This window comes from Eschrichtius robustus, chromosome 19 (genome assembly GCF_028021215.1).
Source record: "Eschrichtius robustus isolate mEscRob2 chromosome 19, mEscRob2.pri, whole genome shotgun sequence".
In the NCBI taxonomy this organism is placed as follows: Eukaryota; Metazoa; Chordata; class Mammalia; order Artiodactyla; family Eschrichtiidae; genus Eschrichtius; species Eschrichtius robustus.
In genome coordinates this window covers 7098280-7378245 of record NC_090842.1, presented here as the reverse complement: position 1 = coordinate 7378245, position 279966 = coordinate 7098280, and the positions used below count along the sequence as shown (strand labels likewise).

Sequence of the window (279966 nt, the reverse complement as noted above, 5' to 3'; positions counted from 1 at the left end):
AACAGTGCCTATTTTAGAATGAGCGGTCCTCCAGTCACTTGGACTACAGTGTGAATGGTACGCCCTGGAGTTGTATCACGTGGGAACCTGGTTGTCATTTGTGTCTGACAGACTGCTAGAAGTTTCTCTAAAGGCCAGCCGGGAAAGGGGTCAGAGAGCCTTGGATAAGGGCCTGGCCTCATTCATTCGTGCATTCAACTATTCCTTATTGAATACCTGCTTCTAGCAGGTGCTAGCACGTTCTAGAAAACATGCTAGAAGAAGCACGAGACGTGGCCCTCGCCCTCCAGGGCCCCAGTGACCTGGCACATGCTGGCAATCAGTCAGGCAGCCCTGATATTGTGTGACAGATGCTACGACAGGAAGCTATGGTGGGCGTGGAGGGTGGCAGCTAACCCAGGCTTTGGGAGTCGGGGGGGGTGGGTGGGTGGGGGGGGTGGGGCGCTTCCTGGAGGAGGTGGTATTGTTGACAGTGAAGAATGAGGACGTTTGTCACATCATCAGAGAGGAAAGGGGAGTGTGCAAAGACGTGGCGACAGACCAGAGCGGGATCTGTGTTGGGACCTGCAGATGGAAAGCATGCTGGGCATGGGGGCGGGGCGGTGGGTGTTATCGTTGGAGTTGAATTGCGTCTCTTAAAAGAGAGATGTTGAAGTCCTTAGTACCGGAGAGTGTGGCCTTATTTGGAAATAAAGTCTTTACAGAGTATTCAAGTTAAAATGAGGTCATTAGGGTGGGCCCTAATCCAGTATGGCTGGTGTCCTCGTCAAAAGGGGAAATTTGGTCACAGGAGCAGACGTGCACAGCAGGAAATTGATCTGAAGAGACAGGCACACGGGCAGAGGGCCATGTGAAGATGAGGGCAGAGACTAGAATGATGTCTCTTACACGCCAAAGATGGCCAGTAAGCCACCAGAAGCCGGGAGAGAGGCCGGGGACAGACTCTCCCTCACAGCCCTCAGAAAAAACCAGCCCTGCCAACACCTTGAATTTGGTTTCCTGGCCCCCAGAACTGTGAAAGAATACACTTCTGTTATTTTAAGCCCCCCAGGTTGTGGTGCTTTTTCACAGCAGCCCTAAAACACAGAGTGCATCCGTTTTCCAGGGCTGCCACAAAAAGTACCACAAACCCGGTGGCGGAAAACACAGAAATGTTATTCTGCTTCTGGAGACCAGCAGAAGTCCAAAATCAAGACGTCGGCAGGGGGAATTCCCTGGCGGTCCAGTGGTTAGGACTTCGCGCTTCCACTGCTCCCTCTGAAGACTGTAGAGGAGAAACCTTTCCTTCTCCCTTCCAGCTTCTCGTGGCTACCGGCGTTCCTGACTGGCAGCTGCATCACTCCCATCTCTGCCTCTGTTTCGTGTGGTTCCTCCTCTTCTCCAGCTCACATCTCCCTCTGCCTTTCTATTGTAAGGACATGTGACATTGGATTTAGGGCCCACCTGGATGATCCAGGCTGATCTCATGGCCAGATCCTTAGCATGATTACGTGATCTGCAAAGAAGACTCTTTTTCCATATAAGTTCCTGGTCACTGGTTCCAGGTGAAGGTACTTTCTGGGGCCACCACTCAGCATATCACGGGGGGAAGGTGTGAGGTGAGACCAGCCAGTGTCTCGTTAGTCATATTTATTGATCAAAGTCTGGGATTTACCCCAAGGGCTATGAATGATTGTAAGGACGTTGCAATGATCTTATCCATTTGCTGACAAAGCATGTATACAGCACCTACTACACGCCAGGCATGGTAACAGGGTTTTATAGGTCTGAACTCATTTACTCCTCCTGGCAAGTCTATGAGGCAGGTGCTAACATGATCCCTCTTGACCAATGGGGAAGTGGAGGCCAGAACAGGCTGGGTCTCTTGCTCAAGGTCACGCAGGGAGCTGGGGATCAAAGCAAGCTTATGACCCAGGCATTATGGGAAGATCTCTCCACTGCTGACTGGCGAGTGGATGGGGCTGAGGCTGTGGCTATGGACCACGTGGAGAAACAAATTCAAGAGAAGCTTAGGAGTAAAACTGTAGAACATGGTGATAGGTATGGAAGGAGGGCCAGCAAGGAGTGAAGGGTGAAGTTCGGTTTCTTGACTTATTCCCTGAGGCTCTGTGAGGCCCAGAATTGCACCTCTGCCTGGCCGCAGCCCTCGTGGCAGGGGGAGCTGGTGTGTAAATGCCCCTGCTCTCTGGCTCCTGGTGGGGGCGGAGACCTCCAAGGCTCCTTTTCCTCCCTGATTCCTGGAGTCCTTCCCTGCGATTAATCTCCAGCTGCCCCCTGGGCTGACTTGCTTGTTAGGACTTCCTGCCCTTCTCCCCTCACTTTCCCATGGTTCCCATTCGTGGTTCCTGGGACCGCTTCCCAAATAAGCTACCTTTGCTGGAATAGTTATCGCAGAGCCTGCTTCTGGGGAGACCCAAACTAAGACAGCAGTGACTGACTGCGCCAGGGGACAGAGGGGCGGGATGGAGGGCAACATCTCCACGACAGGCTGGGACATCCCTCCCAGGGATACCAGGTCACCGGGTATTCCTGTCCCGACCTTAGCAACACAGGTGCCTCCCAGCTGAGCTGGAAGAGCTCTGCGACAGGGGCCCCCAGAATCAGCTTGCACCCATTTTCAGAGGTGGGAGTGGCGGCTGACAGAAGCTCTCAGACTTTGCTGGCAGGAGTAGAAATTGGTTCTCCCGCTTTGGGAAGCATATCTACTAAAGCTAAACATCTGCTGACCCCGTGACCACGCAGCTCCGCTCCTGGGTAGACGCCTGAGAGAGCTGAGCTCACGTGTCCACCGAAGACACAAACGAGAATGTTTATAGCAGTGTTATTCGTAATAGCCCAAAGTGGAAACAGCCCAAATGTCCACTAACGGGAGAATGAATAAACTAACTGTGGAACAGACATACAGCGGACGACGCCAATGCCTCCATCAACAGGAGGAAGAGTAAATAAATACATGGTGACACGTCCATATGAGAGGCTTCTGCAGAAAAAGAGAAAAAGATCCAACGGATCCACACAATGGCGTGAACGAATTGGACAGACGTTATGTTGTGTGAAAGGAGCCAGACACAAATGAGGGTTTGCTGTATGATTCCATTTATGTAAAGTTCATGAAGAGGCACAAGTCATCTGTGGTTACAGAGGTCACAGAGGTGGTTATCTCTGCAAGGTAGGGGTTGTTATTGATGAGGAAGGTAGGAGGGAATCTTCTGGGGTGCTGAAAATGAGCTACATCTTGATACACAGATGTTTACACACTCGTGGAGCTCTACACTTAAGATTCGTGTAATTTACTGTGTTTGTTACACATCAACTTTTTTTTTTTTTTTGGCCGCACAGCATGTGGGATCTCAGTTCCCCCGAGTAGGGATCGAACCCACGCCCTCTGCATCGGGAGCGTGGAGTCTTGACCACTGGACCACCAGAGAAAGCCCCACATCAACTTTATAAAAGTGGCAGCAAGTGGAAATAATCCAAACGCCCATCCGTAGCTGAACAGATAAGTACACATGGTATATATAGACAATGGACTCTTATCCATCCATGAAAAGGAATGAAGCACTGATACACGCTCCAACATGGATGAATCTTAAGAACCTTTTGCTAAGTTAAATAAGCCAGACACAAAGGACCACATATTGTGTGATTCCATTTGCATGAAATAATAGAATAGGCAAATCTGTATAGGGAGAAAGCAGATTGGTGTTTACCAGTGGCTGGGGAGTGACTGCTTAATGGGTATGGGGTTTTATTTGGGGGTGAATGTATGGTCAGGCCACTCAAGGTGGCTGTTCTCTTGCTCTCTGTCCAACCCCTGCCCGACCAGGGCCTGCTTCCCCTGCACCCTGCTCACCCGACTGACCTTCCTATGTGTACTTGCCCCGGGGCCCCAGCTGGTGATTGTTCTTATCAAAGGCCCGGTGTCCCTCTGCTGGTTTCCCTGGTAACTAATGAGCCCACCTGAGGTCATTTCCCCTATAACTGGTAACCTCCCCCGGCCCCCAGGAGCAAAGCCCGCCGCCATGTCCTGCCCGCCAGGAGCCACAACGGTGGGGTTTTGCTCGGTGGGACATTGCTCTAGGACCTTGCTTCAGACATGTAAGCTCCCCCATCCATGAAACCTTTGACGTCTCTGTTGCCGACTCTGGGCTCTTTCCTCCACCTTAAAGCTGGGCGAGTGCAGGCCTTATAGGCCTGCGGGGTGCAGCCCGACAGTGGTGAAAATGTTTTGGAGCTAGCTAGAGGTGGTGATTGTGCAACACTGTGAATGTTCGAAATGCCACTTTAAAGTGGTTTCTCTTATTTGCATTTTGCATCCGTGTTTTTCTGAAGTGGCATCAGAACAGAATTTTTTAAATGACAAGGTGGCTGCTGCTCCTCTCTGCTGGTCTGGGCTGGGGAGCGTAAGGGGTGCCGATGCCACCATGGCATCTCCTATCAGAGCCATTCTTGTCCATCCTTGTGAAGCGTCTTGGTGAATGGTTGTGTCGCCTCCTCAAAACACTCTACTGCCACCTGCTGGAAATTTGTCATAGTAAATATTCAAGTTTATGTAACAAACCTACTTCTAAATGCGGCACCCTTGTACAGTGCCCAACCTGCACAGCTGTACATGGCAGGATAGGTGACTTGGCTTTACTTTTCAGTGTACTCTATCCAGATTTGGATGGGGCCTTGAAAACCTCAAGGCTGACTTTCCCTCCTGTTCCACGGTAATGCTGAATAAGGCAAGCCTGGGCTAGCCTCTCCCAGATTTGTCAGGGAGATGAAATCCACGTGCTCCCTGATTGCACTCATCAGGGTATTGCAACCTGCCTTTCAGAGTCACCTCTAGAAATGAAACCTTCCCAGAGCACTTGCGGTCATCAAAGAAGCAGGAGGCCGAGGACGGGCTGGAAGGTCTCCACCAAGCTCCTGGTGACAGACATCTTGGCTGTTTTTCCTCTGTTGTAAGGGTAGGGACAAGGAGCTGACACCCCTAAAACACCGGGCTGCGTCTCCTCTCTGATTTGCCAGGGAGGGGAAGGGGCTGTCAGATCCAGTGGGAAGGAGGTTCCAGTAACGGGGTTCTGGAATCATAGCAGCTTGCTGGGCACAACTTACCCCTCACAGTGTTGCCGAAAACTTGGCCTCTGTGCAACCGGTGCCGAATCGAATCTCAGAGACAGTTTTGGATGAAGTAGAAAAGAATAGCTTTATTGCTTTGCCAGGCAAAGGGGGACACAGTGAGCTCGTGCCCTGAAAAAGTGTGTGTCCCAACCCGGGAGGATTTGGTGAGGAGTTTCAGAGCGATGGTTCAAGGGCAGAGTTGCTGATAAGGATCAAGGTGCGGTGCAGGGCCTGCACTCCTTTAATCTGGTCTCAGAAAAGCTCCTGATGAGCTTTTCTGGTTCCTTTGATCTGGCCTCAGGTGGTCTCTTGATGAGCTTCTCGAGGTTATCAAACTGTGATCTTCTCTGGAATGAAGAATGCTGGCATCTTCCATTTGTTGGGGGTTTTAGTTCTGTAAGGAGCTCAAAGATGTTGTTACGTGTATCCCTTGACCTACAAACAAGAAACAGGGGACACAGAAAGGCTTCTGTGTCCAGGAGCCCCACAGGGTCCTGCTTGGTCTCAACAGCAGCTCCTGTCTGGGGCTTCCCCTACCCACCGGCTACAGGGGATTTGCTGGGGTGGGAGGTGGGGTTTTTGGTGGATGCGTCTTAAGCCCCTCACAGGCCTGGAGTTCCAGCGGTGTCCACCACGGCCACGGGGTTGGGGGCTGTGTCCCCTGGTGGGCGGCTCTTCAAGACTAGTGCTGTCCTAGAGAAACAGAACACAAGCCACACATGTAAAGTGTGCTCGTAGCCACATTTTAAAAAGTTAAAGTAAACACAGGCCACATTCATTTTAATAATATATGTCTCTTACCCTAACATGCCCAAACATTTCAACCTGCAATCAATATAAAAATTATTGAGATATTTTACATTCCTCTTTTTTTTTTTTTTTATTACAAAGTCTTTGAAACCCGGTGTGTAATTTGCCCTTCCGGGGCATCTCAGTAAGGACCAGTCATGTTCAAGTGCCCAGTAGCAGCCTTATGTGGCCAGTGGCTCTTGTGTGTACAGCATGGTTCCAGAATTTCCATAAACCAGGAGCAGGGGCAGTGGCAACTCGGTGGGAAGTGGGGAGAGCAGCAAGGGGACAGGACTGGAGCCAGCACTTACACACCCATAAATGGTTTTTACTGAGATGGTGTGAATTGAGAGGCTGTTACAGGTTCACGTGCCCGATGTACAGTGAGGGCAAACAAACGAAAACAGTGGCGTTTGGAGCAGAGAAAAGTTTAGCGCAGGGCCAAGCAAGGAGAACAGGTGGCTCATGGTCAAAACCCCTGAAATCCTGGGACTTCCTGGTGCTCCAGTGGTTAAGACACCACGCTCCCAACGCAGGGGACACGGGTTCGATCCCTGGTCGGGGAACTAGATCTCGCATGCTGCAAATAAGAGCCCGCATGCTGCAACTAAAGATCTCACGTGCCGCAACTAAGACCCGGTACAGCAAAATAAATGAGTAAATATTAAAAAAAAAAAAAAGAAAACGAAATTCCATATGGTCTGGGGGGAGAAGTTTTTTTTTTTTTTAATAAATTTATTTATTTATGGCTGTGTTGGGTCTTTGTTCCTAGGGATTCCTCTAGCTGGGGGGGAGTGGCTCCGTGGCATGTGGGATCTTCCCAGACCAGGGCTTGAACCCATGTTCCCTGCATTAGCAGGCAGATTCTTAACCACTGCACCACCAGGGAAGCCCCTGAAGGGCGGGCGGAGGAGTTTTTAATAGGCAAAATTTGGTGGGAGGGCTGCGGGGTGTGTGACTTCCGTCTGATTGGTTGGTGGTGAGGTAACAGGGCGGTGCTTTAGGAATCTTGCGCTCAGCCCGAAGTTACCATCCTCCACCTGGGTGGGGGCCTAAGTTTCTGCAGAAGAACTCAAGGACATTGTTATGTATATTCCTTGAGGAGGAACCAGGACCCTGCCGCAAGGCTGCACTATTGTTTCTTGACTGCTCCTCCCTTGTTTCTGTGTTCCTTCCCTTCCCTGCTTAGCAACTGTTTGGATCTGACCTTTGGAACTCAGAGAAGGTCAAGGAGGCTGAATAAAGCCTACTTCCTACAAACAAGAAACAGGGGACACAGATGGGGCTTGTACCTGGGGGAGCCCCACAGGGTGCTGCTCAGTTTCAAGGCCACCCCAGAGCTGAAACCGTGCATCTCAGATTGGGACTTTTTCTTTTTCTAATATTTATTTATTTATTTGTTTGCCTGCGTCGGGTCTTAGTTGTGGCATGTGGGATCTTTAATTGCAGCATGTGAACTCTTAGTTGCAGCATGTGTGATCTAGTTCCCTGACCAGGGATCGAAGCCGGGCCCCCTGCACTGGGGGTGTGGAGTCTTAGCCACTGGACCACCAGGGAAGTCCCCTCAGATTGGGACTTGAACCCACGGTCTTTTACCTGAGATCACACACCTGGTCTCAGGACTTAATGAAGCTCAGGTTCTTGATGTCTCATCGCAGAAAGAATTCAGTGAGACACAAAGTGATAGGTAAGAAGTGGATTTATTTAGAGAGACACACACTCCACAGACAGAGTGTGGGCCATCTCAGAAGGCGAGAGTGGTCCCAGGGTATGGGATTGTCAGTTTTTATAGGGGTGGGTAATTTCATAGGCTAATGGGTGGGAGGAGTAGTCCAGCTATTTCGGGGGAAAGGGTGGAGATTTCCAGGAATTGGGCTATTGCCCACTTTTGGACCTTTATGGTCAGCCTTGGAACTGTCGTGGCACCTATGGGTGTGTCATTTAGCTGATGTGTCACAATGAGGGCATAATGAGGCTCAAGGTCCACTGGAAGTGGACCGCCATCTTGGACCTAAACTGATTAGAACCAAATATGTCGTGTCTTTGGGCTATGTTATTCTTTTAAAGGTTGTGCCCTGCCCCCTTCCCTCCTGTTTAAGAGCCCCCCGTGAGGGACCCCATGCAGGAAAGGCTGGACCCCCTGTGGGGGCCTCCTGCAGAATTGATGTCCAGAGCTGCCAGGTTTGAGGGTCTGGCCTCAAGTCACCCTGGAAAGCAAGCATCTGTCTATTTTGATTTTTTTTTAAAGAAAAGTATATTCATTTACAAGAGAAAGACTTATAGATCATAACCATGCATTTCTGTGGCATAAACGAATGAACGAATGAAAAACTCCGATGTGAAGACAGGAAAGGAGCTCTGCAGATGAACCGAGGGGCAGTGGGCATCTGACCTACATCCACTGTCAGGGGTTGGGCAGCGAGACTGGAATCTTGATGTTGAGCCAAGCAAGTGTGTCTCTGGGGCAGCCAGGCCATAGTCTCGTTCAGAGTCTGTCCCTTCTTAGATGTGGATCCCATAACAGACCCAGGTCCGTCCTCCCGCTGCCCATCATCCCACCAGGAGAGCACCTTTCCTTTGCTTCCCATAGCCTTTCATTCATTGAGCAAAAATGTATACACTGAGCCTGGAAAGCACTGGTAACTGAAAGAAGCCAGGGTCCACATGCTTTACATTCAAGTTGTCTGAGCGAGTGTCCAGCGCAGGGAACTCTCTGGAGGCAGAAAGTCAGCTAATGGTTGCTTAGGGCCGAGGGGTCAGGGGACCGGGAGGTGAGAGCTGAAGGGCAGAGGTTTCTTTTTGGTGATGAACATGTTCTAAAATTGACTCTTGGTGATGTCTGCACGGCTCTGTAAATATGCTAAAAAACATGGAATTGTACACGTTACTTGGGTGGATTGTATGTGAAATATATCTCAATAAGCCTGTTTTTTTTTTGTTTTCTTTTTTAATGTATTGAGTACCTACTGTGTGCCAGGCACACTGGGGACTCAGGAGTGAATACAGTAAACCCTGTCCTCCACCACATACAGCCTGAGGGAGGAGGCAACCATTAGACTAATCCCACAGATATTTTCCATCAAGGCGGTGTATCTATGGAGCTAAAAGGAAGTACAGGCTGGAGGGAGCACCTCCCAGGGCAGCACAGAGCTGACCTGGAGAAGGAGCCGGGAAGGACCAGCCCCGAGGGGAGATGGAGGAGGGAACAGCCTTCCAGGGAGAGGGAAGAGCAAGGGTGGAGGCCCTGAGGCAGTGGCTGGCACTTGGGAGGGGCAGACTGCCAGGAGCGGGGAGGAGAAGTGTGGAGCAGGAGAGACAGGCCAGGCCCTTAGGTCTTAGTCCTCAGGCGCGGTTAGCATTTGGGGGCTGAGGCCAGCACCTCTCCTCCCACATTGTATTAAGATGTGCTTTCTCCGGGGCTTCCTGTTAATGAAACAGGAAGTAAGGTCTCTTGAGCTGGCAGCCAGCTGAGAGTGCTTTGAGGACAAAGGGGCATCGGGAAGGTGGCTAGCAGGTGAGACCTGGCTGGCCCGGTTCACAGCTGTCTGCCTCCGGTGGCCAGGACGAGACCCAGCGGAGGGCAGGGTGGCAGCTCCAATGCCCCTGAGGTCCCAGCTGCTGCAGAATGAGGCTAGGGCTGCACCAGGCCATGGTGGGGGCGGGAGGCAGCGTTCTGGGACTCCAGGTCCATGACGTCAGTGTTGCCATGGAGACCCCCCCCCCTTCCAGCAGCACGTGTTGCAGCTGCTGGAGACCCCCGGGGCAGGGAAGGCTCTGCAGGGTTGAGGGAAGCAGGAAGAACAGCCCTGAACCCTGCGGGCCTGGGGCTGTGCCCCAGAGCACGGTCCGGGAGAGGGCAGGGTACCAGTACCGGGAGGGGGGCCCTCCAGCTCTCCATCCTGTCCCCAAGCCTGTCACCCAGACACGCTCCTGTCTTGCAGTCTGGGAGATGTCTTGGTGTAAAACAGCTCAGGCTGTGGCCCTTCCCCACAGTGGTGGCCAAGGGAGGGGGGTGGGTAGGCTCCCTCTATTGACCCCTCCCACCCCCGCACTCCCAGCTCCATTGTTTTGTTTTTAATGTCCCTTCATTCAACGATTTCCTGAGACCTCCGCGTGCCAGACGCTCTGCCGAGCTGAGCTCCTGTGATCCTCAGGGCGACCCAGCAAGGGAAGCTGGCCCACTGCTCAGTGTGGAGCACACATATAGCATGGTGTGTTCTTTGTTGCCAAACCTTGTTCTCTGAAGTCCTTCTTTCCAGTTTCTTAAAGACACTTTCGGTAGCAAAATGCCCAGGCTAGTTGAGAACTTTAGCCTCCCATCCAATTTCACGTTCATTTCATGCGTCTTCCCTTTTCTGAGTCCCTGTCTCCTCCTGTGGGGGGCGAAGGTGGAGAAGGGACCACTGGTGTTGTCCTTGCCCTTGTCTGGTCATTGCTGCTTCTCTTGCTGGCCATCAGAGAAGTGGCCAGGGGTGTTGACTTAAAAAAAAAAAAAGTACAACCTAAAAGTTGAGGATTATGTTTTTTTCGAGGACATTTCTGAGGACTATAGCCCAGGAAGGCAGCCTCTCAGATGGCTCTGAGGGACTGTTCCAAAGAGGTAAGGGAGGAACCAGGATATATAGGAGTTTTTGCTGGGAAAAAAAAATTCTGTAGAAAGACTTACAAAAGATTACTGCTAAACACAAAAACCAGACATCTCAAGTTAATGATTTTAGTGTCTTTCTGTGTAGGGGACAGTGCAAGAGTCTGGGCTCATTGAAATTATTCCTTTGATAGTCATCTTAACTCTCTAGGGCCAGTATCCTGTATTTTTCCATCCTGAATTCCCTTCAGGGCGCACCTTCGGGATGCGATGGCTACAGTGGCTGATGGCTTGATGGCGGGCAACATTGCTTGTTTTCTGAAATGGCAGGCATCGTGCTTTTGTCCACAGAGGTGTTCAGAGTTAGCCCAAATGTGTGCTTTTTGGGGAACCGTCTGGGTGGGGGCAGAGGTGAGGGTCCCCACGGCGCGTTCCCCTGCAGCTCCCTCTCCTTGTGGTCCATCTCCCACCTCCCACTGCTTCCTGGGGGTGGGGGGAGAGGTCTCCTCACCCTGGGACCAGCCCTTTTGGGTGGGATGATACTGGGAAAGTGTCTCAGGCCCTGCTTCCTTCCTGGTGTCCATGTGATTCCCAGAACTCACACCTCCCTGCAGTGGTCACCTCCTGCCACCCTGGCACCTCTTGCCAGTTCTCTTCCCCCTACATCAGGCAGGTGCCACGTGAAGATCAGCAGTACCTGCCTTACCTGGGGATGGGTGCAGGACAGGGGTGAACCTGGGACCTGGGAAGGGAAGTTTCTCCTTTTCTCTCCCTCCTCATCCCACCCCCATCTTTTGTTGGTGCTGGGATGAGAAATGGGGAGAGCAGAACCTTTGCAGGCACATTTAATAAGCCTTCGGGTCTGGTCTTCTCTTTCCTGGCTTTTTCTAGAATGCGGGGAACTTACACCTAGATGCTGATTTCAGGGCTGCTGGAGAAGTCCCACTCGGTATCCTTACTTTAAACATCTGTTCATTTATCCATCCATGCATTCATCATCATCCATCCATTCAGTCATCACCCATTCATCCATCATCTTCCATCCATCCATCCATCCATCCATCCATCATTCCATCCATCCATCCATCCATCCATCCATCATCTTCCATCCATCCATCCATCCATCCATCCATCCTCCTCCATCCATCCATCCACCCATTCATCATCTTCCATCCATCCATCCATCCATCCATCATCCTCCATCCATCCATCCACCCATTCATCATCTTCCATCCATCCATCCATCCATCCATCCATTCATCCATCCATCCATCCATCATCCTCCATCCACCCATTATCCTCCAGCCATCCATTCGTTCATCCACCCATTCATCATCTTCCATCCATCCATCCATCCATCTATCCATCATCCTCCATCCAGCCATCCATCCATCTTGTAAACCTACTATGTGCTGGTCACTCTGGCAGGTGAGGGATCTAGCAGTGAATAAACAAGGCCAAACCCCCACTTGTGGAGCCAATGTTCTGAGGGAAGTCAGACAATAAGTAGAATCAGTAAGGAAAGGATGTAGTGTCTTAGAAGGATAAATGTAATGGAAAAAAATGAATCCAAAAGGGGGATGGAGAGAGTAAAGGAAGGAGGGCCAGGGAAGGCCTCGCTGAGAAGGTGACCATTTGAGCAGAGACCTGAAGGAGGGAGGGAGAAGCTGTCAGTTGGGGAAGAGCTTTCCAGGAGGAGGGAACAGCCTGTACAGAGGCCCTGAGGTGGGAGCAGCCGGGCATGGAATGTTAGAGGAACAGGAGGAGATGACACAGCAGGAGCAGAGTGAGCAAAGCAGAGAGGAGAGGGTGGTCACCTGCGGCCCTGCCCCCGCTGGGAGGACGTTGGTTTTACTGTCACTCTGCACTCCTCATCACAGCTCCCAGGGCACAATATAGTGCTTGCTGCCACTGGCCCTTTGCTGAGGCTCTTCCCAGGCACCCAGTCATCTCACCTCCAAAAATACCCTTGTTATTCCCATTTTACAGATGAGAAAACTGAGGTCCTAGCATGTAACCCTGAGGGATGAGAAGAGAGTAGGCTAGAAAAGGCATGTGTAGGGTGGGAAGGGCCCGGGCCTCCATCTTGTTCTCAGGGAAGAGAATGAGGCTGCACAGGAGGAAATCGGCCTTTCTGTGGCTGCCCCACTTGGCCTCCAGGAAAGCCCAGATCTTCTCATCACAAACCCCCCCAGGGGGCAGGCGGCTCTGCCATCCCCCTAGTCTTCCTTTTCCAGGCTAAAGCTTCTCAGCAGGAGGGAATGAGGCTGGATGGGCTCAGGTGGGGAAGTTCCTCCCCACAAGGTGGTTAACAGTCTCTGTGAGCCAGAGTATGTCCTTGGGCTGCCCAGGCTTGTCCTGCAGGACCAGGTACCAACCCAGTATGATCAGAGGGTCATGTTTCTCAGCAAGTCCCCTGGCCTGTCTCAGGCAGTAACATAGAGGAGACATTTAGAAAATGTTCGTTCATTTATTTGACAAATATTTACATGGGTCTCCTATGTGCTAGGCCCTGTGTTCTAAGATGGTGGGTGGATGGAGGGGTAGATGGATGGGTGGATGTGTGAGTGAATAAATGAATGAATAGGTAAGGAGATCAATGGATAGATGGATGGATAAATGAAAGGATAGGTGAGGTAGGTGGGTAGATAAATGGGTGGGTGTGTACAGGGATGCATGGATGGTTCAGTGACTCCTGAATGGATGTATTAATTATCTATTGCTGTGTCACAAATCACCCCAAAATTTAGTGGCTTAAAACAAACATTATCTCACCACTTCTGTGGGACAGGAATTCTGGAGTGACTTAGCTGGGTAGTTCTGACTCAGGGTCTCTCCTGTGATTGCAACCAGGGTATCAGCTGGGGCTGGAGGATCCACTTCTATGATGGCTCCCTCTCATGGCTGTTGGTGGGAGGCCTGTGTTTCTCCATCACCATCACTTCTCCCTTTTCTTTTTTCTCTGTTTGTTAGAAGCAAGTCACTAAGTCCACTGACACTCAGAGAGAGGGGAATTAGGCTCTACCTCTTGAAGGAAGGGCATCAAAGAATTTGTGGACAGGTTTTAAAACCATCACAACATATAAATGAATGGCACACCCACTATTCTTCCTGGATGTTGGAATCTTAGAATAATCTTAGAACAGGGACCCTCCATCGTAACTGCACGTTAAATTCATCTGGGACACTTAGAAAATGTCAGTGCCCAGGGCTCGACCCCCAGACCGTCTTATTTAGTTAGTCTGGTGAGACCTGTGGACATTTGTATTTTGTTTTGTGGCGTGATCTTAAACTTTAATCATGAAACCCAGCATGTATATTCCCATTACATGGTTTTTTTTTAAATTGTGGTAAAATAAATGTAACATAAAACTTACCATTTTAACCATTTTTAAGTGTACAGTTCAGTGGCATTAAGTGCATTCACATTATGGTGCAACCATCACCTCCAGAACTTTCTCATCTTCCCAGGCTGAAAGTCTGTACCCGTGAAACACTAACTCACCATCCCTCCCTCTCCCTAGTCCCCGGTAACATCTATTCTACTTTCTGTCTCTATGAATTTGACTGCTTCTAGGAACCTCATATAAGTGAACTCATACAATATTTGTCCTTTTGTGTCTGGCTAGTAATTCACTTAGCACAGTGTGTTCCAGGTTCATCCATGTAACATGTGTCAGAATTTCATTCCTCTTAAGGCGGAATAATATTCCACTGTCTGTATAATATATGCGACATTTTGTTTATCCCTTCATCCACCCATGGGCATTTGGGTTGTTTCCACATTGGTATTTTTTAAAGCTCCCAGGTGATTCTGATGGGAAATCAGGCATGAAAATTGAGCCCTTGGTTCTCAATCCTGTCTGCACATGGGAGCTGTTTAAAAAGAAAACAAAAAAAACCCAAAAAAACCCACCAATGCCTGGTGCCCATGCAGACTCGCTTAGTCAGAATCTCTGTGGGTGGGACCCGGGAGTCAGGATGAATGCCCAGTTCCTTCCAGGAGCAGAAGGCACAGGCGCAAGGAATCATTTCCAAGTCTCTGCTGCCCCCTGGTGACACAACTGACAGCATCCCTGGTAGTGACGCCTGGGAACCTCCCTCTCCAGGACTGGCTTGCCCGCCCATTGGGAGCCCAGAGCGCCAGCCCCGGGGGGTCTGGGGACCCTGCAAAGCTCTACCAGTCCCCCTTCCCGCACTGTACTTCCTGGCTGGCCTTGCATGGCTCCCTGTCTAGAAGAACACACGAGGTTATTAGAGAGGAGAGGGCACAGACAGGTGGAAGACTCCACTTTGTGTGATCTTGAACAAGCCATTTAACCTGTGCCTCGGTCTCCCTGGCTTTCACGTGAGGATAACCATTGCTCCCTCTGACAAGTCCCTGAGGTCGCAGGTGGGTGTGTGTGTCAGCCTCGGGAACGACCCAGGGCAGGTGTGTCGGCCTCGGGCACTGCTGACATTTGGGCTGCGTTGTTCTCCGTGCCGGAGCTGCCAATAGAACCCCCCAATGTGATCATCAAAAATGTCTCCAGATGTGGACAGATGTCCCCTGAGTATAAGGTTGCCAGATAAAATACAGGTTTCCCAGTTAAATTTGCATCACAGATGAGCAACTCACAACTTTTTAGTAGAATTATGTCCCAAAGGTTGCATTTTTATTCGTTAAATCCGGAAACCCTAAGGGGACAAAATCACCAGTTGAGAGCCCCTGCCCTAGTGAGTTTTTGATACCTGTTTAGGAGGCTAAGACACCAGATGGGGAAGTTGCATCGGGGTGGAGCGTGGGGGGGGGTGGCACTGCCCTGGGTGCCAGCTAGGGGTGGGCCCAGCAGCAGTCAGCCAGGGACTAGGGGCCATCGTCCGGAAGGAGGCTGGGTTCATGGTTGGGCCTTCTCAGTGATGTGCTGGGGGCCGGGCTGGGGAGGGGGCCACCTTGCTTTCCCAGCACCTAGGGCTGTTGGGGACAGAGCAGTTTATGGCTGACCACAAGTCGGAGCAGTGCACCCCCAGCTTTTCCCCGGGGGAGCCCAGGCCCTCAGTGACGGAGATTCAGGCCCAACTTACTCATTTTCAAGAGGAAGAAACAGGCCCAGAGAGGGTCAGTGACCAGCCCCAACTCACACAGCCAGCTTGTGGCAGTGCAAAGCCGGGGTCTGGGTCTTCAGGCCAGGACTTTTGCCCCTGGGGCAGAGCCTGGGAGTGTCCTCAATTTCTGGTAAGTTCTTTGGGAGCTCCCATCATTTTCCACATACAGCGAGAGGCACTCAAGACAGACTTCGTGACGAGGCTGGGCCACCTGCTGTCCTCAGCTGCTCCCCATTCTACTCCAGGGGAGCCCTGGGACTCCTTCCGGGGCTGCCCCTCTGACAACCGTCTCTTGTTTCTATCTGATGGGGAGAAGCGACATGGGAAAGTGGTGACACACTTGGACTTGGAGCCAGACTGTCTGGGGCTGGATACTGGCTCTGTCCCTCACTGACTGTGACCTGAGGCACCCACGGCCTCAGTTTCTTCATCTGTAATATGGGAGCGATGAAAATGGTACCCACTTTGTAGGGTTGTTATAAGGATTCAATGACTTAAGCATGAGTGTTTAGGACAGCGTGTGGCAGGTCGGAAGGTTTACCATTTATCTTACTTTCCTCCCTTCTTCTGGTGACAACACCCATTCTCCCTCCCTCGGGGAGCTGGATCAGTGGGGCTGTCGATCGCAGCCCCCAACCCTGCCCTCCCCTAAAGGGCATGTGAGTCAGGCAAGGCCAATCACTGTACCCTATTGCCCCGGCCAGTCACTGGGTTAGTGAGTGAGACCAACCTGATAAAGGTCTAGTTGAGTCCCTGGATCCAGCCTAACCTGAAGCCAGTTTCCTCCCTGGGATTCCCAACATGTGAGACCATAACTCTCTTATTTTGCTTCAGCGAGTTTGAATAGAGTTCTGATCCATATACCTTCTTTGCTCCATAGAGCAGGAGGGATTTCCCCAAGGCAGTCCCCTTGTCCCACGGACCAGGGCCCTCAGCCTTGGTTTTGATCCAGCCCCACCCTGGGTCACTCCCGTTGCCTCAGAGAGGCAGGTCCTCTGTGTTTGAGGTGTGATCAGGGCTCACAACAAGAGGAAACTGACTTGTATAAAGTACCTACCATGTGCCAGGTACTGTGCTGGGGCTTTAGTTGCATTTACAGCCAAGGCAACTATGGCTCCGAGAGGTAAAGTGACTTGCCCAAGGCCACACAGCCAGGAAGTAGAATCACTTCCATTTGAACCCAGGCAGTCTGGCTCCAAAACAGAGGCACTTCTCACAGCACCAAGAGGCTTATTATTGGTAGGGGCATTTTTTTCCATTAAAAAATGTTTTTTAATCATAAAAAAACATATAAAATGTGCTATCTAAGAGAGGGAATTTTCAAAGGCAGAATAGCCCTTCTCAGCCAAGAGATGACCTAGAGAATTCGCTACTCCAAGTGGGCTGTTTTCCCCTGGAAATCAGAGGCCTGGGCTCATTTGTTCACTCAGCACATCTTACGGGGCCCTACTACCTGCCCGGCGGGGTCCGAGGCAGGGCCTAGTGTTCAAGGTGAGGCCGTGAGGGGCCCCAGGTGAAGAGTTTAAGGTGGTGCTCCTTTTCAGGGTTGACCCTGCACCTGCATGGCCCCCAGAGGGGGCGCCACCCGGAGTCCTGCAACAGGAACCTAGCGTGGCCCCTCTTGGTCACTCTAGTCCCAGCCCAGGTTCAAGATCAAGGAGAGTTTAGATAACCTGGGAGAGACCCGGTCCAGCCAGGAAAGGCGCTTCCGACACACCGTCCCTGAGGAATGATTCTGTCAACAGGGTTTCTGGGGGGCACTTAGTACAACGCAGCATAATCCCTGTTCTCGGGGGTCTGGTGGGGAGAGTGAGGGCAGGCGGACACCAGCACATGTGCACACCGTTTACCACCTGTGACAGCGTTCTGAAGGGCAGGGAGGGTACCATCCTCAGGTCCCCCTTTCGAGGGAGCTGATGTTTAAATTGCAGCTCGCAAGCTGGCCAGCCCCGCCTCAGAGGCCTCGGGCCCAGCACCGCGTCCCCCTCCAGGCTTCTCCATTTGCGTCATCCCCTGCTTCCCTTGTTCCTCCAGCCCTGGAATTGTGGCCGCCCTGGGTCCCTATTAGCCCGCGATACCTAGTGTCCCCATGTTGTCTTTTGCGTTCGCAATACCTGGCCAACAGCTACATTACACTGTCTCTGTTAAAAGAACCAGGGTGCTTTCTGTTCTCGATGACACTGGAGGAACGGGCATCAGCTGGGCCAGGAGCAAAAGGCAGTGCAGTGCCCGCAGGGGCACCTGCACGGCCAAAAGCCATGAGGCTGGAGGGAGCGAGGCACATTCCAGAAGCTGGGGGAGGCGGAGGGCTGGAGGGAGGGAATGGGGTGGCGGGTAGAATAAGGTGAGGCTGGATGGCTCGGCTCTCGTGGGCCATGGAGCGGAGTCTGGATGAGATCCTGAGGGAGCTGGGATGCCATGGAATGTAAAGTGACGGAGTGATGTGATCCGATTTATCTTCCAAAGGATTGCCTTGGCTACAGTGAGCTGCACTCATGGGAGGGGGCAAGAGTGGGGGTGTGGGTTCACTCCAGGGTTCCCTGACCTCACTCTGACAGTGAGGAAGAGCCTGCTTATGGGAAACCCGGGCTTGCTTTCCTGTAGTTTCCATCTTGGGTCCCAGCTCCTAAATGCAAACATCCCTGAGGATTTGATGGCAGCTCGGATGTCCCCAGGTCTTATCTGCTTTGGGCAGAATGTTGCAAGTCCCTTCAGTGGTTCTCCCCATGAGGCATAACAAGAAAGAGAACAGTCTGCTCCCCAGGCTTCCTCTGGGCCTGCGCCTGTGCCCTTCTTCTTCAAATAATATTTTTAAGTACATAAAGTCCAAGGAGTCTTAAGGACACCAGTTATATTGAATACAGTTATCAAGATATAAAATCCAAATTTGTAGTATAATAATACCTGTGCTTGTAAGTAACATATTTAATAACCAGCTCTAGCAAGCAGTCTCATGATATTAGGATTTGCAAGGAGTGACGAGCATCAATGATATCTGAGATGTCTGCAACAACTATAATGTGATGTGAAAATATCTGTAATTTCTGAGGGTGAGGAAGTCACAGGTCCTGCTGATACTCCTGTGTTCTGTTGCCATGTTCATCATGGAAGGAATTGCTAAATTTCAGTTAAAGGTTAGTGCAAATGAAGGTGTCATTTTTTTTCCCCATCTGTATTAGCTCGGGCTGCCGTAATAAAATACCATAGACTGGGTGGCTTAAACAACAGATATTTATTTCTCACAGTGCTGGAGGCTGGAAGCCCAAGATCAAGGTGCGGGCCGATTCCGTTCCTGGTGAGAACCCACTTCCTGGCTCTCAGACAGCTGCCTTCTCACTATGTCCTCATACAGCCATCTAATCCCATGATGGGGTCCCACCCTCATGACCTCATCTAACCCTAGTCATCTCCAAAAGGCCCCACCTTCAAATACCATCATGTGGAGGGTTACGGCTCAACCATGGCTCTGGGGATGGGGGACACAAACTTTCATCAGTAATAGCATCCAAATTCATGGACCCCTTTAACCACAATCATCAGGCTAAATAAACCCCTGCTCTAGGGGAGAGGGCCATGTTTCTTTATAAGATATACTTTGATGAGCTCTTTAGGGTGGAAAGTGAACCCTTAAAGGCATGCTCAAGCAGCAAAGACCACCTACTAAACTATCTGCTGGGGTAGGGGTGGCCTGTTGACAGGAGGACCCTTTGCTTCACTGAGCACCTGAACTCACTTGGCTCTGGAGTTAGGATTGCCTGGGTTCAGATCTCACTGTCGCCACTTACTGGCCTCAGTTTACTCATCAATTCAATGGGGATGATAGTCCCTCTTGTATAGTGTTGACAGGATGATTAATGGGCTAATCTGTGTGAAGTGTAACCCAGCATGCATCCTAGTGGACATGCAGGGTCTTACCCAACATCCACCCTCCCTTCTTTGCTGACGGTCTCCCGCGTGCCTTGAGGGAACCAAGTCGCATGCACTCTGGGTCCATGATTTGATGGCTCTGACTGTCCCTGACCCCACAGCTCTAGGGGTGATTATCTGATCGCGCCTAAGCTAGTCCCTATATTCTGTCTCCATTCACACAGGGGCTCAGGAATAGGCACCTCGTCCATGTTGAGCTGATGAGAACCTGGGCTCAGGGCTTTCACTGGACTTGGTGGGTTGGGAGCTCTTCTTCCTTGTGGATAGGAAGCTGGGACAAGGGAAACTTGGAGCTGCCGAGGCTACTGTGGGAGAGAACCTGCCCGAGGTCAAGGTCCCCCTAGAAGGAAAGAGCCAGGTGAGATGGAGAGAGACTAAGAATAATGACATGGTCTGAGCTCCTGGATCCAGCTGTGACTGCAGGCCTGGGCCCTTAGTTACATGAGCTGATCGTTTCCCTTCTTGTTTACGTCAGTTTTAGTTGAATTTTCTCTCACTTGCAACCAAAAGATTCCAGTTTCACAGCAGTAGACTCCATAAGTGCAGTTGACCTTGAACAACATGGGTTTGATTTCTTTCAATCAATACCTTCTGCACAATTTGCGGTTGGTTGAATCCGTGGGTGCAGAACCTGGGATATAGCGAGGGGCTGACTGTGAAGTTATAGGCGGGTTTTTGACAGTGAGGGTGTCAGCACTCCTAACCCTCGCGTTGTCCAAGGGTCAACTGTAGTAGTGATGGTGGTGATGAGGAAGGAAGTGTGGAAAAGGAGCTGGGAAAGAACTGAATTGCTCTAAATAATAGCGGGAAAAGGAATTTGAATTTTTGAGAGAAATTTGGAGGGCTGGAAAGAGGAGCCGACGAGACTGGGCACTATGGGAAGGAAGGGGAGATTAAAAGAAATGCTGCTTTTTCTTGAACAAAAATGTCTAATCTTAACCCCAACACTGTTATGGATTTTAAAAAGAATGTTGTGCAGTGGAACTTTCCATTATTCTGTAAACATTCAGTAAAGAATACATGAACCAATAAGTGCTCGTTGTATGTAAATCAACCCCAGTGAAGACGCTGGCTTTTGCATCCAGGTCCCTGCAGGGCTGAACTAGAGAAGGTGTGTTCAGTAACACATGGTGTTATAGGTTCCCTTTCCTCCTTGCTGGCACCACATCAGGGTGCCCAGCGCAGAGATTGAATCTTGGTTGGTCTAAGCCAGTCATGACATTCCTCGTCCTCTTCCCACTGATTGGACACGTGCATGTGACCTAGTGCTGACCTATGAGAAACAGGTAGGGTTGCCAGAAGCCTTCCGTGTTGACCTGTGGCCATATACATCTTTCTTTTCTCTAAGTTCCAATATTCTCTTAGTGTTGCCACCAAATATCTTCGCCTCTGACCATTCTCTGTCTCCCAGCTTGAATTTTCCTGAATTCTAGCTACCCCCGGACACACACACACACACACACACACTGTCTCTCTCTCTCTCTCTCTCTCTCTTTCTCTCTCTCTCCCCCTCTCCCTCTCCCTCTCCCCCTCCCCATCTCCCTCTCCCTCTCCCTCTCAAAACAATGACTATAACTTAGGAACTGTATTCAAAATATTTAACAACCAGGATGGCATGGGCACTGCACATTGAATGGCCACAGGCAACTTGGCCATATGGTAAATATCAGCCGGATATCAACCCCAAGGACACTTCCTATTCTGGGCAGCACGGGCTGGGTGTTGGGGATGCAGTGATAAATTCTGTACATTCACTGATCTCAAAGCAGGCAGTCTGGTAGCTCCTGTAAGAAAACGTAGGTAAATCTAGAATACAAACATTTCGTATTTTCCCTGTAAACCTGAGGCTATGACCTTGGCTGCAGGTTAGAATCACGTGGGGAGCTTTGTCCAGATTCTGGTTCAGTGGATCTGGGTTGGCCTGGGCTTGTGGGTTTTAACAGAGAGGAGATTGAGAACTCTGCTCTCAGCTATTGCTTCAGAAGCTGACTTCAGCGTCCACACTTTATTTTTGAACTTCCTGCCTGTAATACAACTATTTGACTACCTGAAGGAGCAAGATAACTTTTATATTTTTATGCATTTATTTTTGGCTGCATTGGGTCTTCGTTGCTGCGCACGGGCTTTCTCTAGTTGCTGCGAGCGGGGGCTACTCTTCGTTGCGGTGCGCGGGCTTCTCATTGCAGTGGCTTCTCTTGTTGCAGAGCACGGGCTCTAGGCGTGCAGACTTCAGTAGTTGTGGCACGTGGCCTCAGTAGTTGTGGTGCACGGGCTTAGTTGCTCCGTGCACCAGGGCTCGAACCCGTGTCCCCTGCACTGGGTGGCAGATTCTTACCACTGTGCCACCAGGGAAGCCCCACAAGATAACTTGTAAAAGGTGCTTCCTTTTTTTTTTTTTCTTTACTGCTTAGAAGGGAGCGGGTGTCTCAAGGAGGAAGAAACAGGGTGCGCTTCTGGGGCAATATGGTGTCACAGAATAAAGGACGGAACCTCGGGGCCCTTAGAAGACTCAGCAGTAAAGTGAATGCCAAGATCCTAAAGGAACCTCTGCTAACCCTAAAGTCGGTCAGAGAGAGTCTCAACCGACAGCTTCCCACGGCGGTGTGGCCACAGACAGAGCCAGTCTGCTGGGTAAAGGGAAGCAGAACGTAATTTCAGGCCTGCCCAGTGCCTCCCGGTTTATAAATGCGGTATCTATCCCCACCAGATATCTTTGTGCTACATGGGCTCGCTGCCTGGTCAGTCCCGAGCCCCTTAGGTCCTAGCATTTCCGATCCCGGAACCCTCAGAGACCACAACTCCCAGAAAACACCTAGGCCGGAAGCGGAAGCGCGCCAAAAAGCGGGATTTGGCCGCAATGTATTCTGGGAAGTGTAGTCCACAGAGGCAGGAGGATCCCTGAGAGCGATGCGTTCTGGGGAAGAGAGTTTTCAAGCAGTCTGAGAACCCAGCAGTGGGAACCGAGATGATCTCACCCGAGCAGAAAGGCGTTAACAAGTTTTGGATTTGGAGTTATTTTGTAGGATTTATTTTTGTATCTGTCCACTCCCAACATCCGAGGAGGCTATTCCCGCTTCTGTGATGGCAAACTGGTCTGGATCGGTTATTCCTCGCTCAGACTGGACTGAACAGTCTGCTTGACCTCATCAGCCTGTTTGCTTATCTGTAAAATGGGCGTGTTAATAATGCACACTTCACAGGCATCCATCAGGCGTTGCTTAACAAATTCCTCCTTTTGAATCGTAGCAGCTTAATGAACAAATGGATGTGTATTGTAACAAATATCAAGAATTCTGCTCCAGGAGAATTCTTTGGACTTTGTCTTTGAAAGGTAGGATTTTATTCGGATTCCAGTCAAAGGTCATAGGGGAAGATGTAAGGAAATCTTGTCAGACAGTGGCTCTGCAGGGCTGCGTGGCCCTGCGAGCCAGGACTCAGGGAGATGAAAGTTTAAAAATATGACAAGCTTCTGGGGCAAGCGTCCTCACGCTAATACTCCCACTAATAATAAATACATCCTCTAGAAAGGACCATTTGGCAGTAGCTTTCAAGATTACAGATGCATCTATATACGTAGGTACAGTGATTCCTCTTCCAGGAGTTTACCCTACAGACACACTCTATACTCAGAAACTTTCAAGAGGACAGATTTAAGAATATTCATTGTAGCACTGTGTATAAAACAGATGATTGGAAATCATCTAGACATCTGTGGATAAAGGACCAGTTACACAACTTGTATACACTGGGATACTCTGTTGCCATCAAAACTAATGAGGTGTAACGTCAGCTATGTACTATTCCTGCAAAAAAAAAAAATTGTTTTACCTTCATCTGTTTTGAGGAAAGAGTCAGGGAAGTCCAAATTGAGGGATATTTTGCAGAACTGACCTGGACACTCAAAAATGTCAATGTCATGAAAGACAAGAGAGGCTGGGGACTGTTACAGATTAAAGGAGACTAAAGAGACATGACCGTTAAATGCAATGGGAAATCCTTAATTGGAACCTGAATTTTTTAAAAGGATTTTTAAATTGGATACCTGGGGAAGTTTGATTATGGGCAATACACTAGATGATTGAGTTTCCTGAATGAGATAATTGTATTGTGGTTATGTAGGAGAATGTCCTTCTTAGGAGATACTTGCTGAAGTGTTTGGGATTGAAATACTAACTCTTGGATAGTTTAGAAAGAAGAGAGAGAAAGAGATGAAACAGATATGGCATGTATTAATAATTGGTGATTAATAGTTGCTAAGTTAAAAAATATGGTTGTTTATTTTCCTATTCTTACAAATTTCTTTATAGCATTGAAATTTTCCAAAGTAAAAAGTTGGGAGGAAAAAGAATGAGGAAGCTTCATATGCATTGATAGGGGAAAAGCTTTGGGGAATGTTGGAAAATTTTTTTAAAAAGCAAGGTGCAGAGCAATAGATGTAGAATGCTGCATTTTTGTGGAGGTGCGCAAAAACTGACCCCAGAGGAAGACAGAAGAAAGAGGTGACAAAGGCTGCCTCTGGGGAGGGGAGATGGGGGGTTGGGGGCACAGGAGTGGGAAAAGGAGGCTTCTCACCCTTACTCTTTTAGACCTTTTGAACTTTGTATCGCATATAATCTGTTCAGACAAAAAAAATAACAACTTAAGAGAAGATTGTTTCTGGGAAAGCACTTGCGGTCAGAAAACCCCAAACTGGGCTCCGCTATTCCCCAGCTGTAGACCTGACAGCAAACCCAAAGCAGAAGGAACACCAGTTACTTTCACATCCTTTCCCACATCTGATCCTCATCACAATGAATGAGCCAGGCAGGTTTTATCAGGCCCATTTTACAGATTAGGAAAACTGAGGCTCGGAGAGTCTTAGCAACTAGTCCAAAGTCATCCAGTGGGATACTGTCAGAGCTGGGATTGAAACGGAGTCTTTTCTAGTGACACAGCCTGGCTCCTTCCCTCCTTCAGGGGACCTCTCCAAGCGCTGAGAGCTGGGGGTGGCAGGAGAGGGCCCAAGGTGGAGGCTGAAGTTCAGCCCAGCTGCCTTCCCGCCGCTGCTTTTACACGGGGATCTCCAGGCAGGAAACAGACATCAATGCTGGGCATCCAAAGCATGGGTTTGATTTACATGTTCATGCATTACTGGTTTGGGGGTTTATTTGGGGGACCCTGAGCTAACTCAGCCAAAGAACCTCATCCCTGAGCCCATCTGGGCTGTTTTTTACCATCTCTGTAATCTTAAATCTTAAAGCGGTCCTTTTATTAAAAAAAAAAAAAAATCAAAGTATTAGATGGATATTGTTACCAATTCAACAGTAAAGTATTTAGAGGGCCATTTGGCATTTCTGTCAAAATTAAAAAAAAATATATATATATATGTTTTGGTACGTGATCCAGCATTTACAATGGCAGATGGTTTTTTTCTGTGATTATGTTCACCCAGGTGTTCAAAGATACATGTGCAAAGATGCATTGCTTATAACAGAAAGACCCAAAACTGTAAACAGCCCATCAGTAGGCAACTGCTAAACGCAACGGGTCTCCATGTGCACAAGGGAATGCAAAGTGACATGGGTGATTAAAAACAAAAACAAAACGAAACAAAACAATATACCATGAGGTTTGCTGCATTTGCTGGCCCAGAAAGATGTCTACACTATAGTGAATTTAAAAATGATCTCATTTCAAAAAAAAAAAAAAAGCTAGCTAGAAGCATATATTCACAGAGATATATATGTTATAATAAACATAAGAAAAAACAGGTTATAAGGTTAGATATCAAATTATTTGACTAGAATGTAAAAATGACATTTCATTTTCATTTCTTTGATGATTAGTGAGGTTGACTCTTTTTTTTTTTTTTTGGCGGGGGGGTTGGCCAATTGTGTTTCCTCTTGTGTGAGTTGCTGAAATATTACTGTTCCTTGCTGTTTTGTCACATACAGATGGTGTAAAATTCTGAAACCATGTCTCATAAGCGTTTCTATTTAGATTTCCAGTGCTTCCTTCACGAGGGTATTTTGGAAAAGAGGTTTCTGAGCTTGAAGCAGAGAGCACTCTGCGTCTTAATGTAATGAGCTAACCTGTGAAATTCAGGGCTTTGAAAAATACGAAGTTTCCTGCCCAAAGCATCACTCCTGTTTCTTCCTTCTTTCAATTCTAGGGAGTTCTTGTAAAGTATATCGTTTGGTTCTTGGTGAATAGTTTGAAAGTGGAGGTGGTAGGAGTGTTTGAAAGAGGGAGGAGTGATGGGAACCAGAGACTGATGACCAAGGCCAAGACTAGGGTGAGGTGAGCAAGGGGCCTAAGGTCCACTCTGAGAGTGAACGTTTCAGGAGTTGCCAAATTTAAGGATACACAAAGTGTAAGGAGGTACTCACTCTCAGGGGCCCATCCAAGGTACTTCACTCACCTCACTCAAGCCCCAGCCCTACTGACTGCTTTTTTTTTTTTTTAAAGATTTATTTATTTATTTTATTTTATTTTTGGTTGCATTCGGTCTTAGTTGCTGCATGTGGGATCTTTCATTGTGGCATGCGGGCTTCTCTCTAGATGTGGTGTGAGGGTTTTCTCTTCTCTAGTCGTGGCGTGCTGGTTCCAGAGCGCATGAGCTCTGTAGTTTGCGGCACGCGGGCTCTAGTTGGGGCGCACGAGCTCAGTAGTTGTGGCAGGCACGCAGGCTTAGTTTCCCTGCGGCATGTGGGATCTTAATTCCCTGCCCAGGGATCGAACCCCCATCTCCTGTGTTGTAAGGCGGATTCTTTATCACTAGACCACCAGGGAAGTCCCTTGACTGCTTCTTGATGACAGAACAAAAGATCTGTAAACAGCTATTGCACTATGAGGCTAGAGTGGTGCTGATCATTTCTGCTGAACTAGGTTCAACATGGTGATGCAACAGACACAACTAATTCTGCATCCAGGTCAAAGCAGCAGAGTTTTGGCTTAGCTCCCGAGATAGGGTCCCAGACCCTTTGTGCTGTGCCATTTGGCATGTTGGTGGCACCTCCTTGTCTGGAGGTGTTGAGGATTAGACTATGCTATGCAGGGGGTTCAGAGTAGGCCTCTGGAGAGATGGGGGTCATCCATTTTTGTCCCTAAGATTTCTCTGATTCTCTCTCCACTTGTGGTAGCAGCGTGGCTAGTTTTCTCTGGACGTACCCCATGCCTAGCCTCCACCTGCTGCCAGCCCGAGGCCCAGCCTCCTAGAGGAGCGAGGCAACCTGCAGGCCTCAGAGATTCCCCTGACATAACAATAGCTAATGCTTATTAAGCTCTTACTGCATACCAGGCATGGCATTAGCACTTCATATCTAAAGCCTCACTGAATTCTCACCACAAGCTAGGGGCTCTCATTATCTCCAGGTTGCAGATGAGGAAACTGGCGCCCCAGCAAGGTGAGCAACCTGTCTCTAGCCGCAGAACTAACAAGGGCAGAGCAGGATTTGAACCCAGAGCCCCACGATGCCCCATCCTCCGTGGCTCACGGCTGTGAGCCCTGGGCTGGGGGCTCCCACTGTCCTCTGCCCCTGGACCTCAGGGCTCCCCAAGGCTGGAGGGCCGGAGGCCCGCAGAGTTCTAGAGTGTTTTCAGAACATCAGTGTGGGGTTCAAGCAGGTTCCCTCTTCGCTGGTGGGAGCTTCCAAGAAGCGCTGGGCCAGCTCGGCCCCTTTTCTTCTGAGGGGAGGGGGCAGTGTGGGTTGGGACACGTCCTCTTTTAAGGTTCTCTGTCTTCTCTCTCGCTGCTTCTGACCACTTCCTCTTTTCCTTGGGGCGGAGGCAGCTGTGACCACACTAATGGCAGCCATCCAGGCAGTGGCCTCTGAGGCTCTCCTGGAAGCGCTCACCCGCTGGGCTGCGGGCACTTCTCCACCTCCACTCCCAGGGTCCTACCCCACGCCCCAGAGAGCAGTGGGGAGGTAGGCGTGCTCCCTGAGTGCTCCCTTCGGGACCCGTAACGCTGACGCAGTGCTGCCCACCCTCCCTTCAGGCTCTGCCTGGGCAGAATCCGCTCCCAGCAACTCCCGCGGAGGATGTGGCCCAAGTCCAGGACCCCTGCCCGGACAGCCAGACCCCTCAGGATGCCCAGGGAGGTGAAGACCCCAGCCCAGCGCCAGACACCACAGTAACAAATGCCCCCGGAGGCAGAGGAGCTGCCGCCTGGGAAGAGGATGGGCGTCCAGAGATGCAGGGTCCAGGCCTTGCTCGGCCACTTGTTAGCTGGGGGCCTTGGGCAGCTTGCTTTTCTTCTTGGAGCCTCAGTTTCCTCATCTGTGCAATGGACGTAAATAATAACACCTCCAAGTGTTGTAATAGTAAGGAATAAATGAGGTGCTACGTGTATCGTGCTAAGCACAGAGCCTGGTACACAGCAGATGCTTAATAATGGTATCAGCTCTTATTAGGCAGAGCCTGCAGCTAGCCTCAGCCCCTCAGGATGCCTCCACCCCCACCAGTCACAGCTACCCGGCTCTGTTCTTGGCCTCTGCCCTGTTTCGACTCCCACCTGCCCAGCTGCCCGGCTTCCCTCCTGCAGCAGGTATGGCCCTCAAGCTCAGGTCCGCAAGGAATACCACTTTTTTTTAGCTTGTAGCCTCTCAGCCCATCTAGCCAGTTTGGTGAAACATCAGCGTCAGCCATTGTTGGGGTGCCCGGCCCAGTGTTGAGCCAAAGCCCTGGGTTTGTTTTGATTCTTGTGGTCAAATTTACATAACATAAGATCAACCATCTTAACCTTTGTTTTTTTTTTAAAAATAAATTTATTTATTTTATTTATTTATTTTTGGCTGCGTTGGTCTTTGTTGCTGCACGCGGGCTTTCTCTAGTTGGGGCGAGCGGGGGCTGCCCTTTTTTGAGGTGCACGGGCTTCTCATTGTGGTGGCTTCTCGTTGCAGAGCACGGGCTCTAGGCACGTGCACTCAGCAGTTGTGGCTTGTGGGCTCTAGAGCGCAGGCTCAGTAGTTGTGGCGCTTGGGCCTAGTTGCTCCGTGACATGTGGGATCTTCCTGGACCAGGGCTCGAACCCGTGTCCCCTGCATTGGCAGGCGGATTCTTAACCATTGTGCCACCAGGGAAGCCCTTAACCGTTTTTAAGTGTACACTTCTGTGGCATTAGATACATTCACATTGTTCTGCAATCATCACTACCATCCATCTCCAGAACTTTTTGTTTTTCCCAGTTGAAACTCTGTCCGCATTAAGCACTAACTCCCCATTTCCCCTCTCCCAGCCCCTGGCACCTACCCTTCTACTTTCTGTCTCTACGAATCTGACTACTCTACATGCCTCATATAGGTGGAATCATACAGTGTCTGTCTTTTTGTGACTGGCTTATTTCAGTTGGCGTAAGGTCCTCAAAGTTCATCTGCATTGTAGCAGGTGTCAGAATTTCTCTCCTTTTTGTGGTTGAATAAGATTTCGTTGTGTGTCTAGACCACGTTTTGCTTACCCACTCATCCATCAGTGGGCGCTTGGGTTGCTTCCGCATCTTGGCTATGGTGAATAATGCTGCTAATACACATAACGGTGCAAATATCTGTTCAACTCCCTATTGTAGTTCTTTTGGGTGTACACCTAGAAGGGGAGTTGCTGGGTCATATGGTAATTCTGTTTGATTTGTTGGTTTTTAATTTGGGCCCGAGCACTGGGGAGGCCCCTCTGGATGTACTGACGACAGAGGGTGGTGGAATCAGGAGCTCGACCTGGTGGGTTCCAACCCTGGCTCTGCCACTTCCAAGTGGTGTGACCTTGGGCAGGTCCCTTACCCTCTCTGTGCTTCAGTTTCCTCTGCTGTAACATGGGATGCACGAGCACCTGCTGCATGGGGCTGTGGTGTTAATTAGAATTTTACTTGGAATGGTGCCTGGCGCACCGGCAGTGCTAGTAACTGTTAGCTCTGGTTGCTGGTGCCTCTGTGTGCTTGCTGAGGTCCGATCCTGCGATCTTACTGCTTCTGCAGCACCCTACCAGCCTGACCCTGCCGTGGAACATCCCTTAGGGCTGGCCCTGGTCCTTCCCCAGGACTCAGATTTCTTTTTCACCTTTTCCAGGTCTCTGGGAATCTCTCTTCATCTGGGGGAAGTCCCTCTCTCCATGTCCATGGCCTCGGCCTTTGAAGACAAAAGCCAGAAAGCCATGCCTTGGACCACCTCTGGGAGAGCCTGAGCTGGACCGGAGGGGAAACTTTGGGTGCTGACCAACGCGGGCATTGGCACAGGCGAGGAGGAGCCCTTTCCTCTTTCCTTTGAGCTTGACTGTACTGTTCTCCATGGCCAGGTTCAGTCTGGGCCCTGAGTTTGGGAGGGGATGAGGCAGCTGGGAGGATGACCGAAGACAGGCCCTAGCCATGATTACAGGGGCGGGAAGAGGCGCTCTGGCTGGAGATGAGAGGAGCGCTGGTTTGGCGCTTCATCTTGCGGAGTTAGCTGGAGGGCGCGGGGTAGCGAGGGGTGGCTGTGGAGGGAGAGGAGGTGGCTGGGGCCAGGCCAGTCCCACCTCTGGTGGAGGCTAAGCTGGTGTGAGGGCACTGCCTGGTCAGCTGGCCTGGGTCCCCGTCACAGCCCTGCTGGCCTGGGGCGATTCCAGGAGGAAGGCAAGGCCAGACCTGGCAAGCTGAGGACTTCGGTCCTTGGGGACCATGCTTGGGGGTTGACCCAGGGACCCCAGGTCCTGGGAACCCACTTTTAGGTTTGCCACCTTCACCTGTGGTAGGAGGGGACAGAGAAGCCTCTGGAATGACCTCCCCATTCCCCTCCCCCCATTCCCTTCCTTCCCCATCCTTCTCCTTTCCCACTTGTCTTTTTTCTGTTCTTTGCACCTCATCCCACGTGGTAGGTGATTCGGAAATTCACAAAGCAATGCACTTCACTTCACAGTTTATCCTCCTCGAGGACCTGGTAAGGGGTCACCACCTGCTTTAGTGGATGACTTTTTGCGTGGCCCTCTGGCACAGCTCACTAATGGAGACCCCTACCCCTCCTGACACTTCTCCCTAGGTTTGTCAAATCCAGGCCTGTCTTAAATATTTGCAGAAATCCCCAACGGGGCACTAATAACCTGCTCTGGGGCATTAAATAGAATTAAATAAAATATGCCATGAAGATTAAGTAGAGTAACATGTAGGAAATGCCTGGCACGTTGTAGTTATTAAAAAATTAGTTATTATTATTTTTAAAGATAATTATTATGTAAAAAAGAAGGACATGGTTTTTAGAAATATTTATTGAGCACCTACTCTGTCCCAGGTACTGCAGCGTTTGAATTTTGCCCCAGGCGTCGAGCTGACTTTCCAAGCTGGCTCAGAAGTGGTGACCCCCGCCAAGGTCATCACCCCAGCAACAGCACAAAGTGAGGGACGTGTCTGAAGAGGAAGAGCCAGCTCTGTGTCCTTAGGCAAAGTGCCTGGCCTCTCTTGAGCCCCTGTGTCCTGATCTGTAGAGTGAGGCTGGAAAAACCCCCTTCCCCTTCTTGTGGGTTGGGGGTCAGGAGATAGAACATGTGTCAGTCTTGGCAAGCAGGAAGGTGTTGCCCCGCCGAGCAGGGAGGTGGCCGTCCAGCCCCGCCTGTGCCTTTAACTGAAGCACCTGCCCTCAGCTCCTGAAGCCGCGTCTGCAAGCTCCGAGGACACCCCTCGAGGACACTGAGACTGTGCTCTTCCCCAGAGCTCCAGGCCATCAGGAAAAGAGTGTTCCACAAAGTCCACGGAAAGACAGTCGGTCCCCTGGTGCCCCCAGGTAAGGGTGTGGCCATGCCTCCAGTCATCCCAAACCTGCCCTGACTCCAGGCCGGTCCATGTAGTCTGTTTCCATGGAGACCAGGGAAGGTGACAGCATTTCTGGGAGGAAAGATGGGCTTTTTGTTCAAGGGCACAGTGGGATTTCAGAGGTTGAGTGGGGTGGTGCTCAGCCGAGTGGTGGAGCCGCCATTGTTCCATCAGGATGAAGTGTAGGGTGGCCAAGCCCAGGACAGTCGGGGAGGCCGAGTGGACGGCAGCCTTGTTCCTGGAAGCCAACCGGATAACTTGCCAGCGCCACTCCTGCCTTTCAGACAGAGCTTGACGGGATGGTAGTGATATGCTGTATTATTATTATCTGTATTATTACTGCCAGCGTTCATGGAGTGCATATTATGTGGCCAGTCACCGACCTTAGTGATTTAGAAGATTATCTCCTTTAATGCTCACAACAAAGTTATAAGGCAGCTACTATTACTATCCCCATTTTATGGGTGAGGAAACTGAGGCACAGAGAGGTTTGGTATTGTGCCCAAGTTTACACAGCAGAGGAGTGGAGCCTGGAGTCCAGCCCAGGTCATCTGAAGCCCGAGCTGGTGCAGGTGACCGTGCCATACACCGTCGCGGGCCAGGGGAGGACATGCAGAGAGCTGGGTAGGGGGGAGAAGGAAGGTAAGTCCTAGCACCCAGGTCACACATGAACCTTTCATTCATATTGGTGTTGAAGAGTCACAGCCTTCACGAGGGGGGTGTCACTGGCTCTGTTTTGTAGATGAGGAACTGGGAGCACATGGAGGGTAAATGAGTTGCCCAAGCAAGGGAGCTATGCTTTGAACCAGATGTGTTGCTCATTCAGTGACCCCACCACCTTATCTTGCTTCCTCGGCCGTTTGTTCCAAGTCTGATCCTTCTTGGGAACTCTGGGACCTGGAACAGACACAGCAGGCCTCTACACATGTTTTCTGAGATCATGTAAAAGATCCCAGATGGTTCCACTTGCTGCTTCCTTGGGTGAGGGAGAGGAAGTACAGTAGGAAGGGTAGTGACCTCATATCTTTTGCTCATGGATGTTTGCCTGAGCCTGAACTCCACTGAAATGGAGAGTTTTGAGAATCATGTTGGAGTAGTTGCATCTCCTTTACTTTTGTGTGAGTCAAAGAAAGAAGAAAGCTCTAGGAGGGGCCCAAATTAAAAATTCTATCCACCCACCCATTCCTCCTTCCTTCCATCCAAACATCCATACATCCATACATCCATCCACCTGTCGATCCATCCACCCACCTACCCACCCACCCATCCTTCCATCTGTCCACCTGCCATCCATCATCCATCCATCCATCCATGTCTTTATAAATCTTTATTAGTAATCTGTTGCTTCTTGACCCTAAAACTTAGTGGTTTAAACAACAACAATAATTGTAATAATTGTTGCATGGTTTCTGAGGGTCAGGAATTCAGGAATGGCTGACTAGTTCATGCTGGCTGTTGGTGAGAGGTCTCAGTCCCTCTCCACCTGAGCCTCTCCAGAGGGCTGCTTGAGTGTCCTCACAGCATGGTGGCTGGCTTCCCCCTGAGAGAGTGGCCCTAGAGACCAAAGCAAAAGCCACAATGCCTTCATAACCTAGCCTGACACGTCATATACTGTCCCTTCTACAGGATTCTGTTAAGTCAGAATCATGCCTTGTTCAGTGTTGGAGGAGGCAACACAAGGACATAAATCCAGGAGACAAGGATCATTGGAGCCAAACCATCTTGGAGGCTGGCTACCACCATCCAGGCATCCATCCAGGCATCCAGGCATCCAGGCATCCGGCCAACCAGCCAGCCAGCCAGCCATCCAGCCATCCATCCATCCATCCATCCATCCATCCATCCAGGCATCCAGGCATCCATCCATCCATCCATCCATCCATCCAGCTAGCTAGCCATCCATCCATCCATCCATCCATCCAGCTAGCTAGCCATCCATCCATCCATCCAGCCATCCATCCTTCCATCCATCCATCCATCCAGCCAGCCAGCCAGCCAGCCAGCCATCCATCCATCCATCCATCCAGGCATCCAGGCATCCAGGCATCCATCCATCCATCCGTCCATCCAGACATCCAGGCATCCAGGCATCCAGCCAGCCAGCCATCCATCCATCCATCCATCCATCCATCCATCCATCCATCCAGGCATCCAGGCATCCAGGCATCCATCCAACCATCCATCCATCCAGCTAGCTAGCCATCCATCCATCCATCCATCCATCCAGCTAGCTAGCCATCCATCCATCCAGCCAGCCAGCCAGCCATCCAACCAGGCAGCCAGCCATCCAACCAGGCATCCAGCCATCCATCCAGCCATCCATCCAGCCATCCATCCAGCCATCCATCCAGCCGTCCATCCAGCCAGCCAGCCAGCCAGCCATCCAGCCAGCCATCCAGCCAGCTAGCCATCATTTTGTCATTTGTCCATCCGTTCATTCAGTAGACATTTGCTGGACTCCAATTTGTGCCAGGCCCTGGAAACAAAGCATACACACACACACACACACACACACACACACACACACAATCCCAAACCAACAGAAAAAAGCCATTGTTTGACATTTTCCTTCAGTTCTGTTTTTTTACACTTTGAACAGTTTGAGACATAATCCACATACCATACCATTCACTCATTTAAAGTGTATATTCAGTGGCTTCTAGTGTATTCACACAGTTGTGAAACCATCACCACAGTTAATTTTAGAACATTTATTATCACCCCAAACAGAAACCCCATACCCATTAAGCAGCCACTCCTCATTTCCCCTTTTCCCCAGCCACCTTCAGTCACAAATTTACCTTCTGTCTCTATAGCTTTGCTTGTTCTAGACGTTTCATGTAAATGGAATCACACTCTAGGTGGTCTTTCGTGACTGGCTTCTTTCACTTTGCCTAATGTTTTCGAGGTTCATTCATGTTGTAGTGTGTATCAGTACTTAATTTCGTTTTATTGCTGAATATATTCCATCGTATGGATATTCCACAATTTGTTTATCCATTCATTCATTGGTGGGCATCTGGATTGTTTCCACCTTTCCTCTGTTATGAGTAATGCTGATATTAACGTCATTACAAGTGTTTTTGTGAACATTTTCAGTTCTCTTGGGTATACACCTGGGCATGGAATTGCTGAGTCATATAATAACTCTGTTTAACCTTTTGAGGAACTGCCAGGTTGTTTTCCAAAACAGCTACACCATTTTACATTCCCACCAGCAGTGTATGAGACTTCTAATTTCTCCCTCATCCTTGTCAGCGCTTGTTATTTTCTTGTTCAGGTTTGCAATCCTAGTGGGTGTGAAGTGGTATCTCATGTGATTTCAATTTGCATTTCCAGATGGCTAATGAAAAGCATCTTTTCACGTGCTTGTTGGCCATTTGTATATCTTCTCTGGAAAAACGTCTATTTGGATTTTTTTTGCCCATTTTTAAATTGGGTTATTGGTCTTATTATTGAGTTGTATAGTCTAGATACAAGGTACAAATATATGATTTTCAAGTATTTTCTTCCATTTTGTGGGCTTCAGTCCTTTTTCCTGGTGCCTTTTTTTCTGATTATTAAAGTATACATTCCCATGCTAAGATATTTGAAAAATAGAGAAATGTATAAAGAGGTGGAAAAATAACCACCTGAGACCACCATGATTAGTGTTTAATAATGTTTCCTTTTCCTTTATCCTTTTTTTTTCTTTAATATTTATTTATTTATTTATTTGGGTGCGTCGGGTCTTAGTTGTGGCAGGCGGGCTTCTTGGTTGTGGCACGTGAGCTCCTTAGTGGCGACTCAAGGGCTCCTTAGTTGCAGCTCGCCAGCTCCTTAGTTGTGGCATGCGAACTGTTAGTTGCGGCATGTGTGTGGGATCTAGTTCCCAGACCATGGATCAAACCCGGGCCCCCTGCATTGGGAGTGCAGAGTCTTAACCACTGTGCCACCAGGGAAGTCCCTCTTTATCCTTCTTATCAATTCAGTTAGGCATTTATTTTTTGACAGGTAATATTTGCACAACTACAGAATTCTAAAGGTTTAAAATAAGTCTCCTGCCCTGAGCCCCAGCCACCCAAACTCCTCCTAGGGACACCCATTATTACCACTTTCTTGTGATTTTTTGGAGCTGGTTTATACATATAGACATATACATGTCAATTTCCCCTTAAACCGTAGTATGTCATTCTTTCCACTCTGCACTTGTCAACAGCTCCTTTCCAGTCTTTTAGGTGTACATAGTTTTCTTTACATAGTTAGGAGTCATCTCGACCATACAATGTATCCATTAGTTGTAGGAGGTAGAGGACAAACCCATTCTAGTGTTAGCAAAAACAAGGAATTTTTTGAAGGATATTAGGTGGCTTGCACACTCTCTGGAAGGACAGAGATCCAGGTCTGGAATCTACACGACCAGAAGCAAGGCAGAACCAGGCACAGGTCACCCCTGCCAGGGTCGGGCACAGACAGCACAGCTGGTTCCCCTGGGCTTGGAGGCTTTAGCCTCTGGTCCTGCTGCTCTTGGATGCTGGGTGTCTCTGCTACTGCCTTTGCCAGGTATGTGCCCTCTGACACCTGCTTCTCCCGTCGCCAGCTTCTGAACACAAGCCTGGTGTTCAGAAGCCCTGCCTTGCTTCCACTGCCTTGGACAATTCTGCTCTGCCCCAGACTTGCAAACCCCACTCAGCAAAGCAGACCCCTTGTACCAGTTATCTGTTGCTGCGTAACAAATTCGCCCTGGCTTGAAACCACAACGCTCACTGATGGTCTATCATGGTTTCTATGGGTCAGGAATTTGGGAGAGGCAGGGCAGTTCTGGCTGGGGGTGGGGAGTCTCTCATGCTATTGCAGGCCGGTGCTGATTTGTTTTGGGACCATCTCAAAGGCTGCTTCATGCTCATATCTGGTGCTGGGCTGGAGGGACTTGACCAGAGGAGAGCTGGAGCAGCTGGGGCTCCCTGGGCATCTCGTCATCTCTGTGCAGTCTCTCTCTTCAGACTCTCCAGCATGGTGAGTTCAGGGGAGCTGGTCTTCTTAAGTCAGCTTGGGGCTCCTAAGGTACATGTCCTGAGCCAGGCAGAAGCTTCATGCATTGTCCCTTCTGCCACCTTCTATTGAGGCAGTTATAAAAGGTTACAAAGATTGGCCAGGTTCAAGGGAAGGGGACCTGGACCCCACCTCTCAAAGGAGGAATATCAGTGTCACATTGCAGAAGAGCAGATTGTATGGACAGGTGTCTTTGGAAAATACAGTTGCCCACAGGTGGCTTTTGAGTACCTCACTCTCCTTGGAAGGCAGTTTAGCCCCATGGATTATCACCCAGGCATACCCTTGTGGGGAGGGGGGTCTCACCCTCACCCCCTGTGGTTGTCTTTTCAGCCACAAGCTGAGCTCTCTGGTAATTCCAGGTCTCTGAGAAGCTGGTGGCAAGCCCTGTTTTCTCCACCTTGCTTGTTACCTCGTGGATTAAGTCAAATAGGGTCCATCCCAAATTCATGTCCACCCGGAACCTCAGAATGTCACCATAGTTGGAAATAAGGTCTTTTATTTATTTATTTATTTTTGGCTGCGTTGGGTCTTTGTTGCTGCACGCTGGCTTTCTCTAGTTGTGTCGAGCGGGGGCTACTCTTTGCGGTGAGTGTGCTTCTCATTGCGGTGGCTTCTCTCGTTGTGGAACACAGGCTCTAGGCACGCGGGCTTCAGTAGTTGTGGCGCGTGGGCTCAGTAGTTGTGGCTTGCAGGCTCTAGAGCACAGGCTCCATAGTTGTGGCGCACGGGCTTAGTTGCTCCATGGATGTGGGATCTTCCTGGCCCAGGGCTCGAACCCGTGTCCCCTGCACTGGCAGGCGGATTCTTAACCACTGCGTCACCAGGGAAGTCCAGAAATAGGGTCTTTGCCAATGTAGTCAAGTTAAGATGAGGTCATTTGGGGTTAGGATGAGCCCTAAATCCAATGGCTGGTCTCCTTAGCAAAAGAAGAGAGGATGCAGAGAGACCCAGAGGAAAGATGGTGTGCAGACACAGACTCACAGGGAGAAGCCATGTGACAGTGGAGGCCCAGACTGCAGTGGTGCATCTGCATGCTGAGGGACACCAAGGGCTGCTGGCCCCCGCAGAGCCTCCAGGAGGAACCAACCCTGCCGACACCTTGACTTCGGACTCCTGGCTCCTGAACTATTAGAGAATGAATTTCTGTTGTTTCAAGCTCCCCAGTGGTACTTTGTTACAGCAGCCCCAGGAGACCAGTGCACTTGTCAGTGACATTTTGGTCCCTTACAAGTTGGGGGTCTGGCTGGCCGATTAGTGGCTTAATTCAGGCTTGATGCAAAGGTTCAATCTGTGCAGGAATGACCCCTGTGGACCCCATGCTGTGTGGCCGAGGGAGGTGACAGGCCAGGAGAGACTTGAGCAGGGCCTGCTCTGTTGATGGGGAGGATTCGGGAAACACATGAGTCACCAGTCACTGATGTGTGTTTGCTTGCTAGGGTCTTTTTAAAATTTTTTTAAATGTGAAAATCCAGCTTGGCCTTCCCAGGTATGTCCTGAGTCTCCCCGACTCTGGAGCTGCTGTGGTTGTGTCCACATGGGAGCTGTTTATAATGGCAACGGCTGTGACCTTTAGACCTGAGAGGAAAGCTGCCCTTATGGATTCAGGCTGTTCTCTCTGCGCTCACACTCGGGCCCTTAAACTGTTATTCACCAGAATATGAAGGGAAACATAGCTGCTCCCGGCGAAGGCCCTGTCCCTCTCCTGTGGGAACAGAGACCCCAGGGAGGCATAGCTGCCCCCCACCCCAGGGCTTTAGGGGTTCCACATCCTGCACCCGTTGTGTGACCCTCGAAAGCAATCAGGGGTGTCGCTGGGGCCTTTGCTTTTGCCTGAGAAGTTCCTTCTCCAGAGCCTCCCGGAGCCGGCCCCTCGCCCCTCCGCCTCCCGTCTGCTCCGATGGCACCTCCTCTGAGAGGCCTTTGTGCCGCCAGGTCCAAACACCTCCCTCACCTCCCCCGTAATATTCGCCTGCTCCACCCCATCTGCAATGACCTTGACACTGTGTTTCCTCGTTTATGGTCTGTCTTCCCCAGTAGAATGCAAGAGACACAGGGAGTTTGGGTCCATTCTTATATCCCCGGCTTCTGTTAACAGTGCCTGGCAAGTGGCAAGTGCTTGGTTAATGTCTGCTGAGTGACAGAATGCCTCAGCCAAGGACGCACACCGTAGGCAAAGAACGTCTCGACCAGCCCTCCTGCCTTCAGCCCGGCTCCCTCATCCCGCCCTCCTCCTGCTCAACTGTGAGTTTTCCAAACCAGAAATCATCCAAGTCACTTTTCTGCTCTGAGACCTTCGGTAGCTCCCATTGTTCCCGGGTACAGTCCAGATGCCTCAGCAGGACTCAGCCGGCCCTGCCTGAGTGGAGCCCTGCCTGCCTTCCTTCCCCTCCAGGCACATCCAGCCCTCACTCCCGCAGAACTGAGTCACTCCCAGAGCGTGCATCACTCAGGCGGTTCCCCTGTCTGAGATCCCGCCCTCTCTCCTCTCCTCCCAGTTCAACTTCACGTTCTCGGAACTTGAACTCCCGTCCTTTCTCTAGTCTCAGTGAAAGGATCACCACCTTCAGGAAGCCTTCCTGATCCTCTCTTCTCATTTTTTTCCCCCAAACCTGCGTTAATTATCCCTTCTCTCTCAACCTTGGCCTTAACACCTGTATTGTAATCATCTTTTTTTTTTTTTTCTTAATAAAATATGATTTACACTCAGTAAAATTCACCCTTTTGGGTACAGAGTTCTACGAGTTTTGGCAAGTTCATAAAGTCATGTAACTCTACCACGACCAAATGTAAAACAGTTCCATCTGCCCCCACCCCGCAAAGTCTGTTATGTTCTTTTGTAGTCCCCCGCCCCTCCACACCCCCAGTCTCTGGCACCCAGTGATCTATTTCTGTCCCTGTGGTTTTGCCTCCTCCAGAATGTCCTATCAATGGAATCATAGCTCTGCGGTCTTTTGGTGCTGGCATCTTTCACTTAGCATAGGGCAGGGGAGATGCATCCTTGGTATTTCTTCCCTTTTATCCGTGGCTGCTATTTCAGTATATGGATGTTTGTTTATCTCTTCACCAGTTGAAAGGCATTTGTGCTGTTTCCGGTTTTCAGTGATTATAAAGCTGCTGTAAACGTTAGTGTATAGATCTTTGCATGGATGTATGTTTTTATTTCTCTCAGGTAGACACCTAGATGTGGGATTGTTGCATTGCCCGGTAAGCGTATTTAAATTGTTAAGAAACTGCCCAGCTGTTTTCCAAAGAGGCTGCACCATTTTGCATTCCCATCAGTGGCTCCACGTGCACTCCAGCACTGGCTATTGTCAGGTGTTTTTATTTTTTAAATTATATTTATTTTTATATATTTTTTTGGCCGTGCTGCGAGGCTTGCGGGATCTTAGTTCCCCAACCAGGGATCGAACCCGGGCCCTAGAAGTGAGTGTGCCGAGTCCTAACCACTGGACCTCCAGGGAATTCCCTGTCAGGTGTTTTTAGTTTAGCCATTTTAACAGGTGAGTAACCATTTTTTTTTACCTGCTAATCTTTCCCACCAGCTGCGACCTCTTAATAGAGAATGAATCTCTCCTTTTCTTATCCTCAGAACCTAGAGTAGTGACTGGCACATAGCATTCAACAGGCATTTAGGTAAGCTGAATGACTGAATGAGTGATCTGTCAAATTGGTGTTTAAGGAGAATTCGTCATGGATTCCATGGGGGGAGTATTAGTCAATGCCCCCTCTCCCAAAGGAACTCATTATGAGGTCATCTTTCTGGAATCTGCCAGGCATAACCTCCTTATCTTTATACCTAATACCTTCCTATATCTGCCCAAAGTGCCCAGACTGCTTTCCACCTCTGAAAAGGCCCATGATGTGTTTCTTCCTTGTTTCAGCAGAAGGCACTGTTGCCCATACTAGAGGGTACAAAAGAATCATGGGGTGGGGTGGTGGGGTGGTTAAAATGCAGATCCCCAGGTCCCATCCTCGAGGTTCTGATTCTGTAGGCCCAGCATCTCTGAGTGTGTCTTAGACCTCCCTGAGAACCCCCAGGAGAAGCAAGAGTCCTTTGTGGGAGTCGAAATAACCCCAGATCTTGAAGAAGGCACTCGGCTTCAGAGTCCAGCTCTGCCACCAACTGCTGGGTCACCTCTGTGAATCATTTAACACCTCTGAGCCTCAGTTTCCTCATCGGTAAAAGAGACATGAGAATAATTGAGCTGCCTAACTTTGCTGTGAGGGGTTAATGCATTTACTGCATGAAGGGTCCTGGTGCAAGGTAGGTATTCAAAACATGTTACTGATTTTGGTAAATGGCAAAGATTTTAAATGCTTCCTCTTCCCTTTAGCTAATGCCCTTGTATTTTAATGTTTTTATTGTTGCATGACATAATGCAGAAAAGTGACCTGTGACAGCCTTGATTTTGAAACACATTTGGTTTTCTCGTATAGCTAAGACATGCTCAGTAAAGCATATGTAGAAAACACTGAAGGCAGAAACATAAATCAGAGACAACTTGTTAACACATTGAACAGCCTTTTAAAAATATTAATTTTTTTATTGAGGTATAACATAAAGTCGCACAAGTTGTAAGCATAAGGCTCAATACATTTTCATTGGGTGACCACCTCATGTTAATCACCAGATCAAAATTGAGACCATCACAGGTCACCAAGAGCCTGTCTTCTGCCCCTCCCCAGTCAGAGAGAACCATTATTCCAAGGGCATTGATCAGCTTTGCTCAATCAGCCTTGTTTATTTCATCTTTTAAAAACAATTTATTTACTTTTTGGCTGCATTGAGTCTTTGTTGCTGCGTGCGGGCTTTCTCTAGTTGCGGCGAGCGGGGGCTACTCTTCATTGCGGTGCGCGGGCTTCTCACTGCAGTGGCTTCTCTTGTTGTGGAGCACGGGCCTTAGAGCGCGAGAGCTTCAGCAGTTGCAACATGTGGGCTCAGTAGTTGTGGCTCCTGGGCTTTAGGGCGTACGGGCTCAGTAGTTGTGGCGTGCAGGCTCTAGAGTGCAGCCTCGGCAGCTGTGGCGCACGGGCTTAGTTGCTGCGCAGCGTGTGGGATCTTCCCGGGCCAGGGATAGAACCCGTGTCCCCTGCATTGGCAGGCAGATTCTTAACCACTGCGCCACCAGGGAAGCCCTTCATTTATGTTTTTTAAAAATTTATTTTATTCAAGTATAGTTGATTTACAGTGTTGTGGTAATTTCTACTGTACAGCAAAGTGAATCAGTTATACATATACGTATATATATATACATTCTTTTTCATCTTCTTTTCCATTATGGTCTATCACAGGATATTGAATATAGTTCCCTGTGCTATACAGTAGGACCTTGTTGTTTATCCATTCTATATATAATAGTTTGCGTCTGCTAATCCCAAACTCCCAATCCAACCCTCCCCCACTCCTCCTCCTCCTTGGCAACCACAAGTCTGCTCTCTATGTCTGTGAGTCTGTTTCATAGATAAGTTTGTGTCATATTTTTTTTTTGGCCGCGCCCCACAGCATATGGGATCTTAGTCCCCCAACCAGGGATCGAACCCGAGCCCCCTGCGTTGGAAACGTAGAGTCTTAACCACTGGACCAATAGGGAAGTCCCATATTTGTGTCATATTTTAGATTCTACATATAAGTGATATCATACAGTATTTGTCTTTCTCTTTCTGACTTAACTTCACTTAGTATGATAATCTCTAGGTCCATCCATGTGCTGCAAATGGCATTATTTCCTTCTTTTTTTATGGCTGGATAGTATTCCATTGTATACATGTACCACATCTTCTTTATCCATTCATCTGTCAATGGACATTTAGGTTGTTTCCATGTCTTGGCTATTGTGAATAGTGCTGCTGTGAACATAGGGGTGCATGTATCTTTTTGAATTATAGTTTTGCCCAGATATATGCCCAGGAGTGGGATTGCTGGATCATATGGCATCTCTATTTTAGTTTTTTGAGGAACCTCCATACTGTTTTACACAGTGGCTGCACCAACTTACATTCCCACCAACAATGTAGGAGGGTTCCCTTTTCTCCACACTCTTTCCAGCATTTGTTATTTGTAGACTTTTTGATGATGGCCATTCTGACAGCTGTGAGGTGGTACATAATTGTAGTTTTGATTTGCATTTCTCTAATAATTAGTGATGTTGCGTGTCTTTTCACGTGCCTGTTGGCCATCTGTATGTCTTCTTTGGAGAAATGTCTATTTAGGTCTTCTGCCCATTTTTTGAGAAGCCCAATTAAAACCACAGGACCAGAGGCTTTCCCAAGCAGCGCTCAATTTGAATAGCAGACTCCTACAACTCAACAGCAACAAACAAACAAACAAACACCCCAAATAACCTGCCTTAAAAATGGGCAAAGGACCTGAAGATGTTTCTTTAAAGAAGACATACAAATGGCCTAGAGGTATATGAAAAGGTGCTCAGCATCGGTAATCATCAGGGAAATGCAAATGATAAACCACAGTGAGGTATCACCTTATACCTGTTATGATGGGCTATCACCAAAAAAACAAAAGGAAACAAGAGTTGGAGAGGAAGTGGAGAAATTGGAACTCTTGTGCACTGTTGGTGGGAATGTAAAATGGTGCAGCTGCTATGAAAAACACTGGAGCTTCCCCAAAATTTTAAAATAGAACGACCATATGATCCAGCCATCCCACTTCTGGGTGTATATCCCAAAGAATTGAAAGCAGTATCATGAAGAGGTATCTGCACTCCCATGTTCGTTGCAGCATTATTCACAATAGCCAAGATATGGAAACAATCTAAACCTCTATGGATGCATGAATGAATAAAGAAAACGTCGTGTATAAATACAGTGGAATGTTATTCACCCTCTAAAAAGAGGGAAATTCTATTGTTTGCGACAACATGGAGGACATTATGCTAAATGAAATAAGCCAGACACAGAAGGAAAAACACTGCATGATTCCTCTCATATGAGGCATCTAAAATAGTCAAACTTATAGAAGCAGAGCATAGAATGATGGTTGCCAGGGGCTGGGAGGAGGGGGAAATGGGGAGTTGTTCAATGGATCTAAAGTTTCTGCTTTACAAGATGAGTAAGTTCTAGAAATCTGCATTACAGCATGTGCCTAGGGTTAACAGTACTGTATTTTACACTTAAAAACTTGTTGAGGGACTTCCCTGGTGGTCCAGTGGTAAAGAATCTGCCTTGCAATACAGGGAACGCGGGTTCGATCCCTGGTCAGGGAACTAAGATCCCACATGCTGTGGGGCAACTAAGCCCACGTGCCACAACTACTGAGCTCGCAGGCCTCAACTAGAGCCCGCGTGCCGCAAACTGCAGAGCCCACGCGCTCTGGAACCCGCGCGCCACAACTAGAGAGAAACCCGCGCACCACAATGAAGAGCCTGCGTGCTGCAACTAAGACCTGACGCAGCCTAAAATAAATAAATAAATAATAAATAAATCTTAAAAAAAAAACTTGTTGAGAGAGCAGGTATCATGTTGTGTTCTTACCACACATACACATGCAAATACAACAACACAAAAAATGACAACAATAACAAAAGGATACAAGAAACTTTTGAAGGTGATGAATGTTTATTGCCCTGATTGCAGTGATGGTTTCTCAGGTGTATGCGTATGTCGAAATTCATCAGCTTGTATGCTTTAATTGTGCGCAGTTTAGTACCAATTATACCTCAGGAAAGCTGATAAAAAAAAATAGGGGGTCTGACTGCCCCCCCCATGCGGAAACTTCTAGCTTGAGCCTAACCCTGACCAGGTCTGGAAGCCAGTTCTGGGTGGTACTTCCTCTCACAGAGGCCTGCCAGCCAGCAGCTGGGACTCAGCTTGTCCCCAGGGGACATGCACTTCTCTGAACAATATCAGGAAAGGAAACCAAACTCAAAACCTCTCGGGGTTTTCTGGTTGTTTTTGGCTGTGGGGTGGAGGGAGGAGGTTGGCAAGGCCCTGGGGCAGCGCGGTGGACCTCAGCCTGGCCGCTGCCGTGCGTGATCTGGAGAGGACGGCCAGGTTCAGAAGACCCACTATCTAATAATGATTATTATAATGAGCAGCTGCTACTTTATTGAAGACTGCATTGTGCTAAGCTGTTAGCCATTAATTCTATTTTCTTTTAATTTTTTTTTTATTTAGTCATTTTTGGTTGTGTTGGGTCTTCGTTGCTGTGCGCGGGCTTTCTCTAGTTGCGGCGAGCAGGGGCTACTCTTCGTTGCGGTGCATGGGCTTCTCACTGCGGTGGCTTCTCTTGTTGCGGAGCACGGGCTCTAGGCGCGTGGGCTTCAGTTGTTGTGGTACATGGGCTCTGTAGTTGTGGCTCGCGGGCTCTAGAGCGCAGGCTCAGTAGTTGTGGCACACGGGCTTAGTTGCTCCGAAGCATGTGGGATCTTCCCAGACCAGGGATCAAACCCGTGTCCCCTGCATTGGCAGGCGGATTCTTTTTTTTATTTTTTAAAATTTTTTTATTTTTATTTTTTATTTTTTTAATGCTATTCTTGTCTGCTTACATTCTTTTTATTTATGTATGTATGTATGTATGTATGGCTTTGTTGGGTCTTTGTTTCTGTGCAAGGGCTTTCTCTAGTTGTGGCAAGCGGGGGCCACTCTTTATCGCGGTGCGGGGGCCACTCTTCATCGCGGTGTGCGGGCCTCTCACTATCGCGGCCTCTCGTTGCCGAGCACAGGCTCCAGACGCGCAGGCTCAGTAATTGTGGCTCACGGGCCCAGTTGCTCCACGGCATGTGGGATCTTCCCAGACCAGGGCTCAAACCCGCGTCCCCTGCATTGGCAGGCAGATTCTCAACCACTGCGCCACCAGGGAAGCCCCAGGCGGATTCTTAACCACTGTACCACCAGGGAAGTCCCAGCCATTAATTCTTTAAACAGCCTTCTAAGGTAGGTGGTTTTTTTTTGAACAGCTTTGACATAGAGTTCACATCCCATACAATTCACCTATCTAAAGTGTACAGTTCAGGGACTTCCCTGGTGGTCCAGTGGTTAAGATTCCTTGCTCCCAAGGCAGGGGGCACGGGTTCGATCCCTGGTCGGGGAAGATCCCGCATGCCGCGTAGCGTGGCCAAAAAAACACAAAAATTTAAAGTGTACAGTTCAATGGCTTTTCGTGTATTCACAGAGCTGTGCAACCATCATAATCAATTTTAGAACATTTTCATCACTCCACAGAGAAACCCTGTACCTCCTAGTCATCACCTTCCAAGACCCCCATGTCTCCCAGTCCCAGACAACCACTACTCTACTTTCCGTCTCTGTAGATTGCCTATTCTTTATATCCCAAAGGTAGGTCGAATGATGGGGAAATTGGAGGTTCAGAGAGGGTAGCTGACCAGCTTAAGGTCACACAGCTAAGGAAGTGGCCATTTGGGACTTGAAACCAGATCTCTCTGTCTTCCAAATCCATACCTTCCCATTGCACCACGGGGCTTTTTCTTCTTCCTCCCAATAACAATGCTGAAGATAGTCAGCCCTGATGGTTGAACTATGATGCCTGTTTTATCCCTTGTCTCATTTAATCCTTATAATCACCCTGGGAGGTAGGACAGTTAATATACCCATTTTGCAGAGAGGGAAACTGAGGCACTGAGGGGGTTGGCTAATGGTCCAATGCTGGGAGGGCTGAAACACGACATGACACTTCTTCTCCACAGCATAATGGGTAGGGGGAGAAGCAACCCAGTATATTCAGATACAGGGAGGTAGGACAGTTAATATACCCATTTTGCAGAGAGGGAAACTGAGGCACTGAGGGGGTTAGCTAATGGTCCAATGCACCATGGCTGCTAGCAAATGGAAGAGGGTTATGGGGAAAAACACGTGCATCCCTGAGGACTGGTGAGGGACTCAGAATAGAAAGTCAAGACAATGCTGATTAAAACACAATTTTCTTTCAGGTTATTCCCCCCTCCCCCTTTTCTTTCTTTTTATATGAAAAGGAAAAGAAAGTTCCCTCCACCCTTTGAGGTCACTTCCTGACCCATTTGTGAATCTATGCGGAGTGGTTACACACTCACTTCTTCCTGCCTGAATGCCTCCTATTAATGCTGGGGATGGGCAGTGGGCCTGTGTGCCCATGGGCTCTGGCCCCAGACAGACTTGTGTTCAAATCCAGCCTCCACCACCCACTGACTTAATGCCCTTGAGCCCTAAAATAGCTAACTCATGACAGGGGGCTTTCTGCCATATGTATCTGAATATATTGGGTTGCTTCTCCCCCTACCCATTATGCTGTGGAGAAGAAGTGTCATGTCGTGTTTCAGCCCTCCCAGAACCAGGGCTTCCGTCTCAGTGACTTTATTTTGAACAATCAAGTTGGAGTTGGAGAAAAAGAGGCCACGATGAGGAGCCCCAGACACTCCCACTCATCGCACTGCATTCCTTTAGCTGTTCACCTGAGAGCGAAAACCAAGGCAAAGAGGAAAAGCAGTTAGAAATACGAAAAAAGCAAACTGCCATCTCCTATGACCACCATCTCAAACACAGCAGACATTTTAACTCCCAAAATGCTGTAGGCTCCCAGTCACAGATTAAATGAGAGTTCTTTGAGCTGAAGCGTGTGCTACATGTTCTTCTTTGCTTGCTTGATCCCCAGGGACCAGGGAAAACTCCAGCCAGAATTAGCATCTGTCTGGACAGAGGTTAGGAGCCAAGGCTTCCCACCGTGGTTTCCAAAGCTGATTGTACTTAGTTTCATTTTATCAGCAAGAGATTTAACACGGTTCCCTATACACATAGATTTTGTAATAATAAATTCTAGGGCTTCCCTGGTGGCGCAGTGGTTAAGAATCCGCCTGCCAATGGAGGGGACACGGGTTCGAGCCCTGGTCCAGGAAGATCCCACGTGCCGCGGAGCAACTAAGCCCATGTGCCACAACTACTGAGCCTGCGCTCTAGAGCCCGTGAGCCACAACTACTGAGCCCACGTGCCACAACTACTGAAGCCCATGCGCCTAGAGCCCATGCTCTGCAACAAGAGAAGGCACTGCAATGAGAAGCCCGCGCGCCGCAGGGAAGAGTAGACCCCGCTCTCCGCAACTAGAGGAAGCCTGCACGCAGCAACGAAGACCCAATGCAGCCAAAAATAAATAAATAAAAGAAAAGAAAATAAATTGTACACATATATCGTTGTAACAATATATTATGTACATTAGATAACATGTACCAAAATAGAAATGATAAAAGGATTGATGGAAATAAATATAAATTGAAGTTGTTAAAAAAAAAAGGCAAAGAAATTTAACCCAGATTCAGCCATCATTCCTGGGGAGTTGGCCCCATGATTACACGTGGTTTCAAAGATTTCTTTAAAAAATGGTGCAGTAAGTGATCTGTGGGGAATAGCAACTAGTACACCCTGGAGCTAGGAGCAATGAAAGAAATGAGTCCAGATTGCCTGAAGTCAGTGATAGAGCCCTGTGGCTTTAGGTATTATATTTTCAGCCAGAACAATATTCATAGATTTAAAAAATGCTGTAACTCAAGCGGCTTACGAGTAGAACTGACGTGTCCTGACAGCTCTGTAGGTGACTGGAAAGCTGGCTACAGTCACAACGGACTGTAGTCAAAGATGCATATGAAAGGTTTGAATAAAATTGCTTCATGAAACAGGAAAATGGAAAAAAGCAATATTTCTCTTAAAGAATGTTACATCATACAATACGTGACTTGAGGTAGGCTTGGTGTAGCTAAATGAATCAACTAAATACCGTCACCAGGCATTCGACCATGTCGTCTCTATGCTTAGAAGTTTATAAAGTGAGCCATAAAAAAAAATCTTCTCATTGGGAAAATGGGAGATCAATTCCCTAGTATTCTACGTTCCGTACAACAAACTTTTGGGGCCGGCACTATTTTGATCACGTCTGACAGATGAGAAAGCTGAGCTGAGGGTATTTATGTGGCTTGACCCAGGTAGTAAGAGGTGGTCACCAGCGCAGCCTCAGTAACGATTTCAAATTAGGGCCATGAACTGCCAATTCCCGGTGATTATGGGGAGTATATTAAATGCATGTAAAACACGTGTGTGCAGTAGGAGCTCCATAAAAGCTAGTCTGTCTGGAAGTTTTCTCTCCACCTTGCAAGTGAGGAGGGGCAGGTCGATCCCCTCCCGCTGCCTCAGTTTCTTTCTCGGCCCGCGGAGGCGGGGTCCCAGGCCTGGTCCGCCCCCAGGGAGGACGCGGCGCCGGGGGTGCTCTGAGCGGCGGGCCGGGGGTGGGGCGGGCCGGGGCGCGGGGGGCGGCCCCGGAGGAGTCACGTGGCGCGCGGCCGAAGCAGAAGTAACGGCGCCCGCGTCGGAGGGCGTGCGCGGCAGGGAGTGCCCACAGCCAGGACGGCGGGCGGCTGCGCGCGGGACCCCAGAGCCGGGACCCGCAGCGGGGGCGCGGCCAGGTGAGCGGCCCGGCCGGGTGGGAGCGCACGCCCGCGGGACCCGCGCTCGGGGAGCGGCGTCCAGGGGGGACCTGCGCCCGGGCGCTGCCCGCGCTGGCAGGGGTGGGGCACGCCGTCGGGGCCCCCGCCCGCTGTGCCCGGGGCCGGGGCGGTGACGGCGGGGGTCCGGGTTCCGTCGCCGGCTACTTCCTCACTCTGGGCCGGCGCCACTTCGTCGGTTGGTGTCCTGGGTCCGTCTGGCTTTGAATGGGAGCCCGGAGGAAGCGGCGCGGCTTGCGGTCTGGGGTTCGCGCGAGCGCTGGTGGTGTAGGCTCCGGTGGCTGGGGGGCGGGCGTGTCTCCTGACCACCTCTGTGCCCAGGGCTTGTTGCCTCCAGGCGCAGCCCTTCGCCCTGAGAAATAGAGCTTTCGGGGGATCCAAGATTCCGTCTCCCCCCGCAATAGTTGTATGCATCATTATGTGCGTCTCTGCGTTTTCCTGGTTATGTTGTGGAATCCCAAAGAGGTCGTTACCCCCATAGCGGAAGAATTCGAGGGAGAGATGTGTCCCGTTTCGACGGGGGGGGGGCGCGGGGCGCTTGGCGCCTGGATTCCAGAGGGGGCCCGGGAGGGGCTCTTTTAGCACCCTGATCTTGAACTAGAGTGAGAAAGTATGGAGGGTGGTGGCAGGCGCATGGGGAACAGGTGGCCTTGTCAGTCAGTGTAATTCGAATTTCGGTTCCAGCTGTGTAACCTCGGGCAAGTTGAAGAATCTCTGAGCCTCAGTTTCTTCCCCTGGGTACTTGGGCCACCCAGGCCTCCATTCCAGGGCTGTGTGGAGAACTGGGGCTTATCTGCCACTTCTTCACCCTGTGCTTAAGGGCCCTGCGTTGGGGCTCGGGCCGTCATCCTTAGCTACAGTCTTGCAGGGAGTCTTAATTTAGGGGTCCCTGGCCGCCTCAGGCAGTTACCCCTATTACAAAGCTGTGAACGCCCCGTGTGTACCAGCTCAGGACGATCCTTGCTGCAGGTTTCCTTGATGCTGAAATGGCCTAATCATGCTGCAGCCCTCCCCCTCCTTCTACCTGGAGCTTGTGAAACTCCTCTGGAAGAGGCCAAGCCAGGACCCCCATAAAGAGCCCTTTGGCTGAGTGAAGTTGATGGAAAATTCCGGGTGAGGAAATTTTTGAAAGCACGTCTTCATTTAGAAAACACTTAAAAACACAAAGCAGAAAAGCTCATCCATTATGTTAGCACTTAAATCAGTCAAAAGTCAGGTCAGACCCTTTACCTTCTCCCACTCTCCAAAAGTAACCACTCCTCCTGGATTTATAAGCAGACAGCCTTTTAAAAAATGTAATTATATTTATGCTTATTAGTTTGCAACTGTTTTCTCATCCGCCTCACGAATCTTTCCAGATCAAATTGCGTGTAAATCTTCCTCATTCTTTCCAATAGCTACTGAGCATTCTTTAATGTGTGTGTCCCATCATTTAAGGGACCCCCCCCCCATTCGTGAGCAGTTGAATTGTTTTTTTTTTTCTTTCTATCACAAATGATGCTTCTGTGAATATTTTTGTGCATGTTTCTGCACAGCACTGGATCAAAGCATATGCATGTTTTACATTTTAGTAGGTGCTCACAGGTTGCCCTGAAAAAAAAAAAAAAACAAACAAGTTGAAGTAATGCACGTTCCTACCTGCCGCAGCTGACACTGCTTGGTTCCTCCAGTGAAAATATGTATCGCTCTGTTGCTGCAGGGTGGGTGTGAGATGCAGCAGTAACATCCCTCGAGCTGTAGGATAGGCTGTTACCTCTCAGGGATACCTCTGTCAAAGTCTTAACAGAATTGTTTCGTGGGATTTTGTATGAAATTCTGTACTTCTCTAACGTGTGCAGAGAGCACTGAAGAGAACTCCCCTGTTTCCTGGTTCTGGGTCCTTGTATCCCAGAAGTTTATATTTTATTTTTTATTTTTTATTGGAGTATAGTTGATTTAAAATGTTGTGTTTCTGCTGTACAGCAAAGTGAATCAGTTACACATATACATATATCCACTCTTTTTTAGATTCTTTTCCCATATAGGTCATTACAGAGTAATGAGGAGAGTTCCCTGTGCTATACAGTAAGTCCTTATTAGTTATTTATTTTATATATAGTGTAGTGTGTATATGTCAATCCCAATCTCCTAATTTATCCCCCCTCCCTTTCCCCCCGGTAACCATGAGTTTGTTTTCTACATCTGTGACTATTTCTGTTTGTAGATAAGTTCATTAGTACCATTTTTTTTAGATTCCACATATAAGCAGTATCATATGATATTTATCTTTCCCAGAAGTTTATTTCGAATAGAAGGACATGAAAAGTAGAATCTTGTTAAATCTCAGCCACATTTGTATTTACACCGTAAGTCACTTTTATAAAGTTACCCAGGGAGGATGAGAAACAGGAACAAACAAGGGATTTCAAGGCTATTTCCTTCTTTTTTTTTTTTTTTTTTTGAAAACAGAAGCAAAATAGAAATTGCCTGTGATGGCTAGTGCCCTCCCCTGGGGTCAGGGCCTTGGAGACCTCCTTGCCTTAGTTGCTGAAGCACTGAACTCTGGAAGCCTGAGTTGGGAGCTGGTGGATTTTGGTGGTTGACTCCAAGGATCTTGTGGCCATGGGGATGTCTTCCCAGTTCTTGGGGAAGGACATGAGAGACTTGATGTTTATGGTTGAACCAATCCACTGGGCTTGTAAGTGGGAAGTAACCAGAATCCTGGGAAGGTTAAGTCCACGGCCCTCCCAGAGGCCGAAAGAACTGAGGGCCCTGGTGCTTCCCGGTTGGCTGGTTTACGTGGTGGTGTTGTGAGGGGTTGTGTGTTTCCTATTTGTGCCCTGCTACACGTGGGCCTTGAGCCCTGGGAGTGGGGAACTCAGGAGGTGTATGGCTGGGACCTGGTCCAAATCCTGGTTCTGACACTTTCCAGCTGTGTGACCTTGGACAAGTCCTTTGACCTCTCTGCCAAGTTAGTTACTGTCTGACCAGATCCTGCCACCAGATTCTGGATTCCAGAAGGCAGGTGCTGAAGGAGCAGGGGCATGGGATTCAGACCGGGGTTCCGATCCTGGTGTCACCATGCGTCTGTGTGACCTTGATCACATGATTTCACCTCCCAGGACTTGAGTTTTCACCTCTGGTGTTTCTCATTGAAATAAATGAGATGAACGAGATATGGCAGGTGCAGGCACCTGGGGAGGGCCAATAAACAGCTAATTTACCAGGATGAGACTGGCCTGAGGCACCTTGTTCATCCCCTGACCTGGATTCGAGGGCGGTGAGGCAGGAGGCTCAGGTCAGGCAGAGTTCTTGGCACACCCTGTAGTCCTGCTGCCGGGCCTTTGCTTAAGCCTGTTCCTCTGACTAGAACACTGTTCCCTCCCGCTTCATCTTTTTTAAAGCTTGGATTCAGACGCCGCCTTCCCCCAGAAGCTTCCTATGAGCACTGTCAGTTCCCAGCCTTACCCCAGACTAAGTTGGGGACCCCCTCTTGCTACTCCCTTTATTACCCCCACCCCCATGTCTCTGCTACTGCAGAATCATTGAGCTGACTGGTCTCTTTCCAAATGGGTGGAGAGCAGGTGTAATTCATGACTTTATCGCTGGGCTGTCAGCATACCTGGGAGGTGCCTTTGGCTGTGGGTGTGAGGTGGAGGAATGAGGGAGCAAAGGACAGGGCCTGGACCACTTCCTGCACCCCTCATTTGCATACAAGTCCACCCTCCATGTCTGTCATAGAGTTGACCTTTGATTAATGTCTTGACCAGCTAGCTGGCTGATTAATATTATCAGAGGCCCTGCTAGATGCTGGGGGCTGTACATACATTGTGGCGTCTAGTCCTTCCAGAGCCCCTCGAGGGTGGTATTGTTATCCCCATTATACAGCTGGGGAAACTGAGGCCCTGATTTTGAGCAACTTGGCAAAGAGGCTGTGGGGAGGCTGAGCCAGTGTGGAGGCCCAGACAGCCCTGGCTGAACACCGGTTTCTCTACAGAGTAGCGACTGTGGGAGCCTACAGGGATTTGGAGGAGGGGAGGAGGTAAGAACGATACAGGGAACAGTGCATGGTGACAGTAGCAGGAGCTAAATCTGAGGAGCATTGACTTTGCATCTTTGTTTTACGGGCTGAGATATGTTATCTGGTTCAATCCTTACAAGAACCTTTGGAGGTTCTTTAATCTGTCATCTTCCCCTTTACGAGGGTGGCAATTCAGCCTGCGGGTGTAAGTGACTTGGGGTAGGGGCTGCAGTCTGCAAGCCTGAAGTTAAGTCCCTTCTGAGTGAGGGGCCGTGAGTCTTTGGACATTTGGGAGGCAGACTGGGGGGAGGGTTTTTGCAGAGCAGGGGCTTAGGGAGCGACATGATTTCACTCTTGTTCTTAAAGCATCCTTTTGGTTCCTGGTCTGAGAGTTGACTGTAGGGGCTGGAGTGGAAGCAGGGAGACCAGTTAGCAGGCGATCAGAATGACCCAAGTATAAGATCCTTGGAGGGACCAGTGAAGCAGTGAGACTGACTGGATTCTGGGTTTGCCTGTGGATTGGATGTGGGCGTGAGAGAAACCAGGCAAGGAAGGCTCTGAGATTTGGGGCGCAAACACCTCTCTGGGAAACGCCAGCTGTGCAGGAGGATGAGGGATCGCCAGGGACACCCCCTGGATGCTGAGCTGCACACCAGGTGCTTCACAGGTGGCTTCCTAACTGTCCCGATGAAACTGGGGCTCACGGAGGTCACGCAGCCTGCCCAGGTCCACACGGTCAGTGGGAACCTACACCAGGATTTGAACGTGAGGCTGCTGGGCCCTGCTGTTTTCTGCCCTTTTTGCCCCAGTTCCATGGACACATTCGGAAGGTTTTTTTTGTTTTTTTTTCCTGTTCCCAACTTCACTCGGGAAGTAAAGGGATGGTTGGAAATCTCTCGGCAGGGTGTCAGGGGTGGGGACAGGAGTCAGTCTGGGCTGCTTTGGCTATTCAAATGTTCCGCAGCTTCAGAGTATGTGGGGAAGGAGTGGTGACGGCCAGGCTGGGGTGATTTGGTTATTTAAAGCCGGGATAGTGGTTGGGTCCCTGAGGTCGAGGGCTCCACCCACACCTCACTTCCATTTAAACCTCTGTATGTCCTGCCCGGGCTCTCTGAGCGGCCGGCGAGTCTCCGCCACTAGAACCTTCTCCCCCAAACTCATCCCGATGGGCATGAGACAGGATTTTGGCTCTTGAAGTCTAAGCCAAATCCCGCTCAGTTAACTAAAACCAGTTCCCGCCTTTATTCCGCCCTTCCAGCCTCCTCGTTCCCTCGCTCCTTGCCTCCCCCCGGAGCGGGCGACCATGAGCACCGCGGTCAACGTGGACGCCCTTCCGGAGTACGAGAAGAGTCAGATCAAGAGGGCCCTGGAGCTGGGCACGGTGATGACGGTGTTCAGCTTCCGTAAGTCCACCCCGGAGCGGAGGACTGTCCAGGTGATCATGGAGACCCAGCAGGTGGCCTGGAGCAAGACGGCCGATAAGATCGAGGGCTTCCGTGAGTACCTTCTCACCTTCCTGCCCAGGCCAGTGGTCACGGCAGTTGTTGCTGGTTTGATACCTTCTGAAAGTGAAAGCGGGGCCGCTCTGTCTGGGTCTCTGAATGGGTTTAGAGCAGGTGGGGGAAGTTAGCCAGGAAGCAGCAGGTGAAGGAACAGAAGCCCGCGTGGGCCAACTTGGAAGTGACATCCAGACAGCTCACCTGGGATGGCAGGGCTGGGCTGGCCTCCCTGTCTCACAGCATCGGGGACCATCTGGTTCGAGTTGATGGTCAAGCCGCCTGCCCTTTGAGGGCTAACTGGCCAGAGCTTGTGGAAACTCATAGCTTGGTAGTCAGACGAGCAGAGTGAGAGGCCCGTGCTTTAGCTCCAGGTGGACAGAGCGCATTGCTGAATGTTCTGTAGCTCGCAAGTAAAGTTCTGGTCCAGGTGGAGGTATCTTCTTCTCCCCATCCTCTGTACATTCGGCAGTTGGCTCAGTTCCTAAAGTTTCTAAGACTGTTTTTAACAGAGTTAGGAGACTTAAGCAATTTTCAGTTGCAGAGACTTGCTTTAATTTGACTTTTTTATTGGCTACTTTTTTTTTTTAATTCTATTTATTTATTTATGGCTGTGTTGGGTCTTCGTTTCTGTGCGAGGGCTTTCTCCAGTTGCGGCAAGCGGGGGCCACTCTTCATCGCGGTGCGCGGGCCTTTCACTATCGCGGCCTCTCTTGTTGCGGAGCACAGGCTCCAGACGCGCAGGCTCAGTAATTGTGGCTCACGGGCCCAGTTGCTCCGCGGCATGTGGGATCCTCCCAGACCAGGGCTCGAACCCGTGTCCCCTGCATTGGCAGGCAGATTCTCAACCACTGCGCCACCAGGGAAGCCCCTTATTGGCTACTTTTTAATTGAGCAATTAAAATGTACACTTGGGGGAAAATGAGACGATTCATAAATAAATGTCTCTTCCCCAGCCCACGTCATGCTCCAGAGGCAAGCTCATGACCAAGTTCTTTGGTCTTCCAGAAGTATTCTATGCTTGTGTGATGTGTGCATTGTGTTTCTTACATGAATGGGTACCTACTACATACACTTCGGCACTTTGATTTCTTTTTTTAATTTAACAGTTATCTTGGAGGTGCTTTATTATCAACGTATTGAGCTGCCGTTTTCTTTCGTGGCCACATAGCATTCTGGCTACAGTATAACAGTTTAACCCCTAGAAGTGGGCACTTTGGGTTTTTCCAGTCTTTTGCTCTTAGCTGCAGTGACTATACTTGGATTCTTCTTTTTTTAAAAAATTTTTTTGGTAACAGATTTATGGAGATATAATTCACATACCATATAATTCATCCATTTAAAATGAACAGTTCAAAAAAAAATAAAAAAAAATAAAATAAAATGAACAGTTCAGTATATTCAGATACGTGCAACCACTACCACAATTTTCATCACCCCAAAAAGAAACCCTGTACCTTTTAGCCATCCCTCTATTCCTCATCCACTTCTCCTGCCCTAAGCAATCATTAATCTCCTTTCTATCTCTATTGATTTCCCTGTTCTGGACATTTCCTCTAAAAGGAACCATATAGTATATGGCCTTCTGTGACTGGCTTCTTTTACTTAACACAATGTTTTCCAGTGTTTTCAACGTTCATCCACGTTGTGGTGTGTCTCAATACTTCATTCCTTTACGTGGCTGAGTAATATTCCATTGTGTAGATACTCCACAGTTTGTTGATCCATTCATTTGTTGATGGACATTTGGGTTGCTTACACTTTTTGGCCGTTATGAATGCTGGTTCTGTGAGCATTCATGAATGATTTTTTGTATGGCTGTGTGTTTTCATTTCTCCTGGGTATCTGTCTAGGAGTAGCATTGCTCCTAGGTCAATATGGTAACTTTGTTAATCATTTTAGGAACTGCCAGACTATTTTCCAAGTTGTTGCACCATTTTACATTCCCACCAACTGTGTGTGAGGGTTATCCTTGCATTATGCTTTCATGCACACATATTGTATTTACCTGAAGGACAGCTTCCTGTACGTGTTATTTCTGAGTTAAAGGGTACAGGCTATTTTAACTTTTAAAGGACAGTTGGACAACATCCCACAGAGGCCCACGAGGTGTTGAGGGTACCTCCCGTTCCCCACACCCTCATCCACCCTGCCATGGGGTTCTGAACTTGGCCGTTCACAGGTGGTCTCTGATAGCTCGGTGTAGTTCTTCGTTTGATTTCTTTTATCATGAGTGAGATTAAGTAGCTTTCCAAAAGGTTTCTCCTGGCTTTGGAGCCGAGCAGGCCTCCAGTGGCACAGAGCCAGAAGCCCCGCTTTGAAAGTGCCCATGTCTGGAGGCAGCAAACTCTCCTCCCAGTTTTGTTTGCATTGGCCACATTCCGCCTCTCAGGTGGCCCAGAAACCTGTCGCAGCTGGGGCGGGGTTGGGGGGCCTGCCTGGGGACGAAAGGGCACGGATGGTAAATACAGGTGTCCTGCACTGAGAGTGGATGGCTGGTCCCTTCTCTTCTGGGGGCTGAACATCGGAAACACCTGGGGGGGGGCATTTAAAGATACAGCCTACTGGAACTTTCTCCTGAAAGTTCTGATGGGTGTGAGACAGGATTTTGGCTCTTGAAATCCACACCCTATAGTTCTCCCCACTCATTAACTAAAAGCAGTTCCTCCTCCTCCTTGGAGTGGCTGAGGATGACTGTCATTCACCAGGTTGGTTGGGATTCAGTATTTTAATAGGCTCCCCAGGTGATCCTGGTAGCTAGCCAGGTTTGGTAGGTACTGCTCTAGCGACTCCCTCCCTCCCTCCCTCCATCCTTCCATCAGTCCATCCACCCTTCCTTCCCTCCCTCCATCCTTTCTTCCTTCCCTCCATCCTTCCTTCCCTCCATCCTTCCTTCCTTCCCTCCTTCCTTTCTTCCACCCATCCTTCCTTACATCCATCCATCTATATTTGAATGCCTGCTGTCCCAGGCACTATTCTAGGTCCTGGAGATACAGCAGGAATTACATTAGACTCCAGTCCTCGTGGAGCCTACATTGTTTGATTAGGTACAAGCAGCGTGGAGCTTGACTTCCAGCACATTTGTTGAGTGACTTTGCCATGTGACTGCAGGGCAAGTTATATCCACTTTCTGAGATCTAATTCTCTTATCTGCAGAATGGGAGTAATATTGGTATCCATGCACACGGTTACAGCTGGGAATGAGTAAATGAGTCGATACATCAGAGGGTCGAACGTGGTGTACAGCACAGGGTAAGCCCTGGACCGGTGGCAACTGCTGCTGTTATTTTTGCCATTGGTTGTTGATGACACGTGGCATCCAGCTTGTCCGGGGCAGCAGAGTCTTGCTTAGGTGTTTGGACTTTTTCTAGAGAGCAACAGGGATCCACCGAAGTGTTTTCAGAAGAGGGATGATGTGAACACGTTTGCATTTTTGAACGTGCGCTGGCAAGCCTGTGTGATATGGCTGTGTCAGTAGTGTTTGTAAAGCGACAGAAAACCCAATTTGGGAGTAAAGAGCTTAGAAAAGGTGCTCCCCTGACCACTTAGAAAGAATAGGCCTTTGGGCCCTAGACGGGGACTCTCAGGACCGCATTTTCAGCCTCCTGACATAGGGGAGTCCTGGGGGGACCCCCACAGCTGTAGTGTTGCTTCAGGGGTTCTAGTTAGCGGGAGCCTCCAGGTTACTGTGGCATCTGCAAGGGGCAGGCAAACAGGAGGGAGCACGAGCGTGTGGTCCTCGGGTAATTGGCAAGCAGCCTGTGACCTTTGGACAGGTGTCACAACACCCCTTGCAGGCCTGGGTGAAGGTAGACACCCGTGGGTCCAACTGTGCAAAGCAGTGAGTGGTTCTCAGCCGGGGCAATCCCGTCCCCACCCATTCAGGGGCATTTGGCAATGCCTGGAGATACGTTTAGTTGTGATTATTTGGGGGGGCTTCTGGCATCTAGTGGATTGAGGCCAGGGGTGCTACTAAACACCTTACAATGCACAGGACAGTCCCCGCCCCGCCAAAAAAAAATTATCCCGTGTAAAGCGTCAGTGTGCCAAGGTTAAGAAGCCCTTGTCTAAAGTCACGCATTTGCTTTGCTTAGAACCGTAAAATATCACTGGGTATATTCGGGTTTCTCTTTGGACCCCGTCATGACGGAGCTATGTCATGTGTTCAGCCCATATTTGCTGTCATATTGGGTGCTAGATTCTGCTAAGAGAGAGGAGGAAGGATGGAGTCCCTGCCCTGGAGGGAACAGGTGCAGCAACTGGGCATTGCAGGATCGTGTGGTCGGTACGCAGTGCGGGTCTGCGCTGGGTACTTGGCGAGGAAGGAAGGCTCTTGTCCCCCTCAGTGGGGATGGGGGGTGGTAGGGAATGGGGGGAGGCCTCATAGCAGAGGAGCTGCTTGTGTGGAGAGTTAAGGGAGGGGCCTGTCAGGTGGCCAGCAGGACGCCTGCCCTGAAGTGGGGTCAGTAGGTGCCACTGGATGCAAGTGAGTAGATTTGTGGGTCAGTGATTTGGACAGGGCTTAGCTGGACAGTTCTTCTACTCTTTGTGGCCTGGACTGAGGTGGCACTCAACTGGCATGTCACCTGGTCTGGAAGGTTCCAGAATCTTGACTCCCATGTCTGGTGCTGTGGTGGTGATGGCTGGAAGCCTGGGCTCAGCTGGAAATGTTGGCTGAGCACCTGCTGTGTGGCAGTCCCAGGGTAGCTGGACTTCTTACATGGTGCCTGGTGTCCCCCCTGGGTGCGTGTTCCAAGAGTCCCAGGCCAAAGCTGCTGGGCTTCTTATGACTTAGCCCGAGAAGTCCCAGAAAGTCACGTGCTCAGGTCACCAGGGCCAGCTCAGGTTCAAAGCATGGGGAATCTCCTCTTGGGGAGGGCGAGGCTTGCATGTCCAGGGCGGGAAAAAGTTGACGGCAGCCACCTTGGAGCCAAGTGACCATGAGAACAGACAGACTCTGGATCCAGACTTGTAGCTCAGCTCCCCGCTTGACCAAATACTAGGTGCTGCGTGATCCAAGGCAGGTTGTTTGACCTCTCTGTGCCTGTTTCCCTGTTGGTCAAGTGAAATGATAATAGTCCCTACCAATAAGATAAGGGTGAGAATCAAATGGATCTTTTTATATGTACTTTTTTATTTTTTAAATTATTTTTTAATAAATGTATTTATTTTTGGCTGCGTTGGTTCTTCAGTGCTGCATGCGGACTTTCTCTAGTCGCGGCGAGCAGAGGCTACTCTTCATTGCAGGGTGCGGGCTTCTCATTGTGGTGGCTTCTCTTGTTGGGGAGCACGGGGTCTAGGCATGCGAGCTTCAGTAGTTGTGGCGCGCGGGCTCAGTAGTTGTGCACGGGCTTAGTTGCTCCGCGGCATGGGGGATCTTCCCGGACCAGGGATCAAACCTGTGTCCCCTGCATTGGCAGGCGGATTCTTAACCACTGCGCCACCAGGAAAGTCCTTATGTACTTTTTTATATGTACATGTTTTATCTGTATATAAAAGGTACATATTTTAATGGGTGGGAGTCCCAAGCCCTGGCTTCTAAAAAAGACGATGGTCTCCAGCCAGACACTCACCTCTTGGCTGTCATTCTCCCGTTTACTTTCCAAGGCTGATGGGCAAGGTGGCGCCCTGGATTCCTTCCTGCACTGGCTGCTGAGAGTCTCTGGATGTCGGGAGGGAGCTCATGCCGGGAAGCGCTGCCTCTCTGGTTTTTCTTTTTTTCCAGGGGCACCAGCTGCGCAGACTCCAGCTGGAAAGGAGCCCGCTTGGGGACCTTTCTGAGTTGAACCTTTGGGGTCCTCTTGCATCTTGTCCATTGGGGAGGGCGGTCTGGAATGCGTCTCAGGAGCCAATGTGGTGCCAGCTGTTTGTGGAGTGTGGATGGGGCCGGCTGTGCAATGAGCCGCCTTTGAGGGCGTGGACCATGTCCATCTCGACTGAATGGGCCCTTTATCCTCAAGTTTTCACTTCTGCTTACGCGTGTTTTCTCCGTCTGCTTATTCTTGGCAAGTGGTGGCTGCCCGTGAATGGGGGGTTCTCACAAATAGGAGCTGTTCTGTTTCCCTGGTATTAGGTTCTCGGCTTGCCTGTGACCCTGTGACCAGGAAGCAGGGATCACCCCCACTTTATTACGAGGAGACCGAGTCCTGGGGAGACTAGGTGACATGCCCAAGGCTACACAGTCAGGAAGGGGCAGAACTACACTTTGCATTCGTTCAACCTGCCTTCAGAGTCTCAAGTCTTCTGCTCTGTGTTGCTGTCTCCTCTTACGTGATGTCAGACATGTCTGAGTCCTGTATGGGATAGAGAAGCACCCTGCTGGGGACCTAAGAGTGACAGCTTCGTTCAGATTTCGTTACAACAAGAGCGAAGGCACCGGTTCCTTATTCGCGCAGAGGACACGCTCTGCCTGGTGCTGAGGTGCCAGGGCAAGGAGACTCGAGAGGTGCCTGGTTAGCGGGAAGCCAGACATGCCTGCTGGAGACCCCACAGTGGGGACAAGTGCGGATACAGCCAGGGGTGCTGAAATGGGCTCGTCCTGTATCCTGGCTTCTTCTGAAGTCCAGCCTTGAGCTTCTTACCCATCTTTTTAAAAAAAAAGTATTTTACCAAGTTCTTATTTTAACAAAGTGTTTTTCAAACGATGGAGAAATAGATGGGTTTTGTTTTCCACTGGCATCTTCCGTCTAAGAAGAAATCCATTGTCTGAAAGTGGTTCCCAAGCTCTGTCAGTCAAGTGTCCCATCAGAAATAAGATTCCACCAATGCCCCCAGTGTGTACAAACTTATTTTTCTTTTTAAAGAATTTTTTTTCTTTTTTAATTGAAGTATAGTTGATTTACAATGTTGTGTTAGTTTCAGGTGTATGGAAAAGTGGCTCAGTTATACATATACACATACCTCTTCTTTTTCAGGTTCTTTTCTCTTATAGTTTATTACGAACTACTGAGTATAGTTCCCTGTGCTATAGAGTAGGTCCTTGTTGGTTATCTCTTTTATATATAGTAGTGTATATATGTTAATCCCAAACTTCTAATTTGTCCCCTGCCCCTTTTCCCCTTTGGTAACCATATGTTTGTTTTCTGTGTCTGTGAGTTTGTTTCTGTTTTGTATATAAGATCATTTGTATCATTTTTTTTTTTTTTTTTAGATTCCACATATAAGTAATATCATATGGTATTTGTGTTTCTCTGTTTGGCTTACTTCACTTAGTATGATAATCTCTAGGTCTGTCTGTCTTGTTACACACGGCATTATTTCATTCTTATGGTTGAGTAATATTCCATTTTGTGTGTGTGTGTGTGTGTGTAATACAATTTTTGATTATAGATGTCCAGTTATGGTAACAGCACAGGCTCTGGAGCCCGAGTGCCTGGCTTCAGATCCCAGCCCTGCCTCTTCACTGGAGGGTGACCTTGGACCATTCACGTCACCTCTTTGTGCCTCATTTCCACGTCTGTAAAATGAGAATAGTAAAAGAACCTGTCTCCTAAGGCTCCTGTGAGGATTAAATGCAGTAATACATGTAACCTGCTTTCAGCAGCGCTGGGCACAGAGGAGGTAGGCGCTCAAGCATCTGCTGCTCTTGTCCGCGTCAGACGCGAAGGGAAACGGCCTTGTGGAAAGGACGACATGAATATGAGAACTTGCATGTATGTAATGAAATCCTTGTTTCTTTCCTGCACCCAAATGGGTTGTCCTCCTCCTCTTCCGGGGTATGGATTCCCTACGGCGGAGCCTGCTGGTGTGAGAAATTGAGCTCTTGTTTTTATTCCTGACATTGATGGAGACCTGCCTGTACGCTGGTCAGTGGAGGAATTGGTTTCTGGTTATTCAAGGGCTGTCTTCTGTCCTGGATGACGATCACTTGGTGTGATTAGAATTCAGCCCTCTGTTGATTTAGCAAACACTCGGAGGACTTGGTGTGTGTCGGGTATGGGGCTCGTCACTGGGGACAGTGTGGACCCCCAGGGGAGCTCACAGTGTCACGGGAAAGGCAGAAAAAGCCAGGCTAATCATTCAGTCATTCTGGATTGTGTTGGGTGCTAGGAAAGGAAGAAGCAGGGCGCCTTGACAAAGAGTAACCGGTGAAGAGCACTGTTTTAGGAGGGCGGGCCTCAGGGGAGCATTTCCATGGAGGTGACATTTGAGCTGAGACTTGAAAGGTGATAAGGGAGCCATGAGAAGCTCTAAGGAGAGAGCATTCTGGGCAGAGGGCACAGCAATAAGTGTATTATCTGTATTAGTCAGGGTAGACTAACAGCAGTGACAGATGATTTCTTGATCTCATACAAGTTTCTCACTCAGGTCATGGTCTAGTGGGATTGGGGGGTGGGGCTCTGCTGTCTGGTGGCAACCACTGTCCCCCAAGGCATCTGAGGCCACTGCAGGATCTTCTCTTCGGCCAGCATGTGGCGGAAGAGGAAGCGTGGAGGATGGCTTAGGAGGTTTTAGGGGTCATTTCTGGAACCGATGTGCCTCTTCCCTCCCATCTTCCATTGACCAGAACTTGGCATGTGACTGGCTACAAAGGATGCTGGGAAACCTGGCCCAGTTGTGTGCCAGGGAGAATGGGAAAGGGGCTTGTCAGGCGTCCCCCAGGCTCTTCCACAGCCCCTGATTTTGGAAGATGCAGAGGTGGCTGTAGGAGCCCCACTGATGGCTAGAGAATAGAATGATTGTAGGGATTTAGGGATTCTTGCAGGAATTCAGGGAAACGAAGAGCCTTTGCACTGGGCCTCCTGGGAAGGGGAGGTGATGGCACTGAGGACCCTCCCATCCCATCTGTGACAAGAGCTGCCGGTGGTGACGTCTCTCCATAGATGGGCTTTGCCAGCCGTCTTAGGTTTCCTCATAGTCATGGCTAGACCCTCCCCAGCAAAGCTCTCCACTTTGACTGTGTAGCCCCATCAGCGAAGGCTTTGGGTCCCAGCCTCCCAACGATGGATGCCTCTGATTGGCTGGGTCTTCTGAGCCAGTGCTCGGGGATTGGCTGCCTTTGAGACCAGCATCCTCTCCGATCAGCTTTGGTGTGGAGGGTGGGTTAGACGGGTCTCCTGATAGAGAACATGGTCTGGCTTCTTCAGGACTCTGGGCAGAGATGGGTCCCTGTTATGGGTGAATTGTGTCTCCCTTCCAAATTCATGTGTTGAAGCCCTAATCCCCAGGACCTCAGAAGGTGACCTTATTTGGAAATAGGGTCTTTGCAGATGTAATTAGTTAAGATGAGGTCATGCTGGCACAGAATGGGCCCCTAATCCCATATGACTGGTGTCCTTATAAGAAGAGGACACACACACACACACACACACACACACACACACACACACACGACGATGCCTGTGTAAGCTCGGGAACACTGCGGGTTGCCGACCTCACGGGAAGCCGGGAGGGAATCAGGGAACCGATTCCCTCTCACAGCCACAGAAGGAACCACCCCTGCCAACACCTTGATCTGAACTGTGAGACAGTACATTTCTGTTGTTGAAGCCACCCAGTTGGGGGTGTTTTGCTACAGCGTCCCTAGCAGACTAACACAGTCCCCTTTCAAAGGAGCCCGAGGGGCAGGGAGCTGAACCCAGCGACTGATGTATCCACGTGGCCGCAGAGAATATGGACAAGCTGGAGTTTGTTGTAAAGGAATTTAAGAGCCCTTGCTTTATTCCAAGTGTCATCTCATTTCCTGGCTGCATCGGTCTTGGCTGTGAGGGTGTGAGAGGCAGTGTTGTGTGCTGGTTAAACGTGGGGACTGGAGCCAGCCTGCTTGGGTTTGAGTCCCAAGTCTGTGGCTTGGGCGAGGGACTTCCCTCTCTGTGCCTCTGTTTCCTCACCTGTAAAATGGGAAGAATGACAGTACTCACCTTATGGGGTCTTCAGGAGGATGAGATGAGCTCCTGAAGGTAAATCACTTAGAAAGGTAGGGGAAGCGCTGTGTGAGGTTTGCTCTTGTTACCATGGCTCAGGCTTCTCGCCCGTCTCTTGGAAGTACATCCCTCGAATTCTCTCCTGCAGGTAACCAAGGCTCCCCTTTGGAGGACCCTGTGCATGTCTGGTTAGTTGTGGTTCATCCAGTTTCCTGTACTCCCACGGCTGTGGAGGTGTAGACAGGACTCTCTCTTGGTCTGGCTTTTGGGGATCTCGGTGTCCCAGCCCAGAAGTCCATCTGGCCGTTGGGGAGGAGAGGACAGGAGAGAGGGGCAGCTGGAATGTGGACACATCTGCTCCGAGAAGCCGGAGGCCCGGCACGGGGAGCATCTGTGCTGTAGTGCCAAGCCCTGGGAGGCATATGTGTTCCCGCTTCACGCAATTAGAGGGTCCCCAACAGTGGGTGCAGGTTGGATCTCTTATGCATGTCTGACTAGGGGAGGGTGCTGTTAAAAGGCATCCCCTGGTGAATCCTGTAGGAAGGAAAATAATCTGTCTCCCCCTCCACCCTCCCCAGCCCACCCTCACCCCTACCCCCGGCCGTCTTCGCTGTAAAGGAACATTTTCCCATATCAGGTGGGCGAAGTGACACGTCTTGTTTTGCCTTGGAAGAGACCTAGGTGCTGTGCACCTTGAGGTTGAAGCCAGAGATCCTGGTGTTGACTTTTCCTGCCCCCTGGCAGTGCCTGACCCCAGAGCCAGGCCCTCGGTGACTGTCACCCCACACACTGTGAGCTCCGGGGGGCCGGGACCCGCTGGCTCTGATCACCAGGGAGGAACCCCAGCACCTGGCCCACACCTGACCTGAAGTGGGTGCTTCTCAGAGACGTGGTCAGCAGACGGATCCGGGAAGCCACACCTGGCTGCCCTCTCAGCCTCTGTCCCCTTCTCTCTCCCCAGAGGCGGCAGTGTCTGGGGTTAAGATAGGACGGCTCTGTGACAACTCCTGTAACCACACTTGATGGTTCTGGCCTGGGCCTGTGCTTGCCTCAGTTTTCTCATGTGTGAGATGGGTAACTAATGGCCGGGCTACCCTGTAGGATGGTAGTGAGGATTACATCTGTAAGTGCATCTGACACGCATGGTATGTACCTGACAGAGCTTGTGTGCGCCGCATCTGTGTGTGCCTGGGGGCACTGGGGGCGGCCGTCGTGTAGCCCACCCATGTAGAGGCTGGCCCCTCCTGACGCGTGTGGGTAGGGGTCCTACGGGGTTAAGGCCCCTTGGGTTTGAGCCTGGCTGTCGGCGGGCAGCCCAGCTCCTTGCCTTTCTCCCTCCGCAAGTCCACGGAGGCCTGGACTTGGAGGAGGAGTGTCCACAGGGCAGCGGTGAAGTTTCATAAACAGAATCGGTGCTGATGGCAGTTTAGAGCAGGAGGGCCTCTTCCACACTCCTGGCACAGAAGGGAGAAGCTGTAAGAGGCTTTCACCTTACACGAGGTGTGCTGGCGGCCATGGTTGAGAGTGAGTTTTGAGGGGTACAGTGTCTGTGTGTGAAGGATTCTGTTCTGAGAAGGAAAAGCCTGGGAACTTGCTGATCAGTAGAATGGAAACTAGCAGAGTTGAAGTCAGCACCGCACAGTCGAGAGCGATGCGGCAGGAGGAGGTCTCCAGGACTCACAGGGGCAGACACGCCTCAGGACTGGGGGCCCGCTGGGGTCTTCCCGCTTCAGCTTCTAGGTGCGATTGGATCTCACCGGCCAGGTGTCACCTGCCTGCCACGCCTGGCCACGCCAGGCCACTCCTGGCCTGCTGCCAGCCTCTGCCGGTGGGAGCAGGGACCTGGCCAGGGGAGGACCGATGTCCCTGGGGAGGCAAGAAGGGCCTGAGCTGGGGTGGCCGATGGTGGAAGTTACACCGATCTCCTGTTGAAGACAGCTCCCAGCAAGGCCTCTCTGACGTGGTTTTATTTCCCCTAATTAAACGGCTCTTACTTTGTTCTTCTTGAAGAAGTCACGTGTGTCCATTAGTAGAAAGATTTTTAACTTTGACCAGTGAGGATTACGAACTCTTCGCCCCCCCCCCCACCCCCGCCCCAGAGGGATGCGTGTTCACACTTGGTGTAACCCTTCCAGATTTTTTTTTTTGCAAGACATAGTTACATTTTTACAAAACATAATCCTTTCATAATACTCTTTAGTAATATGCGTTTTTCATTTTGTGCTATATTGTGACCACCTTCTTCTCTTTATGAGTTATTTAAAATGTTGAGATTGGTGTAGAGACAAAGATGACAAACGCCTGTGTACTTAAGAGCATGTCCTCTAGGGTCTGACTGCCTGGGTTCAGATCTTGGCTCTGTCACTTACAGTGTTTGTGACCATGGACAAGTTTTTTAGCTTCTCATTTTCCCATCTATAAAATGGGGTAATAGTAATGCCTTCCTCACCGCATTCTCATGAGGATTAGGAGAGCTAACTGTAGCACACTTTGGGATAGGGCCTCACAAATAGCTCAGAGCACTCAGTAAGAGTTAGCTGCTGCTATTACTACCACTACTACTACGACTACTGCTATTATTATTATTATTATTTCTATATATTCTGTGGATAAACCACCCCGCCCCCCAGCCCAGTATTCGCATCCTAATCCTCAGAACCTGTGACTCTTGCCCTGTGTGGCAAAAGGCTCTTTGGAGATGTGATTAAGGATTTTGAGATGAGATTATTCTGGATTATCTGGGTGGGCCCAGTGTCATCACAAGGGTCCTTATGAGTGAAAGGGAGGGAATTCCCTGATGGCCCAGTGGTTAAGAATCTGCCTGCCAATGCAGGGGACACGGGTTCAATCCCTGATCCAGGAAGATCCCACATGCTGCGGAGCAACTAAGCCCGTGCGCCATAACTACTGAGCCCATGCTCCTAGAGCCCGTGCTCCGCAACAAGAGAAGCCACCGCAATGAGAAACCCGCGCACCCGCGCACCAGGACAGAGTAGCCCCTGCTCGCCGCAACTAGAGAAAGCCCGTGCGCAGTCACGGAGACCCAACGCAGCCAAAAACAAATAATAATAAAAATTTTAAAAAAAGAAAAAAAAGGGAGGGAGGAGGGTCAGAGTCAGAGGAGGAGATGTGATGTCAGAAGCAGAGGTGAGAGTGATGAAGTCAGTGCTTTGAAGTTGGAAGGGGTCCATGAGCCAAGGGATGCAGGCAGCCTCTAGAAGCTGGAAAAGGCAAGGAAACGGATTCTCCCCTGGCACCCCCAGAAGGAAGGGAGCCCTGTTGACACCTTGATTGTAGCCCAGTGAGACCCATATTTGACTTCTGACCTCCAGAACCGTAAGGTAATAAATGGTGGCACTAAGTTGGTAAGTTGGTGGTAATTTGTTACACAGCAGCAATAGGAAATGAATACACCCTCCTAATCAACATAGACACATCGTAGTATTTGCTTTGGATCTTTTTTGTTTGTTTTTAAGCAATTAAATATTACAGGTAAGTCCTCATGTATACCCGTCCTTCCCTGGAGAAACCAGTATCATGCTTTGATAATTGTCATTCCCATGCATATTTTTTACATTTATTTCAAAAATTTTAGTCTGCAATTTATAATAGTATATTATTTGTGAGGTATCCACATAATATCAGTAGCTTTATTTGAACCGCCCATAGCTGTTTTACTACATGAGTACACCTTGATAGATGCACCTGTCCTTTAGCTTATGGATATTTAGGTGGTTTCCAGTTGTGAACATCTTTCCAGTCCAAGTATATGCCTTCCATTTTGTTTTAAATGGCTATATTTTTCTACCTTCTTTTTTTTTTTAATAGCTGTTATTTTATTTATTCATTTTCCTTATTTTTTTTTTGGCTGCGTCGGGTCTTAGTCGCAGCACACAGGATCTTTGAGGCGTGCAGGATCTTTTTGTTACGGTGCGTGGTCTGCTCGGGTTTCTCTCCATTTGTGGCATGCGGGCTTCTCTCTGGTTGCGACTCACGGGTTTTCTCTCTGTAGTTGTGGCGCACAGGCTCCAGGGCGCGTGAGCTCTGTAGTTAGCGGCGTGTGGGTTCTCCAGTTGAGGCGCGCAAGCTCAGTAGTTGTGGCGCGAGGGCTTAGTTGCCCCACGGCATGTGGGATCTTAGTTCCCTGACCAGGGATCAAACCCGCGTCTCCTGCATTAGAAGGTGGATTCTTTACCACTGGACCACCAGGGAAATCCCTCTACCTTATTTCATAATTTTTATTTACGTATATTTTTATTTTTTACCAAACTTCTATTTTTGTATATTATGTAGTTTGTTATTTTGCCATGTCAAACAGTGATCCCGGGAACATTTTCATATCTAACTCGTAGGCACATCCCTGTTAATTTCCTTAGGATAAATTTCTAGAAGAATTTCTGGGAGGAAGGAAGGCTGTGTCGAGGGCTCTGGGCATAGAGTTCAGTTGTCCCCAGGAAAGCTTCACCGACTTGTACGCCCACCTACCACCCTTACCAGGATCTGGATGTCTGTGGGCTCTCACATCTTTTACAGATATGAAATTCACAGGCAGATGAAGGGTCTTGTGAGTGTCGTTTGGGCATCCTTCTCCTCCTGGTTTGCATTTATTCTGTCCCAGGCCGTGAATCTAGCAGCTTGATTCCCCTGTTGGCTGAAGGCTGTGGGTCTCGCCGTGACATCAACAGGACCACTTTGGATGGTGGTAGAAAACTTAGGAGCCCGTGCTGTGGGCCGAGAAAGTTGATAGGAGAAATTTGATGCTGAGGGAAGCTGAGGAACTTTCCAAGGGTAACAGTGGGGATTTAGTTGCAGTCATTCTGATTGCTCAGCTCATGCGTTTGACTAGGACAGGCTCTCTTCTGGGATGTGAGTTGGGTGTCATTTTCCTTGCTCGAGAATAAGGCTCTGGATGATCTTCCATTTTGAAGTTGGTTCCCACAATGTATGGCTATGCAGAGTTGTCGACCAGAGTTGGGTCTGGAATGAAAAGACTGGACTCTAGTTTCTTAAGGTGGGGGCTGTCTTGTTAGTCTCTGTACTTCTAGCTTCTGGCACCAGTGCTATCAGTAGGTGCTCAATAAGTGTGTGCTGTTGAGTGAATATCTTCCACCATGATCTACCACTTTTTTTTCTTTTTTCTTTTTGAGGAGGAACTACTTTCTCTGTCTATAGATTTGCCTATTCTGGGCATTTCATTTAAATGGACCCTCTACCCTTTGGCACCTGATTACTTTCATTTAGTATACTGTTGTCCGTGGGCATCCACACTGTGGCATGCATCAGTACTCACTCCTTTTTATGGTTGAAGGATATTCCATTGTAAGGATAGACCATATTTTGTTCATCGCTTGATGGACATTTGGGTTGTTTCCATTTTTTGGCTATTGTGGATAATGCTGTTGTGAACATTTGTGTACATGTTTTTGTGTGAATATATTTTCATTCTGTCGGGTGTATGCCTAAGAGTGGTTTTGCCAGGTCACATGTAACTCTGTTTACTTGTTTGAAGAACTGCCAGGCTGTTTTCCAAAGTGGCTGTACTATTTCGCATTCCCGCCAGCAGTGTATGAGGGTTCCGGTTTCTCCACATCCTCACCAGCACTTGTTCTTGTCTGTCTTTTTCTTCTCCCAGATATTTATTTATTTATTTGCTTGCGCCGGGTCTTATTTGTGGCATGCAGGATCTTTAGTTGCGGCATGCGGACTCTTAGTTGCGGCATGCATGTGGGATCTAGTTACCTGACAAGGGATTGAACCCTGGCCCCCTGCATTGGGAGCTGGGAGTCTTAGCCCCTGGACCACCAGGGAAGTCCCTTGTCTATCTGTCTTGATGTTAGCCATCCTGGTGGGAGGGAACCATATCTCATTGTGATTCTGATTTGCATATTCCTTTTGGCTCATTGTTCTATTTTATTTATTTACTTTAAATTTATTTATTTATTTATTTATTTATTTATTTTTGGCTGCTTTGGGTCTTCATTGCTGTGCACGGGCTTTCTCCAGTTGCGGCGAGCACGGGCTACTCCTCATTGTGGTGTGCGGGCTTCACATTGCGGTGGCTTTTTTTGTTGCGGAGCACGGGCTCTAGGCACGGGCTTCAGTAGTTGTGGTGCATGGGCTTAGTTGCTCCGCGGCATGTGCGATCTTCCCGGACCAGGGCTGAAACCCATGTCCCTTGCATTGGCAGGTGGATTCTTAACCACTGCACCACCAGGGAAGTCCCGTTGTTCTATTTTATTTTTATTTATTTATTTATTTTTTAATCTTTTTTTTTTAAATTAATTTTTTAATTAATTTTTTGGCTGTGTTGGGTCTTCATTGCTTCGTGCGGTCTTTCTCTAGATGCGGCCAGCGGGGGTTACTCTTCTACTCTTCGTTGCAGCGCGTGGGCTTCTCATTGCTGTGCTTCTCTTGTTGAGGAGCACGGGCTCTAAGCGCGCAGGCTCAGTAGTTGTGGCGCACGGGCTTAGTTGCTCCACGGCATGTGGGATCTTCCCGGACCAGGTCTCGAACCCGTGTCCCCTGCATTGGCAGGCGGATTCTTAACCACTGCGCCACCAGGGAAGTCCCAGGACCATTTTTTGAATGGGCTGGCTCATCTTACTTTCCTTAGTAAACGTTCAAGTTCACTTGGATGCGGTGGCTGAGGTGTGGCACAGATTTTCCATCACTTCAAGATTTAATGCCTTGTCCCCAGGGTGTCCATACTTGGTGAATCTTTTTGCAGAGCCATGGAAATGCCTCCTCCCTTCTTAACTGTCTGCTTGAGCCCCTCTGCCTGCCATTTGGCTGCCAGCTACCCTCTAAGGGGAGTTGGGGGGGAACTGGGAGGCACTGCCGACAAGAGGACAGGAACACCTTGAAGGCAGAGTAATTATTGCATTTATTGAGCATGTGCCATGAGTCAGCATCATGCTGGGTCTTATAAGCACATATGTACCCATGTGATCATGTGTATGGATATTCATGTATAGTCTCCAGTCATCACAATAAACCTGTGAGTTCCGCCCTATTACTGGTGAGTTAAGTGAGTTAGGCAAGTCAAACAAAGGTTACCAAGGCTTTTAGAGGAACTAATAAGGTCAGATTTCCCCAATCACTATGTGCTATAAAAACTTTAGGTTGAGAGATTGAAAAGACAAGGCATAGACTGGGAGAAAATGTTTGCACAACATGACTAATAAAGGACTTGTATCCAGAATATACAAAGAATCCCTAAAACTCAACAATAAGAAAACAAACAACCCAGTTAAAAATGGGCAAAAGATCTGAACAGAGGCCTCACTTGCTCTTTCCCCCATCCCACCACACTGCCCACCCACCTGCCTCTCCATTCTGCTGTAGCCAAGGTAGGCTACTTCTAGACCAGCCCTGTCTAAAAGAAATATAATGAGAGCCACCAATGCCAGGTACACGCATAGTTTCAAATATTGTAGTCACAACATTAAAAAAAGAAAGAGGTGAAATTAATAATATATTTTATGTAACTCAGCATATCCAAAGTATTATTTCAACACGTACACAATATTTTTTTTTTTTTTTTTAGTTTTTGGCTGCGTTGGGTCTTCATTGCTGCATGCGGTCTTTCTGTACTTGTGGCGAGCGGGGGCTACTCATTGTGGTGGCTTCTCTTGTAACAGAGCATGGGCTCTAGGCATGCAGGCTTCAGAAGTTGTGGCACGTGGGCTCAGTAGTTGTGGCTCACGGGCTCTAGAGTGCAGGCTCAGTAGTTGTGGTGCACGGGTTTGGTTGCTCCACGGCATGTGGGATCTTCCCAGACCAGGGCTCGAACCCGTGTCCCCTGCATTGGCAGGCGGATTCTTAACCACTGTGCCACCAGGGAAGTCCCCACAATATAATTATTAATGAGATTTTTACATTTTTGTTTTTGGTCTGAGTCTTAAATCTAGTGTGTCTTATACCTACAGAACATCTCAGTTTAGACCAATTCAGTTCCAAGTGCTCACGAGCCATATCTGGCCAATAGCTACTGTATCGGACAGTGCACTTCTAGAATATACCTACTTCCCCTTTTTGCATTACCCACTTCCTTTGTGATCCCCATACTCTTCCTTCTTCCCCAAGCAACAAAGGTGTTCTCCATGTGGCAGCTGCTGTGATGATCATGAGGCCAAATCTGCATCCTGCTTCATGAGGTCCGGTGGCTTTATTTTCCCACAGCGACTGAAAATGTGGCATTGTGCGTGTCTGTTGGCTCTGCCATCTGCCTGGGCATCTGTTCTAGATTTAGGTGTGACACCTGATCCCCGGGGCCTGAACGTCCACTTCCAGCTGTGCTTCTGCAAATTATTTGGTAGAGTCAGTAGAACCTTCTCCTGGGGGTGCCCTGCATCCCGGGTGGCACTGGTCAGCTTGCAGACTGGGGAGCACGTGTGTGTGTGTGTGTGTGTGTGTGTGTGTGTGTGTGTGTGTGTGTACATATGCATGTGCCTTTCCCCTCTTGCTGCCAATTGCCCAGTCTTCTGTGTCACCTCTGTCCTCACTTTAGAGAGAGTGTATCTCCTGCCCAGTTCCCACTGCCCCGAACACAAGTTGGAATCTTTGGGCTGCGGGGGTCAGAAACCAGCTTAAGCAAAAAAGAGAATATACTGGAATGTGTGGCTGAGAAGAATGCTCTGTAACTCACCAGATCCAAGGAGCTGGGGCCTTGGGAGCAGAGACGGAAACTGCCTCTCTCAGCCTTTGCTCACCTTGCTGCCGGTCCTTGCTTTTCGCCCTTGTTCTCTCCTTTCAGAGACAGGCCTCGCTGTAGAGCAGATCGTGTAGCCATGAGCAGCCCCAGCCCAGCAGCCCTACAAGAGTGCCAGTTTCTCTCAGCGTCTACCCTTGGTCCTCACACGTGGATTCCACCTTTCCAAATTTGCTTACTCGCTAAAACTTATTTGTAATCCCTGTACCAAACCTCGTGGCTTCTGTAGTCGTCTGTGCGCATGCGTAGAGCCGTGAACTTTTTGTTGTTTTTGGTTTGTTTGTTTTTGGCCACGCCTCTCAGCTTGCGGGATCCTAGTTTCCCAACCAGGGATTGAACCTGGGCCCTCGGCAGTGGAAGTGCAAGTCCCAGCCACTGGACCGCCAGGGAGTTCCTAGAGCCATGAACATTGGAGTTGCCCGAGGTGTGCCTTCCCAGCTGGCTGCATGCTTGTTTCAGCTCTCATAGTGTAACAGGCTAGTTAGCGCCACGTTTTTCTCACTTTTGTGCCTTTTGGGTGTGATTTTGTCATTTAAAAGGCCCCCGACGGCTGTCTAGTGTTCCTATGAAGCAAAAGAAGGCTGTGCTGTGCCTTATGGAGAAAATAACAGGTGTTACATAAGCTTTGTTCAGGCGTGAGTTACATTGCTGCTGGCTGTGAGTTCAGTGTTAAGGAATCAACAATATATGTTAAATAAGGTGTCATTAAACAAACACATATAAAACAAGGTTTTGTGTTGATCAATTGAGGAAAATGTTGTTTTCCTCAATTGATCAGCGACCAGAGGCTCACAGAAACCTAACCTTGTATTCCCCCCGAGGAGCAATGGTTCCATATTTGCCTATTCAGTGTTTACAGTGACTTCACAGAATGTAACTGCTGTGAAAGGTGAGAATTGACTGTATATGTCAATCCAGGGGTAAGACTGGCTCTGCTTTGGTCTTGGGGCCCCCCACTTGAACCAGTGACGTGAATTCTAGAAGAGGGTCTGCAGAGGCCAGAGGACGGGTGGGAGCGCGTGTCTGGCTTCTTCCCTGGGCTTGAGAGAGCGTCTCCTGCCACCAAAGCCACCCATTGGAAGTCTCGGCGAGAAACTCATCCCCACGTCCTGCTCTCTAGAACCTTCTGCCTGCTCTTTCCACAGCCCCAGGAGGTACCAGACCTCAAGTCTGAGAGGGAAGAAGGTCTGTTTCCTTAGAATTAGCCTCTTCTACTGTAAGGTCGTGAAAGCCTTTTGGGAACCGAGGTCGGGAGAACACGTCTCAGCTGTGGCTCTCAAAGGCTGGTCAGGAAGAGAGGCCGCCAACGAACTGGTTGTCTCTTTACTTTGTTTATTTATTTATTTATTTATTTAGTTAGTTTTGGCTGCCTTGGGTCTTCGTTGCGGTGCGTGGGCTTCTCATCGCGGTGGCTTCTCTTGTTGTGGAGCACGGGCTCTAGGTGCGTGGGCTCCAGTAGTTGCCGCACGTGGGCTCGGTAGTTGTGGCTCGTGGGCTCAGTAGTTGTGGCGCACGGGCTTGGTTGCTCCGTGGCATGTGGGATCTTCCCGGACCAGGGCTCGAACCCGTGTCCCCTGCATTGGCAGGTAGATGCTTAACCACTGTGCCACCGGGTAAGTCCCTGTCTCTTTGCTTTTATTCATCATTGCTGAATTCATTCCTCCCATTATTTATTCATTTAATAACTACTTACTGATTATTTACCAAGGGCAGGGAACTGTTGAGTTCTGATCGAAATAGACATGGTCTTTAATTTCACGGACATTATTATTTGGGGGATCCGGCAAACATTGGTAGAATCCACACACAACTGCCTTTGTAATGAAAATGAAGATAAGTTCTGACACGTTCTTTGAGGGACCACGGGAGGTTTCATACCTGATAGGAGCCCAGGAAACAGCAGCCAAACTGATCTAACTGTGGCCTTTCTGGTCCCAGTGGCTGTGCTTTGTGGCTCGAGGCCGAGTCTGATCTGTGTACCAGAGGGCTGCGAGTGTGCACTTCCTGGGGTGACCCTGGGGCGGTTGATGGGCTGCGGGAGGCCACATCACGTGTAACAGCAGTGTTGGAGTTGGACAAGCCTGGGCTTGAGTCCTGGCTCTGCTACTCTGTCTGTGTGTGACTTCCTGCTTCAGTGTCTGCATCTGTCAGATGGGTGCAGTGATGGTACCTGCCTTGTGAGTTGGCGTGCAGACCAGAGGCAGCTTTGTGAAGCCTTTAGCCCAGTGTTAATTGAGTGCTTTTGTTGGCAGTGTCATCAGTAGGGGATGGCTTTGCTTACCCAGGGTCCGGGACTCACACAGGGGAAGACCTTTCCTGGTGTCAGTCTCCTGGGAAGGCGATACGCCCTCTGCCTCCCCATCCTGCAGGCCTGGAAGCCAGTTTGGGGATGGTGTTTCAATTCTCTATTGCTGTATAACAAACCATATCAGAACACAGGGCCTTGACACAGTTCTGTGGGTCAGGAATTTGGGCAGGGCTCGGCTGGGTGTGGTTCTGTCCTCCTGGGGCTTGACTGGAAGGCTTCACCTGGATGTAGTCGGCTACTGGCGGGGCTGGAAGTCCCAAGGAGGCCCTCCGGTCGTGTCTGGTCCTCCTGCAGTCAGTCTCTCTGTCTACCTCCCTCCCTCCACGTGGCTAGCTTGGGCTTTCTCACAGCACGGTGGTCTCGTAGTAGTTGGACTTCTTACATGGTGACTGGCTTCTGTGGGCGGGGGGCGCAAGAGGGAGAGGAAACTGCAGGTCCTCTTAAGGGTTGGGGGTTGAAACTGAGAAGGTGTCACTTCTGCTGCATTCTTCTGGTCAAAGCAAGTCACAAGGCCAGCCCAGAGTCAAGGGGAGGGAAATAGATTCTACCTCCTAATGGGAAGAGTGGCACAAAATTTGTGGCTGTCTTCAACCCACCAGAGATAAAGACTGGTAGCCAGGGAGTCTCTCTGACTCTCTGGGCCTTGACCTTGGACATGTCTGGATGTCCAGAAGGCAGCTCTGGTAAGGGGATATTAAGAGGGTCTCCTCCACAGGGAGAGAGGGTGGGAGGTAGAGGATGGGGAATCCAGGCGAGGGTCTGTACAAACGTCTTAAGACACAGTAAGAAGGAAGCAATTGGGTCTGAGGGATGGAATGTCTCTTTGCTGTTTGTTTTCTGTCCCACACTGTTCATGTCACTGTTCTCCTTGGTGGACATAGTCTTTGGAGGCGACCTGCCTGTTTTAGCTGAGCCAAGGGGTAGGGATATAGTCTTAGGTCAGAGCGTTCAGGAGTAGAGGACCTGCCTGGGGGGGTCAGTGAGGTGGGGTATAGCAGGGACTGGACTGAAAGACACCCCGTGGGAGTTGAAGCCCAGGGAGATTGGAGAGCAGAGCCCCCAGCTCCTGTCATGGCCCTATGCTCCCTTGCTGTGTGACCATGGGCAGTTGATTTAACCTCTCTGAACTCAGTTTCTTTGTACCATGGGACTATCAAGGGTTGGGGTAAGGATCAAATGAGCTCACACGTGCTAGGTTTATAGCACAGGGTTTGGCCCAGAGTAAGTGCTCCGTAAACGTCTGTGCTGAGGATAATGCTAGCACGTAGCTACTTCTGTAACTACTGGGACTGCTTGTTTCAGAAGTCCTGCCAGGACTTCCCTGGTGGCACAGTGGTTAAGAATCTGCCTGCCAATGCAGGGGACACGGGTTCGATCCCTGGTCTGGGAAGATCCCACGTGTCACGGAGCAGCTAAGCCCGGCGCCACAACTACTGAGCCTGCGTTCTAGAGCCCGCGAGCCACAACTACCGAAGCCCGCGTGCCTAGAGCCCGTGCTCCTCAACAAGAGAAGCCACCGCAATGAGAAGCCCGCGCACCGCAACGAAGAGTAGCCCCCGCTCGCCGCAACTAGAGAAAGCCCGTGTGCAGCAATGAAGACCCAACGCAGACAAAAATAAATTAAAAAAAAAAAAAATAATAGAAGTCGTGCCAACCTGACAAATCTCCTTCCAGGACTAAACCTCCTGGTTGTTGAGGTTAATTTTTAAGCGTCTCTTTCTTCCCAGTGATGTGTAGTCATTGTTCACAGTCGGGGAATTCAGAGGCTTAAGATAAACCACCCGTGAGGCCACCTCCTGCGACGGCCATTCGTGCTGAGTGTGAGTGAAGGGAGACGCAGCCGTTGCACGTGGAGGCTTTCTGGACAGAAGAGGGGAGGGGTCTTTCACCTGGAGGGTCTCTGCTCTCCCTGGTGGGCCCAGGCTAGCCTCCCAGTCCTCCCCGGGGGGTCTCAGCCTGAGCAGGTGGGGGCCACCCAGGACAGCGAACTGCTTATGCTTGGCTGAGCCCTCAGCGTCCCAGAGGCAGAAGATACAGCCCCAGGGTGACCTGTCCCTCCAGGGGGAAGTCTGGGGGCTGTGAGACCCGCCTCCAAGGCTTCCTGATTTGTTTCTTTAGAACCGCCACGGTTGGGGGCTGTTTTCCCTCCTGCCCTCCCCTGCTTGGGTTCTGTCGACTCATCCTGTTGCTCTGCGGTTCTCCTGGCCCTTCCAAAGGTTAAGGGAGCTCCAAAGCCGTCCGGAACACAAGTCCCTCTCAGGCAGCTCAGGGCCTGAGCCACAGGATCCCGCCTCCTTGGGGGGATCCAGTTTTGATGCCTGATGTTGTCCCAACCCTGGTGCAGCTGGCTCCTTAGATGCCTGTGTGTGGCCTTCCTGGCGGAAACCTCTGAGGGCCTGTAATGCGTGTTATTTAGCAACCTTACAGTTTAGCCCTCAGACACTGAGTTGCTCGGCACTACCCAGTTTGGGCCGTGAAAGGGCCATGTGACAAGTCTGAGAAGGGGCCCTTGTCCCTGGTTAGAGATGACTACTCACTCCTGAGAAGATGGGGTTCCAGAAGGGAGAACCAAGATGGTGGACACATTGTTACTGCGCGTGGGGCAGGGCTCGGATGCCCGGGGCCACGTCCCAGTTCTTTCAGCTGGGCTGTGGGTCTCCTCTGAGCCAGTTTCTTTGCTCCTGTACCCATTGCTCAGCTACCTGCTTAGAGCCCGACGGACACTAAAGGTATTGGATGCTGCGTAAATAGGCAAATGACAGTGACAAGATCCTTCTCATGACCCTCGTAGGCTGGTGGGAAGAGGTGGGTAGTGAAAGGGAAATGAAGACAAAGACCCGTCTTTACTAACGAAGGCAACTCAAGGGGCGGGAGAACCCACGGTGGGGTGGTCAACAAAGGCCTGTCTGAGGACGTTGAGGCCTCAGTCCCCCCATGTGTAAAATGGGAGTGTTAGCACCTATGTCCTTGGGCAGCTGTGATGATAGAATGAATTAGGGCCTGTAAAGCATCTACCCCTCACTAAGAACAAAAAGCTTTCTTAGGTGTTATTATTTTTATTATTACGCTGGAGAGGAGTCTTATTCTTCTGGGGAACCTGAGAGAGTGTGTGTATGTGTGTGTGATGCCCAAAGACCACGAATGGTGTCCCAGCCTGTTTGTGAAGCTCGGACATGGGCTGTGTTAAAGAGTGGTGCATGGTGTGTTCTTTTCACAAAGAAGTAGGCAGTGTTGATCAAAAGGCAGTCGTGTGGCTTTAGAACGAACATATCAGTTTGGGAGACACAAGGAATTTCGTTCCTGTAGAGAGAGGCCAGTGTAGAAGAGTGGTTAAGAACCAACACACTGGAACCACACGGTCTGTCCAAATCCTGGCATGCTCTCTCTCTAGCTCTGTGACCTGGAGCACGTTGCTTCACGTCTCTGGGCCCTTTCCTCATTCGTAAAATGAGGATGATCACAGCTACCTTGCCAATTGTGGTGAATTTTTAGTGAGTTAATTCATGCAAAGCATTTTGTTGAATTGCTAACATACAGAGAAAGCTGAATAAATGTAAGCTATTATTAGTTGTAAGGGATTAAGATTGTGGGCTTGAGTCAGAGGATCTGAGTTCAGATGGTCACCGGTGGGTGTCCTTGGGTAAGTCACTTCACCTCTTGACACCCTAGCTTTCCCTTTATGTAAAGTAGGAGAAAACATTATCCACTTTATCAGAATGTTGTGTGGATTAAATGAGTTAATGTACGAGTGATTAGGAGAACGCCTGGCACATAGTAACTGCTAAATGAACAGTAGTTTTTGTTGATACTGGCCATAATGGTTTCAGTTAGCTATGGCTCTGTAACAAACTACCCCAAAACTTAGTGGCTTAAAACTGCAACCATTTGTTATTTTGCATGGTTCTGAGGCCATTCCTCTGCTGGTTGTGCTGGCCTCACTCGAGTGGACGTTCCGAGATGGCCTCACTTGTGTGGTTGGCAGTTGGTGCTGGCTGTTGGCTGGGGGCTTCTGTTCTCCGTGTGGCCTCTCATCCCCCAGCAGGCCAGCCTGGATCCCTAATGTGGCAGTCTCAAAGAAACGTTCTAATGGGACTTCCTTGGCAGTCCAGATGTTAAGACTCTGCGCTTCCAATGCAGGAGACGCGGGTTTGATCCCTGGTCAGGGAACTAAGATCCCACATGTCGGGCAGCCAAAAGAAAGAAATGTTCTCAGAGGCAGAAGCGGCAAGGTTTCTTGATGTCTGGGCTCTGGAACTTGCACAATGTCACTTCTGTCTCATCCTGTTGGTCAGAGCAGGTCACGAGGCCGGCCCAGATTCAAGGTGAGGGATACCCCTCTTGGTGGGAGGAGGTGTGAGATGAAATGCATCGACTTGAGGGTCACTGTCTACTGCCTCGTCAAGGTACTTTATCAATTGTATATTGTGTGACTACAGCTTCAGTAAACACAGTTGGTCAAAGTGAAGTTCTCAAACTGCACCTGCCCTTCAGGAAGACTCCAAATGTGAATGCAGCATTTCAGAGGGTAGGTGATGATTCTTTCACGGAACACATTTATTGAGTACTTTTGACACATGTGCCTGGTCGTGGCAAGTTCCCTGCTTGCATGGAGCATTTAGTCTAGTGTCCCTTCCTCTTTGGGGGAGGGAAAAAAGGATTAAGTGAATCTTTGGGGTTGAGAGCAAGACTGAAAGGAGAAGTCAGATTCTGGGAGGGAGGGGCAAGATGGAGAGAGCTGGGGGTCATCTTCTCTCTGTTCCTTCCCACCATGTGACGTGGCTCAGTCACTTCCTCTCTGTGGGCCCAAGTGCCCTTATCTGTCAAGTGAAGATTGCAGTACATCATAGGGCAGTCGTGAGAATTCAGTGAGCTGGTGTCTTAAGCTCTTAGAGATTTTCTGACCACTTCCACCCTCTGTGCGTCGGTTTCCTCAGTGGTGAGGGCCTTTCTGGCTCAGGATCTCAGTTCAGTTGACTCCTCACCTCCTGCCTCCCTGTCTGGTACACGTCCCCATTATTCTGTCTCATTCCACCATGCCCTTCTCCTGGGGAGTTTTGTCCAGCTTGTGATTACTCCTTATTTCTGTGGGTTTTGCGTCTGTGTCAGCCCTTGGAAGGGGGGCCGTGTTTGTTCTGTTCAGTGCTCCAGCGCACTGCCCAATGACCAGCACATGCTGGGTACACTGTACACATCCTCTCAGTGGGTGAATGCCATCCTTCCCCTGCCTAGCCTAGCGGTACCCTTCAGCTGTAGTGAAATGAAGCTCTGGAGACCTGAGCTTCAGGAACCATCTGTCCAGCGCGGGCAGTGTTTCTGGAGGCCTCTGTGGTCTGGATGACAGCCAGGCCAGAGCCATCCATCCAGGCACAGCCTTCGTCAGATGTGGCAGGCCTGGTTGGCACTCGCAGGCAGAAGGAAATGGTTGGAGTAGTTTCCATGAGGGTGCCCCTTGTCATGAGTTTCCATGGAAACTGAGGGCTGCCTACCTCATCAACTTGGCATAAGGGAGGAGGATGGAGGGGAGCATCATGGGAGCTGGCTTTTTTTTGTTTTTCTTTTTTTTTAAGTATTTATTTATTTATTTATTTTTGGCTGTGTTGGGTCTTCGTTTCTGTGCGAGGGCTTTCTCTAGTTGCGGCAAGCGGGGGCCACTCCTCATCGTGGTGCGCGGGCCTCTCACTGTCACGGCCTCTCTTGTTGCGGGGCACAGGCTCCAGACGCACAGGGCTCAGTAGTTGTGGCTCACGGGCCCAGTTGCTCTGCGGCACGTGGGATCTTCCCAGACCAGGGCTCGAACCCTTGTCATCTGCATTGGCAGACGGATTCTCAACCACTGCACCACCAGGGAAGCCCGGAGCTGGCGTTTTGATGGAGCATGAATGGGGGAGATTTGCTTCCTCTTCCATGAATTAGTGGGAACTCACTGAATTTTTTCTTTTTTCTTTTTTTTTGGTGGGGCACTCTTTGAATCAAAAGTAAAACCAAATGCAGCTTTTTAGTGGGAACTTAGGGTATACCCAGTACCATCATTTCATTTTATTCTTCCAGCTCCTTCATAGGCAAGTGTAACTCCTCAAATTATAGATGAGGAAGCTGAGACTCAGGTCCAGTGACCTGTTCAAGGCCACACAGCCAGGGGATGGCAGAGGTGGGATCCAGATCCAGTCGGCCTGCCTGTGGGGTTTAGGGGGGACTGTCAGGGCTTTGATGTGGAGCACAAAGACCTTGCTGGGTGCACGGCTGCTTCTGGGGGTGCACAGGGTGGGAGGAGGGTGGGCCGAGTCCCTTCCAGAGCCACATGGTTGGGCAGAATTGTCAAGAGGGGCTCACATGAGTCCCCTGGTACAGCCAGGCTCAGAGAAGTTAAGGATTGCGCCCCAGACACCCAGGAAGCTCCGGCTGAACCAGGTGCACCTCCTGACTCTTCCTCCAGGGCTCTTCCACCTTTCCCTGGGGGAAGCGGTCATCCAAGCCATCTCAGGAAGGCTGGACTACATCTCATCTGAGTTTTAAAAATTACATTGACTATAGTTTCATTGTCCATTATAAGAGGAATGCATGTTCAGTGTAGAACCTTTGGAAAATACAGAAAAACACAGTTAAAGAAAAATAGCTCCCATTGCCTGTGCTCTAGGTACGTGATCAGGGACCAAGCTAGCATTTGGTTGCTTTTCTGTGAAGATGTCATATTTCATCTTTAAGGGTTATGATCTTCTGGGAGATAGATGTACCTGGTATTTTTTAAAAAACTTAAAAAAATGAACTTTATGGAGGGATAATTTACATGCAATGCAATGCTCCCACTTTAAGTATGTGGTTAAGTGCATTTTGACACGTGTACGCATGTGTAACCACCACCCCTCCATCACCCCAGAAAGCTCCCTCGTGTTCCTTTTGCAGTCAGCACCCGCCTGCTCTCTCCTGCGCCAGGCACCTCCTGACCTGCTTTCTGCCATTCTAGGCTTGTTTTGTGTGTGTATTAGAATTTCACATAAATGGAATAGCACATAAGAGTATGTGCTCTTTTGTGGTTGGCTTCTTTCACTCAGCGTGATGTTCTTGAGGCTCATGTGTGTTGTTGCAGGTCCTAGTAGTCTGTTCTTTTCTATTGATGAGTGGTATTCCACCCACCCTTCTGATGGATGACCTTGGGCACCTCAGTTTCCCCTTCTGTAAAATGGGGGGAAATATGGTCCACTTTGCCGGATTGCTGTGAGGATTTAATGAGTTTCTGTGAGTGATGGAGAAGAATGCCTGGCACATGGCGAGTGCTAAATGATGGTGGTTGTTACTGAGAGTAGTAATAATGGTTTCAGTTATCTCTTGCTATATAACAAACTACCCCCAAAACTAAGTGATAGACATTGCAGGCGTTTTCAGTCTGGGGCTCCTTTGAATAACATGAATGAATGAATAAAATAATAAAAAGGGCAGCCTCCGTGGCTATTGCCTTTGTCTCAGGCTTGGACGCTGTGCATTTTGGCGACAGGCTAACAGGCAGACTCTGCTGCTTCTAACGTGGTTCGGTTTTGTTTTGAGGCGGGCCCTGGGGTCTCTGACCTGCTCAGAGCTGGCCCTGCTTCTCACCCTGCGTCCTGCTCCGAGCCGGCTCTGGTCTTGCTGGGCAGACTCACCAGCTTGCCTCATTTGAGCCTCAGGAAGTGGCCTCTGTAGAAAAAAAATGTGTAAGCAGCGGGTGGTGAGTTTTAGGCCAAGTAAGCAGATCACTGGAGCGTAAAGCCCCCAAATAGATCTTTCTCTGCTCAGTCTCCAAGCGAGTGGAGGCAGTGGCACATGCTTTGCATAATTTCCTACCCAAAAGGAAGGGGTTTTACTGTGAACAACTTTTTGGGACCAAAAGAAAAAAAAAAATCTCAAAAAGATCCAAGTTTTTTCTGTGTAGCCCAGAGTGAGAGCCAGACAGGCCTGGATATGAACCCCGGATGCACCATTTGCAGGCTGTGAGATCTTGGGCAAGTTCCTTACCCTCTCTGAGCCTCAGTTCTCCTCTGTGCTAACTGGCAAAGGTGAGACCAGACTCTCAAGTGTGTATGCAAAGCACCTTGCCCTGCGTTTGACATGTGGTGGGCTGCTGCAAATAGGGAGTTTTTTTTGTTTTTTGTTTTTCTTTTTCATTTACCCTCTTTCCTTGTCCCAGAACTTGTGCCTCAGTGTCTGTAAATGTGGTAGGCATGAGGGGAAGGGTAAGCTTTGGCTTTCCTGGAAAGATACTTGCAAAGCTGTCTTTGAAGTAACACCCTCCTCCTCTGCGGATCACTGATAGGGAGAGTTGAAAGGTAGGGTGTGCATAATGGCCCCAAAAATGTCCATGTCCTAATCCCCAGAACTTGTGGATATGTTCTCTTATGTGGCAGAAGGGACTTTGCAGATGGGATTAAGTTCAGAATCTTGAGCTGGGGAGGTCATTCTGGATGGTCTGGCTAGGTGGGTCCAGTGTAATCACGAAGGTCCCTTTAAGTAAGAGGCAGGAGGGTCAGAGTTAATAGAGGCGATGACAGAAGCAGAGGTTGCAGAGATGTCCTTGGAAGCTGGAGGCCACGAGCCAGGGAGTGCAGACGGCCAGGCCACTGGATGCTGAAGACAGTGTGGAAATGGATTCTCCCTTAGAGCCTCCAGCAGGGACCAACCCTGCCCATACCTGGATAGCCCACCGTAGCCTCGTGAGACTGATTTTGACCTTGGAACTGAAAGAGAATAAATTTATGTTGCTTTAAGCCACTAGATTTGTGGAATTTGTTACAGCAGACATCGGAAACTTGCACAGCCTGCCAGGTTTACGTTGTTATGGTTTCGTAGGAGGTAACCTCCCATGATGGCCCCTGTGCTCATTTTTTATGTTTTTACCCTTCTGGCTTGGATGGACTGTTTTGGTCAGGCCTTTGGGACTTGAGATACTCTGGCTTCCCTGGGGCCTGGCCTCGGCGCCTCGGTCTCTGTGGTCAGGCGGCCGTGAGCCCCCGTGGCTAGGGGAACTGCTGCAGAAAGGCTTCCTCTCTCTTCCTCTCTCGAGCAGGAAGAGAAACGAGCCATGTGTTCTCGGGGCCAGGCTTCCTGTGTGCCGCCTTCTCCCACCACTGTGTCGGGGTCCAGGTGGGGTGGGGACGGGATTCCGCTGCCCGATGTTCTCTGAGGCGAGCTCCTCTCTGTGTGGTGTGGGCTTGTATTTAATTTTTTTAAAGGATTCTTTTATTGTGATTTGGCACCAAATGACCCCTGGAGATGTGAGTGACAAGACCACTGCCAACCTCCGTGGAGAAGCAGGACCTGGTGCTGAGTGGGACTGACTGCAGGGCTGGCCATGCTTCTCTGTTGGGACCCTATCTGGGTGTGTCGTGGGCCTTCTTGCCGTGTTCCTCATGTGCCACGTTTGTGAGGTCATGATGGGGCATGGTAGGAGTTGGGCACTGAAATGCAGTAGTACGTGCTGTAATGAAAGAACAGCCCTGGGGCTGAGGAATAAAGCGTGTCCCGTGGTGGGGGTCATCTCACTGGTTGCCATCTTGTGACCTCTACCCTTTTGGTCCTTTCCCAGGACACCCCCCCTGTGTGGGTAGAGTAGTGGTCCCCAAAGATGTCCAGGTCCTAATCCCCAGAACCTGTGGATATGTGACCTGACATGGCAAAAGGGACTTTGCAGGTGTGAGTAGGTTAAGGGGCTTGAGATGGGAAATGATCCTGGATGATCCACGTGGGCCTGGGGACATCACGGGGTCTTTAAAAGATGGAAGAGGGAGGTCGAAGACCAGAGTCAGAGAGAGGCTGAGAGATTCTGGCTTTGAAGATGAAGGGTCCACAGGCAAGGGATGCAGGTGGCCTCTAGAAGCCAGAGAGGGCAAGGAAACGGATTCTCCCCGGAGCCTCCGGAAGGAGCAGCCCTGGTGAGACCCATTTTGGAATTCTGATCTGCGGAAATGTAAGGTCATAAATTTGTATTGTGTTAAGCCTCTAAGTTTGTGGTCATTTGTTAGAGCAGTAACAGGAAATGAATACATTCCCAAATATGCATCCCCTTCCAAGATCTTTTAGATTGACCCGTTTGGTAAAGATTTATTGAGCACCGACCATGTGCTAGATCCTCTGCTGGGCAGTGAGGTGACCCAGCTGAATAAAGCAGGATCCCGTCTCTCAGAGGTTCACAGTCTGCGGGGGAGATAGACAAGAGGTGTTGATGCTACGACAGGGGCATGTGCAGGGTGCCGTGGAATTGTCGGGAAAGACATGGAACCAGACCGGGGGCCGCGGGAGGTTTCTCATAAAAATCATCGGGAGGGTCTCTGGACTTGGAGTAGGAACTCTAGAAATGTCCAGTTGCATCTTGGTTATCCCTACTTGGACATCTAGGAAGTCTTTTAAGCTGAAGCTGCTTAAAATGGAACTTGTCACTAAAAAAAATGAAGGCCTTGGACTTCCCTGGTGGTCCAATGGTTAGGACTCCAAGCTCCCAATGCAGGGGGCACGGGTTCGATCCCTGGTCGGGGAAGTTCCCTCATGCCACGTGGTCGAGCCAAAAAAAAAATAAATAAATTAAGGCCTCCTTGTTTAAAACCTACTCTTTGTTTCTCCACCTTGGTGAGAGGCTCACCACACGCACCCAGTGGCTCATGCCAGAAAACTGGAGTCCTCCTGACTCCACTCTCTCTCCTTCACCTTCGACACCACACCTGCCCCCCAAGGTCTGTGGGTTTTTATCCCCAGCTGGAGGTATGCTTCCCTCCTGCTAGACGCACAGCACTGGGACCCGGGCTCAGAGATGGAGGGGAGGATTGAGAAAAGCATCCAGTGTAACTGGTTTCCTCATACAGGTGGTAGGAGGCCATAAATGTCATGGCCAAAAGGGTGGACTCCGGAGATGGACTTCCCGGGGTCAAATCCCAGCTCTGCACTTAGCAGTGTGCTCTTGAGGTCCAAGTGCTTCATCTTGAGTGCCTCAGTCTCCTCACTGACGAAATGGGAATAAAAATAGTGCCTATGTCATGGGGATGTCTTAGAATTAAATGTGTTAAAATATATAAAGGACTTAGAATGGTATCCTGTGTAAATGGTGGTGGTTGGTGGAGAAGCACTAAAAATCCTAACAGCAGCAGCCACTTTCCGTGTCCTCTGAAGGGTCTTAACAACCTCTGTCCTTGGTGCTTTATAAATCCTCCTTATGCCTGTATAAAGCCTCCCCATTTTACAGATGGGGAAACTGAGTCTCACAAAGTAGCGTGACCTTCCTGAAGCCACTTAGTTGGAATGGCTCTGCCATGATTTTTTCCAGTATGTCTCTCAAGGTGGCCTGAGACAATTTTGAGCACCTCTTGGGTTTTTTTGAAGGTTCTTCCTGTACCCACCTGGAAGTCTGGCTCTTACTGCTGGAGATGAGCAGAACCAGGCTCCTGCTTCCTCTGGATCAGATGACTGAAGCTAGGGCACTTGGCCCTGAACTCCTCTCTTGGTTCAACCTCCTCAGTCCCCTAAGGAATTGCTTCATGATCTACGGACTGTGTCACCACGCTTGAGTGTCCTGAGGGTGCGTTTCCCTGTGACCTTGTGCTGAAATCAAGACTCACTGGACGTTTTCCTGGGACCCCGTAGATGGGATGTGTGAGAAGGAGCCTAGTAAATTCACGTCTGCTGCAGTTATAAAGGGTCTCTGTTGTTTTGGAGCTCTGGCTACTTCTGTAGCCAACATCAATTAAGTTTTCAGGTCCAAAAACAGAACTTTGCATTTATTGCTTTAAAACTCTACTTCCTCTGTTCCAGATGAAGGACCAGAAACTCACCTACTTGTAGGAGGCCAGGCAGGTGACCTAAATAAGAGAACTGGACAGGGTCTAGGGAATGAATGACAGCAAACCTGGGCCGCAGAGTGGGTGTGATGCGAGGGCGGGTGGGAACTATGGTGGGTGGGGAGCCCGTGTGTGCCCGGTACGAGGTGGGCAGATCGTACCCCACACTGTAGGCTCAGGGTCGACAGATCCGCAGCTGGAAACGTAGGTCGTTAATGCAAAATCGGCTCATTTTTAAAACGTGCTGACTCATTTAAACAAATAAGCAACATGATCTTGACCTAACCAAACACGTCTGCAGCCAGATGCAGTTCCCTGGCCAATGAGTATGAAGTCTGTTCTAGACTGACGATGGTGTTTGTGATTCTTATTGTTGCGTGGCACATGGTGCCTGGTCCTTTGCTCGTTTCGGCCACAGTTGCAGTCAGTGGGTCTGCGGGGTCCACAGAGGATCCTGGGAAGACATGCTTGTGTGACCTTAAGCAAGTTATAGAACTCCTCTGAGACTCTGCTGACCTTTATAGCACCAGCCTTGCGAAGCTGCTGTGGCAGTTGAACTTGTAGTGTTTTTCAGAGCGTGAAAGGTGTGTTCCATCCGAGGTTTCAGTAAATGTGAATTTCTTTCCCATCAATTTGCATTCCTTCTCTTTTCCAAATTTTGGAGCAAACTTTAAAAAAGAGCTGAGAAAGGCCGAGAGCCCTGGGGTTTATCACTAGAGACCTCTTTCCAGGGAGACATTGCACATCTCCCAGGCATCCTGACACCTAGCCCTCTGTTTGGGTTTCACGTTTGTTTGTGTTGGTCTTGTTCAGACTTGGCTCGGGTCTAGAGATGCACCTGGCAGTCTGGCGCAGAGGGAAGAGTGAGCGCCACAAGAGAACGGGTTCCGAATCCTGGCAAGTGCCAAGGTCCTGTAGCCAGAGAGCATTTGCTGTGTTTAAAAAAAAAAAAAAAAAAAATAGGCAAGGAGGGCAGGGTGTTGATGACGAGCAGAATGGCTGAGCTATGCGCATGTGGCCATTACGGAGACTCTGCGGCGTCGACCGTATGTCTGTAAGCTTTTTTATTTTTTTAATTTGAAACAACACACATTAAATATTCAGTATAATGACTAATTATAAGACGAACTATCATGTAACCATCACTCAAATCCAGACCGAGAATGTTGCCAGCTCCCAGAAGCTTCTCCTGTATCCTCCCAATCACCCCTCCTCCCTTACCAACCAGCTCTTCACCGTTTCTTTATGGTTTGACCATCTATGTACACAGAGGGTTTTTTTTTTTTTGCTTTTGTCACTGAATAATAGCTCAGGAAATTTCTCCAATTCAGTTGACACAGATAGTCTACTACGCCCTTTTTACTGATTACATAATAACCCGTGGTGTGGGTGAACCAAAGGTAAATCACCTATTCTTCTACCTTTACTAGGTTTCCAGGTTTTTGTTTTGTCAGTTAGCCACTGTGAACATTGAGACAAAGGGGCCTCATTCTTGCTGTATTATTACAAAAACATTACCTGCTTACTGTAACAAACTCAAAGAATGTAAGTGAGGAAAAAAAATGTTCTGTCCTTCCTTCTCCCAAATCTTGAGGTAACCGGTATTAACCGTGTAGTGTATTTTTCTTTTACATCTTTCCTATGTATGTATATATCCATATGCACACTTATGTACATAAGTTTATGTACAGTTTTTTAAGCAGAAATAGGACCACACGATGCACGTTGTTCTGCAGCTTGCCTTTTCCCTTTACTGTGCTCTATGCAGCTGTCTCATCAGTACACGTGGGTCTGTTCCATTCTCTTTTGATGGCTGCCTGGTGTTCCAGACAATGGCTGCGCTGTCGTTTCTTTCACCCAAGTTCCCTACTGCCACCAGACAGGAGGGCATTTCCAATCATCCAGAATAGAAATGCCCCTGGACCCGCATCTTTGTGCACCTGTGCTACTATTGCTGCAGGATGAGCTCCTAGAAGTGGAATTCCTGGGTGTGCACATTGAACATTTTAATAGATTGTGTCATATTATCTCACCAGCTGCATACTGCTTTTAGAGGGATCACTGAATGAAGTCTCTGCTGTGAGTGTTGAATCTCTTAAAGATTTCTAGACTCAAAAATAGTCACAACATCACAGAATCTGGGTTTTAATGATGATGAGGCACGTGCCTTAGTTCTGTCCTGTCTTTTTCTGCTTCTGTGCTTTTCACTCATTCATGAACTTTTAATTATTTTAATAAATACATGTTTGAGTTTTTAAATTACGAAATATTTCAAACATAAAAAGCAGAGCATAGAAAATAATATAAACCGTACCTATGCACCATGACCCAGTTTTACCGACTCTTAGCATTTTCTTCATTATATTTGCTAGAGATCTCTTTTTATTAAATGTTATAGACACGGCTATAAAGCCCTCTGTCAGTTCTCCCAGAAATAAACATTTCATGATGAAGATGTGTACCTTTCTCTCTCTCTCTCTTCTTCTTTTTTTTTTTTTTTTTTGGCCGCGTTGGGTCTTCGTTGCTGCGCGCGGGCTTTCTCTAGTTGTGGTGAGCGGAGGCTACTCTTCGTTGCAGTGCGCAGGCTTCTCATTGCAGTGGCTTCTCTTGTTGTGGAGCACGGGCTTCAGTAGTTGTGGCATGTGGGCTCAGTAGCTATGGCTTGTGGGCTCTAGAGCGCAGGCTCAGTAGTTATGGCACACGGGCTCAGTTGCTGCGCAGCATGTAGGATCTTGCTGGACCAGGGATCAAACCAGTGTCCCCTGCATTGGCAGGTGGATTCTTAACCACTGTGCCAGCAGGCAAGTCCCTACCCTTCTCTTTTATGTCTTATACTTTTCATACACTGGGGTAGCTGGAATCACAGATACCCATGACAGTTGGTTTGTGTCTTTTATTTATTTATTTATTTATTTATTTTCTTTTTAAAAAAATTATTTCTTTTATTTATTTACTTTTGGCTGTGTTGGGTCTTTGCTGCGTGCGGGCTTTCTCTAGTTGCGTCGAGCGGGGGCTGCTCTTCGTCCTGGTGTGCGGGCTTCTCGTGGCGGTGGCTTCTCTTGTTGTGGAGCATGGGCTCTAGGACCGCGGGTTTCAGTAGTTGTGGCTCGCGGGCTTAGTTGCTCCGCGGCATGTGGGATCTTCCCGGACCAGGGCTCAAACCCGTGTCCCCTGCATTGGCAGGCTGATTAACCACTGTGCCACCAGGGAAGCCCCGGTTTGTGTCTTTTAAATAAGTCATTACCATTTGTATAAAATTTCAAACTTTTGCAACCTTTTCCGTGCTTAGCATTTCTTGAAACTAAGCTTTTAATTTTGGAATAATTTTGGATATACAGAGGAGTTGCAAAGATGCAGAGTTCCCATGTGCCTTTCTCCTACGCTCCCGTCTTATGTTATGTGATGAATTTGCCCAAACCAGGAAATTAACATCAGTGCATGGCTATTAACTAAATTTCAGACTTTATTTGGATTTTACCAGCTTTTCCACAAATGTTCTTTTTGTGTTCCAGGATCCACCCAGAGCACCACGTTGCACTGGGTTGTTTTGATTTATCCACGTTACTATGTATGGGTCTGTCGTTTTTAATTGGTGGAGAGGGATCCATGGATGAGGAGAGCCAGTTTGCTTAACTCCTCCAGTGACGGACACGCACGTTGATTCTCTTTTCCTTCCGCAGGTGTGAGCTGCGCCCCAGTCAGCATGGGTGGGTGTTTCTCGTGGGTGGATGGACGCTGAGAGGCGGAATCGCCTGGGGAAGGAGTGTGCGTTTCCAGTGGCATCGGTGATTGCCACGTCACCGTCCAGGGGCCTTGTTCTGCCTCTTGGCTGAGTCCCTCCTTGGTGCCAGGTACTGAATGCTGCGGATGCAGAAGTGAGAGGGGGACAGTTAGTCATTTAGTAGGTCTCAAAAAGTCATGGCAAGAAGCATCCTTGTTAGCAGTCCAGGGACTTCAAGAAGACCTACTGTTGTGTGACAAAGAATTTGACTGGTCTTTGTCCCTGGTTCCTGGGAAGGAGAATCTAAATCTTTGGAATTTCCCAAGTAAAATAAGTGTCCTTATTATGTAGAGCCGTTTGGATCACACCTGAGTTTATACTAATGAGATGAGATGACTCAGGATGGGGCTGGTCAACAAAAAGCCAAACTTGTGGTTAGAGGGTTGGGATGTTAAAACAGCCTGACCTCCAGTGAGAGAAGAGAGGAAGGGGGGTTGGAGACTGTGTTCAATCATGAGGTCTACGTTCAATCAATTATGTCCATGTAATGAAACCCCAATTTTAAAAACTCCGGACACCAAAGCTTATTGGTACTTCCTGGTTGGTGAACATACCGATGTGCCAAGAGAGTGCTGAGCCCTGACTCCCCAAAGAGAGGGGATGGAAGCTCTGTGTTTAGGACCCTCATAAACCGTGCTCTACCTGTCTCTTCATCTGGCTGTTCCTGAGTTCTATCTTTTATAATAAAACTGTAATCATAAGTATATAAAAAAGCATGGCACGACCACCCACCAGGGGCCGCAGCCCACTGCAGAGGACCCCAGAGGGAGCCGGCTAGATACAGTGGGTGACGGTGGACGGGGATGAGAAAGGTGCGGGCATGGGCCTTCAGGCAGGTGCAAAGGCCGTACAGGTGTGCGTGCCAGGCAGGAGGAATGACTGAATGTACAGATGTGGAGCTGGTGTGATCAGAGTGTACAGGTGGGAGAGGTGAGATGGGCAGGCACTGGGGGCCATGGAGGCTCCAGGGAACACGTGCAGTGTGTCCGGACAGCGCCCTCCTGTTCCTCACATCCAGGAGCTTAGCTGAATGCAGGACACACAAGCACATTTCCCCTCGGGGCCTTTGTACTTGCTGTTTGCTCTTCTTGGAATATTCTTCCCCAGACATCTACGTGGATCTGCCCTTGCTTCCTTGAAGCCTCAGCTTAGAGGACACCTCCTCCAGGGAGGCCTCCCCCATCACACCTGCTACCCAAGCTTCTCCTCTACCCCGTCACCCACCAGGCCTCACTCTACTTTGGTTTTTTCTTTTTTTGGCTGCGCCGCACAGCATGTGGGATCCTAGTTCCCCAGCCAGGGATCAGACCCTCGCCCCCTGCAGTGGAAGCATGGAGTCTTAACCACTGCACCACCAGAGAAGTCCCTGCTTTGGTTTAATTCTTATAGCACTTACCACCACCAGATATAATACATATTGATTTACCTGTCTGCATCCTTAGAATATAATTCCTTGAGGGCAGGGATTTGATCTGCTTGGTATCCACAGCCCCTACCACTGTGCCAGGCCTGTGGACCCTCAGCGCCTCTGCCCACTGGATGAGTGGTTGGGCGTTACCCTCACCGTGACGACCTGTGGGTGACAGCAGCGAACGTTTAGCACCAGATTGTGTCCTGCGCAGCTCGTTGATGTGAGCTGTCGACTCCTTAAATCCCCGCATCACCGCCATGAGCCTGACCCTACTTAATGTGTCTCTATTTTGCAGGGGGAATGGGAGCTGGCAGGGTTGTGGGTGGAGTGACGGGGGGCGGGGGGCTGGAACTTGACCCTCTGCTGACCCGAGCTCCAGTTGGGAGCCCAGGCTGGCTCCCTGGCAAATGCTGGGAAAGAGGAGGCACGCTGTGGGTTTCCGCCCCAGGCTGTGGAGTCAGACAAGCGTTCATGGCCCCGGGCTGGACTCAGATCCTTGTGCAGGGAGGTCTCGGCGTGGACCTGCCTGGACTGGAGTGCTTGGGGGACCCTCTTGCCCCAGTCCTGCCCTCTCTGAAAGGGAAGGAAGGCTCTCACCTTCTGGCTCGTTGTAACAGGAACTGCCACCCCCTACCCCGCAACCTTGGTTTGCAAAACTCTGAGCCTCGTGGGGAAATGAAGGGCTGGCTTGCTAACCACAGTGAAAACTCATTTGCAAAGGCAAAGCAGGGGCCGCAGGGCCCTTCTCTGCCCCCAGCAGAAGGGACCGATGTCTGCAGGCTGCTGTCTTGCTGGAACTGGTCGCGCCCCACCATTGGGCTTGGGAGCCTGGAGCCAGTTACCAGCCGCCGGCTTTCTAGTCTTCCAGCCTCAGTCTTCCCCTCTGTTAAATGAGAGTAATCATAATAATATTGTGGTGATCTGATGCTCGGATGAGGAAATGCACGCAGTGCCTGACGCATTGTGAATACTGGGGGGCTATTAGCATCACTTCCATGGTGGTGATAGATAGGCGGCATCCTTCTCCCGGCCTCCGCTCCACATAGTAGCTGCTTTTTAGGAATAATCCTCAGGTTAAGCAACAAGGAGATAAAGGACTATTTCCTGATGCATTCTTTCCTTTTCCTTTTCGAGCAGAACTTGCCATTTTAGTTAACCTTTTGTGAGCAGTCTGATATTGAGCTGACTGAGGGCATCGTGAGGACCGGACCCCATTCCTGCAAAGCTGAAGAATGAGGCAGAGGCTGGCCCTCCTGCCTTGGGTCTGGTGGGGGAGACCGCGGGTGCCCAGTTAGCTGTAAGGGAGCGTGATGGGAGCCAGCACAGGCAGTTGTTAAGCTCCCAGAGGTCCAGGCATCCGCGCCTGTAACTATTTGAAGGCTTCTATTGTGCCATGCTTGCCCGGGGCCCCGGGCCGGGGCCGGCGTCAAGGTTGTAGCACTAAAGCAGAGGAACGAGTAATTACCATAAGTGTGATGAGAACCCGGAAAGGGGAAGTTGAGAAGAGGAAGGAAAGCCCTCCCAGAAAGGGGGCATTTGAGCTGGGCCTTGAGCTTAGATGAATGCTCTTTCCTGCTTCTGGGTTTCCGGAGAGTCTGCTCCTTCCCTGCCTGGGAGGCACTGTGTTGGGGGTTTAAGGACCCCATGAAGGCTCACGGACCCCAGGATGACATCCCGCCTTTAAAGGATGAGGGCTTTACTTCTCTGGAGGGCTTTCTAGGCCGGGAGGTCCGGGTGGGAATGACCAGTGTGTCGTGTGTTCACCGCAGGACTCTGGGGGGCGGCTTCTGGAAGAGCAGGGCCTTCCTTTGCGGTCTGTCCTCGTCCCTCGGAGCCCTTTCCCTTGATCATGGCTCTGTCAGTCACTCCGAGGGTCCTGAGCCATTTTTCTGGCCAGCACGGCCCAGTGCCTGCAGGAGAAGCCGGAGGGTGAAAAGGTATCTCTGCCTGTCTCATCCAGGGACTGACTTTGGCACTGGGAGCCCTGAATACGCTTGGCATCTCCCTCCGCCCCCTGAGGCTTGGCTTCAAAGAGAGGAGCCACGTTTAGCCAGTATCTACCCTATTCACCCAAGGGTTTTCGGAGAGGCCATTGGGGGAGCAGCCCGCTCGGAAATAGAAGTGGGGAGGGGAGAGAGCCAGCCTCCCCCGTTTGGCGGGGCTCTCTCTCTACACCACCGCATTGCCGCCCTGCTGCCTTTGGCATCAAGGCCTGGCCAGGTGGCCCTGAGGGAATGACTTCACCTTCCTGAACCGAGTCTGGAAAATGGGGGTTTGTTCCCAAGGTTGGCAGAGCATTAAGGAGATGGTGAGGTCAGCTCTGGCACCTAATAAATATTTTGTAAGAAGGGTCTGGTCTGTCCTCCATCCAACTCAGGTGTTTCTACCCTGGGCTTGACCTGGGCAGGGCTCCGTTTTCTGCTGGCGGAATTGGTTGGTGAGTCTGCCTGGGTGGTGCTGGGGTGTGCCGGCTCTGGAGCTGGACCAGCAGGGCTCGCACCCTGGTCGCACCCAGCCTGCCAGAGCCTGTTTACTCCTCTGCAAAATGGGGGTGCTGATAACGGTGGCCACCCACCCCTTAGGGCTGCAGGAGGCACCACTGAGGTGATGGACACTAAGTATTATACTTGGCTGGTGGTCGGTAAACTGTGAACTGTCAGAGCCGCTGCTGTCTGTGTAGGGGTTTCGGAGCCGGGACCCTTGCAAGGATGATCCTGAGAGGAAGAATCTAGCAGGACCCAGTTGGCCCAGGGTGAGGTCTGAGCAGCGGGGAGGTCTTTCTTCCCTGTATAGTGATTAAGAGCACAGGCCGGGAGCCAGACTGCTGGGGTTCAAGTCCTGGCTCCACCAGTGTGGCCTTGGAAAGTCATACATCGCAGTCTCAGTGTCCCCATCTTTGGAACACAGATGACGATCTCGGCTCGCATCAGAATCCCTGATATGTTGCCTGGCTGTACTAGACGTCTCTGTGAATGTGGCTTCCCTGCCCTTTTGCTCCTCTTTGGTTTCCTCTGAAGCCAAGAGGTTCCTGGTAGAAAGATGAGGACCAGCGTTTTCCATGGGAAGCTTCAACATCAGTCAACCTCTAGAATTTTCTCTACACAAACCTGGTCAAAGTTGAGATAGTTGTCTGTATTCTCAGAACCTTTCTTTTCCTGTGAAAAAATAACAAGAAAAGAACCATCAGACTCAAAGAATGAGTGTGTGTTTACGTGTAGTGCTGCTGGTTGGACTGAGGTCAGGGAGGGGGAAGATGGGATGAGAGGCTATTCTCTTGTTACAAGGGGAACCCACGCTGTCCTGCAGGTGCTGAGAACTCAGGCTCCTCGTGGACGTACATAGAAATTGTGCTTTTGGCTGCCGTCCTCGGCCTTTGCAGCATGAGTGGGCCCCCAAGCTAGGCCCCGCTGTGGGTCCCCTGCAGGCCACTTCCTCTGGGTTTCAGTGACTGGCTTATCGGCCAGCCCCATGCGCATCTATTTCTGGTCCGGCTAGAAATAGTATGGATCCTGGTGGAGGGAGGAGCACAGGGTTGGCTCCTAGAATGGAGAAGCAGCCTGTGGGGAGGGGTGAGGGATGCTGTCCCCAGTGTCCCCCAGGGGAGACCATGCTCGGGGCCCTGGCAAAGCACGATTTCCAGGCAGGGCCCCTGGAACGTGAGCCAGTGGTGGGAGCGTCCTTCCCTTCAAAGTTCCTTTCTGGGCTTTCTGATCATGTCAGGGAGAATATCTGTTTGGTACTAGCATGGTTGGTTTCTTTCTTTCTTGATACTCTGTATTTTTATTTTTTATAAATTTATTTATTTTTTATTCATTTATTTTTGGCTGCGCTGGGTCTTCATTGCTGTGCACGGGCTTTCTCTAGTTGCGGCGAGCGGGGCCTACTCTTCGTTGCTGTGCGCAGGCTTCTCATTGCGGTGGCTTCTCTTCTTGTGGAGCACAGGATCTAGGCGTGCGGGCTTCAGTGGTTGCAGGACGCCGGCCCAGTAGTTGTGGCTCACAGGCTCTAGAGCGCAGGCTCAGTAGTTGTGGCGTGTGGGCTTAGTTGTTCCGCGGCAGGTGGGATCTTCCCGGACCAGGGCTCGAACCCGTGTCCCCTGCATTGGCAGGCGGATTCTTAACCACTGCACCACCCGGGAAGCCCCATAGTCTGTATTTTTAATTGAAAATTTTATTGAGATAATTGAAGATTCTTTTGAGATAAATGAAGATTCATTCTCCAGGGGGGCTGTGCTCAGTTTCCCCCAGTGGTGACATCTTGCAAAATTGTAGTGTGACATCACAGCCAGGGCGCTGGCACTGATTCAGCCCACTACCCGTCTTACTCAGATTTCCCCAGTTCTCCTTAGACTCTGTGTGTATCTGTTTGTTTGTACGATTTTATCCCATGGGTAGGTTCCCGTATCCCACCACAGTCAAGATATTGGAAGTTCCGTCACCACCAAAATCCCTCTTAATAACCACACCCACCTGCATTTCTAAAATTTTAACACGTCTCATTTTGAAAGGCATTTTTCTTTAATAAGATATAACAAACCTAGGGTAAAATGCAAGCGAGGTGAGCGTGAGCTCAAACTTACACATGTCCAGCTCTGTGGCCACTGTCCCCACAAGGTAACCACCGCTTTGCTTCTGTGTCCTTCTGTGAGTCTTACTATGGTGAACTCGGCCTCACGCCCTTAACACGCCCGCTTTTGTCCTCTTACAACTCAGAAGCACATGAGGGTTTCCTTTTGGCATCAGCTGGTTTTAGGCAGAATTTAATATTGTCCGGTTTCCACTGACTGCGTTATTTTACAATTCGTATAATGTGTGGTGGGCGGGAATGGTTTTTCTTTTTACCGTAAGGCATAAACTCATTCTTAAGATACAGCTGTTCAAATGAAAAAGATGAGTTGATTTAAAGATAAATATTAGACAAACAGTGCCAGCACAATGCATATATGGCACACTTGACAAAGTTGATAATCAAGTGACTGACATTTGAGAAAGTGTCAAAAGCACATATGACTCCAAAAAACCCCAAACCAAAAACTGGTTGATCCAGTGGGGGAAAATATCTATATATAGCCTTTGTACAATGAAGGCCTGCTGTGTAATTTTGATTCACAATACTGGTTTAAGGCAAAACAAATTAAGATTTTAATAGGCTGGGCATAAGGGAGTGAGTCCTTCCTTTAATGCCTTAATGATTTTTGAAATATCTGCACAATACCTGTTTTATATACCTAATACATGTTTTAAAATGGACTCTTTTTAACTTAAATTTGTAGAGAAGGAACTTTGATCTCACAGTTTAGAGGCTGCTATATCTGTATTTTTCCAATTCCTATTAAAATACATCACAATTAAGACATTAAAAAAATGTAAGTACTCTTATTAAAGTCCCCTCCCATATCACACGCATGGGATTATTCTCACTTCATTTCCAGCAGGAGGGAGGAAACATCAAGTTTAAGTGACACTAAAACAATGAATATTTAAAGAATTGTATTTGACGGTCAGTTAGTGCTTGGGGTTTCAGCTGACCAGTTCATAAGACTCCTCTTTCTCTCATCTGCTCCTGAGTTTGGAAACAAGAACTGAAACACAGGTAACTCATAACTGGCTATGAGAAGGTTTGCTCTGTGTTTGAGCTGCCTTAAGAGTCTGGTTTAGAATTGACCTCTGGCCCCTGACCCCTGACCTGCTCACTCTGTCACTGGCACTGTTGGATGTCCACTCCATGTGGCAGGGAGTAGGGCAGGGCATGTGGTTCCTGGGGGATGGATTGGACCAGAGCTGGAACAGGAGGCTGAGCTGGGCAAGCCCGGTTCCTTTTTCCAGACTCTGCTGTCGGAGAGCGTTCCCTGCTCCCCTGGGGAGAGGGAGTCCCCGGAGGGAAGAGAAGGCCAATCAATTTCTCCAGGGTCACTTAAAACTCTTAAACACCCATAAAACAGTCCTTCAAACATTTCTGCCTGGATACAGAGCATTCCAGGAACAGCTAAATAATTATTTGAGTGTTGTTATTCTGGAAAAGTCTCTATATGGAAGCATGAGGTGGCATATTCTCCTCTGGCTGTCAGCACCGTCTCATCCATTGTTTCTTACATTTTCAACAAGGGAGATGAGAACGGTCCCCCTCACTTCCCATCTCTAGGCTTTAAAATAATTTTTAATGCTTTACCAAGTTCTTTTAGGTATATCTACCTGTGGGATGGATATTCTTTCCCCATTTTACCTATAAGAAGGCAGAGGCTAGGCTAGAATAAAGAAACCTGTCCCAAGCTGCAGAGCCAGGACAGGTAGAGTGGAACTTGAAGCACGTGTCTCCTAGATTCTTCTAAAGTTGGGCTCTTTCTCTTCTCCCACGTTGAACCCCTTGGAACTGTGTGCTGTGGTGCATCTCAGTTTTTTATCTGACTTCAAGGTCAGAGGCTGCTGTGTATGTGAAATAACCCCACACCCTTGGTCTTTTAAAGCAGGGTCCTTCACTGAGACAGAGCAGCACTGAGACAAAGTGAAACCACCAGCAGTGGTGAAGGTGTTATTGAAAGATGCTATGAAAGAGCATTCATCGCAATAGCTCAACTAACCTTGACCGTGAGACCTCCTGGGGGCCACCGCAGTTTTTATTTAATGTAATTTCATCTTGTTTGCAGAGCAGCTCAGGGAAGGAGCTACTGTACCACTGTGAGTGCAGATGAGGAAATTGCAGAGAGAAAGGAGGTGACTTGCCCAAGCTCCCAGGCGTCTTTGGGGAGCAGAGCTGGGATTTGAACCAGGGTCTCTGGAGCCCGGGACTCCTTCCAGGGCTTTCTGCTCCCCCTTCACCAGGATAACTCTAGCCTTCAGAACTCAGCCAAGATGCATGCCCCCGAGAAGCCTTTCTTCCCCTTGCTGGGAAGAAGCCCCCGTGTAGACTTGATTTTGCTCCCTTGAGGTGTTTAGCGTGGTGGTAGGTTTACGTGCTTGTGTACAGGTTTGGACGGGGTCTGTCCTCCCAGGCTCTGAGCTTCCGGGGACGGGGACCGTGCCTGTCGGCTTCATCCCTGGCAGTCAGCGAGATGGTCACTACCTACATGGTTGAATGACTGAAAGATGGAAAAGAGGGTGGTGGGTATGTGCAGGAAGGTCCCCAAGCCTTCTCTGTCTCTTCCTCTTGGGTACATCTGGAGCTTCCTTGAAGATACTTTGTTAAGCTTGTTGGGGGGTGGTGTCACTTGAGGTTGAGTGAGGAAATTGGGGAAAAGGTCATGTGAGGATAAGAGGATGTTCCAGGCATGCGGGGGGCCAGCAAGACAGCGGCCCAGAATCAAGAGTGGGAGGAGGAAGGAAACAGGAGTCGAAGAACAGGGGCATGGGGACAACCGACAGAGGGGGCAGAAAACCCCAAGTGTGCGTCTGCAGGTGATGGGTGGGCAGAGGTGGCTGGACCTGGGGAAGACCCGAGGTGATGCCGGGAAGCGGGGGGAGGTTTCAGAGACAAGGCTTTGCTTCTGTGGCTGTGTTTTCTCACTTCTTCAAGCAGGAAGCTCGGCTGCAGAGCCCGACTGCACGAGCACACTCGGCCCGAGCTCTGGCCACCAGAGCCGACTTGGAAAGTAAAGCCGGTCCTCTTACCGACTCTGTGCCCCTTGGCCAAAATTCCAACCAGGGCAGATCAAGCTCCCGTTGCCACCATTTGCCCATCCCCCTTCCCACCAGTAACCCCTATAGTCAGCAAATTGGTGGGAATCTCTTTTTTTGACGTTTTCTCATGCTTTTACACACATATGAGCACATGTACAAATACAGGCATCCCTCCTTAGCTGAGCCTAATGCATTCCTGAAAACACAATGGAGAGCATCTTTCTTTGGATAGCAGTGTATTATGTCATATTACACGGATACAAGTGGTGGCACATTGCCAACAGCTCGAAAAAACCCAACCAGTTTCCCCAGTATTGCTTGACACCCTTAATCACCTAGAAACCAGCCCATCAAATATTTCTGCAAGAATGCGAAGCATTGACAGCAACAAATACCTAATGATTTGATGCTTTAATGAACTTATTACTCACACATATGATACTATACGGTATTGGTTCTGAATTTTGGTTTTTTTCTGTCCTGTAACTACTTTGTAACTTGATAGAAATGACAATGAAATCTGTTAAAAATACTAAAGAGGTCATCTAAATTGGACTCTGGTTGGTAGCTGGCTTGCCAGAAGTAAACACTAAGACTGAATAGGGTGGGCAGGACACTAGGTTTGCTGCATGATGATTTTCAGCATTAGAGCACTGGGCATGTTCCTCTCTAATGCAGACTGATACACAGCAGTATTTCCACAGGTGCCTGCACCTGAACTTCGTGTAGCAGGTGTGTGATCTTTGTGGTGCATTTTAGGTAAAAAATGTTTGCGAGTTATAGTAAATATTAATATAGTGAGAATTTGAACAGCAACGGGCACCTGTATACAATATGTGCATGCACATGTTTGTACGTACATGTGGACCCACACACGCACAGATGCAGGCACATAAATCTGGTATCCTGTTTATGTAAGCTGTTGTGGAGCTTTTCCACATCACTACGTAAGAATCTGCCTCTTCAATTTCCACAACAGATAAGTTGAGAGGTGGTGTTTTTCCTTAGGCCTTATATGAGTTCAGCTTTATTCCATTGCATTAATAATTAAAAAAATAGTAGCTAACAAGCACTTAGAAGTTACTACATCTTTATTAGTTAAAATTACCAGACACTATTTTAATTCACACACACACATGCACGCACACATACGGACACACTTTCATTTAATCCTCAAAGAACACCGTGTGGGGAGACCATTATTTCTCTTATGGTTCGCATGAGGAAACGGAGGCAGGAAGAGGTGAAGTTACTGCCTGAAACCACCTGCTGGATTTGAACCCAGGTGGACTGGTTCCAGAGTCTATCTGCTCATCACCAGCTATGGGCTTGTCACGACCTGGGGGACCCTTGGAAACCTGTGGATTTGCATCCCTAGCACTAGGGTTTTATTCCCAGCGGCAGGTCCGAAAGGTGGTTTGGGATTAACCCGGCTGAGTGCAGCCAGCCTTACGCTTCTTGCTGCTCCGCACCCCTGGTGTGGTGGGGCCACCCTTCAGCTAGGAAAGTGCCCCCGTGTGATGCAAGATCAAGTATTGGGCATGTCAACAAAAATGCCCAAAGGGCCCTTGTAGACTCTGCCAGTTATCAAATAGAAAACCACTCCCACTGGCCAGGGATTTCCTTCCTGACTTCCTGGGGCCCCTGGTAATCAAGAGGGTAGCCAGACAGTGGGCACCTCTGTGTCTCTGGAGGTGGCCCCTGCTTGCCCAGAAGGCCTGGGAAGTAGTGGTGACAGCTTTGAAGGGCTCGGTGGTGGCTTGCAGAGGCCCAGCCGTAAGCTCATGCACAGCAAGTGACTGTCCACCTACATACGAGCACCATCGCTGGTCCGGGTTGGTGGCTGGTCAGCCGCGTGGCACGAAGGGGGCACGTCACCGTTACACCTGCAGCCCTGAGGGTATAGTCGATAGAGGACCAATTTCCACTCCTACCAGAAACCTGAGATAACTGAAAACGGGTGTTCAAAAAGAAACCTGTGTGTTCAGAGAGAAACCTGTATGCGAATGTTCATAGCTGTACTATTTACAATAACGAAAAGGTGGAAACAACCCAAATGCCCATCAGTGGATAAATGGATAGACCAAATCCATACAATGAAATATTATTCATTCATAAAAATGAAGTACTGACACGTGCTACAACATGGAGGAACCTCAAAGGTCTTCTGCCAAGTGAATTTAAAAGCCAGACACAAAAGACCATGTATCGTATGCCTCTGTTTATATGCAACATCCAGAACAAGCAAGTCTCTGTAGACTGAAAGTAGATGAGTGTTTTCCGGGGGCTGGTGTGGGCTGAGTGGGAAATGTGGAGGCCGAAGGGTATGGGTTTCTTTCTGTGGAGATGAAAATGTTCTAACATCGACGTTGGTGGTGGTTGCACAAGTCTGTGAATATACTAAAAGCCATTGGATTGTATGTATCCTTCATGTGGATGACCTGTGTGGCATGTGAACTATATCTTAATAAAGCTGTTACATTAAAAAGAGAGAGTGAGCGAGGGAGTGCACTGACGCCTGTAACTCCAGAACCACCAGTTGATCCAGGATACCTTTGGGGCTACAGAATGTACAGGGGCAGTAACATCTCGTCCCGTCTCCGTGTAACATCTCTCCTGGGGGAGCCCAGAGACGCTGTTCCCTCAACAACTGGGACTTGTCCACATCTGCCACTGTTCTGCCTGAACTAGAGAGACATTGCAGCTTTGACCCCTCAAACATCTGATCGCCGAGTTCCATGGGGGTAGCACAGAGACTACCAGTTCGATAACCTGATACAGCAGAGGATGCCGAGGCCTAACCCTGATGCCATAGTAGTCACTGCTGCACATTAAAGGCACTTTGCCGTGAGTGCTGCAGCTCTTTGCCTGAGGCCTGGGGAGTTAAGGCCCCCTAAAAGCAGCCCTCAACCGATAGCAGTTGGAGGTTGGGGGATAACACCCCATCTCCCTCCCTCTCTCGGGCAAACTCGAAGGGGCTCCCAGATCCCCATGGGGTCAGCTCCCTGTGCCCCTGGGGTACCAGGTTGATGACATAGCAGCCTCCTTATCAGCGCCTTCCCTTCTCTGTCTCACTTCCCTGCTCCTCTGCTGGTGTTTCCTGGGATCAGCTCCTGGATAAACTGCATGTGCTCAAATCCTTGTCTCAGGGTCCGCTTCTGAGGGAAGCCAAGCCAAGACACCCAGGAAACCTTATCATGTATTCCGCGGCTGTCTGAATTTCTGCTCTGAGCCAGGCTCTGACGTAGGCGGGTGTGAGGCTCCGGTTGTGAACAGATGGACACGGCCCTTGTCCTCCTGGGGCTTAGAGGAGAGGGCAGATAGGCAGCAAACAAAGAAACCTATGAATGCGGCTGGTGCTGGTGAGGAACTTCATGGCACAGATGTAAAAATGACAGGCTGGCTCAATGCAGGGACGGGGAGAAGGAAGGTGGCGTTGAGAAATCACTTAAATGAGATCCGACGTCGCCAGGAGGCCCACGTACGGTGAGACTTGCTGACGGAGCGCGGTGGGAAGAGGGCTGCGTGTCCTAACATGGCTTCTCAGAGTCGCCTGCTTGACCGTGAGAAGCAGCGTAAAGCTTCAAATCCTGGCTCTTCCACTTGCTGGCTGGTGACCCTGGCCGAGGTACTTCACCTCTCCATGCCTGTTTCCTCATCTGTAAAATGGGGACAGTCATGGGAGAACAAGAGGACAGCCTTGCTGCTTCCAGGAGACTCACTTTCCTCGTGTGATCCATGCTCCAGCGCCCCATGTGACCAGGCTGAAGCCCGTCCCCTGCTGGGACCACAGCCTAGCTTTAGCTTTGTTCTCCTGCCTCATCTATTTCTGCAGTCCTTTGTCCTTTGAGCACCCTCCCACCACCCCACCGCCCAATAAAAGCCTAAGAAAGAACCCTTGCCTCAGGCTTGGCTTCCAGGGAACCGACCTATGACATGTGCAGGGCATTAGCACTGTGCCTGGCATATAGTAAGTGCTCTGTAAGAGTTGTACATGATTATGATTATTGCCTTTATTTTTAGTCTCATGGATGAAGCTAGTGTGTCTGTAAGACCTTTGGAGGTCAGGACTATGTACATCCTGGAGAATGTCTGGCTGACAAAGTATGATGAATAAATACTCTGCGATTATGGATGGAAGGACTCAATATGTCAGTTCTTTGCAACTTGGTGTAGAGTCAACACAATCACAATCAATATCCCAGCAAGTTATTCTGTAGATATTGACAGTCTGATCCTAAAGTTTATATGGAGAAGCAAAACACCCAGAGTAGCCAGTGCAGTATTGAAGAAGAACAAAGTCAGAGGTGTCTGCTGCCCCGCTCTGAGACTTACTATAAAGCCATCGTTATCAAGACAGTGAGGTGTTGGGGAAATAATAGACAATTAGATCAATGGAACAGAATAGAGAGAACAGAAATAGACCCACACAAATCATCAGCTGATCTGTGACAATGGAACAAAGGCAGTCCAATGGAGAAAGCATAGTCTTATCAGAAGCATGATGAATCGGCCAGTACTTATCCCGGGAGAAGAAAGGGGGAGGTGATCAGGATGACATCACGGAGGCAGCCAGTCCTGGCTGATGAGGGTGATGCCCGCGGCCCTTTCCTGGGACAGGGCTGGCCTCCAAAGGATCCTTGCTTGCACTGAAGTGAAGGGCAGCGTAGGGATGAGCAGGGCTGCTTGCGTCATCAGAGTAGAGTGGCTGTTTATATTTTATTCTTTTCCCGTCTCCCATGTTTCTTTCTCTCTGACTTTGTACGTTCCATGGTTGTATCTCCCTCCCTCCTCATCTGGATGGCTTGTCTTCTGTTCATATCTGGCTGTCTCTGCCCCTCTTTTACCCTGTTTGGTTGTTTCCGTTTGTGTGTGTTCGTATCTGTGTGTGTCTGTCTCCCTCTGCCTCCCCCTCTGTCCCATCTCCAGTCCTGTCCCTGTCTGTGTCCCCATCTCTCTCTGTCCGCTTCCTCTTTCAACAACTATTTATTGGGCCCCACTGTGTACCGGTTGCTCTGCTAAGGGTGGAGATATGGTGGTGAGGAAAGACGCACCATCTAGGGAAGGAGCCACGAATCCATGGTTCTCACCACTAAGCACTTGGCCTCTTCAGTGCTGTGGGGAAGAGGGGCTTGGTGTGTGTAATAGCAGTAGTTGGAGGGTATTCTGTGCGTCTGCTGGTGATTGAGCTGAAGCTGGAAGGGAGAACGTGGAGCTAGCTAGGCTAAGAGCGTCCCCAGCAGAGCCAGCGGCGGTGTCCTGTGGGGGAGTGAATGCGAGCCACTGGCCAGTGTGTCTGGAGCGCGGCAGCAAGGATGCACAGTTGGTCCAGATGGGGTCGGCAGGGTCATCGCACGGCCTTGGTTCTTAGTCCTAATAGCACTGGGATGCCATCGGCAAGCTTGAAGCCCAGGGGTGGCTTGAGCATGTCTGCATTTCATAGGAAAGACTATGGGGGTAGCTCCTGGCTACTTCAGTAGCGCAAGCGAGAGGTGACAGTGGCTTGGATTATGGTGTTGGCCCTGGGAATGTGTAGAAGATAGATTCAAGAGTGATTTAGAAGGAATTGATGAGACTTGGTGATTGCCTGAAGACAGTGTTACATTATCTGAAAATTCTTTCTTTAGTTCTGAACGCATCAAATTCTTATTATAATTTTGCTGTAAGGAAAAAAGCTCACAGTTGGCCAATTCAGAAATTCCCTCTTAGAGATATTTTATGGGGAAAGAGAATGGTTAGATAATCATTGTTAGACTAGCTAGGAAAAAAGGAATATTGCTTAAGGTCACTAGACTCTTAACTGGCAGTCAGCTGGGTGGGTAAGTAACTGATTTCTGAGAACAAACATTAATACCTCAGATGTTCTCAGATAACTGCTGAAGCAGGTAAATCAGCAGTGCTGATTTAACCCCCCAGAAGGTTGTGAATCTGAGCGCACACAAAGACTGTGTTTTGTTGTTAGTTTTTGAGGAATGAAGGACCCCTTGACCTGCCTCCAACCCCATAATAGGACCACCCATAATTAAGTGGGTTTTTAAAATTTTTTTTTAAATTTATTTTTGGGCTGCGTTGGGTCTTCGTTGCTGCGCGTGGGCTTTCTCTAGTTGCTGTGAGCGGGGGCTACTCTTCGTTGCGGTGCGCGGGATTCCCATTACGGTGGCTTCTTTTGTTGCGGAGCACGGGCTCTAGATGTGCGGACTTCAGTAGTTGTGGCACGTGGGCTCAGTAGTTGTGGCGCACGGGGCTTAGTCGCTCCGCGGCATGTGGGATCTTCCCGGACCAGGGCTCAAACCTGTGTCCCCTGCATTGGCAGGCAGATTCTTAACCACTGCGCCAGGGAAGTCCCTTGATAAGTGTTTTTAAAAACTTTTTAGTTTGAAATAATTTTAGACTCATGATGACATTACAAAAATAATACAGAGTTTCTGTGTACCATTCATCCAATTTCCCCCTGTGATAACATCTTTCATAACCATAGCTGTCAAGCCCAGGAAATTGACACTGGTAAAATATTATTAAATTACAGACCTTAATTAGTTTTTTAAAATTTATTTTTTATTAAATAATAGTTGAATTACAATAATGTGTTAGTTACTGCTGAACAGCAAAATGACTCAGTTATACATATGTGTACATTCTTTTTCATATTCTTTTCCATTATGGTTTATCACAGGATACTGAATGTAGTTCCCTGTGCTCTACAGTAGGACCTTGTTGTTTATCCATTCTACATATACCAGTTTGTATCTGCTAATCCCAAACTCCCAGTCCAACCCTTTCCCACCCACCTCCCCCTCAGCAACCACCAGTCTCTCCTCTATGTTTCTGATTCTGTTTCTCTTTTGTAGATAGTTTCATTTGTGTCATATTTTAGATTCCACATATAAGTGATATCACGTGGTATTTGTCTTTCTCTTTCTGACTTATTTCGCTAAGTGTGATAATCTCTAGTTGCATCCATGTTGCTGCATATGGCGTTATTTTGTTCTTTTTTATGGCTGAGTAGTCAGACCTGAATTAGTTTTCACCATTTTTTATGTGGACTCAATTTTTGTTTGTTTTTGTTTTGGTGTATAGTTTCAAGGAATTTTATCACGTGTTTAGACTTGTGTAGCTACCACCACACACAGGGTACAGAACAAATGCTGTTTATTTCAAGTCTTTTCACTTTACTTCATGATTCTTGTCCCCCAAACTGTTTTCAGTCTAGCTAGATCCATAGTAAGAAAGTGAAAAGCCTTTGGTTCGGGCTTCCCTGGTGGCGCAGTGGTTAAGAATCCGCCTGCCAATGCAGGGGACACGGGTTCGAGCCCTGGTCTGGGAAGATCCCACGTGCCGCGGAGCAACTAAGCCCGCGCACCACAACTACTGAACCTGCGCTCTAGAGCCCGCGAGCCACAACTACTGAGCCCGCACGTCTAGAGTCCGTGCTCCGCAACAAGAGAAGCCACCGCAATGAGAAGCCCGTGCACCGCGACAAGAGTAGCCCCTGCTCGCTGCAACTAGAGAAAGCCTGCGCTCAGCAACAAAGACCCAACGCAGCCAAAAATAAATTAAAAAAAAAAAAAAAAAAAAAAAGCCTTTGGTTCATTCCATCCCCTCCTCCCCTAATTTAATACTCTGTCCCCTCCTCCTATTGTTACGTGTGAATGGCCGTGAACCTTTCCTGCTATTTCAACTCTGACTCTAAAATGCCTTTGTTCACTTGGGTCTATTTGCTTCCTTGATCACAGGTCAAAGCTGAGGTCTCCTTCCCTACTCTCTCATTTCCAGGAATACCCCTCTTTCCTGTTTCTCTGTTCAGTGTAAGGACAAGGATGTATGTCCCAGGATTCTTATGGTTACATGTGACAGAAACTCATTTCCCACTAACCAAAGCAAAAAAGAGAATTTATTGGGTCACATAGGTAGCGTGCTCCAGCGCAGAAGTGGCTTCAAGCCCAAATGGACCCAGGGGCTCAGTAGTGCATTGGGGATGCATCTTTGCTTTCTATATGGCAGGCCACATGGACCCTGCTACCCCTAGACTCACGTTTTGTCAGCCTGGCAGCAGCAGCAGGAGAAATTTGACGAATAGCTCTGGCCAGATAAGTCCCAGGAGGATGCTGATGGGCCCAGCTTAGGCCATGTGCTCATCCCTGAACCCGTCACCGTGCCAGGGGTGGGGCGTCTTGGTCGTTCCTGGGACCCTCGGCCCCTCCTTTGGCCGGTTGTGGTGAAAGGTGCGGGGAGGTGGATCATCTTCCCCTCAGGCATGTGAAATGGGGTCATCCCAGGACAAGGTGCTTTTTTGACAGAAGAAAGGGAGGAAAGGATGGATGGACTTGTCACTTTGTGACACTCCTTAGTTCACGGGACATCCTGTGGCAGGAAGGGGGGGGGGTCTCCCTTGCATCAGGTGGCCATCCTGTGAGGGGAGGGGGTCATTCTTGGGCCAGATGGCCACGCTGTGTGTGTGTGGGGGGGGTCACCCTTAGATCAGATGGCCATCCCATAGAAGGAGGGGTCACCCTTAGGTCAGGTGCCACCCTGGCCAGGTAGGTTCTGGCTAGGAGTGAGTTGGCATCATGTGGCAGCAGGGGTTCTAGGGAGGATGGGTTTCCTCTTTTTCTGTCACCTGTTGCTGTACAACAAGTCTCCCAGTACTTTAGTGGCTCAGAACAACAAACATTTCATTATTTGCACATAATCCTGCAAGCTGGGCAGGGCTGTGGGGCTGGCCCAGCTTGTCTTCACTCTGGGAAGTGAAGAGCTGGGGTCTGTGTGTCTGGGGTGCAGGCACATGGCTGCAGCCTCAGGTGGAGTGAGCTCCAGCTTCTGATTGGCTGATGTTAATTTTCCTTCAGTGGATATCATGGAAATAAAGGAAATCCGCCCAGGGAAGAACTCCAAGGATTTTGAGCGTGCGAAAGCAGTCCGCCAGAAGGAAGAGTGCTGCTTCACCATCTTGTACGGCACCCAGTTCGTCCTCAGCACCCTCAGCTTAGCAGGTGGGTGCATGGCATGTGCTCTTCTCCCTCCCTGGGTCTTCGTTTCCTTCCTAGAAAGTTCAATAGCAGGATGCTCACACCTGCCCAACCGCTAATGTGTGCTCGGGGCATCATGGTTTTGAATCCTAACCCTGTCCCCTTCTAGCTGTGTGACTTTGGGTAAGCGACTCAGCCTCTCTGAGCTGCAGTTTGCTCAGCTGTGAAACGGGCAGCCTAATAATGCCGACTTCACTGGCATGTTGAAAGGATTATGTTAAGGGCCTACCTGGCTCGTGCAGAAAGCTGAAGGCAGGGTACATCTTTCGTCCAGCAGAGTCTGGCCTGCACCATTTATTCAGCTTAACGGATCCAAAGGAACTATCCTGAAATCTTCCACCTCACACATGTAAACATGCGTACATGCACTTACAGTAAACGCATACATGCGCACACGTGCACACACGTAGACACACGTATCTGGAGGCGAGATTTCAGGCCATCCCTGTGAATGCACCAGAAAGTCGAAGAGGCCTCTGAGCAGCCAGGAGAAGGGCTGTGAGAAAGCTCAGGCACTTTGCTCAGGTGCAGAAGCTTGTGGCTGCCTTCAGGTCTAATCCCAGAATTTATTGACTTAGAACTTGATGTACAGTCATGACTGACGAGAGAGAAAATAAGTAGCATTAAAAGTAGACCAAGGTGGGGGGAAACCGTGAAAGCTGAGTAGTGTTAGAGACATTTAGGGTCAGGTAGGGACTTCCCTGTTGGTCCAGTGGTTAGGACTCCGAACTTCCACTGCAGGGGGCCCGAGTTTGATCCCTGGTCGGGGAACTAAGATCCCGCAAGCCGTGCAGCACGGCCAAGAGAAAAAAAAAGTGAAAAGACAACCCACAATATAGAGAAAAAAAAAATTGCAATTCGTATGCCTGATAAAAAACATACCTAGAATATGTAAGAACTATCACAACTCAGTTATAAAAGACATATAATTTAGGGTCAGATAGGTCTCATTGGTTTGATTTCTCATTCATGCTTTCATCAGGCATCTTTTGAGCATATGCTCTGTGCCGGGTTGTGCTAGATGTCATTGGGGCTGTAAAGAGGAATAAGACCCAGTTGCTGCCTTTAAGGATCTCACAGTCTACTTGGGGAGACAGACGTGTGGACGGGAACTTAGAGTACTCTGTGATAAGAGCCGTAGTCCAAACATAAGTGTGCTGGAGGAATACACCGTGCCTCACTCCCTGGAAGGCTTTGCAGGGGAGGTGACTTTTCAACTGGGTTTTAAGGCGTCAGTAGGAGTTGGGATGAAAGAGGGAGGATGGTCCAGGGAGAGGACATTGCGTGTGCCAGGGCTTGGAGGAGGGAAATTAGCAAGCTGGATGTAGGAAGTGTTGGGTGGATGTCTGATTGATGGTGTGTAGCAGGAGGCAGAGATGGGGCAGGAGAGAGGGGCCCACGACTGTCCCTTCAGAGCTTTGTCCACGTAGCCCCCCTGCAGGCTGAAGCCTGGGTGCTCTTCTTGGTAGGGAGGCCATGAAAGCCCAAGCAAGACGTGGAGCCCAGGATGCCAGGTTGATGTCTGGATCCCAGCTTCTTATTCACTGGCTCTGGGACGGGTCCCGTCACTCTTCTGAGCTGTAGTTTTCTCCTCATCCACACAGGAAGAGTGAGAGCGGAAACCTCAGCATGCTCTGTCTAGACTAGCAAGCTCCCTAGTTTGGAGATGTTTAATAACTGGACTAGTTGTTGGCATTGCCATCTCCACTTTACTGATGAGGAAGTGAGGCACAGAGAGGTTAAGTAACCAACCGAACATCACACAGCCCTGAAGCGGTACAGTGGGACTTGGCGATGATGCCAAGCTCTTAACTGGTACTTGTTGCCGCTTCCCTTACAGGCCTCAGCATCACCTACTTTCCACCCCTCTCTCTGGCCTTGAAGGGAAACAGGGGGGATGCTCAGGGCTGCTCAGGATGGTGGTACAAGTTATCCCAGGTCCTGCCTCTTGTTCGTTAGCATAGGGCTAAAGCTAAAACTCTTTTAAAAAGTCAACGGTGTGTCACCCCTGCTGTAGGAGGCTCACCATGGGCATATGGCCTCATCTGAGACAAAAAGTAGGTCCTAGGAACCAGCCCAGGCTCCTCCCAGCCCTGTGGTCTGTGTGGGGCTGGGAAGGTGGGGCGGGGGTCCCTACGCAACAGTCTGTCTTCCCAGGGAGTAACAGAGCTTTTCTGTCCCCTCACCTCTGCAGCCGACTCTAAAGAAGATGCAACTAAGTGGCTCTCTGGCTTGAAGATCTTACACCAGGAAGTGATGAGTGCATCCACCCCCACCATCATTGAGAGGTGAGGATTTTGGCCTGTTTACCTCTGTATTCTCTCACTCACGCATTTATTCTGCTCCCTTTAGCCAGTATGGTGAAAGAAAGAAAAAGGGAACATTGCGTCTTGGAGGCTCATTGAGTGTCCTGTATGCAGTAGGTACCCATTAGTGGCTGGGGACTCTCCAGCGTCTCACAGAAAAGCCTGTCTCAGTGCTGGGCCTTGGTCTTGGCCTGCTGGAGTGAGGAGTGCACTGGGGCTGAGACAGAAGCTCGTACTGGTGTTGGGTTTGAGGGGAGGGCCCGAGGCTTGTTTCTTAAAGGATTTAGGAAGCGGGATTAAGCTGACTGATCAAAGGACCTCAGGCTTGAGGTCCGGGATTTTTCACCTGCCACTCCCTCTGGGTGGGATTGGTGTGTGAATTACTGTCCCTCCAGCAAACCAAAGCCCTCCAATTTACACCATTTTCCTTACTAGCTTTTTGAGGATTAACGAATATCATCGGAGGGAATTGTCAGTTTAAAGATTGCCAACCTCGGTCAAAGGGGCCTCTTGGCTCAGCTGGGGCATTTCAACCACAAGGAGAAACTGCTGCTTCCCAAGTCGCCTGAGTCAGAAAGTTGGAAAACCTTCCCTTTCGTTTCCAGTTTCCTTTGTCCCATCCTATAGAACTCACTTAGACTTGTGCTATTTTCTAACTTTCTTTCTTTGTCTCAACTCTCTTCCCAGTTGGTTGAGAAAGCAGATTTATTCTGTGGATCAAACCAGAAGGAACAGGTAAGATTCGCTCACATTTTTGTGGTTTTGCCCCGATCATCTTGGACTCCGGTGTCCATTCTTTCTTTAAACATTCTGAGGGGGTTGGAGCAAGTTCTCTGCTGTGGAAAGCTCCTCATGAAGTTAGATTTGACTTACAAGGTGCCAGACACAGTGCTAGGTGGCGGGGGTCAGGGTGACAGAATGTCCACCCGTGTGGGACCTCATTGCAGTGGAAAATTCCAGTCCATCTGCAGAGGTGCCTTCTCTTCTGTGGGGCACTTGGAGCACGTCCTTTAGGCCTTCACAGGTGAGCCCCTTCTGTGTCCCGGGGAGAAACAGGATCACCATGGTGCCTGCCCTTCCTCTGTGGTGGGAGATTGACCATCAAGAGGTAAACCCAGTTCAGTAGCGATGGTTGTAAGGGCTGGGTGGACATGAGCGGGGCGATGTGATAACATGTAATTCAGTGTCCTTGACTGGTTCACTGAATAGCACGTCTTGGAGTGGTTCCCTGTCGGCACACACAACGCTCCATGCCAGACGTTTTTGTATCAAATGCGGTTTGTCCTTGGATGGAGGCAGTGTAATTCTCTAATTGATGAGAAATCATTTCCTCCTAGATAGACATGAAGTTGTTCCTTGTCCTTTATTATCATACTGTGAAAGCCTTCACATCTCCCTTTTCGTAAACTTAGGTGATGAGGGTATGAGCAGGGTAAATTCCTACAAGAGGAATTCTAGCGGCCAGGTGTCATCGGGTCTGAGATTTCTGAGAGCGGTGGTAGCAATTTCTATTTCTACCAGCAGTGCAAGAAAGTACTTGTTTCACTATGTCACCAGACTTTGACCTTTATTAATCTGACGGGTAAAAGGCAGCAGTGGATTTTGGCTTAAATTTGCGTTTCCTTATTTATGGGCGAGGTTGAACATCCTCTCCATTTTTTTCCCGTTATGATCCAGTTCTTGTTAATAATGTGATGATTAAAAAACCACCATTTATCGAGCACCCAGCATGCCAGACACTGTACTAAGCACTTGACAATCAATTGTGTCATTTTAGCCTCACATCAGACCTCTTTGAAAGTTTTCAAGTGTTTTTCCTGCCTTCCATTCTCCATTAAGAGGTGTCAGCATCATAAATGAGGCAACAAGTAACCCCTACAACTCACCTCTCTTGTTCCTGAAAGTCTTTCCATCCCTAAGGCGTTCCAGTGTCAGGCTAGTGTCATCCATCGCTTGTTGATTTCACAGCCTCTGTGGTCTCCTGTACACATGCCCCACGGGATGATTTGCAGACGGTAACCACGAAGCGGTGAAAAGTTTAGTGACGTTGTTAGGTCAGCCAGCAGCTCACTCCACGTCTCTGCCCATCTTGCTTTCCCTCCCTCCTCCTCTCAGCCAGCGTTCTGTGGTCCCACACCTGGGCTCGGCCCGTGTTACGGAGGTGGATCAAACGAGGTCCCCGCGCTGGGGGATTTCATGCACACTGGTCTCTTTTCAGTCTCAGAGGTGGAGCCTCCCATGACTGTTTCCCTTCTCTGTGGCTTTGGGGTGATTCACAGCTGAGGTTGGCACAGAGCTGAGAGAGGGAGCCCTCCTGGGCCCTCTCTCCCCATGGTGGGGCATGGCATTGTTGATCTGGTTCCACAGTCCGCTTCTCCGACTTCTGTTGTCAAGAAGTGGAAGCCTCCCTCCAGCTCTCTCGCTCAGAATGGATTCTTGCAAGTCCTTCACAGAGAAGTCCTTTCCAGAACCTTCAGCAGAGAGCACGTCTGTCTCTGGCCATGATTCCTTGTTCCTTGCTTACCGTTCCTGCTCCCCGACCTCCCTTCCGCTGGGCAGAGCCCTGCTGCTCTGTCAACACGTGGAAAATCCCGCCTTTCCTGTGGTTCTGTGAGGCCCGGAGGGAGTTTTTCAAAAGGAACTTGACCAAGGTGCCAATGAAAGGGCAATTGACTTCTGCCAGTCTCCCTCCTTTCCTGTCTCGCATAGCGATCCCGTTTCCTGGAAGAAAACAAAGGAGCTGCAGCACAAAGGAAAGAGTCTGGGGATGGGAGGCAGACTGTGGGCTGGCCCGGCTCGGGCAGTGTCCAATCCCGGGTTTTTGTTGGCCTGAGCATGCTTCCCTTTTCAGCCTCTCGAGAGGCAAAATGGCAGCAGCTGGCATTTGCTGAGGAGTCACTTTGTAACACCCTCTGTTCTGAGCGCTCTCCTTACTTAGGGAATTGGGGAAAGCTTATGGAACGAAGGCTCTCAGACTGGCGAGCTGGGCACCCTCTGGTCCGTTTTATGAGGATGCTGAGGCCAGGAGAGGTTAGATCACTTGTCCACAGCAACCTAGCCGGTCAGCTGCGGCTTAACTGATCACTAAGCTGGTAAAAGGCAGAAATCTTCCCTTCCCCACCGTGACCTCCTTTGACTGAAAATTACGTATTGGTTTCATTGTGGTGAAATATACATAACATAAAACTTGCCATTTTCAGTGTACGCTTCTGTGCGTTCATGTTGCTGTGCTGCCATCACCATCCGTCTCCAGAGCTCTTCCCGTCTTGCAAAACTGAAGCTCTGTACCCATTAAGCCCTCACTCTATTACCCCCTCTGCAGCCGCTGGTAACCGCTGTGCTATTGGGTTGGCCAAAAAGGTCGTTCAGGTTTTTCTGTAAAATGACATTTACGGAAAAACCTGAACGACCTTTTCGGCCAACCCAATATTTTCTGTCTCTGTGAATTTGACTCCTATGGGCATATGAGTGGAAGGATTCTGCATTTTGTGACTGGCTTACTTCACTGAGCATGATGTCTTCATGGTACATCCACGTTACTGTAGCAAGTGTCAGAATTTCCTTCCTTTTTAAGGCTGAATAATATTCCACTATGTGCATATAACACATCGTGTTTATCCGTCCATCTGTCCGTGGGCACTTACTCCAGCTGCTTCCACCTTTTGGCTATTGTGAGTATTGTTGCTGTGAATATGGGTTTCTAGTCTCTGCTTTCAGTTCTTTTGTGTATTACCCAGAAGTGGCATTGCAGGATCAAATGGTAATACTGTTCCATTTTTTGATGAACTGCCTACTGTTTTCCACAGCAGCTGCAACCATTATACATTCCCACCAGCAGAGCAACAGGATTTCATTTTTTTCTCACTTCCTTGCCAACACCTAACCTTCCTTCCTTCCTCCCTCCTTCCCTCCCCTCTTCCCTCCTTCCTTCCTTCCTCTCTCCCTCCCTCCCTCCTTCCCCACTTCTCTCCTCCCTCCCTCCCTCCCTTCCTCTGTCCCTTCCTTCCTCCCCCCCCACCCAACCCTCCCTTTCCTCCCTCCAGCCATCCCAGTGGGTGTGAAGTAGTATCTCATTTTGGTTTTGATTTGCATTTTCCTAATGACTACAGACCTTGAGCATCTTTTCATGTGCTTTTTGCCATTTGTATATCTTCTTTGGAGAAATATCTAGACAAGTCCTTTGCCCATTTAAAAATATCACATGGACTTTTTTTTTTAGGTATGGTAAACAAGCCTATGTTTTATTTAATTTTATTTTTTGGCTGTGCCGCAAGGCTTGTGGGATCTTAGTTCCCTGACCAGTGATTGAACTGGTGCCCCCTGCATTAGAAGCTCAGCGGCTTAACTACTGGACCACCAGGGAACCCCCAAGCCTAAGTTTTTTGTTTTTTTTAAACATCTTTATTGGAGTATAATTGCTTTACAATGGTGTGTTAGTTTCTGCTTTATAACAAAGTGACTCAACTATACATATACTTATATCCCCATATCTCCTCCCTCTTGCATCTCCCTCCCACCCTCCCTAACCCACCCCTCTAGGTGGTCACAAGGCACCGAGCTCATCTCCCTGTGCTATGCGGCTGCTTCCCACTAGCTATCTATTTTACATTTGGTAGTGTATATACATTATGAAAGTAACTCATGTTCATTATAGAAAATTTTGGAAATACTGAAAACTAGAAAAAATTTATATGAATTTGACATTAAATGGTAGGCACTGTTTACCTCTGGGTACAATTTTTTTCAGTAGATTTCCATCCTCAACTTTATTTATTGGTTTGTTGTTCATTTTACTTCATTAAAATGTAACTATACATATGACTTTACATCGTGTTCTTCTTTAACTAATTTTAAAGTTTTGGAATAATGTTACATTTAGAGAAAAGTTGCAAAGATGGTACAGAGATTTCTCATATACCCCTTTGGGCAGTTTTCCCTGCGGTTCACATCATTCATGTCGAAACTTGACAAACCACATTTGCTATGTGACTGTTAGGTAAACCCTAGACTTTATTGGAATTCACCATTTTTTCCACCAGTGTCCTTCTCCTGGTCTTGGATCCCACCCAAGACCCCACATTGTACTTAGTTGTTTTGCCCCTTTGGTCTCCTCTAGGCTGTGACGGTTTCTCCATCTTTCCTTGTCTCTCATGACCTTGACAGTTTTGAGGAGTAGGTCTCAGGTATTCTGTAGCATGTCCCTCCATCTGTGTTAGTCTGATATTTTTGTCATGATTAGACTGGAGTTAAGGGTAACCTGAGGTTGTGTTTGGGAAGAATATCATGGAAGCGAAGGTCTTTTTCTTCACCTTGGTCAGGAGGTGCCTGCTTTCACCATGGCTTGTCAAGGGTGATGGAAACCTTGATTACCTGGCCAAGGTGGTGTCTTCCAGATCTCTCCTTTGTAAAGGCCCCCCCACCTGCCCCCACTCTTATTTTCTGGGAATCAGTCACTAAGTCCAGTCCACATGAAAGGAGGGGAAACTATTTTCACCTCACCTTAAACCATAAACATGTTTACATTTTGTTGCAACTCTTTGGGAACAGTATTAACGCCTACATTGTAATTCAACCAATGGGATCTGATATTTGGCTTGAAAAGTTGCCTTTTGTTTGTCATTTAGTGTCCGGTTTTTCCTAATGTTCGCAGTTTCACTGAATTGCGTGCAGAGGGAACGTATGGAGTGACCCTCACGAGAAGCGTTTTTGGGGTCATCGTAGGATTCTCGGTCTTAGAGCCAGTCTGTCCCGTCGGCCGGACGCCCTCTGCTTTCTTAGAGTCTTGCCCCTGTTGCTGCTGTTCACACTGGTGAGGGCTCTTGAGGTCGGGGATCCGGCTGGTTCGGTCTTTGTAGTGTTGGTCAGATGAACGAAAGCCCTCCCTTTTCATTCATAGACACAGCATTGTAACAAGGGACAACCAGAACGTTCTAGCTTTGGAAGCTTTCCTTATAACATTTCCAGGCCTGGGGAGACTGAGTCAAAGGCATGAATCTCTTAACATTAATCTTGGCCAGGTTTCCAGAAACCCCCTCTTTTTGAGTCTTTAGAGTTTAGTTGCCTCTTATCTGGGAATTAGGTTCTGAGGTCAAGTGCATTAGGTGAAAACTTCTTTGGTCAAAATACCCCTTGTGAAAGCCCCTGAACCTTCGGGGGCGGGGGGTGGTCACTGGAATTGCATTCCTCAGGGTGAGGCTCACGGGCTGAGTCCTGCAGGGGGGCCAGCAGACCTACGGGTCGGGAGCAGGTTGTCTCTGTGGACATTTCTTTCCCCCTTTGCCCTTTGCCCCTCGGCATATGACACTGACTTTGCATAAACCGAGTGTGCACTTCCTGTTCTTGCTCAGCCTGGCCTTCAGGAGGCGGGAGGGTCGGGCGTGCAGGTGGGAGGCAGGTGTGTGGTCCAGTTCTGTCTTCAGCAGGCATGCAAATAGGTTCCCTGCGGTCAGCAGTCCTGGCTCCAGCACGACGTCGGACAGCCTGCGGGGGCTTTACCCACAGAGGTGCGCTGCCTGTCCTGCAGAAGCTCGGTTTCACTGGGTCTGGATGGGGATCATGAATTAGCATTTCTAACAAATTCCCAGCTGATGTTGTTACTGGCGTTCCAGGGACCCTACTTAGAGAAGCAGGCTTCTAGAGCTGCACGGTCCACATGAGACTATTTAAATCTAAAGTAATTAAAATTAAATAAAAATTTAAAAATTCAGTTCCTTGGTCGCCCTAGCCACATTGGACAGCCCCGATCCGGAACGTTTCCATCATCCTAGAAAATTCTATCGGGCAGCGCTGAGGTTTGAATCTCAGCACTAACACTTACTGGTTGTGTGAGTTTGGGTAAGTTACTTAACTTCTCTGTGCCTTAGTTTTCTAATCTGTAAGAGAGATCATAGTTCCTACCCCCTGGGATTGGTTTGAAGATTCAGTGGGTTCGTTTGTGAAGAGTGCTTGGCCAGTGCCTGGCTTACGGTGAACACTAACGAATGTTTATTACTGTTTTAAGAAGCCGGGGGTGGTGGAGGTGTTGGTTACCAGCCTCAGGGTGGCAGGTAAGTTTCCTGGGGCTGCCAACCTCAGTTGTTTGGTAAAGGCTGCCCCAGGGTGCAGTGTTGTAGGGTCTGGGACCATGCCAAGCTGAGGAGGGAAACTGACATGATTGTTCAGTGCCCGTGGGGAGGGGGTAGTTTTGGCCATCCCTCCCCAGAGGGATTGCCCTGCTTCCCTATCGCACTGTCGCAGACTGAGCCTGCAGGAAACAGAATCTGAGACGTGGGTTTGTGTGCAGGAAGCTTATGGGGAGCGTATAGGGGTCCACACCTGTGAAGGCAGCTGGAGTCGTTGGATTGTGATGCAGTCACAGTCACGGCCTCAGCCGGCCCCGTGGGGAGCTCCGGGGAGGCCCTGCAGAGCTGTCCTGAGTTACGGCCAGAGGGCAGGCCATGATCTTGGCTGAGATCTGATGACACATCCTGGACGGGGAGAGGGGTGAAGTTGGGAGCTGCTGGCTTCCTGCCCGCCGGCGGCTCCGTGGGCCAGTCCTGGTCTACATGCCCAGGGCGGGGAGTGAGGGCGAGGCACGGGCAGGGTAGTGGAGTGGCTAGCGCCCTGCACAGGAGCGCAAAGAAGCTCTTTGGCCCCCGCCTTTACCTGGGGGCTCAGTTGCTCCACTGTAAGGCGGGACCTTTGCAGCAGGTGGGCTCAGATGCCCCAGTGCGCAGGTTCTCACGCCCCCGGGACCTGTGTTTGCTCCGCTGGCCACCCCCGGCAGCTGCACTGGCTCCCAGCTCCCCAGTCTCTGTGTTCCTGGGTGTGGGAAGGTTTCTTGGCCCCGTTTCTGCCTGGAAGTTCTGGGTTCCCCAGGGGACTCTGACCTCTTCCTTGCTCCTGGCTGAGCCCCCTCAGCCCCTCGGCTGAGGGCTACCGGCTTGGCCAGACCCTCTCCCTGCCTCGTTTTATAGCGCCATCCCCCGCCGCTCCTCTCCCTTCATCCTGCCCTGGCCAAGCTCTTCGTGGACACCCTGGGGGCAGGGTCCGAAAGGGGGTCTCAGCCAGCCTGCTCGCTTCTCTGCGCGGCCAGCCCCGCCGGGCCTGCCAGGGGCTTTGTGCTGCCCTCACCGTCTCTCTGGGAAAGCCCTGGGTGCCGGCCCCAGGAGTGGTGGGAGGTGGGGAACACGTGGCCCATAAAGGTCTCCGATGTTAGGGAGACCGTTAGATGAGAGACAGGGATGCTGGAGGTGGGGACACTGGGGTGGCCAGGAGTCCTCTTGGCGGTCTCCTGGGGCAGCTGCCGAGTGTGGCCTGCTGCTTCCTCCTGGGCGTGCTGGCAGAGGCCAAGTAGACATTGTGGCGGAAGCTGGGCCGGTTTCTGCCCACAGCCCGGGCAGACTTCCTTCCTGGCCACGCACAGCCCCTTTCTAGTCTGACGTCTCCAAGAACACAGAACAGTTTTCTTTGGCCACACCAAAGGCCCCCCAGCCCACCCTCTCTCGCTCTGCCGGACACTTGGCTCTGCAACCATGAGGGTCTGGATCTCATGCCCTTGACCCGCCACCCTCTGTCACTGTTCGTGGCGTTTCCTGAGAGGCTTCACATGCAGTGGTTACAGGCAGACCCGGAGGCAGGCTGCACTGGAGTCCGCCTCCACCGCGTGCTAGCACCCAACATCTCTGAGCCTCGGTTTCTTCACCTGCCACGTGGAGTGATAATGGTGCCCACCTCCTCAGGTCGTCAGACCAGCTCCGACCTTGAGCCGCCTACCCTGCCCCCTTCCCCGTTGCCTGTTCTGAACCCTGGGGCTCGAGAATGCATACTGTGTAGCGGGTCAAGTGTAGCGAGGGGCGAGGTGACGTCATTGCCTGGAGATCCCCGGGGCAGCCTGGCACATAGTAGGTGTTCAGAGAAGGTTGGCTCCTTCCCCTCCCTGTCTCTGGCCTTCAGTGACCTCCTCTTGGTTGGAACCCCTGTGACATTTCGTATCTGCCGAGGTCATCTGACACCATGTCTGCCCACACTGCGAATCTCCAATGTGATCCGTGTCCACGGCCACCCCTGAAGGGTGGAGACCAGCCTTGCACATCGGCTGTCTTGATCCCAGAGTCTCTGTTCCCAGTTAGCGCTCACTAACAGCTGTTGGCGGGTCTTCTCATAGAGATGGGAGCTGACGGGAGTAGCCAGATCCTCCACTGTTGACACCCCTCAAGGCTGACGGGGCTGGGGTTCCCCTCTTTTGCAGCATCAGCCTCCGAGAGTTGAAGACCATCTTGCCCCTGGTCAACTTCAAAGTGAGCAGCGCCAAGTTCCTCAAAGATAAGTTCGTGGTAAGTTTTGTAGCTCAGCCTGGCGATTTTGTGAACCCAGGGCTACGTGTGCCTTTCCCATGAAGCCACTACGTGCCTTTGAGCTCCACTGAATGGTGCCCAGGGAAGTCCCCCGCCTCCAGATTCATCCATCTTAGTCCGGATGGAGGGATTGTGTGAAGATCTTAGGCCCGTGTTCTCAGTCGTGGCAGAGGACGTCATCCACGAAGACCATGTTCACCGAGCTGCTTGACTTGGGACGTTTCCACCAGTCCAACTTTCCCTTTCCCTCACTACCCCACAGCCTGTTTTCCTTTCAATAATATGAACACATGTGTTTCTTTTGGAAAATATTATGAAAGATTCCTTATGTAGGTTGCCAGGGACGTGGCATTTTGTATGCAAGTCCTGATAGCGTAGTTGTCAGAGGTGACTCTTCTCTGCCCTTCCCCTCTCCTCGCACCCACCCGTCCCTTCATCCACTGTTCCTTCCTCCCACCCATCCTCCCATCCCTCCATCCCTCCTTCCGCCCATCATTTAATTTGTTTATGTTCTTGTGTAATTAAGCCGTTGGTAGGTGTGGGGCAGGTCATTCCCTGAGTGATGGGATAGCGTAGGTCAGGTGGGGCTCTTCTGAAGGGTGTAAGGATGGAGGTGATCCACAGGCACTCTTTCTGGCCTTCAGAGAGATACTGACTCTCGTCAAGGAACCCAACAACACTCCATCCCAATAGTCCCAGTTGGTGGACTCGCAGGGGCACGTCACAGGATTCCTCAGCTGAAGAAGCTCATTCATTTTTATACCAGTGAGCTCCCGGAACAGTTAACCCACTTTATGGCTTAGCAAGCCATCTTTTGGCCCACCCCATAATTCGAACTAGTCCAAGAAGGCAAAACCAGAGAAGGGTGGGGGCTGACAGAAGTGAGATGGGAGAGGCATTTTCCACGGACAGCCACGTAGTTGGAATTTTGTTCTTTATCAGGCCTTTACCAAGCAGGTGCTACGTGGATGTTATCTGGTTTGGTTTCAAGGAAGTCCAAGGAGGGTAATGGTGGTTCTCCCATTTTACAGATGAAGAAACGGAGGGTCTGAGAGGGTCAAGTGATTTGCCCAAAGCTGTTAAGCCATTCAGGGGACAGACCTTGACTGGAGTTGAGCTCTGTTAATTCTAAAGGCTCGGTTCATTTTCTTATGCTTTTAAAAATGACCTATATGTACATACCCTATAACTATGTCTAGATTTGAAAGTGTCTTCTGCCCCGAAAAGGAGGAGTTCTGCATTATGGCTCTTGGAATTCTGGCTAAGATCTTTCCCTTTTGGGGAGTCAAGGGAAGGATCTTACCAGGGATCCCTGGTGGGTATGTTCTCCAGGCAGATAAATTAGGAAACTTGTGGACATTTGGGTTCAGAGGAATGCAAGTTTGATTCTAACTAGTGTTGTAGCAGAGCCATGGTATTTCTGTGAACAGGGAAGAGGCATTCTTGTGGTGGACAAGAAAACTCGTGTGGTCACTTTTTTTTTTTTTAATATTTACAGGAAATAGGCGCACACAAAGATGAACTCAGCTTTGAACAGTTCCATCTCTTCTATAAAAAACTTATGTTTGAACAGCAAAAATTGGTAAGATGATTCTTTTTTTCCCATTCACTTTTTGAAGGTTTTGATAGTCTTATGTTACCTTACTTTTAAAAATTGAAGTATAGTTGGTGTACAATATTATATGAGTTACGGGTGTACAATATGGTGATTGACAATTTTTAAAGGTTATACTCCATTTATAGTTATTATAGAATGTGGGTTATAGCCCCTGTGTTGTACAATATATGCTTGTAGCTTATTTTATATGTAGTAGTTTGTACCTCTTAATCCCCTACCCCTATACTGCCCCTCCTCCCTTCCCTCTCCCTACTGGTAACCACTAATTTGTTCTCTATATCTGTGAGTCTGTTTCTCTTTTTGTTATATTCACTAGTTTGTTGTATTTTTTAGATTCCACGTGTAAGTGATATCATATAGTATTTGTCTTTCTCTGTCTGACTTATTTCACTTAGCATGATACCCTCCAAGTCCATCCGTGTTGTTGCAAATGGCAATTATTTCATTCTTGTTTATGGCTGAGTAGTATTCCACTGTGTGTGTGTGTGTGTGTGTGTGTGTGTGTGTGTGTGTGTGTGTATATCTGTATATCTATCACATCTTCTTTATCCATTCATTTGCTGATGGACACTTAGGTTGCTTCTGTATCTTGACAGTTATTAATAATGCTGCTATATGAACATTGGGGTGCATGTGTCTTTTCGAATTAGTGCTTTTGTTTCTTTCGGATATATACCCAGGAGTGGACATGCTGGGTCGTATGGTAACTCTATTTTTAGTTTTCTGAGAAACCTCCGTACTGTTTTCCACAGTGGCTGCATCAGTTTATGTTCCCATCAACAGTGTAGGAGGGTTTCCTTTTCTCCACACCCTCCCCAGCGTTTGTTATTTGTGTTCTTTTTGATGATGGCCACTCTGATGAGTCTGAGGTGCTATCTCATTGTGGTTTGGATTTACATTTCCCTGATGATTAGTGATGTTGAGCATCTTTTCTTGTGCCTTTCGGCCATCTGCATGGGTGAGATGATTCTTGAGCAAATGATCGAATGATGTTTTTGTTTCCCCTGTGTTTCAAAGTCCGGCATGTTCCTAAGAGACCCGTGAGAAGTGTTCTGTCTCCCTTCTAGTCAAGGAAATATCAAGTGGGAATGGCAGTGACATCATATTTTCATCTATTAGATTGGCAAAAGTTTTAAATGTGATAGAGCTATGGGGACAGTGTGGGGAAATGGTGCTCTCATACCTTCGTGGTGGGAGTATGAGTGGCCGTCAGTCTGATTGGAGTTTAGTCTGAGCCTATTAAAGTAAAAAAAGTTCAACTAACTCTATCATCTTGTTCTGGAAGGAAATTTACCATATTATTAATAGTAACTATCTCTGGGTTGAGGGATTTTTGTGTGTTGTTCTTTTTATACTTTTATTCCTTGTTAATGAGAATATGTTTTTTGATTAAGATAATATGCTATTGGGACTTCCCTGGGGGCACAGTGGTTAAGAACCCGCCTGCCAATGCAGGGGACACAGGTTCGAGCCCTGATCCGGGAAGATCCCACATGCCACGGAGCAACTAAGCCCGTGCGCCACAACTACTGAGCCTGTGTTCTGGAGCCCGCGAGCCACAACTACTGAGCCCGCGTGCCACAACTACTGAAGCCCGCGCGCCTAGAGCCCGTGCTCCGCAACAAGAGAAGACACAGCAGTGAGAAGCCTGCGCACCGCAATAAAGAGTAGCCCCCGCTCGCCGCAACTAGAGGAAGCCCGCGCGCAGCAACGAAGACCCAACGCAGCCAAAAATAAATTTAAATAAATAAATTTATTAAAAAAAAGATAATATGCTATTTTAAAATTAAATTAAGATGTGCATACGTTTTGACCTGACAGTGGCATTTTGGGGGCTCTGTTTTAGAGAAATGAAAGCACTGAGACCTAAGAGTGTATCACTAGATTGTTTATTGCAGCATTACTTACGCCGGCAAAATACTTGGGAGCCATCTGAATGCCTCTCAGTAGAGCAAAAGCTGGGTAAGCTACGGTCCATCCATACTATGCGACCCTGTGCAGCTGATTAAGAAGCCTGAGTCCGTTGTGTTTCTGTCCATCTGGAGGCATGTTCATGGTATTTTGTGAGGAAAACCAGCTGCAGATTCATGCAAGGAGCTAGGTCTGATTTTTTGGTAACAAACGGTACTCCTCCTATATATGTTTGTGAGTGTTTTTATGAACAAGGAGAAGGTATGGAAGAGTACACACACCTCACATTTAATGTTTTTTTTTAATAGATTACTGTGGTTTATTTTATTTATTTTTGGCTGCATTGGGTCTTCATTGCTGCACACGGGCTTTCTTTAGTTGCAGCGAGCGGGCCTGCTCTTCATTGTGGTGCGCAGGCTTCCCGTTGCAGTGGCTTCTCTTGTTGCGGAGCATGGGCGGAGCATGGGTTCCAGGCACGCGGGCTCGGTAGTTGTGGCAGGTGGGCCCTAGAGCGCAGGCTCAGTAGTTGTGGCTTGCGGGCTCTAGAGCACAGGCTCAGTAGTTGTCATGCACGGGTTTAGTTGCTCCGCGGCGTGTGGGATCTTCCCGGACTAGGGCTCGAACCCGTGCCCCCTGCATTGGCAGGCAGATTCTTAACCACTGCGCCACCAGGGAAGTCCCTCACATTTGGTGTTGATTTTGTGTATGTCCTGGAGGGATCTGGAACGATGCTCAGGAGAGATAATTAAATTTGTCTTTGCACCAGTCCGTTTTCAACTTGTTCCAAGTAGCACATTACTTTTGCAATAAAAAAAAAAAAATGTCCCATAAAGCATAAGGCTTAAAAAGGGAGGCTTTCAGTTCAATGCAGGGAGCACCGTGCCTGGTGGGTGGTTACTGCTGTTACTGTTGGAAAAGGGCTTTGCAGGGCGCCGAGGTGGGTCCAGAGCAGAGCTACGAGGGAGCAGAGAGTGGGTAGGACTTGCAGCAAGACGGATCTGCTTTCTTCGGCTGTGTGATCTTGGGCCAGCCGCTGACCACTCCCAGCCTCGGTCTTCTCATCCGTGCAATCGCGGCTATGATTCCTGCCCCACCGGGCTCTGGGGAGGACTGACGAGGGATTGGAGGTCAAGAGTGCAGGCATTTTAAAGTGATGAGTGTGAAAGTCAGTTATCAGTTGCCTTCTGCCTGCAGGCTGGCCTCAGGGTGAGGCCTCTTGATAGGTGACCACTGGCCTTGGGACTTCGGATGTATCTGAGGTAGAGAAATGGGAGAAGCATTTCTTGTCTGCCTAGATTGGGGAAAAATACATTATTTCATAGAGTAAAAGATTCAGTTGCAGTGTGTTCACTTTTCCACACAGATGATAATTAGTTCTTGTTTTGCCAAATAGAGTAGAAAGATCGTAGGCTTTGGGAGTTGAAAGACCTGGATTCCAGCCCCAACTTGACCTCTAACTGACCAAGTGATTTTGGGGAAAGCCATCTTTTCCCCCGTCACTCAGCCTCCTCTGTAAAATGAAGGTATTAAATCAGGTCATTGGTTATACAATTTTAAAGCTATCTAACCCCGCTCCCCTTTTTTATACGAAACCTTAATTAAGAAAACTGCTGCATAAAAGCGGATCAAAACACTTTTTACGTTAAAAGCTATAACTTTCATTTATAATCAATTCTTGAGAGCAATGAAAATGTTGTGATGATAGTATATAAATGAAATCCAGAATAATGGCAATTGCTGTATAAGGCAGTTGACCAGGACTGAGAAAAACTTGATTCACTCAAGATAAGTAGTTGCAAAAAACAGGTTTTATAATCGTTTGTCTGGAAATTTCGAGATACTGTCTCATCAGGCAGAGAGCAGGCGAAGCTTGGGAATAAGGTTCCCATAAAGACACAGACCTACTAGAGAATGGACCTGAGGATGTGGGGAGGGGGTGGCGTGAGATGTGACAGGGTAAGAGAGTGTCATGGACATATATACACTACCAAATGTAAAATAGATAGCTAGTGGGAAGCAGCCGCATAGCACAGGGAGATCAGCTCGGTGCTTTGTGACCACCTAGAGGGGTGGGATGGGGAGGGTGGGAGGGAGGGAGATGCAAGAGGGAAGAGATATGGGAACATATTGTATGTGTATAACTGATTCACTTTGTTATAAAGCAGAAGCTAACACACCATTGTAAGGCAATTATACTTCAATAAAGATGTTTAAAAAAAAAAAAAGACATAAAAATAAATTTAAGAGATATACCAAAAAAAAAAAAAAAGCTGTTGCATCTGCCAATACAGGTTACCCACCACTGATGGTCTCCACCGTGATAAAATTCCACAGAAGAGCACTCTTCATTGTGGTTCTTTCTAAAGCTTATGTATGTGTGTTTGAGAGGGAGAAGGAAGAGAAAGAAATTTGAGTCAGATTTCTGCAGAATCCCTGAGTCCTCTGGGGGTACCCTAGATGGCCCAGTTTTGGGGAAAAACATCTGTACGTACCAGAGGTTACCCTGGTGGCCAGAGTTCCACATTCAGCCAGCATTCGGTTGTACTTGGCCTAATGGTTTAAATGTTTTTTAAATGAATTGCCTACATTTAAAACTTGGGCGATTTCTTATTAAGATCCAGATTTTTCATTTCTCTTGGGAAAAAAAAAAAATCGAGATCTGGCTATATTTGGCAACCTCTGAGCGGAGGGAAGCATGCTTTCTCTGGTTTGCCCCAGCCCTTCCCCCAACCCCCCATCCAGCTCTCTCTGCTAATTTATGTCACCTACCCAGTCCCTAAGACCTTCTGGGTCAACAGCCTCTCCGTCATTGGAGGGTATAACTGTCCAGTCTGGCCACCGCATATTTTAATTCAGTGACTTGGAATTTGAATAACAAAGCCCCAGGCTCTATAGATAGCTACTGGCCAACTTGAGAAGCCTCACTGCTCTTGTGTAGGTAAATGCTTCTCCCCTGTCAGCATATCATTTACTTGCTGAGCTCCTCACTGGTAGCTCAGGGCAGAGAAAAGCATTACCTCTGTGCTGTTAGGGGCGCAGCTGGCTTTCTTGGGCTCCTTGGGGAGACGGGGCCATTCATGGTGATTGACGATGCCCAGACCTTAATCCAGGGAGTGGGGTCCTGCTTATCAGTCGCTATAGGTTTCCAACTTGAAGTTGCCAGTCCCTCCTTGTGTCTAACCACCTGTTTACGTTGCTGCTGTGAAGCCTCAAAGCTTCCAAAAGTTTGGCAGCAGCAGGAAGATAAGAAATTTCATTCCATGTGTGTCCCCCTGGGGAGGGGATATATCTCTAACTAGGCTGTCATAACAGTGTTGTGAATAAAGATCAGAGCTAACATCTCCTAAGTGTGAACTCTGTGCTGGGCGCTGTGCTATATGTCCTACATACATTTAATTCTCCTGGCAACCCTGTGGGAGAGGTACTGTTATTACCCTCATTTTGTGGATGAAGTTGCTGACACTCAGGTTACTTGCTGGAGGTCGTGAGGTTAGTAAGCTGCAGAGCTAGAATTTGAGTTCTGTGCTCAGCTTCGCTGCCCACCCACTGATACTTCTTTTACATTTTTTAAACTTTGGTATTAAGGGAAATTTCAAACAGAGACAAGCAGAGGTAATAGTATAACAAACCCCCAAGCACGTGGCAGCCAGTTTTCAGCAATGGTCAACGTGGTCATCTTATTTCATCTATGCCCTTACCCACCTCCCTCTTCTCAGATGGTTTTGAAGCAAACCTAAGACTTTGTGTTTTTTCTTCGTTAAATATTTGAATCTAATACCCAGCTTCATCACTGCTACTTTGCTGCCTCCCCAGCAAACCTGTGAAGTACCCCCTTGGTTACTGGAGGCTGGGGGTCTGGCATTTACAGGCCCTGATTATACGTGAAGATGGTTGACTAATATCACTCTTGCTCTCGGCCCAGGACTGGAGTTTCAGCCCCATGGGATTAGGTGGTGGGGTTACTGTTGATTCATCTGTTGTTACCCCCTGCCGTTTCACGTGCTCTCTTCTTGGTACCCTCTAGCAGACTACTTTGGAAATGCGTTAGGGTTCTGTATTACTTATGAATTGCTTACGTATTACGTGTGTGAGTTCTGTATTGCTGGCATGTACGTAATAGTATTACCGCGATGCACGTTTGCTCTCTCAGTTTCTGGGGCTCAGGCATCCAGGTGTGCCTTAGCTGGATTCTCTGCTTTGGGGTTTCACAAAAAGATGCGTTTAAGATTTCCACTGAGGCTGTGGTCTCAGCTGAGGGTCAGATGGGAAAAGGTCGGCTTCCGTGCTCATGCGGTGGTAGCAGCATTCAGTTCCTTGCAGTTGTAGGACTGAGGGCTCCAGCTTCTTGTTGGCTGCCCGCAGCTCCTAGTGGCTGCCCACGGCTTCTCCACGGATGGGGCTCCCTGCATGGCTGTCTGTTTCCTCAAAGCCAGCAAGACAGGTTCTCCAAGCATGTGAAAACGTCATCATGTAATCATATGCACATAATTGTGTACATCCCATCACCTCTGCAAGTTACAGGGATAAGGCAAGGGTCTGAATACCAGGAGGTGGAGATCCTGGGGCCGTCTGTCCACCATGGGTTCCCATGAACCCAAGTCTGAGTCGCTCTCCAGCAGCTCACAAATAATCAGTAATCGGCTCACAAATTATGTCCATTGCAGTTGAAAGAACAAATGCCTTCCCAGCCTTGCAAGGTGCCAGGGAACATAAACACACACAGCCCTCTGCCATCCCATTACTATCCCACTGGGGTCTGAATACAGGTAATTTCTGTTGCTTGTTTGCCTGTTAGAGTAGAAAACAACTCTGCTATAATTTAAGGTGGCACTGATTTTCCTTTAGCATTGCTTTTAGCTAGGAGCAACGTTAAATTTCCTGACCGTCGTGGGGTGACAGTAGCTATCCTAGATGGTTGTTGCGAAGATTAAAAGAACTGGTAGAAAAAAAAAGAACCGGAAGGTCTCAGTCACCCAGCAGAGGGTCTGGCATGCAAAGCTGCCGTCAGAACGTGGTATCTACTGTCGCCGTCAGCCTGTCTTTACGAGGCAGAGTCCCCCCGGGAGGAGATGGGGGCAGCTGGCCTCTGGTGCTCCTGCTCTCCGTCCTGTTTCTAAAAGACCATCTTGGACGTGGAAACAACCTAAGTGCCCATCAACAGATGAATGGATAAAGAAGATGTGGTACATATATACAACGAAATATTACTCAGCCATGAAAAAGAATGAAATAATGCCATTTGTAGCAACATGGATGGACCTAGAGATTATTATACTCAGTGAAGTAAGTCAGAAAGAGAAAGACAAATATCATATGATATCTCTTATATGTGGAATCTAAAATGTGGCACAACTGAAGTTATGTACGAAACAGAAACAGACCCACAGGCATAGAGAACAGACTCGTGGTTGCCAAGGGAGAGGGGAGGGGGAGTGGGGAAGGGATGGATTGGGGGTTTGGGGTTAGTAGATGCAAACTATTATATAGAGAATGGACAGACAACGAGGTCCTACTGTATAGCACAGGGAACTATAGTCAATATCCTGTAATAAACCATAATGGAAAAGAACATATATAGATATCTATATAGATATATTTGTATAACTGAATCACTTTGGTGTACAGCAGAAATTAACACAGCATTGTAATCATCAATAAAATAAATTTTAAAAAAAAGACCATCTTGGTCACAATCAATGGATTTCCCAGCATGTCCTTTGACACCTCATGTACTGAAGCAGAGGGCTAGGCAGCCCTCGACAGGAAATTTGTTTCTGATATCTGGATACATTTTACTACAAGCAAAGTAATGCATATTCAGTCCATAAAAGTTGGAAGTGCATTATAAAATAAAAAGGAAATTAAAATACCTGCAAACCTACCCATGATTATACCTGCAATTATACATTCAATAAGAAGTTTGATGTTTACTCTTCCAGATTTTCCGTGGGTGCGAGCGTGTGGGAAGAGAGCGACTAACGTTCTGTCATGTGTTGGTGGAGGAGTCTAGGGAATATCACAGATATCCTAATCAGTGGTCAGGGGAGAGAAGGGTCCACAGTGCAGAAGTTAGCAGTGAATCTGCTTAGCTTTCCTGTCACTGCAGTTTGTCCCCATGGCCGCTTCACATGACCTGCAAAGCACAGAGAGTGTGTAGGGCAAGTTACAGCCCCAGAGGATGTGATCACCCACAAAAACATGGGAAGATGCAATTCCCTGACCTTAGGTGGACCTCGGGGCCTCTGGGCTCTGGGCCGTCATTTCTGTCCCCTCCCTTTGGCTTGGCCCCTTCCCTTGTCTAGCTGGTAACTGCCTCTTCTCCCGAGGACCAAAAGTCATAGGTTACTTTTCCCTGTAGCCTTTTAATTTAACTTAATTTTAATTTAATTTAGTTTCCCTGTAGCCTTTTACTTTTCCCCAGAGAAATTAATTTATTATTTTAGTCATCCATTCAATAAATGGGTGACTCAAGAAGGCACAGTGGTCAACTAAACAGACGTCACCCTGACCTTATTGAGCCCTTATTGGGGTCGCAGGGCGTCAGAGGTGTTGCCCAGAGTCACAGAGGGCTGAATGCCCTGGCTTGGTAGGATTTGGCCCTGTAACCGTACACGGTAATGCGAAGATAAATTAATTGCTGCCTCCCCTGTGTGCTCATAGTATCTAGAGCATTCTGCCCTCATTGCTAGGATGTTGTCATTTATTTTATGTGCCTTTGCACATACTGTGTGGGGCAGTGGCAATTGACCAGGGTGGACCTGGGTTGAAATTCTGGCCCCTTGACGTTCTCGGTATATAACCCTGGAACAGTTATGTGTGCTCCCTGAGCCCGTTTCTTGCTTCTGAAACAGGGTTTATTTTACTGCTTTCCTAATAGGATTGGCATGAGGACTAACTGAGATCGGGGCTGCCCTGCGTCAGTTCACAAACATGCCCTATCTGTTTCCCAGGGCGGCCGTAACAAAGGACCCGCAACTGAGTGGCTTAAAAGAGCAGAACTTCATTCTCTCACAGTTCTGGAGGTTAAGCCTGAAGCCAGATGTGGGCAGAGCCACACCCCTTCTGATGGCTCTAGGGGACGATCTGTTCCTTGCCTCTCTCCAGCCTCTGCCATTTGCTGGCCATCCTGGGTGCTCCTTACCTTGTAGACGCACCTCTCCAGTCTCTGCCTCCATCATCCCACGGGCACCGTCTCTCTGTGTGTCTGTCTGCAAATCTCCCTCTTTGTAAGGACTCCATTCATTGGATTTAGGGCCACCCTAATCTAGCATGACCTCAACTTAACTTGATGGCATCTTCAAAGACCCTATTTCCAAATAAGGCTGCATTCACAGGTGGTGTCAGGACTTGGACATATCTTTTGGGGGATGCAGTTCTACCCATAACACATGCTGCACATTCTTCCATCTTTAGAACATCTTCCTGACACACCTCCCGCTTCTGGCTGCCGCCCCATTTCTCTGACCCTGTAGAGTGACCTATTCCAGGAGTGCCATCTACACCACCGTCTGCACTTCCTTCCCTCCCTCCACCTCTGGAGCCCATTCCAGTCGTGTTTCCATGCCTCCTATGCCACAGCAGTTCATCTTGTCACATCACCATTGACCTCCGCCTTGACAAGTACAGTCGTCCATCCTCTGGTCTTTGTTTTGTTCGCTCCGTGGCATGTGAGCCACGTGACAGTGGGTCACTCTCTCCTTGATATTGTCACTTGGCTTTTGGATGCTGCACTGTCTTCCTTCTTCTCGTACCTCGCCTTCTGCTGGCTCTCAACCTCCTTGGCTGGGTCTTCAGTTTCTTGGCATCTAATGGTTGGCATGACCCAGGTGAGGCCGGTGCTTAGCTGGCAAGTGCTGAAACCAGTTGTTAAACTAGTTGCTGCCAGAGGGAGCTGGTGACTACCCTCTGCCCCACCAACCCGCTGGTCCCCAAGAGTCTTGAGTGGACCCCATGGGGGACCATCCAGTGCCCGTCAGCTCATCAGCCAGCCCCCTGCTCACACGCACTGGCGTGTCCTCAAGCGTCTGTGGCCAGAGATGGTGAGGGACAGCTTTCCCTGCAGTTATGCTGGCACCCAGGGGGAGAAACGCCCAGTGCCCGCTGCACCCCCAGAATGGCCTCCCAGCTGCTTTCAGGAAAAGACCCACCATGCTATTGCTGTTTTTTGTACATCCCTACCCAAAACTCAGTCCACAGAGCTCTTGTCTTATCTGTGTACTCTTGGTGTGATCCTGTCTGGTCCCCCGGCTTCAAATAGCATCTTTATGCTGTTTACTCCCAGAAACATGTCTCCGGCCCCCACGTCTCCCCTGAATGCCAGACTCTCCTGACTGCAGGCTTGCCTTGCATCTCACACTAGAATGTCCAGAAGAGGCGGCGTGATACTCAGCACCGTACCCCCATCTCCACTGCTGTGAACCCATACCTGGCCGCCCCACTGGGAGGGCCCAGGAATCATCTTGATTCCTCTCTCCCACTTCCCATGACCCCTGCCCCCCAGTGCATTCTGCCCATCTCCTAACATATCCTCAGGCAGCTTGGCCTTTGAATTCTGAGAGAACTGGCTTTGCTTCCACGTGTGCTACCTGAGTGGTGAGCCCTGGGCTGGTCATATTTGCCTCTTTGATTTTAGTCCGTTCTCTGCCCTGCTCTGTACCCCGAGGGACTGATTCTTACAAACAAGTTCCCAGGTACCTCTGCCTCCAGGGGGTTTGGCAAATGGGGTGACAGGAGATTGCAGGCAGAGGAGTGGGGAAGCTGAGGCGTCGCTCCCCGTCTTTTCTGGCTCCGGAGGCATCTCCACAGTAGAGGCACCTCCTCCTTCACCCCAGCTCCTCATGTAGCTGAAATGGTGTGCAGCTTTTTCTGTACATCATTGCACGGCAAGGAAAGGAAGGGGCTGGCTTTAAGTAAGGACCGTGTGGAGTGGACAGTTGAAGGGGGGTCACAGATGACCTTTCTCCAGATGTAGGGAAACCAGTTTTGGGATTTGGGTTTGGAAAGGATCCGGCCTTAAGCACCAGATCGCCCCAGTGATCTAAGGGCCAAATGACTCCAGATAACAAACAGCTGGCACTGCCTAAAATCCCTTTTCTTTTTTAAATAAATAGCCATGCTGTAAATGACACATAAGTGAGAGGAAGTACTTCTAAGTCATTCTAAAAGAGTGACTCCTAATCTTTCTCGGTGACCTACTTCTTTGAGATGCTCATTAAAGCTATGGATCACCTTGCCAGGAAAAAAAAAAAAAAATTTGCACAGACTTACGCAGATCTCCTGATTCTTCCCAGGGGCCCGTGGATACCTTCTCTAGAACGTTGAGTTTCCACGTCATCCTGGAGTGCAAGCAGGTTGGCAAGAGGACTTGGGGAATCTAGAGCAAGGGTTGTTTTATATCATTAGCATTTGTAGCCTGCCGGGAGCTGCATTTCCATTTGTGCCCTGAATTACTCAAATGCTTATCCAATCGCAGTCTCATTAAAGATCATTTCAGTGATGCTACCTAGCCAGAAATGGACGCAGCACGGGTGTGCGTGTGTGTGGCGTGTGTGTGCACGCGTGCATGCGTGCGCGTGCACGTGGAAAATGCTCGGCCAGTGAGCTGGTGTGAGTGGAGGCTGGGGGTTGGGGGACCCCAGGCCTTCCTGGTGGAGGAGCTCTCCATCCTTCCATCAGTGGTTGGGAGATCAGTAGGCCATGAAGTGTAGGACCAGAGCTGTCCAATATTTCTCTCTTTCTCTTGAATTCAAGGATTAGAAATGAGCTCATTGAAATATTAAGGACTGGAAATGTACCAGTGAGGGTGCAGAAAAGGGTGTGCATTCTCTGGTGGGCATGCTGGTCAGGACAGCTGTTTTGAAAGCAATTTGGTGAATCTGCCGAAGTATACACCCCGTGTCCAGGCATTTTCCTGCCCAGGAATCTACCCAATGGAAATGCTGGCACAAGTGGACAAAGATATATATGCATGAACATTCTTTGTAATACTGGATACAATAGCAGAAAATTGAAAGACAGACATACTATGGAATACAGTGTGGGTTTTGAAAGTAGTGAGGTAGGGCGATTTGAGGCTGCTGAATAATACGTAAAGCTTGAAACAACAGCAAAAAGTTGGGAGACATAGATGTAATATAATATAAGATAGAATTAAATGAATATCCGTAAAACAAACTCTAGACGGAGACCTGCCAAATTATCAAGTGATTGCTTTTCAGAAAAAAGACTTTGCAAGGGGTGAGGAAGACTTCCACCTTTTGTGTAAAGATGTAAATATTTGAACATTTGCAAGTCACATAAATGACCATGATAATTTTTTAACGCAAAAAAATCTCTTTATTTGCATTAAGTGGCTCGACTTGTCTAACGTTCTTGTTTCATGGCTGTGTCCCTTCTGTTTTCTATTTTAGATTCTTGATGAATTCAAAAAGGATTCCTCCGTGTTCATCTTGGGGTGAGGCACCTCTGCGGGGTTGTTGTTCTGGGTGGTTGTGCCGGGCGTTGGTGCCCTTGTGGGTCCCCCCAGCCTTGCCATCGGAACTCCAGGGGGTCACCTCTCCGGCAGGCACTGGTGGGGTCCCCCTATTGGGGAACTGGCCATCCCAAGCCTGTGCCACGAATAAACGTGCACAGCAGCAGGGCTTGTGGAATGTTGGGAGGGTGGCCCAGAAGGTTCTGTAGAGAAGCCTGCTTGCTTCAGGACCTCCTTTCCCAGAGGTGAGTTGGGGAAATTCCTGGCTAAGCAGAGTGAACTGAATTCAGGTGAGTTGAAGCATATCAAGTGCTTCATGTGGTGCATGGCAGGGCTCTTAAATAGTGATAATGATATTATTATTAAAACCTAAGTGCTGCAGGACTTGTCAGGACCTCTACTACACTTACTAATTCCCCTAATTATAAAGTGTTCTATGTCCTCCAAGCCTGTCTACCTGGGAGAAATGTTTGCCATGGAGTTAATAGCGCCTAGAATATGATTTGCGGCCCGCTGACCTGGGCCTGCTTTTTGGAAGCAGCCCTCATTGATGAGGGTGCCCTGGCAACTGTTCCCTCTGTTACATTCTAATCCAGAAACCCCAAGACTCCAAAATGTATATAAAACGAATCCAATTCTTATGTGGTATTTTAATGAAAAGATTAGTGTTGGACCATGAAGCTGGTTAGGAAAGAAGGTTAGAAACACACTCAGAGACAACAGACTTTTTTGGACCTTGAGTGTTTAGTAAAGAGAGGAAGCCTAAAGCGTGTTTTATCTCCTGTATTTCAAAAGAGACCCCTCCCCCCTTCCACCCCCGCTGCATGTGCTCAGGGAAAAGTACAGATTTCCCGGGAATGCCCTGCTCTGCAGGATACACTTTCCGTAGCGAACAGGGTTGCCAGTCCAGTGCAGTTCTGGTATTCTGGTAGCAATGAGCATCCTCTCCACGAGGCCATCAGTCAGCAAGCTGCTGGCCGAGGTGGCGTCTCCCTTTATTCAGGGTGAAGGGGTCCGTGTCAAATGGAAAACTCTCCCAGCAGCGGGCCTCTGCGGGCTCCACGGCTCTCGTCGTGCATGTTCCAGCCGATTCTCCATGTCCGCCAGGGTTGGGGGCTTCATCTGGCCCACACTCCTGCTTCAGAGCCCTCGATGGCTCAGCCAACTCTGGAGTCATTTCTCCAGCATCGCCTACCCCAAACGCTCTCCACATCCAGCCCTGCCCGGGCGTTTGCTGTCTGCGCCTGTCCGTGCCCGCCCGCCCTCCCTCCCTCCCCGTTCCTTCTCCCTCCCCCTTCCTTCTGCCTTGCACCTGGACCACCTGGGAGCAGCTGAGTGTAGATTCCAGGGCCCAGTTCTCCCAGGTTCTGGTGTCAGGGCCCCTCTGAATCCTCCTGGGTCAGGGATGTCGTCCGGGTCACCTTTGTCTTCCTGTTGGCCAGCCTGCATCTGGCCCTGCAGGGGGTACTCGGCAGGGTGTCTGGGTGGCCGTCCTGCTGGCTGGGATCGCCTCCTGCCTGTTGGATGGCCCTCTCTCAACACCCTCCCTTTCCCCGAGGACAGCAACACCGACCGGCCGGATGCCTCCGCTGTTCACCTGCACGACTTCCAGCGGTTCCTCTTACATGAACAGCAGGTGAGAGGACAGCAGGGCCCCTGGGGTGGGGCTGCCCCAGCGGTTGCTCACCTTCTCACCACCTGCCGTCATGAAACAGGTGTCGTCTCCCTGCTCAGCGCTGCCTTGGGGGCTTAGACTCTGGAGTGAGATTGGCCTCTCATCAGCCCCTTTCCCAGGCCCCAGATGGAGGAAGGGAAGGAGAACACCCCAGGGCGGGCGGACGGTGTTCTCACCTGCCGGCTTCTGCTCCTCCCCCCAGCTCACCTCTGGTGTCGCTTCCCCAGGAAGCCTTCCCTGACTCGCGGAGGGTGTGACTAAGGTGGACGAGCCTGGGGTTCCTCTGGGGGATGAGGTGGCACAGCTGTCGTTAAACAAATGACGTGTGGACGTCTCCCGGAACGTTTGCGTGTGGGCTCCGAGCTGGTGGCTGAGTCAGAGTTTGTGGGGAGCAGTGGTCTTCTAGGGGACGGTTCTGCCCCAGGGCAATGGCTGCCCCTGGCATCTGGTGGGTAGAGGCCAGGTATGCTGCTCAACATCCAGAGGTGCACAGGTCAGCCCCCCGCCCCCCAACAAGGAACTACCCAACCCCACATGTCAGCAGTGCCTCGGCTGAGAAACTGAGTTAGAGGGAGAGAAACCTGGCATCCTCTCACTAGCTGTGTGACCTTGGGCAGGTGGCTTGACCTTTCTGTGCCCCACTTTCCTCCTCTTTAAGTGGGGATGAGAACCCTACCTCTCAGAATTGTGGGGATTAGACAAGATGGTCTTGATCTTTGTGTGTATGTATGAGTACGTATATATATATGCGTAGTCACATATCTATTTCAAATTTTTATTTATATCACTGGAGTTTCGTTTACTTTTATTCTCTTTATTTAGTTTTTTTTAATAGACTCTTTTTCATAATAACAATATATAGTCTTTTTCATAATAATACTCAGTTCATTTACTTTAAAAAAATACTTCGTATTGTAGAACATCTCAAACATACACAGAAGTAGACAGGCTGGCATCATAATCCACCCTGTACCCATCACTCTGATTACAAAGTTAAGAACATTTTGCCACTTTAATTTCATCCATCCTCCATCTCCATACCCACGTGTCTCCCTTCCCTTCCTTCCTTCTTCATTTCTTTGCTGGCAAATTCTAAAGTAAACCCCGGACTGTGTATCATTCCATTTGAAAATACTTCAATATGTCTTTCTTATGAAATGGCCTTTTTTTTTAAGAAAACATGGCCATAGTACCCCTGTTACACCTTTCACAATGAACACGAATTTCTTAGTGTCAGACAGTACACATCCCATGTTCAGATGTCACTGATTGTAGGGAAAATAACGAACAGACGCACACTTGCACGAGGTGCAGAGGCGGTTAGCTGCTGTGGTTCATGATGAATGGTGACCGAGGACTTTGAGGTGTCACGCTCTCCCCACGTGGGGTGAATGGGAGTGACCAAGAGAAGGCTTCCTTGTCCCGCCTGAGACTACGACCCAGGGCAGGTGAAACGAGGGGAGGATCCATGAATTCGGTTGAGCACGATTACATGCAAGGTGCGGTGCTGCCGGGAGAGTGACGCAGAGAGAGAGGCACAGGCTGTTTGCTTTTCCGCCGTGCTCTTCCTTGCGCTGAATCACTCAGTTTTGTAGGGAGCCGTGGAAGTTAAACGGTTAAACTCCTGGAGACAAGTCGTCTTATATCCTGGAATCCACCACCTCGTGCTCAGTAATTTTATTCCAGGGGAGGGTCTCAGGCTTTCCCTACACTGGCCCCGTGGCTGGGCTGCCCTCAGAGATCAGGGTTGTGGGCCGGGAGCAAGGTACAGGCCGTCAGGATCCCGCATCTGGGAGTTAGGACGTAGGCAGCCCACGAGCATCTGTGTGAGTGCGTGTGATGGGAGCAAGATGTGCTGCCAGGGGTGGGGCCTCTGAGCCATCCGTCCCGTGGACCCTGAATGTCCCAGCTCCCAGCGCTCTGTGGGACGCTGGCAGGGAGCAGAGTCAGTGACCTAGGACGTCTGTTGGGGGTGGTGGATGCTCGTATGTGGAATAGCCACTGTAGCACTTGGTGTGCTTATTAGTACAGGTTTGTAGAAGACACATTGGCAATACACAATTAAAATGCAAACTTTGAAAAAAGGTTTATATACTTTGATTAAATAATTGCTCTCCTAGGAACTTACCCTAAAGAAATAATGGCAGCATTTTTAATAGAAGTGAGAACTTGGAACTGATCTGAATTTCCATTCGGGGGCTGGTTAAATGTGCCGCAGTCCAGCCCTGGGAGGCATGGGTGACACTAACTGACCCGGAACTGATGTGCCTGCGTTGGTCTTGGGCTCATCATTAGGGCAACTTAATTAATGACTGAAGCCTCAGCTTTCTTATTTATATAACTGGAGAATAATATTGTATGTCCTGCCTGGGCTTGTGTGAGTTCTAAATGAGCCACCATGTGACAAGCGTGAGCACAGAACCCGGAGGGCTGCCCCTGCCCAGTGCTGACGGCCTCACCATGCTTGTTCCTCTCATCAATACTCTGATCATTTTCATTATTATATTGATAGTTGCCCAACTCAATACCCCATACCAAGTAGATACATTTTTCTACCCCCTCCCAGACTATTCATATTTTAAACTCCTTTAGGCAGAAGATTTCTTATTTACAGCCAGTGCAGTTCCAGGTTATAGCAGCTAAGTACCCATGTGTTGTTTTTTTTTTTAATTAACTGAGTAATTAATTTATTTGGCTGCATTGGGTCTTCGTTACTGCACGCGGGCTTTTCTCTCTAGTTGTGGCGAGCAGCGCGCGGGCTTCTCATTGTGGTGGCTTCTCTTGTTGCGGAGCACGGGCTCTAGGTGCGCAAGCTTCAATAGCTGTAGCATGCAGGTTCAGTAGTTGCAGCTCGCGGGCCCTAGAGTGTGCAGGCTTCAGTAGTTGGGTGCGTGGGCTCAGTAGTTGTGGCTCATGGGCTCTAGAGCACAGGCTCAGTAGTTGTGGTGCACAGGCTTAGTTGCTCTGCGGCATGTGGCATCTTTCTGGACCAGCGATCGAACCCGTGTCCCCTGCATTGGCAGGTGGATTCTTAACCACTGCGCCACCAGGGAAGTCCAGTACCCGTGTTTTTTTTATGCGAAAGCTTTTTAGGAGAAGGAAGCAGGAAGCTTCTGGCCTTTTGGGGGCGTCTAGGGCTGGCAAGGCGTTTGCATTAAGTATCCTACAATTTGAGTTTCATGTTCTGGTATTCAAGGATTGCATCGCTGTTGTATTCAAATGAACTGGATGCTCCCCCAGCTCCCAGCTATTGGGTGTCCTTTATCCAAGTAGATTTGCAAGGATGAACAGCAAGGCTTATTGTTGATTTGCACCCACCTCTTTTGTGTCTGCCCTTATGCTTTTCCTTCTTTCAAACATCCTGATCTGACCCTTCCCATCCAACTGCACACGTCTGATAGCACATCTGCTTTTATGATTCTTAAAGGTAGAGATTTTAGAATATTTGGAACCCAGAAAACATGAGTCAAAGTTGAATCTGTGGGTCAGCTGTCATCCTTTTGTCTATGAATATTTGGGGTTTTAGGGTTTGGAGAGGAAAACAATAAAGTTACTTTATGTTATATATTCTTTTTCTAAAGGGCTTTCGAAGTTCTGAGACCGTGCAGAAGCTGTTTTTGAACTGGTCATGTATCTTTCAGGCGTTACTGTTGTCTGAGAAGCACTACTTCACTGATTTGGACTGATTCTATGTCTGTTTTCCAAAGTTCAGTTATTTGGAAGCCCAGCTCTCCTACTTACTAACTGTGTGAAGTTGGGATCATCGTGTGTGATGTCCTGAGCTTCTCTTTCCTTGTCTGTAAAATGACGATGACAGTGTATGACCTGCAGAGTTTTCTGGACTAAACGAGATGTCGTGGGAGGATGACGATTGCTCACGCAATGCCGTGATTTGAGCACCTTCTGTGTACCAGGTGCTGTGTTCAGCACAGACCCTTATTTCGTCCAGCCCCTCGCAGCCTCTGTGCGTAGATACCATTATTCCCACGTAATGGATGAGGAGGCACAGAAAAGGTGTGTAACTTGCCCAGCATCAGCCAGGCGAGTAACCCCAGTGGTCTGATGTAACTGTGCTCCCTGCCTCCTGTGATAACACGTATAAGGAACTAGCGTAGAGCAGGAGTCGGCAGACTACACCCAGGGGCCACATCTGGCCCACTGCCTGTTTTTATAAGTAAAGTTTTATTTACAAACGCAGCCACGGCCATTTGTGTGCCTGTTGTCTGTGGCTCCTTTTGCACGACAGTAGCAGAATTGAGTGGTTGGGGCCCAGAGCCTAAAATGTTTACTCTCTGGTCCTTTAGGGAAAATGTTTGCCATGCACAGGGTGAGGCCTTGATTGCATGTGCATGCAGAATACGTCCATGCTTCGGTCTTTGACTGAAACCGGATCCTGGGAGGCAAAGAATTTTGCAATTCCTCTTTCTGATGATTTCTTGTTCTCTTTATCATTCTAAGGAGCTTTGGGCTCAGGATCTGAACAAAGTCCGTGAGCGGATGACAAAGTTCATTGATGACACGATGAGAGAAACTGCCGAGCCCTTCCTGTTTGTGGATGAGGTAAGTGGGCTCCTCGTCCTGTTGGCATGGCTTTGTGATTCAAGTCTCTGTCCTCCGAGGTATATTTTCTGGGTCTCTTCCCTTGGAGGGCTTTGCTGTTAGATGCCCCGAGACTGGCTCTCTTAGTCGAGAACTCTTTTTTTTTTTTTTTCCTTCCAGGTCCTGAACCATCACAGCCTTTGCTTTTTCTCCTCCTCTATTTGATCTCATAGCCTGGGCGGGATCTTTGCTTTTGTCACTAGAGGGCGTGTGCTACCAGGGAGTCTCTAACCATTACAAGCAGAGCAAGGAAATTCCAAGGTTTATGGGGCTCTTGCACGATGTGAAAATGGGTGCTCTTGTCCCTGTGTGAGGGGGAACTGGGGAGCTCCAGTTCCATGTACCGTGGTTCCCAGGAAACAGAGTGTTACCCACTGTCACTCAGTCTTCTGATTTTTTTTTTTTTTAAGGGGTCAGGAATTGGGATATGAAATTTCCTGCCTTTTAGATGTTATGATGCTGGCATGTTCTGTTTCTCATGTTGGGTGGTAGGTTCACATGTTCATAATGTTATTATGCCTTAAAACTTATATATGGGCAGCATATACTCTTGTAGCCTCAGATATTTGAGGATACACATTAAAAAGGTAAATACCGTATAGGTCAATGAAACGTGTGTTGGTACCGCCTATTGCAGTCTGAGTTTTCTGCACTGAAAACTTGGGTAACTGAGGTCTGGAGACCACCTGTTGAATATTCATGTACCATCTCCCCGTGTTGACACAGACCCAGAAGAACCCGGCACCACCCGTCCTTAGTGTCATGGTCCCCTCTTTGTGTTTGTGACTCTCCTAGTTCCTCACGTACCTGTTTTCCCGGGAGAACAGCATTTGGGACGAGAAGTATGACGTGGTGGATATGCAGGACATGAACAACCCCTTGTCTCATTACTGGATCTCCTCATCACATAACACGTGAGTTTCACCGCGAGCCTGCGGTGGGTCAGGCAGGCGAAGGGCAATACGGTGGGCGCTCAAGTGCACTGCTCTGGCAAAGCGTGTGGGCAGTGGGCAGAGTGCAGGCCCTCGCTGCTCAGATTGGAATATGTGAAAGCTTCTGGAGGATGGGGAGATGCGTCTGTCTTTCCCAGTTGGTTTTGCAATAATAAACCTTTTTCTGTGGCCCTAAGAAGCAAGTCGACAAAGCTGGTTTGCACGGTTTGGGCATCTCATTCTTAGTAGTCACAGGAAAGCAATTGAGTTAGTCATTGAACTGATATTTACTGAGAGTTTGCCCTGTGCCAGGCCCTGTGCTTGCTGGGTGCTGGGGATACAGCAGTGAAGAGGGCAGGAGCAGTCCCATCCTCATGTGCTTGGAGGGGAAAAGGCCTCCTTGGAGTCTTAATGATGAGCCGGAGTTGGTGAGAGAAGAACAGGTGGTGAGGCAAGGAGAAGGGTTTCAGACAGAGGAACAGCATGTGCGAAGGTCCAGGGGCAGGAGGAACTGAGGGGGGTCTAGTAGGACTAGATGGGAGGGTGAGTGGCAGGAGAGGAGGACAGGAGGGTCAGCTTGAGTGGAATCGCTGAAGTCAGAACGAGGGCAGTGGCGGTGGGAGCCACTGATAGCTTTTAGGCCAGAGAACAACACACTCAAATGTGTATCTTTGGAAGATTGCCCTGATTGCAAAAAAGAGCAGACGGGAAGGGAGAAATGGGTGTTACACTCAAATTCTGATAGTCTGCTTTGTAAGGTGAGGGGGTGGAGGCCTTGGGTCCTGGGCATCCAGAGAGCTGTCGACTGGTACTTTACCAAGTGTCAGTCCAGGCAGGAGTTGGAGAGAAGGCCCTTAAGTTCATCTCCAGGCATTTTGGAAGGTACCTTCCTTTTCCGGGGCAAATTGACTTCATGGTTCTCTCTTCCCCACCATGTCCATTGGTTTGAGTTTGTGTCTTAGAATGGTCAATTCTACCAAACCTAGAAAACAGCTGAGCACCACAGACTCTTAAAGGGGGAATGTGGTGAGGAGGAGAGGGATAAAAATAGGTATTTTCACGTCAGTTTTGGTGGACATAGTTCATAGGGTAGTAAGTTCCCTCTGTTCTGTGCTTGGCCTGGGGCCCTGGTATCACAATGATGGCCCATCTCTGCCCTGTTGAGACTGAGGGCCTAGGGGCAGCGGTGGGGCAGGGGGGTTGTTAATTTATCATCATACGTCAGTCTCCCGCCTGACACCCTTTGACCAAATTCTCCTCGAAAGAACACACGTTCTCGAGCCCACACTTGGATTGCCAGGATGGTTATCCTTCCTAGCCCACGATCACGGCCTGAGGCTCATGACTGGATCGGCTGCACGACTGCATGTGTCTGGCCCGGATCCTAAATGCGGGTCTTTGTAGACAGGAAGAACTCAGGCCTTTGGGAGCTCGGGCTGAGAAGTTCCTCGGGGATGCCCTGAGCTGCAGGCCTGCCCCCACACAGCCGCCCACCTCCTCTCGTCCAGGTACCTCACGGGTGACCAGCTTCGGAGCGAGTCGTCCCCGGAGGCCTATATCCGCTGTCTGCGGATGGGCTGCCGCTGCATTGAGCGTGAGTACCCCCTTCGCACTGGCGGCCATGCAGACGGCGGGCTGAGACTGGCTGTGTTGTTGCTGGATGCTTTGTTTGGAGGCCCGAGTAGTGGGGATGCACGGGACCGATGGAGGGAGAACCCAGGTGCCCGTAGCATCTGGGGTGAGCCACGCGGCCACCAGCCGGGGACCTTTCCCCAGAAGAGAAGGTCGCCACGACGAGGAGTGGTGTTGAGCCGGGCCAGGCTGGAGCCACAGCACCTTGGGCTCCAGAAAGTGTCCGGATACAGTGGAGGGGCTGGGAGGCCAGTAGCCAGGACGGCCTTACTGCCCTCCTGTCCCTCGGCTTCTTTCTGGGCTGCTGTGTTCGAGGCAGCAGACACCCTGCGTGTTTTAGCAACGGCCCTGCCGCGGCCGCCACCCTGACTCTTCTGTCCCCGGTTGCTCACAGCCACCCCGGCAGAGGTGATTCCAGGACCCGGACGTGGCCGGGAGCCGGTGCCTCCTCCCGTTCCCCCACCCTTCGCCCCCGGCCCGACTCAGCGCCAGAGGCTCACGGCTGTACTGGGCTGAGAAGAGGCACAAACCACTGATGTAGGCTCCAGTTTTATCAAAAGCATTCATCACGGTATCAGACCTTCATGGCGGTTATTCCTACAGAGTGTTGCCTAATTTATGCCTTTTTCCCCCCTTAGGAAAAAGCAAATGTGAAAAAATCAAGTTTGAAACTGTCAGCTCCTATTCCCTCTGGGGGTCAAAAACATAGGGGATGCTTACCTTCTGCATCACCTATTCGGTCTGAATATTTTACCGTGAATCTTTAAAGATAAATTTCCCATTGCTCTGTATTCTTTCCGCTGGCAGAAAAAGCAAGCCAAGGTTTAGACAAGTCAAATCAGAAGATAAAACACATGATAAATCTCTTTTTAAAAAAGAAACATTTCGTTTCTTTTGGACAGCGGGACCTTTAATTAGACGACCAAAATCTTCCTGTAAGCGCATAGGTAACACGCGTCCCCATGTTGGTGGCCCCTGAGGGCGATGCCGGGTCTGGCCCCGGGGTCCTGGTGACTGAGCCAGTGCGGGGGGCCGGGGCTGGAGGCGCGGTCGTCACCCCGGCAGCGTGGCCGCCCTCAGTGGACTAGGGAGGCGCGGGTGCTGAGGCTGCACGTCTCTGCCCTCAGTGGACTGCTGGGACGGGCCCGACGGGAAGCCTATCATCTACCACGGCTGGACGCGGACCACCAAGATCAAGTTTGACGACGTCGTGCAGGCCATCAAAGACCACGCCTTTGTCACCTCGAGGTCGGTTGGCTGATTTCCTTCCTGGTGGTTCACCTTTAAGGGGAAGGCAGCTAGGGTTGGGTGGACGGACGCACACACAAACGTACCCCCCCTGCAGACACACCCCACGTGGACACACACACACACACACACACACACTCAAGAGACGCCCTCCCACAGACTCGGGCAGTCCCCCCACGGATGGACGCAGACGCCCCCTTCCCCCCAGCGCACACGCACGTACATTCACGCACATCCCACACAGAGGCTCACGTGCAGAGGCACCGCCTGCATAGGACACCCCCGGAACACAAAGACACACAGACACCCCCTCCACAGACACACGATCAGACGTATGTTCTCCACGTACAGACACACGTGCGTACCCCACATAGTGACACAGCTACCCCCCCGCACACACGCGCCCCACCCCGGGCTCCATCCTGGCCGGAGGCCCTGCCGAGAAGCCCCAGCTGCGTGTGGGCGCCCCCCAGGCCGGGAGCACGGGGCACGCGCTGGGCCCGGAGGCGGGGCCGGGCGGCCCCGTGTGGGCGGCCTCCGCCCCCGTGCTGAGCGCCGCCCCCGCCGCCCGCAGCTTCCCCGTCATCCTGTCCATCGAGGAGCACTGCTGTGTGGAGCAGCAACGCCACATGGCCCGGGCGTTCCGGGAGGCGCTCGGCGACCTGCTGCTCACCAAGCCCACGGAGGCCAGTGCCGACCAGCTGCCGTCGCCCAGCCAGCTGCGGGAGAAGATCATCATCAAGGTAGCGGCCCGGCACGGGCTCCCCGTGCTCCTCGCTAGCCTCGCGCCGGCCCCGGGCCGGGCCGCCCCGCCTCCCGCGGCCTCTGCGTCCTCGCGGCCTGGGGGGTCACGATGGCACCCACGTTGTTCGCGTGCCGCGAGCGTAACGCGGAAGGACGTGCGCAGCGCGCTTGGAACTGCCCTGGCCCACAGCAGTGCCCCGGAAGTGTTCACTCACTTCCGTGCATTTGTTTTGGCAAATCTTCACCACGTCCCGCTCTGCGTCAGGCCCTCGTGAGGTGCTGGGGCTGTTCCAGAGACCCAGGCCCTGTTCTTGCGTGGGGGCGGGGGGGGGTGGGCTGGAAGTGAGCAGTTGTCCCGCAGGGCTGCGTGCGCTAGGGGCGATGGGTGGCTGTGGGGAGGGGTGAGTGACGGCTGTACCACGGGTGCCAGGAGAGGGGTGGCATTTGGGCATGTGCATTACTAGGGTCAAGAGACCAGAGGGACCGTGGCTTCAGTCGTGTAAGTTCAAGACTCGATGTGCGGGAGAGCATTCTAGGAGCTCTGCGCTCTGGTCCACGAGGTTGTCCGGGGACTCAGGATCTTCTCATCTTGGTCTGCGGTCTCGCAGGGAAGGGGTTTTCAGATGGGGTTCTGCAGACCCCCAGAGAATCCACAGATAAAACTTGTGAGGTGGTGGCATGTGAACTTTGGGCAAAAATGGTGCCTCTTTATTAACATGTAAGTAAAACTTGACATTTCCTTCCGTTATGAATATTGGCAACAAGCTGCTTGAGGCTTTATCACCAGCAGAAATCATGGATATTTTCATTTCACTTCTACAGTTGTTGCCAGTATCTCAAGATAACGTGTGCTCGTCACTACTTTAAAATTATGATGGTTATTAGATCTGCCTGTAGATCTTTTGGAAGATGTTAATAAAGAAGCACATGTGTTAGTATATTGCAAGTATTTTTTATTTACTTAGTAGCTGTATTTCAATATAATTGGTTTCTCTTTTCATTTTATGCATTATAAACATTATTCTGAGAAAGGCATCCGTAGTCTTCCCCAGACGTCAGGGGGGGGTCCATGGCACAGAACTGGCTAAGGCTCTGCCCTAGGGCACTGTCCTTGTGTGTGGTCCATGCTGGGTTGCAAGGCACATTGAGCTCCAGCTCGAAGAAACGGGAATGTGAGGGGTCCAGGGCGAGTGATTCCTGGTAAGCGGGTGGGACATCAGTTGGACAGTCCTGGGCTGTTGTGTCCAGTGCGTGAGAACTTAGTCACATGACCACACCATCTGCAGGGGCTGACTCTAGCTGGGCAGCCATCGGTGGAAGGAGTGGCGTGGATTTCAGTGACAGCTGGCAGGTTCATAGGAAGGACAGACAGGGATTTACTAGGCAGAGAAGGGAGAAGGCCCTTCGGCTTCGGGGAATAGCATCCATGAAGGTGGGGTAGTGTGAATGTGTGGTATGTTCCCTAGATTGTCAGTGGACCACTAAGGTGCATTGGGGACACTTCCTACATGCCAGGAGGTCACGGTCTTGTAGGGAGACAAACCGCTTGGCAGAGAAACACCAAATTGCGAGGGGGCTTTGGCTGAGGCCCATCCAGAGAGGAGGAGGCTGGTGCCCTCAGGGGTCAGAGCACCAGCATATTTGGAGGAATTGGCTAAGATCCTGGGGCAGGTTCTGCTGAGACGCTCAGGGAAGCTTCTAGCATGAGGAAGGCAGGAGAGGCAGAGGGGGCTTGGCCGGGCGGTGGAGGTGTCCAGGGCTCCTCAGGTTTGGCAGTCAGTCTTCAGGGAACCTCGTTGCATCTCTCTATTCCCAGCTCCCCTGTGGCTTCCCTCCGTTTCTGTTAGAACAGCTCTCTGCGTGTCCCCAGGGATTTCCCAGCGCTTGTTTCAGGGTGTGAAGACTCCTTTTAGAGCGCCCACTTCCCCACCTGTGGTACCTCTTGGTTCAGCCCTTTCAATTTCAGGGAAAAGGGGTGGAAGTAGCATTTGTGACGTGATCACTGAGTGCCACACACTGGGCTGGGCATGGTCGTCAGTGTTATTCAGTCTCATGGCAGCCCTGCAGGATGGATAATCCTGGGCCCCCAGCCCACTTGAGAGGTGAGAACCCTGAGGTCTAGAGGTTGACTCAGCTGAGGTTACACAGTTAGTTCCTGCCAACGATGGAACAAAATGGAACATTTATGTCGTGCTGCACTATTTACAGGTATCCTACACGCCCATTGCGTTACAGGACAGGGGGGCTATGTTACCCCCATTTAAAAAAAATATTTATTTATTTGGCTGCGCTGGGTCTTCGTTGCGGCGTGTGGGATCTTTAGTTGCGGTGTGTGGGATCTTTAGTTGCGGCATGCGGGATCTTTAGTCGCAGCATGCGAACTCTTAGCTGTGGCGTGTGGGATCTAGCTCCCTGACCAGGGATCGAACCCAGGCCCCCTGCGTTGGGAGCGCGGAGTCTTAGCCACTGGGCCACCAGGGAAGTCCCTGTTGCCCCCATTTTACAGGGGAAGTTACTGAGACAGATTGTCATGCAGCCAAGGCCACACAGCGAGGAAGGTGATAGGCCCTGAATTCAAGCCCAGGTCTGACTCCCAATCCTGAGCTCCCTCCACCAGGTCACCACAACTGGGACTTATCAAGGCTAGTCCACATGGACGGTCAGTGAACTCGCCCCGGTGGACGTTGTCGTAATCATCCTCTTAGTCTTGCAGATGAGACATGAGAGGTTCAGAGAGGCGTGGCCACCTGCTCAGGGTCACACAGCCGAGAAAGCAGCAGCAGTGCTGTTTGCACCCAGGTCTTTGAAATCTACACCCCCAGTGTGCCTTCCACTGCCCTGCACAGCCTGTGCCCATGGACTGGCTGTGATCTTGCCTTGCCCTCTGTGTGCTGGAGAATGCGGGCGCATCATTGATTCACTGAATATTTATCAAGCACTATCTGCTAACCTAGTACAGGAGGTTCAGCAGGGAACAAAACAAAGTCCCTGCCCTCATGGGGCTTATAATCTAGCAGGGAAGACAGACAGAAGACAGATAGATACATAGATACACTTAGGCTAAAGAGCGTGAAGATGAACTACCAGGGGCTAGAGAGTGACCGCGGTGGGAAGGGGAGTGTGGGCTATTTTTAGGGAGGCTCCTCTGAGGAGGTGACGCCGAGCACAGAGCGCAGTGTAGTGAGAGAGAAGCCAGGCAGAGAGAACAGACGGTGCAAAGGCCCTGAGGTGGGACGGTCCGGTGGATGCTTGGCTGATGGGGATGAATGTTTGCTGGCTCACAGATCCTAACCTGGGTCTTAGGGAGACAGGCTTTGTGCGTTTTTCCCCTCAGCATAAGAAGCTGGGCCCCCGAGGCGACGTGGATGTCAACATGGAGGACAAGAAAGATGAACACAAGCAGCAGGGGGAACTGTACATGTGGGATTCCATCGACCAGGTGCGTCTTCTCGCGCCCCTCCTCAGAGCCCTGAATGCGTTGTGGCCTGCTGGAGAGCTCCGGGAGGATTCCTGTCTTACTCCCATTTCGTGCCAAGTGAATTTGTCATTTTAAGGAAACTATTTTTCTTTTGCATTATTAGTGTTTTATTTTGAAGTAGTTTTATATTCAATGTAACATACTCTAGGTTCCCACACACATACAAGCACAGAGAGTTCTCATACATCCTTCACCCCGTTTCCCCAAATAGTAACATCCTCTGTAACCAGAGTATAATTATCATAACGAGGAATTGAACATTGGGTACGTTACTACCAACTAATTTGTGGACCTTATTCCGGTTTGTCCACTAATGTCCTTTTTCTGATCCAGGATGCAGTCTAGGTTGTGATAATGCAATTAGTCGTCCTAACTCCTTAGTGTCCTCCAATCTGAGACAGTTCCACTGGAAACATTATTATTGTTATTGTTGGCAGAGCCACGTGGCTTGCAGGATCTTAGTTCCCCTGACCAGGGATCAAACCTGGGCCCCCTGCAGTGGAAGTGCAGAGTCCTAACCACTGGACCACCAGGGAAGTCCCAAGGAAACATTATTTTTTGACGGGAATGAGGCATTTTGAATGTTAATGCACTTCTCGTATCCCATAACCTAACATGGCAGTCCATTTGAGTAGGTATTGATCGATGCATTGATTCACTGATTGAAGTGTATTTGATTTACAATGGTGTGTTAGTTTCAGGTGTACAGCAAAGTGATTCAGTTATATATACGTATGTATTTCAGATTATTTTCCATTATAGGTTATTACAGGATACTGAATATAGTTCCCTGTGCTATACAGTAAATCCTGTTGCTTATCTGTTGTATGTATAGTAGTTTGTATCTGTTAATCCCATATTCCTCATGTATTCCTCCCCCTAACGTTCCCCTTTGGTAACCCTAAGTTTGTTTTCTGTCAGTCTGCTTCTGTTTTGTGTATAGATTCATTTGCATTATTTTTTAGATTCTGCATATTAAGTGCTATCATATTATGTTTGTCCTTCTGCATTTGAGTATATTTTTACGTCTATTCTTACATTCTAGAAATAAAAATTAAAAATGGTTGAAATTTAAATAAAGAATTAAGTCATATTTAAATGTTGAAGAAAGGGTCTCTAGACAGGCTGGCTGAGAAATCCTGAAAGTCTTAAAAAGTGGATGAAATAGAAAAAGACAGTCATGAGGACACACACAGAGAAAACAATCCCATCATTTGTAAAAGCCTTCAAATTAAGGGAATACGATATTACATTGTATAGACACACTGAATAAAGAAGTCCTGAAAATGCCAAAAGAACCCCATAACAAATAGAGGTTTTAAAAGAAATGGCTCACAGGGGATCGAATTCTGTGAAACCACCATAAATGGCTACAAAAGTGGGAAAGGTGAGTCCCCAGTGAATGCTGGGGTGATGCCAGGCAGGGGCCTTGGGCCTCAGAGTTGATGGAGCAGAGACTCTGGGGAAGCCCTAACGCTGGTTTTACTTTGTAGAAATGGACTCGGCACTACTGTGCCATTGCTGATGCCAAGCTGTCCTTCAGCGATGACATTGAACAGACTGTGGAAGATGAACAGCCCCCGGTAGGTGGAGACCTCCTATAACGCTCCTCTCATCCTGTGGCCGGCAGGCCTGGACATGCTCAGTCCAAGGAGCTGCCTCTTTGGGTACCAAGGCTTGCCTGGCTCTTCTCTGATTGGCTGGCTGGCCCATGTGCTTAGCCAGTGAGGTTCAGGTGTCTTTCCTGCTCTCTGAAAGCCTTGCTTGGCCTGTGCTCCCTGGGGAGGATGGGGACATTTGGCTGTTCTGTGCAGCCTTACCCGCTAGCCTGGTTCCTGGCTTTCCTGCCCTCTCCCCCTGGGCTGCTGATCACCCTTAGTACTATCTCTTGAGTGCAGCCCCCAGGGTATTATGGCTCTCAGACTTCCTGTACAGTAGAGTTGAGGGCTGTACCGGGGACCCCTTATCCCAGGACTCAGAACTCCAGGAGGCCACCACAAATGGGAAAGTGTCAGGAGTAGGTGGCTGGGGGGTGGGGAGGGCAGTGGAGGCTGGCTTCCCGGACCTCTCGGGGTAAAAGCGAGCTGCGGCCATTTTTGGTCTGTTATCCAGTCCAGTCTGTCATTCAGGAATCAGCATGCACAGAGGGACCAGTGTGATGATAGTGGGGGTCTGGTCCGGGTTTTCAGAAACCCCTCTTCTCTTTACGGCCCAGGATATAGCCCCCACGGAGCTGCATTTTGGGGAGAAGTGGTTCCACAAGAAGGTGGAGAAGAGGACAAGTGCCGAGAAGCTGCTGCAGGAATACTGCGCCGAGACGGGGGGCAAGGATGGGACCTTCTTGGTGCGGGAGAGCGAGACCTACCCCAATGACTACACCCTGTCCTTCTGGTAATGGCCCTCTTCCCCGGGGCACGCGCCTTCTCCTCGCAGCCAGTGGGATGGGGCGCCGTGAGGCAAGTGGTGCCAGCTCAGGCCAGACTTCGGTGGGGCTGGGCTGGAAACCCAGAATTTATTTAGCGAGCTGTGTGGGGCAAGACTTGGGTGAGGCCCCCAAAACCTAGTCAGCAAGATTAGCGATATTTCAGTGCAATATTTAAAATTGTAAAGTGGCCTTACGGCACCGTGGGTGAGGCTATAGTGAGCTTGCTCATTCACTCACTCAGTCATCTGTACATGAATGCATTAAAAGATATTTATTTATTTGGGTACTTGCTCTGTGCTAGGCACAGTGACTTAGCAGTGACCAGACAGACAGGGTCTTTGTCGTGATGGAGATTAGAGTTTCAGGAGGGAGATGAACAGTGGAAAAGGAATCAGGCAAATGATACATAATTCTCGTTGTGACAAGTGCAGTGAGAAAAGCGCAAGACGTCATGAAAATCTGTAAGAGAGGGGTCTAGTGTGGTGTTGGGAGAATAATCCAGGAAGACTTCCTGAAAGAAGTGGTGTTTAAATTGAGACCTGAAGGATAAAAGTTCTAATATTAACAACATACAAATAATCGCGACAGCTAACGCCTGTAAGACGCTTACCACGTACCAGGCAGCGTTCCGAGCACATTCCGTATGTGATCTCGTTTCATCCTCAGGACATCTCTGTGAGGAGGATACTATCATTGTCCTTGTTGGACCACTAGGGTTAATAATAGGGAGGCTCAGAGAGGACACGTCACTTGTTCACGGTCACTTAGCTCCTCAGTGGCAGAGTCAGGATTGGAACCTAGGCTGTCTGGCTCCAGGGGAGCAGTTACGTAGGTGAAAGGGGACAGCGGGTAGAGGAAGTAGGTAGGATGGTCTGGAATCCAGCCCCAAGGATCAGCTTGTGTGAAAGCGCTGGGCGGGTGCTAAGAGCAAACGGAGGCTTGTGTGGCCGCACATAGCGTCCACCCCGGGGGGCCCCCCGGCTGCAGCTCTGGCCCACCCCGGGCTCTCTGCCGCGCCGGCTGCGGGAAGGGCCAGCCGGCCGGGCCTGGGCTCTGACGTGGTCCCTCTCCCGGCAGGCGGTCGGGCCGCGTCCAGCACTGCCGGATCCGCTCCACCGTGGAGGGCGGGACCCTGAAGTATTACCTGACTGACAACCTCATGTTCACCAGCATCTACGCCCTCATCCAGCACTACAGCGAGACGCACCTGCGCTGTGCCGAGTTCGAGCTCCGGCTCACCGACCCAGTCCCCAACCCCAGCCCGCACGAGTCGAAGCCGTACGTGTGCCCTGTGCTCTGGGGGCGCGACTGCGTTCACGGATCAGAAACGCCAGCCTGGAGGGTGTGCTGGGGCCCACATTCCCGCGAGGCGCCTCACCCGGGCCCACCGGGGTCTCTTGCAGTTCCCCAGGGCGGCCGCTGTCTAGTTACCTACGGCCTGTTTCTCTTTCCTCTCCCTCCTCCTCTCCTTTCCTTTCTTCTCCTTTATCTTCGGGGTCCTGAGGTCTTGAGCTTTGATTTTCAGAGATAGTTTTGGCCCGGTGTTACCTTTTTCTGTCCAAGCTCATTCCTTTTGTTCTGAAAGCGAAAAAATAATTGTAAAGTGAGTATCAGTTAGGCCTTGCAAAGGCTTAACTAGTTGTGAAAAGAAAAGAGTAATTTTTAAGCGGAAGGCTGCCCAAATGCACATTTCACAGGAGGCCATATAGCTATGACACCTTTATTTTTTACTCTTCTTGTCCATATTCAAATGGATTGCCGTAAAATTTGCTATTTCACATCTTTTAAAAAACCTAAAACCCTATTCCCTCTCTCTTCTGCCTCTGATGTTCTGAGACGCTGCGGTGACTGTGCCACCCTCTGATGCTTGGGTCGGGGGGTGGCGCGGTGGGTAAAGATGTAGGTTGATTTATTCGCTTATGCTCCAAGCAGACCCACTACATGAACGCTTCACCCAAACTGTGTCTGGGTGATCTTTTTAAAAACTGCTGTCTTCAGAGGTGATTTCGGATGAGGAGGCCCACTGTGTAATTTCCGTGGTGGGTTCCAGGGCCGTGTCTCAGGCATCCCGGGAACCCACCGTTTCCTCCTCTGCTGCCAGTCGCAGCGGCCTCTCCCTTGGCCATTTTCCCGGCCCTGTGTTGCAGGTGGTACTATGATGGGCTGAGCCGTGGAGAAGCGGAGGACATGCTGATGAGGGTTCCCCGGGATGGGGCCTTCCTGATCCGGAAGCGGGAAGGTACCGACTCCTACGCCATCACCTTCAGGTAGGTGCACGGGCTGGAGCCCACTGTGTGCTCTGCAGAGACGGCTTGGGAAGGGCAGGTGTGGAGAACGAAGGGGGAACTGCAGGTGGAGGCTGAGCTCTGTGTCCTCCGCCCGGGGTGTCACCCACGACGATGACAGTAATACAGGGCGAAAGCAGACTACACTGACGTGTGCTTTCAGCGTGCTGGGCACTGGCCTGTATTCTCAAGAGCATTGTGTTTTATATTAATTCGTCTCATCTTCCAGCAACTCTGCGGGGTCAGCATGACCGTGATACCCACTTTTCAGAGGAGGAAACTGAGGCACAGGGAGATTAAATAACCTGCTTGAAACATGCAGTCTGTGAGTGGTGGAGCTGGAATTCGAACCCAGGCAGCCCTGGCAACCCAGATGGGTGATGCTGTAGATCTTGTTTCCTCCCATCCACAGTTGACACCCAACTGCCAGTGGGAAGGTTGTATGGACCGACCATTTCTAGGACTGTGGTTCTCTACGTTAATTCTACCCCAAGATGCCCGATTCCTCCAATTTCTACCAAAAGCAATGTGAGGGAGGTTCAGACCCAGTTGGTCATACTTTTCTTCCATCTCCCCATTTTCAGGGTTTCCCTGCGTATTCTTGATGATGGTTAATAGAATGCTGGCTACCAGATATTGAGTTCCTAACTGATGTTCGGGACACTGGGCTGCCTTCAAGGCCTCACCTGTTCGAGGCCATCACTGTAGCCCATGAGGGGTAGATCCAGTTATTACAAGTAAGGAAATGGAGGCCCAGAGAGGTTAAGTGACCTGTCTAAAGCCACACAGCCTCATCCTAGGCTGAGTCAGGGTTTCAGACTCAGGCCTGTCCTCCTCCAAAGCCTGCGTTCTTTACTGTGAGGTCCAAGCAAGAGGCTTGTGGGCCAGATTGGGCCTCTGGGTGTTTTGCTCAGCCTGCATGGTGATGTTAAAAACTGAGAAGTTTTACCTGGAAATTCAGATTGCTTCTTATAAAAAATGGAAGGAGTTGGCAGCTCTGGGCCCACAGTTCCCCGTGGTGAAGGTGGTTACCGGCTGCACAGTAGGGGCCCTGGTGTGCCAGGCTGCTCCTGTCCTTCCTTTCCTGTCGCCCTCACCCATCCCCCTTGGCTACTGTTCCAGTCTGCCCCTCTGGGCATTTGGATTTGCCCCCATCCCCCCATTACCCCTGAGCTGCCTTCTTGGGGGTGGTGATGGTCATTATCACTGCTGTTTACTGAGAACCTGCTGTGTGCCAGCTCCATCCAGCGTGGCTCTTTTGTGCTTTGTGCTGCCAACAGAGGGGTGTCTTTGCTCTTTTCCCAAAAACTCTTAATGGTGCCTGCTCCCCCTGGATGGGAGTTGGGTGTGTTTAATTGAATCTGTGCTGTACCAGGCACTGGGCTGGGTGTTGGGGGTCGCATTGTGCTATAGTCTGTCGTCAGTCAGGATGCTTCCGGGTGCAAGTGACAGAAACCAAACTCAGTGGCTGAAAGAAAAAAGGTGGGATTTACTGGCTGCAGGCTGAGACGCTCAAGAGGTGAAACTGGCCTCCAACACACTCGGATACAAGCCTCGTCTGTGACCCTCAGGAGACTAGCTCTGAGCATCTCGGTGTTACACTCCATTGGCTTTGTTCTCACTTTACCTTGAGCTGCCAGGACAGTGTCCACAGAGAGGGTGAGTCCTGTGAGGTGCTCCCACTGGCCCCTGCTTGAGCCCGGTAACTTGATTCTGATTGGGCACCTTCAGGCTGGCGATGAGGTTGGGGTCACTGGAAATGCATGGATGAAGCGGGGGGCTCCCAGATTGATACTCAGCTTATATACATCCACCGTGTTCTGCTTGCACATCTGTCCTCCCCATGAGATTGGAGGCACCCTGAGAGCTGGAGGTTTTCTTTATTAGAAATCAATAAATGTTTGATAAGCACCTGCTATGTGTCAGGTCTAGAAATTCAGGAGTGATCAAAACAGCCCAGCCCTTGCTCTCATGAGGCCAGTGGTCTGGTAGGGATGAGAGATGTCATCACAGGACTTACAAGTGACTCCCCTTCTTCCTTCCTCCCTCCCCCCACATATTTGTTTGTGGGGTACTTCTTCTGTACCAGGCGCCGTTCTAGGCACTGGGAACGTATACTGACCTTCTGTATAGATTTCCACAGGAGGGAAAAGTGTCTGCTTTCACATCCACGCAAAGAGACCAGGTTGTTGTCTGGGTGTGACTGGTGGGAGGGGTCCCTCAGTGGGATGAGGGGCTTCATAGCGAAGCTAAGTCTCAGGCGTTAGTGTTCACCGGCTCATAGCAACACACTCCGGGAGGCTGGAAAGCACAGCTCGTACTCCAGCCCTGTTCTCCCCTTTTGATTGTCCTATCTCCCAGGGAAGTTATGGCTTGGCTGTTTATATTTTCCCAACCATCCATTTCTTTAGTTTCTTCTGGGTGCCAGACACATTGCAAAGGGCTTACCCTGGGTTACCTAACGGACAGTGGTCCTGACACTCACCTTGAGACAGAAGCTGTGCGTCCCCAGATCTGTGGAGGATGAAAGTGAGGTTCAGGGAGGTTACCTGGGGAAGGAGCCAGAACCTGACTGATGCTCTTAACCTCAGTACCCCAGAGCCTCCCCGCCCTGTGGAGCTTTTGTATAAAGTTTTAAGATTAATTTTTAGCTACGTAAGTATATTAGCCTTATAAAAAAATTGAGATACTGCAGTGAAAGCTAAAGCCCCCTATGGTCTTTGCCATCTCAATCTTTGTTCTGGTGGAAAGCACAGTTTTGTAACTGGTGTCTCCATCAAGACTCAAAAAAAATTTTTTTTACATACATACGTATGTACCTGTGGAAAATATATGGCGCCATTCTGTTAGTGATATTTTGTTCCATTTAAAAAAAATACAAATAGGATCATACTATAGTTTCATTCTGCAGCTTGTTTTATTTACTCGGCAGTATTTCTTTTTTTTTTTTTTTAATTAATTTATTTATTTATTTTTGGCTGTGTTGGGTCTTCGTTTCTGTGCGAGGGCTTTCTCTAGTTGCGGCAAGTAGGGGCCACCCTTCATCGCGGTGCGCGGGCCTCTCACTATCGTGGCCTCTCCTGTTGCGGAGCACAGGCTCCAGACGCGCAGGCTCAGTAATTGTGGTTCACGGGCCCAGTTGCTCCGCACCATGTGGGATCTTCCCAGACCAGGGCTCGAACCTGTGTCCCCTGCATTGGCAGGCAGATTCTCAACCACTGTGCCACCAGGGAAGCCCTCTTTTCTTTTTTTAAAATAAATATTTAATAAAATATCATTGCATGTAAGCTACTGAAGAAGTAGTCTCCTAGCATTTTTTTTTTTTTTAAGATAGGAGTTTTGGAAGAAATGGCTTAACGGGATGTATTTTTTAAAACAGTAAAAAATGTCTGTTGAGGTGCAAAATTTTTAAAAGGTAAGTAGTTTGAGCATAGTAACTATTTCTGTTGCAGTTTTAAAGATGCTCTTGGCTGTAAAGTTAGGGTCAAACTTACTTTCACAGATATTTCTGTTCTTGCTGATAAACGCTAGTAAGACTGAGGATTCTATTCTCTTTTGGATATTCTTCTGCCTCTTGTTTCAAATAGGTGAGGAAATAAAAGATTTGTTTCCCCTTTTGGAAAAAAAATTCCATTTGTGCACTAGTTGGACCACTAAAGATAAGATTTAAGGATTTGGGCATCAAGTCCCGGAGTTCTCGAGGAGAGATGGGCTCATGTTTTCTACAAAGGATCAAAGGATAAATAGTTTAGGCCTTGCAGGCCCGACGGTCTCTGTTGCAACTGCTCAGCTCTGCCGTTGCAGAGTGACAGCAGCCACAGGCAGTACATAAACAGATGAACGTGGCTGTGCGTCAATAAAACTTTATTTACAGAAACAGGAGGGGGGTGGATTTAATCTGTGGGCCATAGTTTGCTGGCCCTGATCTGGACACTAGGGTGTTCTGTAGTCAAGTCCTGTAGTTGGGGAGGAAGGGAAGGGCAAGAGGAGCTATAGCGGTTGAGTCACTCTGAAGTGTCTCTTCTCAGGTACCGGTTCTTCTGTATCTGTTGTGCAAAGACCTACATCATTGTATTCCATGGGAGGGCTGTGTGCTCTTCATTTATTTGGTCCCCTAGGATGGATGACTAGGTTGTTTCTAGTTGGTGGGCTTATATGGCCACCACCTGGCTGCCGGGATGTCAGCACCATGTGGTCTCCCCCCAGGGCCAGGGGCAAGGTGAAGCACTGTCGCATCAACCGGGACGGCCGGCACTTCGTGCTGGGCACCTCCGCCTACTTCGAGAGCCTCGTGGAGCTGGTCAGCTACTACGAGAAGCACGCCCTCTACCGGAAGATGAAACTGCGCTACCCCGTGACCCCCGAGCTCCTGGAGCGCTACAATATGGTAGGTGGTTGACTTGCTCGAGATTTGGTGGAATATCTTGTCTGAGGTTACGATTCATCTGTTTGTTCATTCAGCAAACCTTTCTTGAGCACTTACGTCTGTCCCACACGACTCTACGTCCAAAATTGCACAGCGTGGACAAAGACCCTGCCCTTGGGCTCTTACAGTCTAGTGTAGGGGAGACAGACAACAAATGAAGTTTAAAAAAATATACAGAGCATGTATCAGCTGGTGGGTGATAAGTGCTGTGGAGAAAAACACACTGAGCAGGTGGGTAAGTGGATAGAGTGATGGGGAATGGGCTGCACTTCTCAAGGTGCTCGGGAAGATCTCGCTGACAAGGAGACATGTGGGCAGACACACAAGAGGAGGTGCAGGAGGGAGCCCGCAGCTATGAGGAGGACGAAAGAACAGCCAGTGCAAAGGTCCTGAGGTGAGAGCGTGCCTGAAGGCACAGAAAGGAAGCTGCTGTGGCTGGTGAGTGAGCCAGGGCGGGGGCAGAACTAAATAAGGATAGAACTGCGTGGTGTAGGGCCACCGTGAGACACGGGCTTTTATTCTGAGCTGTTGGAGGGTTCTGAGCAGAGAAGAAGACAGCCGATCTGATTACCATGTCTCAGTTCCTATCAGACAGAGTCATTAACTTATTGAAAAGAGATTTACTGTGCACCAACCACGTGCCAGGAACTGTTCTAGATACTGGGAGCATGGTGGAACACCGTCGGCCGTTGGGAAATTTAGGCTCTAGAAAAGGGAGGCGGGTGACACACACGCACCGGGCAGGGTGAGTTACAGTGAAGAAGAGAGAACAGGATGGCGTGCTAAGGGATGGGGCACTTCGTTAGATTGGGGCCACAGAGGTGGGAGCAGGCCTGCTGCAGAGGGTGAGAAGGGAGCCCAGGCAGCGGACTGGCCGGGAAGCCGTGCAGGAGGCCAGTTCCGGGGGTCGGGGGGAGGCAGGCGTGCACGAGACAGAAATGTGGCTGGTGGGGCTAAAGCCCGGTGAGAGGGGCAGAGGAAGGGCAGGAGGGATCTCCCGTGGGTGCCGGTGGAGTTTTACCCACCTCTCTGTGAAACGAAGCCCTGGTTTGCGGCATTTGCCAGTTTCTGTGGTGTAAATACTCCCACGGTGGCCAGTGTCAAGCTGCCGACATTGAACGTGGGTCAGGAGGAGCGGTGAGCTCGCTCCAGCACACCACTGGATCTCAGGGTGTGTTTTTCTTTCTTTTTTTTGTTTCACAAAGGAGCACAGTGCCTGGCACGGCACAGGCCCACATGGGGGCCGCTCTCATTTTGGGGTAAAATTTCCAAGTTTTCGGGAACTTCTTAATAGCTTTTTACCGTCTCCACCCACAAGGTGAGTAAACCATGAGGTTTCAGCTCTTCTACTAGAGGGCGGGAAACCACAAGGGGATACCTAGCATCCTTGTTCTAAGTACGGGCTGTCCCGGGAGCTTGGATGGCTCCATTTATTTTTCTCTGTTCTTTTCCAGGAAAGAGATATAAACTCCCTCTATGACGTCAGCAGGATGTATGTGGATCCCAGTGAAATCAATCCTTCCATGGTACAGTGCCGAACTTCCAATTCACGCTGTTCCTTAGTCACTAGACTGACGTGGGGTCCACCCCCCAGTTAAAAGAGGGTGAGGGAGCATTTTGGACAACTTGGCCACCCAAACGTTTTTTTTTTTTTTTTTTTTTTTTTTTGGAGAAGAAAATGATGATTGACGATACGACATCTAGTTTCAGGGAAGAGGTTAATAGAATTCCATCCAGACGCGACTGTGTTTTGCTAAAATTCTGAAGTTTGATGAACCACCTTTGGGCCACACAGCTTCTAATTAAAAGTCTTCCAAATGTTTCTTGCTAAGTGACTGAGCCTGTGGTGTTCATAAATTCCATGTGGTTCAGTGACCTCTGTGCAGTGCAAACGGTATCTTACATTCCCACCCCAGCTGCTGTGTCATTTCATGCAGGTGGGCCTGGATTTTTACTGTTAGCCTGCAGCTCCTGGTTTCATCTCAAATTTAGTTTGAGCCCGCAGAGGAAGAACGGTGGCGAATTTTCTGTTTGGGGGGACGTCTGGTACACGATTAGTGTACAGTTCTCACTTAGGAAGGGGCCCTGCTGGTGGGCTCTGTAGAAATCCAGAGAGAAATTTGTTTAAACTTATAATCCTTGGCCAACGCAAATCCCTTTCAGCAAGAAATGAAGTCTTGAAAAGTTGTGGGTGAATGGAACTGGGTGTGAAAGGCATTAGGGGACTTGGCTGAATAGCAAAAAAACTTTTATTAGAAGTGACAGATGCTTTGGTTCTGAGAATGACATGGCCTCACGTCAGCCAGGTGTCAGGGTTTGGTGGAGGCCACGGTAAACTGGGGACACACAGCCCATCTCAAGGGCAGCCACTCCCCGTCAGGAGTCGATGGCTGCCTTTCCAGAGATCAGGCTGGGTCTTCTGATTTCTCAAGACAAGCCAGTAATCTGGATGTTTGATGTGAAATCTCCCCATTATAAAATCCTGGCAACTAAGCCAAGTTGTAGAGAAGGTCTCCCTACACTAAGTGAGCCAAGTAAAACATGATTGTATGCAGAATTTGATCGCAAGCTGCCAGACCACGGTGAGTGCTTCAAGATAAAATTATTATTATTATTATTACTACTGTGATTGAAAAAATGATGTAACAATTAAAAAAGACACTTTGAAAGCGAGAAAAATAATCAGCCCTGGTCTCACCATCCTGATGCAGTAGCTGTCTGCATTTCTGGGTGTTCTGCCCCTTCTGGTCTTTGTCCGCATGGAGATGTATTTTATAGTCACCACCACCAGCACCTGCCATTTTTATTCTGCTTTGTTCACCTGCTGCTTTGCCACAGGTTGAGCTTCCCCACTGCTAAGCGACTTAATGACCATTTTTGTTTAACCTGGTGGGCCAAGCAATTTAGATGAAGTACATGGACTGGAATTTTAACTTAAAAAGAGAGTGTGTTTTATACTGTAGAATATTCTGGGTAACTGTGCCCATTTAGCTATGTCCCCATCAATGGCCATTTGGGTTGTTTCTAGGCTGTGCTCTTCTCATTAACACTAAACCGCACTTCCTCACCTGTGAGGCTTTGTATCTTTTGCTTTATGTCCTTTAAATGAGTTCTTAGAACTGGAGTGATTAGATCAGTAAGAACAGCTAACACATACTGATGACCACATAGCGGGCATTGTTCTAAGCACATGATGGCTCATTAGTCCTCATAACAGCCCCAGGCATTAGGTACCATTTTTGTGCCCATTGTACAGATGAGGAAACTTGAGGTACATAGAGGTTGAATAATTGCTGAGGAAGGTGTGGAGCTGGGATTTGGATGCTCCCAGGAGTGCACTCTTAGCCAGTTTGCTGTGCCACACGCCTGCTTGGTCATCCAATGGTGGTTCATCTCTCTAGTTCATGAGGGACCTGACATGAGGACCTCTTCTGCCATCTGTCAGGCTGGAGACTTGCTCCTGTGGAAGCCGTTATGTGGCACCCCCACCCCCACCCCCACCCCCCCCCCGCCACTGGCTATACCTTCCTTGTGGCCTTGGGAGTCTGGCAGCGACCTATAGAATTTCATGGGGAAAGATGGGGCTCTGGTCCTTAAGTCTGCCCTTGAAGCAGGATGCACAGGTACAGCCTGCACTGTTTGCAGGTGGGGGAGTCAAGGGCGAAAGCTCTGGTTGGAGGTTCCTATGGCAAAGCTTGTAAAACCCACGTTGCTTCTTATGGAACATCACGAACTATGGCAGTAACTCATATTAATGGGTTCTTTCTCTGCTCAGTCACTTACCAGTTGGTTGACTTTGGGCAAGCATACTTCATCTCTGTGTACCTCTATTTCCTCATCTGTAAAACAGGATATACTCCTACTGCTTACCTACCTGTTAGGGTTGTTGTGAGGATTAAAGGAGATACTATAGATAAAAGGCCTAGAACAGGGCTTTGACTAAGAAATGCTAGCTATTGTCATTTTTATCCTTTCATGCATTTTATCTCATTTAATAGTCTCAATGACCCTGTGAAGTATGTAAAGTTTTAATTCCTATTTCACAGATGGGGAAACTGAGGCTGAGTGAGCCTCAAGATTGTATAGCTGGTAAGGAAGGGGCAAACCAAGGATTTTAACCCACGTGTCTGACTCCATAGCCCATGCTCTGAGGAGCAGTTTTATGGATTCCTTATAAAACCCCCATCCCCATTTCCTTGGGTCGGGGGAGGGGCAGCTGCTGATCTAAACAGGCTGGTGGTTTCTGAGGTTTTCCTGTTAGTGTTTGCTTGCTGTGTGGGTGTTCATTTTGTCATTGATTCATGCTTGCCAAGCAGCCGGCATTAAAGCAAATACACCGAAGAGAAATTTTGTCCTAAGTTCTGTCTTGTTTCTGCCAGTGCAGGGACCCCCTTTTGGTGAATTTCACGGAGGAGCACCTCAAGTTACTCTTGCAAAATGTCAGCATCCTTCAGGAGTCTAGTTAGGGGATCACTGGCCTAGGTAAAAATGCTGGTGAGACTTGGGGATGTCCAGAGACGGTGTTGAGCTTGAACTTCCGGGAGGACGGACTTCCAGGAGCATAGGCACTGAGGACTTCAGAGGTGGAGGTTGTGGCTTAATGTGAAAGGCATGTCCTTTCCTTGTTGAGGAAATCGAGCAATACTGGCTCACTCTGAGGTGCCCTAGGCTCTGACTTAGGCCGGTCCCCATCCCCACTCCCTGGTATACGTCCTCGGGGCCGTGGCTCCCTGGCAGTGCCAGCCCTTCACCAGCAGATGGCGCTGTAACCTTGGACTAAAGCCTCCCTCTCTTTTGAGAAGAACCACACGTGCCAGAAAATGCAGCCGCCTCCTTCTGCTCATGTCGCCCGGCCTGACCTTTACCTTCTTGTTTTCCCTGAAAGCCTCAGAGAACCGTGAAAGCTCTGTATGACTACAAAGCCAAGCAAAGCGATGAGCTGAGCTTCTGCCGTGGCGCCCTCATCCACAATGTCTCCAAGGAGCCTGGGGGCTGGTAAGGCTGAGGGGAGCTGGGCCCCTGGAGTTGTCCCTTTTTGGTGGCGAGACTCAAGTGCTGGTGGAGCTCTGACCCCTTTATCTGCTGTTCTGGGCTGGCTTTGACCTGTTGTACTTTCTGTGGGAAGGTGACTGATGCATGCTCTATTCAGAAAAGTGGATAAATAACAATAACAATTATCATGTTCTTTATCATATCATCACATCATATTATGTATTATTTTAATTATAATAGCAGCTGCCATTTCTTGAGGTCTTACTGTGTGCCAAGCACTATGCTAACTGCTTTCATACATTAACCAAATCCTTGTTACAACCCTGCAGAGTTAGGACTATGATTATCCCCACTTACAGATGCAGTGAATGAAGCTTTCCAAGGTCCAGCTACCAAACAGCACAAGCCTGTGCACTATTTTAAATTCAAATTCTTGTGCTATTGCTAAGTCCCGTGCCCTATGCGATGGCCCCATCCTGGATTGAAGAGGTACATTTTTAGGCCAAAGGCACCTGGGTGTTTGAGGGTTGAGTTCTCTCTTCCCCTTTTTCACCTGGGAATAAGAATTCTCTGCCCATCCGTAGGTCCTTAGGCAAGTGGGTTCATGGGATGATTTCTACCTTAGAGCCATAAGGACCTGTTCATAACCATGAGCACGTGCAGAGACCCAAGCACCTCACAAAATTGGCACCTCTTCCTCCTGCAAGACAGCTGGACCTGACTTAGAAATCTGAATAGCAGCCTGAATGGAGCATTGGTCAAGCACTGTCTTAAGCACTTCATTTGAAATAATTCATTTAACGCACAGACTGACCCTATGAGGTTGGTTCTGTTCTTACCTGCATTTTACAGATGAGGACACTGAGGCACAGAGAAGTGCAGTAACTTGTCCAGGGTCACACAGCAGCCTGAGATTTGAAGCCAGGCCTTCTGACTCAAGAGGCCACACTTTTTACTTACTCATGTGCTAGATCCAGAGGTGTTCAGACTTTCTTTTTGTTTTTGTTTTTTTTTTTTTTTAATTTGGAGAACCCCCTCTTTTCCAACCCATTTCTTACCTGGATCCCCAGAGATCTTGTCTCAAGATGAGTTAAGAGACTGGAGTAAGTGCCTTTAGTGAGGACTGAGGGTAAACCTTATGCCCAGCTGAAGTCCCCTCATTTCTTATTCTCTCCCTGGTGACAGTATTGCCACCTAGTGGGATGTCTGCCTCAGACCACATTTTTTTGCATCCTCCCAGACTAGAGGACCAAATAATTGTGGTTCAAACCAGGATGCATTCGAGAGTGGAGGGAATGCAGTGTTGATACTACACCTGGACCACAGGTATAAACCATCCAGTTCTGGGCAAATGGTCCATACAGTCGCCCTGAATACAGCCAGACTTTGCCGGAGATGGGTCTGGAGAAATGAAGGTGAAAAGAGTGTGAAACAGGCTCACAACTGGCAATTCTGTGTTTCCACCAGGTCATGGGACAGTCAGTCCTCTCTGCTTATTCAGGTTAACAAACATTTGTTAAGTGCCCCCGAGTATAGATTTGATTAAGACCGAGAGAGGTCTCACGTAGAGGGGGAAGACTGATGTATAATTGTTACGTTAAATATAAGGCACGGACTGGTTTGACAGCTGTGGGGACAGATGGCAAGGAGCACAGAGGAAGAGCACTCAGCCTAGGTAGCAATCAGGGAAGGCTCCTTGGAAGAGGAAGGCCCCAGCTAAGTCTTAAATGGTTCGGAGCAAGCTGGCTATAAAGGGCATGGACCAAGGCACAGAAGTTAGACAGCATGGCAGGGCCACATGGGGAGGTGGCCACAGGTGGTCTGGAATGAATATCAGGTTCAAGTCACGGAGAGGTAGGAGTCAGGGTCCAGGAGTCCCTGGGGCTATAGCATTCCAAGCTTTGATTGCCAGGCTGAACAGTCTAGGCTTAATTTGGAAGGCCTCGGGAGCTATTGGTATGGTGGGGTCAGAGGTGCATTCTGGAAGGAGCCCCCTGGCTGCAGAAAGTGGCCCACAAGAGGGGTTGGAGGAGGAGCCCTGCACGTCCAGGCACCGGACCTGGGGGGACATCTTGGAGGTGCCGCCAGTTTGGTTGAGTCAAGACACGTACAAAAGTTGATTACGTCTCGTGTTATTAGTGTTGCTACAGAGGTGGGAAGGTCAGGGGTGGGGGGGGGGCACGATTTTAGCTGAGTAACAAGAACCAACACCGTTGGTCGCTTAATATGTACTAGGTGCTACTCAAAGCTTGTAGTGTATGGTAACTCATATAGTCCCAGTAAAATCCTCTGAGGGAGGCACGGGGATGATCCCCACGTACAGATGGAGGGTCTGAGGCACAGAGCACCTCGTAGCTGGTGGTGGAACTGGGTTTGATTCCAGGCCGTCTGGCTCCAGAACCTTCCTTATCCCACCCCTGTCTCTAAATTCACAGCCCTCCCTGAAACGGGGGCTGGGCCTCCGCTAGAGCTGAGCTTTCGTCTTGTATGGCGTCTGATATCCACTTAAAGTACTGAAACTTTTGACTTTTGGTGGCTCTGACCAAACACTAGGATCATGGATCATGGTAAGGGGAGGACGTGACCCCCAGCACTCACTGCTGATAAAAAAAAAAAAAAAAAAAAAAAGCAGAGGATCCGTTTGATAGGCTCCGCTGTCACAGATCACGACCCCCTCCTCCAGCCACTCAGTCACTTGCTGCCTTCCCCGTCCCCCATCGGCTGGGGGCTAGTGAGCAGTGAGGATCATTAACACCGCTTGGCCAAGGCCCTCTGATCCCCTCTGTGTTTCCCTGTAGGTGGAAAGGAGACTACGGAACCAGAATCCAGCAGTACTTCCCGTCCAATTACGTTGAAGACATTTCAGCAGCTGATGGGGAGGAGCTGGAAAAGCAGGTGAGTCTCCATCGTTCATCACAGGGAGGGACCCGCCCATCCTGTTCTGGGGGGTCCACTGAGCCAGCTCCACATTTTGTACGCATTGTCCTGTGTTCCCCAAGGAGCTCCCGAACAGGGACAGCAGAGTGACGGGGAAATTGGGACTGTCTCTCGAGTTGTGGGTGAAGGTCACTGTGACAAGACAGGTTTAAATCAGGCTGCGCTGGGCTGGAAGGCTTTGCATATGCAGAATTCCCTCCGCAGTGAAAACGGCGGCCACGGCCATGTCCTTTGCTTAAAGCGGCTTGCGAATGAAACGTTTCGTCTGGCCAGCCTGACGTTCAGAACGTGCTTGGTGTAAGCAGGCCGGCCCAAGGGAGAAGGGGAGTCGAGGCCCTCCTGGTGATATTGCAAACCTGGTTTCTTTTTTTTTTTTTTTAACTTTATTAGTTATTTATTTATTTATTTTTGGCTGTGTTGGGTCTTCGTTTCTGCGCGAGGGCTTTCTCCAGTTGCGGCGAGTGGGGGCCACTCTTCATCGCGGTGCGCGGGCCTCTCACTATCGCGGCCTCTCTTGTTGCGGAGCAGAGGCTCCAGACGCTCAGGCTCAGTAGTTGTGGCTCACGGGCCCAGTTGCTCCGCGGCATGTGGGATCTTCCCAGACCAGGGCTCGAACCCGTGTCCCCTGCATTGGCAGGCAGATTCTCAACCACTGCGCCACCAGGGAAGCCCGCAAACCTGGTTTCTGTTCCCCGCTGCCTCTTGCTCAGAAGGCCCGAAGAGCAGCTACTTTCAGTGTGACAGCAGCGCTCCAAGGCTGGAATCTTAGACTTTCTTCTACGAGACTCGGGGCACTTTAGGAAGGCTGCATGGAGGAAGAGGCCTTTGAGTGTTAAGAGTCAAGTTAGAGTTCAGCAGCCAGAGACCAGCAGAAGGGAACTGCAGGTGGGAGGTACAGCCTAAGCAAAGGTGTGGTGGTGGAAACACAGTTTTGTTCATGGCGCTCGGCCTGAGGCAGAGACCTGAACGCCCCCCCCCGCTCCCCAGCCGTGTCCATCCCGCATTGCCCTTTACCCGCACAGTCGGCATCAGCCTGGGGGAGCGGTGGGGTAGTACGTGTGATGGGCAGATACACAGTTCTTCCAGCTTTCCCGAGACCAGGAAACTCCCCACCTCACCTGACCCCTGGGATGGTTCAAACGTGCAGCGAGAGGAAGAGCTGGAAGACTGAGCAGGGCCTGGAAAGCCTTGAGGCCAGACTGCAGAGCTTAGGTGTTGCTCCCATAGGACACAGGGAGCCACAAAAGGTTCTTGAGCTGGGCCTGGAAAGGAGGCCAGTCCCATTTCCTAATAATGTCAGAAGAAAAAGGGTCTAGGGTGTTTCTGAAACCAGATCCATGGAAATGCTTTGAAACCTGCTCTGGAATTCACAAGGTGCCTTTTTACAGATTGGAAAACGAAACGCTGAACCTGCCAGCACCTGCTCGCTGCTGGGTCCCCATCAGCAACATGCTTCATTATTCAGCTCTCTCCCCGTGGACGTAGCCTGTAATGAAAATGCATTTTAAACAGTTCCACAGGCAGTGCCTCTGCTAAACGGTGTGCTTTGGAAACTGGTTATCTTTTCATTATTCCCTTTAAGATGAACGTGAGTTATGTCTTGTTTCTTCACAGATTATTGAAGACAATCCCTTAGGGTCTCTTTGCAGAGGAATACTGGATCTCAACACCTATAATGTTGGTATGTGCACACATGGTCTCAGCCCAGATTCCCACCCAAATCTCCCCCCAGCCTGGCCTCAGGACCGCCCCAGACAGGGGGTCAGCTGTCCTGGGTCCTTCTGGCTTCGACTTGGATGCTGAAGCTGAGTATTGGGCCAAGCTGGTCAGTGACTGTCGTCTTACATCTTGATTGCTGTGCTGCTAACATCCGTAAAGCGCTATAATCTGGTGTTATTATATACCCTGGTGCACATATATTAAGTGCTGGACTAATGTTGGCTGTTGTTATTCCCAACATCATCGTCCTCATTGCAGGGGTCTGCCTGCGTCTCCCATGCTTTTCTAGGAGGAGCTGAGATGTTGGCTGGGCTGCAGTGGAGCATAGAGTTGGGGGTGTCTGCTTCTTAGCCCAGCTCTGCCTCTCAGTTGCTGCGAGACCCTGGGCCTGTCAGTTCCCCTCTCAGAGCTGCAGCTTCCTGGCAGCTCAGCTGGGCGTCAGGAAACTTGGCCTCCCCCTCAGAGTCTGGTGCAGGAGGGAGCCCACAGCCTCAACTGTGGTGGCAGGGGTGTGATTTGCATGGTGCTTCCTGGGCCTTTTAAGTGAGCATATAGCAGCTTCCAGACGAAGGAGCTGAAGGCAGTGAGGAGAGACTTTCTGGGCAAGAAGCCAGAGCACCTTTCTTCTCTGAGCAGCCCGTGTTTCCGTAGCCGGCCTCCGTGCCCCCTGCAGTCCGTCAGTCCACTAGCCTAGGCAGGTGGGCGAAGGATTCTTGGTTCCAGTTCCAGTTAACAGATGAGAAAACCAAGCCCCGCAGTGACCACAGAAGCTGCTGGAGCTTCCACTGCGAGTTATCAGACAAGCTGGGTCTGGGGCACTGGGGGCTCGTGCCCCCCGCTGCTGTCACCCTTTGTATCATCCTGCGCTGAATTTGCACAGGCACGTGGCTCAGGGTGATGAGGAGGGAGCTTGGAGTCAGGTCTGACTTGAGCCTCAGCTTCGCCACTACCAGCTCTGTGACCTTCCATGGGTTACTCTGCCTCAACAAGTCTCCGTTCCCCCTCCTGTGAAATGGGCAGAACAGGAGTAGCACCCCAAAAAGCTGTGATTAGACTTAAATAAGATACAGAGCAGCGCCTGGCACGTGAGAGCCCAGAGATCTTTGCTGATGATATCATTTGGCCGATAATTTCTCCTCTCGTAGCCTTCATTTTCTCTTTCTAGAAAATACTTTCCCTGCAGAGAGAACCTATTCCATGCCTAGCTGCTCGTGGCTGCTGGCGGTCCATGGCTTAAGCTCATCACTCCAATCTCTGCCTCCATCTTCAATGGCCAACTAACGCCCCTGTGTCTCTGCCTCAAATTCCCTCTCCTTTCTCTGATGAAGGACACTGGTTCCTAGATTTAGGGTCTACCCAAAATGCAGGCATGATCTCATCCTGAGATCCTTACGTACACCTGCACAGACCCCATTTCCAAATAAGGTCACATTCACAGGAACTGCGCGTTACGACATCGACTGCTACCTGATACGAGGTAGATGTCCCAGTCAGCGCTGACTCTGACAGTGATGGTTGGGTTGGGGTCATAAGAGAAGTGGCCTGGGGAGGTGGAAATCTGGTCGTCTTTGGCTTTCTAACAGGCTGATCAGGCCTTTTGTTATCCTTTCCCAAAGTAAAAGCCCCACAGGGGAAGAACCAGAAGCCTTTCGTCTTTATCTTGGAGCCCAAGAAGCAGGGTGACCCTCCGGTGGAGTTTGCCACAGACAAGGTGGAGGAACTGTTTGAGTGGTTCCAGAGCATCCGCGAGATCACCTGGAAGATCGACACCAAGGTAAGCCTTTTGCTCACCTGGACTCAGGGGGGCCTGGTATTCTCAGGCTTGTGGTACTCTGCTGAGGTGGGGTGGGTCTGGGCTGCCGGAGGAGCAGGCCCAGCGGCCCCACAGAGTTCAGGGGGCAGAGGGGGGCCGGTTCAGACCACAGGAGCACTGCGGAGAGGAAACGGGTACTGGAGGTCCACCTGCGGAGCTGGGTCTGGTTTGAACCTCTGACGGCTCACGGTGTGTGCAGTGACCCTTGATGTTTGGGGCCTGTCGGGCCCTGTGTGTCTTAACAAGAAAGTTTTGCCTTCCTCATTGGGAATGTTTTCTCGTTTCTAAATACTGTTCAAAGCAGCCTGGATCCTTCCAGCGCACGTTCACTGAGCTCCCCTCTCTGGACTGGAAAGGGCCCTGGGCATACTGTAATCGACAAGACACAGCCCTTTCCTTCCAGAAGTTTGTATCCTTGTGGGGGGAACTTCCACTCCCACTCATGGGAATGAGCTTTTGAGGGTTCACCCTCAACGGAGCATTAGGGTTTGTCTGGAGGTCTTTTGAAAAGGGCGGGGTTCTAAGTAAGAACAGGAGGTTTAGAATTAAGCCAACTGGACTTTGCATCCTGGCAGGGTTGGACGCTGGGCAGGTAAGCACACCTCTCTGGGCCTCAGTTTCTTTTGTCAGTAAAATGAGGAGCCAGAGACCTAACTCACAAGATGATAGGAGACGATGCAGAGAACGTGCTGGCCCGGAGCCTGACACACGGCAAGGGCTCAGGTCAGCACAGGAGTTAATCATTCACGTTGTCTTCATGCCAGGAGGACACGGGGAAGTGTTGCTGTGTCTTGGATGACGGAGCAAGGCGCTGTCTGCTCTTTCTTGTGGCCATGGAACTGGGAAGAAATTCTAGGGTTTCCCACGTACCCGGTTGCTTCTATGGCCTATCTTGACCCAAAGGACTGACTTTAAAGCTTTCTCAGGACCTCTTGGAGCCCTCTGATCTCTGGTTATAACTGATGAGTCTCCCTCCTCCAGTGTACTTGGCTTGATCTTTTCTTCCCCCTCTAGGGGACTTTGCAACTTGGCCGGTCTCTGGTCACCAGAGGCCCCTTGACTCATCCTTTCAACACCCTGGAGTAAAGTCCTCTTCTTTTAGAAGACTTTGTGCAGAGGGCTGTTCATATGGGCACCCTCCCTGGCAGGGCCTGCCGTCTTTCCCCCGTCCCAGAATCTAGTCAGGGGCCCTACATATGGGTCCTTATTCTTTGCAAGACCTGTCACGTCGTCACATCAGTCACATCAGCGACTTGGGAGGAACCACGAGCTTGTGGCCAACAAGGCTGTTCCCACTTTCCCCTACGGGGCCATCTCGTCTGCCCTCGGTGCCTCCAGTGCAGTACAGCTCTGAGGCACAGGGGGTTGCCACGGTCCTTGGGGTTCATTTGAAAGCTAATTTCCTCCCATCTTCTTCTAGGCGTGTTTTGTCAGTCGAGTGGTTGTCGTCATGAGCTGTATGGCACCATTTGCCAGCACGTGACTGTCCTGAGCATATTCTAGTATTTGGGATTCTCGGCCCGTCTAGCTGAGAATGGAGAAAAACACTAGTGGGGGGGGGGAAAGCCTTTAGCCACCGTCCCCTGTAGTCTTTATTCCCAGGCACTCAAGCCCCATCTGAGTGTGGGGCTCGGAGGGAAGGGGCATGGCGCTGACAACCTCTGCCTGGCGCTTCCTGGCTCTCTCCGTTTCTCCTAATGGAGGAAAATGTGACTTCACCTGAAGCTTGTCCCCCTCATTCCCCCAGCACATGACGGTTTCTGAAACTAAGCCTAGCTCTTCAAGGCTGCTGTTCTCTGCCTTGGATCTACATTCCTTTTTAATTAGCTTTTACATCTGCTTAGTCTTATTACCACATTTCATATGAATGTTAAAAAACAAAACAAAACAGGAGTCAGCAGAATTGACAAAGGTTCCACTCTAAACACAACCAGCTGTAGGGCTTGCCGGTGTGGGAACGAGGAAGGTGGATCCGTCCTGCCACTGGGAAGGCAACACGAGGTGTGCTCTCAGCTCACTGCCAGGAGCTGCTCACCGAGGCCCTAGGAGCCTGCTCAGGGCTCTGTAGTTTTACATAATCTCTGGCTTCTTTCAGTCAGGTGGCCAAAGACCAGTCACTAAGATCCATCTAGTTAGTGAGTTTGCAAAGCCTGACCAATAAAGTGTGTTGTGATTCCAAACACTGAGGTGGCCTGTGGGCAAAGTCTGTGGGTCTGGAGAGTAACTGTTCTACAGTTTTGCGGTAGCAACTGGTATTTCATCTTGAACTGATAACTGTTTTCTGCTGAGGTTGAGAAAACGTGATGCCCCATGAGCCATCACGGCTCTGTGCTTGGGGAGGCCAGAGGTCCACACTCTGACACAGCTGTGGCTTGGCTCAACCCACCCTTACTTCAGGCGGGCGCATTGTCCTTAGAGGTGAGCTGTGTTGTTGTTGCTAGGGTTTCCTCTCCCCAAATAACGTGCAGGGAAAATCGTGTACTAAGAGGACAAAGCCAAACTGACGTCAGGATTAGGAAAGAACACCTGAGGTTTGAGCCTAGCTAAGGCTTCAGTCTCCCTGACAGCATCTGGCCGTAGACTATCTGGCTGACACCTTCTTTGTCTCTTGCTCCGTGCCCGTCCCACCCACACCAGCCCTTTGAGCCTTGCTGCTACGGCTTGCTTTGTGCCCAGGAACATTCAGGGCGTGTGGGAAGGACTGGTGAAAAACTGGGTGTGCTTCGATGAACTAGGGCAGATTTCACGTTCAAACCTTCCCTGGTGATGTGGCTGCTGCCAGAGCTCATGTAAAAAGCTTGTTTGCTGGTCGTTGCCCAGGGTCCACTTGGGCCCCAGGATTTTTGTCAGCAGTCATGGGGTGGAGGCATTCTTACAGAAGAAGTCGGGTGCCCTCTCCTGCTTGTTTAAAAAGCGGATGCTCTTGTCCTTGGCCCGGAAAGGCATTTCTGGGGCAATCCGTGTCACACCCCTCGTTTGCCACATGATCGGCGAGGGCAGAGGCCTCCTTATTTAATTCTCACAATAGTTCCAGGAGGTTAGGTATTCAAGTTAGCCTCATCATATACAGTTGAGGAAACTGAGGCACAGAGAGGCTAGGTGACTTGCCCCGTTAGCGGAGCCAGCAAATCGGGCCAACTTTCAAACCCGCCTCTGAGTCCAGTCCCCACGGTTGTAACCACTGTGATGCTCCGGTCACCAAATCACCGCCTGTCACCAGAAGACTCACCACCTGCAGGGTCCTGCTCCCAAGGGACGTGTCTCAGTGTGGACACAGGGCTGGACACTAGTGTTGAAAGGCACCAGCGTAGGATAGTGGGACGAGAGGCAGTGCAAGGCCAAGACCGGGTGAGGCAGTGGGCATTCCGGAAGGTTTGAGGGCTGCAGCGTCTCTTTCCCAGGCCTGGACAGAGTCATCCAGGAAGGCGTCCTGGGGAAGGAGTGATTGGGGCGGGGTCCAGAAGGAAAAGGGATCTGAGGGACCTGCAGAGGAGGGAGGAGGGAGGAGGGAGGAGGGAGGAGGGTGGGGGCGGCAGGAGGAGGAGCCAGGACGGCGCTGCTGTGGTTCAGAGGGACCTGGGAGGTGAGCCTGGGGGCCTTTCAGACGGGCCTCCTCCAGTACCTGGTGGCTGAGGGGGTAGAGGGGGCGAAGCAGAGTGGTAACACAGGTGAGGCCGACTGCTTAAGCATCTGGTCTCAGCCTGCGGTGGAGCCTGGGGTAAGCTACTCAACCTCTGTGTGTGCTGTAATGTCGTGGAAGAATGGAGATAAATTCTGCCTCCCAGGGATGGGTGGGCTGAGGTGTGACACCCATCAGGCACTTAGTGTGCACTGCCTGAAGCCAAGCAGCCTCCCAGATGGTGAACGTTATCATCTGCGTACGATGTTCTCTTTAGGGTTCCCCCGCTTGGCCAATGGGAGAATGGGTCAGAAGTTGGTGAGGCCAGAGAGGGTTGCCTGGTTTGGAGTGGAGTGAGAGCCCATCCTTACCTGGAGAGGGATTTGACCGTGGGTCCTCCGAGGGCGAGTGGCTCCCAAGTCCTTGGTGTGTGGCCCGGGCCGTGGAGAGTCCTCTGCACAGAGAGGTGCACGTTGCAGGGAGGTGGGGTGCGGGGGACAGCGAGTGAGCGCAAGGAGGCCACGGCCTAGAGGGGCCCTGGGCTTGGAGAGCTAGAATCTGATGAACTGTAACAGCGCGGTTTCATGAGGAGGGATAGGGCAGCGGGCCGAGAGCCGAGGGTTGAGAGAGGGGTGGTGACAAACAAGAGCCCTCGTTCCCCTGTATCCTCCAGAGTTGTGGTCAGAGACTGAGCTAGACACCGATCCTGGGTGGAGACAGCTTGGTGGAGAATTTCCAAAGTAAGAGGACGGGCAGGGGAAGGGAGAACTTTCCACCACATTTGAGATGTGGAGCGTGTGTGAGGGCCAAGAGGAGAGAAGAGGGGACCCAGAGGAGGAAAACGCCTGCCAGGTGCTGGGAGGATGGGGTTCCTCAGGTGCCGGCTTGAGGGCTGAAACTCAAGGTTGGCTCCACACAGGAGAACAACATGAAGTACTGGGAGAAGAACCAGTCCATCGCCATCGAGCTCTCGGACCTGGTCGTCTACTGCAAACCAACCAGCAAGACCAAGGACAACCTAGGTACCGTCTGCCATCACTCTGCCCCCCAACCTCGGTGAAAACTCTTGACTCCATTTGAGTCTGGCGCCGTGAAAACCGTTCCTACTCGTCTTAACTGTGCTAAGTGGGAACCTCCCCTTCAGTTTGTCCTCAGGGCGAGGATGCTGGTGAAACAGGCCCTTCTGGTATCTTCAGAAGGCAAACCCTCTTATAAAGGGGTGGATTAGTTTTTCTGCTGCTGTAACAAGCTACTATGAACTTGGTGGCTGAAACAACATGTATTTGTTCTCTCACAGTTGGTGGAGGCCGAGGTCCAAAATCAGTACCACTGAGCTGAAATCAAGGTGTCAGCAGGGCCCCACTCCCTCCAGAGGAGGATCTGTTCCTTGCCTCTTGCAGCTCTGATGGTTGCTGGCATTCCTTGGCTTGTGGCCATGTCACTCCAGTCTCTACCTTTGTGGTCATATTGCCTTCTCTTCTACGTATTCAAATCCCACTCTACCTCTCAATTATAAGGACTTTGTGGTTTCATTTAGGGCCAGATAATCTCCCCCTTTCAAGCCCTTCAATTTAATCAATCTGCAAAGTCCCTTTCCTATATAAGGAACACAGTCACAGGTTCCAGAGACCAGGACCTAGATATCCTTGGGGGCCATTATTTGGCCTGCTGCAGAAGGATTCAAAAATGGATCTCCTACCAAATCCTCCAAAGTAGCAAGTTCTTTCATCTAATGACGGTCCTGTTCATATTTTCTTCCTCCTTTTGAGCAACTCCTGTCTCTGATCTCAAGAATCTGTAATTCCAAGGCAGAGGACCAGAGAAGCAGTACTAAACCTCAGCGTTAATGGTCACTGGGAGGCTGGTCCCTGGGTACCTCCACATGCAGGGAAAGATGTCATAGCTCTGAACCAGACTTGGCCATGCTCAGAGTGTTAAGAGCTCTCCTACCACAGCTGGATGTGAAGCAGCGGAGCGAAGAATTGTGTGCGTTTTCCTGTATGTCTCCTCCCGTTCGTCGTCCCCTCACCCACGCAGGCATCCCCTCTCCCGTCACATCCCTTCCTGCTGGCATTCGATTCTCCCTCCACCAAGATGCTGGGTTCACTCATCTTGTGCCTGCGACACCTTTGATGAGGAAGCCGGATCCGATGTCTGCACCTTGCACTCCCCAGATCTCCTCCTCCCTGCTGATCCCGTGTCCCCCACCCCTTTCTGTAACTGTACCGCTCTTGTGGTTTCTTGTACAAGGCTGCTGGGAGTTCCAAACAAAAAGTAAATTACAATAATCCTAGACTAAAAAAGGCTGTGGGAACACTGGGCTCCCTGTTAATATCTGGGACACCCCCCCCCCCCAACCCCCGGAGGGCAAGAGCCCACAGCAGAACCCCTTATGGCAGTATCGTCATAACCACTTGAATGTCTCATCTGAGAGAGATTCCTGGTTTCATTTTACGACCTGCACATCCCGCCAGTACATTAGGCATTAAGAAAATGTGCGAGACAGAATAAATGCGACTCCCTCTCTTTGTGCAGAAAACCCCGACTTCCGAGAAATCCGCTCCTTCGTGGAGACAAAGGCTGACAGCGTCGTCAGACAGAAACCCAACGATCTCTTGAAATACAATCAAAAGGGCCTGACCCGCGTTTACCCCAAGGGACAGCGGGTGGACTCGTCCAACTACGACCCCTTCCGCCTCTGGCTGTGTGGCTCCCAGATGGTGGCGCTCAATTTCCAGACTCCAGGTAAAAGGGGGCTGATTGTGGCCAATAAATCTGAGATGACGGAGCATTATTCCAGGCGCAGTCTGCTGGGGCCACCGGTGTGATGTGGTGGCCAGAGCGCGTAGTTTGTCTTAGGAATTGTCGGAGTTCAGCCAGCATGCTAGCGCGAGGCCCGTCCCCTTGAACAGAGTGATGAAGGGGCCCACTGGGCATGCCAGGTGCTTGTGTGACGGGCTCCGTGATGGCAAGTGACAGACGCGGAGTCAGCCCGGTTTAAGAGAGAAAGGAAGTGCATCCACTCACGTAATTTAAAAGTCTGGGAATTGAGCTTCAGGCAGATGGATTCAGGTGTTCAGTGGCTGTCTTCCGGTCCCCTCTCCGGGCCCATCCTTCTCTGAGGGCTTGCTGCTCAGGCTGTCTTCTGGAGATAATCACATGCTGGGAAAAGCCAACATGCACAACTTCTTTATGCAACGGGTGGCATTAATCACGGTGCTTTGCACGTTGGTGGTGGTTTAAGCCTCTTTGGAGGACCTGTTTATCAGTAGCCTCCTTTGTATTTTTGTGCCTGCATAGGATTCCGCTGAGCAGAACCATACGGTCTTCAACTGATCCCCTGCTGAGGCACGTTTAGGTTATTTCCCTTCATTTGCTATTACAGACGGCACTGCCCCCTGTAACCGTACGTGAGCGTCACTTCAGATATGGGAGCGCATCTGTGGGGCAGAATTCTCAGAAGTGCAGGGTGGATCAAACAGCTTTGATCAACTTGGCCCTGAGGAAAACCACTGAACACCTGTATCCAGGAGTGTCTGAGCGAAGACACTTAGCAACCCTGCCCTCCGTGGGAACTGCGGGCGAGATGTTTACACCCTTTTTGGCGAAAGTTCACCCACTTAGTTTTAGCAAAACTTTTCAGTCTTCGATAGGTGAAAACTGACTGATGTTACATTGTAGTCACAGCTTCCCTTACTGCTAACTTCTCTTTTTATGAGTAACATTAACCACGTTTTCATGTACTTAAGAAGCATTTGTGTTTTCTTTTCTGCAGACTTTATCCATGCTTCTTACCCAGTTGTTCCAAGGGGGTTTAGGTTTTCACAGCACACATTTATCAGATTTCTTAATAGGTTAAATTTATATATAGATATTTACCTGTCTAGTTGAGTTAAATTGATTTTTCTACAGCACATCAACTTTTATGTGGCAATTTTTAGCTTTGAATACGTTCTGGATTTTGTATCTTAACTTGGAAAGCTGTCCCAGTCTGAGATTTTTTTAATCTCATGTTTTCTTCCAGTAACATTGGTTTTTAATGGATTTTTTTAAACCCATATTTTTGAGTCTGATACCTATTTTAACAGCTGCCTCAAATGATGTTCGGAAAAAGGTATAAATCATCCCCTACCCAGCACCTTGGGGCCCCTTTGCTTGCCTCACTTTCATCAGCAGTTATCCTTCCTCCCCAGATAAGTACCTGCAGATGAATCACGCCCTGTTTTCCCTCAATGGGCGGACTGGCTACGTCCTGCAGCCCGAGAGCATGAGGGCGGAGAAGTACGACCCCATGCCGCCCGAGTCCCAGAGGAAGATCCTGATGACTCTGACGGTCAAGGTAAGGCCCAGCCCTCCTTCCTCGCGCAGGGGGCCGGGGCTGTGCAGCGTGGGGATGGCCCAGCCCGCTGCCTAGCGATGCCAGTCTCCTGGTTTAAACCGTCAACACCCAGACACGGTTCAGGATCTTAATTGCAGCGCCCGCCACGGTCATTGCAGGGGAAGAGGGGAGGGAAGGGCATCTTCCCAGGTCCAGCTTGGCCACCTCCCCTTGTTTGCGGGGGGCGAGCTATGAATCCGTCTCTGGCTGGGTTCACCAGGGTCCCTGTGAGGTCAGTGTCTGGTCAGAAAAAGGGAATCAAACATGTGAGAAGTGGCTCTCTGGTCTTTGTGGAGGAGAGAGCTTGTCCCCACCGTGGCCACTTTGAGGGGTGAAAGCTTTTTTAAACTGGTCCAACTTTCAGAGAAGGTGTTGTCTCTTTGTTAGAGTTTTTGTTTTCTCCCGTTTGAGAAATGATGCAAGGTAGGGAAATGAACTGCGTTTCTCATAAGATTAAATAAGGAAGAGAAACTGAAGCATATGTAACCAAAGTTCTTACAGATTAAAAAAAAGGCCTATTACAAAAAGAATTCCACATTCTCCCCCATCCTTTCCTGGGAGGGGCTGGGAAATGGAGTGACTGAACTCCATCTCTGTAGGTGCCTACCTGGGCCTGGGCGTATGCGTTTCTGTGTGCAGGTGAGGTCCACCTGTTGAGTCTCTTGGCACCGGGGCTCCCATCCCAGCTCATCCTTAACAGCTGTGGGAATCTCCACCCCTATTTCCTCATCCACAAAAGGGAAGCAGCAGGGGTGTCCACTGTAGGAGGGTCTAGTACTTCACCGGTGAAGAAATGAGAACCCCCCACGTGGAACTTGTTGGCTCTGCCCAGGATGGAGCCAGGAGAGTTCCAAGACTTGCTTTTGGTGTCCTAGGTTCTGGGGGCTCGTCATCTCCCCAAACCTGGACGAAGTATTGCATGTCCCTTTGTGGAGGTGGAAATATGCGGAGCCGAATATGACAACAACAAGTTCAAAACAACAGTTGTGAGTAAGTTGCTGGGTCCTTTCTTCACTTAAACTTCAGGCGAGTTGAATCACAGGTTGGGGATGCTAGTCATCGGGGATTCGGTAACGCGCTGGTGTCCATCCAGGTCTTTCCCTTCATCCCCCTTGCCTGCCATGGGCAGCTCGGAGAGGGGAAACAAAGGGCCACGTGATGAAAGAGTTGGACTTGGACCCACTGCCATGTTTCTCAGCCTGTAACTCACAGTGGGAGGCCCCGGCAAGGCTCCAGCTCCCCATCACTCTGGGGGTATCACCCCCTCTGTGCATCAGCGCCCCCCCTGCTTACCTACTGCCTCCAAGGCTAAGAGAGGATGTGGCTGACCTGACCCAAAAGGCTGCAGCCCAAGCTGGGTGATCTTAACCCAGAGGGCAGGGAAGCCCAGAGAACGCTTGTTCTGCCATTTGAAGCCTGGAAAAAACTGAACTGTGGGCCTTTTAAGGCTTGGGACCACTGCCCCTGGTAGAAGGTAGCCCGATGAACAGCTCACGTGCTGACCAGTGAAACTGGCCTTTGTGGAGGGTGGAAGTTAACTATTTACCTTACTCCCTGAGGCTGGTTCTCCCCTGGCAACTCCAGACCCCACTGTCTCTTCAGAGCGCCTAACCCACCTCCCCCATCAGACGAGGGATGTGGCTCCCATGTCTCCTTTTCTCTCGTCCAGACCTGCCTGTTCCTGCGCTGTTGTCCACCCCCCAGTCCCCAGGGAGTTGAGGTGGGAGATCTATAAGGGGCGGTGGTCGCCTCCCCCCTGCTTACTGAGGGCCAGGCCTGCGATGCCATTGGAAAAAAATTATTTCTTAGATCCTGGCCTAGATGTGTATTTACACTGTTGCTACGGAGATTCAAAGCCAGCAGATGTAGAGATGGTGTAACCAAGAGGGGGCAGGATGAATGGGGCCTCTGAGTGAGCTTGGCTCTCCTTCCAGATGACAACGGCCTAAGCCCTGTTTGGGCTCCAACACAGGAGAAGGTGACGTTTGAAATTTATGACCCAAACCTCGCGTTTCTACGCTTTGTGGTTTACGAGGAAGATATGTTCAGCGATCCCAACTTTCTCGCGCATGCCACTTTCCCCATTAAAGGAATCAAATCAGGTAAGACCCGTTTTAATGACAGTGTTTGGCTTGGATTGGCACCCTTTTGGGTCTGGGCTGCTGGCTTCGAAAGGAATGAAAAAAGCCTTTTTCCTGGCTTTTATTAAATCGTGGGTAGGTTGGACAGCTGATCTCGTGGGAGTTCCCGTGAGCTGGGACAGGGACCGTGGAAAGCGGCAGGATGGGATGCTGGGCCGGTCACAGTGGGGCTTCTGCATCCAAAACTGGATTATTAGTTGACGGTCTACCCGGCACTGTAGTTTGATTTCGTTTTGGAAGGTTAGAAGCTGCTGGCCTCTCCTCAGGCAGGCTCAGAGGCTGGTAAGGTGCTCCCGGGGAAGGAAGAGACCCGGAACTACAGTCTTAGGCCCGCGTTTCCCCGCGTCACCCTGGGCAAGTCACCTGGGCTGTCCGAGCATCACCTTCCCCTTCTGTGAGGTTGGGATGGTTGATTCACTTCTTCTTGTTGATTCCTTTCCATGCTGAGCAAAACACAAAACCCCTTCATGCTTTGAGAAGGGCCCTGTATTTCTGAGAGACCCCAGTCATTGAGCCGTCCAAATTCTTCATGAGGTCACTGTTCCCCTATTTTCCAAGGATCATTTTTCGAGAGCAAAAGATCACTCTCATTTCAGTGAGTTGTATACAAAGATAGATAGTCTTTTCTCTTGATGTTGTTTGGAAACCTTGGGTTCCGTTTCCTATTTTTTCTTAAATTTTTTTCTAAACTTGGAACATACCAGATAGTCCCTAAATTTATCTCATGTACACCTAATCGTTTCTACAACTAGACGTGTGTGTGAGGGTGCTCCAGTGAGAAATGCAGGCCCATCCCAGAGGAGTGTTCTCGTTCAGCCAGTCGGGGGGCGGGGGGAGGGCCCAGGAATCTGCATCTTTAGCCAGCTCCTCAGAGGGCACCCGGAGAAAGCCGAGTGAGACCTAGGCTGCCCATCCTGTCGAGGAAGCAAATTCCTAAGCGAATGAGTAGATTAAACAGGGACTTGAGAAATATTTAGCTTGTCTGATTAGAAATACCATCTTCCTGATTTAATAACAGCAGTGAACACTCGTTTGGAAGTCCAAGAGGCCTGATGTTTGCCAACCCTCTTGGTTAACTTGCCCTCACTGGAAACTACATTAAACCCAGCAATTTAGCCGCAGGCCTTTACTCTGCAATTTGCCTCTCATACATTAGCCGTAAGTAGGCTTAGGACAGATTTCTTTTTGTGGTAACTGTGCCCACCCCTTCCTAACCCACCTCCCCTGGACTCATTCCTGCACAGAGCAGTGGCTCTGCTGTGTCCCCGTCCTTACCGGGTCCTGACGAGGGATGTGAACCGTAGCCCCTCCCAAGGCTTAGAGAGAGGTCAGCTGAGGAACCCTCTTGACCAGCCACCTAACAGCGTCTGTCGACTCATCTAGAAAATGCTATGGCTTAGCTTGGAGAGACTTATAGAACAAAGAACATCTCCAGGATGATACAAAATGTGACCCTTCCCCCAGCTGTGGGATGCTCTCAGTAAGACCTTGTCTCTCTGTCCCGCTGCTAGCACTGCCTGGTACATCCATATTCATAGAAGGCGTGACCCAGAAATAACAATACCTTTGCGCATGAGGCATCGAACTCGAAATTAAACTCTGCCCATTGTCATTAGAGATGCACTTAAGCTTTTAAGCCAGCTGGAGCTCGGGAAAGAAGGAAAAACAGCCTTTGTTGTGCTTGGTGCCTTAAACTCTTTCTCTTTTAATCCTCACAGCGGTCCTGTGAAAGGGGTCTTATCATCTCCGCTTTTTAAATATAAGCACTTTGGGCCTAGAGCTGTTAATTAACTAGGTCAAGGTCACGCACCTTTCGGACCAGAGCTGGGATTCAAACCCCGGGCGGGCAGAATCTGACTTCAAACCCCATGTTCTTCCCTACTCTGCAGGCCACCCTCAGGGCCTCCCCTACTCCTAATAAGCCAAAAATACTGATGCTACGTCAAAAGATGTCTCTGTTTCCCTTTCCTCTGTGAAGTAACCAAACCCAGTAAGAAGAAAAACGGAACCAAACTATTTTTAGTGAAATTGGCAAACACCTTTCAGCCCTACTCCCCGTACATGTGAAGGGCCGCTCCTAAAAATGAGGCTTGGGCGGTGACAGGAGGTATGTGGAACTGGAGACGTCCAGCCACAGGAGGGACAGAGCTCACTTCTCCGACTTCGGAGGCACGCGCTGGGCCGCACCACTTTGCTCGGGGTGCACGGGCTGCCCCCCGGAACGCCACAGCGCACAGCAGTTCAACACGTTCTAACGTCAGTCGACACCTAGACCGACTGCTTCCGCACTGTCCGTAGATCAGCTCGGTAGAGATGCAGAATCTCGGCCCCATCCCAGACCTCTGGAGTCAGGATCTGCATTTTAATAAGACCCACAGGTGATTCACATCACATAATCTAAGGGGAAAATACGCCAGAAAACTTCTCTACAGCAAAATTCAGGGAGAGCAGTGTCCCCAAAATCCTCCAGGGAAAAGAGTGTGTGACCTGAGAGTTTTATACTGTGACACTCACACTGTCACTCAAGTATAAAATCACAGGATGGATGTGTTCACATATGCACAGTCCAGGGATTATATGTCCCGTGAGCTCATATTCAAGAATACAGAAGGCAAATTTATTTAGCCAGCCAAAATATTGATGGAAAAGTTTAGTTCAGTAAGAAGGTGGTGAGCATTGGACATTTTAAAAAATGTGTGCATTTCATTGTGTGTAAATTTGATATCAGAAAAGGGACACTGAACAAATATTGACCTCTTGTTAATGAGATTCATGCTGACATAAGGAGAAGTGTACAGAGGCCTTCGTCTTTCTTTGAAATATGAAGTAAATATCACACACGATAGATTGGTGGGTGGATAAACATAAGTATAGTGAAAGGTTAATGGTAAGATTTAGGTCGTGAGTGTACAAGTGTTCCTTGTCATGTTCTTTTAGAAAACTAAGCCTCCCTTTGTGGGAGAATTATGGTTACAAAATGGAACGCAAATATTACACACCATGTTGATGTAGAAATAATAATACAACTTACCCAGATTAGGGGAGGAAAAGGGAGAGAAGCTATAGGGTTATGTAAGCACGCCAATTTCCTCATCATTAGCAGTGGAAAGTGAGGGATTCAATAGGTATTATTTAAAGGTGATAAATCAACTGACAGACTAAAAAAGGTTCTCTAAGAGAAATAAGAATAGTCATCAAACAAGCCAAAACCTGAGTGGTGGAAGGCACAGAGAAACTAGCCCACATGCCCTACTTTGAGCGTTGCTTGTCCCAGACAATCAGTAGATACAGTGCAATTAAATAAAAAGCTTTCAAGGTACAAATCTCCACTTACAAAGAAGCTACTGGGATATAATATAAAAGCATAAGGGAATATGGCCAGTAATATTGTACTAACTTTGGGGACAGATGGTTACTAGAATTATTGGGGTGATCATTTCATAATGGATGCAAATATCAAATCACTATGTAAAACACCTGAAGCTAACATAATATTGTACGTCAACTATATTTCAATTTAAAAACTTTCAAAGTGATACTAGGGCTGTATAGTAAATCCTTAAGATAGAGTGGTCAGTGGAAACTGTAAGGTACAGAATTGCTGGGCAGTGTACTATCCTTTGCGATTTTAAGGGAAACTGACATGCATAGACTATTTTGGAAAGATACTGTTGTTAACGGTGGTTCCTTCTGGAATAAGGGGTTATGAGTGGGTGGGAGCGAGACTTTCATTTCTACTGTGTATTCAGTTATACTACTTCATCAAAACAAGCAAACCAACCAACCTTTGAGATGTGTTGCCTTAAACATTACTTAATGGGGAGGGGTGGGGGGAATTCAGCCCCACCTCACCCCTCTCCTAAATAAAAAGAAACATTCAAATGACCGTCAGACACAGGTCCTAATTGTAAATTGGGAATGGCTTTTAGAGGAGGATGATCAATGCTGCTATGAACTGCCAGGGGACGGGAAGAGTTCTTCCCCTTGGAGATCTTTAAAGAGAAAACACTCTCTCGTCCTAAGCTTTGTAAAGGGCTAAGTGGAGAAAATGAATGTGGGGATTCATTACTCCTTTGAGTCTTTGGCCTCAGGAGTATTTAAGGAATTGAAACTACAGCTGTAGTCGCTCTGAAGTCAGTGTGCAATGTTCTGTGGGTTTTAATTCGCTCTGAGTGACTCATTTTCATTTCTAGATGGCAGGTATTTCTAACTTCACTTCTCTGGATGGACCTGTCAGTCAGGCTGTGTTCTGCAGCCTCTCTCCCCAACCATCAGGGTGGGACCTGTGGCTTCCAGGAAGGAAGTCAGCCCCCAGCATGGGGCACTGACTTCTCTGCTCCTTGCACTGGGTGTGTGATCCCTGGGTACTGCAAGAAAGGAAAGGTCTGCCGTTAACTGCCCGCCTTTGTGTTGTTTTTGCAATCTGCAGGATTTAGATCTGTTCCTCTGAAGAACGGCTACAGTGAGGACATTGAGCTGGCTTGCCTCCTGGTCTTCTGTGAGATGCGGCCAGTCCTGGTGAGTGGAGGAACGCCAGCTGGGGTTCCCTGCGCCATGTACGTCTGCTGGTGCGGTGGAGAACGACCCATGAGTATGGCTGAGGGACTTGGAACACATGGAGAAACATCTAGCCAAACATGCCACATCATAAAAGAAGGATTCCTTTTAGCTACAGCTTTCCTCCGAGGTCCTAGGGTTTTCCTTCCAGCGGCCTTTCTTCCGGCAGGATGCTGTACGATTCCGTGGAGAGGTTGTGTAGTTGGAAAGGGGGAAGCTCTGTGGAGGTTCTCTGGTTTCATTTCAGTCAGAGCCAGGCCCAGACAGTGCTCTTCTAGGTAAACGCATCTCTCCTGCGTGCTTTACCTCACCTGTTGGTCTTTGGTAATCCCTTCCAAAGGTCTGCAAGCATCCAGCAAAGCTTTGTCACGGCTTGTCCTGGGGAAGGGAATTCACGGACCTCACGTTCCCACAGCGAGCGGCACTCCCTTTGTGGTTCTGTCTGCTGTTGGTGGAGCCTGCCTTCTTGTTCTTTTGGTTTGCAGCGGCCTTGAAGATACTTATCCTCTCCTTTGATTAACCAGTTTGGGTAGGCTTGACGGAAAGGGCTTGGCCTCCTTCAATTACGAAAGAGGATGAGATAAGGTTGGTGAGGACAAAAGGTTAAGAATGCAGCACCGAGCAGTGGGTAGTTCAGGTCTTGGGTTTGATGGTATGTATTGTGATGCTAGAGCTTCAGAGTCTTTGTGACGGCCTGTCTTATAGAAGGAACCCCACTAGGCCCCGTATGTGGCCAGTACAATCTCCCAAGGTCTTTCCACTCCCCTAACCACAACACTCAGCATGGGCTGGGTGAATCTGTGCTCGCCCCAGTTCTCTTGGGAGAACCTGGAAAACCCGGAGGGCTGACGTGGGCTCGGTCAGTGTTGCTTGCATACCTCGTTTTATTGCACTTTGCAGATACTGTGTTTTTTTTTTGTTTGTTTTTTGTTTTTTTAATTAATTAATTTATTTTTGGCTGTGTTGCCAACGAAGGTTTCCGTGCGAGGGCTTTCTCTAGTTGCGGCGAGCGGGGGCCGCTCTTCATCGCCGTGCGCGGGCCTCTCACTGTCGTGGCCTCTCCCGTTGCGGAGCACAGGCTCCAGACGCGCAGGCTCAGTACTTGTGGCTCGCGGGCTTAGTTGCTCCGTGGCATGTGGGATCTTCCCAGACCAGGGCTCGAACCCGTGTCCCCTGCATTGGCGGGCATATTCTTAACCACTGCGCCACCAGGGAAGCCCGATACTGTGTTTTTTAAGAGAATTATAAAGGGTTATGGCAACCCTGTGACCAGCAAGTCTGTTGGCACCGTTTTTCCAACAGCATTTGCTCTCTACATGTCTCCGTCTCACATTGTGGTAATTCGCATATTTCAAACTTTTTCGTTATTATTGTATTTGTTATGGTGATCAGTGATCTTGGCTGTTACTACCATGACTTGCTCAGATAATGGTTAGCATTTTTTAGCAATAAAGTATTTTTAGTTAAGGTAGGTACATTGTTTTTTAGACATAATTAATATAGTCTAGTGGAAACGTGACTCTTACATGCACCGGGAAACCAAAAAACGTGTGTGACTCGCTTTATTGCACTATTCACTGTATTGGGATGGTCTGGAGCCCAACCTGCAGCATCTCCCAGGTGTGCCTGTAGAGCTGAGCACCATCCAGTGGGGAAGGGAGAAAGGCAAGGACGGGGATGCCTTTGAACAGCCATAGCCATCGCCCATGCGGTAAAAACTCAGAGGAGAGAACGTTAGGCTTTCTGCATAGCTGTTTGCCTTCCGTTCAGTTTTGATAACCTTGATAGTTTCAGAAGCATTTTAGAAGCATCAAAGTGGAAGAGGATGCAAAAATACAAGGCACGGCAGGTGGGGGCCGAAGAACCTCAGTGACAGTTTGTTGGTATAAAACTAAGCTCGTGATGATGAAACTGTCTGAAAAGGATAAGGGGATGGATAATGGAAGGTTTTCCATTTTGAAACAAATTTTAAATCAGTTTTCACTTGAGCCTTAAATTATGGATCCAAAAAAATGACCTTTCATGATTCTAAGTGATAGAAATGCTCGACATGAAAGTTTTATATAAATTCCTCCCTTTCCTGGTAGTCCTTGTTGAGCATTCGTCTACACAGTGCTCTGCAAAGCTGTCGTTAAACAACCCGGAAGCGTTATAAAGAATTTAAATGACTAGGTGGCACCGGCGGCAGATGCAATTAGTGTATTTAAAAGAAAATGTGTTTAGCCAGCTTTGACTTCCTTAATGAGGGAAGCTTCTGCTGGGGAGGCCACTGAGAGGGTGGGGGGAAGAGGGGGCTTTGTGTGGGGTTCCCGGGGGAAAAGTTGTCTGAGTACGTGCAGGTTTCATCTTTGCTACTGGTTCCCGAGCTTTTATTTAATTCCACATGTGTCACCTGGTTGTAAGCCATTCACAGGCACCGTCTGGCCTGTCTGCCCCACACTGTGCTGAGAGGTGTGTGCTTGGGACACCTGGGTGCCCAAGGTCAAACCGCGTTTTATTTATCACTGTATCCTCTGTGACGCCGGACAGACACTCTGGTAAACAGCTTCCAGAAAGCCTTGTCTGAGCAAATGATTGATCCAGTGCGAGCTGAGATGGAGTTTACTCATAAAACATCGGCTGCGATAAGAGCTTAAAGCCCCAGAAAGCTGTCAGTAAGCACGTTGAGCCCTTTCTGAAGAAGTCATCATTTAAATGTCACAATCACCTATCAATTCTGTTACTCTGTTAGCTGTATATATGGTTTACAAAGGGTCTTTTTAACACCATTACCTATGATACTTAATTTGAGAAGTAGGAAAAGGAAGGAAGGGGGAGATTGAAAAAATCCCATAAACCACCTGTACATAACTACTGCTAGCATTTTGATATCTTTCCTTTGCCTGATAATTTTTTGCATATGATATTTTCATAGTTGCATTCATATAGTATGAATATGTGCCCTTTAGTCACTTCACAGAGGACGCTAAGCATTTTTCCATATTCTTACGATTTTCAAAGCCATTAAATGCCTATTTCATCAGGTAGAGGTCCCTAATTCACTTAGCCTTTCTCCCACTGATGGACAGTTAGGTTGTTTGTACCTTTTTACTCTATAATAATGAAGGTCTTCATAGACCATTGATTAAAAATTACTTCCTGAGGCTACTAGCTATTTTGCAATGGAATAATAGGTCAAAGAGGAAAATAAAAGACCATGTATTTTTTGGATACATGTCGAATTGTTCTCTGGAAGTAAATAGTTTCTTTTAAGTTGATGTATTATATGCAATCCTGCCATTAATTGAAAAGGGCCTCCTTCACTCAAATGATCTAAACTTGTGAGATTCAGAAGAATGGGGAGAAATACGTGAACTCGAACAGTCGTCCTAATTATCATCGATGGGCAAGCTGGCAGTATCTGGAGGGTACGTTTGAGAAAACTGGCAGCCCCAGGATCTCTGAGTACAGATCCCGGGGTCGACAGTGCTGACCTTCGTGCTGGGTGGGAGCTAAGGTACAAGGGGGTAGAGTGGCCTAGTTGGAAAGACCAGGATCTGTGGTTCCCAGCAAGGCTCAGCCGGAGCAGATGTGTGGATTCACACGTATCCCTCTGGAGAAGGGCTGTGGGGCACACTGAAAGTCCTGGAGGATGAGTAGGGGGTGCTGCACTCGGGAGCTGAGCTGGTCCTGGTGTTTGAGATTGGGAAAGATTTCTTTACAGTTGGGAGACCTGGAGACAGAGAAAGGCCCTCCTTGTGCCTCAACAGCTAGAGTTTGACCAGTGCTGCTCCCAAACAGCAGAAACAAAGGTGCCTCCACCACGGCCCAGTGCCTTGGTGTGACTACCGCACATACAAAACCATGAGCATGCAGTGGAAAACCGGGCACGCAGCAACAAGAGGAGGAAAGACCAGGTGAATACCTGGTACAGGTGGCTGGCAGTTGAACTAGAGCTGCTGGAAGCATCTTACGAGAACCCTAACACATCAGTGCTTTATTTGGATGTACATTAAAGCTCTAAAAAAGACCTTCTGGAATTTGAAACCAAAAAAAAAAAAAAATCTTTTGAATTTTAAAAATTCAGTACGTAAATAGAGAGATCCACATTAGTGACTCAAACGACAATGTGGATTTGTTTCGCGGTGCGCGAGGAGAGGGGATTCAGAGCGCTGCCTAAACGAGCTCCAGAGACGGGCGCTACCCGAGGCTATCAGCACGGACACCAGAGACGGGCATGAGATAGATGCTAAGGCTGCTGCTGCCGCCACCAAGAAGCCTGTGTGCGAGCACAGGTCACTCTCCACACCGCCCCTCCCGGGAGCCTGTGCAGCCCGCCACTGCCAGGGTCCCGTGATCCGGGGACAACTTCCCCAAGAACGCACGGCGCGCCTCAGGCTGCTGCAATGTCACGCCGGTCTCTGCCGCCGCAGGCTCGCCCTGCATCCGTACCCCTCCCTCCCTCCCCCCCCCCCCCCCCCCCCCCGCCGGAGTGAGCCAGAGGCCCCTAATCAGCTGCTTCTTTAACCCCGTCCTGTCTGAGCAAAGAACAGACGCCCTCAGGCAACCTATGCCCAGAGGCGGGGCCGAATCCAAAGCTGAACCCCAGGAGCTGTGCAAACAAAGAAGAGAAAGGGAAATCTCTCCCAGCAGCCTCAGGAGCAGCGGATTAAATCTCCACAACCAACGTGATGTACTCTGGATCCGTGGAATACCCGAATAGACAACGAATCATCCCAAAATTGAGGCAGTGGACTTTGGGAGCGACTGTAGACTTGGGGTTTGCTTTCTGCATTGAATTTGTTTCTGGTTTTATGTTTATCTTAGTTTAGTATTTAGAGTTTATTATCATTGCCAGATTTGTTTATTGATATGGTTGCTCTATTCCTTTATATATACATATATTTATTTTATTTTCCTTTTTCTCTTTCTGTCAGTGTGTATGTGTATGCTTCTTTGTGTGATTTTGTCTGTATAGCTTTGCTTTTACCATTTGTCCAAGGGTTTTTTTTTTAAGTATAGTTTTTAGTGCTTGTTATCATTGGTGGATTTGTTTATTGCTTCTGTTGCTCTCGTCTTTCTTTTCTTTATGACTTCTTAATTTTTTTATTTTTAATAATTTTTTTAATAACTTCTTATTATTTTTTTCTTTCTTTTTTCTTCTCCCTTTCCTTCTGAGCCATGTGGCTGACAGGGTCTTGTTGCACTGGCCGGGTGTCAGGCCTGTGCCGCTGAGGTGGGAGAGCCGAGTTCAGGACATTGGTCCACCAGAGACCTCCCAGCTACACGTAATATCAAACGACGAAAGCTCTCCCACAGGTCTCCATCTCAACACTAAGACCCAGCTCCACTCAACGACCAGCAAGCTACAGTGCTGGACACCCTATGCCAAACAACTAGCAAGACAGGAAGACAACCCCACCCATTATCAGAGAGGCTGCCTAAAATCATAATAAGGTCACAGACACCCCAAAACACACTACTGGACGTGGTCCTGCCAGAAAGACAAGATCCAGCCTCATCCACCAGAACACAGGCACCAGTCCCCTCCACCAGGAAGCCTACACAAGCCACTGAACCAACCTTACCCACTGGGGGCAGACACCAAAAACAACAGGAACTACGAACCTGCAGCCTGCGAAAAGGAGACCCCAAACACAGTAAGTTAAGAAACTGAGAAGACAGAGAAACATACAGTAAAGTATGTCATCTGCATACACTGTTTGCAGATGACATGATACTATACATAGAGAATCCTAAAGATGCTACCAGAAAACTACTAGAGCTAATCAATGAATTTGGTAAAGTAGCAGGGATACAAAATTAATGCACAGAAATCTCTTGCATTCCTATACACTAGTGATGAAAAATCTGAAAGAGAAATTAAGGAAACACTCCCATTTACTCTTGCAACAAAAAAAATAAAAATACCTAGGAATAAACCTACCTAAGGAGACAAAAGACCTGCATGCAATAAAACTGTAAGACACTGATGACAGAAATTAAAGATGATACAAACAGATGGAGAGATATGCCATGTACTTGGATTGGAAGAATCAACATTGTGAAAATGACTATACTACCCAAAGCAATCTACAGATTCAGTGCAATCCCTATCAAACTACCAATGGCAATTTTTCACAGAACTAGAACAAAAAATTGCACAATTTGAAAACACAAAAGACCCCGAGTAGCCAACGCGATCTTGAGAAAGAAAAATGGAGCTGGAGGAATCAGGCTCCCTGACTTCAGACTATACTACAAAGCTACAGTAATCAAGACAGTATGGTACTGGCACAAAAACAGAAATAGAAATAGACATCAGTGGAACAGGATAGAAAGCCCAGAGATAAACCCACGCACATATGGTCACCTTATATTTGATAAAGGAGGCAAGACTATACAATGGAGAAAAGACAGCCTCTTCGATAAGTGGCGCTGGGAAAACTGGACAGCTACATGTAAAAGAAGGAAATTGTTCTAGAACACTCCCTAACACCATATACAGAAATAAACTCAAAATGGATTAAAGACCTAAATGTAAGGCCAGACACTATAAAACTCTTAGAGGAAAGAGCACTCATAGGCAGAACACTGTATGAAATCAATCACAGCAAGATCCTTTTTGACCCACCTCCTAGAGAAATAGAAATAAAAACAAACAAACAAACAAAAAAATGGGACCTAATGTAACTTTTAAATGCTTTTGCACAGCAAAGGAAAACATAAACAAGATGAAAAGACAGCCCTCAGAATGGGACAAAATATTTGCAAATGAAGCAACTGACAAAGGATTACTCTCCAAAATTTATAAGCAGCTCATGCTGCTCGATATCAAGAAAACGAACAACCCAATCCAAAAATGGGCAGAAGACCTAAACAGACATTTCTCCAAAGAAGATACGCAGATTGCCAACAAACACATGAAAGGATGCTCAACATCACTGACCATTAGAGAAATGCAAATCAAAACTACAATGAGGTATCACCTCACACCAGTCAGAATGGCCATCATCAAAAAATCTACAAACAACAAATGCTGGAGAGGGTGTGTAGAAAAGGGAACCCTCTTGCACTGTTGGTGGGAATGTAAATTGATCCACCATGGAGAACAGTATGGAGGTTCTTTAAAAAACTAAAAATAGAACTATCATACGCCCCAGCAATCCCACTACTGGACATATACCCTGAGAAAACCATAATTCAAAAGGAGTCATGTACCACAATGTTCACTGCAGCTCTATTTACGATAGCCAGGACATGGAAGCAACCTACGTGTCCATCAACAGATGAATGGATAAAGAAGATGTGGCACATATATACAATGGAATATGACTCAGCCATAAAAAGAAACGAAATTGAGTTATTTGTAGTGAGGTGGATGGACCTAGAGTCTGTCATACAGAGTGAAGTGAGTCAGAAAGAGAAAAACAAATACCATATGCTAACACATATATATGGAATCTTAAAAAAAGAAAAAAATGGTTCTGAAGAACCTAAGGGCAGGACAGGACTAAAGACGCAGATGTAGAGAATGGACTTGAGGACGTGGGGAGGGGGAAGGGTAAGCTGGGACGAAGTGAGAGAGTGGCACGGACTTATATATACTACCAAATGCAAAATAGATGGCTGGTGGGAAGCAGCCGCATAGCACAGGGAGATCACCTCAGTGCTTTGTGACCACCTAGAGGGGTGGAATAGGGAGGGTGGGAGGGAGACGCAAGAGGGAGGGGATACAGGGGTATATGTATGCATCTAGCTGATTCACTTTGTTATAAAGCAGAAAGTAACACACCATTTTAAAGCAATTATACTCCAATAAAGATGTTAAAAAAAATGTGGAAGAAATGTCTCAAAATCCAGAGCAATACCACCATGAGATAGAAATCATAAAGGAGAAGATAGGTCATGGGCATCTGCCCTCTGAGCCTAGCATGCAAGCATGTCCCCAAAGGACAAAATGCAACAGAAGGGTGGGGAGCTACTAATGAAGCAGTTACTAGTGGGGATTTTCTCTGATTTGCTCCTTGAGAGATGACTCGCTTGGTTCCTGAAGGGAAGAATAGAATGCACACCCAACACCCCAAGTCATATCTTAGTAAAACTTTTGAATTCTAAGGATAAATAAAAAACCCTAAAAGCTTCCCAACACACCAAGTTATCTACAAAGAAAACCAAATACATCTAATGTCAGACTTGTCCTCTTCCGCACTGGAAACCAGAAGAATGCCATCTACAGACAAGTAAGACAGAAGAAATCAGTGCCCAGCCACCCACTTGCCATGTCAAGGCAATAGAAATGTTATTTGTGGATATGCAGGATTTCAGACATATCGTGTATCCCACTCAAGAGATAGCTCAATTTCATAATAGTCTAGAACTGAAAATAATCAAATATCAGCAAAACCCAGGAGTTAAGAGGTAAAATACAGGCATCCTAAAAGGTTTCAACATTTATGCCTGTGGGCTCAATAGCCAAATAAAGCATCCTTCAAGGGAAGAGTTAATTCTGATAGTTTGAGGTACAAAGGAAATGTTAAAAAACTGAAGGTAACCACCATAAGAATTGAAAAGCAGAGGGGAAAAAGAGAGATAAACAGAAACTTGACCAAGAGAGTAAACATTAGAAAAGGATAGAAGAAGAAGAAATTAAAAATATAATAATGGATATAACTTAGATTTGATCAGGTGAATGGGCTGATTTCTCCCATTAGAAAAGAAGCAAAGAAATCCAGCTGTGCAATGTTTAAAAGAAATAGGCCTGAAACAAAGGTTAGAAGAAAAGAAACAGTAATGAAGTGTTACTGGGAAAAATTGGGAAGGAAAAATTAATACCAGAGTAGAATTCAAGAGCAGAAGTACTAAAGAGCATTAAGAGGGACGATATGTAATGACAGAATGTCTGGTTTACAAAAGGGATGCAAGAGTCATAGATGTTTAGTTAGAAACCGGCATTACTATGCTACATGTATAAAACAAAAGTTCATACAAATAAAAGATTACTTGATTAAAAACATCTTTCAGAACCTGGATGTCTAGTATACAAAAAAATCACCAAGGACAGATGATCAAACTAATGACTAACAAGTTTGATTTAAGAGATACACTTTACGTTCTACAAGTGGATAACGTACACTGTTTTCTTCTATTTCTCAGAAACTTGATTGAGTACTTGATCACAAAGAAAACCTTAATACGTTATAACCTGATAAAATCTGAAAGATACTAAGATGGTCAAAATGTTCCCTGTTTGAGAATAAGGAATTCCAGATGAAATAAATCAAGTAAATTACCCAAAAGTAGTAAAACATTTATGCCATAAGTATATGTAGGAGAGTGCTTGCCTTAAAACTACACAGAAAACTGAATATTCATTTAAAATTAAAAATAATAAAGATAAAAGCCAACTGAAGGAAACATAAAACAAATGCTGATTCATTGAAAAGATCAACTAAATAAACTCTTTGCCTGCTTAATAAAGGAACAAAGTAAGGGCAAAAACATACAAGAGTAAATATTGAAAAGGAGACTGAACCCCAAATAATAAGATAAAAAAGTCTGAAAAACTAGGGCAAAATGGTTGCCTTGAAGAATGGGCTAAAATTGTGTCAAGAAACAGTAGAAAACTTGGAGACGAAGTCCTACAAAAAACACCTAAAGGGTAATAAAACACCTATCAGATAAAAGAGGTATCAGATCTAGATGGTGTTAATAGCTGTGTTCTATTTGGATTTAAAGAACACAATTCCAATTTTAATCCACTGAAGTCAACAGAAAACTGGAAATGTTCCCGTTAATGTCTTGAAGCTGTATAACTTTCATATCACCACCCAGTCATAGATAAATGTCAGTTATGAATACAGATTAAAATTCTAAAAAAAATTAGCAAGTCATTTCCAGCTATTTACTGGAAGAACGATAAATATATTACAAGTAAGTAGTTTAGTCCAATAATGCAAGGGTGGTTTAACCCTGGTATAGTTAATGACACTGAGCAAAATCATATACCTTTAGAGGTAACAAATGTAACCAGTCAAAGAAACAATCAGTCTAAAGTGTGGTGAAGCAATAAAATTATCTGCTCACAAATTATGGTTATATACTTTAAAAAACAGACTCCAATTTTAAGGAGACTGATTTGTGTATTTGTCATGTATCTATTAAGTCACTCACTTTTCTCTATTCTAGACATAACAGTTGGAAATGTGGGATGGGAGGCAGCGACAGATGGGAAATCTCATTCATGATGATGACAAAAACTATAACATCATGTTAGGAATAATTCAAATAAGAAAGGTATAGGGCTTTTAGACTGGAAGACATAAAGCAACACCTGAACAAGAAGAAATATACACCAACCCTTCCAAAGTTAATGTTTGACTGAAATCAGAGGTATCAGTGTAAGCTCACTTAAAATACACACACACACAGGTATGCAGAAATAAATATATGTTTGCATCAGTTACTCTACATATATACATACCCTAGCTGTGTCTACTGAGAGGGCCTAGAACTAATGACACCCCAGTAGCAATGAGCACATCCAAGCACCCACATCTTGCTTTCTAAATGTCATTCTCCAGTAAAAGAAATCAGAGGTCTTTAGACAAGAGCTTAATTCCAGAGTAGGGACAGATAGATAAAATATAAAATGAGCCTGGAGTATCTTCAAATTCCACTAAGTAATGGATAAAGAAGTGCTAAAGAAAGGATGGTGACACATCAAAATCTCCCAAGGGCCCAAGCTGGAACAATTTGAGCAGCAAAATAATAATATTGGATTATAACCCATGGATACATGAATGTTTAATAATTAAAAGAGAGACATACAGCTCAAAATCACAAAAAACAAACCACCCAACCAAAAAAAATGGGCAGAAGATCTAAGTAGACATTTCTCCAGAGAAGACATACAGATGGCTAATAGGCACATGAAAAGATGCTCACCACCACTCATTATTAGAGAAATGCAAATCAACACTACAGTGAGGTATCACCTTACACGGGTCAGAATGGCCAGAAAGTCTACAAATAATAAATGCTGGAGAGGGTGTGGAGAAAAGGGGACCTCCTACACTGCTGGTGGGAATGCAAACTGGTGCAGCCACTATGAAGAACAGTATGGAGGTTCCTCAAAAAAATTAAAAATAGAGTTACCGTAAGATCCTGCAATCCCACTCCTGGGCATGTATCTGGAGAAAACAATACTTTAAAAATACACATGCACCCTTATGTTCATTGCAGCACTATGTACAATATCCAAGACATGGAAGCAAGTGAAATACCCATCAACAGATGAATGGATAAAGAAGATGTGGTATATATAAACAATGAATATTACTCAGCCCTTAACAAAAGAATGAAATAATGCCATTTGCAGCAACCTGGATGGACCTAGAGATTATCATACTAAGTGAAGTCAGAGAAAAACAATATCATATATTACTTATATGTGGAATCTGAAAAATGATACAAATGAACTAATTTACAAAACAGAAACAGAGTACAGATACAGAAAAATGTATGGATACCAAAGAGGAAAGGTGGGTAGGAGGAATAAATTAGGAATTTGGGCGTAACAGATTCATACTACTATATATAAAATAGATAAACGACCACAACCTACTACTATATGGCACAGGGAACTATATTCAATATTTTGTAATAACCTATATGGGAAAAGAATCTGAAAAAGAATATATGTGTGTGTGTGTGTGTGTGTGTGTGTGTGTGTATGTATAACTGAATCACTTTGCTGTAAACCTGAAACTAATACAACATTGTAAATCAACTATACATCCATAAAAAATAATTTAAAAATACTAATTAAATGAGAGAGAAGAGAGAGTTTTTCCTTACAGAAGAATTCCACTAATAAATACAGGAGTGACCTAGAAAAAATAACAGGCAAAGCATTCTCTGACATAAATCATACCAATGTTCTCTTAGCTCAGTCTCCCAAGGCAATAGAGATAAAAACAAAAATAAACAAATGGGACCTAATCAAACTTACAAGCTTTTTGCACTGCAAAGAAAACCATAAACAAAAACGAAGACAACCTACAGAATGCGAGAAAATATTTGCAAATGATGCAACCAACATGGGCCTAATTTCCAAAATATACAAACAGCTCATACAACTCAACAAGAAAACAAACAACCCAATCAAAAAATTGGCAGAAGATCTAAATAGACACTTCTCCAAAGAAGACATACAGATGGCCACCAGGCACATGAAAAGATGCTCAACATCGCTAATTATTAGAGAAATGCAAATCAAAACTACAATGAGGTACCACCTCATACCAGTCAGAATGGCCATCATTAAAAAGTCTACAGATAACAAGTGCTGGAGAGGGTGTGGAGAAAAGGGTACCCTCTTACACTGTTGGTGGGAATGTAAGTTGGTGCAGCCACTGTGGAAAACAGTATGGAGGTTCCTCAGAAAAACGAAAAATAGAACTACCATATGATCCAGCAATCCCACCCCTGGCCATATATCCAGACAAAACTATAATTCAAAAAGATACATGCACCCTTATGATCATAGCGGCACTATTCACAATAGCCAAGACACGGAAACAACCTAGATGTCCATCGACAGATGAATGGATAAAGAAGATGTGGTACATATATACAAAGGAATACTACTCAGCCATTAAAAAGAATGAAATAATGCCATGTGCAGCAACATGGATGTAACTAGAGATTATCATACTAAGTGAAGTAACTCAGACAGAAAAAGACAAATACCATATGATAATCACTTATACGTGGAATCTAAACTATGGCACAAATGAAGCTATCTGCAAAACAGAAACAGACTCACAGACATGGAGAACAGACTTGTAGTTGCCAAAGCAGAGGGGAGGGATGAACTGGGAGTCTGGGGTTAGTAGATGCAAACTATTACATATAGGATGGATAAACAACAATGTCCTCTACTGTATAGCACAGGGAAGTATATTCAAATCCTGGGATAAACCATAATGTAAAAGAATATAAAAAAGAGTGTATATATGTGTATAACTGAGTCATTTGCTGTATAGCAGAAATCAACATTGTAAATCAACTATACTTCCATAAAAAATAAAATAAAAAAATAAACATTCAAGAAAAGAAATGCAGGAGTGAGGGAAATAGAAAATCGCCATTGGAACACCACAGTAAAGATCTACCAGTGGATGCTAAAATTAGTGAGTCAAAGTTTGAGGAGAAACAGGCTATTTGCATAGTCTCAAACTACTGATACCTTCCTCTAAGAAATTTAATTGGAAAGAAAAACAGTAGCTTTACAGTGGATGAACCCAGCAGACACCATCTTAACCAAAAATGATCAGTGTCACCACCAGTAATATGTTGACATCATGTACCTCCTGAGAAGGTGTGGCATTCGTGCCAAAGCTGCATAACCTCAAACAAATCATGAGAAAACACCGGACAAAGCCTTGAACTGCAGAATGTTCTACAAAGCAAGTGACCAGGACTCTTTCAAAGTGTCAAGGTCATAAATGGGGGTGGGGGGTGGGGCTGAGGAAATGTCACAGATTGGAGGAAACTGGAAGACACGGCAGTTGCGTGTGATGTGGGTTCCTGGACTGGATCTTGGACCAGATAAAGGACATGGATGGAAAACTCAGTGACAACCGAATACTTTAGTTAGCAGTATTGCCCCAATGCTAATTTCTTAATTTTGATAATTATACTGTGGTTGTGCAGGATGGTAACCCTGGGGACCAGGGTGGCACAGGGTATGAGAATTTGCTGTACTCTTACTGCAACTTTTCTGTAAGTATAAAATGGCAACATAAAAAAATTAAAAGGAAAAAGCATTGGTGGGGGGGAGAAAACAAACAGAAAAAAAGTAAAAGATAGAGAATTCCATGAAGGTTTTGTCACAGAGCAGAGAAAACTTATTACCAAAGGTGTTCTCCAAGAATTCAAGGATTTTAAATTCTAAATTATACACACACACATCCATCTAAAACAAGGGCTTAAAGAAGATTCAAGGGCTCAAAGTGGGAATAATAATAAAATTGCAATGTAAACATAAATTGATATAACCAAAAATGGATTTAACTCCATGGGGGAAGATAAAACAAGCCAAATCTTTCTCTCTGAAGATAATCCCTAAAAACTGAAAAACCAAGAACTTGGAGTAATAAGCAGGGTTGTTTTGTTTTGTTTTGTTTTGGTTTTGGTTTTTTAGAAAAACAAAATCATTTAACTGTGAAGTTAATAATCAAAAGAAACCACTGTTGACTTTAGGGGGCAGGGATCAAGAGGCAGGGGGTGGTGAACCAGGAGACAGCTGGGTTTTTTGGTAATAATCCTCGTGGGACTTCTTGGCTCTTGAAACTCTGTGCTTATGTAATTAATAAAAACTGAAAATGTAAAACGTAAGAGGGAGTAGATGATATATCGATGGGGAGCATATGACTTATTCAAGGACGTTTGCTGTGAAGGTGACGAGGGATGGGTCCGTAGCTGCTGGGGTGAAGGGAGAGCTTCTTAAGATGTACTTGCATACTGCTCAACGGAGATGATTTAGTGAAAAAGGGAAACGAAGCAGGACAGAGAAAGGGTAAGTGCGGGAGGAAAGCCATGGGCTATATGGCAAGGAGCCGAGATGGGCAGATTTCCCACGTAATTTCATCTACACGAAACACGAAGCAAGGCCATCAGCTGAGATTGGGGAGATTTAGGGGAGAGCAAAGGTGTGAAACAGTCATCTTAAGAGCAGGAAAAAAGAATTTCTTAGTGAAATACAATAGGATTGTACTGTTTAACGTGCTTCTGTAATGTACGTGTTAATATTTTATTTAGGGTTTTCTCACTGCTGTTCACTGAAGTTTTTGGTCAGGTTTTGTTATGCCGGCTTCATATAAATTACTTGGAAGCCTTCTTTCTCAGGGCCATGGCACATTTTGAATAGAATTGGAGGTAACCGCTACCTACATACAACAGATGTCAAAGACACCATTTGTGAAGCTTTCTGGGGCTGATATAAAAAAATTTTCTCATTTTCTTCCAGGATAATTATTTTTCTGTTATGGGCTACTTTTCTATAATAGAACATATGTGTGTATATATCTACAATATATATTGGAGATAGATATAAGAGCCTTATAATAAATACACACACGTATTTATTCATCATCACTTGATTTTCCATTTCATAGGTTCCTTCCACATCTTCTTATGTGTAGTTCTATACCTATTATCTTTTATTTGGCTAATTGGCCTTCCATACCTTCCTAGATTAGTTTAGATAACGGATTATCTACTTCATTGACTCTGTGTTTGTGTTTTTCCCACAAAACAACCTTGCTCTTACATTTATTTTGTATTTGGGTTTACCAATTCAGCCATTTCTAAATTTATCTTCACTGATTCAGTCTTTCCTTAGCCTTTTGTTCTTTTTATTACCCCTTGTGTTTGGATACGTAATTTATGTATCTCATTTTTGTGTGCTAATACAAATGGGACTGTACACAGGCTGTACACAGATAGATGGCCTGGGACTAGTGGGCTTTCCTCTTCTGAAACACCCTTCATAAAAAGAGATTTGGCAGGTGCCCAGGTCTTAGGCCAGCGGTCAGCTGCTTGCTTGAGGGGATGGGATAAAAGCGGATACAGCCCTGCAGCCAGGACACAGACAGGGTTAGTAGTATTCCTGAGAACCTAGAGCCCCAGACTATCACTGCAACACTGCTGGCCCTGCCCTTGGGAGTCCCCCATTTAGAGCATTCAGAAAACCAGATGCCTGTGTACAGACTGAGGGAGGAAAGAAACTTCCCATTCCAGATGAGCTTGCACATTAAAATTTTAACACTCAAGGAAAATAATGCTAATACAGCTAACAAGCACAAAAGCAAGAGGATTGACTCCAGTGAATCTGAAAATAACTTTGAAATTTAAAAAAAATTTCAAAGGGAACCCAGTGGATGCACGGATTTTAAAAAGAACCACCCTTCTTAAAATTAATCAGAAAAGGTAGGAATGAAAGGACCAATAAAGAAATCCCTGGAAAGACGAATCGAAAAGTCCTGAAAAAAATTTTTAAAGATTAATAAGTAGGAAATTACAGAATGGGTACAGTTAAGGAAAGAATTAATAAATGTGAAGATTGTGTTTGGGGAATTTGCTTTAATACAGCAAGACAAGGTAAAAATACTAAAAGGGCAAAAAAAAAAAAAAAAAAAGTGTAAAATGAGAAGCTCCAACGTAAAATATTTGGAATAACCATGGCCGAGAATGTTCCAGCACTGAAGAGACAAGCATCCTCGAACTATAAACAGAGCAGTACAGAGACCCACATACAGGCATATTCTACTGAAATGGCAGAATACAGGGTAAAGAGAAAATTATAAAAGAAGAAAAGACAGATTAACTACAGATGATTGACATAACAGCAGTGCTTCCGTGTATAGCAATAGCAGCCTAAAGACTAAGGGATACCTTCAAAATGCCTTAGACACACAGCTGTGGGTCTAGATATTCTACATCCTAAGAGCTACCATTCAAGAGTGAGGGCAAAATGAAGGTATTTTCAGAAATGCAAAGACAGATAATTTAGTACTAATAAACTTTGCTAAAAGAATGACCATGGTAAGCAAGAAGGAATGTAACGCAAGGAGCAATGGTGAGAAAAATTGGTAAGATACATGTATTAGAAAATAGAAATAACCATTGACTTGGAAAAGAAAACCTAAATTTTTTTTTTTTATTTTTTTATTTTTTTAAACATCTTTATTGAAGTATAATTGCCTTACAATGGTGTGTTAGCTTCTGCTTTATAACAAAGTGAATCAGTTATACATATACAATATGTTCCCATTTCTCTTCCCTCTTGCATCTCCCTCCCTCCCACCCTCCCCATCCCACCCCTCTAGGTGGTCGCAAAGCACCGAGCTGATCTCCCTGTGCTATGCGGCTGCTTCCCACTAGTTATCTATTTTACATTTGGTAGTGTATATATGTCCATGACACTCTCTTACCCTGTCACATCTCACCCCACCCCCTCCCCATATCCTCAAGTCCATTCTCTAGTAGGTCTGTGTCTTTATTCCCGTCTTGCCACTAGGTTCTTCATGGCCTTTTTTTTTTTTTTTTTTTTCCCCTTAGATTCCGTATATATGTGTTAGCATACTGTATTTGTTTTTCTCTTTCTGACTTACTTCACTCTGTATGACAGACTCTAACTCCATCCACCTCATTACAAATACCTCCATTTCATTTCTTTTTATGGCTGAGTAATAGTCCATTGTATATATGTGCCACGTCTTCTTTATCCATTCATCTGTCGATGGACATTTAGGTTGCTTCCATGTCCTGGCTATTGTAAATAGAGCTGCAATGAACATTTTGGTACATGACTCTTTTTGACCTATGGTTTTCTCAGGGTATATGCCCAGTAGTGGGATTGCTGGGTCGTATGGTAGTTCTATTTGTAGTTTTTTAAGGAACCTCCATACTGTTCTCCATAGTGGCTGTATCAATTTACATTCCCAACAACAGTGCAAGAGTGTTCCCTTTCCTCCACACCCTCTCCAGCATTTATTGTTTCTAGATTTTTTGATGATGGCCATTCTGACCGGTGTGAGATGATATCTCATTGTAGTTTTGATTTGCATTTCTCTAATGATTAATGACGTTGAGCACTCTTTCATGTGTCTGTAGGCCATCTGTATATCTTCTTTGGAGAAATGTCTATTTAGGTCTTCTGCCCATTTTTGGATTGGGTTGTTGGTTTTTTTGTTATTGAGCTGCATGAGCTGCTTGTAAATCTTGGAGATTAATCCTTTGTCAGTTGCTTCATTTGCAAATATTTTCTCCCATTCTGAGGGTTGTCTTTTGGTCTTGTTTATGGTTTCCTTTGCTGTGCAAAAGCTTTTAAGTTTCATTAGGTCCCATTTGTTTATTTGTGTTCTTATTTCCATTTCTCTGGGAGCTGGGTCAAAAAGAATCTCGCTGTGATGTATGTCATAGAGTGTTCTGCCTATGTTTTCCTCTAAGGGTTTGATAGTGTCTGCCCTTACACTTAGGTCTTTAATCCATTTTGAGTTTATTTTTGTGCATGGTGTCAGGGAGTGTTCTAATTTCATACTTTTACATGTACCTGTCCAATTTTCCCAGCACCACTTATCGAAGAGGCTGTCTTTTCTCCACTGTATATGCTTGCCTCCTTTATCAAAGATAAGGTGACCATATGTGTGTGGGTTTATCTCTGGGCTTTCTATCCTGTTCCATTGATCTATATTTCTGTTTTTGTGCCAGTACCAAACTGTCTTGATTACTGAAGCTTTGTAATATAGTCTGAAGTCAGGGAGCCTGATTCCCCCCGCTCCATTTTTCGTTCTCAAGATTGCTTTGGCTATTCGGGGTCTTTTGTGTTTCCATACAAATTGTGAAATTTTTTGTTCTAGTTCTGTGAAAAATGCCAGTGGTAGTTTGATAGGGATTGCATTGAATCTGTAGATTGCTTTGGGTAGTAGAGTCATTTTCACAATGTTGATTCTTCCAATCCAGGAACATGGTATATCTCTCCATCTGTTTGTATCATCTTTAATTTCTTTCATCAGTGTCTTATAATTTTCTGCATACAGGTCTTTTGTCTCCTTAGGTAGGTTTATTCCTAGATATTTTATTCTTTTTGTTGCAATGGTAAATGGGACTGTTTTCTTAATTTCACTTTCAGATTTTTCGTCATTAGTGTATAGAAATGCAAGAGATGTCTGTGCATTTATTTTGTATCCTGCTACTTTACCAAATTCATTGATTAGCTCTAGGAGTTTTCTGGTAGCATCTTTAGGATTCTCTATGTATAGTATCATGTCATCTGCAAATAGTGACAGCTTTGCTTCTTCTTTTCCGATTTGGATTCCTTTTATTTCTTTGTCTTCTCTGATTGCTGTGGCTAACACTTCCAAAACTATGTTGAATAATAGTGGTGAGAGTGGGCAACCTTGTCTTGTTCCTGATCTTAGTGGAAATGGTTTCAGTTTTTCACCATTGAGGACAATGTTGGCTGTGGGTTTGTCATATATGGCCTTTATTATGTTGAGGAAAGTTCCCTCTATGCCTACTTTCTGCAGGGCTTTTATCATAAATGGGTGTTGAATTTTGTCGAAAGCTTTCTCTGCATCTATTGAGATGATCATATGGTTTTTCTCCTTCAATTTGTTAATATGGTGTATCACCATTGACTGATTTGCGTATATTGAAGAATCCTTGCATTCCTGGGATAAACCCCACTTGATCATGGTGTATGATCCTTTTAATGTGCTGTTGGATTCTGTTTGCTAGTATTTTGTTGAGGATTTTTGCATCTATGTTCATCAGTGATATTGGCCTGTAGTTTTCTTTCTTTGTGACATCTTTGTCTGGTTTTGGTATCAGGGTGATGGTGGCCTCGTAGAATGAGTTTGGGAGTGTTCCTCCCTCTGCAATATTTTGGAAGAGTTTGAGAAGGATAGGTGTTAGCTCGTCTCTAAATGTTTGATAGAATTCACCTGTGAAGCCATCTGGTCCTGGGCTTTTGTTTGTTGGAAGGTTTTTAATCACAGTTTCAATTTCAGTGCTTGTGATTGGTCTGTTCATATTTTCTATTTCTTCCTGGTTCAGTCTCGGCAGCTTGTGCATTTCTAAGAATCTGTCCATTTCTTCCAGGTTGTCCATTTTATTGGCATAGAGTTGCTTGTAGTAATCTCTCATGATCTTTTGTATTTCTGCAGTGTCAGTGGTTACTTCTCCTTTTTCATTTCTAATGCTATTGATCTGAGTCTTCTCCCTTTTTCTCTTGATGAGTCTGGCTAATGGTTTGTCAATTTTGTTTATCTTCTCAAAGAACCAGCTTTTAGTTTCATTGAGTTTTGCTATTGTTTCCTTCATTTCTTTTTCATTTATTTCTGCCCTGATCTTTATAATTTCTTTCCTTCTGCTGGCTTTGGGGTTTTTTTGTTCTTCTTTCTCTAATTGCTTCAGGTGCAAGGTTAGGTTGTTTATTCGAGGTGTTTCCTGTTTCTTGAGGTAGGCTTGTATTGCTATAAACTTCCCTCTTAGCACTGCTTTTGCTGCGTCCCATAGGTTTTGGGTCGTCGTATCTCCATTGTCATTTGTTTCTAGGTATTTTTTGATTTCCCCTTTGATTTCTTCAGTAATCACTTCGTTATTAAGTAGTGTATTGTGTAGCCTCCAAGTGTTTGTATTTTTTACAGATCTTTTCCTGTAATTGATATCTAGTCTCATAGCGTTGTGGTCGGAAAAGATACTTGATACGATTTCAATTTTCTTAAATTTACCAAGGCTTGATTTGTGACCCAAGATATGATCTATCCTGGAGAATGTTCCATGAGCACTTGAGAAAAATGTGTATTCTGTTGTTTTTGGGTGGAATGTCCTATAAATATCAATTAAGTCCATCTTGTTTAATGTATCATTTAAAGCTTGTGTTTCCTTATTTATTTTCATTTTGGATGACCTGTCCATTGGTGAAAGTGGGGTGTTAAGGTCCCCTACTATGATTGTGTTGCTGTCGATTTCCCCTTTTATGGCTGTTAGTATTTGCCTTATGTATTGAGGTGCTCCTATGTTGGGTGCATAAATATTTACAATTGTTACAGCTTCCTCTTGGATCGATCCCTTGATCATTATATAGTGTCCTTCTTTGTCTCTTGTAATAGTCTTTATTTTAAAGTCTATTTTGTCTGATATGAGAATTGCTACTCCAGCTTTCTTTTGATTTCCATTTGCATGGAATATCTTTTTCCATCCCCTCACTTTCAGTCTGTATGTGTCTCTAGGTCTGAAGTGGGTCTCTTGTAGACAGCATATATATGGGTCTTGTTTTTGTATCCATTCAGCCAGCCTGTGTCTTTTGGTGGGAGCATTTAATCCATTTACATTCAAGGTAATTATCGATATGTATGTTCCTATTCCCATTTTCTTAAATGTTTTGGGTTTGTTATTGTAGGTGTTTTCCTTCTCTTGTGTTTCTTGCCTAGAGAAGTTCCTTTAGCATTTGTTGTAAAGCTGGTTTGGTGGTGCTGAACTCTCTCAGCTTTTGCTTGTCTGTAAAGGTTTTAATTTCTCCATCGAATCTGAATGAGATCCTTGCTGGGTAGAGTAATCTTGGTTGTAGGTTTTTGTCCTTCATCACTTTAAGTATATCCTGCCACTCCCTTCTGGCTTGCAGAGTTTCTGCTGAAAGATCAGATGTTAACCTTATGGGGATTCCCTTGTGTGTTATTTGTTTTTTTTCCCTTGCTGCCTTTAATATGTTTTCCTTATATTTAATTTTTGACAGTTTGATTAATATGTGTCTTGGCGTGTTTCTCCTTGGGTTTATCCTGTATGGGACTCTCTGTGCTTCCAGGACTTGATTAACTATTTCCTTTCCCATATTAGGGAAGTTTTCAACTATAATCTCTTCAAATATTTTCTCAGTCCCTTTCTTTTTCTCTTCTTCTTCTGGGACCCCTATAATTCGAATGTTGGTGCGTTTAATGTTGTCCCAGAGGTCTCTGAGACTGTCCTCAGTTCTTTTCATCCTTTTTCCTTTATCCTGCTCTGTAGTAGTTATTTCCACCATTTTATCTTCCAGGTCACTTATCCTTTCTTCTGCCTCCGTTATTCTGCTATTGATCCCATCTAGAGTATTTTTAATTTCATTTATTGTGTTTTTCATCATTGCTTGGTTCCTCTTTAGTTCTTCTACGTCCTTGTTAAATGTTTCTTGCATTTTGTCTATTCTATTTCCAAGATTTTGGATCATCCTTACTATCATTATTCTGAATTCTTTTTCAGGTAGACTACCTATTTCCTCTTCATTTGTTAAGTCTGGTGTGTTTCGACCCTGCTCCTTCATCTGCTGTGTGTTTTTCTGTCGTCTCATTTTGCTTATCTTACTGTGTTTGGGGTCTCCTTTTCACAGACTGCAGGTTTGTAGTTCCCGTTGTTTTTGGTATCTGTCCCCAGTGGCTAAGGTTGGTTCAGTGGGTTGTGTAGGCTTCCTGGTGTAGGGAACTAGTGCCTGAGCTCTGGTGGATGAGGCTGGATCTTGTCTTTCTGGTGGGCACATCCACGTCTGGTGGTGTATTTTGGGGTGTCTGTGGCCTTATTATGATTTTAGGCAGCCTCTCTGCTAATGGATGGGGCTGTGTTCCTGTCTTGCTAGTTGTTTGGCATAGGGTGTTCAGCACTGTAGCTTGCTGGTCATTGAGTGATGCTGGGTCTTGATGTTGAGATGGAGATCTCTGAGAGATTTTTGCCGTTTGGTATTACGTGGAGCTGGGAGGTCTCTTGTGGACCAGTGTCCTGAAGTTGGCTCTCCCACCTCAGAGGCACGGCCCTGATGCCTGGCTGGAGCACCAAGAGCCTTTCGTCCACACGGCTCAGAGTAAAAGGGAGAAAAAATAGAAAGAAAGAAAGAAAGAAAGAAAGAAAGAAAGAAAGAAAGAGGCTATAATATAGTGAAGTAAAATAAAGCTATTGTAAAGCAAAGCTATACAGACAAAATCTCACCCAGAAGCATATACATATACACTCACCAAAAAAAAGGAACAGGGGAAAAATTGATATATCCTGCTCCCAAAGTCCACCTCCTGAATTTGGGATGATTCGTTGTCTATTCAGGTATTCAACAGATGCAGGCACATCAAGTTGTTTGTGGAGCTTTAATCCGCTGCTTCTGAGGCTGCTGGGAGAGATTTCCCCTTCTCTTCCCTCTTCGCACAGCTCCTGGGGTTCAGCTTTGGATTTGGACCCGCCTCTGCGTGTAGGTCGCCTGAGGGCGTCTATTCCCCGCCCAGACAGAACGGGGTTAAAGGAGCCGCTGCTTCGGGGGCGCTGGCTCACTCAGGCCGCGGGGAGGGAGGGGTATGGAGGAGGCGGGGCGAGCCTGCGGCGGCAGAGGCCGGCGTGACGTTGCACCAGCCTGAGGCGCGCAGTGCGTTCTCCCGGGGAATTTGTCCCTGGATCATGGGACCCTGGCGGTGGCGGGCTGCACCGGCTCCCGGGAGGGGCGGTGTGGAGAGTGACCTGTGCTCACACACAGGCTTTTTGGAGGCGGCAGCAGCAGCCCCAGCGTCTCACGCCCGTCTCTGGGGTCCGCGCTGATCGCCGCGGCTCGCGCCCTTCTCTGGAGTTCGTTTAGGCGGCGCTCTGAATCCCCTCTCCTTGCGCGCAGCGAAACAAAGAGGCCAGAAAAAGTCTCTTGCCTCTTCGGCAGCTGCAGACTTTTCCCCGGTCTCCCTCCCGGCCAGCTGTGGTGCGCTAACCCCTTCAGGCTGTGTTCACGCCGCCAGCCCCAGTCCTCTCCCTGCGATCCGACCGAAGCCCGAGCCTCAGCTCCCAGCCCCGCCTGCCCCGGCGGGGGAGCAGACAAGCCTCTCCGGCTGGTGAGCGCTGCTCGGCGCCGAGCCTCTGTGCGGGAGTCTCTCCGCTTTTTCCTCTGCGCCCCTGTTGCTGTGGGATCCGCGCTGTTAGCCGCGCCTCGCGCCCGTCTCTGAAGTTCGTTTAGGCGGCGCTCTGAATGCCCTCTCCTCGCGCACCAGGAAACAAAGAGGGAAGAAAAAGTCTCTTGCCTCTTCGGCAGCTGCAGACTTTTTCCCGGGCTCCCTCCCGGCTAGCTGTGGTGCGCTAACCCCTTCAGGCTGTGTTCACGCCGCCAACCCCAGTCCCCTCCCTGCGATCCGACCGAAGCCCGAGCCTCAGCTCCCAGCCCCGCCCGCCCCGGCGGGGGAGCAGAGAAGCCTCTCGGACTGGAGAGTGCTGGTCGGCACTGCTCCTCCGTGCGGGAAGCTCTCCGCTTTGACCTCCGCACCCCTGTGGCTGCGCTCTCCTCCGTGGCTCCGAAGCTTCCCCCCTCTGCCACCCGCAATCTCTGCCCGCGAAGGGGCTTCCTAGTGCGTGGAAATCTTTCCTCCTTCACAGCTCCCTCCCACTGGTGCAGGTGCCGTCCCTATTGTTTTGTCTCTGTTATTTCTTTTTTCTTTTGCCCTACCCATGTACAGGGGGAGTTTCTTGCCTTTTTGGAGGTCGGACGTTTTCTGCCAGCGTTCAGTGGGTGTTCTGTAGGAGCAGTTCCACGTGTAGATGTATTTCTACTGTATCTGTGGGAAGGAAGGTGATCTCCGCGTCTTACTCTTCCGCCATCTTCTCTCCTCCCCCCAAAACCTAAATTTTTGTGACAACTCAGACTCAAAAGAAAGCCAGGAAATAATTATCACAAAATTCTAAGAGGGAAGGAGGGAGTCTTGATTGGGAGGGGTACATAGAGTAGACCATGCTCTGTTTCTTGACTTGCTGGTGTCTCCATAGCTGTTTGCTTTATAGTTATTCACTAAACTGTATATATGTTTTATGTACTTTTCTGAATGTATGTTGTATCTCATACATATATGGACCACTAAGGACTAAATTATATCACAGCTCTAAATGCTTTGGGATTCAGAAAAGGAGACAAAGGCCTGCAATTTTAAAAGCATTAGTGGAAAAGGTGTATTTTTTTTTTTTACATCTTTATTGGAATATAATTGCTTTACAATGTTAGTTTCTGCCGTATAACAAAGTGAATCAGCTATATGTATACATATATCCCCGTATCCCCTCCCTCTTGAGCCACCCTCCCACCCCTCTAGGTGGTCACAAAGCGCCGAGCTGATCTCCCTGTGCTATGCGGCTGCTTCCCACTAGCTATCTCTTGTACATTTGGTAGTGTATATACATCAGTGCTACTCATCATTACATATATGAAAGCAACATAAGTTGTTTTCTTCTAGGCGGAGAGGAGGTGAAAAGAGACCATTTGTAGTACAGTGTTAAGACTTCAGTGTGGCTTTTGTTTTGTTTTGCTTTAGTTTTAATAGGAAGGAAAGCTGGTCTCCTTGAGGAAGGATAAACGTTTAAGCGAAGTCACTATGGACCCTTCCCAGTGCCTCACTCAGTACGTTGAATCAGTTACCAAGGACTACCCATTTTACCTCCACTCCTTGTGCAAAGACAGTCATCGTTTTACTCCTCGGCACTTTGCCAGTGGCCAGAATAACCTTTACCATCTCTATCCCCACTCTCCAGAGTCAGAATTCTACCTGTTATCCCGGGGATGTCCGTGATGGTTTGTTAGGTCGTTAAGGTGAGAAAAAAATTTCAGACCAAGCTATGGTCTGAGCCACGTTTTATAAAAATAAATGACAACAGAAGCCCACTCGTGTATATGGATGCCCGTTTTTGTAGCACTGGAGTCTGTCACTTGACCTACTGCACCAGTGGTAACAGCCACTAGACCCACCCCCTGAGTAGCCATCCTTTGCACAATAGACAGAGACCTTTTAAAAACATCAGTGAGGCAACACACCCTCCCCTCCCTTGCTGAAATCCAAACACCTTACCCGGTAAGATTTTATTTTTCCCCTTAGCATAATGGGGGGAATATTTTGGCTCGGACAACTGCAGGGTTTAGGAGTAGGGCTTGTTACAGTCGTGGCTGGATCCAGGTGCTCTCCCAGTGGCTCTGTCTCCCTCTCTTTCTCGACGCGATAGCAGAGGGACCGCTAGCAACTGGAAACAATCATCACTCTTTCCACTGATCCCCAACAAAAGAAACTTTCTTGTTACCAAGAGCACTGACCAGAGGCTCAGGGCTGCTACCCATCTGCCTGGCTTGGGACACAAGCCTGGGGGCGGCGGTGACAGGGGAGTCGTCGTTACTGGCCAGAGTGACAAGCCCATCTCTGGGGGTATAGCCTATGTTTCCCTGCCTCTTTTTGCCGCAGCGGGGGTGACAAGTTTATTGCGCTATAATTCGTATACCGTACGTTCCACCCACTTAAAGTATACAGTTCAATCGTTTTTAGTCTATTCAGAGTTGTGTAACCATCATCGTGACCAGTTTTGGAATATTTTCATCACCCCAGAAAGCAACTCCTGCTCATTAGCTGTCTCCACTCACTCCAGCCCCCAGGCCACCACCAATCTACCTCCCATCCAGGCTGCCCTCTGCCTTACCTGCTGTGTTCCACTATAAGCACAGAGCCTTTGCATTTGGATGAGAGCCAGAAGGTGACACAGACCCACGAAAAACCAGATTTGATTGAGAAACAAGATCAGTGGGCAGTGCATTTGTTATTTCAGTGTTTCACAATAAAGCTCCCCCTCCTCGAGAACCAGAGTTTCTAAACTGCTTGCTTCCCATGGAGTAAATGACTGCAAGTTTATCTTTGGTGAAAAGAGCCCCTAGATCTTCTGGGAAGGTCCCAGCAGACGACAGGTCTGCCCTGTGCTCCCCTCCCTCACACCCTCCAGGTGCCATGCCCCACATCCTGGTTTGGAAGACATTGTCCCCACATGGTTGTTCTCACCTCTGTTCTCCAGGAGAGTGAAGAGGAGCTTTACTCCTCCTGCCGCCAGCTGCGGAGGCGGCAGGAAGAACTGAACAACCAGCTCTTTCTGTACGACACACACCAGAACTTGCGCAGTGCCAACCGGGATGCCCTGGTCAGAGAGTTCAACGTCAACGAGAACCAGCTGCAGCTGTACCAGGAGAAGTGCAACCGCAGGTGGGTCAGCCCCTCCCCCTGCAGACCCTGCAGCCACTGTGATGTTGGGCCCCGGGGCCAGGGCTGCGGGAAAGCCTCCATCTTTAGAAATCCTGATACCCTTGACTCTACTTCTCTTTGCTCCATCAATTACTTACAGTTAGAGCTTAAGCATCTGCACCTTCCCTAAGCTGAGCTGTCCTCAAGAGAGGGACACTTGAATGTCAGAGTGCAAATAAGCCATGACCACTACTGTTTAAGGAGCGCTTCTAGACTTCCCAAGCATGGGCTAGACCAGTGGTTCCTAAATCGAAACAGAATCCCTCCCCCTCCGCAACAAGGGATGCTTTGAATTGTGCTACGGACGTGTAAGGAGGGACAGCCAAGTATGCCAGATATTCCTGCCTCACCAAGAACTATCGTGAAGAAAATGCCAGTAGCAACCTCCGTTGCAAAGAGCATGGAGACTCCTTACCCATGTTATTTTCATTTCATCTTGACCACACCTACACAGTAGCAGTGACCCCAGGACAACGACCAGTGAGGAAACAGATCCACGGAAGTTACGTGTCTTTGCCAGGGACTCACTTCTTCAACTCTGCCCTGTACCCTCCAGCCCCGAATATCCTGCAAATGTGTGGTGTGGACAGAGAAATGTCAGAGTTCAGCACGTGGCCCATGTCCTAGACTAATGGATGACGGTGAAATCTGTTTCATTTCAGGTTAAGAGAGAAGAGAGTCAGCAACAGCAAGTTTTACTCATAGAAGCCGGGCTCTGCGTGTAAAGGTGTCGTGTGTGCGCGTGTGTTTGCATGTAGGACTGTGTGCTCTCTTCGGACCCTGGGAACATGCTCACATGTGAGGTCATCCTCTCCTCAAGCCTGTCAGCAAGATGACGTTTCTGAAGTCGACCCAAGTGGCATGAGTTGGGGTAACTTCCTGGTAACTTTTTCATCTTGGACAATTTCTTATAGTCTCTATAGAGGACCCCCAAAACCTGCTCACATTTGGCCTCTCGTGTTCCAAACCTCACTGAATAAAAGCAATGAAACTCTTGACCAGTTAAAGCTTCTGTGCACGACCTGTAGAGTGAGCAGTATTCCTTCTCTGGCCCCTAAAGACCCAGGTAATTGACTTCCACAGAAGATGAGCCCCATCTCTAAGGAACTAATTCATTAGATTCTGGAAAGGATTTGAACTAAAAGGCAAACGATTTCACACTTAAGGCCATCAGAATTTACCAGGGCCCAGAGAGGAGCCCTAGCCCTGCCCCAGGTCAAAGCACTTTAACTACCACCAGCAGGCTGAACCGACCTGCTGCCATACATGACAGTGGGCTGGGGGTGGAGCCCATCCATTAAGACAGAGACTTGCTTCATGACTGGGGCAGTGGGGGTCAAGGGTGGAAATCTTGGGGCCTCTTTGATTTACAGAGCTGATCAGAGCCCCTGAAGGCTCGGCCAGCTTCAAACTCACCCCTGCTCCGTCCACTTATGAGCTGGCTGCATAGCCACAGGGAAGCTCCGGGTCTGCAGCTGTCCACAGGCAAGAGGTCACTCACTGCTTAAACGGGGTGATACAGGGTAAGGCTCTCTGGATTATCCAGTTTTCTGGAGCAGTGAGCGAAGTCTTAGGAACCTACAGAAAATCTCAGATTCGGCCACCCACAAAGGGGCAGACCCACCTAGGACAAGATGATCCTCCTCTACATCTTGAGATGCAGTTTAATGATTTGTACAGTGTGATGCTTTAATAAGGCTTTTTCAAGGCGAGGATAGTGTGCGGGGGGTGGGGAGTGGCCCGTAGAGCCACAACTTGGTCAGAGGGAACTGAGAACTAACTTAGGAGACAAAAGGGAACTATGGGAAACAAGTGACTGCTGGGGAGCCACAAACCAGCAGTCAGTCTGGTGGCTTTACTTGGATGGAACTGTGTCCTAGAAATCCACTCCGCCCGCCCCTTATTATCCTGGGTTTAGCGTGCATGAATTAGCTGGAGTACCTTAAAGCCAGCCATGCTCTGTCTCATCAAAAGACCCCATCCCTCCATTCCACGCAAGTTTATCAAGTACTTCCATATACCAAGCACTATGCCAAAGTCTGGGGGTTCCAGGTCTTAAAAAAATTAAGGAAAGAAAAGAAAAGCCATGGTTACCGGTCTCATGGAACCTATCCATGTGCTTCTAAAAGAAATGCGTTTTATCGTCCATGAAGCCCTGAGTATACCTAACAGCCCCACCTTGGTCAGGCTGCTCTTATTACTTAGTTATTCCTTGAGTTGGAGTTGCTATTTTATTTGGCAGCCAGCAACTGAGGGAAGAACATTCCCGATGGTAGCAAACGTTCAAAGCAACATTCAAGAAAGGTTAGATGGAAAAGGCGCTGAGTTGAACGCTGCAGGGAGGGAATTTTCAGACTCTGTAGCCAGTGCCCCATTGGCTGTTGGCCAGGAAGCCACTGGAGCCTAATTATTGCACCTCCAGCCACAAGCCCCTTTTGGCTCCAGCATTACTTCTACAAGCTCAGGTGTTGATGTCATTACCTGTTTTCAGCTAGGGGGTGAATAAAAGACATAAACCTTCCATCTCACTCCATTTTAAAGCCAAAAGGTAAGACCAAGATCTCCTTTCTGCTTAAAATGGATTTTATGCTTCTGTGTCAAAAAAAATTAAGAAGTGGTAGCATAGAAGGCAGAAGCTAAGCATCTTTTCAGCTGCTATCTTGTAGAATCCATACCGAGCCATACTCACGCAGAGAAAGAGCAGGCACGTGAGAGGGTTTATACTCTCAATGGTGCTGGGAAGAACCCTCTCCCCTAAAACCGGCTCCTGCTCCCTCCGTGCTACAGTGACTAGAATCCACCATTAGAGAATATTTGCTTTGGCACTACACTCTCCCCTTAATAGGGTAACACATTAATCTGGTTCTTGGTGGTGGTAGGATTCTCTAGGTTGAGACACAGAGAAAGTGAGGGGCACAGATGACATCAGAGTCTGCCCAGATGCCACATAACCTAAGTATAAAATATCTAGCTGAGATTGTGGTTTAACAGCCATGTAATGAGCACAGCCAGTTCAGGTCAAGGAGAATCGTGATTGATAGGAATAACCTGAAATGGCAGCAACATTGATGGAGTCAAGCCATGATTGCCTATGTGTAAAATAGTCTTTATTCTAATTGATAAAGGAAATGGTGAACATCCGTTATTACGTGGAAATATAAATGGAGGAGGCTGGTTAGATCATTTGAGTTTGTGAAATTTAGGTTATAGAAAGTTAATTTCTCTACTGTAAAACTTGGCTATTCTAATGTGCACAGTGAAGAGGGGTGTAGAATATCCCTTTCCCAAATTTGATCTGAGAACCCTTTTGCCAACAAACATCTTACGGGACTAGTTACAGTGGACATTTGAGGACCTGCTGCTTTATTAATTAAGAGGCCACATAATCTAATAATTTATATGCTTTATGACATAGTTAAATAAAAACTAAACTTAAGCCCCCAAGGCCAATACTTTTTAAAGTGGGCCAGTCTTACCCCTAGCAATCTACAAGACCTTTCCCAGGAGTTAGTTTTAGGGGATCAGTTTTCAGATCCTCCCCTTCCTATTGTACTCTTTCCTAAGATTCATCTGCCCGAGAAAATGCCCTTTTCTCTCCTTACCGAAGAAAACATCTTTCCCCATAGTCAGTCTTACTGTAGAGCATGACTCAAGCTGTAAACATCAAAATACGGTGTTTGGAAAGTGAAAGCCTCTTAACAGGATACAAATCCTTCCGCAATGCTGGTGGTTCCCAATTCTTTGCTTTCAACAAAATTGAAGGAACACCCAAGATTCCTGAGTATTTATTTTAGCACGTAGTTCTGAAGGAGCTGGAAGAATTCAGCTACCCTGCTGTCACATAATTCCTTCTGTTCCCATCTATCTGTGTGAAAGACCATAAATATTTGCATACATAAAATTGAAAAGGGAGAACAGAATTGATACTGTACCTTGACAATTCTAACAAAGATAATATTAATCTATACAGAGATGAAATAATTGGAGGGAGAAGCCTTCTTCAGCTCCTTAAGTGATACATTGCCAATGAAATTTTACTGTGTTTATTTAGTACTTTATTAAAATGTGCACTCTTATTTGTTTATTAAGCTCAGTCCAGAAGAAGTTTAAAATATGTAGAGCCTTATGATGACAGGATATGTAATTTCGTTACAGATATGCAACTAAACAACATAAAAGCCAAGAATAATTGGGCTAAAATTTTGAGGGGGAAGTAGAATAAAAATACAAATTCAGTGAGTAAAAAAGAAAAATGTAGCATTTCCTACCATTAAAAAATTGCCTTGTTTAATTTTTTGAAAGGATGATAGTGGCTACCACCTATTGTACTTAGAGGCACTTGGCTAAGTTTAAAGGGGAATGTAACCGTTTTGCAGCATCTACAACATGCCTGCACTTCGATGCTTTGCAACTATTTAGGATGAAAAATTTTAGACATCAATTTAGAAATGTGTAAGGGCATACACCGGTTCTCAAAATTCACTTAATGAGGTCTCTGAACATAAAATTTTACAATCGCTGATCTAGGGCCACTAAGGATGAGTCATATTTGGAAGTAAGAAGGATGGCTAAAAGGGGCTCTACTTCTTTTAATTTTCAGAAGGAATGTAGCCGAACTTTCTACTTAGGTGACATCTAACTTTTTGGAGACAACCCTAAAAGCTATATTCTTGCCAACAGAAAGCTAATAATTAGATTAAGAAATATGCAGAATTACAAAACTGGCATTTGAAAAATATTCAGTGATTTGTCTCAGGCTTTTCATTCTCAAAATATTTTCTTCTTGAAGAGCCAGCTTCTACAGTGATCCTGTCTCAGAAATGTCCATATTTCTTATTTTTCGATAGGCTTTAAGAAGATGCATTTGTAAACGTGTTTCATCATTAAAGCTTAATTTATTTTTTATATAGTGTGTGTTTGTGTGTACATAGAAGATCGTGTGAATGAGTTACACAAATGTTGGCTGTTGCTAATGTGAAAATTAAACGGCTGTGTCACATTTTTAAAAAATAAAATTTGGTCTCATTGAATACAGCAATCTACCCAGAAGCATTTTGTTGTTATTGTTTTAAAATGCTATTCACTTTTTTTGTTCTCCTAAAAACAAGAAATAGGTCAGTCACAAGATAGGTACAGTTACAATTCTCTTTAAACAATCTGTTTTTCTATCCTTTACTCTTTTCTCTAGGTTACTGGTCTTACTTTCAGCAAAAGCTCACTCTATGTAGAAACCCAAGTTTCTAAAACTAACACGTGACCACTCTGCAATTTGTCAGTCTTTGGAAGAATGCCCTGTGCTAGAGGGGCAATAATGTTACTAAAAACACCTGTATTTCTCGACTAAGTGATAGGGCACAGGAGAGCTGTCAGCCATTGTATTTTCTTGTCATCAAGTCCCGTGTGCAGGAAGCCACACTGTGTATCTTACAACTGTTTTATCCCCAGCCCTCATCCACTGATGACTGGACGAGTCACCCTGGTCCAAAAACGTGAGAACAATCTATGACAAACCCTTGCACTTGAAGGTAAACAGGGAGGAGTAAAAAGCAAAGGAATTAGAACTGATAAAAGGTCATTTTTAAAAAATGGATAAAATCATAACTCTCATAAACATATAAAATTGAACACATGTCCAAAAATTTATTTAACTCCTTTATTAACAAAGGAACCAAGAAAATGTTACAACTGGTTCAAAGGAGAATTCAAAGAACAATACATGTTTAGGCTACCAGCTGTCCTGATTATCTGATTCTACACCTTCCACTGTGAGTAATTCAGATGATTCTTGCCCCTAGAAATGCAAATTGTGTCCAGTGGAAACTCAGTTGATCATTGGCTGTGAGTCAGTACTCACAGTTTTTGCCAATTTTTTATTTATTTATTTATATCTTATTAAGCAAATTCATTTTAGCATCACCAACGGACATGAAATCTGACCCCTACTTACACCACACAAAAATCAAGCCCAGTTAGGGCTTCCCTGGTGGCACAGTGGTTAAGAATTTGCCTGCCAATGCAGGGGACACGGGTTCGATCCCTGGTCCGGGAAGATCCCACATGCCACAGAGCAACTAAGCCCGTGCACCACAACTACTGAGCCTGCACTCTAGAGCCCACGTGCTGCAACTACTGAGCCCGCATGCCTAGACCCCGTGCTCTGCAACAAGAGAAGCCACCGCAATGAGAAGCCTGCGCACCACAACGAAGAGTAGCCCCCGCTCGCCGCAACTGGAGAAAGCCCACGCTTAGCAACGAAGACCCAACGCAGCCAAAAAAAAAAATCAAGCCCAGTTAGATTACAAATCAAAATGGAGAAGATAAAACAGTAACAGTTCCAGAAGGCATTCACAATCTTAGAGAGAAGTTGTTTCAGCAGAACACCAAAAGCACTACCCCTGAAGGAAGACAAAATTAGACTCTGCTAGAGCTCAGAACTGTTGTTTATCAGAACATATAATTAGTAGAATGGAAAGGCAAGCAACAGGGTGGAAGAAGACATTTGCAACAATCTATCTGACAAAGAACCTCAGTCAAAATGTGACTCCATCCCTCTAAGTCAATAAGATAATCCATTAGGGAAAGGTGTATTTCATAAATAAGCACCTCACAAGAGTACATCCAAATGGCTGACAGGCAAATGAAAAGATGCTTACTCATTATCTGTAAGAGAAAATGCAAATTAAGACAATAAGATACCACTAATCGCTTACTGGAGTGGCAAAAACTGAAAAGCCTAACAATACTATCAATTGCTAGCAAGAATGTAGAGTGACTGGTGGTTCTGTAAATTGGTAGCAAATTACATTGTAAAGACGTTTGACTCTCTCTACCGAAGTTAACCACATGCATACCCTATGACCAGTAATTCCACTCCTAAATACAGTTGGCCCTCAGTATCTGCGGGTTCCGCATCCGTGGATCCAAAAAAACTTCAGATAATGTACTATGTTTCCAATCCACACTGGCTGAATCTGCAGGAGCCGAATCCGTGGATAAGGTGGGCCAACTATGAGACTTAAGCATCCTGGGAGTATTGTAACACAGCAGGTCCTGAAACCAGTCCCCCACAGATACTGAGGGACAACTGTATACCTACTAGAAGTGCATACCTGTGCCTCCAAAGGACATGTACAAGACTGTCTGTAGTACTGTGATTCACACTAGGCAAAACCTGAAAGAGTTCTACTGTCCATCTACTGCACAACTGTTAAACTATGTGTCTTTACACAATGGAGCAAATACAGCGACTACAAATCACTGAGCTGTAACAGCATGGATGGATCTCACAACTGTAATTTGAGTGGAGGGAGTTACATACAAAGATAGCAAAGGAAAAAAAATGGAACAACGCAAATTAGTAGGAGGACATGCAGGAAAATGCAGGCTATTTGAAAGATGGAATAGTATATGGAGGTGAAATGGAATGGAACTCAGCACATATACACAACATGGATACATTTAAACAATACAGTTTGAGAAAAGTGAAATGCAGAACCATGCATACCCAGTGATAACATTTATACACATTTAAAAAACTACATGCAAAACAATATTATATATTGCTTGTAACAGACATATGGATAGATAGGTAAATGTATACAAATGGACTGAAAGGAACATCCAAAAGTCAAGACAATGATTGTGTTGGAGGGAAGGCAGTGAGTGAGACAGGAAAAGGTAGTTTTAGCTCTGTTGTGTTTTCTTTTTTAAATATTGGAAGTGCTGCTCTGCTTGGTAGAAATGTAAAAGCAGGCTTGCTTACAAAGAACTTATACCGATCCTCCTCAAACTCTTCCTAAAGAATGAAGAGGAAGGAACACTCCCAAAGACATTCTATGAAGCCACCATCACCCTGATACCAAAACCAAAGACACTACCAAAAAAGAAAATTACAGGCCAATATCTTTGATGAATATAGTGCCCCAAATTCTCAACCAAACATTAGCAAACCGAATCCAACAACATTTAAAAATGTCATACACCAAGACCAAGTTGGATTCATCCCAGGGTCACAAGGATGGTTCAACACACACAAATCAATCAATGTGATACACCACATCAACAAAAGAAAGGACAAAAACCACATGATCATCTCAGTAGATGCAGAAAAAGTATTTGACAAAATTCAACATCCATTTATGATAAAAACTCTTACCAAAGTGGGTATAGAGGGAACAAATCTCAACATAATAAAAGCTTTTCATGACAAACCCACAGCCAATATAATACTTAAAAGCTGAAAGACTTCCTGCTAATATCTGGAACAAGACAAGGATGCCCACTCTCACCACTTCTTTTCAACATAGTATTGGAAGTCCTAGCCACAGCAGTCAGACAAGAAAAAGAAAGAAAAGGTATTCAAATTGGTAGGGAAGAGCTCATATTGTTATTATATGCAAATGACATGATACTATATACAGAAAACCCTAAAGACTCCACACAAATACTACTAGAACTCATAAATTCAGCAAGGTAGAAGGACAAAGATAAACATACAGAAATTGGCTGCATTTCTTTACACTAAAAATGAATTATCAGAAAAGGAATTGTTTGTAAACAAACAATCCCTTTTAAAATTGCATCAAAAAAACAATAAAATACTTAGAGAATAAACCTCACCAACGACGTGAAACATGTATATGCCGAGAAGTATAAAACGTTAATAAAGGAAATTAACGAGGATTCAAAGAAATGAAAGATATCCCGTGCTCTTGGATTAGAAAAATTAATATTTTTAAAATGGCAATACAATCCCAAGTAATCTACAGATTTAATGTGATCCCTATCAAATTACCCATGACATTTTTCACAGAACTAGAAAAAATAATCCTAAAATTTATATGGAACTATAAAAGACCCAGAACTGCCAAAGCAATCCTGAGGAAGTAGAACAAAGCAGGAGGGATAACCCTCCCAGACTTCAGACAATACTATGAAGCTACAGTAATCAAAACAGTGTGATATTGGCACAAAAACAGACATATGGATCCATGGAACAGAATAGGGAGCCCAGAAATAAACACACACACCTACACTCAATTGTTCTTCCACAAAGGAGGCAAGAATATAAAATGACAAGAAGATAGTCTCTGCAGCAAGTGGTGCTGGGAAAGTTGGACAGCTGCATATAAATCAATGAACTTGGAACACACCCTCAAACCATGCACAAAAATAAGCTCAAAAAATGGCTTAAAGACTTACACGTAAGATATGACACCATAAAACTCTTAGAAGAGATCATAAGCAAAACATTCTCTGACATAAATTGTACCAATGTTTTCTTAGGTCCATCTCCCAAGATGAGAAATAAAAACAAAAAATAAACAATGGGACCTAATCAAACTTACAGGCTTTTGCATAGCAAAGGAAACCATGAAAAAAACAAAAAGACAACATATGGAATGGGAGAAAATATTTGCAAATGAGGGGACATGGGCTTAATTTCCAAAATATATAAACAGTTCATACAACTCAACAACAAAAAAAACAAAAAACCCAACTGAAAAATATGCAGAAGACCTTAATAGATATTTCTCCAAAAAAGACACACAGATGACCAGTAGGCACATGAAAAGATGCTCACCATCACTAATTATTAGAGAAATGCAAATCAAAACTACAATGAGGTACCACCTCACATCAGTTAGAATGGTTGTCATTAAAAAGTCTACAAATAACAAATGCTGGAGAGGGTGTGGCAAAAAGGGAACCCTCCTACACTGTTGGTGGCAATGTAAATTGGTACAGCCACTGTGGAGAACAGTATGGAGGTTCCTTAAAAAACTAAAAATAGAACCACCATATGACCCAGCAATTCCACTCCTGGGCATATACCCAGACAAAACTATAATTCAAATAGATACATGCACCCCTATGTTCATAGCAGCGCTATTTACAATAGCCACAACAGGGAAATAACCTAAATGTCCATCGACAGATGAATGGATGAAGATGTAGTACATATATAAAATTGAATATTACTCAGCCATCAAAAAGAATAAAATAATGCCATCTGCAGCAACATGGATGGACCTAGAGATTATCATACTAAACGAAGTAAGTCAGACAGAGAAAAACAAATACCATACAATATCACTTATATGTGGAATCTAAAATACAATGCACACAACCATATCTACGAAACAAAAACAGATTCACAGACATAGAGAACAGACTTGTGGTTGCCAAGGGAGAGGTGGGGAGGGGAAGAAAGGAATGGTAGTTTGGGATTAGCAGATGCAAGCTATTATATACAGTATGGAAAAACAACAACGTCCTACTGTATAGCACAGGGAACTATATTCAATATCCTGTGATGAACCATAATGGAAAAGAATATGAAAAAGAATATATATACATACATATATATATATATATGTATATATATATATATATGTATATATACATATATATATACATATATATATATATATACACACACATACATAACTGAGTCACTTTCCTGTACAGAAAAAATTAACACAATATTGTACATCAACTATACTTAAATAAAATTGAAAAAACAAAAAAGAATTGGCACCTGAACAGTACACTAAATAAAAAAAACTGCTTAAAAAAAAGATGGCAGAGGAGTGAGATGTGGAGATCACCTTCCTCCCCACAAATACATCAGAAATACATCTACATCTGGAACAACTCCTACAGAACACCTACTGGATGTTGGCAGTAGACCTCAGACTTCCCAAAAGGCAAGGAACTCCCCACGTACCTGGGTAGGGCAAAAGAAAAAAGAAAAAACAGAGACAAAAGAATAGGGACGGGACCTGCACCACTGGGAGGGAGCTGTGAAGGAGGAAAATTTGCCACACACTAGGAAGCCCCTTCGTGGGCAGAGATGGCGGTGGCAGGGGGGAAGCTTCGGAGCCACGGAGGAGAGCACAGCCACAGGGGTGCAGAGGGCAAAGCAGAGAGATCCCCGCACAGAGGATCGCTGCTGACCAGCACCTACCAGCCTGAGAGGCTTGTCTGCTCACCCGCCGGGGTGGGTGTGGGCTGGGAGCTGAGGTTCGGGCTTTGGAGGTCAGATCCCAGGGAGAGGAGTGGGGTTGGCTGCATGAACACAGCCTGAAGGCGGCTAGTGCGCCACAGCTAGCCAGGAGGGAGTCCGGGAAAATGTCTGGAACTGCCTAGGAGGGAAGAGACCATTGTTTCGGGGTGTGCGAGGAGAGGGGATTCAAAGCACCGCCTAAATGAGCTCCAGGGATGGGCGCGAGCTGCGGCTATCAGCGCGGACCCCATAGATGGGCATGAGACGCTAACGCTGCTGCTGCCGCCACCAAGAAGCCTGTGTGCAAAGACAGGTCACTATCCACACCTCCCCTCCCGGCAGCCTGTGCAGCCCGCCACTGCCAGGGTCCCGTGATCCAGGGACAACTTCCCCGGGAGAACACACGGTGCGCCTCAGGCTGGTGCAACGTCACGCCGGCCTCTGCTGCCACAGGCTTGCCCCGCATCCGTACCCCTCCCTCCCCCCGGCCTAAGTGAGCCAGAGCCCCCTAATCAGCTGCTCCTTTAACCCCGTCCTGTCTGAGCAAAGAACAGACACCCTCAGGCGACCTACACACAGAGGCGAAGCCGGATCCAAAGCTGAACCCCAGGAGCTGTGCAAACAAAGAAGAGAAAGTGAAATCTCTCCCAGCAGCCTCAGGAGCAGCAGATTAAATCACCACAATGAACTTGATGTACCCTGCATCTGTGAAATAACTGAATAGACAATGAATCATCCCAAAATTGAAACGGTGGACTTTGGGAGCAACGATATATATATTTTTTTCCTTTTTCTCTTTTTGTGAGTGTGTATGTGTATGCTTCTTTGTGTGATTTTGTCTGTATAGCTTTGCTTTTACCATTTGTCCTAGGGTTCTGTCCATCCATTTTGTTTTGTTTTGTTTCTTGTTTTTTTTTTTTTTTTTACTATAGTTAGTTTTTAGAGCTTGTTATCATTGGTGGATTTGCTTTTTGGTTTGGCTGCTCTCCTTTTTTTTTTTCTCTTTTTTATTACTTAAAAACTTTTTTATTTTTAATAACTATATTTTATTTTAATAACGTTCTTTTAATTAATTAATTTATTTATTTATTTTTCTCCTCCCATTTCTTCTGAGCTGTGTGGCTGACAGGGTCTTCGTGCTCTGGCCAGATGTCAGGTCTGTGCCTCTGAGGTGGGAGAACTAAGTTCAGGAGATTGGTCCACCAGTGACCTCCCAGCTACACGTTATATCAAATGGCGAAAGCTGTCCCAGAGATCTCCATCTCAATGCTGAGACCCAGCTCCACTCAACCACCAGCAAGCTACAGTGCTGGACACCCTATGCCAAACAACTAGAAAGACAGGAGCACAACCCACCCATTAAGAGGCTGCCTAAAATCATAATAAGGTCACAGACACCCCAAAACACACCACCGGATGTGGTGCTGTCCACCAGAAAATCAAGATCCAGCCTCATCCACCAGAACACAGGCACCAGTCCCCTCCACCAGGAAGCCTACACAACCCACTGAACCAACCTCAGCCACTGGGGGCAGACACCAAAAACAACGGGAACTACGAACCTGCAGCCTGTGAAAAGGCAGGCTTACTGTGTTAAACACAGTAAGTTAAGCAAACTGAGAAGACAGAGAAACACACAGCAGATGAAGGAGTGAGGTAAAAACCCAACAGACCAAACAAATGAAGAGGAAATAGGCAGTCTACCTGAAAAAGAATTCAGAGTAATGATAGTAAAGATGATCCAAAATCTTGGATACAGAATAGACAAAATACAAGAAATGTTTAACAAGGACCTAGAAGAACTAAAGAGCAAACAAACAATGATGAACAACACAATAAATGAAATTAAAATTTCTCTGGAAGGAATCAATAGCAGAATAACTGAGGCAGAAAAATGGATAAGTGACCTGGAAGATAAAAGAGTGGAAATAGCTACTTCAGAGCAGAATAAAGAAAAAAGAATGAAAAGAATTGAGGACAGTCTCAGAGACCTCTGGGACAACATTAAATGCACCAACATTTGAATTATAGGGGTCCCTAAAGAAGAAGAGAAAAAGAAAGGGACTGAGAAAATATTTGAAGAGATTATACTTGAAAACTTCCCTATATTGGTAAGGAAATACTTAATCAAGTCCAAAAAGCACAGAGAGTCCCATACAGGATAAATCCAAGGAGAAACACACCAAGACACATATTAATCAAACTAGCAAAAATTAAATACAAAGAAAAAATATTAAAAGCAGCAAGGGAAAACAACAAATAACATACAAGGGAATCCCCGTAAGGTTAACAGCTGATCTTTCAGCAGAAACTCTGCAAGCCAGAAGGGACTGGCAGGACATATTCAAAGTGATGAAACGGAAAAAGCTACAACCAAGATTACACTACCCAGCAAGGATCTCATTCAGATTCGATGGAGAAATTAAAACCTTTACAGACAAACAAAAGCTAAGAGAATTCAGCACCACCAAACCAACTTTACAACAAATGCTAAAGAACTTCTCTAGGCAGGAAACACAAGAGAAGGAAAAGACCTCCAATAACAAACCCAAATCAATTAAGAAAATGGTAATAGGAACATACATATCAATAACTACCTTAAATGTAAATGGATTAAATGCTCCCACCAAAAGACACAGACTGGCTGAATGGATACAAAAACAGGACCCGTATATATGCTGTCTACTAGAGACCCACTTCAGACCTAGGGACACACAGACTGAAAGTGAGGGGATGGAAAAAGATATTCCATGCAAATGCAAATCAAAAGAAAGCTGGAGTAGCAATTCTCATATCAGACAAAATAGACGTTAACATAAAGACTATTACAAGAGACAAAGAAGGATACTACATAATGATCAAGGGATCAATCCAAGAAAAAGATATAACAAGGGTAAATATTTATATTTACCCAACCTAGGAGCACCTCAATACATAAGGCAAATGCTAACAGCTGTAAAAGGGGAAATCGACAGTAACACAATCATAGTAGGGGACTTTAACACCCCACTTTCACCAATGGACAGATCATCCAAAATGAAAATAAATAAGGAAACACAAGCTTTAAATGATACATCAAACAAGATGGACTTAATTGATATTTATAGGACATTCCATCCAAAAACAACAGAATACACTTTCTTCTCAAGTGCTCACGGAATATTCTCCAGGATAGATCATATCTTGGGTCAAAAATGAAGCCTTGGTAAATTTAAGAAAATTGAAATCATATCAAGTATCTTTTCCAACCACAACACTATGAGACTAGATATCAATTACAGGAAAAAATCTGTAAAAAATACAAATACATGGAGGCTAAACAACACACTACTTAATAACCAAGAGATCACTGAAGAAATCAAAGAGGAAATCAAAAAATACCTAGAAACAAATGACAATGAAAACACGACTACCCAAAACCTATGGGATGCAGCAAAAGCAGTGCTAAGGAGGAAGTTTAGAGCAATACAATCCTACCTCAAGAAACAAGAAGCATCTCAAATAAACAACCTAACCTTACATCTAAAGCAATTAGAGAAAGAAGAGCAAAAAACCCCCAAAGTTAGCAAAAGGAAAGAAATCATAAAGATCAGATCACAAATAAATGAAAAAGAAATGAAGGAAACAATAGCAAAGATCAATAAAACTAAAAGCTGGTTCTTTGAGAAGATAAACAAAATTGATAAACCATTAGCCAGACTCATCAAGAAAAAATGGGAGAAGACTCAAATCAATAGAATTAGAAATGAAAAAGGAGAAGTAACAACTGACACTGCAGAAATACAAAGGATCATGAGAGATTACTACAAGCAACTATATGCCAATAAAATGGACAACCTGGAAGAAACGGACAAATTCTTAGAAAAGCACAGCCTTCCAAGACTGAACCAGGAAGAAATAGAAAATATAAACAGACCAATCACAAGCACTGACATTGAGACTGTGATTAAAAATCTTCCAACAAACAAAAGCCCAGGACCAGATGGCTTCACAGGCGAATTCTATCAAACATCTAGAGAAGAGCTAACACCTATCCTTCTCAAACTCTTCCAAAATATAGCAGAGGGAGGAACACTCCCAAACTCATTCTATGAGGCCACCATCACCCTGATACCAAAACCAGACAAAGATGTCACAAAGAAAGAAAACTACAGGCCAATATCACTGATGAACATAGATGCAAAAATTCTCAGCAAAATACTAGCAAACAGGATCCAACAGCACATTGAAAGGATCATCCACCATGATCAAGTGGGGTTTATCCCAGGAATGCAAGAATTCTTCAATATATGCAAATCAATCCATGTGATAAAACATATTAACAAATTGAAGGAGAAAAACCATATGATCATCTCAATAGATGCAGAAAAAGCTTTCAACAAAATTCAACACTCATTTATGATAAAAACCCTTCAGAAAGTAGGCATAGAGGGAACTTTCCTCAGCATAATAAAGACCATATATGAAAAACCCACAGCCAACATCGTTCTCAATAGTGGAAAACTGAAACCATTTCCACTAAGATCAGGAACAAGACAAGGTTGCCCACTCTCACCACTATTATTCAACAAAGTTTTGGAAGTTTTTGCCACAGCAATCAGAGAAGAAAAAGAAATAAAAGGAATCCAAATTGGAAAAGAAGTAGTAAAGCTGTCACTGTTTGCAGATGACATGATACTATACACAGAGAATCCTAAAGCTGTTACCAGAAAACTACTAGAGCTAATCAATGAATTTGGTAAAAAGCAGGATAAAAATTAATGCACAGAAATCGCTTGCATTCCTATACACTAATGATGAAAAATCTGAAGGAGAAATGAAGGAAACACTCCCATTTACCATTGCAACAAAAAGAATAAAATACCTAGGCATAAACCTACCTAAGGAGACAAAACACCTGTATGCAGAAAACTATAAGAGACTGATGAAAGAAATTAAAGATGATACAAATAGATGGAGAGATATACCATGTTCTTGGATTGGAAGAATCAACATTGTGAAAATGACTATACTACCCAAAGCAATCTACAGATTCAATGCAATCCCTATCAAACTACCAGTGGCATTTTTCACAGAACTAGAACAAAGAATTTCACAATTTGTATGGAAGCACAAAAGACCCCGAATAGCCAAAGCAATCTTGAGAAAGAAAAACGGAGCTGGAGGAATCAGGCTCCCTGACTTCAGACTGTACTACAAAGCTACAGTAATCAAGACAGTATGGTACTGGCACAAAAACAGAAGTATTGATCAATGGAACAGGATAGAAAGCCCAGAGATAAACCCACACACATATGGTCACCTTATTATTGATAAAGGACACAAGAATATACAACGGAGAAAAGACAGCCTCTTCAGTAAGTGGTGCTGGAAAAACTGGATAGCTACATGTGAAAGAATGAAATTAGAACACTTCCTAACACCATACACAAAAATAAACTCAAAATGGATTAAAGACCTAAATGTAAGGCCAGACACTATCAAACTCTTAGAGGAAAAGATAGGCAGAACACTCAATGACATAAATAACAACAAAATCCTTTTTGACCCACCTCCTAGAGAAATGGAAATAGAAACAAAAGTAAACAAATGGGACCTAATGAAACTTAAAAGCTTTTGCACAGCAAAGGAAACCATAACCAATACAAAAAGCCAACCCTCAGAATGGGCGAAAATATTTGCAAATGAAGCAACTGACAAAGGAAAAATCTCCAAAATTTACAAGCAGCTCATGCAGCTCAATATCAAAAAAACAAAGAACCCAATCCAAAAATGGGGAGAAGACCTAAATAGACATTTCTCCAAAGAAGATGTACAGATAGCCAACAAACACATGAAAGAATGCTCAACATCACTAATCATTAGAGAAATGCAAATCAAAACTGCAATGAGGTATCACCTCACACCAGTCAGAATGGCCATCATCAAAAAATCTGCAAACATAAGATGTGACAAAGTGAGAGAGTGGCATGGACATATATAAACTACCAAACGTAAAACAGATAGCTAGTGGGAAGCAACCGCATAGCACAGGGAGATCAGCTCTGTGCTTTGTGACCACCTAGACGGGTGGGATAGGGAGGGAGGGACATGCAAGAGGGAAGAGATATGGGAACATATATATATGTATAACTGATTCACTTTGTTATAAAGCAGAAACTAACACACCATTGTAAAGCAATTATACTCCAATAAAGATGTTAAAAAAAAATCCTAACAGTGACTGTGAGAAGAATATTCTATTTTATTCCCATTTTGCAGATGAGGAAACTAAGCCTCAGTTTATCTAAGGTCTCAAATAAGCAGTAAGCAGGGCTAAAAAAAAAAAAAAGTCTGCAAACAATAAATGTTGGAGAGGGTGTGGAGAAAAGGGAATCCTCCTGCACTGTTGGTGGGAATGTAAATTGATACAGCCACTATGGAGAACAGTATGGAGGTTCCTTAAAAAACTAAAAATAGAACTACCATACGACCCAGCAATCCCACTACAGGGCATATACCCTGAGAAAACCATAATTCAAAAAGAGTCATGTACTACAATGTTCACTGCAGCTCTGTTTACAATAGCCAGGATATGGAAGCAACCTGAGTGTCCATCGACAGATGAATGGATAAAGAAGATATGGCATATATACACAATGGAGTATTACTCAGCCATAAAAAGAAACGAAATTGAGTTATTTGTAGTGAGGTGGATGGACCTAGAGTCTGTCATACAGAGTGAATTAAGTCAGAAAGAGAAAAACAAATACTGTATGCTAACACATATATATGGAATCTAAAAAAAAGAAAAAAAAGGTTATGAAGAACCTAGGGGCAGGACAGGAATAAAGATGCAGACGGAGAGAATGGACTTGAGGACACGGGGAGGGGGCAGGGTAAGCTGGGACGAAGTGAGAGAGTGGCATGGACATATATACACTACCAAATGTAAAATAGCTAGCTAGTGGGAAGCAGCCGCATAGCACAGGGAGATCAGTTTGGTGTTTTGTGACCACCTAGAAGGGTGGGATAGGGAGGGTGGGAGGGAGACGCAAGAGGGAGGGGATATGGGGATATATGTATATGTATAGCTGATTCACTTTGTTGTAAAGCAGAAACTAACACACCATTGTAAAGCAATTATACTCCAATAAAGATGTTTAAATAAATATATAAAATAAAGTATCCATCACACACACACACACACACACACACACACAAAAGCAGCATTGCTCTACCAAAAGTGTGTACTGGCATGCTCACTCTTTCTCGTCCATAGGTGACCACCGAAACTGAAGAATATATAACAATGGAAAATAAAGGCGGAAGAAGGAGAGGTTCGGGGCGGGGGGGCGGGGGTGGAGATCAGAGGGAGGAAGAGAGACTGAGGGAGACAGACTAAAAGAAACAGTTATTATTAGCAGTAATAATTCTGGGGAATGAGAAGATGCCGTTATATTATCTTTTCATTTTTCCTATTTTTTAAAATTTTATTTTCAAAAAAAATAGAAAGGAAGGAAGAAAAAAGTTATATAAAAAGATGAACCCGGCAAAGTTGAATAAAAACTAAGCTGGTGTAGCACTGTTAAATCAGACAAATTACAATGCAAGGTAGGTACCACTAAGGACAACATTTTACATTGATAACAAGAACATTGCCCCAAACTGTTATAGGCACAAACGTTTATGCTTTTCACAGCAGAGCTCTGAAGAGCAGAAAGCAGATTGGGAGAGAAAATCAACAAGTTCCTAATTACAGTGAGGGACAGAGTTCTCTCCCAGAAATCTATAGCTTAAGGAGACAAAATAAAGACAGAGCCTCTGAGTAATGCAAGTCACAGTTTGATCAAGTGCACACACATGCTTCTACAAACACACTGAACTTTGTACACAGATGATACTTGTTTCGTCCAAGCACAGCACATTTATAAATGCTGACTGGACACCAAGCCACAGGGGCTGGGGATTGGGAGAGGAAGAACTATTTTAATTGCTCCAATACAAGTCCAAATTCACTGCCACAAGAAGTCACAAAGTAAAGATATCCCCCCAAAGTCCTTACACTTGAAAACTTTAAAACCTATTTCTAAAATATTTTTAGGTTAAAGGGAAAGGACAAAACTTCTGCTCAAAAAAAAAAAAAAAAAAAAATTAAACCTTTAAGTGTGTTTATTCCAAAACAAGAATAAGTGAAAATAAATGAGCTAAACTTTAAACTTAGAAGCTAGGAAAAAACCTCAAAAGTAAAAAATGAAATTAATATAAAAGAAATTCAAGATGCAGAGAAACTACAATCTAATAAAACTGATAAAATGGACCTTTTAAAAAGACTAAAATAATAAATAAAATAGATAAATTAAAGAAAAAAGCAAAGAAAGTGCAAATGAACAGTACTAGGAGAGAAAAAAGAGCATGCATAACTATACAGATTTAAAAAGAAAGGAAAAGACTATACTCAACTCTATTAATATAATAAACATTTGGGAGCCTAGACAAACTAGGCAATATTATATTAAAATAAAAACGATTAGATGTCCAAGAATCACTAGAAGCTAGACCAATCCAGTTACAATGAGAGAAAAAACAGTGGCCAAAGACCTGCCCTCCAGGGGTCATCAACTCCATATGATTTTTTTGGACAACTTCTACCAAACTTTAACACAAAAGAATATTTGAAAAACCATGTTAAACAATAGATACCATGAGGTGTACCTACTTAAATTTCTAAGTGTACACTATTGTTAACAATGAGCACAGTGGTGTGCAGCAGGTCTCTAGAAATTTTGCATCTTGCATGGCAAACTTCTTTTTTTTTTTAATTTATTTTTGGCTGGGTTGGGTCTTTGTCCCTGCACATGGGCCTTTTCTAGTTGTGGCGAGTGGGAGCTACTCTTTGTTGCGGTGTGCGGGCTTCTCATTGCAGTGGCTTCTCTTGTTGCGGAGCACGGGCTCTAGGCATGCGGGCTTCAGTAGTTGTGGTTTGCGGGCTCTAGAGTGCAGGCTCAGTAGTTGTGGCGCACGGGCTTAGGTGCTCCGCGGCATGTGGGATCTTCCTGGACCAGGGCTCGAACCCGTGTCCCCTGCGTTGGCAGGCGGATTCTTAACCACTGCGCCACCAGGGAAGCCCTGCATGACTAAAACTTTAAATCCACTGAACAACAACTCCCCATTTCCCCCTCCCCTCAGCCCCTGGCAACCACCATTCTAATATTTTCTGTTTCAATGAATTTGACTACCTTAGATGCTTCATGTAAGTGGAATCATGCAATATTTGTCCTCTGTGATTGGCTTATTTAACTTAGCCTAATTCATGCATGTTGTAACATATGACAGGATTTCCTTTTTTACAGCTGAATAATATTCCACTGTATGTATATACCATTATTTTCTTTATCCATTCATCTGTCTATGGACATTTCGGTTGTTTCCACATCTTGGCTATTGGGCATAAAGCTGCAATGAACACAGGAGTGCAGATATCACTTCAAGATTGATTTTGGTTTTTGTATAAACACACACAAGTGGGAGGGGGGAGGGAGAGGGAGAAGGAGGGGGAGGGGGGAGGAAGGGAGACATAAAGGAGGAGGTAGGGAAGGGAGAGAGAGGAGGAGAGAGGGAAGGAAGGAGGGGAGGGGATGAGGGAGAAGGGGAGGGAGACAGAGAGGAGAAGGGAGGGAGAGAGGGGGAGGGGAGGGGGGAGGAGAGGGAGAGAGAGGAAGGGAGGGGGGTGAGAGACAGACAAGGGGAGGGAGAGAACAAATTTGAATTTAGTAGAAGGATGAGTAATCCAATTATACTGAGCCAGGTGACTGTTCATTTAGAAGACACCAAGTTAGGAACTTACTTCCCATTGTCTATAAAACTAAATACAAGATAAAGGTAACAGGGTAAAAAAACAGAACTTTAAAATTATTATAAGATATATTCGATATTTTTTCTTCTGAATGGGAAAGACTTTCACAAATAAATATCAAAAGAAAAACAACCAAAAAGATGCATTAATTTGATGTCAAAATTAAAAGTACTATATAATTTAAAAGACAACTGAAACAAGGTTAAAAGGCAAGTGCTGGAGAGAGATACTGTCCATGCCTTCTTTTTCTTCCAGTTTTACGGAGATACAGTTAACATACAGCATAATGATGCGATTTACATACATCATGAAGTGATTATCACAAGCTTAGTGGGCATTTGTCATGTCATATAGGTACAAAATTAAAGAAACAGAAAAAAATTTCCTCTTGTGATGAGAACTCTTAGGGTTTGCTCGCTTAACAACTGTCATATACAACGTACAGCAGCGTGAATTATATTTATCATGCTGTACCTTACATCCCTAGTAATTCTTTACCTTATAACTGGACGTTTGTATGTTTTGACCACGTTCATCCAATTAGTCCTCCCCTGACCTTATCCATGTCTTATGTGATGAAAGACATGAACCTGAATATACCCTACAAACCCATACAAAGATGAAGGAAAAATGTGACCATGCAATTCACGTGAGAGGAAACCCAAAGGTCTCCCAAGTATTTGACGAGATACTGTCTTCAGTAGCAATCACAGAAGTGTAAATTGTTTAAAATGGTAAATCATTTTTACTCATCACATTGGCAAAAATTTAAATGTGAGAAAACTAGGGTGAGGAACTAGGAGCTCTGGTGGGAGGGTAAACTTGTGCAGCCACTTCAGAGGCAGACGAACAGTGTGGCCAACCCAACCCAAGCTCCACCCAGACCCCATCTCCCTCACTACCTTCCAGTGCTGGTCTAGGGGTCGCTGTGGGTCTCAGTTCTGGACAATGGGTGTGAGAAGAAACCACTGATACTAAGCAGCTGTTAAAAGAATTAGGTATAACTACTTTATGGTGGTCATAAATATGACATGTTCCATAACATCATCATATCACAAAGTGTCACACATGTTGTGGTCCAATATCACAAAGGCAAGATCTAGGCTGGGGGCCACCAAGCTCACACTCCTAGTCTCCTGCTTCAAGCCAAGTTGCAGCCCAGCACGTGTGCCCAGGGTGGGAAGCAGAAAGGCACCCTAGGAGTTAGACCTCCCCGCACTCAGACTTCACCCTTGGGGGCAGGTGAGTCACGCTGATGACCTTGGGAGACTGGCAGGGAGGTGGGAGATTAGATGAAGCACAACCAGAGGTTGGTGGCGACACGAGTTAGGGAAGTTGTGATGTGCACATAGAACAGGAGCTTTTCCCACACCTGGGGAGCCACAGGCTGGCAGCTCCACCTGAACACCTGTTCCCATAGGGCTGGCCCAGGCTTTCCCAAGTTTGACGCAGCAATGTGATTACTACAATAATAACCATAATATTGAGAATGACAATGCATTGTTCGAGGCTATTATTGACTCAACTACTAGCACGGTGATGGCCAATTATAAGGAGAATTACCGGCGCTCAGGCAGCGCAGATGGCTTTTAAAATTTTGCAAAAATGAAAAGTAAAACATTTATAATGTATTTTACAAATACTTTTGGACTTAGGTTGCTGTATTTACTGAAATACCAAGTTCTATTTGAATTGAAATGTTTTTCTTGTTGCTTGAATACTATGGTATCCTGAGAAATAGTTTATTTTACTTCAATCAGAAGGTTGATATTGGAATTCTTTCAAGTGTATTCATTGTCCTGCATAATTTGTACCAATATTGACTGAAATAGTTTTTTACATGCACAATGGCTACTGGCAGAAGAATTTATTCAAATGTATTATAGTTTGCTACATGGCTTTGTCAATTTTTATTTGCTTTATTTTGCATGGACGGTAGAGGAATTCCTTCAAATATATTTTACATCATGACTTGTTTTAGTTACCAGCATTCAGTGTAGTACAGTGTCAGTGTCTGCTCTCACACTATCGGATGTGAGATTACCTTCTCTTCCACCAGTAAATGTGTTTTGCTGCCACTTACATTAAAGGATTGCCAATAAACACATACATAAAATTTTGTTTAGCTAGGTAATTTTATAACGATATTTCAGTGTTGGTAGAATATTGCTGCATACTCAGAATTTAGCATTTCCTACTAGATTCTACTGTACACATTCAAAGTGATTATTTTTCCTTCCAAACCACTTCACTACAACTTGTAATACAGATATTATGGGAAAATATGTAATCCTTTCTATTATAACTGTAGTATCTTATATAGAGAGTGACCATATAATTCATTATATAAAATGGGACATATTTGACAGTGAAAAGGGGCAGTATTAAAACTGTGGATGGGACTACAGGCATAACATCACAACTGTCCTGGGCATATAGTCAGAACTGGGACATACAGTCACCATATTCATATACCTGCACACCTCCTACATCAGCAAACAAGGAATATATACTGTTATCAGTAGATCATCATGATGCACAATTCAGTGAGAAACACAAGTAGCAAAAGAAAATGTGAGGTAGAATAGTATGGAAATAGTAATGAACACTACAGCCTAATTTTCTATACAATACCGACATATACATAATTTGGGACACATTGGTAAAAGGGTTCTTCGGCCTCGTCTGCAGTGTTTTAACTTCTTATAAGGAAAATTCATTTATGAATTATTTATAGTTACTTTAAAACTGAAAAGAAGTATTCTGCATACAGAATTAAGAGCTTGACCTTTTCAGCTTTAAAACCAAGACACAGTGATAGGGATAGAGTATGATAGTTACACAGGTAGTTTTAGAAATCCCACTAGGGGAGTATAGATAGAGAAGGAGCTTTAGGGAATTTTGGGAGACCACTGTGAGTTAATGATAGCTCAGGAAAACTATCGCAACACCGTGAAAAGAAGCAGGCTTGCTTAACTATAAGGCCCTAAATAAAAGGACAAGATATGCCCTAGGTCATTAAGCGAAAAAAATGAGACCTGCATCCTGCTGGTCGATTTCAGCAAGATAATGATCCTTAGGACCAAGGACAGGAATATAAGGGAAAGGTGACATCCCAAAGCGGAAGACCCTCGTTATACTGAGACCTGAGATGATTTAACATATTTTAGTATATGTTACCACCGTTCTGCTGATTTGAATAGCGCCATGACAGTCCTATTTGGCCTTACAGGGTCAAACACTCTCCTGCCTGATGTGAAGGAGGAGCTAGTGATACAAGCCTGACGTCTACTCAAAGAATGAGGAAGAAAGTGGTCTTCTCTCCTTCCCCACTTTCCTTTGATTATAAAAATGTAGCCCACTTAATTCTCGAGGCAGAGCCCTTTCGCCTGCCCTTTTGTATCTCTCACAAACGTCCTATATTAATAATCTACTTGCCTAGCGCTTTTCCTCTCGCTGAATTCCTTCTGCGCTGAGACATAAAGAACCTGAGCTTCATTAAGTCCTGTGACCAGGTGTGCAGTTTCTGCTGGGAGATTGTGAGTTCAAGTCCCACCTGAAGTGTGGCTGGATTCCAGTCCCATCCAAAGGAGCGCGGTTAGAAGATTGTGGGTTCGAGTCCCAATCTGAACTGTGCGGTTTCAACAATTGTAAGTGTTTAAATATACCAAAATTTAAAGCAGAGAGGCATAGGTTACCATTTTTTCTCTAGCATGGTGTCATCTACTCTGCAACTTAAAAAATACCCTCTCATTAATCTCCAAAATATACAAACAGCTCATGCAGCTCAACATCAAAAAACAAACAACCCAATCAAAAAATGGGCAGAAGACCCAAACAGACATTTCTCCAAAGAAGACATACGGATGGCCAAGAGGCACATGAAAAGATGCTCAGCATCACTAATTATCAGAGAAATGCAAATCAAAACTACCATGAGGTATCACCTCACACCGGTCAGAATGGCCATCATCAAAAAAATCTACAAACAATAAATGCTGGAGACGGTGTGGAGAAAAGGGAACCCTCTTGCACTGTTGGTGGGAATGTAAACTGATACAGCCACTATGGAGAACAGTATGGAGGCTCCTTAAAAAAATAAAAATAGAATTACCATATGATCCAGCAATCCCACTCCTGGGCATATACCCAGACAAAACTATAATTCAAATAGATACATGCACCCCTATGTTCATAGCAGCGCTATTTACAATAGCCACAACAGGGAAATAACCTAAATGTCCATCGACAGATGAATGGATGAAGAAGATGTAGTACATACATAAAATTGAATATTACTCAGCCATCAAAAAGAATAAAATAATGCCATCTGCAGCAACATGGATGGACCTAGAGATTATCATACTAAATGAAGTAAGTCAGACAGAGAAAAACAAATACCATACAATATCACTTATATGTGGAATCTAAAATACAATGCACACAACCATATCTACGAAACAAAAACAGATTCACAGGCATAGAGAACAGACTTGTGGTTGCCAAGGGAGAGGTGGGGAGGGGAAGAAAGGAATGGTAGTTTGGGATTAGCAGATGCAAGCTATTATATACAGTATGGATAAACAACAACGTCCTACTGTATAGCACAGGGAACTATATTCAATATCCTGTGATAAACTATAATGGAAAAGAATATGAAAAAGAATGTATATATATGTATAACTCAATCACTTTGCTGTACAGCAGAAATTAACACAACATTGTAAATCAACTATATTTCAATTTTTAAAAAAAAGAGTTGGTGTCTGGATTAAGCTTTGCCACTTCCTAGCCAAGTGACTTTGGGTGACCTTGGGCAAGAATACTCCACCTCCCTAGAGCTCCATTTCCTCACATGTACACTGGAGATGATAAAAAGTGCCCACTTCTTAAAGCACTGAGAGAATTAAATGAGCTTAAGAAATATAGAGTCTTACACATAGTCATAGCTCAACAAATAGTAGCAATTAACTAGTAAGAATGACCTTCTTTGAATAATTTAGTTAATGAGGGTGATGGATTACATCCATCATTATCCCAGTGATAAACATGCCCAGAGGCAAAAATCCCCTGAAGAAGTTGCATGACCACAACTCAGTGAGGGTGTTGTAATTGCCCCAGCAACACAGCAAATAATTCCTCTTCAAAGCTGGGCAGCATTTCATACTAGCTATTCAGGACACTAACTCCTAGAGGTGGTTAGGAGCGCGTGGCAACTCATTCTCATAACAAAATCTAAAAATATGTATTGGTAAGAAAGTATTTTACTTTTAGATCTGTAATAAGCCTCCCCTGGAGGACCAGAGAAAAATAATACATCTAGAATATTTGCCAGGATTAAAATTCGACATATTAGTAGTGAAGAATTTTTTAATTACTTGCATGCTTCAACCAGCTCTGTTAAAAATAAACATTGCAAATTACTGCAGATCAACCCCTTGTTGGCTGAAAGACACTTGCCCAGGTCATTTTGTTATACGTGATTTCTTGGTAGTGAGCTAGATTTTGCCTCCGTCATAATTACTTGATTTCAATAACAGAAGTATCTTCCCTGGTGTGCATGGAGTTCTAAAATGCAGAAGGGTAACATCGTATGGATTTGCGTAGCTTAGAGATGCTGTGGTCTGGTTGACTCCATTTCTGGTTAGATTTTCAATAGCAAATGGCTACTTTGTGCCCAAAAGATCAGGTAACCAGGCCCAACCGGATGGGTTGCTAAAGGAGCCTTTTGGCCAAGGGAAGCAGGTTCCAGGTGGCCTGGAGGAGTCAGCACTGAGAAGTAGCGTGCTTGTCAGTCAACAAACAACTGGGCCTGTTGTTGAAAAGAGGACGCAGGAGGCCACCTGAGTCTAAGGTCCTTTTGTGAGCCCCATCTCCCCCTCCATTCATTCAGCAAAGGTGTGCTGAGCACTTGCTGTAGCAAAGCACTGAAAGGGGAAGAGCAATGAGAATTCAGGAGCCGCTCACTTAGCGTCTTGCAAAGGGAGCACGTGTTTGTTATCTGGCAGCATTTTCCACCTCCTTGTTGGAAGATAAGAAACACCTGGAGTGCAGAGTCCCAACACACACAGACCTGAACCAGAACCACCAGACTTTGCATATTTATATGCATATATATATTTTCTTGTGTGTGTGTTAAAGTATACATAAGGGTTCTGCAATTGTTGGTTCTGATCATTTCCGCCCAGTTTATTGGTTGTTTTGGTGAAAGGACTGACCCTAGAGCTTCCCACTCTCCTATTCTGCATGACATCACTCCTCTGGAGCCTGTATTTTCTTTTCTTTTTTTTAATGAAAATTGTATATATTTAAGGTGTAAAACATGATGACTTGACGTACATATACAAAGTGAAATGATTACTACAGTCAAGCTAATTACCATTTCTCCTCGCGTAGTTAGCTTTTTATGTCATGAGAGCCTCAGAAATAAATCTAGAGACTTATATTTAATATACAGCATGATGACTGTGGTTAATAATACTGTATGGAATACTGTCTGTATTTTTAAACTTGGGCCTCCAGTGTTCTCATTTTCAGGTAGGGGTGGGAGCTACAGGTTTAAAGGAAGGAATAACTGGGATATCAGAGTCGTAATCTCAGGTGAGGTCACCTGGCTGATAAATGCATTCAGCCAATCAACAAGCATTTATTGGATCGATGAAGGAACATGTTCTCTGAATAAAGAACTCAACAAAACAGACACGGCCCCTGCGCTCGCAGGACGCCAAAATTCCGAGGAACAAACTACTTTGTCAAATAATTTTCTTATCGTAGAACAAGAGAGGTTGAACAAGACTACTTCAACACGGGCCCAGCCCAAACATACACGATTCTAGAAAAGGAAATTATTCCGTTCTGGAAGAACTCCAGCAAATGTTCAGTTCCCCAGGAGCTAAAAGAGGCCCCCTTTGTAAGGAAGAGGGCCCACAGGAGAATGGAGTGTCTTTGGAAACCACAGAGTATGTTCACCTGTGCCCAGGAGTGGGCTGCGGAGACTGTAAGCCAAGACCTTTCCAATTCATGGAGAAAAACCCAACTCAAAAGACTAAGCAGGAAACAAAATATACTGAGACTCACATGACAGCATGATCCAGGATGAAGTTAGCCTTGGGCACGGGTGGGTGGCAGAGCCGCAGTGACGTCTTCAAGGACCTCCTCTCTCTCCGTTTCTTGGTCCGGCTGTACTTAATTCACAGCTGGGAGCCAGGAGCCCAAACATTATCGGAATTCAGTCTCTCCTTCGGGGTAGGCCAGTCCGTGGCAGCCCCAAAGCCTACCCACCCCACAGAAGCAACCTCCGCAAAGAGAGCTTCCCTCCAGAGCTCTCGGAGAAAAGTTGAGAGGAGGACGCTCATTGGCCCACTTTGGCCCAATGACTGTGGTCAGAAGGATGACAGCCTTCTGATTGGCCAGGCCTTGCACGTGGAGGTCAGCCCTACCGAAGGGCTGGAAATAGGTTTCTCGCTTCGAAAAGGGGAGTGGGGTGTCATCTGCCCCAGCAAGGGATGCTACCAAACAGTGGCAGTTTTAAAAAGACACGAACTGCTGGTGTGAGCTGCCAGTGCCGGCTAACAGGGGGGCCATTAGCTCCAGGGTGCACAGCTGGGTTGAGGGTGGTGCGAGGAGGGGGGTAGAATTCTGCAGGCTCTTTCTTCTAACGTAAGGCTAGGCGAACTGCTGGAGATTTGGAAGGAATACAAGGTAGAAGTTGCCCCAAGAATTGTTAGTAAACCAATTAAATCTATGACAAAGTAATACTGGCTTTCTTACAATCACCGTGTTAAGTGATTTAGGAAAATTAAACCTCTTGAAAAGAATCCCTGGGCCTACTCTGTAGGCTTGAGAAATACTATAGCCTAGGTAATTTGGTGTCAGAATTAGTCATTTGGCCCTTCGGTAACTGCTACAATTCGTTAACAGGGCACCCTCTGCCACCCATGACGGGAGCAGCACCAAGGAAATCAAGTACTTGAACAGGCGTACTAGGCCCCTCTTCCTTTTTGCAGACACGGGCACTTTTGGCATTACCTTTGGGTTCCATGACAGGAGTCTTTGTCACACGGTGTGATCCTCCAACAGGCTTACCATAACTGCCCACCCACTCCTTGGAAGCAGAGGTTGGGGTGGCAGTGCTGGGTGGCTTATGCCCAGGCGTCTAGGAGAGCCTCCATACGCACAGTGTGGGCATCATTTCATGGCTCTGTGCAAGTTTAGGGATTCCACCCACGCTTGAGGAAAGGGGAGGGAAGTCGGGAACCCTAGAATGGAATTCCTCAACTGCAGTATCTGCTGACCTTAGAAAGGAAAGCAGTTGCCTTTCAGATAATAGATTGAGTTCTTTAAAGTGGTCAGTTTTGGCTCAGATATGGAGGGAGTGCCACCATATCATATGGAGAATAACATTACTTATTTATTAGACTTCATCTAGTCTTGACTGAGTCAACACACAATTCTAATAGGTTGGATATTTTCCCAGTCTTCAAGAGATTAGAAACAGTAAGTTATGTACGCGACAGAAAGGGGTAGTGACCCTTAGAAAGAAAAATAGCATTAATTCAACAAATACTTATTGAGTTCCTGTACTGTACTAGGCATTAAGGGTACAATAGTAAGCAAGATGAAGTTCCTGCCCTCGTGGAGTTTACAGGCATTCCACAAATGATTACTCAAACTATTACAGTTGTGATAAAGGCTATAAAAGAAAAGCAGGGTGTTATGAGAGCTTGTAGCAGGAGGACCAAGCCTAAATTGTTAGGATCATGGAAGGCCTCCAGAAGAAAATTAAGCTGAGATATGAAATAAACATTATAAGGTCAATAAGTGGGGCAGGGGGTGTTGAGAAGCTTGGAACTTAGGAACCTGCAAGACGCCAGCGTAGCTGGGCAGAGAAGGCAGCACAGTGTGAGATGAGCAGGGAGCAGTAGGCGGGGGTCAGATCAGGCAAAGTCTCTTGGGTTACAGTGACGATTCTCAACCTAAACCTACAGAGAGTTTTGAGCAGGGAAGTGACGTAGATTTACATCTTTATAGGACCACTCTGCTTGGTATGTGGAGAATGGATCGGAGGGACGCAGAAGTGGATGCAGATGGAAGAGAAAAGAGGCTATTGTTGGAGCCTAAGGGGAGAGAAGTAACACCTGTACACTGGGCACGAGCAGAAAGTAAGATCAAGGGCTAAATGTGGATTAGGTGTGTCAAGTTAACGGGAGGCAGGGGTCAAAGATTATCCCAGATCTCTGGCATGAGAAACTCAACACTGGTGACATCTGTTAAGGAAAGGAACCCTGTAAGAATTTGGAGGGATTGTGAATTCCATTTTGGATATGTTGACTGAAAGGTGCTTGTGAAATATCCAGGTGGAGATGCAGAGGTGGTTGGATGGGTGGGTGTGGAGCTGAGAAGAATGGTCTGGGCCGGAACTATAAATTTAGTAGTATATACTTAGAATAGAGATGGAAATTAACGCCAGGGGCTTGAACTAGATCACTTAGGGAGAAACTTTGGTGTTAGCAGAGGGCCTAGCACTGAGCACTGAAGAAATCTACCATGTAAAACTGGTCTGGAGGAGATGGGAAAACTGGTGAGATGCAGGAATGTGATAGCAGACTCCCACATGGCCTCCAACGATCCCCACCTCCTGGTATTCATGTCCTTGAGTCTCCTCCCACGTGGAGTAGGGCTAACCTGTGTAGCCCATATATTATGGAAATGACAGTGCACGACCAAGGTTGTAGCTAAACTCTTTTAAGACCTGAGAGAGACCTAAGGGGGTGCCTCAGAGGGCTGTTCAAACAGCAAGGCTTCTAAGAAGCTTAAGGGCACTTGTCCCTCAGCAGTCTGAGCAGAAACCCCAAGTAGAGAAGAATGTATCTCAAAGAAATTTGTGGGTGTGGCTTTTGCCTAATGGAGTGAACTGCAGTTAAGACTCAGAGGAGACACATAGTGTTCAGAATAATTAGGACTGACAGGGATACAGTACAAAAGGCAAAGAGGCCTTTGGACGCCCCAAATTCTACTGGGTGGAAGCAGGCTGAGAAAACTATGTAGCTGTAAATATGGGCTACCTTTCCTGGAAAAGGAAGGATGAGTCAGAGGGTGCAGGCCAGCCTCCAAGATGGCCCCCAACACTCCCCTTCCTTCTGGTAGTCATACCTTTGGGTAGCTCCCCGCCACGTTGAAAAGGACTGTCCTGTGGGAACTGTGTATATTGTGGAGTGCAGTGTGTGACTTCTGAGGATAAGTCATGAAAGACACTGCAGCTTCCACCTTGCATTCTTGAATCACCTGCTCTGGGGGAAGCCAGCTGCTGTGTCATGAGGACATTCAAGCAGTCCAACAGAGATGCTCACGTGGTGAGGAACTGAGGTCTCCTGCCCACAGTCACGGGGATGACCCTGGAAGTGGATCCTCTAGCTTCAGTCGAGCTTTCTGATGACTGCAGCACCAGCTGACATCATGAGGTGACCCTCATGAGACCGTAAGCAAAAGCTTACCCAGGTAGGCCACACGCAAATACCTGACCCACAGAAACTAAGAGGTAATGTTTGTTATTTTAAGATATGTCTTGGGGTGATTTGTTATGGAGCAATAAATAATTAACACAAGGAGAAAGGCCAAAAGAGTTCAAGTGCATGAAAAGTAAAGGAACTGTGTTGCAAGGAGAGAGCAGACAGCTGTGTCAAAGGTTGCAGAAAGGCCAAATGTCTCATACCTGGATGACAATAAAGCCCACTCATCAATCCTGAATTTCATTTAGACACCTTGATTGTGTAAAACAAAAACAAAACAAGAAACACCTCCCCCTCCCCGTGCTCACTATACCTGGTTTAAGAAAACTGAGAAACGTCTATCATTCTTTCGAAGGACTTCATTAAAAACACGTTTTGAAAGTCTGTGAGACCTCTCAATAACAACGGATCAATATTTTCCTGTCCTTACCTGGTTTCTCAGTCACCTTTGCGTATGGACACACCATGTCATTATTGGACTGTAAGTCTGTAAAGGGCAGAGAAACCGGCCCTTTAGCACCTGGAGTGTTACATAGGCTGTAGGTACTCAAGACAACTTAACTTCAGACTAAAAAGCAAAAGCATCTCATGATATAAAAGACTCTGCAGATATTGTACTAAAAACAATCACTACCACCTCATATTCCCGTTTCAATTTATATATTAGAAGTACTTTCACTGCGTCTTATTTTACGCTCACAACAAACCCTGTGTAGAAAGGGCAAATACAGTCATTCCTATTTCCCAAAGGAGGCAACTGAGGCCCTACAGAGGCTTCAGCTACTTGGTTAAGGCCACACAAGATATTCATGGTTGCAGGTCTTCTGGTATCAAGTTGAGCACTTTTCCCAAAACAGCCAGGCGGCAGGCGCCAGGGCCTATTTCTCCAGCATCCTCCTCCTACAAATACTCTCAGGACAACTCTAACATGACTTTCCACAGCCATCTGTCCTTCTTAAGATGTGTGAATACTGTCCTTTCTATAGCTGGAATCATGGAATGGGTAAAGACTCTGGGTCTTCTTTCCACTTTGGTTCCCATGCAACAGTGCAACTTGAACGTGTGCCACAGCAGTCCCCGGGGTGGCCAGACAATGCCGCCATCGTTCAGAACATTCCTCACTGGAAGTGGCCTTCAGAGAACCGAAATTCTCCCCAGTAAGAAAAACAGTCTATTACTTGAGAGTTATGCTTTATTTTTTAATTGCAAACGGCATCATTAGCTTGAACAGCCTCGTGAATCATCAGCTTTTTAGCTGTTTCCTAGACTTCGATCTCTCCTCAGAGACCACAACTTTACAAACACTGAATATATTTAAACACACTCGTTACAGACTCTGAGGACACACCACAAAGGCATTCCAGAAAGGTCAGTCACAACAGCACCCTCTAAACAGAATACCCTAAGGAAGAAAACCCTCATAAGGAATGCGTGATAACAGTATTGATAAAAATAATGGCTTAAGTGTGTTGAGTGGCACTTTATATGCCTTGTCTAATTTAACCCTCAAAAGAATCCTGCGAGGCAAGAGGAAGGTCTATTTGTGTCAACATCAACATTACCATGTGGTCACACAGGCATAACACCCTTATATCACAAAGGGCAAAAGCTAATTCCCAAAACGCATGCCGTGAACAGCAAATGCCTCCCCTGCAATGGCCACCATCTCCTCAGAGGCTTGGGCGGTAGGGACGTAGCCCAGTTGGTGTTTTTCACACATTTTCAAGCCTGTTAGCATTCTGCCGTTCCCGTATCAGTGTGTGTTTTAGCCCGCGTGAAGCAGATGCCAAGTGTATGGAACGGAAGTAAGTACATTTTTGGCTTCTGAGAAATTCAAGTGAGACATTTCCCATCTAAGCAAGTTTAGATCTATGGCTCCAGAATGACTTCTACTGTACTGATTGAAAGAAGAAGGACCCAAGGAACCAAATCTCAAATTTTTTTTTTTTAACATCTTTATTGGAGTATAATTGCTTTACAATGGTGTGTTAGTTTCTGCTTTATAACAAAGTGAATCAGTTATACATATACATATGTTCCCATATCTCTTCCCTTGTTCGCTTCTATTTCTCGCTTCATGATTTGTGCAAGGAGGTAGGAAATGAAGACTTAATCCAAGAATCTATTCTTAAGCAGCGATTTGGAGATCCAAAATCTGACACCAGGTATCTATCTATCTGTCTACCTATTTTTCAAACCTGTGTTTCTTTTTTTTTTTTTTTTTTATAAATTTATTTATTTATTTTTGGCTGCGTTGGGTCTTTGTTGCTGTACGCAGGCTTTCTCTAGTTGCAGCGAGCGGGGGCTGCTCTTTGTTGCAGTGTGCAGGCTTCTCACTGCGGTGGCTTCTCTTGTTGCGGAGCATGGGCTCTAGGCATACGGACTTCAGTAGTTGTGGCACGCGGGCTCAGCAGTTGTGGCTCAAGGGCTCTAGAGTGCAGGCTCAGTAGTTGTGGCGCACGGGCTTAGTTGCTCCGTGGCATGTGGGATCTTCCTGGACCAGGGCTTGAACCCAAGTCCCCTGCACTGGCAGGCGGATTCTTTACCACTGCACCACCAAGTCCCAAACCTGTGTTTCTTGAAAACCATCTCAGCAAGTGTGATCAGCTCCTTATTTCTAGCTCCTCCTTCACACTGACAGAATCACAGAAGGCGGCAGCCATGCAAGAACCGCTATAACCAAGAGTACGACCAACAGCCCATCCCAAACAAGACACTCAGAGTCACGCCTTCCAGGACTTCTGCCATGACCATGGGCTTTAAACCATTCTACTGCTTCCTGGAGGTCAAACAGCTGAGCCTCATAACCTAGCTCCTTCTTGGCTTTCTCTAGGCTAAAGTAATGTGTGACGCCGGTTTTGTAAACTTCGGTGCGGGTGAGGAAGGGCTGGAAGTTGTACAGTCGACCCAGAATGAAGTGGGCCGTCTCGGTTAGGAAAGCAAAGTAGTAGATGAGAGTCAAGGGCAGGCGGATGGATGGGAACTTGTAGCCCAGGCCCTCAACCAAAGGCCGGAAGAACTCAAAGTTGTTCACAGGTCTGCCATCTGAGATGAAGTAGGGCTGCCCAGAGGCAATGTGGCCCTTGTCAGCTTTCAGGGCCACTGAAGCCAGAATGTGAGCCTGCACCAAGTTATCCACATGGACAAATTCAACCAGACTCTTGGGGTCTCCGTACACAAACTTGAACAGGCCCTTCTCAATGTAGCTTACTATCCTGGGGAGATGCCTTTGTTCTCCAGGCCCATAAATGCCAGCAGACCTCAGAGCACAGGTTCTCAAGACCCCATCACTCCTTTCCAGGGCTGTACCATTGGCCTCCAGCACCTTCTTCTCTGCAACAGATTTGGTCCGAGAGTAGTGATCAGGATGGAGGTGAAGAGGTAGGTAAGGCAGAGATTCATCTCCATTTCTGATAACTTGACCTCCGAAGATGACATTGAAGGTGCTAGTGTAAACTAACCTTGGCACCCCTCGCCTCCTGCAAGCCTGGAGGATGTTGTCTGTGCCCGCCACGTTCACTTCTTCAATCAGGTTTCGATTCAGTTGCTCGCGCCCTGACATACCGTAAGAGGCAATATGGAACACACAAGCGACATCCACATCCTGGAAGGCTTTCTCTATGTCAGAGAGGTGGCGGATGTCTCCGTGTATAAACTTGATTCCTTCTGGAATGGCGTGAGCAGGGCTGCTGATGTCAAACAGAATCACACGGACTCCCTTCTGGTTCAGAGCACAGCCTAGGCTGAAACAAGCAAGAGTAAAAGTTAGATCAAATCACTATTAAGCTGTGCCTAGGAAAAGTGTGTAAAATAATTTTCCCAGTCTTCTTGGCTTATCCTGAGTTCCTCACTTTACATGTTCACTGATACAAGTCTTACTTATGCAAATATTCAAAAATGAGAATCTTCACATTCACTTCAATTGAAATGAGAGAGGCTTTATCTTCAAAGACGGTGATGTCTACATGTTACATTCCCCCACCCCCCATTCTAAGACCCACCATCTATTCTTCAGGATATTTATGAATGATAATGTAATTGTGAAACAACAGCGATTATGTTAAATTGTTTTCGGTGCTGTGCATATCTCCCCTCCCGAATTCAATGGCTTTACAAAGAATTTTTCTTAAAGCAGAATGTACCTGTAGTTCTCCATTTCAGTATCTGAGCCGTGGGCAGCACGGTCCATTCCTGGTTTAACACTATACAAACAAGTAAGAGTCTACAATGCATTAGTGTGAGTCGAAAGCTATACTTTTCCCAGCAACTACCAGTAAACTAATTCCATGGACATATTTTGCAGATGCACTGACCGGAAGCCAAAATAGCCACCTCCTCCCGTAACGAGGACTGTCTCCTTCAGAGATTTTTGGGAATCCATATATGGCAGTCAAAGGTAACTGGACCTGTAAGAAAGTAGTAGGCATCACTGTTACTGATCCAGATGCGAATGTGATTGTCCCTCATTTGGGGTTAACAAAAACAAAAGGGCAATACGCTCTAGTAGAAAGAAAAGCTAAGACCTGGGTTCCGTCATGGCTTTGTGACATTAACCAACTCCTCCCCACCCCCCTCCTTTCACTTCTTGGGCTTCACATTTCTTCCTATGAATCATGGGAACAGGAATATCTGCCCTGACTGCCTGGCAAGGTCAATGTGAAGGTTAAATAAGATAACGTACATGGGAGTGCTTTGAAAACCACAAAGCACTCTCCAAATGTTAAGGCATTATTCTGAATCCTCGGAAAACATTAGAGCCTTTTTGAAAAGAAGTCGTTCACATTTGGTAGGGAGAGGCATTTTCCCCACACACCAGAAAAAAATCCAGGACAGAACTTTAAAGCAATTTCCAACATCTTTGTTTTTAAACAGCACACTACAGCACAGTTTAATACTGGTGTTTTGGGACTTCCCTCGTGGCGCCGTGGTTAAGAATCCTCCTGCCAATGCAGGGGACGTGGGTTCAAGCCCTGGCCCGGGAAGATCCCACATGCCATGGAGCAACTGAGCCTGTGCACCACAACTACTGAGCCCGTGTGCCACAACTACTGAGCCCGTGAGCCACAACTACTGAGCCTGTGAGCCACAACTACTGAAGCCCGTGCGCCTAGAGCCCGTGCTCTGCAACAAGAGAAGCCACCGCAATGAGAAGCCTGTGCACCGCAAGAAAGAGTAGCCGCAACTAGAGAAAGCCCGCTCGCCGCAACTAGAGAAAGCCCGCGTGCCGCAACGAAGACCCAATGCAGCCAAAAATAAATAAATAAATAAATAAATTTATTTAAAAAAAATACTGGTGTTTTATTAACCCTATATGTAAAAAAAAAAAAAAGGTGGGGGGGACAAAAACATCCTTTGTGTAGCAAACCATGTTCCCCCACCCAGGAAATCTTCTAAGTACAGCATGTGCTCAATACCTATGGGGATCTTGCTTCTCCCTCCCTCCGCTTCTATGCTAAAATAATAATTATTTTTATATTTTTATTATTTTCTCAAGGCTCCACGAGCCCTTTCTCTCAAAAACAAGACAGAACAAGCAAAAAGTGGGCCACTCAACTCTTTCCACTTAAGAAGAAATGGAACAGGAGGCACGCAGGTCCTCAAATGCATTGGGAATACATACACACACATACACACTCACTCAAGTCAGCAGTGTGGTTAGTCAGGGAGACTGCAAGCAACCAAGAGCCCTATTACTTGGACAAGCTCATCCCTCTGTGCCTGTTGCTGCATCTAAAAAGCGGAGCTAATGATAAGCTCACAGGCTTATGGAGACCGAATGGGATAGCGTATGAAAAATGCCTGACATAGTGCAGGCGCTCCACGGATGTCACTTCTTGAATTTCCTTCTCTTCAAGCTCTAGAGTCTGGGGATTTGATTTTTCTCTTACATTCCCACATACCATGATTAGGTCTCTCAAAAGCACAGGGTTACAAAAAGTTTGTTGGGTTCTTCTGGAAAACTATACTAAGGAGATCTGAGTTCCAGGAAAGCTGATCAGATCATTCATGCAGAAATCAGTTGGTGTGACAGTTGAAGACAAGATTCAGCAAGTGACTGTCTCAGTGGCTTGAGGGTATGCAGAAGAGTGAGAAATATTAGGAAAACTGAGCAAAATGATGTGGAGGATGGCTGACGGAGTCCCAAGGTTTGACGAAGCAACTGCCATTGTTGTGCTTACAAGAAAATCCGTAAAGAATGAACGTCCCGGCATCCCTTTAATATATCCAACAGTGACCTTATGTTTCTATTATTTTCGGAGTGCAAAACACTCCCACTTGGATTTGGAGTAGCCATAAAACTTGCTGTAGTCAATTCTATCATTTAATGTAATCACGTGACTTTGTTAACAGATGCTGCTTCCAAACACAGAAGATGTCAGTCACTGACATTTCAACCCAGACTTCTTACTGTCACCATCACGACCTGGTGGCAACCTCCTTCTCTGACTTCAGCTCACTCTTCCACCATTGGTACTCTACCCTCCAGCCACCTGAACTTTTCCCTTTGTTTGAAGATGCCAAGCTCATCTGTGCCCTGAGGTCTACACACACTTCTTGTTTCACCTCTGTGTGAACCACCTCTGCACCAGATCTTCGCCTGGCTGCATCTTTCTCAATATTTAGGTCTGCTCAAGTGCTACTTACTCAACGCAAAGAGGCGTTTCTGATCACCCCTTCTAGAAGAGCTCTCCCTTATCTAAATGCTTTGTTTTCTCCATTGCACATTTCACTATCTAAATTTATTTGTTTACTTTTTGACTACCGATCTCCTTCCAACAGAACATAGGTGCCATGAGAACCGAGACCTTCAGCCTTTTTCACTGGTGTGTTCCCACCAGAACCTCGGAGACAGTAGATACTCAACAAGTATTTGCTCAACTTATGGATGATTTTGAACACTGTGAAATAATACATGCAATTTAGTAAAATGATGATGGGCACAAATTATGCAGGGCACTGCAGTGTCTAAGAGTCGTTATTATGTATGCCAATCAATGTTGCCATTTTAATTTAACTTATCTCTTAAAAAGAAAAGTTCTGGCATGAAAATGACATAAAGCAAAATGAGACAGAATTCCTGCATTCTGGAGCTTATGCTGGAGGAGAGAAGCTTTTGCAAATACCTAAAGTACATGGCAAAAAGGAGAAACCAAGATTACTGCAATAACGTTGGTATAAACCAGGTGCCATGGGAGCACCGAGGTCGAGGGGAGATGGGAGAAACTGATTCTGAAGGGCAGGTCCAAGAAGACCTCACTGAAGAGTAGGTGCTAGAGCGGACCGGGGACAACGGGAGGACGGAGGCAGGCTGAGGCTAGGCAGAGGGCTACTACAGGCTGAGGGGGCATCACACATGAACAGAAGAGCAACAGGGTGGGCTTGTGTTGGGCAACCGATACGGGGCGTGCAAACTGAAGCCGAAGTGTGTGGCTGGTGATTCAGGGCGGAAAGATGGCTGGAGTCGGCTTGGAGACAGCTTGGCATCCCCTTCGGGGGAGCCTGAACTCTATTCTATAGACCAGGGGTCCCCAACCCCTGGACTGCGGACCAGTACCGGTCCATGGCCTGTTAGGAACCGGGCCGCACGGCAGGAGGTGAGCGGCGGGCGGGCGAGCGAAGCTTCATGTGCCGCCCCCCATCGCTCGCATTACCGCCTGAACCATTGCCCCCGCCCCCGGCCCCCAGTCCGTGGAAAAACTGCCTTCCACGAAACTGGTCCCTGGTGCCAAAAAGGTTGAGGACCGCTGCTATAGACGACAGAGGGTACGTTTACGGAACATCGGGCTCACTTTGGTCCTTGTGAAAGATTAAGCTTTCCCTGGAGGAGGAAAAAGTCTAGGCAAGGGCTGATGAGGGTGAAATGCCAGGGTGCTCAACTGAAATTAGGATGAGGAGGCGGCAGCAGGCGGGGCCCAGGTGAAGTCTGAGGAAGGTGACGTCATTAACCAAAACAGCACACACGGGTTTTAGAAATGCTCTGTTTGGTTAACAGGGTTTTCATTAAGAGGATGCCAGATAGAAAAGGTTAACATATTCTTAGCATCTCCACAAGAATTCCTCTGTAAGGAAATCAGAAAATGGACAAGGCCTCCATTTAACAGGAGTCCAGTTAAAAAGTCTCCAACAGAAATTCTTCCTAATCTTTCATTGTCCTTTGTTTTTTAAAATTGCACATTCCAGTCCAGTCATAAGACCACAGGTCAGTCATGGCTCATGTGCACATTAATCACGCCAGGAATGTACAAGTTCAAATTATCAACGCTTCAGAGTACCTGTCAGGCCTATTCATGCTACTCCTCATTACCTTCCAACTCGTTCCAGAATGATCTGGGGCAAGAACTTGTGTAACTGACCTGATCTGCAGGGTCAGACGCGTGGTGACGAGTAAGGAAAATGTAATAATTTTGCAAGATAAACAGCAATGAAAGAAGCCTGCAACATTCGCAGATGACCAGCCATTAACGAACGGTATCACCCAGAGGCCACCTCCTCCTTTCCTGGTTCCCTGCGTCAACGAGCACAGAAAAATCGCAGCAAACACATTTTGCAGGCAACCAGAAGAAATTCCCATGAACACTAAGCCAGGGGGGAGAAAGAGAGTGTACACTATTTTCTCTCAATCAGCTGCCTGATTTTTCATATTTCATGGCTTCTGTTTTATTAGTTTCCATCTGATTCCTTCTAGGGCTGGGTACTCAGACCAGTGTTTATAATCTCAGGTGCTTTAAGGCTCTTCCAAAACGTGGCTTTGTTCAGTAATTGCTTCCCTCTGGGTGCGGGGGAGGGTCACATTTGATCTGAGCCATCATTTTAGCAGATACAGGTTAAGGTTAAGTACACGATCCAAAAAAAGGAATCTTAATTACAAACAAGAAAAAATGAAATTTAAAATCTGCCTGACCCCTTGATAATACTAAGATAGAACGAGGGTAATAAAATTGACATCTCACAGGGAAATTATGAGAAGAAACTCATAAAAATGACTAGGAGTACTTCAGATTTACAAAGACCTAATTAAACGTGAAGGATCAGTAATAAGAACCTTAACTTATGCACACGGTTCCTTCATCCCCAGGGTTCAAGAGGACGATGTGACTAACTCTCTGGTATTATAATGCAATATACAAACCTAGGCGCCACTAGAGTACGGAACAGAGAGCAGAACTGAAGATGGCTTTCATAAAAACAAAAGTTTACTGTATTTACTTTAAGGAAGATAAAAATATCTCCAGGTAGTTTAACCCTTTGATGGTGTGTTTTAAATTACCGCCCAAGTACTGACCAGAGGCAAAAGGTAACTGTGTTCTTACTGTATTGAGACCAGGAAAGTATATTGAGACTAGAGGGCTTAGAAATGGTGCTGTTCAAATTCCATATGTGATCTGAAAGTTATTTGTGTTTAATACAAAGCAGTCAAGGCCATAAAGATGAAGAAGTAGTTAGAAACAATAAGGAGAGTCACCCTGATACAGATAAAAGGATGTGAGGTGCAAAACTTAAAAGGCCAAACACATTTGGGAAGAAAACTAAGGGCATAGCATTAAGTGGAAAGTTGAAATACTCATGACAAACAGTGGTATTTGCACACACAGTTTTGAATACAACTGACGGTGGGCAGGGAAGCTAATTCTCATCACCTTATCTTCTCGTCCAGCTACCCACTCAAACTCCTTTTGCCTAGATATTTGTTGCACAAAAGATCCTTGCAATTATTCATGATGCTTATGATAAAAGTAATTACATAATTTTATAATTGGTATTTCCCACCTGCTTCCCAAACTACCACATAAACTCCATACAAGCCTAGGCCATTTCCCCAGGAATGTCTGCAGGAACGAGGAGTATTTGGTGGATCACACACCCGGTAAATCCAAATGCAGTGAATGCTCTGCAAACTTTTCAAATGCCCTTTTCTGCTGTACCTGCAAGTAATACACTTGTGTTTCCTCCCCTCTAGGTCAGCATGCCTGCCACTTCAACATATCAAAGTACTGTCATCTGTCATTTACTAAGCACTTACTGTGTGCCAGGCATCGTGCTAGGCCTTCTCCACAAATCATTTCCCTTGATGTTCCTAACAACCCTCTGAGGCGAGTCCTAATTGGTTAGTCCCATTTACTGCAGCTAGTAGATGGGGGAGCAGGGAGCTGTACCTACTGGAACCCAGGTGCATTTGACTCCACAGCTTACGCCTCAACCACAACAAGCACTTGGGGCTGTGCAGAGTCCCTGACCTGAAGCAGCCAAATCAGTGCTGACCTGAGTCCTGGAGGGGCTTTAACAGCTAACATATTCTGCAACCTGATAGGGGTCCTTCCAATTTCCAGAGGGGAGGCAGGAGGCACCCCATCCCCTCCCATGAGGTAGAGTTCGGAGGCAGGGTTAAGCTTCCTAGGTTAGAAATCAGAAAATCTGGGTCCTAGACTTGGTTCTCCCACTAATTCCCTGTGTGACCCTGGCAAAGTCACTGAACCTCTCTGATCCCGTTTCCTCCTTGCTAAAATGAAAATAACAACTATGGCTGCATTTATTAGTTATTATGGGCTAGGTGCTTTAAGGTTTACCACTGAAGCCTCAGGACAATCTTCCGAGGTAGTTATTATCCTCAGCTTTTCAGATATGAGGAAAAGGCTTAGAGGTTAAGAACCTTGCCTACCCATAAATATATCCAAAGTAAATGAAATCACTATCTGGAAAAGGTATCTGCACCCCCATATTCATTGCAGCATTATTCACAATTGCTAAGTCACAGAAACAACCTAAGTGCCCATTAATGGATGAATGGATAAAGAAAACGTGGTGTGTGTGTATATATGTATATACATATATATATATATATATACACACACAATGAAATATTATTCAGCCATTGAAAAGGGAAGGAAATCCTACCATTAGTGACAACACAAATGGACCTTGAGGGCACTATGCTAAGTGAAATAAGTCAAAGACAAATACTGCATGATATCATTTATACAAAGAATCTTAAAAAAGCTGAACTCTAGAAACGGAGAGTAGAATGGTGGTTGCCAGGGGCTGCGGGATGGGAGAAATGAGGAAATGTTGGTCAAAGGGTCTAAGCGTCCAGTTATAAGACAGAATTAAGTTCTGGGGATCTAACATACAGCATGGGGACCATATTTAATGATACTGTATTACATGCTTGAAAGTTGCTAAAAGAGTACATCTTTAAAGTTTTCACCATACACACAAAAAAACTGTAATTCTGTGAGGTGATGGAGATGTTAACTAACCTTATTGTGGTTATTATTTCACGATAATATAGGCGTAACAAGTCATCACGTTGTACACCTTAAAATTACACAATGTTATATGTCAATTATATCCTAGTAAAGTTGGAAAAAATCTTTTAAAAAGAAACAAACAAACAAACAAACTGGTGCACAAATTATGCAGGTGTCAGTGGCTGAGCTGGACCTAGGGCTTGAAGCCAGGTCTGTAGGAGTCCCCAGCTGGCTTGGGACAATGCAGTGTTGTGCACTTACCACATTCATAATTTCTGTCACACCTGGTATCTCTGATACTATGTCTTCCCTATTGTGTTTCATTTAAAACTACTTATCTTTTAACAATAAATACGTTCATTTTAAATGGTAACCTTACATGGCCACTTAAATGGAAAACCAGAATCATTTGTCATCAAGAGAAGGTAATCTTTACCCCCAAAGTGCGATGAAAATTAAAAATGTTTATCAAGTCTAGCTCGATACATATGCTTGTTGAAAGCTCTGAGCTTGGGGCCCGGATATCTTTAAAAAACAGAAAACGAGAAACAGAAGCTAGCCTGTGCTTGAGACCTTCGCGACATTCTAGAAAGCCACGCTGAGCCCCGCTCCTTGGAATCCGAAAGAACTAAAAAGCGGAAGACTTAGGTCATCATCACTCACGACCGCGCCCCGTACCAGCAGCCAGTGGGCTCGTCCCACCTGGGCTACCACCCGGCGCAGGTACGGGCAGGGTCGCCCTCCGCGGGCCCCGACGCGCGTGCGAGCCTGAACGCCCCCGCCAGCCGGGCCCAGGTCCCCGCGGAGGAGCGGCCCCCCCCTCCCCAGGCCCACTCACAGCGGCAGAAAACGACGGCGACGCCGGGTCTGCTCGAGGACGGGCAACCCAGGCCTCTCACGATCGCCGCCACCCGCGCTCGGCGCCGGAGCCCTCAGGCCGGCCACCTGGCTCCACTTCCGGGCCTCTCTAGGAAGCGCGGAGGTCTCGGCATCTCTATGATGTGCAGGTTGCTCGTCCACCGTCACCTACGCCTCATGTTCACTCCATGAATCTCCCCGACGTGTCCAACCCATGTGTTCCAGCTTCGCGGGAGCCCTTTCAGGGCACATCTACTGCTGTAACTACCTCCAATTTCTGCCTTTAGACTTCCACCTCCGTCTTTGTGTACCCCCAACGCTGAGCACAGGCAGTGCCTGATAAATAGGAGGGGCTCAGCTCAATCAGTTATTGCTTGTATGGATGAATGGACGGGTGGATGGATGAGGCTCTCCAGACTCCTGAATATTCACTCCGCACGTATCTTTCAAAATCTCTATCTCTGAGTTTCCATATTTTCCCTATTTTTACAGTTCCATTTCTGATCACTGAGCAGGCAATGATGCTAAGACTAACCTTTGTTGCTGAAGGAACCAAAGACTTAAAAACCATGTAGAAAGGAACGTTGGCATCCACATTCAGAGGTCTCCTGGAGAGGCCAATATTTTGTCTCCTCGTCAGGAGTCTGGTTCTATGGAAAGTTGCAGGCGCTGTGTACATACACACACACACACACACACACACACACACACACACACACACACGAATTGACCCCTGGCTGGGAAGGATTTCATTTTGGTGGCTCAAAGGATGGGAGTTTAACTTCATAAGCTTCTCTTGCCACATGCAGACTCAAAGAATCACATATGAAGTAAGTCATTTACTGCTAAATTTTCACTGGGACCACAAAGTCACAAGGAAAACCTCAAGCCCTGGGATATAAAAATTAATGAAGGCCATGTGAAGAAAGCTAAGTCCCCAGCATTGGCCTCTCTGATCTTGTCTGTTTGTCTGTCTTGTCCTCAACTGGGTTTCAGCCATAAGTCTTAGGAGACTGAGATATGGTTGTACCAAGTAGTCTTAAGGAACAGCTTTTCTCTTGCTGCCCTGGATGCACAAAGATTAGAAGAGGAGAAGAGGAAGGCTAGTGAGGGGGCTAGGTGACCAGCAACATGCTCTTCAGACCAGTAGCCAAGGAAGAAAAGATTCCTCCAAGGATGCAGTATGTAAGATAGATTTCCTTTGGGGAATTTCAGGGTCATCTAAGGGTTGCCCAGATTTACTGCATGTTGATGGCCCATAAGAAAAATTGTGGCAAATTTAAATGTTAATATTATTATGCCACCAAGGACTCTTTTAAAATCTAAGCACTTATGTTTTAAGGGAAAATTATAAACTTTATAATTACTTCCTTAGTTTCCACTGCAATTTAGTGAGTTGATTTTGTAAAGGTCTGAATAAGAACTCTAAGATAGAAATGACCAGAGAAAGAAATTGACCTCAGTATGACCTTATATGTCAATGCTTTTTTAGTTTTTTTCCCTAATAATATATCCAGAAAGTGGATACATTTCAGAAAAATCAGTTTACTGTTATAATTCCTCACAGATGGCCAACACTTTATACTTTACTATACCTATTAGCTCATCATATTCTCGCAGAAAGTGTATCCATTAAAGTTCCTTGGGTTTCAAGTAGTAGAGAATAGCTCTAGCTAATTTAAGTGAAAAAGGGCAACTTTTAGAATCTCAGAAAGAGTTTAACAATTTGTGTATTCATGGTAAACAGTTCTAGCTTCTGTAATAAATAAACCCTGAAATCTCAGTGGTTTAATGAAAAAAAAGTTTACTTCTCACTCTCATCACAGTCCAGTTAGCCTTCAGAGAAGGAGTGAGTAGCTCCCCTGCACACAATCACAAGGGACCCAGCCTTCTTTCATTTGTTACGCCATTGTACTCAACATGTGGTCTCCAGGGTCACTGTAGAAAGGGAAGGCAGAGTTTGGCTTTCCCCAACACGCCCGTTTAAAGTAGGTCTCCTGCAACCCTTGAAATTCGCCAATCACTTCAAAGCACTTAGCTTAGCTGAAGTTATCTTGTATGTTACTAGAGTGAATGCTCTATGAGGACAGAGACCCACTTGATTGACTGGTATATCCCCACTGCTCATTGTAGTATCTGGAACAGAGAGAATTTGAAAAGAACTGCCGAATGAACGAGCAAGTGAATGAATGTCCCAGCTCTGGTTGTCTCTGTTCAAAACCGGATTTGCAGGTGAGAACTTCTTTTGGCTGAGGTTGGGTCAGAAATCACCTCTACTGTAGTCAGCTATGGCAAGGGGGTACAAGAACAACTATTAGTAGCCCACCACTAAAAGCCGAGGCAGTTTCTAGAGAAGGAAAATCATTGTGAGCCTGGAAGACACCCTAAACCTTGTTACCCCAAAGTGTGAAGCAGCAACATCAACATCACCTGGGAGCTTATTCAAAATGCAGATCTTGGGTCCCACTCCAAATGTAACAAGAATCCACAAAAGTCTTTCAAAATTTGGAAGTCCCCAGGGAATTCCTATGCACAGTAAAGACTGAGAGATACTGCCCTAAAAGGTGTTTGTCACTACAACTCTCAGATATGCGTAAGAGATTCCTGACAGTAGTCTCATGCTACACCTGGAACCCAAGTGAGATTCAGCAACTTACCCAAGGTCACAGATCTAGTAATTGGCAAAGCTGGGGTTAAAAGCCAAAGCTGGGGTTAAAAGACTCCAAATCCCTCTCCACTCCATGCTCATTCTACTATGCTGCTCTATCTCCTGGATAAACCTATTTTCTCCCACTAATGAAAAGATTCAAAAGGGAGAAATAAATAGGAAAAAAAAAGAGTTACATTTAAATGGTGGTTAATGGTTTCAAGAATTGATGAAAAGGAAACAAGCATTTATCACTTACAGGGCATTTCATACACTGTTTTTCCCCACTACATATTAAAGAACTCTCCAAGTAACAAAATGAATGTTTATATTTCATTTATTCAGCAATTAGGCATCTTAACATTCTCTTGTAAGCGTTTACAGCACTTATTCAGAATTATCAGGCATCCTATTTGGGTCAATGGTTTTTCTTTCTCCTTCTCTGATTAAACTAAGAGTTTAAATAGTGCTAATTAAAACTACATGTTATTTTGAGCATCTTGGCCAAGGGTTCTCTGCTCAGGGCTCAGGTATTTGGAGCTTTCTTAGTAGGTCACAAAAGACCCCCGGAGATAGCAAAGCTTACCTCTGCCACTTTTGTTCTTTACTGTTTTCAGAGATTGAAGAATGTAGATACCAACCATGTTAATCAGGTCTATTTGGGTTGCAAATCATAGAAATCCATCCCAATATAGGTAAATCAAAGGCAGAAATGATTGGCTCCTATAACTGGAAGCTCAAAAGTTGGATCTAGCTTCAGGGCCTCAAACATCATCAGAGTTCTGTCTCCCCATCTCTCAGCTCCCCTTGCTACTGTTTGAGTGGTTCTCTTCCTAGGGCAACAAGATGGGATTCATTGGCAACCAAAGCCAACAACTTCCTTATCCTTGGATCCTTGAGAAAGACGATTTTTTCTGTTACATTTAGCAAAAGTCCCAGGGAAGACTGTGATTGGACAGTCATGGGTCATGTGATTATCTCTTAACCAAACACTGGAGATAATATATTCTGATTGACTGAAACTGGACTATCATCTGCCTTGAGATAGTATATTTGTTTCCTATGGCTACTGTAACAAATTACCACAAACTTGGTGACTTAAAACTGTACACATGGGCTTCCCTGGTGGCGCAGCGGTTGAGAATCTGCCTGCTAATGCAGGGGACACGGGTTCGAGCCCTGGTCTGGGAATATCCCACATGCCACGGAGCAACTAGGCCCGTGAGCCACAACTACTGAGCCTGCGCGCCTGGAGCCTGTGCTCCGCAACGAGAGAGGCCACGATGGTGAGAGGCCAGCGCACCGCGATGAAGAGTGGCCTCCACTTGCCACAATTAGAGAAAGCCCTCGCACAGAAACGAAGACCCAACACAGCCAAAAAAAATAAAATAAATAAATAAATTAATTAAAACAAAACAAAACACCTAAGCCTTAAAAAAAAAAAAAAAACTGTACACATTTATTCTCTCACAGTTCTGGAGGCTGTAAATCTGAAATTAATTTCACTGGGCTAAAGTCAAGGTGTTGGCAGCTCTGGTTCCTTCTGGAGGGTCTAGAGGAGAATTTCTTTCCTTGTCTTTTGCAGTTTACAGAGCCATATCTTTGCATTCCTTGGCTCCTGGCACCTTCCTCCATCTTCAAAGTCAGTAACATAGAGCTTCAAATATCTCTTTGCTCCCATTGTTGTCACATGGCCTTCTCTCCTATAGTTTAGTCTTCCTTTGCCTCCCTCTTATAAAGATACTTATAATTACATTTAGGGTCCACCCAGAAAATCTAGGATAATCTCTGTCTCAAGATCCTTAACTCAAGCACACCTGCAAAGTCCCTTTTGCCATGGAAGGTAATATTCACAGGTTCCAGGGATTAGGACTTGGATATCTATCTGTAGGGGCCTTTATTCTGCCTACCACAGATGGGAATCAGTCCCACCCAACCACTGGACAGAGAAAGATTATTATAGAACATGTCAGATGTGGCTTTCTAAAGAGAAGGGATTCTTGGCATATAACCAAAGAACATAATACACCAACCAACAAAACCAACGTGTGCTTTGTGGAAGACTGCTAGTTGTGACCCAAAATATATCTTTCCCTTCTTCTGTAATAATAGGGTTTGTTAGCACATGATCATCCAGAATAAAGACGATATTTACCAGCCTCCCCTGAAGCTAGATGTGTGCATGTGGCTAAGTTTTTGCCAATACAGTGTGAGTGGAAGTTATGTGTGCAATGTCTGCATCACAAGCTTAAAAAAGATATTACTTGCCCTCTTTCTTCCCTTCTTGCGGACTGGAACTCAGCTTGGTCTGCAAAGAATATCTTTATTAAATGAGAGCATGTGTTGGGCACCTGCTGTGTTCTAAGCATCATGCCAAGCATGGGACAATGCAGTGAGAGGTAAGATAATCCTAGGAATGACAACCACAGCAGTTACGTTTATCATTCAGCTGCCCATTCCCCACTGCTGTGCAACAAGCCAGTTATAAAAGACGCTCATCCCCACAATGACTGGGGATTGTCCTCCAGGAGACATCTGCTCCAGACCTGCTTCTTTTGAATTCCTTTCAGGAAATGAAGAACAAACCCCATCAATATTTCCTTCCTGTATATGGGGAGTCCTCTTAGGAGGGGGTGATGTATCTCAGAGTAGGCTTTGCAAGGAATTCTGGCGATTGGATTGTGAGAGAAAACCACTATGTCCTAGTTTGAGCTTCCCCAGAAGCAGACCTTGAGGCAAGGATTCAAGTTCAAGTAGTTTATTTGGAAACTGATCCCAGGAAATACCAGTACGTAATTTTGGGGTGATGAAATGTGGTGATGGTTGCATAACTCTGTGAATACTAAAAACCACTGATCTGTATACTTTAAATGGGTGAATTGTATGATTTGTGGATTATAGCTCAATAAAACTGTTACTTAAAAAAGATTACAACTACAATAATGCCAGTTTCATAATTTCAATGTTGTTTGAGTGGGAGAGGACAGGATAGCCTGTTACCCCAGATATGCCCAGGAAAGTGTGTCATGGGTGGCAAAATCAATACATGTAAAAGTTTAGGAGCCACTGCCTTAGAAAAATAAACATAATTCTCTTGCTCCACCATCTCGATAGGATGGCTTTTCCACTGGGACATCCCGGTCCCCTCCTTCTTTCTTAGGGCAAGGAGAAAAAAGTACAAAGCAGGAGGGAAAGTGAGGTTTGAATAATAAATGGTTTTCATTTAGCTGCATTGAAAACTGAGGGTCGACGTGTATTAATTTTCATGATCAAATTACTTCATTTTGTCTCTCCTCCAACCGTGAGGGTAATTTTATGCCAGGATTATTTTAGTCATTCTAATTACGCATGCATCAATATTTAGCGAGTGTTTACCTAACCCACAGCACACCCAAATGTTTTCCTCCCTCAGAGACCATGGCAGTACAATATAATGTAACTAGGTGGTGCACAGTACAGAGAGGAAGTTCCTTTTATTTCTCCATCTTTGTTTGTAAGGAACATTCAGGTGGCGTTTCTTGAAAATCAACATATGCACTATTCAGATGCATCTATAAAACCAAAGGCAGTGTTGTGAATGCTATGAGTTCACTACATGATACTAAATGTAATTCTTGCACAGATGTTTCATTAGGGATTCAGTTATGTAAGACAAATTAAAATTTACCATTTGTTTAGATTTTCCTTTTTTGCAAAGAACCTTCCCTCTCTTGTTGTCATGCATTGGAATTACTCTGTCACAGACAATATTGCTTATCCTAAACTTTTCCTATAGAATCCCTTCTCCTTTAACTAACACTCCCTATTTATGTTCTTCTCTGTCTCCTCCCCCTCCCCCTCTTCCTCCTTCATCCTTTCCTCTCCATTTTCTTTCTTTGGTTCCTTTGTATTTTCTTCCCAGCTCCTAACTGTGTAAAACCTAAGAATGAACCTTGAGCCTTTTACTCTTTTATGTCTACGTCCTTCACTTAAAGGAACATTCCATTTCTCTTCGTCTCAACTCTGAACCCCAAGCTGACGATTCCCAAATACACACGAATTTTGCACTAGGATGTATTTATGGGGATGGTCCATTTATCTTCACCTGTTGTCCAGAAGTGGATCGCTTATCTCCAGCAATAGCTGTCATTGGCCGTACCATTTTTTCTTTTTTTTTTTTGGCCGTGCCATGCGGCACGCGGGATCTTAGTTCCCCAACCAGGGGTCGAACCCGTGCCCCCTGCAGTGGAAGCACGGAGTCTTAACCACTAGACCACCAGGGAGGTCCTGGGCCATACCATTTTGATACCTCCCTTGTTTTCCTTCATTCTCATATTAGTTTAATTTTGCCTTGCAAAGTCTCTTGGACTCATTCTGTCTTTCCATTCCTTCTGCTTCCACTGTGTTTTCCCGATGGCTTCCTAACCAGAGGAACACCCCAGAGTGTCAGCAAGTTAATCTTGGTGGTCTTCAAGGTTTGATCATCTCTTAGACAATCCATCCTGAAGCCAGACCACAGAGCTGCCTTCTTTCTCTATTCTTCCACTCCCAGGATCGAAAGACACCTGGCCCCTGCATCATTCCCCAAAGTCCTGTGGAACGAGATGAAGCTGAGAGAGAGCCTTAGGTAAGAGAGTAGGATGAAATGGGGCAACACAGGGGAGGGTGTTGGGGACCAAAGACACAACATGGACCACAGGGTGTTGAGAATGTGGAAGGAGAGAGAAAATACCAGGGGAAAGGCTTCCTGCCTATTAGTGGGATAGCCCTGTGGAATGGCTGTTATTCTTCCATTCAGAAGAATCTTGTTTAACTAGGTGTTCTCAGAATTGGGTAAATCAAAACAGTGTTCATTTCAATACAAATGCAATCTTGTGAACACAATATTTTTGATAAAATACTTTAATCTTATCATGTGTCTTAAACATATTTTAAAGCAACTCTGTAATTGAAGATTTACCTCATTCAATTTATGGAAAATATTCATCATATAATTGGCAAAGCCATTCCACATTGTGAAATCAATTAGGCAGATCAAAGTATTTGAATTCTTTTTGAGTTATATGCCCCAAATTATATTTAATGATCATCTGTTAGAAAAAATGACTTCATATTTCAGTTTGAATAAACATAACAACATTCTCATGACAACTGTTTCATTTTTGGCAGATAGATAGACAGACTGTAGCCTCTGTTGTTGCCATGAGTTTGTTACTTAGGTTGAGGGGGAAGGCAGTGGGGGCAGGGTGCATTGAGCAGAAGACCTTGAAGAAGGAATCAGAGAAGGTGAGAGAATTAAGCAAGTAGACAAGAGTATTCCAGGCAGAGGGAAGAGCTGGAGTGAGATTCCAAGGCAGGGTCCTGCCTGTGTGTTTGAGGAGCGGCAAGGAGGACCTTGTGACTAGAATGGAATGAATAACAGGATAGAAGTCATAGATCAAGAGCAACAGGGGCCAGATTATCTAGCCTTGGAGCCGCTTGAGGATTTTGGCTTTTACTCTGGGTGAGATGGGGAGACCTTGCCAGGTTTTTTGCAGATGAGTGATGCGATAGCACTAAGGTTATGAAAGGATTTCTCCAGTGCTGGGTTGAGAATGGACTGTGGGAAGACAAGGGTGGGATCAGAGGGACCCACTGGGAGGCTGTTGCTGTCATCCAGGCAGGAGGTGATGGTAGCCTGCACCAGGTTAGTAGCAGTGGAGTCGTCAGGTAGTGGATATATTCTGAAGGTAGAGCCAGCAAGGTTTCTTGATGGATTAGCTGGGGGTTGAGTCAAAGATCAGAGTCAAGGGGAGTCCAGTGCCTGTATGCTGTGCTACTAGAAGGATGACCTTGCCCTCACTGAGATGGGGAAGGATGAGGGTGAAGCAAGATTGGAACATGTAAATTGGGGCATTAGAGTGAGCTGTGAGCTGAGAAATCTGCAGGATAGAAGGAGAAGTTAAAGTCCATGGGATAATAAGGGAAGGAGGCAGAGGAGGGGGTTAAAAAGAGAGTGAGAGAAGCACAAAGAAGCATCTATGAGGTCGGTGACACTCCACAGTGGTGATGGTGGGAGGACACGTAGGCCCTCGTTAAAGCTCCTGGTACTATTACATGCACTTCGGTGATTGTGTTAGTTTCCTAGGATTGCCATAACAAATTACCACAAGCTTGGTGGCTTAACCAATGGAAATTTGTTCTCTGACAGTTCAGAAGACTAGAAGTCCAAAGTCAAGGTGTCGGCAGGGCCGTCCTCCTTCTGAAGGCTCTAAGATACTTCCTTGTCCCTCCCAGCTTCTGGTGGCTCCAGGTGTTCCTTGGCTGTGGCACCATAATTCCAACTTCTCCCTCCATCTTCATGGGGTCTTCACGCCGTCTCCTTCTGTTCATGGGAATTAGGGTCCATCCTAATCCAAGATGATCTTATCTAGAGAACCTTATGTTAATTACATCTGCAAAGATCCCTTCTCCCCCAGATAGTGTCACCTTCACAGGTTCATGGATTTAGGACCTGAACATATCCTAGTGGGGCCACCGTTTATGCAACTACAGTAGTGCTCCTCCGTCCCCTCCATCCCTCCCACCTGAACTTCCAAGCCTCCAAAAGTAGGAGGAACTTCAATATAGTTGACTTTACTGCTTTAAGTTTTGTTTTACAAATGAAAAAGAGAGGTTGGGTTTCACACTGAGCTCAGAATGGTAGAGAGAAGCAGTGACTTACCAGAAGCAGACGAAACTGTGAGAAGGTAGGTCCCTAGGATCTTGAAGAAATCTTGGTAAGGCTTTGACATCCCCAGGCTGTGGGATTGGGAATTTGAGCCAGTCTTACCTGGATCCCAGAGTTTAGGAAGTTCCTACTGATATCTGGGTTATGAGGACATAAAATATGATCATATTATATATTCTACTTTGTAACCTGCTCTCCTTGCTCAAAAAATATTGCAAAAGTTTTCTCAAGTCATTAAATATTCTCCAACAACATGATTTTTAATGGCTGCATAGCAGTCGATCAAATGGAAGTACTGTAATTTATGTAACAAATCCTTTATGGTAAGCCATTTAGGATGTTTCTGCGTTTAACATATGAAAAATAACGCTGAAATGAACAACTTTCTCTATAAATCATTGTGTACATCTTTGATTATTTTCAAATGGTCTCATTTTAAATAACCACGAACAATTTTGTGATAGCAATTTCTGCTTATTGTTTTCTTATGAACTAAAACTTTTCCTTCAGGAAAAAAAAAAATGGAAAAGAAGTTCCTGGAACATCTGGCTTATGGTATAATTTACTTTTGGTATTCAGCTGTGCTCCCAAATTTTGAAATGCCTTCTTTCTAATAGATTCACCCTAGATTTAATCTCCCTTCTGGAGATACAGATGCCAGCATGTTTCCTTCTGTGAACCTTCAGCCTGGGAGCCATGGCCGCAGGAGAGAAGCCACATCAAACTGTGCATTGGTTGCCTGCAGCTCCTATTTCTCAATTTGTAAATCCAAAGAAGGGACAGAAACTGATAGAATTATACTGCTGGAGTTTTTGTTGAGGCTGAAAAGATTCCTGTGATAATGGCGTCATGGAAAACACTGATATGCCAGGCCGTTTACATAGATTATCTTTATAACCAATATGAGGTACAAGTTATTATCCCACCATTGGTGAACAGCCTGCAGTTCAGAGAAGAGAGGGCAGTTCATACAGTCAAGTAAGTAGCAGGGTTGGATTTCTACCCAAGATTTATCTTACTCAGATCCACCATGTTGTATGTTAGTGGGACTCCCACGTTTTTGAATTTTGAACACTGGTAAGATTTCAGATCAAAATCTGGGAGACATGCAGTTTCGCCAACTTTTAATTTTGCCAAGTAAGGGCATCAAAACAGAAACAACAACCAAACTGTGATATCCTATCACCACCATTTCATACACGAAAAAAGAGTTTAATGCCAAAAAGAGAGGAAGGCAATACTCTCCAAAGATAATCCTTTAAATTAAATGAATTCAAACATATGCAAACTCAATACATTGTCCTTACTGATGACCATCATCTCGCCAAGGGTCGGTGAAAAGTGAGTGCGATCTCTAGACCCCATTCAAGAACTGCTTTCGGAGGTCCTGTTGTCACCACTGCCTCGATGGAATGGTTTCTCTGCCTTGGCTGACCAACATGGAAGGGGATGCATGGCCTCCCTTCTGCTGCAGGAAGGAGCTGGCAAAACATTCAGCCGAGTGAGAGTGGGGCATTCATGTCATCACCATCCCCCCTTTCAGGGTAGAATTCTCACACTCCAGTCCTTTCCAAGAGTGAGGAAAGGAAGTGGAGACCGGGCTGTAGACTAATTTCAAGACATTTAAGAGGGAGAATAAGAAGAGAGAGAGAAATATTTGGATACATGGGCAGAAATATTTGGGGGTTGATTCCTTAATGTATTCATAAGAAGTAGAGCTATGTAGATGGAGAACCCCTGTCAGTCTCCAAGTGGATAAATCAAAACAGAACTCATGGATCTTTAAAGCTGGCCCTTTACTAATATGGTGGTTCTGATATACAATGTACGGGAGGGAAGGACGATGGATCATTAGTACGGATTTCCACTCCTTCGCTCACACAGGGTCCCTCAAGGACTACGAGGGGTCTTGGCACTGAACGGACACTAGGTAAGTAATTGATGAACCATGAAATAAACAAAAACCAGTTATTACGTCAATCTCTTATTGTTTAATTTTAGTAGCTCACTCCACCCCATCCACCCTCATTGCTTCATTATTGGATTTATGGTCATAAGTGGCTCATAAAGGCAAAGTTGGCTTGTGGATGGTCTCCACGGTTGAAAATGTCAGCAAAAAGGTCACAAAAATGAAGGTCAGGATGGTCTCCTGACTCAGGAGTAAGGTTGGCATTCCTGAAGTCAGCCATTATTGAATGAGCACCTTGAACCTGACATTGTACTAACCGCTTAACTGGCCGTGAGCTCACATGATCCTCCTGAGAACACAGTGAGGGAAATACTATTAATATTATCTCCAGTTTACAGACTGCAGAGACCATGGAGATGCTTAGTGGCTGGGCTAGAGAGCTGTAATGGAACAAGGATGGAAGCCACATCAGCCTTGCACACACACAGCCTAGGCACACATACATACACTCACACACAGACACACCCCCACCCACACACATACACGTATACACTCCCACAAATACCCACACACCCACAAGAATGTGAACATACACATAATCACACACCTACACGTATATACACGTGCATGCACACACATACCCAGACACCCACACACATACACAGAGTCATATATATTCACAATTACACACATATAGTCATATAGACACATACACACACACACGCGCGCGCACATACACACACACACACACACACACACACACACACACGGCAAGAGCCCTGGTTATATACCAAATTCTGATGCTCATTGTCTGTATGACTCTAGTCGAATGTTATCCCCTCTCCGTTCCTCAGGTTCCTCACTGCAAGTTTAGATTAAATCAGAGATCATCTGGTCATGTGTCCAGGAGCCCTTGGGTCCTGTGGCGGTGCCTTGGGGCTGCCTCAGGGGTGAGAGAAAAGCCCGGCAGGCTGCCCGTACCTCACCTCGGCTTCAACCAGGACAGCTAAACTTTCTTTTGTTTCACCCGTTGCTACTCCACTTAATTATTTCATTAGCACAAAAAGTACTGGAAGCAAGCAGAGTAGAGTCCCAGGGAGAGGATCAGCCTGAGAAAATGCTCCAGGCCAGGCAGGGCCAAGGGGTTTCACTGAGCAGCGATGGTAAGCAATTGATGCTCGGGTAGTCCTTGTGCAGCCCCCTAGTGGCCATCTCCCACCCTGCAGCTTCCAGGGAAAGTCTGTCATACAGGAGAGCCTTGTCCTACTGACGCTGCAGGAGGTTGTGTGAAAGGTTATTGAACAGAAGTGCAGCCTGTCTCAACTCACCCTTCTGCTGAGGACAAACACGGTGATCATTCTGCCGTGTGAAGAGAAGGCCCTGGGCTCAGAGTCCCACGCAGCCGCCTGAAGGGAATCACTGGGGTCCAAGGGAACTGAATTGCTGGTAGGAGCCAGACCCGGACCTGGACCTGCTGGGGGCAGGAAATGCTTTATGAGAAATGTAACTTCCCCCAAATCCTCAGGGATAATGTCGAGTTCTGTATGAGGCATTAGGACTCCAGCCTTATGAGAGAGAAGGAAGGTTCCAGAAAGCCAAAGACTTGGGAATATTCAGGTTTTATATCTATGTGTACCTAAAGCCAAAACTACCATCAGGTTGGCAGAGGAATGTTTAAATCTCTTTTTTAAATCGAGATTACAAACATACTTGGCAGGAGGAGGACTACCTTGTAATCCGAGCTTAAACATACTTATTGAACTTAAAGGGTGTGTGTATGTGATCCTGTGTGTGCGTTTGTACTTGGCTTTTCCATTTTGGTGCTTGTTGTTTATTACCCCTTGCTGTGGTCAGTGCTAAGAGTCAAGAAGGGGATGGGCCCCCAAACAAGAGCAGAGATAAAAGTATTGGGATTTCACATGCTGCTTTCTATCCACAGAATCCATAACGTGTTCCCTACGTCTCTTGAGCATGAAATTCTGTCGTCTTAAGAACAAGACCTTTTCCATTCTTACACCTCACATTTTGGTTCCCAAGTGGCAATCCATTGCCTGCTGCCAGTTGGTGACAAAGTTTTTCTTTTCTGGGGTGATACCTGAAAAAGGAGGACAGCATAGAAAGTTTCTTATAAAGTTAAAATTAATCAGTGTGAGACCACATTTTATTCTGAGACTGTGTCCATCTTTTCAGTTTTAAAATATCTTTTCTTGTGCAGACTGTCGGTAGTTGATATCTTAATGCATTTTCATTTGGCAAAGCTAAATATTGGTGACTCCATGTGTATCTGTCTCATTTTGAAAATAGTTTACTGGTCTATGAAGCGAAAAATTTGGGAACTACTGATCTAGGCAATTTTATTATTAAGTTTCAGTCCCAGGAAAATTATCAGCCAGAATCACAGCAAAGATTTTCTAAGAAAATTACACAGGAAGAGTTTTGCAGCCTACAAACTAAAAATATAAAATGTTACTACACTTAAAGATAGGATACCTTCCTCTGTGAAGCTGAGATCCAGATTTGGACTTTACCTACAAACAACCTTGATGCAATGGGCATAGTCATGGATTAAAATTTTTTCTTCCAGTTTTATTGAGATATAATTGACATACAGCACTATATAAGTTTAAGGTACACAGCATAATGATTTGACTTACAGAAAGAGAAAGACAAATACCATATGATGTCACTTCTATGTGGAATCTAAAATATGACACAAATGAACCTATCCATGAAACAGAAGCAGACTCATGGACATAGAGAACAGACTTGTGGTGAGGGGGCTGGGGGAGGGATGAAGTGGGAGGTTGGGGGGAGCAGATGTGAGCTTTTATATACAGCATGGATGAACAACAGGGTCCTACTGTACAGCACAGAGAACTATATTCAACATCCTATGATAAACCATAATGGAAAAGAATATAAAAAAAGAGTATACATATATATATAACTGAATCACTTTGCTGTACAGCAGAATTTAACACATTGTAAATCAACTATACTTCAATAAAAAATAATGGTTTGACTTACATACCTCATGAAATGATTATCACAATAAGTTTAGTGAACATCCATCATCTTGTATAGATAAAAATTAAAGAAATAGAAAAGAATTTTTTGTGTGTGATGAGAACTCTTAGGACTTAGTCTTTTAACAATCTTCACATATAACATGCACAAGTGTTAATTATATTTATTATGTTGTACTGTACTATTTATCTTGTAACTGGAAGTTTTTACCTTTTGACTGCCTTCGTCTAATTTGCCCTCCCCTCCACAACCCACCTCTGGTAACCACAAATCTGATCTCTTTTTCTATGAGTTTCTTTTTTGTTTTTGAAGTATAATTGACCCATAACACTACGTTCGTTTCTGTTACACATAGTGATTTGGTCTTTCCATGCATTTCAAAATGATCACCACAATAAGTCTATTTACAGTATGTCACCACCCAAAGATATTACATAGTTATTGACTATATTCCTCACACTTATTTCATACCCATAACATTTATTTTGCAACTGAAAGTTTGTACCTCTTAATCTCCTTCACCTATTTCTTTCCTCCCCTCACTTCCCTCCCATCTGGCAACCCCCTGTTTGTTCTCTATATCTATGACTCTGTTTCTGTTTTGTTATGTTTATTCATTTGTTCTGTTTTGTTTTACATTCCACATATAAGTGAAATCATACAGTATTTGTCTTTCTCTGTCTGACATTTCACTGAGCATAATACCCTCCAGTCTACCCATGTTGTTGCAAATGGCAAGATTTCATTCTTTTTTATGGCTGAGTAATATTCCATTGTGTGTGTGTGTGTGTGTGTGTGTGTGTGTGCGCGCGCGCGCGCGCGCATGCGTGTGTGTGTATACCACATCTTCTTTATCCATTCAACTATTGATGGGCACTTGGGTTGCTTCCATATCTTGACAATTGTAGATAATTCTGCAATGAACATTGCTGTGCGTATATATTTACAATTGTTATATCTTCTTCATGGATTGATCCCTTAATCATTATGTGATGTCCTTCTTTGTCTCTTATTGCAAACTTTGTTTTAAAGTTATTTTGTCTGATATAAGTATTGCTTCCCCAGCTTTTTTTTCATTTCCATTTACATGGAATGTCTTTTTCCATTCCCTCACTTTCAGTTTGTGTGTGTCTTTAGATCCGAAGCGAGTCTCTTGTAGACATCATATATATGGGTCTTGCTTTTGTATCCATTCAGCCACTCTTTGTCTTTTGATTGGAGCATTTAGTCTATTTACATTTAAAGTAATTATTGATAGGTATGTACTTATTGCCAGTTTGTTGTTTTGGGGTTTTTGTAGTTCTGTTTTGTTCCTTTCTTCTTCTTTTGTTCTCTTCCCTTGTTATTTGATGACTATTTTTAGTGTTATATTTGGAATCCTTTCTGTTTTCTGTGTGTGTGTGTATTATAGATTTTTGGTTTATGGTTACTGTGAGGTATGTATGTGTATTTGTGTATATATATATATATATACACATATACACATATATGTGTGTGTATATATATATTTTTTTTTAAGTTGCTGATCTCTTGAGTTCAAATGCAGTTTAACAACCTCGCATTTTTACCACCCCCCATGTTTACTGTTTCTGATACAATATTTTACATCTTTTTGTTTTGTGTATTGATTAATTACTCTGAGAAATGATTTTGAGTTCTGAAAGCCCTACACTCCCAGCTTCTTGTCTTTTTTAAAAAGAGAAAGAAAATGTCTTCTGAAAATCATGGACCAGAGGGAGGAATTAGATTCTCATCATGGGTCTTATAGAAAGAATGGTTTGGGTAATCTTAGAAGAGGACTCCACAGTTATCAGGAATTAACTTGGCTGACCAGTAAATAAATATGTCAGGTTAGAATTACTCTGCTGATTGGTAGAATGAATAAACATATTGACTTTGGATTTCAGCAAGGGATTTGACAAGGTCACCTTTGATATCACTGTTGGCAAGATAAATAAATGTCAGATGATTAAAATCAACTTGAAAACCTGTTTTCCAGTGGTACATCTCTCATAGCTATATTGAATTAGCTATTTACTGGTCTGTCTCCCTAGCTAGAATTTAAACTCTATGAGAGCATGAACCAAGTCATTTTTTTTCACTGATGTATTCTCAGTACCTAGAACAGCACCTGGCACATAGTAGCAACTCTATAAACATGTGATGAATGAATTAATGTTTTATTAAATGTCTTGCTTCAACACTTAGATAAAGCTATGGAAAATACAAATAGATTTTCCCATGACATGTTGCTAGCAGGCTAGAACAGTGGACCCAATATTAACTACATAAAATTTAATAGGATTTCCACTTTTATATAAATAATATACCTTACAAGGACAGGGAGAGCTGAGCATTACCAGAAGGTATAAAAAAGACACAGGAACTTCACTTCTGGTAATAGCAGACAAGATAATTAGGATGAACCCTTTTGCTGAGAGCTTATCTAACAGAGCCAGATAAAATAGAAAACATATCTCCTCAGACGCATCAAAATGCTGAAAGAAAACAACTGCCAGCTAGAAATTCTATACCCAGTGAAAATATTCTTCAAAACTGGTGAAGTGAAGACATTCTTAGAAAAACAAAAACTGAGAGATTTCCTCACCAGCACCCATACTAAAGGAAATACCAAAGAAAAATGACCTCAGGAGTAAGTGTGGGGATGTGGGAAGGAATGAGAAGCCACAAAGGGTAACAACTCTGTGGGAAAATTAACTGAACATTGTATAAAACAAATATAGTAATGTCATATGGGATTTGACATATCTAGATAATACAAATTTATGACAACAACAGCATTTAAGTCAGGAAGGGTGGAATGGTGTTAAGGTGTTCAAAGGTCCTGTGTTATGCAGATAGAGAGCCAAAATACCAAGTCATGTTAGACTTCGATAAGCCTCATAAGTAGCTATTAAAAGAATCATAAAAAGTATGTAACTGTCAATGTAATGAGGGGAGAGGGTGGAAGATGGACTAACAAAGAATAATTAATTCAAAAGAAGTCAAAAAGGAGAAGAAAAGTAATATAGAATAGAAGGGACTAATAGAAGGTAAACGGTAAAATGATGGGTTTAAACTAAATATATCAACCCTCACATTTAAGGTAAATGAATTCAATTGTTTGATTAAGAGACAAAGATTATTATACTGGATTAATTTTTAAAAGTACCCTAATATGTGGTGCTTTGACAAGACATATCTGAAATGTAAGAATATAGCAAAATTGACACTAAAGGGATGGGGACTTCCCTGGTGGTCCAGTGGGTAAGACTCTACGCTCCCAATGCAGGGGGCCCGGTTTCGATCCCTGGTCGGGGAACTAGATCCCACGTGCATGTCGCAGCTAAGAGTCCGCATGACGCAAATGAAGAACCCGAGTGCCGCAACTAAGACCAAGTGCAGCCAAAATAAAGCACAAAAGTTTTAAAACAAAAAGAAACTAAAGGAATGCAAAACATCTAGTTGACATGCATGGAACAGTGGAACCAACAATAAACTATACATTCTTTTTAAGTACATGTGAACATTTACAGAAATCAGCTGTATGATGGACCATAGAGCAAGACTCAAGATATTTCAAAGGACTACAATCACGTATGTTTTTTGATCAGAGTAAAATTAATCTAGAAAATGCAATAAAATTACCACTAAAATTACCCATATGTTTGGAAATTACAAAATACACTTCTAAATAACCCATGGAACAAAGAACAAATCCCAACAGAAATTATAAAATATTTTTCAGTGAATAATAATGAAAATAGTATATACTGAACATGGGGAATGCAGCTCAGACATACTTAGAAAATATTGTATGGCTTTAAAATGAATATACTTTAAAAAGAAAAAGGCTTAAAAACCATCCATCTAAAGAAGTTAGAAAAAAAGAGAAGAAACTTCATAAGGCACTTCACCAAGAAGATACCACATGGCCAATAAACATATGAAAAGTTGCTCAAAATTATTAGTCATCAGAGAAATGAAACTTAAATCTCAATTAGATCCTACTACAAACCGGTCAGAACAGCTAAAATTAAGAAGCCTGAGCATACCAAACTTGGGAAAGAAAGTAAAGCAATTGAAACTCTCATACTCTGCTTTGAATTGGTGCAATCATTTTGAAGTTAACTGGCACTAAAGTTGAATTTATGTATATCCTATGGCTCCCACAATTCCACTCCATTGAATATATTCAACAGCAGTGGATACTCATGTGCCTCAAGAGACATTTCTAGCAGCTTTATTTATGACAGCCAGTAAAGTGAAAAACAATCCCCCATTAATATTAATGGAGAAGTAAATAGTGGTATACTTATGCAGTGCAACGCTCTACAGCAACGGTTGGCAAAATGTTTATATAAAGAACAAGATAATGTTCATTGCAGCTCTATTTACAATAGCCAGGACATGGAAGCAACCTAAGTGTCCATCAACAGATGAATGGATAAAGAAGATGTGGCACATATATACAATGGAATATTACTCAGCCATAAAAAACCCAAAATTGAGTTATTTGTAGTGAGGTGGAGGGACCTAGAGACTGTCATACAGAGTGAAGTAAGTCAGAAAGAGAAAAACAAATACTGTATGCTAACACATATATATGGAATCTAAAAAAAAAAAAAAAAAGGTTCTGAAGACCTAGGGGCAGGACAGGAATAAAGATGCAGACGTAAAGAATGGACTTGAGGACAGGGGGAGGGGGAAGGATAAGCTGGGAGGAAGTGAGAGAGTGGCATGGACATATATATACTACCAAATGGAAAATAGATAGCTAGTGGGAAGCAGCTGCATAGCACAGGGAGATCAGCTCAGTGCTTTGTGTCCACTTAGAGGGGTGGGATAGGGAGGGTGGGAGGGAGACGCAAGAGGGAGGAGATATGGGGATGTATGTTTATGTATAGCTGATTCACTTTGTTATACAGCAGAAACTAACACACCATTGTAAAGCAATTATACTCCAATAAAGATGTTAAGAAAAAAAGAACAAGATAGTAAATATTTTAGGCTTTCCAGGTCTTATGAGCTCTTTCTCAACTACTAAACTTTGCCATTGTAGCAGGAAAGCAGCCACAGAAAAAGTAAATGAATGAGCATGGCTGTGTTCCAATAAAACTTCATTTACACGGGCCAGATTTATCCTTTAGGCTATAGTTTGCCAACCCCCGCTTTCTGCAGTGAAAATTAAGCACCCACACAGTATGAATGAACCCACATAGTGTTGAATGATAAAGCTGAATATTAATTACTATATAATTCCATTTATATAAAGTTAAAAAAAGGCAAAACTAAATTATAGTGTTAAAAGTTAGGATAGTGCTTACTTTTGAGAAACACAGAAAGAACAGTGATTGGGAGGGGGCATGAGAAGGGTTTCTAGGAGTTTCTGACAATGTTCTTTTTTTAAAAAATAAATTTATTTATTTATTTATTTATTTATTGGCTGCATTGAGTCTTCGTTGCTGCACTGGGTCTTTGTTGCTGCACGTGGGCTTCCTCTAGTTGCGGCAAGTGGGGGCTACTCTTTGTTGCGGTGCATGGGCTTCTCATTGCAGTGGCTTCTCTTGTTGCAGAGCACGGGCTCTAGGTGTGCAGGCTTCAGTAGTTGTGGCACGCGGGCTCAGTAGTTGTGGCTCACAGGCTCTAGAGCGCAGGCTCAGTAGTTGTGGCACACGGGCTTAGTTGCTCCGCGGCATGTGGGATCTTCCTGGACCAGGGCTCAAACCCATGTCCCCTGCATGGCAGGCGGATTCTTAACCACTGTGCCACCAGGGAAGTCCCATGAAAACGTTCTTCTTCACCAAGAAGGTGTTATAATTTATTTTCATTTGTTGGAATATATATATATATTATATAATGTGTAAAATTATATATTATCTCAAATACATAAAACTACATATTATATAATACTTGTTATATTTATATATAATAGATCACTATGTATGCATATATATGTACCATACATGTATATGTATATATAAATAAAATTCTGTACTATCTTCATAATTTCCTGTAAATTTATTCTAAGATAAAAAGCTTACTTAGATATATTTACATCTATCGCTACATTTATGATTTATTATAATATAAATAAATAACATTTATTATAATATATTGTATATAATATGTACCATTATATTTATTACAAAATTATTAATAGTTTTATATTTATATATTACTATATATTTAAGTAAACTTTTAATTTTAGAATAGTTTTAGATTTATAGAAACATTGTGAAGATAGTATGGAGTTCTGTATACTCACACCCACTTTCCCCTACTGTCAACATCTTCCATTACTGTGGGGCATCTGTCCCAACTAATGAGCCAGTAGTGATACATTATTATTAACTAAAGCCCATACTTTTTTTTTTTTTTAAATTATTTATTGATTGATTGATTTTTATTTATGGCTGTGTTGGGTCTTCGTTTCTGTGCGAGGGCTTTCTCTAGTTGCGGCGAGCGGGGGCCACTCTTCATCGCGGTGCGCGGGCCTCTCACTATCGCGGCCTCTCTTGTTGCGGAGCACAGGCTCCAGATGTGCAGGCTCAGTAGTTGTGGCTCACGGGCCTAGTTGCTCCGTGGCATGTGGGATATTCCCAGACCAGGGCTCGAACCTGTGTCCCCCTGCATTGGCAGACGGATTCTCAACCACTGCGCCACCAGGGAAGCCCTAAAGCCCATACTTTTTACCTGATGTCCTTGCTGTGTTTCTGTTCCAGGAGCCCATCCAAGATGCCACATTACATTTACTCATCATGTGTCCTTAGGCTCCTCTAGACTGTGACCATTTCTCAGAAGTTCCTTGTTTTTGATGACCTTGACCGCTTTGAAGAGTGCTGGTCGGGTGTTTTGTAGAATGTCCTGCAATGATAATGGTGCCATTTTCATTGCATGACTTATCACTGGTCATGTTGACCTTGATCACCTGGCTGAGATGGAGTTTGTCAGGTTTCTCCATGTCAGGTTCCTCTCTTTCTCAGTTTCCATGCTGTGTGCTTTGGAAGGAAGTCACTATGTGCAGCCCACACTCAAGTGTGAGGTCTGTTTCACCTCCTTGAGTGGGTATATCTACATAAATTATTTGGAAATTTTCTGCATGGGAGATTTGTCTTTTCTCCATTTATTTACTTTTTCAATCATTTATCTATATCAGTATGGACTCATGGATATTTACTTACATTTACATTTTGGATAGTTTCTCCACATTATATTTTACAACAAAGTAATTTTAATGACAAGAAAACTACAAAAATTGGAATTTAACTTGATAGCAAACACAATGGAAGTAAATCATAGGGCACTACTGTTAAAAGAGCAAATGAGTCTTTGGACATATAAGTAAAGATATAACTTCAGGGATAGGGGAGGTGATAATCTTGCTCTATTCTGTGCTGTTTGCACTGTACTGAAAGTATTGTGACCTCTTCTGGGCTTAACCTTTCGGAGGAGAAGTAAGTACTTGGATTCCATTCTAAGAAAAGCCACGCTGCTAAGGATCCTTGAAACCCTATACAATAAATTGAGATCTGACCTCTTTGGAATTAATGATTTAGACATCTTCACCATAATTCACTGACAGAAAAAAGACTCGATCCAACACCACCATCTGGTTGTCTTTTCCGCCTCCCAATGTGAAATAGAGAATACATATTATATATTTGCACAATTACACCTCAACACTTAAAATGTTAGTTATCATCCAAATGCTTGAAAATCATAACAAAACTTGTGCTACCAGTAAGACCACCTTGATGTCCGTGAGATGATCTGTTATGACTTGTACTACCACATCTATATCTTGACATTTGGGTCATGGTGACATCAACACATGGTCATTCTCTGCTTGGTGAATCACGTTGTCACCATGCTACATTCATCGTAACAACATATTCTTCAATTATTGCAACAACATGATTTTTTAAATGTTTGAACTCTTAAAAATATGGCTGCTTCAGGCACTAAGCACCAGATAAAACATATTCTACCATATATAAGGGGCAATTGAGAGAACTGAGGACCATCCACCTGGAGAAGGTAAGACACGATAGCAGTCTCCAAATATCTGAACATATTCTACTATATATAAGGGGCAATTGAGAGAACTGAGGACCATCCACCTGGAGAAGGTAAGATACAATAGTAGTCTCCAAATATCTGAATGAAACAGGGACTAGATTGGTCTGTGTGACTCCAAGTGGAAAAGGAAGGACAAGTGACATGATCAAGCTCAGTCTAGAGGAGATCTTTTTTTTTTTTACATCTTTATTGGAGTATAATTGCTTTACAACGGTGTTAGTTTCTGCTTTATAACAAAGTGAATCAGCTATACATATACATATATCCCCATATCCCCTCCCTCTTGCGTCTCCCTCCCACCCTCCCTATCCCACCCTTCTAGGTGGTCACAAAACACTGAACTGATCTCCCTGTGCTATGCGGCTGCTTCCCACTAGCTATCTATTTTCCATTTGGTAGTATATATAAGTCTATGTCACTCTTTCACTTCGTCCCAGCTTACCCTTCCCCCTCCCCGTGTCCTCAAGTCCATTCTTTACGTCTGCATCTTTATTCCTGTCCTGCCCCTAGGTTCCTCAGAACCTTTTTTTTTTTTTAAGGTTCCATATATATGTGTTAGCATACAGTATTTATTTTTCTCTTTCTGACTTACTTCACTCCGTGTGACAGTCTCTAGGTCCCTCCACCTCACTACAAATAACTCAATTTCGTTTCTTTTGGTGGCTGAGTAATATTCCATTGTATACACGTGCCACATCTTCTTTATCCATTCATCCGTCGATGGACCCTTAGGTTGCTTCCATGTCCTGGATATTGTAAACAGAGCTGCAATGGACATTGTGGTACATGACTCCTTTTGAATTATGGTTTTCTCAGGGTATATGTCCGGTAGTGGGATTGCTGGGGCGTATGATAGTTCTATTTTTAGTTTTTTAAGGAACCTCCATACTGTTCTCCATAGTGGCTATATCAATTTACATTCCCACCAACAGTGCAAGAGGGTTCCTTTTTCTCCACACCCTCTCCAGCATTTATTGTTTGCAGATTTTTTGATGATGGCCATTCTGACTGGTGTGAAGTAATACCTCATTGTAGTTTTGATTTGCATTTCTCTAATGATTAGTGATGTTGAGCATCCTTTCGTGTGTTTGTTGGCAATCTGTATATCTTCTTTGGAGAAATGTCTATTTAGGTCTTCTACCTATTTTTGGATTGGGTTGTTTGTTTTTTTGATATTGAGCTGCATGAGCTGCTTGTAAATTTTGGACATTAATCCTTTGCCAGTTGCTTCATTTGCAAATATTTTCTCTCATTCTGAGGGTTGGCTTTTCATCTTGGTTATGGTTTCCTTTGCTGTGCAAAAGCTTTTAAGTTTCATTAGGTCCCATTTGCTTACTTTTGTTTTTATTTCCATTTCTCTAGGAGGTGGGTCAAAAAGGATCTTGCTGTGATTTATGTCATAGAGTGTTCTGCCTATGTTTTCCTCTAAGAGTTTTATAGTGTCTGGCCTTACATTTAGGTCTTTAATCCATTTTGAGTTTCTTTTTGTGTATGGTGTTAAGTAGTGTTCTAATTTCATTCTTTTATATGTAGCTGTCCAGTTTTCCCAGCACCACTTACTGAAGAGGCTGTCTTTTCTCCATTGTATATTCTTGCCTCCTTTATCAAAGATAAGGTGACCATATGTGCGTGGGCATATCTCTGGACTTTCTATCCTATTCCATTGATCTATATTTCTGTTTTTGTACCAGTACCATACTGTCTTGATTACTGTAGCTTTGTAGTATAGTCTGAAGTCAGGGAGCCTGATTCCTCCAGCTCCATTTTTCTTTCTCAAGATTGCTTTGGCTATTCGGGGTCTTTTGTATTTCCACACAAATTTTGAAATTTTTTGTTCTAGTTCTGTGAAAAATGCCACTGGCAGTTTGATAGGGATTGCACTGAATCTGTAGATTGCTTTGTGTAGTACAGTCATTTTCACAATGTTGATTCTTCCAATCCAAGAACATGGTATATCTCTCCATCTGTTGGTATCATCTTTAATTTCTTTCATCAGTGTCTTATAGTTTTCTGCATACAGGTCTTTTGTCTCCTTAGGTAGGTTTATTCCTAGGTATTTTATTCTTTTTGTTGCAGTGGTAAATGGGAGTGTTTCCTTAATTTCTCTTTCAGATTTTTCATCATTAGTGTATAGGAATGCAAGAGATTTCTGTGCATTAATTTTGTATCCTGCAACTTTACCAAATTCATTGATTAGCCCTAGTAGTTTTCTGGTGGCATCTTTAGGATTCTCTATGTATAGTATCATGTCATCTGCAAACAGTGGCAGCTTTACTTCTTCTCTTCCAATTTGGATTCCTTTTATTTCTTTTTCTTCTCTGATTGCTGTGGTTAAAACTTCCAAAACTATGTTGAATAATAGTGGTGAGAGTGGGCAACCTTGTCTTGTTCCTGATCTTAGAGGAAATGATTTCAGTTTTTCACCATTGAGAATGATGTTGGCTGTAGGTTTGTCATATATGGCCTTTATTATGTTGAGGTAAGATCCCTCTCTGCCTACATTCTGGAGGGTTTTTATTATAAATGGTTGTTGAATTTTGTCAAAAGCTTTTTCTGCATCTATTGAGATGATCATATGGTTTTTCTCCTTCAATTTGTTAATATGGTGAAACCCATTGATTGATTTGTGTATACTGAAGAATCCTTGCATTCCTGGGATAAACCCCACTTGATCATGGTGGATGATCCTTTTAATGTGCTGTTGGATTCTGTTTGCTAGTATTTTGTTGAGGATTTTTGCATCTATGTTCATCAGTGATATTGGCCTGTAGTTTTCTTTCTTTGTGACATCTTTGTCTGGTTTTGGTATCAGGGTGATGGTGGTCTCATAGAATGAGTTTGGGAGTGTTCCTCCCTCTGCTATATTTTGGAAGAGTTTGAGAAGGATAGGTGTTAGCTGTTCTCTAAATGTTTCATAGAATTTGCCTGTGAAGCCATCTGGTCCTGGGCTTTTGTTTGTTGGAAGATTTTTAATTACAGTCTCAATGTCAGTGCTTGTGATTGGTCTGTTTATATTTTCTATTTCTTCCTGGTTCAGTCTCAGAAGGTTGTGCTTTTCTAAGAATTTGTCCATTTCTTCCAGGTTGTCCATTTTATTGGCATATAGTTACTTGTAGTAATCTCTCATGATCCTTTGTATTTCTGCAGTGTCAGTTTTTACTTCGCAAGAGGAGATCTTTCTAATACTCCAAGCTGTCCTGAACTGGAAAGTCACCTTCAAAGGCTTTGCAGTGCCTGTTATGAGAGGCGTACAGGCAGTAGACAAGATGACCACTTGGTGGGGATGTTACAGAGAGAATCCCTGTTTTAGATGGGACGTTACTTCTTCAAATTCCCGTTTCAACTCAAGAGCCATAGACTCTAAGAAAGTATACATTCCAGGATTCTCAGCATTCCCCCCCCTTCCCGGGGTTGAGAAATCCTCCCTTTTGGTTAAGATATGTTGTCTTCAGAAGGCGCCTTCAAAAAGGCACCTCTACTGGCAGAAGGAAGCAACACATTGACTCATTGGCATCATTAATAAGAATGAGTTGATCCAATTGGCTCCTTCCCCCTGTAAAGTTAAGTGCAAGTTTGCCAGAAATGGAACATTGGCCAAGCAAGGAAGATCTCAAGGAAAGCTCTAAGA

General features: G+C 46.8%; 2 protein-coding genes and 1 non-coding gene across 4 annotated transcripts; 1 reads left to right on the top strand and 2 right to left on the bottom strand.

The window, feature by feature from the left end:
• The first annotated feature begins 48585 nt into the window (after nt 1-48585).
• Nucleotides 48586-211616, top strand: PLCG2 (phospholipase C gamma 2). Its single transcript, XM_068527469.1, has 33 exons — nt 48586-48674; nt 53972-54209; nt 108534-108677; nt 110908-111001; nt 111707-111754; nt 120249-120333; nt 121853-121936; nt 134293-134336; nt 135918-135990; nt 140488-140589; nt 141424-141542; nt 143069-143154; nt 144320-144440; nt 145015-145183; nt 148519-148623; nt 150156-150245; nt 150878-151053; nt 152165-152365; nt 153235-153354; nt 157579-157759; nt 159253-159324; nt 162684-162793; nt 165589-165685; nt 167342-167408; nt 169063-169220; nt 173798-173900; nt 175414-175623; nt 177072-177217; nt 178132-178246; nt 179191-179358; nt 183827-183915; nt 210307-210491; nt 211193-211616. Exons 2-33 carry the CDS (start codon nt 54017-54019, stop codon nt 211233-211235), a joined length of 3798 nt encoding a protein of 1265 aa, XP_068383570.1. The 5' UTR covers nt 48586-48674; nt 53972-54016; the 3' UTR covers nt 211236-211616.
• TRNAG-UCC (transfer RNA glycine (anticodon UCC)) lies at nt 149125-149198 on the bottom strand. The gene has a single exon. It is a non-coding gene; the product is annotated as a tRNA-Gly (tRNA).
• Nucleotides 211617-230506: 18890 nt separating the features above from the next.
• On the bottom strand, nt 230507-254061 carry SDR42E1 (short chain dehydrogenase/reductase family 42E, member 1). 2 transcript variants are annotated; one of them, XM_068527771.1, is made up of 5 exons: nt 253966-254061; nt 246195-246287; nt 246024-246083; nt 244266-245624; nt 230507-230521 (listed from the first exon to the last, which is right to left on the bottom strand). In XM_068527771.1, exons 2-4 carry the CDS (start codon nt 246260-246262, stop codon nt 244511-244513), a joined length of 1242 nt encoding a protein of 413 aa, XP_068383872.1. In that variant the 5' UTR covers nt 246263-246287; nt 253966-254061; the 3' UTR covers nt 230507-230521; nt 244266-244510. The 2 variants fall into 2 exon arrangements, with proteins under 2 accessions (XP_068383872.1, XP_068383873.1); XM_068527772.1 differs by lacking the exons at nt 230507-230521; nt 246024-246083 and having other exon boundaries at nt 243852-245624.
• Nucleotides 254062-279966: the final 25905 nt, after the last annotated feature.

Bases quoted from the DNA above. Each gene is read 5' to 3' on its own strand.
- PLCG2 (XM_068527469.1), top strand. From the start codon at position 54,017: ATGAGCACCGCGGTCAACGTGGACGCCCTTCCGGAGTACGAGAAGAGT. The intron at 152,366-153,234 runs GTACGTGTGCCC...CCTGTGTTGCAG, and splicing joins AGCCCGCACGAGTCGAAGCC to GTGGTACTATGATGGGCTGA. The intron at 210,492-211,192 runs GTGGGTCAGCCC...GTTTCATTTCAG, and splicing joins CAGGAGAAGTGCAACCGCAG to GTTAAGAGAGAAGAGAGTCA.
- SDR42E1 (XM_068527771.1), bottom strand. From the start codon at position 246,262: ATGGATTCCCAAAAATCTCTGAAGGAGACAGTCCTCGTTACGGGAGGA. The intron at 246,084-246,194 runs GTCAGTGCATCT...TTGTTTGTATAG, and splicing joins GGTGGCTATTTTGGCTTCCG to TGTTAAACCAGGAATGGACC. The intron at 245,625-246,023 runs GTACATTCTGCT...TGCTTGTTTCAG, and splicing joins ACTGAAATGGAGAACTACAG to CCTAGGCTGTGCTCTGAACC.